Genomic DNA, 288,358 nt, shown 5'->3' with positions numbered 1-288,358 from the left:
ACCTACACAATCTCTGCCGACAAACTGAGCACCACCTGAGCAAGGAGCAGATAAGCAAGTATCTTAGCAGAGACATTTACCCTCGAGACTGTGAGACCGCCCAGGGTTTTCCCCCAAGTCAGCATCCCGACAATGTGGGTGTGAATTTCTGTGCCCGGCTTAGTCAGAAAGAAAAGGGACCTCCTGCAGAAAGGGTAACAGAGGAGCAACCAACTGATTTGAGTCTCCCAAAATCCTCTCCTCACAAACTGCCTCTTTCCTCATCCTCTCGCACTTGCATCCCACATCCCACAATGCAACAGGACATTAAAAACTCTCCTCTCTTTCAAGCAGGCAACAGTCAGAGCTCAAGCATAGATTACCATCCCAGGGCCTGTCGTGTTCCTCCCATGACCGTGTCCTCGTCTAAAAAGGTAAACGAATCTCATTCAAAGGTTCTGGAGAAATCACACAACGGCAGAGGAGAAGAGACCTCGAGCTACAAGATCGATGAGATGGCTCGGCCCATTCTGAGTGCAAAAAGCAGCCCACAGAATATTTGCACAGCACGGCCACTGAAAAGGAGCGTTGAGGATTTGGAGAACGGACCATCGGAGAAGAAGATCCGGGCTGTGACACCCTTGCACTGCTCGACACAAAGAGACGGCCCGGGGAAACCAAGGACGCCGGAAGCTGACAGTGACTCCATGAAGCCAGCAGAACCTGCTCATGCAGTGCACATCAACAGTTACATTTCAGAGGGCCACAAGATCCCCTTGCACTCCCACCTATTCCAAGGGCTGTATCCAGGGACATTTGTATCTCAGGTCCAGGACATGTGTGAGAGCTTGGGCTCCCACGTCACCCCAAGTTACTCCCATCCACTGCAGTACTTGAAGAACCAGGCTGTTCTGTCACCACTCATGCCCCCCTTCGCCATTCATTCCTTAATGATGCAAAGACAGTTCCTGGCCACCAATCCCGCCCACATGTACAGGCACCAAATGGGCACCTCATACGGGGACATTCTGCACCCTGGCCTCTACCCCATGTCGGCCCTTCACCCCCAGCCAGCTTTCAGTCCCCCTCAACTCTCTTCAGTGCACCCCAGCACTAAACTTTCCTAGGTGATGCAATCTTATATTCCCTGGCTGGTGGTGCCCAGCCCATACTTAACTCAGACTTGATGCTCCCCTTAAAATCCCATCAAGCATGGTCACACTATGTATCCAACGAATAGCAGTGTTTTATAAACGCTTTAACACGGGAGCAGTTATTTCTGTTAGTTACCTTCTTGCCACTCAAGTTTATGATTTGCACATTTCTTTGAACAGGGGCCAACTGGGCTAATTGTGACTTGTTCTCACCGCACTGTTTGAAAGTGTCAGTTGTCTTGTTCGAAAACATGTTGCCTTGGCACAGGTGCCCAAGTGGAGATGGGTATGATGTCCACAGAGGCATCCAAAGGAAAGTCGAGTGACAAATCAGTGCAATGCAACAGTGCTATTTCAGTCCAATCTGAGAGCTCTTTTGTCTGAAACACTATCGATACGATAATGCAAGAGCTGCCTGGGTAACTGTTGGACCTTTTCACATTACTCTTGACTGTACGTTTTTTGTTGCTGTTGTTGTTGTTGTTTTTTTTTTTTTAAATGCAACAGTGTGGTAGTTTTATATGTTTATTTTTCAATCCTACAAGGGTTAAGCAATGAGATATCACATTTGATAAAGACGCAAAAAGAGACCAGAGTATTGCAGTTCGGTGTGTTACACGGTTACATGTAAATAAAACTAACTAAGCTTTCCTTGAAGGAATCTTAAATGTCAGTGATACATTGTGAGATAGGCTTCACAAGCTTCTTTGACCACTGTCTGCTGACCTCCCTTTCAGCTCCTCTCATACCCAGCCAAACTCGCTTCTGTTCAACAGAGCAATGTGGAATGTGTTTGTCAAATGTAGGATTGAGGTGCTTGTACATAACCTTCACAGACTGAACGCATTTTGTATCACGTTCACTCACTACTGTAATTTCTGACTGCTCTGAACTGCGGGGCTAAAGACCGATTTCGGGATGGTGAAAGGATAAAATGCAGGACTACTTAAGTGTCAGAAAGTGAGTTTTGTATTTGCTGGTGTACACTTGTGATCGTTTACTCAGAGGACTTTTTATCAGGAGATGCAACTGAAATTTAAAACTGCATTTGGGGAAAACCATTTTACGAGCACTTAGTTAAGCACACACAGGCTTTTCCATCATTTTCTGTTTAAGGATAGTTAACAGTTAAAATCTGTTTTAGTTATTGTTATTGAATTTTAGGTCTGTAAGTGCTGACAGCAGTCAAATTTGCGTCTGTATTAAATGAAGTGTAACACTTGCCAGAAAAGAATTTTAATTAAAATAAGCATGATTTCTTTGCACAAAAGATTTTGGGAAAGTACAGAGACATTTTGAAAAGCAACACAGTACTCCTAGGGGTAATCCATTTTTTTTTTTTTTTTTTTTTTTTTTGATGTATTAGTAGTAGAAACTAAACTTCAAGAAATGTATTTACTCCAACAATGTTTGGAGTAACGCTCAAGGTTGCTATGTAACATTTTGTAATGAGTAATAAACAGTTTTATAACTTAATAGAAGAAAATGGTTCATCCACGTATGTTTTCGCACTATTTGCAAAGATATTGTATATTTTGAACACCAATACTAGCCAACTTAAATGGATAATTCACCCAAAAATGAAAATTCTGTCACCATTTAATCACCATCATACGTTTTTTTTTCTCCTGTTGAACTTAGAAGATATTTTGACAAATGTTTTAATGTTTTTTGTCTTTATAATGTGAGGTCCAGTGTTTTACTGTATGGACAAAACAGTTGCGTAAATGACAGAATTCACCATTTTTGGGTGAACTATCCCTTAAAACTGAAATATGGGAAAGAACATTGTGCACATTCTTCAAAATATATAATTTTGTGTTTCACAGAAGAAAGAAAGTCATAGACGTTATTCACCTTGGGGCTTAAATGATAAAATTTTAATTTTAGAGTCAACTACTCCTTTAAATTAATGCACTAAACCTATTTCTCTGCCCTACTTTCAAACTTTATGCCATAACCATTGGCTAGAACTAAAGAGTAGAGTACTGGATACTACTATGGATTAAACAATGTTTTAGAAAAATATATTTTTGTTATAAACATGTATGCAGATAAAGTTTATATATATATAGAGTGACCATGTATAAATCTCACACTGCCTTGGTACAGTGCTCAAACACACATTGAAAAGGCACTCGGACACATCTGCTCTAGTTTACCCTGTTCATTATAAATGTAATGAGCACTGGGAATTTTGTGGCCCCATAATTAGACTGTTTGTCAAGAGCACTTAAAGTGTCTCTTTCAGTGTAAGATTGTCACAGCCAGCTGCGTGTTGGAGGTTAGAGTTCAAACTTGACTGTTCAGACTTCAAAAATCTGGCCTAAATCTTTTAGCTGCAACAGGAATGCATTTTTGCCTTTATGCTGTAAGGTTAAACACTGGTCCATTTAAAGCCTTAGCCACTGTGTTTTATACCGCATGATATATATATATATAGCATTCTATGATTAAAATAGCAGCAGTGGACCAAATTAGACTCTGTATAGTTAACAACTTTATATTCCATGAGGCTTTTTAATAGATGGCACTATAATAGTTTACTTGTCCCACAGCTGGGCTTTGCTTACAAAAGAGTCAGGATTAAATACCATCAAGTTGACTGTGGCAAAGCAAAAGTTTTTGTACCGCTTAAAACACTTACTAATAAATATTTTTAGGAGAACAAGCTCACCATGAAACAACTGCTCTTCATTAAGATATAAAATACACTCCAAATGTTTTCCAAGTTTTTAATACCTCATCTAGTGGTTGAATTAAATGTATGGTGAGAGAAGCAACAACATAATTACAGACTGCTGTAACTTTGGCTTTGTGGAGTCCAGAAAAACACCATTTTAAATCTAAACTATTACCAGTGAGTACATCTTGCTGGTAACACATAAAGATATTGTTTGATGATGCTGTGGCCAACTTCCATTTGGGAATGTAATTTAGAATTTGGTCTGGGGAGGGGGAGGGGGAGGGGGAGGGGGAGGGGGAGGGGGGGGGGGGGGGGGGGGGTAGGCATATGATTATAAGAACACTGGTCCCGACAACCCCAAACCTCCACATGAGGCAAAGTGCCATTAAGTGTTTCTCAAACTCGCTCAGACACAATCGGCTGTTGACTCAGAAGGAAAGGGCATCTGACGCCATCTCTGTATCCTGCCTTTGAATGTTTCTGTGATTAAAATACACATTTGGTTCAAAAATGTGGAAAGCCTTGGCTGTACCACAAATTGTTTCCACACTGAAACATTTACATTTATACACACGTTCCTATTGAACCACAAATAACTTGATACATTTACTTTTGATTGTCTATTTGTATCCAACCTAAAAATCTGACACTTGTAATTGTAACCAATTACATTGATGTTTCAGTTTATAGTTAGTGTTACAACACATAATTGTCCTTACAATTTACTCCGGACACCTTATGAAATATGCAAATCTATTGAATCTGAAATGCTTCATTAAATCTAATCAGAGTGTGTGTTCATAATCCGAAATATGCTGGTTTCCTGTCCTCCACAAGTGCTGATCCAAGAGGCTTCAGTCTATGCAACTGAAACATTTAAAGTCTACTCCATCAAAACATTAAAACAGAAATAAATCATTAAAAACAAATGTGCACATAAACCTCTGTATACATAAAGTACATGCACATAAAAGACAAATGACTTGTGCATGTTCAGACTCACCAGTAAAAAATGAAAGGCAAGTGCATAGAGTGAATGTGTACAGTAGAATGTCAAATAAGAATCCAATAAACAAAGAATCATCAGTTTGCGGCATATCTTCTGCAGCACCCTGGAGCAACGCTGAGCTTGAGCAGAGCGCCCCCTGCCAGTCAGACAACAACACCGTCACTACAGGCAGAAGGCATACAGTACACACTTGCTACAGTAGCTAAAACTGGGCCATTTTTTACATTGGTTAAACTGAATAACAAATTAAGCACAGTGCGTCTGCTGAATGACATGTGTTGTTAAATTGTTACATTTAAATTCATTTTAATTAAAAATGTTATATATCAGTGGTTTTCAAATGATTTAGCCTAAGAAGCCATCAAGTGGTGAGCCAAATCAGTACTGAAAATTTGTTCATTGTACAAAAGTTGATCCTCTGAAATAAAGGGCATGAGTTAATTTGTCACAATTCACTGTGATTGCAGTGATACAAGACATACATTTGTGCTTTTATTACCAGCCCAATGGGCAATAACTACAGAATGGAGGCAGTTCATTGTTTGCCTGCATGTGCTGTCCTCTCCGGCTGTGCTCTGGTAACCTGCTGGCCTGTGCACTATAGAGCCAACTATTCATTTGTTCTGCCCACTACTTCGCAGTTGTCTTTTTCTAGCCCTGTGAATCATAGATCCATAATATATGGCTTTAAAAGCTTTGTTTAGCTGCATACAACTCATAAGGATGAATGTAGCTTATAAAGTTGGAGATAAGGATAGTTAGGTATACTATATTGACAGATTAATTCATTAGACAGAATTATTGGCTACCCAATATCTAAACTTCTCAAGGCAACCCAGAATAGACTTCTAATGGTGTGTTATTGTGAAATAGTGCAATAATGTGTTTATGGGAAAAAGAACACCATCGGAAGTTTATATCAGGGAAATATAAAAGGGCCTAAAACAGAACCCTGGGTAACCTCATATCGGTGATTGTGGCCTATAGGCAGAAGTTCCTATTATTAACAGACAATGTTCCAGTTTTAAGATTGGGCATAAACATTATCAATGCATTGCTTTATACATTCCAGAAAAATAGCCTGATAAGCATGTAAAATGCAGTCTCTTTGACTTAGCAAAACTACATTGGTACCAATACAATTACACTAATAATATATCACTGTACACTTACGGAGTGGCAAACAGTTATGTTAAATTAAAAAGTAAGAGGGTAAAAACATCTTTATGTTGGGGCTGCTTCTGAAACACCATTTGTTTGGCTTTTAAATAAACTTCTTATGAATCTGTTTGAGTTCTCCAAATATTGACTCAAATCAACCACAGGAAAACCACCAGTCAAAAAGTCGCCAAGGAAAGAATAACCTTTTAGTAAACGCTATATTCCTATAATGGAGGATTGGGGGACAATGTAAAACACAGATTTTGAATTTTACTTTTCTTAATCTTCCTATTTTCATATACTTACTGTGATTTGTTTTGAAATATGAAGAGGCCTATTTGAATACAAACTCATAAAAACATTAATTTCCCACCATCCATGATCTTTTGTTCTTCAAGGGATTATCTTGACAAATTTTATTATAATCTGATTAGATTAGTGGTTCATGATTGCTCTCAATTTCCTTTCATTCTTAAGGACGTGTATTGTTAATGCAACAGTTGTTAATCATCGGCATCATTGATGCTATTGAGCTGAGCGTCAGTCTTAGCAGTGAAAATGTACTAGCCCTCTGGCAAAATCACTAAAATTCATATTTTAAAACACTATTTAGGGGGGGGGGAAAGAGAGAAAGAAGGCAAAATGAAGCTGTGTGTTTCATTTTAACACAGTTTTGAATCTAACCAATGCTGCATGATTGATGCTGGTAAAATATTTATCCCATAAAGAAACAATTCTGCACAGTTGGGCATGGTACTGAGCCAGCGGTTTCAACCTTGGGTCAAAGTCAGAACATTCACTTCTCTGTCCAGCTGCTGAAATATTGCTCTGTTGAAGGATATGTGTAGGATATTTCACTTTATTCTGCTACTTTTTAAAAAGCGTAATCTTTATAAGCCACTGCCCATGCCAGATCTACCAATACACTTCTTTCTTTGACAGAAGACGGCTTTTCACTGTAAAAAAATGATCGTGTTTTTAACGGTAAAAGATGCTACGGTGAAAAACTGTTAATGGGTTAACAAAGTTTCCGTACTGTATACGGTGAATAACTGTGATAGATCTAACCGTACATTTTACAGTAAAATACCGTTAAAAATGTAAAAGTTTTTGTATGTGAAAAAAAACAAATCACTGTATAATTTACAGTGAAAAAAACTTAAATTGACATTCCTACAATTCCCCGCATGACACTTCACATTTGATGTATTGTTTCTTCATAGTTTTTTTTTTTTTGTAATAAGTTATGTACATTAGGGTTTTATGTTACATTTATTTGTTGTTAAATTAATGTTTATTGCATTTTTAAAATTTCATTCGTGTTACCATGATGATGTTTAGTGTTTGTGTGAATGAGACTGTGCAGCTTCTATACATTAGTATTAACTTTATCAGCTTGTGAAAAAGCTGCTTGTTATGAGCTTTAATTCCTCATGTTACTCTAATCACCACTGTGATTGGTGGTTGTCAGTGTATTACAATGGTACAAAACAGATATTAGTACTTCAATATGTCGGCGAATTAACATAATATCAGATACGTTTTGTTTTTTTACTGTAAATTTAAGTTCAGTCTGTAAAACCTAAAATGTTGCTACTGTATTTTTTACAGTAAACTTGTGGCAACCATAGCTGCCGTTTTTTTACCGGAAATTTAATGGAAATTGTTTACATTATAGACTGATTACTCATTTAATTTACGCTACCATTCAAAAGTTTGAGATCAGAAAGGTTTATTGTTTGAAGAAATTAATACTTTTGTTCAGTCAGAACACGTTCAATTGATCAAAAGTGACAGTAAATACATGTTCTTTTGAACTTTCTATTCATCAAAGAATCCAGAAAAAAAACAGTATCACGGTTTCCACAAAAATATTGAAGCGGCACAAATGTTTTCAACATTGATGATGATAAGAAAAGTTTCTTAAGCACCAAATCATCATATTAGAATTAGATTTCTGAAGGATCATGTGACACTGAATACCGGGACTGCTGAAAATCCAGCTTTGCCACCACAGGATTTACTCCTTTTACATTTACCTTACATTTTAAAATATATTAGATTAGAATATACTTATTTTATATTGTAATAATATTTCACATAATTGCTATTTTTAAGCAAATTAATGCAGCCTTGATGAGCCTAAAATCTTACTTTTGAACATTGTGTCAAACATTTTGACTTTCAGTTTAACTATGCAAAATGGACTTTATAGTGGGTAGTAGCTTTGTGCAAGTCCTGAATGTGCAGCAGCCCACAATGGGACATGGACATGGGAGCAGACTGACTACAGAGCTGTTTTTGAATCATTAGGAAAAGAGGACAGAGAGGGAGAGCTGGATTGATGGCTCTGCCTCGGAGGAGGCTCGGGTACAGTGAGGAGTAATTAAACAAGCTTTAGGAGATGCATTTATCAGTCAGCGAGTGTCTTGCCTGCTGATTCAGGATCCTGCGCCAGTCTACCTGATAAGAGAAATGACACCAGGAGCCACGACTTGCTGCCTGAAGGGAAAGAAGATTGATGCATATAAACACAAGATACAGTGAGATTTGTCAGATGAAAGAGTAAACCCATCACCCCCCTCACTCTCTTATTTAAAAAACAACAATGTAATAGAGCCATAATCACATTCTTTAAAATAATGACAAAAAATACAACCTGAAAGGATTTAGACACATTTACACAAAGGTTGTAGCCTGGGAATACCCAGACAACTTCCGGCAAATTTAGATTTGCTCTGAAAGTTAGTCTGGCAAAGAGCTCATTCAAGCCCATTTCCAATCCGTCGAAATCGCGGCACCAATCAGAAACGTTGGGGCGGGCTTTACACGATGACGACAGCGCTGGGATTTTGAAGCAGATTTTGTAGCCTACTTTACAAAGATGGATGCCGCCGTCGAACATCACTCGTTCGAATCAGCTATCGCGTCTGTTTTAAGCGATTTGAACGTTTCCTTTTAGTTAAAACCGAGCAAAGAACAACAATCGGAGATGTTTCTCCGCCGCTCTGCATTCGTCATCTCCTTCATCGCCCTGATGGTTTTAGGTCTATCCGCGACGTCCGTTGGTGACGCCCCTCTGGAAATGATTTGTGACGCTTTGCCAGACCATAACTCAGTTACAACTGAGAATGGTCTGGTTTTAACCAGGCTACAAAGGTTTGGGAAGCTATTTAGAAATTGTAGAAGTAGTAGCTTTGAACAAATTAGTCAAACTTTTCTTTGTACTCTTTTGGAATTAAAATAACAATAATTTTTGTACAGTTCAGAATCCAGAAAATAAAACAGACAACACAGAATAAGTAAACATGAAAAAAAAAGAAAAAAAAAAAATATATATTGTGATTATATATATATATATATATATATATATATATATATATATATATATATATATATATATATATATATATATATAAATCACAATATATAATATATATATATAAATGAAAATGTAAACACTATTTCACTATTATTGTAAAAATAAAATAAAAGTTATATTGTTAACGTTTTATGAATTAAATTCCTTTTTGATAAATAATTTAAAGATAATTCAAATAAAACGAAATTAAAGAAGTTCTGATGAAAAATGTGGGTGAAAATAAGACAGATTTCATAGGGGGCCCTGTCATTCTTTATTTGTGAAGGCGCAGTGCAATGCACAGATCAAAAGACCATTGAGCACTGTCTGACTTCCTCTCCTGACTCTTCCATTGATTTTTAAACAGCGCTGCACTGTCAAAGAGAACAGAAGACATGGACTTTGCTTTTGATCATGATTCCCTTGACATCCATTAACCCTGCATCCTCACATCCTGTCTTTCTCTGTCTTAAATAGCCCCATTATCTCCCACTGTATTTTAAGATGCTGAAAATTATTCTTGATATTGCTACTACATACATAATTATTTTTCTCATGAAGAGCACTACCTAATCATAAGTCTATCAAATAACAAATTTTGGGGTTAGTATATTTAGTCCAGAATATAAGGCAAAGCAATTTTCACAATATTGCAATTTTCACAACCTGCCTTAATCAGGCTTATTTGTAAAGTATTGAATCAAGTACAATGTATTTATAGCGCTTTTCATAATGCACATAATTTTCAAAGCAACTTATTCATTTCAAATAATTATTTATATATTTATTATGCATTATTCACTTGTGTTACCTTAATTAAATCTCAAAATGTCATTATGCACATGAATAATTCATAATTATGACTCCAGCTTTTGATGTTTATGGTTTTCAGAACATTCTAGTTCTGCAGTCTGGTATATATATATATATTTTTTTTTTTTTTCATTAGTTGAAGATATTTTGCCACACATTCGAGTGCATCCCCCAGCAACAAGAGCACAGAAAACACAAAGGCCAAGATTGAACTGCGGTCTTAGACGTATTGAAAACCTGACCATCAGAAAGTACAACATGCTCTGTCCTGTCCTGTGCAGTGGCTGAATCCATTCTGCCATTTAAGCGTACTTTTACACACTGTACCTGACCATGCTCCAACTATAGACTGGTATAAACTGGATTGGTACTGGTGTCCTAACAGGAAAAGTCTATACAAACATGTGAAAATAAATAATAATATTTGTATATATCTTTTTCAAAAAACTTAATATATAATTTCTATAGATATAATCAACAACTTTAAATTAATAGTCTGTTTATTTCATTCGCAATGCTTCATGAGATTGTAGTTCCCTTTCGAGAGGTCTCTCTTATTGCGTAAGGCTAGCTTCCGCTATGGGGAAAACTCCTTTTCTCGAGAATATTGAAGCCAAACTTTTAAAACCCAGTGCAGCTGCACAGCAGACACAGATGAGCGACTAGCGCGGTCATTGGCTGTGCTGCGGCAACTGCACGAACCTACAGTATGGCGAGGCGGCTCAGACACACGAACCAATCAGGTTCGCACCCTGGCGTATCAGAGCCCGCCAGAATGGGCGTGGCTTATATCTTTATAAGCACCCATTTAGCCTAGGAATTCAGATTTTATCTCCTTCAGCGAACTCACCACTTCGCTGATCTCTGGAAGAAGCCTTCTTGCTGCTGTCGAAAAGCCTTAAGCGGAACAAGCCTGAGGACGTCGGCTTTCCTGGTTTTCAACTGGATGCCGCCTTCAGCCCGCTGTTCTGCTGTGCCATCCGGCGCGCTATATCTTTTTAACACTTAGTGTGTTCGTCGTTGCGTCACACCTTCTAAAAGAGCAAATTCCAGGCGTTGTTGCAAATGCCTCGAACTAAATGCACCTCGTGCAGAGGCCGTCTCTTCGACGGAGACCGTCACATCCTCTGCGTTTCCTGTCTGGGCCGCAACCACGTGGAAGCTGCACTCGCTAAGGGCGAAATGGATCTCCCCATCCTGCGGGCTCGACTGGCTGTTTTCACAGATGACGACCCCGCGCTTCCCGCTCTCTCTCTCTCTCTCTCTCTCTCCCTTTGCTTAAGTCGCGATCACAAAGGATGCCAGAGTGGACGGAGACGAGCGAACACACGCCGGCCCAGTCCCCGCGTGCCTCGCTCTCTCCCAGAGAAACTCCCTCGCCAGTCCTGTTCACACAGGCGGACCAGCGCCCCTCTCTGCGAGCGGCAGGTCTCGTCTCTTTTGGAGCATCGGACGAGGAGTGCGAAAAGGATGACAGCCTTTCCATCGCTGCATCCGAATGTGACGAGTGGGCGGGCTCCATTTCTGGCCCCACACCATCAACACAAGTCAGCGGAACGAGGACGAGGATTGATGCAGAGCTTCTCCGCGTGCAAACCAGGGCCGCTGAAGACATCGGGCTCGAGTGGTCTTCGCCCGCGGAGCCCACGCGCATGGTTCCTGCAGGGGTGCCGGCCCCGCCCCCTTCTTCCCAGAAGTGCACGACGAGCTGACAAAGTTGTGGAAAGCGCCACACTCAGCTCGCTTAAAGCCTTCCTTCTCTTCGACGCTCTCTACTGTAGACGGCGCTCTGGAGAAAGGCTATGAGGCGGTTCCTCCCCTCGAGGAAGTGGTGGTCGCACACCTCTGCTCGCCCACCGATACAGGATGGAAGGCCAAAGCGTTGCACCCGTCCAAGCCTTGCCGTGCCACTTCAGCTCTCGCTGGCCGCACATACGCCGCCGCTGGCCAAGCTGATTCGGCGCTTCACACCATGGCTGTCCTCCAGCTCTTTCAAGCCGAACTTCTCCGCTCAATGGACGAGTCTGTTCCTGAACCGGAAGCTTTCAGGGACCTGCGCAGCGCCAAAGACCTGACCCTGCGAGCCACAAAGTCAACAGCCCAGGCGATCGGACGAAGCATGGCGAACTTGACGGTGCTTGAACGGCACCTATGGTTGAACTTGACTGACATGAAGGATGCAGACAGGGCAGCTTTTCTAGACTCCCCTATCTCCACCACTGGTCTGTTCAGCCCAACAGTCAAAGGGTTTGTGGAACGCTACACTGAGGCTCAGAAAGCATCGCAGGTTATGCGTCACTTTCTCCCAAAGCGTTCCAGCTCTGCTTCGAGCCGCCACAAGAAGGCGCCGCCTCCTCAGCAGGAAAAATCAGCAGCTGAAGTCCATCACCGCTCTCGCTCTGCAAAGCGCCAGCAGTTCCCTGAGAGGCGGGGACCCCGACCCAAGATTGTGTTGGACCCCGAGCCTCGTAAGCCTTCCTAGCCTTAGGACGAAAGAGGGAGCGTTTGAGTCCCGCCGAGGCAAGACCAATCTCCAAAAAGCTTCACACACATTTCCCAGTCCCCTCTTTTCAGGCGGCTGGAAATGCCAATGTTGCAGTAAATGGGTCTGTTATAAAACACACACCCGTTTTTACGGCAACACAAATAAAACACGAAAAATCAGTTCTCCAGCTTGGACTACTGCACATGCGTCCTCTCCAGCGCTGGCTAAAACCCTGTGTACCGACTCACGCATGGCAATCTGGCCACTTACAAATCAGAGCGAGCCACGGCTGTATCAGAACCCTGGCTCCCTGGAAAGCAACCCAGTGGTATCAGTCGGGAGTGAGTATGGGTGCGGTTTCAAAGAGAAAAGTGATCTCGACAGACCTTTACAAGGGCAGGCGAGAAGAGGCGCCTACATATAAACTGTCTAGAGATAAGAGCGGTTGTTCTATCACTGAAAGCTTTTCTCCCATATCTAAAGGGCCACCACGTCCTGGTCTGGACGGACAACATGGCAGTGGTGTCCTACATAAATCGCCAGGGCGGTCTCAGGTCAAACAACCTGCATGCCATGGCCAAGAGTCTCATTCTATGGGCTCAGCACAACCTACGCTCGCTGAGGGTGGCGCACGTGCCAGGCATTCTGAACCAGGGTGCGGATATGTTATCCAGAGACAAAGTTCCCCCAGGGGAGTGGTCTCTTCACCCACAGATGGTTCAGCTGATATGGAGCATGTATGGGGCAGAGGTCGACCTCTTCGCCTCAGAAGACAACGCTCGTTGCCGAACATTTTTCACAAAAAGCAGGGACGCGCTAGCCTCCCGCTGTATGCACTCCCTCCCATCACGATGCTACCGCAGGTCATCGAACGGATCAGGGAGAGCAAGTGTGCAGTGCTATTAATAGCCCCTCTCTGGAAGACCCAGTTATGGTTCTCCGAGTTGGCACAGCTGCTGGAAACAGCCCCATGGCCGATACTGCTGAGGAGGGATCTCCTCACGCAGGCGAACAGGAAAATCTGGCATCCCCGTCCCGACTTGCGGGCCCTTCATATATGGCTCCTCAACGGGTACCCGGGTGTCTCCCTGACAGGGCGTTAAAAACCATCACTGAAGCAAGAGTACCTTCGACTAGGCGCCTCTACGCTCAGAAATGGGTGGTGTTCTCTGGCTGGTGAACAGCACTGAGCCTGGACCCCTATTCATGCGACGTATCAAGTGTACTCGCCTTCTTGCAAGAGCTCTTGGACGCGGGTCGCACCCTTGAGTTCGGGCCTAACGACTCGTCCTTAAGCCAAGGCAAGGTTATGTTCCTAAAGTGCTCTCGACTCCGTTCAGAGCACAGGTTATTTCGCTAGAAGCTCTTCCCTCGCCAAAGGACAAGAGAGACGTGAATTTACTCTGTCCTGTCAGGGCTCTCAGAGTTTATCTGGAGCATTCTGCCTCATTCAGACAGTCGGAACAGCTCTTCGTATGCTTTGGCGGCCGCACCAAGGGGCTCACCGTCACAAAGCAGAGATTATCGCGCTGGATAGTGGATGCTATCGCGTTAGCTTATGAGTCTAAGGGCCTTCATTGCCCTTTAAGCGTCAGAGCTCATTCCACAAGAGGTATGGCCTCGTCAAGGGCTTGGTCAAGTGGAATACCTATTGATGATATCTGTGCAGCGGCCGGCTGGGCCTCGCCATCCACATTTATGAGGTTTTATAACCTGGAAGTTCCCGCTTTGCACGTGAGGGTCCTTTCAATATAAAAGTAATAGCACAAACCCCCTAAGCCATAGGGATCGATACATGTCTGGTCCAGGCTGAACTCGAACTACGGTTCTCTCTCTCTATATATATACACACATAAAGGACTTGGCCCTGTTTAGGCCCATTAGTTGGTTCCCTATATAAAGCTCTTCCCTATATGGCTTCTATTAGGATTTATAACTTTACTCTTCTATGGGCCTCAGGCATCTTGCCTTGGGTTATAGTATGGAGCGAAGTTTAAGCACGCACAGTGTTTTGAAGGGGGTTCCCATAGCGTAAGCTAGCCTTACGCAATATGAGAGACCTCTCGAAAGGGAAAGTCTCGGTTACTAACGTAACCTCGGTTCCCTGAGATGAGGGAACGAGTATTGCGTAACCCGCCGTGCTACTGTGCTTCGATCAGGGGATCGCTTCAGTCGATTAAACCTGAATTCCTAGGCTGAATGGGTGCTTATAAAGACATAAGCCACGCCCATTCTGGCGGGCACTGACGCGCTAGGGCGCGAAGCGGCCTGATCGGTTCACGTGTCTGAGCCGCCTCGCCATAAGTTCGTGCAGTTGCCACAGCACAGCCAATGACGTGCTAGTCGCTCATCTGTGTCTGCTGTGCAGCTGCACTGCGTTTTAAAAATTTGGCTTCAATGTTTTCGAGAAAAGGAGTTTTCCCCAAAGCGTAGCCTTACGCAATACTTGTTCCCCCATCCCAGGGAACCGAGGTTACGTTAGTAACCGAGACGTTCTTTCCTTTACTGAAGCCGTTAAGCACACAGTCTTGGACAACCTTTGTCTTTCTGTCCAATTTTCAAATCAGTTTTTGCTTCAAATAAAAGTAATCTTGTGATTCAACTTGTAGCATGGTTGGTTTGGTTTTTGGCTTATAATGCTTTAATGAAGTTTTTTTTAAACCCCAATGGGAAAAATTAATGAACAAAAAATAACAACTTCTGTAACCAACACAGCTGAAATAAACTCACTAATGCTCTCTTTAGACCCTAATGCTGCCTTCACATGATATCGGTATTATCGTAAATAAGAGTTTCCTAGTCGAAAATTGGACATGAACATGAAAGTAAGGCATATATGAATTTAAACGTATAAATAACCTTTGGAAGCATATTGTATTATACACAGCAAAAAAAAAATAGCCTGCATTTGACCAAAATTCCTGTTTATATGATGGTGCATGCCTTGCACACACACCTTTTAGTTGCTGTTAAGAGTGAATGAATAAAAAACAATGTTTTTGTCTTACGGGGAAATGTCTTACAGCGATTACAGGAATGCTGGAGGTGGAGAACAGATAAGGGAACAAGGAGACAGGATCTTGGAGAATTCTTAGAGAGTAAATATCTCAGTTAGTTGAAAGGTAAGTGATTCATAATCCAAGTATTAGACCAGACAATGACTGTGACTGAGGTGTGTGTGCTTAAATACTGATGATGAGCGTGCTGATCAGGTACAGGACAGGTGATGGCTGAGTAAGTGCAGGTGATGAGCAGGAGGAATGCTGGGAATTGTAGTTTTGAGTGATATTGCTGGACTGTGTGTGTGAATGGAGTATGGAGTGCAGGGAAATGCAGACAGGGGAACTGTGACAATATGTTACATACTCTGCAAAAATCTGATGACCAGTAGTGAGGGAAAAGGCTCCTTTTTATGATTTCCATTTATTTATTTATTTAATAACTTTTTGAGTAAATGTGCAAATTCACATTATGTTATGTTATGTTATGTTGTGCAGTCATCATTTTCTTGTATTTGTACAATTATGAGAAGGAGATTTGTTTGCATTATGGTAATGAGTAAATTATACTTAATGATATTTTTCATATCATGCAATAGGAAAGACTGTAACTCAGTGGTTTAATTGTAAATTTTCCCACATGCTATAAATTAAAGTTGTTTTATATCTTATAACTAAACTGTGTACATTAATAAGTAAAACGAGTGCTATTGTTACAACCTTGTTAACAGCCTGTTTAAATGGTAATCTAAAGATCACGTCTGTCATTTAACAGGCATAAAAAACATCCCCCACGTAAAACATTTGTGTGTAAGAACTGAAGTACTCTTCTACTGTTATCTCGGAGGATGTGATCATGGTTAAAATATACATACATATGAAATACATGTATACTGTATATCATTAGGATTCATTTTGAATGGAAGTCAATGGAGAAATATGTTTTAAGGAACAAGATGGTGTAGGGACTTACTGGACAATGCTAATCGAATCATAACCAGTAGTTTAGGACAGGACCTAGGTCTCCATAATGTTTACTCCATAATCATTCAAAAACATTCAGTTGAAAAATCATTCTAGCACTTTCTCATTCTGGCATTCTTTTCATCCAGTTTTAGTGATCTCTACATACACAGGTCATTTATAAAATTATACAGATTGTTTCACACACTTTTAACAAACAAGCTCAAGATAAATAAAGCATAATGATTTGTGTTGTTAAGATCTATATGGGTATGTGTGTTCTGTTCTGAGATGCATCCAGTGATATGGGATAATCATGACAAGTCTTCCTGCCTGCCAAACTGAGAAACAATTTTATTTCAACAGCTAAATCATCGTTGGTGTCTCCTGGAAATCTGTTGTAAATCAAACCTTGAATTAAATTTAATCATTGCAAACATTCACCCCACAGAAAACACACACACACACACACACACACACACACACACACACACACTTACAGGAAATACCAAAGCGTGATAGGTCAGAATGGATGTATACATTGTTTGACTCACACAGTGAAACTCATGATTGACCTTCTCGAATTCATCATAAAAAGCTAAACAAACTCTCGTGACTTATATTGTAAGTGCTTATGTTGTTGTTTCTACTTTAGAATATTTAAATATGGAAAGTGTACGATATTTTGAAGTCAAACCCTCAAAATGTCCTTTGAAATGTTGTTTTTACAGAACATATGCCAATCAAATCTGAGAAAGTTATGTTTCTCTTAAGCCACTATTGCAATATCTGATGATCTGTACAGGAAAAATGTTCTGCCGGTGTAAATTTTTCCATGAGCATAATTCTGCATGCTCACAGAGGGGTAACGTGGGAACACATATGGATCCAATCAGGAGAGAGGTCCCTTGGGGGTCCGCGCATGCCCCGAACCGCTGCAACAAAGGCACTGTCCCACATGTTTGAAATGGGACGTAGGAAATCTGAGACTGTGAAATGTGTAGGAATGGATTATGCTTTTCTCTAGGCATAAATAACGTCACGCCCCACCCTTCTTTGAAATGGAAATATTACCCACAATCCTCAATTGAAGGTTTTCATCATTTGGGTTCAGCCCATTGGAGAGCTGGTTGGGGAGTTGATTATAGTCTGTCCACAGCAATGTCTGGTTAGCTATATTTTTTCAATCCAGCCAAATGCCATTTTTGAATAATGACCATGACAAATACTGTAAAAAAAAAATCACTGAGATTTCTGATAAATAGCCCTGTATCGCATCTATCAAGTTTTCAAGCGGTGTGTTTGTTTTGCACCACTAGGTGGTGTGATTTACCTGTTTAAAACAGCTCCTCTGTTGTGGCTTTCACTCAGTCAACAAACAAGATCTCACATGTTACACAGAAATACACAAGGCAAAATCTCAGAATCTGTTAAATAATAACAGAGTAATTACAGTTATTTTTGTAATTCCCCTCAAGGGTTTGGGATTTGGTGTCTTGGATCTAACATGTGTTTCGGAGAACCGCCTTTGTTCGTTCCTTTGGACTTTGGAAAATGTGAGACAGCCAAAAACCAAACACATTTATTTCTCGTTCTTACTCTACCTTTCATCTGGGCCTCTTTTTTGGCCATAAACCCTGTGTTTTATATTACAAACAGATTACAATATTAAAATGTCATCTTTTTTTAATTTAGTTTTTGAGATTTTTTTTTGGATCATCAAGAAAGACACTTTAGCATACTTTTAAAATGAGTACTTATTATGGAAATAATATACTTTAAAAGAATGTAATGTTTTCGCACACATAATTTCATGTTATTTACAATTGAATGAAAATGTATTCTAGTTTAAATTTATATTAAATGTGATTAGTAGAACTTTAAAGCATTTTTTGACCCTCCTAATGGGGACCTATTAGGCCCCCTTTTTACAAAATGTAAGTCTCAGGTGTCCCCAGAATATGTCTAATTCATGATTACTGAGATGGCACATTCGGACGGGACTAAAATCACTGAGAAGCTCTGGTAATAATTACTTTACCCCATCTCTCCATGTTAAACTAGTCCTGTCCGAATAGGGCTTAAAGGGTTAGTTCACCCCAAAATAAAAATTCTGTCAGTTACTCTCCCTCATGTTGTTCCAACCCCGTAAGACTTTCGTTCATCTTCGGGACACAAATTAAGATATTTGTGATTAAATCTGAGAGCTGGATCACTCCTCCATAGGCTTCTTAAGGGATCGAAACTGGCCGGCCCAAAAGTTATGAAAGACATCGTTAAAATAGTCCAAGTGACTACAGTGGCTCAATCTTAAGTTTATCAAGCGACGAGAATACTTTTTGTGCGCAAAAAAACAAACAAAAATAACGACTTTATTCAACTATTCATTTCCTTCTCTGTGGGCCGTGAGATTTCACGTAGGGTAACAGCGCAGCGCTTCTGTGTTGCACGTCACACGCAGGCTCACTATTGGCCGACGCTGGTCATGTGTGTGTTGCGTGTGACGTACAACCTAGAAGCTTTGCGCAGTTTCACTACGTGAAATCTCAAGCCCCACAGAGAAGGAAATGAATAGTTGAATAAAGTCGTTATTTTTGTTTGTTTTTTGCGCACAAAAAGTATTCTCGTCGCTTGATAAACTTAAGATTGAGCCACTGTAGTCACTCTGACTATTTTAACGATGTCTTTCATAACTTTTGGGCCGGCCAGTTTCGATCCCTTAAGAAGCCTATGGAGGAGTGATCCAGCTCTCAGATTTAATCAAAAATATTTAATTTGTGTTCTGAAGATGAACGAAAGTCTTACGGGGTTGGAACAACATGAGGGTGAGTAATTACTTACAGAATTTTTATTTTGGGGTGAACTAACCCTTTAACATTACAAATTTTACTTTTTAAGTGTACTTAAGAAACAATCATGAAAGGGTACTGTCTTTAAGTACAATTAAGTGACTTTATTTCATTATTATTATATTATCTGCAAGTACAGTGCACTTTCAATACAGCTAAGATTGAGCACTGCTTTTTCACTAGACATTGGATCATGTGGAATTCAAGTTTAATCTCACATACTTTCCTGAAAATGACACGTTTACAATGTATTTCTTGGTTGGTGTAGATGGTGTAGTGTTTCCAGGTGGGCTCAGAATTATGAACAGGCCTGTGTGAAGCACTGGTAGTCAGCGAAAGAACTTAATCACCACATGGTTCTTTTACAAGGCTTCTCAATTCACCACAGAACATGAAGTGCTTTCCCACACTGTACACCACAATGTCAGCTTTTATTGCGCCTCTCTTTGATTGGAGATGAGAAGGACACAGAGTTTTGCAGATGTTAAGGTACATTGCTGTCTGTCCTTACAGGTTGCGTACCTCTCACAAAGGGTCACTCTCAAAGATCCAGATTTCCAAACACTGGCAACAAAAGAGGCCACGACTGTGCCTCAGCAGAGCTGGGGAATAAATAGGGAAGTCTTAACAGAAATGCCCATTGAGTAAGACTGCCTGGAAATGTCACAATGTAATAAGAGTGTTTGTTATTTGTGGTCATTTCATACAGGCTTGGCAACACATCTGAGGGAACCTTGGAAAACATCTAGATCTGAGCTTCTTGCAGTAATGGCCCTCTTCAGTGCAGTGTCTGCCTTTTTATACCCCCAAGTCTCTGTCATTGTTCATTGTTTCCTCAGAAGTTAGTTGTCAGACTGTATGTCTGGCATTTCAAAATGTGCGCTTACTTACATTATTATTCTATGCAAAAGTCTGGAAAAATGCAGCCCAATGCACTGTTGATATGAAGGAACTTTCTGTATTGATTTGTTACAGGTGTTGTACATACACATTGATTGAATTGCATAGTGTTGTGTTTTAGAGTTAATGGAAATCTAGAAACATTTCTGCCAGAAATTAATCCGTTTTCCAATTGATATATATATATTTCTTATAGTGGTATACCTGTTCTTATTTAAAAATACCCTATTCTATGTGGTAAACTGTGGCTTGTGGCCACAATAACACCCTTGCATTTGGGTTTGTGGATGGCGTTGGAACCTTTTTGGATAGCATTTGCCTTGCTTTCTGTGGCTCCTTGTGGAATCGATATAGCCTACTTCCTGTTGAGGATAAATTAACCACTAAGCATAGATAGACCTAAAGCTAAAAGCTGAAGGCAGCTGATTCTTATATGATGGCCGCAGGAGTGTCACTTTGCTCTAACCCTAACCACACAAACAAACAAACAAACAAACATGTCAACTGCACCGGCCGCTGCTGTGCCATTCATTGTAAGCTTTGGGTTTCAAAACTTCAAACAAGACGGCCCAAACAAAAGAAGCGCTCAATCCTAAATATGCGGTATCAGGATAAAAGATTCTGGCTCAACCACATCTAATTTCATCAGGCATCTGAAAACACACCCTGAGGTCAGTAAACATGTTTAGCTCAGCATTGACCATCTACCGTTAGCTTGTTTCTTGCATTTGCTTTACGAGAGGTTAACTCCGACTGTCTTCCTTATGAAATATTAATGAGCGTTTGTTTAATTGCCAAACTTGTGGTGGTCGATTAGCGTAATAATTTACGTGCCGCTGGCTTTCCTTACGTTAATTATTAACGTTGACTGCAAACAGGTTACAGGATTATTGTTGTTTCATTTAGTTGTACGTTACACTGGTTTGAGAGTCTGAGATGTTTTGCTGACTTGCAGTAGTTTATAAGCTATGATTAGTTGCGTAGGCAGTGCACATTAGGCCTACATGGATCTGCAAGTGATGGCGGGGGTGTGGAAATCACGAGCCACACGCGGCTGAGAGATCGCACAAATTTTTTTCACGGAAAAATACAGATATTGACATAAAAGTAGAGCATTCTTGGTGTTTTTGTCATGTTGCAATAGCCTGTTTACACTGATTATATACCAAAATCAAAGCTGATACTTTATGCTAATAGATAAAGGAGTCATAATAACATATTACATGCTTTGAATTACTTATATATAGATATGCAGTGTTCTATGCAGCCTGGATGGGTCGCTGTACGTGATGCAACACTTATTATAACCACAAGAGACTTCAGACTTGACTTGGACTCTAGCTCAAAGACTTGAGACTTGACTTGGACTCTAGCTCAGAGACTTGAGACTTGACTTGGACTCTAGCTCAGAGACTTGAGACTTGACTTGGACTCTAGCTCAAAGACTTGAGACTTGACTTGGACTCTAGCTCAAAGACTTGAGACTTGACTTGGACTCTAGCTCAGAGACTTGAGACTTGACTTGGACTCTAGCTCAGAGACTTGAGACTTGACTTGGACTCTAGCTCAGAGACTTGAGACTTGACTTGGACTCTAGCTCAAAGACTTGAGACTTGACTTGGACTCTAGCTCAGAGACTTGAGACTTGACTTGGACTCTAGCTCAGAGACTTGAGACTTGACTTGGACTCTAGCTCAGAGACTTGAGACTTGACTTGGACTCTAGCTCAAAGACTTGAGACTTGACTTGGACTCTAGCTCAAAGACTTGAGACTTGACTTGGACTCTAGCTCAAAGACTTGAGACTTGACTTGGACTCTAGCTCAGAGACTTGAGACTTGACTTGGACTCTAGCTCAAAGACTTGAGACTTGACTTGGACTCTAGCTCAGAGACTTGAGACTTGACTTGGACTCTAGCTCAGAGACTTGAGACTTGACTTGGACTCTAGCTCAGAGACTTGAGACTTGACCTGGACTCTAGCTCAGAGACTTGAGACTTGACTTGGACTCTAGCTCAGAGACTTGAGACTTGACTTGGACTCTAGCTCAAAGACTTGAGACTTGACTTGGACTCTAGCTCAAAGACTTGAGACTTGACTTGGACTCTAGCTCAGAGACTTAAGACTTGACTTGGACTCTAGCTCAAAGACTTGAGACTTGACTTGGACTCTAGCTCAGAGACTTGAGACTTGACTTGGACTCTAGCTCAAAGACTTGAGACTTGACTTGGACTCTAGCTCAGAGACTTGTGAGCATCTCTGGTAGGCCTACATTTCTGAAATACATAACTTGGATACAGTCACCTGATAACAGAACACTCTAATGTAAAGACATGCATTTTCTGTGAAGCTGCTTTGAAACAATGTATTGTGAAAAGCGCTATAGCCTACAAATAAATGTGAATTGAAAATTGAAGTGAGTTAATACAACAGCTGAGGAGGGATGGCAAATTGGACATCTTTCTCTCTTCTGAACAACATAATCAATCATTCAACATTTTCCCCTCATTTGGAGACATACGGGAATACAAAAAATATGTTTGCTGTCGTGTCCCTTTCACCACTCTTCATTTTACCCAACTATGACGACTTCCGCTTCTGAGAACCCCGGGAATGTGAAAAGGGTTGATCATAGACATTTGAAGTGGATCAGAAAGCAATCACTTAGCAACCACACAGAACACCTTAACCTTCATCACAGCAGCATTACCCACAACATCCTAGCTTCTCGTGGCGGCGACTTTTGCACAGGCAAACCTCTCACTAGGAAAAATGGGGGAAAAAATGATACAGCATTGTAAACAGTATACAGTAATAAAGTCAATATCATCTCTCTGAGTTTCTGACAGCAGGTATGCCTCAGTGCTCAAGGCTATTTGCATCAGTATTTACATAATTTAAATTTGCCTGTGCACCATTCAAATTTATTTTTGTTTTGTATCTATAATTTTTTTTATGCTCAGATGACTAAAGTGTGACATGTGTGCTTTGGTGTACTAACTTATGACTTGAATAATGTGTCATACTGTAAGTTCAAAATGCACTAGTTTCTGTCCTGAGGTCTGATTCCCAGGGAATGCATGAGTCATCAAATGTATACTTTGAATGATAAATGCTTTGCATAAATGCACCCTAGTAAAAAAGAAGTGTACTTAGTTGTATACAATGTGCACTTGTACCTCATATATTAAAATGATATATTTAAAAAATATATAGAATTATTTATTTGATAAAATACAATGTATTAATCAATTAAAAGAAGAGTTCACTTTCATGACTGTTTCTTAACACTTAAATACACTTTAAAAAAGTGTACTTTGTAATAATGTAAAATTAAAAGTTTATCTATAAAGTAATTTAAATCATTATGTTTTAATCATCTTTTGTCGTGCTTTAAAGTACACATATCTTAATGTGTATAGAATACAATACTATAGCACATACAAATAGGCTATTGATTATAATTTTAACTGTATTGTCTTATTTAATATTACATTTAAAAGGCCATTTTATTACACTGAATTGCAACATTCATCATCATAAACATGTAATCATACATATATTTAAATACATGACATACAAGCTTCAATAGAAATGACATTAAAGAAAATTTACCCTAAAAAAAGTTTTTAAAAAAAGTAACCCTAAATGCTTGTTAGTATACATTCAGTACCCTTTCTCCATATTTCAAAGAAAATAGAAGTAATTATGAACTTACATATAAAGATGTACTTACATCCTACTGAAGTGGGTCAAAAATTCTTTTATTCATCATTCTTTTTATTTTAATTGTAAGTATCGTGAAATTTAGAATCTGAAAACAATGCATTGATTTTGCACATAAATATATTCTTTTAAAATATATTTTTCCATGACAGCCACTAGGACCTATCATCAAATTTTGTATGAAAATGTGCCATGAAAATGATTTGTAATAGTTTCCATAGTCTCCAGAAATAGGCTTAACTAAAATAATATTTCTTAATTTATTCTTTTGGCTTCTTGGTGTGAAATATGACTGCATTTAAGAGTCACCCAATGATGTAAGAGACCACATTGTGAATGAGCGTCAAGATCAAATGTGTTCTATAACATGGTGAGCTCAGTGACCACAAACAGACCAAACAAATCAGCTGTGACATCATTTCTGATTCTCAAGAAAAATCCACAGGTAGAGTCTTGCAGCACTTCCCCATAATGCTTTGGGGAAACAATTCATTTCCTCTTGAAATGCTCTTAAATAGCCACTAGGTGTCAGCCCATGGACACAGATTATGTGTGAGCCTCCTCAATATGTCTTGTATGAAGTTGTGCGTCCAAGCACAGTTTCCTGTTGAAAGACCCATTCCGATAATATATTTGGTGTATTTGTCTATAATGAGGCTGAAGCTTATTTAGTCTAATGTAAGGGTAGTTTTCATGCTCACACACTATTTTTGGTCTGAATGATCACTGTTGTGTGGTTCATAATTCACTTGAAAGGTGAAAATGTGCCAAATCTTTCTGTAGTGTAGTGTAGTTTTCTTTCTTTCTTGCTGCTATTTCTATTCATATGCAGACGGTATTAAACGTCATTGTGGAGAACATTTCAGTGGACAAAACTGCACTTTCAAGTGTTAGGCGAGTGTCAACATTGTTTTTGGTTCAAGAAAAAACTGTTAATAAAAGATCATTTTCAGGCATACACTAGCATACAGATGTTAGCATCAAAGCTAATAGACTTGAACTAAACATCACAAAACTCCAATTAGAAAATGGCAAATCAATGTAAAGGTTTAAAATACACTAAGGTCCGGTTTTACAGACAGGGCTTATTAAGCCAAGATCAGATCATAGTTCAATTAGGAAATTTAAGCTTTTATAAACGTGCCTTAGAAAAAAAACATTACTGTACATCTTGAGACAAAACAACGGCACTGACATATTTTAAGATATATCAGTGCAAGTTGCTTTCAGTTAAAACAGCTCAAACATGCATTTTATTCTGGGACTAGGCTTAAGCCTCGTCAGTGAAACCAGGGGTAAGTAACTTAAACTCAATATCTAGCTGATCTTACATTATGAGCTCTTCTTTCATTACAGGCTTAATTCTTTATGTCAAAAGTGAGGTAAGGATTTTCAAACAACACACATGTGTCCTGTCCGTATTGTCTGTCCCTTTTCACCCAGCTAAAATCGTCAAAGGGTGAAGTTGGCAATTGTAATAGCGATCAATAAAGGAAGAGGCAGCAAAATGAATGATTGTCCTGTAAAATCACATTTTACAATGTGTTCTATGTTCTCTCTGTGTTATATGAATGTAATTTGAACAGACTTTTATCCATTGACATTATTATTATTTGTTCTTGTCATGTTACAAATAACCTTTATTTCCCTTCATATCATGTCCATACATGTTATTTAAGCATGAAAGCTGAGACGTCTGTCTGAGTCACATTAAAGTTGGCATGAAATGGAAGTTGGGATAGTCTTTTCTTCACTATTGTGTACCCAAACACACAAATGAACTTGAGGAAATGACTAGCAGTATGGGCAGCATTTTCTCTAGTACATTGGAAACTGTTGAGCCGATCAGATTGAAAAAGGTCAGAGAGAAATGTACTGCACCATGATAAAACAGTATTACTCTCACTATCAAGACAGAAACTCGTAATTTAGAGCACAATTGGAGACAAACTCACTTAGAGGTCTTTAGAATCGCGTGGAAAGATAGAAATTCCTGTTATATAAAGGCTGTACAAGTAAAAATAATCCAAGGTTCTTGTTGAGTACAACACCTGTGAAGAGATGACCCAACTCCTGCGAAGACTACAGATGACCCAACACCTGTGAAGAGATGACCCAACTCCTGCGAAGACTTCAGATGACCCAACACCTGTGAAGAGATGACCCAACTCCTGCGAAGACTTCAAATGACCCAACACCTGTGAAGAGATGACCCAACTCCTGCGAAGACTTCAGATGACCCAACACCTGTGAAGAGATGACCCAACTCCTGCGAAGACTTCAGATGACCCAACACCTGTGAAGAGATGAACCAACTCCTGCGAAGACTTCAGATGACCCAACCCCGTTGAAGAGTTGACCCAACTCCTGCGAAGACTTCTGATCTCTTCACCTGTGAAGAGATGACCCAACTCCTGCGAAGACTTCAAATGACCCAACACCTGTGAAGAGATGACCCAACTCCTGCGAAGACTTCAGATGACCCAACACCTGTGAAGAGATGACCCAACTCCTGCGAAGACTTCAGATGACCCAACCCCGTTGAAGAGATGACCCAACTCCTGCGAAGACTTCAGATGACCCAACACCTGTGAAGAGATGACCCAACTCCTGCGAAGACTTCAGATGACCCAACACCTGTGAAGAGATGACCCAACTCCTGCGAAGACTTCAGATGACCCAACCCCGTTGAAGAGATAAACCAACTCCTGCAAAGACTTCAGATGACCCAACACCTGTGAAGAGATGACCCAACTCCTGCGAAGACTTCAGATGACCCAACACCTGTGAAGAGATGACTCGAAAGGACTCCAACTCCTGCGAAGACTTCAGATGACCCAACACCTGTGAAGAGATGACTCGAAAGGACTCCAACTCCTGCAAGGACTTTAAATGAAGTAAACTCTGAATCAACATGCACCAATGCAAAAATTTCTATATATCCTATATGTTAACAACATAGTGTGACGTATTTCCAAATGAAAAGAAAAATCAAGAAAAAATGGGTAACGCTTCCTTTTACAGTCCTGTTACCCATGTACTTATTATAGTAATTACAATTACTGGGTAATAACAAGGCACTAACCCTGAACCTAAACCTACCCCTAACCCATGTACTTACCTTATATTAGCCAGTACTTTCTAGGTAAGTACACTGTAAGTACACGTAAGTACTGTACTGTAAAAGGAAGCATTACCAAAAAATGTTGATTTAGGCCCAATCACAATTCTATTTTATACCCTTTCGCCTACCCCTACTCCTACCCCTTGAAACAGGTAGGGGTGAAAATATTCCCTTAAGAAATGGGACACCACAACTACAACGTTGCACGTCATCATACGTCCTTGTTAGCTCCTACGTGAAAGGAGATGCGCCGATGTTTATCGCAAACTAGATGCCGTCGTCAGCTGTGGTCATCTTAGTTGCTTGTGTTTCAGCTATTTTTTCAAGTTCTTAAATGGCACAAAAACAACGTATCAAGGTTAATGACTTAAATTTCAGCCTGTTCGTCATACAAGGCTACATTATGACATAAGATTTGAACATTTTGGAGAAAGTGGTGTTATTTCAATTACAGGCATTTCTTAGTACAAACCATATTTATGAAACTTTTCAATCTGGTTTCAGAAAATTACATAGTACTGAATCTGCTCGACTAAAAGTCTCAAATGACTTCCTATTGGCTACTGATGCCGGAAATGCTGTTGCTTTGGTCTTACTAGATCTCAGCTCTGCCTTTGATATGGTAGACCATAATACACTAATCTCTCGTTTATAAAATTGCATTGGCCTCAGAGGTATCACTCTTGAATGGTTCTGGGCCTTCTTAAGCGATCGTAAGATTTCTGTTCGTATTGGACAACACACATCCTCCAATGCTCCTTTGACTTGTGGTGTCCCTCAGGGTTCCATTCTTGCTCCGATTCTATTCATGATATATTTGTTGCCCCTGGGCTCAATCTTTCATAAATATGGGATTTCCATTTATATGCTGATGATGCCCAGTTGTATCTCTCTTTGCAATCTAATGATAAACATGGGAGCTCTGATTGATTGTATTCAGGAACTTAAATTATGGTTAACAAATAATTGCTTGACATTAAATAAAGACAAAACTGAAGTGATTCTGTTTGGGCCTAGTGATGTTTTTAATGCCAGTATTTATGACCTTGGTTATTTAACCCAATGGGTCACCCCGCGTGCAAAAAATGTAGGCTTCCGATTTGATTCTGGTCTTAAGGTTGATAAGCAGATCAATGTGGTAGTTAAGTCGTGTTTTTTCCATCTTCGTCGGCTAGCTAAAGTCAAATCGTTTTTATCTCTAAAAAATTTGGGGAAAGTAATTCATGCATTTTCATTTCCCGCTTAGACTATAGTAATTCGCTCTATTATGGGATTAATCGGTCATCAATGGCAGTGGTTCTCAACTCCAGTCCTCGGGACCCGCTGCTCTGCACATTTTGTATGTCTCTCTTATCTGACACACTCAGTTCAGTTCATAGAGTCTATCCTAACGAGCTGAGGATCTGAATCAGGTGTGTTAAATAAGGGAGCAGTGGGTCCCGAGAACTGGAGTTGAGAACCACTGATCTATGGAGCGATTACAAATGGTCCAAAATGCAGCTCACGTAAGTTTCAGCACATCACTTCTATTTTGACCTCCTTGAAATGGTTGCGGTGAAATTTAGAGTAGAATCCAAAATATTAACCCTGGTTTTTAAATCCTTACATAATCTTGCACCAGTCTATCTTGCTGAGTTGGTGCATTCACACAACTCTTCGCGACGACTCAGGAGTGCGTTTCCCGAAAGCATCGTTATCCACCTATGATCGCAATTTCCATTGAACTCTATTGGTAACGACGGAACTTGCGACCATAGTTGGCTTTGGGAAACGCACCCCTGATCGGGACATTTAGGAATGCTGTCTATCCCTAGGTCCAGATTGAAACACCTTGGTGATCGAGCTTTTTCTAACACTCTGGAACAAGCTCCCTCCAGCCATCCGAACAGCACCATCTCATTTTGTTTTTAAATCTATGCTTAGATCCTATTTTCTTGAACAGATGTTGTTAGTCTAAAATATGTTATGTAGTTGTATTTTATCCCTTTGTAAACTTTTTATGTACAGCACTTTGGTCAACCCATGGTTGTTTTTAAATGTGCTTTATAAATGAAGAAAATAATAATAAGAAGAGGAAACAGAGTATGAATCATATGCACCACTTTTATGTTCTTTTTTGTATTTTTAGTTCTTGACAGACCTATTCCCCATTCACTTTCATTTTAGGGAGGGGAAGTTATTTAAAAAAAACAAAAACAATTAAAAATAATTAATTTAAAAAGTGATGTGCATGGATAATTCATTTATAATAAGTACTGCAATATTACACAAAAAAATTGTTAATTATGAGGTTGAAAGCAATTAAATAAAATAGTAAAAAAGAACTCACACATTATACCAAAAAAAATAAAAAATGTCGTAGGATTTTGTCCTGGTATAAAGTGTGCATGTTCTCTTTTTTCTTTTATTTCTGTAACAAGACCATGGAACATTTCTTATGGGCGTCATTGATGATGCAATTGCTTGACTTGCTTTTTGGAGCATTTGGTTCGAAAATAAATTTCTTACAGGCACTATTAATTCTCTGAATATGGTTCCCCAGCTAATAAAAATATCGTTTTGCTAATGTTCCCATTAAGTTATAAAAACATTATTTCTGAATGTTCTCTGAACATTCAAAACATCCAAAAACGTTTTTCTTAGTTATGTGAATGTTAAAGGAACATTAAATTTGATCCTTTTGCCACCATCATGGAAATGTTACTTTTGAATGTTCTCTGAAAATTTTGAAACAAGCAGTAACATTTAAAAATGTTAGGTGAACATCTAACTAAACGTTTCAGGTAAAAACATTCCATGAACCTTGTTTAAAAATAATGTGCTAACTTTTTGAGAACATAAAGACCAGATAACTAAACAAATGTTTTATTACTGGAAGAATGTTTGTATTAGCTAAAGTTATGAGAGTGTTCCCTGTTAGCTGGGTCTATCAGAGCTTCAAACCAGAATGAAAATTCACAAATATGGTCAGAGAGTTAAATGATATGCGACTTGACATAATAATTCTCTTATATATATATATCCGAAGCACTAATAGTTAACGATTCTCTCATAATATTCTCATGAGCGTGTGAGGTGCATGAAGACCTAACGGTTGCATTTACAAGTATCTTCTGAACTGGCACCATTCTCACATGCGTCAATGCCGTATTTGTAGGGCTTCATGCCAAGTGGACACTCCAACTGTGTCCCTTACTCAGAAGTTTTCGCCAGGACGTGGAGAGAGCCCATCTCATCTCTGAAGAGGACCATGGGTAATTAGCATCAGTGCGGCTAATTGAGGTAAACCAGCACAACAAAAAAAGAAAAGCTAACGTTCGTCATATAAGCTGCTGCAAAAATGTTCCAAGTATTATAATTAGATAATTGGCCTGGCAGTGTTTCCATATCACTGTTTTATTGACACATACTTGATGAGCATGTAAACTAACATCAAATGATACAGTATTATGCAACGCAGCTGAAGAAGCAAAAATCTCCTCTTGTACGCTGCAATGTTTGAACAAACCTCAGTATTTCAGCTTGTGCCACGCAGGGACAGTTAGTCAAAGGTTTGGTTAACTTCTCAACTGTCCTCATATAGGCCAAAATGCTAGAGCTGAATGCAGAAGGAGTTTTGAGTTTTTCTGTGCCCTGTAATCTTAAATATACGGTTACAGCCTTGCAAAGCACAAATAATGTATTGTGTGTGAGGAACTGTATTTTTACTAGTGAACTATTGAACTTGATGAGAATAATATAAACGATGGAATACTGATGAAGACTGTAAACACATCTTCATGTGGTCAAATGATATAGTGAAGTTAATTACCATATGACTAAACCATCAAGGCATAATCTTAAACGTGAAAAATGTCACAGCTACATAAGATTCATTTGAAAATGTGTTACATCCGTTTATTTGCTCTATGTCCAGTTAGAGCAAAGAAACATTTTTTAAAATCGAGGAAATTATTTTTATTTGAAAACATCCACTTTCTGCTTTTCATTTACAGTCTTTCAGCAATGAGAACCAGCTACGTGTCTGCTCTGACTTTGCCTAAACAGTTGTAAATATGTCACTAAGCAAAAACAGACAGATGTTGTGGCTGTTTTACAATAAGCAGCATCCTGTGGAGCTAATATGTGGAGCCTCTTCTAGACAGTATTAATGTACTTAAAGGGATAGTTCACTTTGAAATTAATTTTTGATATGTTTTAGCTTACCTCAAGGGCATCCAAGATGAAGGTGTCTTTGTTTCCGCAGTATTTTCAATTTTGATATTTTTAGGTCAAACCGTTCTTGTCTGTCAGTCATATAATGCAGGTCTATGTTCACCTCCTCAAAGAGCATGCACAGAGAAGTCCAAATTAAACATGATTTAATGACTTGTAAATGTAAGTACACATTGATGGCCTAAGACACGAAACGAGCGGTTTGTGTGAGAAAACGAACAGTATTTATATCGTTTTTACCTTTTGTAAACACAGCCACGTCCAAGTGATCTGAGGGCGCGGGCGCTTCGGTCTGTGCGCTACAAGAGGTAAAAACTATATAAATACTGTTCGTTTTCTCACACAAACCGCTCGTTTCGTGTCTTAGGCCATCAATGTGTTTGGACTTGGACTTCTTGGACTTGGACTAGATTTGGACTTCTCTGTGCATGCTCTTTGAGGTGGTGACCATAGACCTGCATTATATGACTGACAGACAAGAACGGTTTGACCTAAAAATATCAAAATTGAAACTACTGCGGAAACAAAGACACCTACATCTTGGATGCCCTTGAGGTAAGCTAAAACATATCAAAAATTAATTTCAAAGTGAATTATCCCTTTAAACTGTAAACGTTCTAATTCAAGAACCTTTTATGAATTTGGAGTGATACTGCTTGATAAATATTCATATATGGTGCAGCAGGTAATGTAATTTATCCAAAAATGACTTTCTATTTATCCCGGTGTGATTAGCATCTTTGTTTCTGGTTCTCATATATATCTCCACCAAACTGGCAGCTTTTCAAATAAGCACACTGTCATTGTGTAATACACTGTGTGATCTATTGCGTTTGCTTTAATTGAGCAGCAGTTTTCCTGTTTTCCTCTTGCTGATCCACAATAAACAGCCATGTAAACAGACAAGCATAACAGAGGATGGCTCTCAGAACAGGGACTGACACAAAGGCACTGTGCCAGGGTAAATAAATGTCCTGAGATGTGGCGTGCTTTCTGACAGAAAGGTCTAATCTGCCCCTCGCCCTTAGAGACACTGAGTATGCAAGACCCGGCTGATCCTTAGACGTGCACTTTTTTATCAAATGTGTCATGAGTTAGTCGTTTATTAAGGAATAAGTTGATATAGGCTACCTTTTGCAGTTATATGATCTCACAGTGAATGATGTAATGATGTAATGATGTGTATGAGCAAGTATTAGTCATATTACTGAGTGAAGGCATTGAGATTAGTATTCACTATTCAATCTTAAAAGGCATTTGATCAATAGAGTTTACTCTTAAATTTTAATAGGAAACGTAATAGAAAAGTTCATAATGTGCTCATAAAGCTTGTGGTTTTGTGAAGATTGGTTTACCATCATAGGCTCGTTGGAAACACGTGCCTCTACCTACATTTTTGCAAACCTCTGGAAACGAAACTATGCTTCCTTACAATTAAAGGTATAGCGGAGGATCTTTCCGAATTTTAGAGAAGACCCACCCTCTCCATTTTTTTTAAAAATGCACATGCGCAACACTCTATTTGCTCCCGAGAGGGAACGCCTATTAAACTTTTACTAGCAGTGATTTTAAATGGATTTCTCCAAATAGCATGACAAACTTTACCTGTCTAGTAGAATCTTCGCGACTGCGGCATCAGTGGGAAGCCCAACCTGTGCTTTTAGGGCACGCCAGCGTGTGAAATATTCACCCAAAATCACTCTGGTCTTGTTTCTATATTCTGCGGCCTTTCTCTTCTTATCATACACTTGGTATACTTTTTTTCTCTTTCGACCCTCAGCCATTTTCAAAGGAATGGCTAAAACCGTAACTCATCACACATAATACACCTGAAAGTGCGCATGCGCAGAAAGCGAAAACTATAGGGACGAGCACGTACGACGGCCTTACGTAAACATATCACCAGAATGATTGACACTTAGGTGGACCAATAGTATAGGCTACCCACCCGGAAAAAGAAAATCCTCCGCTATACCTTTAAGTAACACTAGTGGCAGTAAAACACCAACACGGTTTATTCCTTTTCACACAAATTGTGATTAGAAGCAGATTGTTGATTAATAAAGACCACTGGACATTTAACTTTGAACATGTTGCAAAACCTGCAAGAAGCAACATACAATTTTGCTGAACTGTTGCTCTTCCAATGAGCCTTGGTTGAATTATTCACTACAGTCTTTTAACACAATCCTCAACAAAAAAGGTCTGTACTAATAGCAAAAGAAAAACAAGTCTGAAGAAGGGGCACACCAAATTTAGTGATTCAGGATTCTCTGCTTTGTTATTTTTATTTCTTATGCATCTGTTGTGATTATTTTATGATTATTTCAATTTCCTTTCTATGTAAAGCACTTTGAATTACCCTTGTGTATGAAATGTGCTATAGGCCTATAAACAAACTTGCCTTGCCTACTTTTGAATGATAAATGGTTTTAATAGTATGTTGATTTTGAGTCTTAAAACAAAACCAGTTAAAAACCATCAGGCCTGCTCGACACATGAAGCACACTTAGTAAGACTCTCTGACACTGTGCTAAGCTAACATGCATATGTTAGTCATAATGTTGAGCATGTAACCACATCACACTGTTGAAGAGTTCTTCACCTCATACTATGTCAATTTCCTTCTATCTTACAGATAAAAAATCTTTTTCAAAAGTTTCATAATGAGCCACCTATGCCATTACGTTCCGTTAGCATTGCAGCTCAATTGTTATGCAAGAGATCTGATGAGATTTCTAAGGCAAATTAGAAAGAACGCCGCCTATGCTTGTCTTCCACAAAACCGATAGTAAAAGCACGGAAGACAAATGATATGTGAATGTCAAAAGAATGTGTTTGAGAAAGAACAAACAGAGAACTCAGTGGAAAGGAATCACCTCAGGGACAGCAGTAGTCAGCCCCGTTTCCTGCAAATACCCAATGGACCAAGATGACATGTCTGGGGTAGTACAACATATTCTCTCACACTGTTGCTTAACACAGCTGTCACGCTAAAGCGTTGGGCATATAGCCTGCACTGAATCTCTGGGTGAATCTCTGTTTACATATTTTCATGACCTTGCATAGGCCAATAAGATCCTTAAAATGCTTCTTTTCTGTTCACACAGAACGCGTTTTTCCATTCCACTCCACTACACGGTTCCATTGTTTTTCAATGTAAACACGCACTAGACGGACATCATTAACCGTTTAATGATGTCCGTTGCAAATAACCATTCCCGGCATTTGCAAACTGATTCCCGAACAAGAAGAGTTTTTGCTAAACATTTTGAATGGAGGTGATGTCGTGGCCCTACTCCCGACAGGTTTTGGGAAAAGTTTAATTTATCAACTATTACCGATCGTCAGCGAGAAACTGGGCAGGCCAAAGGCCAGCAAGGTGATAGTTGTGATTGTGTCCCCCTTGGTTGCACTCATGGAGGATCAGGTTAAGGAGGCAGCAAAACTCGGTCAGCCATGTTCACTCCGGTATTTCGCTCGATGGTTTCGTTTTCGCATCATACATGTGTTTACAGTGGAAGTTCGATGCGGCTGAGCTGGCGAATAACACACGTCATAACCAAACGTTATGTGATTGGCTTACGGGTAACCAATGATTTTATACTTCAGACAAGCACCCCCAACGATAAAGAAAACACTTTTTTTAATTATGCCATTCTAGACTCTGTCTATGAAGCAAAGCGAAGTAGCAGAGTTTGGTATTGCAGGCTAACACAAAACAGCCCTTACACTGCATTGGTTGTGATTGTTAAGTGAAGTATCACTTTAGCTCATTCAAAGTATTACATTTTTCTAAATATTTCCCTATGAACATGACATGAAATGTTATGCTCTAAAGGTTTTAGGTAGAGTTTAAGGGTTTTTTCATGCTGGTAATTCCGCTCTAGTCAAAATAAAACTGATAAAGCAAGTAGTTTATAGGATGCAGTGTAGACTAATGTTGTCAAGCATGTCAATTGCATCCTGTTTGAAAAATGAATTAAGAGTTTTTATTTTCTTGCTTTCGCCACAGGGTAACACAACATTGTGATATAGTATCCCCAATGACAGAGCAAATAGGCTTACAAACGGTCTCAGAAGACTTGAGAAAACAACACTCATTTATCAAACTCCCATTTGGGGGAGGATCAAACCATTTTGTCATGGAAAAAAAAGTCAGTCTGCCTCCACTGGCCTGCGCGCCCACCTCCACACTGAGGTAACTGTGACCTGATGAATGGGCCTACTTTCACTACTGTAGCGGTCTAAGGTGGAATGAACACTCATCTTAGTACAATGACCAAACCCTATCAGAAACACAGAAAGTCACTTTGCCTGAGATGGATGCGACAGTTAGTCTTGCTATACGCTGTTTCCACCTCACTGACTTTGTGCTCAGGCCTGATGAATGTGAAGACAGTTCAAACTTTTTACGGCTATTTACAAGGCATCGAGGGCCCTGTTTACACCTGGATTTAAGACACGTTTTGGTCGATCGGATCACAAGTAGAAGAGGGAGACACATTCCCGTTTACACCTGGTGTTTTAATCCGTCTCTTTTGTCCACTTTCAACCACTTCTGTCCTGATTTCTTTGAGGGGAGGGTCTATGGGTGGGTAAATGTATGCTTTTTTTTCAGATCTTTCTATCTAATGGAGAAAATAAGTTTGTTCAATTTAAATATGAACGTGACCGGAGAAGAAGGAAAAACATATGGCGAACAGAGCTTTCGTTTCTTTTCTTTTACTTTTCCTGTTATTCCAATTCAACTTAAGGTGTGGCCAATTCAATTCAAATTCACATAAATGAACCAGTTTTTGCACAATCCCGTTGTAAAATGACAAAATCGACTTTTTTTAAGCTTTTAAACTTATAAAATATTGAAAGAGTAATAATTTCTAAATGAACAACTGAGCACACAAATGAAGGTGAGGGGATGTTTGTTAAGTCTATGTGAAGAGGAAAAGCAGTAAAATAAGAATCTTTGAATATAACTAAACCAAATTCATGAGTGTTGTCTCCCTTGGTGGAACTAACACCACAGACATAGGCTAAGTAGTTAGCGCCAGTGTTTTTAAGCATAAGCACCAGTAATTAAAATCAAAATTAATCCTTCATTTTACTTAATAATGCATATGAAACAAATTTGTTGTACATAGCAATGAAATATTATTGTCATCGTCATGTTTAGTTTCTCTGTCTTGTTTAGTTTAGGGGCAGTTTACACGACACCATTTTCAACTAAAAGCTGAAACCGTTTTAAACATTGTTCATTTACATGACATTGACGTTTTGGGGGCCTAGTGTTTTTTTTTTTACAAAGTGACCGCCAAATACTGGCCAGGCATGAATAATACATCTATTTTAATCGGTTTTGCAGATCAACAGGCGACAATGTTGTCAAAACGATCCCTTTTCACACAAATCCGCTAAAAAGACTAAAAACACTTTATTATGCTTGCATGGGCAGTAGTTGGCGATGTCACTTTGTAAAGAAAAACTACGCGCCTATAGACTGAACACATAATACCAATGCGCATGACTTCACTGTTTTCACAATTTCTCACTTTTGTACTTTGAAACCGGTTTTCAAATATTTGCGTTTTCAGGCCCCTAAAAAACAGTGTAAATTAAAGGTGCTCTAAGCGATGTCACGCGTTTTTTAGGCCAAAACATTTTTTGTCACATACAGCAAACATCTCCTCACTATCCGCTGGCTGCCTGTCCCCTGAACACACTGTAAAGAAACGCGATCTCTGTAGACAGCCCAGGCTCCACAAACAGCAACAAAAACAAACTTCGGCGACCCGCTCCCCAAAACATAACAAACTGTTCCAGCCAATGACCGACAAGAAGGGTTTGGGGGGTTAGTGTGCGGATGAGGAGGAGGGAGGGTCTAGCTAGCCTCCGTTTTGTTTGACAATAGCTCGAACGTCAACAAGAAGTGACGTCACCCAGGATCGCTTAGAGAACCTTTAACGGCCAAAATGCATAAAACGTTTTCCATTTCTAGTTAAAAAATGGGGAGTATAAACGGCCTCTTAGTCTTAGTCTTAGTTCTAGTCATTAGTTGTCATGGTTTCTAATTAGTTTACACCTGTACCCTGTTTTTATAATCATCATCCTCTCATTAAGCCTTCAGTCTTCCTCAAGTTCATTGTCTTGTGTTAAAGTTACGTCCCTGTGTGTTGTGCTTTCTGGTTCCTGTTCATTAAAATGTGTTATAATCGTTCATTATGCATCACGCATCATCCTTGGATTTCACTATACACGCAACCCCTGACAATTATCCTGACAAGTTGAAGTTTCACCATTATATTTTTTACCTTTCAATGAACCGGTGAAACATCCCCTAGAACAACCTAGCAACTGCTCAGAAAACTATAACAACCACATAGCACATCCCTAGCAACCGTGCTGAACACTCTAGCAATAATGAGTTTCGCACACGCAAGTACCAGAAACCTGAAAAATGTAGTTGAGTTTTATAGTTCCTCTTTGGAGGATAGGGCAAAAGCTTTATCATTCACTTCTCTCACAGGCAAAGAGTACTATATATAATATAAATCTTTTGTTGTTTGATTTCCTTTTTCATCTAGCTCCTCTTCAACTTTCATACAAAAACCCCTTAAATGTTAGGTAAATAAGCAAGTGTACAAAAGGTCAAGATTTGACCTTTCATAGAAAGGAGTTTGGCAGACACGTTTCATATCCTTATTTTGAGGTCTGTGGATTCCCCTAACAGATCTGAGTCTTGTACTGAGATCCGTACCCCGGCGCTAACCTCTAGAGTGCATTAATCTCACTTTCTCTCCATTTGAGTCTTCTGGGGGGAAGAATGTATTTGTTCCACAATTCTATTTTTACAGCTGCTTGTGTGGAGAGCTTCTGCATTGTTAGACATCAAATGAAAGAAGTGAAAACACAGCATAAATAAACGTGGAACAGATACAGTCTGGTGGCTTCACAACCTTAAATTGTCTACCTAATGGACAGAACACATTACTTTAAAAGGGTAGTTCTCTTCTCTCTCAATTCATGTGAGCTGCCCTTTCATACCTCATGACTGAATGTAACTGTTTTGCACACAAAAATCAGAGGCATTTATGTCAATGTTTCAATATTCTGAATATAAATCAACATTTCAGGTCTATTTATCTTTGATTCTTTTAAGAAGCGGCATTATGAGAGGGCCATAAATGCTGTGAGTTTATCTTTCAATAATGATTGGCGGACATTATCCAGAATAGAAGTTCTAGAATTCATTCAAAACCTTCTAGTTATTGTCCAGCTAAAGATGTTTTTTGATTGATTCACTTCCGTTGCAAAGATCGTTAGTTCACGAGTTCACACTTACATCAATTAAACAGAGTAAAGATTATGCGTATTTGGCGTGCTGTCCGGGGGGAGGGCTCCGAGCTCGGAATTTTGCCCGAACCCAGAGTACTCCCCCCGTTGTTGTAAGAGTATTAGGACTATAAGTGAGGAGATGGGGTGGTGGAGGGATGCTGTTAAACTGTCAATGAACGGAGGTAAGTTTGCTGTATATATACACAGCGCTTAACTCGTTGATTAAGCACCACTCGTGTCTAATTAGGTTTGATTATCTGAATGTGCTCCACGTGTGTTTAATTAGGTTTAATTATCTGAACGTGCTCCTCCCGAACTTTGTTAATAAAACATCATTTATTAACTTAGGGGCAGCTTACACGACACTGTTTTACCTGAAAACAAAAAAAAACGTTTAATGTGTTCTGGCCGTTCATTTGCACAGTGTTTTGTGGCTCGAGAACGAAAACTTTGAAATAGGTTCCAAGGTGCAAGTTTTGAAAAAAAATTAATTACAAAATTGACATCGCCAAATTACTTGTCTGGCCTGCATAATACAGAAATTCAAGTCATTTCCGCAGATCCATGCGAACTGGAATCAATATGAATAAGATATATTAGTCAACATATTAGTATAATAATTAAGCATTGTGATTGTGCAATATTGCGAATATGCAGTGATATAGTGTGTTTTATAATGATCATTTTGTAGAGAGATTGACAGATGGATGTTGCATTACAAAGTACTTGCTCAAATGTGCGTATTTCAAACCAGCATGAGGAAACCTGCTTTTGAATTTCAGTCCTGTTCAAATGTAAGTCCTTTAGGTTGGTATATTAATGTGTCTCTTTGTCGAAGGAAGGAAATGATTCATCACTTCAACCTTTTCTTCCTAAGGTATTAGTGCCAGTGCCACTATTATTATTATTAATATTTAGTGTAAACCCTCAGCGGTTTGATTAAAGTCTCGAAGCATGGCCTATTACATTCTCGGCTCCCTGGTAAACATCCATTATTCCTTTCCACACACTCACACACGCTCACACACACTCACGGGATCGACAGCTTTGTCAGAAGGAGGAAGTCAAATCTCACAAGCTGACATGTCACCGTACATCCTCCATTCCATCCCCAGAGTTTTCCAATGCAGGGAAATGCAAGGAATGCCTCTCAATGTCATGGAGGAATCAGCGGCTCTGAGCGGCTGTCACCTCCAGGAGCTCGGGATGGAAGGCCAGTGGCGAGGGCAGCGTGCCCAGCAGACGTGAACCGCCAACTGGATGAGGTACCTCATACGAAGGGCCCGCTTCAATCTTGATCCTCAACAATAACAGGGGGACAGGACAAGGCCATCAGTCTCCATTACGGAGACACTGTTTTCTCTCAAATTACCCTCTCTGTCGTGTTCTCCGCAGCATCTATAGGAGCGGCTGTCTCGTGCATCATTTCGCTCACAAAGCTTGAAAGCCCCCTGGAGGGGAGAGAGAGCTCCTTCCTGCCCCGCTGGCCCCTCCTCGCATGTCCGTCCACCTTGACAGGGACAGTCTCTGCCGACAAGGGGGGAAATTAGCATAGCAATGGAGACCCTCTCAGGGCTGACAGGGGCGGACATAGTAAGTGACTCTGCGGCTGCCCACCCCCCCAGTCTCATTCCTTCCCCAACAGCATCTGAGACCTGCTTAACAAGTCCCGGATGAGAGCGGGACCGCCGTCTCACCTTAAAGACCCACCTATAGCCCTCCTTTCATGCTGACACACACAGAGCAGGTGAATTATCAGATGACTGTTTGGAGACTGCATTTCCAGATGTTTGTCCCTCACGTTTCTTAAAAACAAACACAGACCAGAGCGAATCTGCAGCGTCACTTTGACGTAACTGATGCAGATGGATCAACACGTATCTGAAAACCTCATGGACGTACTCCAGCAGGTGCATGGATTCAGTCTGTTTATATTTTGTCTACCTCAGTCTCAATAGCTCCACTTTTCACTCGCCCACCAAGAACAGCACTTCAGTGCATCTATTAAGGAGATCATTTCATCATAGTCAGATGAATGATCTCTCATGAATAATATACTTGAAATTGCTCAAATTTGAAATTGCTGGTGCTCAAACTGAAAATTTTTTACATAATTACAAATATTCTATACAGAAAATGCAAAAAAACATACATAAAAACAAGTACATATTTGTGAAAAAGTACAGAAAACACACAAAAGTAAATCAACAAACTTACAAAAAGAAAAACCTAACAATCATATATATTCCAAAAGCTTCTTTTTAATGTTATTGAATGAGGTGTCTTATGCTCATTGAGGTCTGTATTTGATTAAACATACAGTAAAAAGAACAAAAAAAACTTTTCTATTTTTATTTTAATACATTGTAAAATGTAATGTATTCCTGTGATGGTACAGATGAATTTTTTAACATCATTACAACAGTATTGTGTGTCACATGATCCTTCATGATTCCAATATGCGGATTGCTCAAGAATAATTTCTTATTATTATCAATGTTGAAAACAGTTGTGCTGCTTAATATTTTATTTTGTGGAAATGTTTTCAGGATTTCAAAAGGACAGCGTTTATTTGAAATGGAAATCTGTTTAGAAATTTGAAATGCCTTTACTTTCACTTTTGATGATGCTTCATTTGCTGAATAAAATATTAATTTCCAGATGGCTCTGCTCACCCCACTTGTGAGGGTGAAATATCTGCTATCAGTCTTTCTATAATCAAACTGTGTACAGGCAACTCTTGCTGTGGTTCTGTATTAACCTCTCGTGTAATGCCCTCTGTGTCTCTTTGAGAAAGACTTGTGTCAGCTCAATGATCCAGCAAGTCTTCTTTCACATCTTGTCTCGCAGAGAGCTCATCAGCCCTCATCCTTTCTACTTCAGATTGCATTGGAGGACTGTTTCAATTCATAGACCAAGCGTGAAAGACAGCGAATGACTTTAGTGATATATAGTGTTACTGGTATTATTAGGACCTGTTGCTCAAAACCCACAGCTTCTGTGAATAGTTTCATTTTAGACAATGACAGAATTGGTTATGGTTGATGTCTGTTTTTCTTCAAGTGTGTATGTGTGTAGAAATGTGTGTGTTTTTTGACAATAAAAGAAACAAGTTTAAGTCTATGCATCAAGAGTAGAATAATCTAATGTTTGGAAGGACCACAGGTCACAAATAGGGCTTTGGAAAAACAAATATCTTCAATTGTTGAGCTTTTTTTAAGCTTGATCGTACTAAAACTGTTTTTCTCATCATCAGTCAATGACCCCTGATCATCAGACAGCAGTGAACACAGTTATTGACCCTTGACATTGGGTGAATTCTTTGCCATTGTGATAAAATAAAATACAAATTGTACATGTGAAGTTTGATACACTCTTAAAAATAAAGGTTCCTTATTCACACTTTGCAGTCACGTGACTACCATGGATACCTGGCGGGCAACAAACGGGTATTTTCAACGTATAGAGTCCTGTAGTTCCAGGTCTTATGGGTCTTTTAGTAGCTATCAAGTCTGTCAGCGAGCTAGCTGCATAACTATGGACTAGGATTAACCCCAAGGTAGCTAAATTGTGTAAAGCAGACAAGGTTTTTTAAGATAATCGAGCAGTAATAATTCCTCCGTAAATAATCTAGCTCTACTGTTGGGTCATCTCTGGTTCTCATTGAAAACCATAAATATCACAAACCTCAAAACACCAACTTTTGTATAGTAAAACTGGCGACGTCCTGGCAAGATCCTTAATTAGTTTACTGGGTTTCGTTGCTGGAGAACGACGTTCTCGCCCGCCAGCCAGTACTTGTGACATCACATGCAAAGTATGAATTGGCATTGATAGAACTTTTACATCCATGGAACCTTTCCATACCACAAAAGGCTCTTCATTGTGGAAAAAGGTTTTTGTAAATGTTCTTCACACTAAGAAAAAAAATGGTTCTTATAAGAACTGTTGGTAACACTTTACTTGAAGGGGTGTACATAAGACTGACATGACACCTTCATAACCATGACATGACACATGTCATGAATATGAAGTAGGGTTTATGCATGTTTATGACAACTGTCATTAAGTGTCTTTCGCTCAATAATGACATTTTGAATGCAAATATGACATTGTTTAAGATGTCTTTGTTATGACACCTTAACATAAACCATAACATCATAACCTGTCAGTGTCTTTGTCATGACAACTTGACATTAAATTAAGTAAAACTGTCATGTGGTTGGTTTTGACATTGGCTGTCATAAGGCCATTATAACTGTGTCATGAATATTTTTCGTGACCTCAACTACAGTGGTACAAATTGAATTTGTCATTAAACAGTTATAATGGCTTCATGACAGCCAATGTCAAAACCAACCACCTGACAGTTTAATGTAATGTTGACCAATAAAGCTAAGTGGTTTCTTAAGTTTGATAATTAATCTGCTAGGTCATGTTTATGACAGGTTGTGTTGTCTTAGTAATGTCAAGTTGTCATGACAAAGACACTGACAGGTTATGATGTATTGGTTTATGTCAAGGTGTCATAACAAAGACATTTCAAACAATGTCATATTTGCATTAAAAATGTCATAACTGAGCGAATGACACTTAATGACAGTTGTCACAAACATGCATAAAACTTCCTTCATATTCATAACATGTGTCATGTCATGATTATGAAGGTGTCATGTTAGTCTTATGCACACCCCTTCAAGTAAAGTGTTACCGAACTGTTCTCTGAAAAGTTATTTGGGAATCCCAAAATGGTTCTTCTATCACTGTGAAAACCTCCTTCTGGAACATTTATTTTTGAAATGATACTAGCATGAAATTGACAAATTTTTTGTCTACTATACCCATTTGCAATACAAATCATTTCAACATGACTATTCCATGTTGCACTGTGCATGCATAAATGCATGTGACACACTGATCTCGTGAATCAGCTGTGTATAGCCGGAATCTTATTTAATAAAGCGATGACGAAGAAAGCTTACGCATGTGCTGCGTGAATGACAGCCCCTCATTCACGGAATACACACATAATCAAAGCAGTGCATTAAAGTGGAGTGATCCTTCTTCACATAAAGAACAACAACATTTTCTTTGCCCTTTGCCTCTTAACCATGCAGATATTTTTCCGAACAGCCAAAACATGAATTTTTATGATCTGAGGGAATAGCTGGCATATCTAAAAACAGTAACTGCTTCAGTTTCCTCAAGAAATCAATGGAGTCTCATTTGTGAAGGCATAAAAGACTCTTCACTGACAAAGGCATGCATGTACCAGCAATCATAACAGAACAGACGGCAGATTGAGCACAACAATGGGGACGTTCACCACAAGATGTCGGAGCAATTAGAAAGTCTTATTGTCCTCTGCTCTGCTCATTCAGGATTCTTGGCTGGAATTACCAGAGATGCATGAACTCCATTCTGTCTGACCTCTATGCAATGTTAGTCATGCACATTTTAAGCATCGGCGAATAATGTTGCCTTTATCTGCCCCGGACTTTAGCCGCTGAGAACGATTGCATCTCGCTTGGAAAAACGTGCTTATTCTGAGCTAACGTACACATACAAGTCGGCTGAATTATGTATAATAGTAAAGGGATTGTAAGAGAATTGTAAGCCTTCTACCATGATATCAGTTTTTCCATACAGAGAAAAATGGACAATTTAAGAGCTAAAATTCATATCTGAAGCCTTTGTTGATGCATTCTTCTTAGAGTGAGATTCAATGTTTCGACCTTTTGACCCAAATCACAAAAGTACAAACCACATAACTAAATATTTATATACTTTACTAATAGTTAACTTTTTATTTATACTGTATACTAAATATTGTAACACTTTACAATAAGGTTCATTAGTTAACATTAGTTAATGTATTAACCAACATGAACTAACAATGAGCAATTCATTTGTGACTGTATTAGTTAATCTTTGTTAACATTAGTTAATAAAAACACAGCTGTTCATTGTTTGTTCATGTTACTACTTCACAGTGCATTGACTAATGTTAACAAATACAACTTTTGATTTTAAAAATGCATTAGTAAATGTTGAAATTAATATTAACTAATATTAATAAATTCTGTAGAAGTTTTGTTCAGTTTTAGTTCATGTTAACTAAGGTAGTTAACAAATGTTAACTTATGAACCTTATTGTAAAGTGTTATTCTAAATGTTTATTTTGTTCAATAAAACAAGTCAGCAGAAACACAAAAATATATATAGCACCACATTAACAAATGTGACAAATATAAGCTCAGATTTCACGAAAGGAATGCGCTTCATAATTCTTCCTGGTTTAAAAGCGAATCATTAAAACTAGGCATATTTTAATAATATTATTGTATTTGATTTGATTATTACAAATATTATGATTTTTTAAAAGAGGTATATAGGACTACATAAGAGCAAAAATAACTTAAAGAGAGGACACTTTCTACTTTGTAACAATGTCAAAATAAACGGTTTACTTTAAAGTACATTTTAAATGATCATGTTATAATAATCTTTTGTCATGCTTTAAAGAAGTACATTTATTTTGATGTCTGGACTAACACACTAAAGAAAATATATTTAATTACAAATATATTCAAATACATGACAGTGCACGTTTCAATACAAATATACAAATAAAGTATATTTTAGTTTATCATAACTGCTTGTTACATTTGGTAATACACTTTACCATATTTCAAAGAAAATGGAAATAATTATGAAGATAGTAAGTCCTGGGTGGGTCCAACAAAACACTCTTAAGTTGAACTAATTGCATTTAACCCTCTAATGTCATTTTTTTTATATACACTCACCGGCCACTTTATTAGGTACCCCATGCTAGTAACGGGTTGGACCCCCTTTTGCCTTCAGAACTGCCTCAATTCTTCGTGGCATAGATTCAACAAGGTGCTGGAAGCATTCCTCAGGGAGTTTGGTCCATATTGACATGATGGCATCACACAGTTGCCGCAGATTTGTCGGCTGCACATCCATGATGCGAATCTCCCGTTCCACCACATCCCAAAGATGCTCTATTGGGTTGAGATCTGGTGACTGTGGAGGCCATTTTAGTACAGTGAACTCATTGTCATGTTCAAGAAACCAATTTGAAATGATTAGAGCTTTGTGACATGGTGGAAGTAGCCATCAGAGGATGGGTACATGGTGGCCATAAAGGGATGGACATGGTCAGAAACAATGCTCAGGTAGGCCGTGGCATTTAAACGATGCCCAATTGGCACTAAGGGGCCTAAAGTGTGCCAGGAAAACATCCCCCACACCATTACACCACCACCACCAGCCTGCACAGTGGTAACAAGGCATGATGGTTCCATGTTCTCATTCTGTTTACGCCAAATTCTGACTCTAACATCTGAATGTCTCAACAGAAATCGAGACTCATCAGACCAGGCAACATTTTTCCAGTCTTCAACTGTTCAATTTTGGTGAGCTCTTGCAAATTGTAGCCTCTTTTTCCTATTTGTAGTGGAGATGAGTGGCACCCGGTGGAGTCTTCTGCTGTTGTAGCCCATCCGCCTCAAGGTTGTGCGTGTTGTGGCTTCACAAATGCTTTGCTGCATACCTCGGTTGTAACGAGTGGTTATTTCAGTCACTGTTGCCCTTCCATCAGCTCGAACCAGTCTGGCCATTCTCCTCTGACCTCTGGCATCAACAAGGCATTTCCGCCCACAGAACTGCCGCTCACTGGATGTTTTTTTCTTTTTCGGACCATTCTCTGTAAACCCTAGAGATGGTTGTGCGTGAAAATCCCAGTAGATTAGCAGTTTCTGAAATACTCAGACCAGCCCTTCTGGCACCAACAATCATGCCACGTTCAAAGTCACTCAAATCAACTTTCTTCCCCATACTGATGCTCGGTTTGAACTGCAGGAGATTGTCTTGACCATGTCTACATGCCTAAATGCACTGAGTTGCCGCCATGTGATTGGCTGCTTAGAAATTAAGTGTTAACGAGCAGTTGGACAGGTGTACCTAATAAAGTGGCCGGTGAGTGTATATATACTTCATCGGAATGGTACGAAACTTGGTAAAAGATTTGGCACTTGCTATGTGCAGACAAAAAAAAAGTCACACTTGTAACTACTCCTCGCGGTCAAAAGTTGGAAATCAATGGGAAACGAATTTCATAGTAGTGGAAACTTTTGGGACTGCGCCCCACCAAATCTTACTGAATGCTCATTTTTTGACATATGAAACTCAAATTTGGAACACGACTTGTTTAGATTTATTTGCTTTGATTTTCTCGCAGTTTTAGAGTAAAACAGAAATATATATGTCTCATATAAAAATTGAAAATAGTATGTTTGTGTATTTTTTATAACAATAAATGTAAAATTCTACAACTTTTTTAAGTTCACTTTTTTTAAAACTTTATTCTCTTCAGCAATAATCTGCAAAGTGTCGTCTTTAAAAAAGCTACCAAACTTAGTATGTGCTACAAAGCATTTAAGATTTATGACTAAGTTGGAGATTTATTTTTCAGCTATATGCTCAAAAAGTGAATAAATGGATTATAACTACTGCATAGGCCTAATATTATCAAACTAAAATATAGTACATTCATTTCATGTCATTTGTGACCACCACGAGAGGAGCACCAGAGGGTTAATATCAATTGAATCTATTTTATTTTAATTATAAATAACATGCAATTGAGTGTCCAAAAACGTTTCAGTGCATTTTCTTTTAAAGTATTTTATTCCTGCAATAAGTACTCTTTTTAAAAGTATGCTGAAGCGTACTTCTTTTTCACAAGAGTGCACCATCCCCTCTTTGCTTTAAAAAAAGACCATGCCTTCAAGACTGTATGAAGGATCTCCCTCGGGTTTACTGATCTCCATATCCTGGCCGCTGAGAGAGGATCTAATTGAATTACCCAAACGGAAGTGGTATTTGGATGCGCTTGCTCTTTGAGTAAATGAGCGGGCCTCATTATTTCTCAAGAGGATGGTCTTTGTGGTGAGCATGCACAAAGGTACATGTCCTGAGGACGCACTTCACTTACTCAGTGCTGCGCTCCATCCATCCACACTTCCGGTCCTCTTGCTATCAACACCAACCTGACAAAACATCATGAATGACCAGCTTCAATTACAAGGTGTAGAGGTTTGAGTTAAACTGTACCCTGAGAATAATAGTCATAGATTATTATATTACCATATTGTATGGTTAGGTGTTGTTGCTTAGTGAGGGGACAGTGATGTTTATAGTTTAATTTGAATTTGTGATCTGATCATGTAAGCTGGATGCATTATGAATTACTGGTGTTACTATCAGTTGCAAACACACATGGTCTCATTGTCTGTGGCGATGCAAATGGAAATTGCATTCCAAAGATTTAGCCTGTACTCTCTGTGCATAATGCAGTGTTGATATAGGCTGCACTTGTGGAAAAGTACACTACTTTTACACTTATATTACAGATATTATATACTTTAACAGAATAAACTTAACTGAATATATTTTCAACACTTAATTAGGCCTACATCTTAAAAGAAATACATCTTATACAATTAAAATAAAATAGTTTATAAAATGCAGTTACATGAACTTACATGAATGTTTTTTGTAGGACTTAAGTAGATCTATGTCATTTCATAATTACTTTGTAGCAGAAATGATACCAAATGTGACTAGCATACGGTAAACTAAAATATACTTTAATGTAATTTCTATTCAAACTTGTGTTGTGTATTTAGATAGGCCTATATTTGTAATTACTAATTTGTCATTTGTAATCGAATGTCACTCAACACATCAAAATAAGTTTACTTTTTTAAGTTCTTTAAACAAAAGATTATTAAAAAATAATGATTTTAAAATGAAACGTTTCATTTGATTCATAAGTGTGGTAAGACTACTAATCTTGAAAGTGTACACTCTTAGCCTACACTTAAGTAACTTTCTTTTTATTTTTTATTTCTTTCTTTATTTTTTAAATATAATTTGAACATTTGAAGAACAATACCAGTGCACATTCAATACAATTAAGCTCACTTATTTTTCACAAAGGTGCTGTGTATGAGATTTAACACTCAATGATGTAAACATTGTTATTTTTTAAACTAGGCCTATTATTTATTTAGTCAACATTTTTTCTTTCTTTTTTCAATTTAAAACATTTAAAGTGTTAGGCGTTCATGTCGTTTTGATAAATAAATATGGCTTGCATATACACTGTTGCGTTTGTTTCACTAGGAATTTACTCCAGAGATCAAGCCTGTGTGGTTAATAAATGACATTGATGATGTTGATAGGGTGGTGATGTGTTGTTGTAGTCCAGGGTGGCTGTGGGGGAAGGGACAGAGTTGAATGGCCCAACGGGCCTCCCCACCCCTCATACTCACAAGAGAGGGTCAACAATGTGGAGGTTGTTGGGTGTTGTAGTTCTATCACTGAGATAAATTGTGCAATTATTAAAACTGACGGCATGTTTACAAAAAAACATATTTACTGCAGTGTCCGATAATATTGACATGGCCTGTCTGAATCGGTCTGCATATTTATCTGCTATTCTAAGGATTTATTTTCAACCCATACGCGCAAAACAACTACAAGTTCCATTATGCTACCCGTGTATTCTGCGCATGCGCAGTAGTTGAGGACGTGTGGATTTAATAGCCATGAATGGGGTGGTGGAGACGAGGGTCTGTGGATTTTATCCAGATGCTAAAATTAATGTTTGTACCTCAATGGAGTTATTTTCATCGTAACTTTTAACACGAATACACTCGACTGCATTAAATGCTTCACGTGAGTCAATCTCGTCCGGCGTAACAGCTCTTTTGTTTTCATCGCGTGGCTCGAAGCAAATCACGGTTTCGATTGTTTTCTATTAAACATGCCGGGGAACAAGTCGGCGCTGATCCAGAAGATAGCGAGCCAGGCTTGTGTGACCTTTGCAAACTCTTCCTCTGCCATTGGGGACAATAACGTGTTTTTAGAGCAGCAGGCAGGGTTGGTTTCCCTGCTCTCCGACATAAGGGCTGCGGATCTGAACATTGCGCCACCGAAGCAAGTCTCCATATCCTCCCCACAGTCCTCAGCAGTCCCTCCAGTCACATACATGCACATCTGTGAGACTGATCTCTTCAGCATGGGAGTGTTTCTGCTGAAGTCTGGGACTTCCATCCCCCTGCATGACCATCCTGGGATGAATGGCATGCTGAAGGTCCTATACGGCAAGGTCAATATAAGGTGTTATGACAAGTTGGATAAAGCTGTGGGTGCTGAGAGTGAAACTGAGAGGCAGTTTGAGCCACCGCCGATGCCTTTCCAGGGGGATGATGTGAGGAGAGCCGTGCTGAGGTCTTCCGGGCAGTTTTCTGAGCAGAGCGGCCCTTGCATCTTGTCCCCTCTCAAAGACAACCTTCATGAGATTGATGCAGTGGATGGACCAGCTGCGTTTCTTGATATATTGGCACCACCTTATGACCCTGATGATGGGAGAGATTGTCACTACTACAAAGTTTTACAAACTGCTGGCAAAAAGTCAGAGCAGAGCGGTGAAGATGAAACTTGGGTTTTAGAGATCCCCCAACCGGATGATTTCTGGTGCGGGGGGGAGCCTTACCCCGGTCCTAAAGTTTCAGTGTAGAGATGAACAGTGGAATGGACCGGTAGCCTCTGCACATGATCCGTCTTCGCTCCAACTCAGATGTGTAAAAATTTAGTATTTTTCTTGGGACTGGAAACACCACTACATGATTTTAAATGCCCAGTCCAAGCCTATGCGCCCCATAGGCTACATCAACTCTTTTGTGGCCTTGCTTGTGAATAATGAATGTATACATTGAAAAGCATTTACTCTTGTATACGTGCACACTATATATCTACATTAAATACTTGTTTAATTTATTTAAGAAGACTGTACACAAACACTAATTATTATGTACTGTTTATATTTTTACTGTTGAAGTACTATTAAAATGATTGTAAATCATTTTCATTTTGGCTTTGTCAGCATTTTGTGTGCATCATGTGCAAGCAAGGTTATTCTACATTATTATTGTTGACTTAATTATTTGTGTATTAATTAAAGTTGCCACTGTTGCACTCATACTTGAAAGTAGTGCTATAAAAAATTGCACTGTTATTGTCCATTTGCATATCTAAGTTTAATTAAACATAATAATTAACTTGACCCTTCATAGCCGTTTTTCCACTGCATACGAAAAACATGAATTAGGTGAAGAGAGGAAAGTGGGAAGCTAAACAATTCTTATCTTCTCATCTTAATGCGTGGACAATTTGCTTTGCTTATAGTTTTGTTATCACTAATGATAACGATTCTGTAAATTTGGAATAGGTTGTGTCGCGTATTTGAGTGAAATCTGTTTTTAAGTCAGACTTTCAGTGTGAATGTTAGCAGACATATTAATGTCTAATGTGGCGTCATGTTTCCCACACATTGTCTGTCACATTAACGTACGAGACAGGCTTGTGTCTCGGGCCTAAAAGTAATCATTTGTTTTCATAATTCTTAAATCATTATGTTAGACATTGTCCTTTCCTGCATCCCTTAAAGGAATAGTTCACTTCAAAATGAAAATTCTGTCATCATTAACTCACCCTCAAGTTGTTTTAAACCAAATGAATTTCTTTCTTCCGCTGAACACAAAAGAAGATATTTTGAAGAATGTCAGTAACAGTTGATGGACCCCATTGACTTCAATAGTATTTTTTTCCTACTATGGAAGTCAATGGGGTCCATCCACTGTCTGGTTACCAACAGTCTTCAAAAAATCTTCTTTTGTGTTCAGCTGAAGAAAGAAATTCATAAGGTTTGAAACAACTTGAGGATGAGTATGACAGATTTTTCATTTTGAAGTGAACTATTCCTTTAAGGGCTTTCTTTTTATTGACCTGGCTCATGTGAACTGAACAGAAAGTAATCAGATGGTCCTTTGTTAAGCTCAGCTTATGTTCAGTGCTGTTTGTTTGTTAAGTGCAGTTGATTAAATCTATATATCAATTACCATATAAAGGAATAGTTCGCCTAAAAATGAAGATTCTGTCATTTACTCACCCTCAAGTTGTTCCAAACCTGTATGAGTTTCTTTCTTCTGTTGAACACAAAACATGATATTTTAAAGAATTGACAGTAGCCTTTGACTTCCATATTATTAAATTGTCCTACTATGGAAGTCAAAGGCTACCATCAACTGTCTGGTTACCGACATTCTTTAAAATATCATGTTTTTGTGTTCAACAGAAGAAAGAAAAGCATTCAGGTTTGGAACAACATGAGGGTGAGTAAATGATGACAGAATTTTCATTTTGAAGTGAACTATCCCTGTTTTTCTAGAATACAACATTAATAAAGTAAAATTTTCAGTGTATCGTTGATGGTTTCAATTATTCACTTATATAAATGCAGTTTAGTTTAATAAGCCTCTCATCCTTTTAGTTAGAACATTGTAAATATTGTAATCATGTAAATATGGGGTTGTCCCAGCCCTAAATGTGGGGGTTGGTACACCTTCAACCACATACAACCACAGAGGTTCATACAGTGGCAACAATTATTTGTCATTTTCAGTGTCGTTTCTCAATTTTCATACCATAGACTCATGAAAAGAGTGGTCATAACATATTGTGTTGTGTCAAATCCATAGATTCATAAATCACAAGTGAGTCATTTTGTCCACCTTAAACATTACCCTGTATTGAAAATTAAGGATTGTAAATATTCACACCCTTTGTGCACTTGTAAACAACACAGTGTGTGTGTGGGTGCTGACCCTTATGGGACCATGAGTCAGAGCTCAATGGTGCCAAAACGGGAATGTCCCTACAAGTCTACTTCACTTTTTCCTTTTACACTACTTTATCTCTAATACAAATCAGACAGTTAAACAAAAGTTCACAATTCAGGTGTTGTTTATTATTTCCATGTTGACAAAGTAGGACATTATTGACCTGCGTTAGTCACTTCATAACAAATACATTTATATCAGTCAGAACAACCACAGAACAAACGTCAAATCGCTATGAGTTCAGCTATATACAATTCTTGTTTAAGCACAATTGCAACACGAAACAGTGTGTACAAAAATATATCTTCAAAAACTTTCATATTAAAGGATAATGTACAATTTAATTCAAGCCTTCTGGTGTATGTACAAGATGAACGGACAAAAGGCACGACAATGGGAGAAAATAGTGATGTTAGACACCTTTTGACACCTCTGAAAGTTTAGTTTAAATTAACTTTTTTCTTTTTTTTTAAATGCAACCTCTCAACTTTCCACTTTTTATCTAAGACACAATTCTCCCACGTGCTATCTAGGTTATTTTATTATTATTAAATTAATTAATTGGCCTAAATATATATTCAAACAAAGTGCGTTTGGTCAGTCAGCATGCGACTGAGGCAAAAGGAAAACGAACATCGCACCACCTTTAAAAGTGCGCACAATAAATGTGTCCATATCGATTTGGCACTTGATTTCACAACATCACTTCACCCAGTTTTAATATATTACGAATGGTGCATTATTATTATATTGCCTACATAGTGTTGGATATTGCACAGTCCAGTTGAAAGTTTACTGGCTTGAAGCGGACGAGCAGATGCCCGTGGCGACGCCGCGCTCTGAGCTGGACACACCAGAGGACGAAGAGGAGGATTTTCTCTCCTTCTGTCGCAGGTGGATTTTGGTGTGTCTCTTTCTCTCGTCGCTCCGCGCGAACTTTCTCCCGCAAAAGTCGCATGCGAACGGTTTCTCTCCGGTGTGCGTGCGGATGTGGGTCGTCAGGTGGTCGCTGCGACTAAAGTTCCTCATGCATATCCGACACTGGAATGGTTTGTGGCCGGTGTGGATGCGGATGTGTCTAGTGAGCTCGTCGGACCGGGAGAAGCGCCTGTCGCAGCCCTCCGCCGGGCAGGGGTAGGGACGCTCGTGCACGGGCGTCTTGCTGGGTCTGTTGGGGTACTTCCTCGGGCGCAGGATGGGCCTGAGGGGCAAATTCTGCGGGCTGTAGGCTGTGGGTAGCCGGGGTCCATCAGATACCGGGCCCGCCAGTGTGAAGTTCCTGATAGTGTTCAGGGGGGTTAAAGGGGGCGGGACTCTGAAAGAGTCCAGCGGGCATGAGAACGGTTTGCGGTCGGGCATCGACTGCATGTCCCTCTGGCACGGGGGTTGGAAAAAGCCGGCGTAGTCCGGGATGATGGGGAACAGCCCGGAGTCTGTGTTTGGCTTTGGGGATGAGTAGGATGGCGGAGGATAGGAGATCGGACAGGTGGAGGTGGAGAGGAATGCGGATGGGTCTTGATACATCTCTCCGCATCCAGAGTAGGGTGGCGGGGGAGAGTATATGTGCTCCATGTCTGCCTGGTTCTGCGCCATGGTGCAGCTGAGAGTGCTGGAGAAGTGGCCGGGGGACACTGAGGAGGCTGGTGACGAGGATGCTGAGGATGGCTGGGTCATGCCCAGGATCCCCGCGCTCACGATGTTTATCACGCCCTCTGGGTTCCAGTTTCCTGGGTACTGGGAGTCTATGGAAAACTTTCCCATGTAGGTGAAAGTTTGGTTGCGAGGGCCAGTTGGTTGCGCGAAGCTGCTGGAATAGGATAAGTCGAGGGAGCGCTTATCCGTGCTCATATCCCCGCTAAGCAAGCCATCTGCAAGAAAATGAACATAAAAGCAAGGTTTAGATACACGTGAAAGAAGGCTGTCTTATGGATCATGCAACCATCAGATGCAAAGCTCGTAGCTTTTACGCACACATCAGTAAAAAGATGCTCACTGTAAAATCATCATTAGGCATAGCATCGTTGTTTGCAATAATTTCTGTCCCCGTTTTCTTTTTTTAACCAGTCAAACATAAGCACATTGTATGTTTCCAGTTGAAGCAAGTTGGATTTCCCATACAAAATAACCACGTTTTCATTCCCACTGAATACCCTATAGATGCGAACGGTATATCAACACACACAGAGAGCACGTGAGGATGGAAGCAGTCGAGATGCGCGCATCATTCTTACCTCCAGAGTGCATCTGCTCGTAATGTCCTCCTAAATCACCGTTTGGAAATATAGTCACAGATGCTGGCAGTGATGTGGCAAGCTCGTCCACTGAGTAGATGCTTTCGGCAAGCGGGTGCACAAAGCCACCCAGAGTTACGGGGGCTTTCTCCAAAGTTTTAGCTGTCATCATGAAGTCCTAAGAAGCACTCGTTCTGATGTTCACAAAGTGTTTTGTGCCTGTGCGAACGCTCGCTCAAAACGTTACATGTGGAAAGCTGTCAGTAAACGGGTTGTTTAGCGTTCACTGTGATGCCATCTGACGGCTCTGTGTTGTTGAATGACAGATCCTTGCGGAGCTTCTAGTGGTAGTATGTATTTATGGTGAGCCTATCAATGTGTCACTACGTCACTGACCATTTAAGGACTGAATGGCAAAAGAAAAGTAGCGCTGCGCGATCTGATTGGTTATAGACTGCGTGACGCGTTGAGGTAATACTTGTCAATGGAGAATCTTCTCTGTACAGCCGCTCATGCATAAAAAGCAATGTGCTCGGAGACAAACAAAAAACAAAGTATATTGCATATTGTTTGAAAATATTTTTAGATAAAAGAAAATAACATAAATAGGCTAAAGGCATACGCTCGCTGAAAGATAACGAATCCTAAGTGGAACAAAAATCTTCCGTTTTGATACAACGCATCATTCTCAATCAGGAATTCCGGTTCATTTTCACACCATAAATGGTTTTATCCGGCAAACAGATACACCCCTTCGTCCATTTATGGAGCATATTCCGGAAATTGAGTATCGGAAACTCGCGAGTGTTGCCGAGCAAAGAGATGCGGCTCAACAAGCGGCAGAAAACCACAATCAAATGAGAGACACAATCACGGAATTTCTACCTTTGCTTCAATGGCACGGTCGGAAAGTGCGCTATTTAAATAGACCCCATGTTTTTGGAAAGAGGGAAACGTTTTTAGTAATGGTGTTCTATAATTAGAGTGCTGGAAAGTAAATTTATTATAATAGTTCAACAAAAGTTGATATATTTTTGTTTTGCTGTCTATACTGCTGGTGTTTGAGCGTTCACGGCGCATTTGATATTAAAAACAGCATAATTATAACCGCATGGGAATTCCTAGCTCAGACCGTTTTGTTCACTGCTTTGTTTTTCCTATCATAGGCTAGACCTAAACATTGAATGTGCCTATACTTCAATTAATCCAACTCTTGCTCCAACACTTAAACGCAAGAAACTAAAACTTTCCAAATGTAAATGCCTGTATACGTAAATAGAAATGCTTTCCGCTGTGAGGTTTAAAGATGCGACCAAATAAAAAAGATGATAGAAGTGAATTCCCCCCGTGGGTTTAGAAACTGCACTTACTAAGACATACGGGGGAGGAGGGAGCTGAGGTCGGAATTTCAGCCAATGATTTTAGGCTACTCTATTACAGAATCAATCCATATTAACATGCACAAAAATTACAGCTAACTTTTTTGAGTGATTTGAGCTTCATGTGGGCCTATGTGTAAATATAGGACTTATGCAGCTACTGGATAGATGATCCGTATTAACAGCCTTTCACCTAAAATTATCTTTAGAATGCTATGACGTATGTGCATCACGTAGATGGCCAAAAATGTCACATAATATTACCTAATTATAACTAATATTATAATTTTTATAAGCTCATATCTGCCCTGAAGAAATCCACATAACACCAAAGCAGAGAAAATTAGCAATCACTCATGACATCTTTCAATGTTCAATAGAAATGTTTGCCGCGCGCGCGCTCAGTGGATTGAAGTCCTCGCGCGGAGTCAGTGTCTGCGTCTCAATTAGCTATCACACATGCCGTGGTTACTCGACTTCTGTCTGAGTTATGACTGTTGGAATGATCGCTCGTGTGTGTATGTGCGTTTTCAGGGCATATGTTCATCTCTGGAAAAACTCTTCCATTGAACTTCCGACATCCCACACAGCATGGAGACGGCCGGGTTGACTGTCTCACGTGTAAACTTTTCAACACCATATAGGTTACTATTTTAATAGGCTTTTTCAACACCATATAGGTTACTATTTTAATAGGCTTTTTCAACACCATATAGGTTACTATTTTAATAGGCTTTTTCAATGCTTATTATCTGAAGCAAACATCATTTCTTCGAGATAAGTGGATAGAAGCAAATGTCAACAAATCCGTTTAAATTTCCTTACACCTTGTAACGTTTTGTGAACATTTAGGCTTAAACCCGAACATGAAAAGCCCGGTGGGATTACAAATGATATAACAATGGAACTGAGCGAGATTTGAAATTTTGAATAGGCCTATAGCCTATGCGTAAATCTACAAGGGTGTTTTTATTTGAGTGTGTGTAAACAGCTAGGCTAGTTAAAACTATATCATAAAGCTGGCTATTAATTTAAAATATTGTTAAATTAATATATAATATATTTTTAGGCTTGTAACTGTAAATATAAATAAACAGTTTATCGCGACTTGCGTGGGTTATGTCATAGCCTATCATATGGACAGGGGGCAGTATATGTCCCTTTACCGCGGACTGACACTTCACTGACAAAAAATAGGCCCTAGCTCTCCTTTTTATACTGTTACTCTGTTAGATGAATAACGGAAGGTGTAGGCTAAATAACCTCATTAGCATAGGTATCTCAAGTATCGTAAAGAACAAAAAATATTATAAAAAATGTTATAACAAAAAATTGAACTAAGCACAATTTCTATTTTTATTGTTTCTGAAGTAGAAAAAAAGATCCAAATCAAATCAGCCTTTACTCTTCACACTTTATATCATATGCTTTACATTTACCATTTTCAGTCATGCTAAAATTGCAGAAGGAATGTTTTTTGTCTTGTTCATCTAATTTCATAATTAAAATTGTATCCAAATATAACATTAAATATAAAATAAATCATATATATCACCTTGACAACCCCATACCCAGATGGCAATCCCAAATATGTCATTCGTTTACCTCCATTTGCAACTTTCACTTTTGTAAAATCAGTGTTGAAATCATTATTATGAGAAATTTTCAAATGCAAACCTGCTAGAATCCTCTAAGAAATGTGTTATTGCTTATTGTCAGAGAGTGTGTTTAATACCAATGACAATTGTAATAATTGCATTTAAAATATAATAAACAGAGGAGTGTTATTTAGGGTCATTTTTGAAGATCAGCTCATTAGCAATTCAGAAATAATTTCAGCATTTTTTTTTGTTGTTTTTTTGTTTTGTTGTTCTTCAAACATGACAGGAGCTTGCAAGGGCGTCTGAATCGTCCCGCACACAGGAAACCTCAGTTCACACCCCCAGATTTGATAGTACAATGAAAATCCCCAAAGCACCCTGTTGTCCATCAATCACGTATATATTTTTAGCGCCACCCTTGCAAGCTCTGGTTATTTTTGAGAAGGTGTTGCTGTCATCATAAGCATAGCTTGAGAACAGTTTGTGATCTCAAAACACCATCGGAGTGTCATAATTACTGAATGAATTAGAAATGGAGCCATCTGTTGCCACTGCATACACTTGTCACTGACTCTATGGTGGAAGGATACTATAACTGAGATGCTATGGTGTATAGAGCTTCAGAAGCCTTTTATAAATGAAAAAATACGCAGAAAAAAATACATAGAAAGCTAAAAGTCTTATTAGGCTAACTTTTTTTTTTATACTGCCCCCACTCTTGTCACATGCCTAAACTGAGCGGACACTTTCAGGGCTGTTAATGGGCTTTGTGGCTAATGATTTAATGAGGGCCCCATGCATCCGTAACCTGTCTGAGGTCCCCTCTAGTCCACACGGTCCGCTCTGAATCTTTTATCGCCGCTGTCGCTCAAGCGGGCAATTAGTAAAGAGGTCGTGTCGTCATAATGACATCTCAGTAGATATTGACTGGAGTGCGTCCCCGCAAATCACCCCAAACGCTCAATAGCGAGGCAGGGCCAGCAACACGCCACAGTTACATTATCACCCGCAGACGTTTAGTGCCGGACAGCTTTGCGTGTTTGTCAGGCGCGCCGGTGCTTTCCTTGCCCCGTGAATAAAGACTACAGCGAGTAATGTGACAGACCGTGGCCAGACTGATTACAGGGACGTGTCAGTCGCTGTTAATGGGGGAAGCCCTTTAAACAATGTCTTGGTTCTGAGCCTGAACATCCATAATGAGGAGGTAATGAACCTGCTCCTGTTTCTGCAGGCTGTATTAATTGCGAAGGGAATCAGCTTCCTTCTTCAAGGCGAGAAGAATTTGCTTTTGAGATCGAGATCTTGTAGATGCATGGATATGCACGTGCATAATGCTTGGCAAATAAATCCACCCCATCAGCAACTGCTATGATATAGACTTCACTGTAACTGTGGCCGCGTGACAGCTCGAGAAAGAAGCCAGGCTCGACACAAAAGCGCTCAAGTCTTCACAGAACAGCGACAATCTTAGCCACTGATTGCCACATCTGAATGCTTCACATTTTCAGGGATTCTTGTGTCCTCCCCCACAAACGAAAGAAGGAAACTTCTTCAGATGCATGTGTCTTTTGTTGTACGCCTACAGATGCAAAAATGTTTGCACACTGTGCAGAAGTGGCCCGCTTTGGCAGAGCGTGCCGGGCCCGCCGAATGCCCATTGGCAGCTGGGATCTGGCTGTCCCTGCTGGGAATGATGGTCTCAATGTAATGGACACCCACACATGGCAGCCACTGAATTCAAGAGCTTTCTTTCTTGCATGTGCTCGGGGTCTCCTGGGGTCAAATGACTCCTGCACATTGAGGAGACATAGATTGACATCCTTCTGCATCAGCCTTTGCATTGTTTGTCATGTTGGTTTCATTGTTCTCTATTACTCATCAAGTTGTCCATGAGATCAGCACACACAACTAAAGGCTTTATGATATAACTGTACTCACTAATTGAGTAAATATGGGTCGTTTATTATACTTTGATAGTATTGCAGTTTACTTTCTAGGCATATTTGAAAACATCTATCTATCTACAGTATCTATACAGTATCTATCTATCTATCTAGAAGGAAAGAAAAAGAAAGAAACGGGAAAACAGGACAATTTACAAATCTGCTCTAGGAAAGGAATGCCTCTCCAAACTGGTCAGGCATATGACAATACACCATAAAGCAAGCTGTCAAGTTACGCCCACAAAATTCAGATGAGGTTTGTCGAAGAGGGGTGAATGGACACAAACCTGCTCTAGAGCCAGCTGAGATCTAAAGACCAGCCGTGGGAGACTCCGCACAACATCAATTGTTCTTTTTACCGAGTAGGAGGCCGTTTTTCTTAGTGAATTTGTGTAGGTGTTACTTTTCTATAGACGCTCACCTTCAAAGGACTTTTCCGTTTGTGCTTTTGGTATTGGCGAGCTCGGTGATTGTTGTAGCTGTTTATTTTGGTAATAATAATCTGTTTGCGTTTCCTATTTATGAAAATATCCTCTAAGTCATACAATTTATTTAAACAAAAATCACAGTATTTTTGATTCTAGCAAAAAAATATTTTACTTAATAATATTTGAAACAATTATTCTAAAAAATTAAATAAAAAAATAAAAATAAAAAAGCTTTTAACATTATTTTCTATCTTGAGTCTAGTAACATGCATTTTATTTTAATTTGACTTTTTTTTTTTGAAGGACAACACACCATTAAGTCAACTCAGATTCACAGAAACGGTCGAGAGCAATAATACCTTTCCGTAAAAAAAAGTTTCGCCCTGGTATTTGATAATATCCCATTATCCACATTATCTAAATGAAGGTCTCTGCTCAGAGACAAGTACTGTACACCCACAGGTTCAACATCATGCAGCATTACAGTGCATTAAAGTGCACACACACATGCTCAAACACATGAAGAAACATTGGTGATGGTGAACGCTATACTCACATTATCAGTGCAGCATGGAGAGTGGCTCTTTGTGACTTCCCATCATATGAGTGGGCTCCTCCAAGAGCTTCACGCGGCTCCAATAGCAACACAGCGCTCCACACACACTCACACACTCCTGGGATAGCTGGTGCTCCTCATGCAAACTGATCTGGTTTCAAACTGATTGCCTATATTCTACCATGTGGCTATATGAGGTGCTGTCTTACTCTCTCGCGCTGGTTTATGGGGGTGTAACAATGTGGAAGAAGGAAACTCAAGACAATGCTTGGACTTCATGTGTATCCTACATCTTTGACATTGAAATTATCATGATAATGTTAAGTCAGAGGTGCAAAAGCTGAAATGCTTTGACGGACAGAGTCGTGGGTTCTGGTGTCATTCAGACATCTTGCTTAGAGGGTGGACAACGCAGTCATGCATGCGACGCACGTGTTCATTAACTGTTCTTATGCAGTGAATCGGATAAGCCACAAAACAATGATTATCTTCCTATTTAATTACAAAGCACATTGGAATTATTAGGTAAAATACTTTTGTTACTCCATCGCGATTTGAACACACCCCTAATGCTAAGTATTAAACTTAGGAACTCGCTGTTTGTAGACCTATTGAAAGAGGGACCAGAGTCATTTTCATGGACCAGAATCTCACGAGAAAACGTAGATATTTTGAAATGAATTTGTAGTCGTATGAAAATGCATTTTTGTATGCTGTAAGCAGATTGAATGGAAACAAACGAGATTGTACAAATTCATATAATTTAAAAAGTAAAATAGTTACAAATTCCCATGTGACTGAGATGGAATTTGACATGAAGTTGGATTCTTTTGACTTGGGCCAGTAAACAACTTTATAGGCTATATAAAAATGTTGCCTTTATGCTGCCATTGTTAACTTGATAAGTGCATTGATAAGTTTGAATAAAAAGAGTTTAAAATTACTAAACTAAAATTAGGCTTGTCTTGTTATACCGCAAGGTAATAAAATGTTGTCTGCGACAGTCTCATACTGACACTGGTTCTGATCCGTTCTCAGAGCACCGTCCTACTGGGGCAGCAGGTCACGTCCCAACACAAGCTTCATTATTTCTAATTACACCCGGTCCATCATTGACTTTTGCCTTCCCTATTAGCAACATCAGCCATTAACACTAATGTTCTGTTTAACACTGAAGATGCAAGACTTTTTTCTGTTCCCTGGGACTGACTGTAGCATAATGGGTGAACACTCGGAGCCTCTTTACTCTTAAATTCATGCATTACAGATATCCATGGCATCCTATTCATTTAGTAAGTTTCTGATAAACCTCACAAGCTTTATGGTGAAAATGACTGTGAATGGCGTGTTTATAGAATGTAAAAAGATTGTAGATATCATCAGGCAAGTTATCAAATTGAGTAAATTATTCTTAGTACTCAAATTGAATTAAATAAACAAGACTAAAATCATGCTCTGTTCTGCTCATTCAAATGAGAACACCACTTTCAATAGCAACACACAGAACACAATGGTGTTTGGCGTCAATGACATCAAGCCTGGCACGACATTTGAACAGAAGAGTATTATCAGTGAATATATATACACTTTATTTTGATGATCCTCTTAACATATTCTTTGACTCTAATTAACGATGAAACTATATGTCAATTAACTCTCAGAGTAGTAGACTGGTATGGCTGGGTTAGTAGAATAAGTTGTATAATAAGTACTTGCAAAGTTAATTATAGTCAGTAGAATGTCTGTTGGTCATAATAAACTGTTAGCAGATATTCATATATAGACATATATTCGTATATAGACAGTCTACTGTATACTTTAATGAATGGTAGTTGACATTTAGATGCAACGTTACTTATAGCCAAGAGAATGTCTAAAGGGGATCATCAAAATAAAGTGTTACCCATCCTGTTCCTCACACAAAACAAATTATAAGAATTGGACAATAGCGCATAAATTCTATGGACTACATCAAAAATACCATCACGGCGCTTTTTTGTCATTTTGAAACTTAACATACATGGTCACTATCAGTGTTGGGGAAAGATACTCTTAAAAATAATGCATTACTCCCTGAAAAAAGTAACTAATTGGTTTTACCTTTTTAAGGAAAGTAATGCTTTGCGTTACTTTTGCGTTACTTTTTCTCACTTGGGCTGGGCTTGTTAGTTTGTTTTTAAAAAGAACAAAAAAATTTTTTTTTTTTTTTTTTGCAAACGTAAAGGCCCTTTTACACCAAAAGTGAAATAAATAATACTCAGGTGGAAGAAAATACAAATTCATGCCTGTACAAAGACATTGGTTAATAATAAAGTGATATTAAATACATGTGTTATTTAACATTTAATTATTGCAGATTTGCGCAATATTCTGAGTTTGCATTTGACTGTTTTCATTCATTTTTATGAATACTGAATCTGTTTTGCGCAAAAGAGATGAGTAAATGCATGCTCACATTTAGTCTAGAACTACACAATAACCATCAGCGCACACACCGCCTCTGCACTTACTCCAGATTTTTCTCAACATGAGGACAGGAGAGCTGTCAGTCAATAAATGGGAAATCATTACGTTGTTTTCCCATTTATTGAGTGTGTCTACGTCGTAATGCATTACTTACTTTAAAAAAGTAATCTGATTTCATAACTCACGCAACTTGTAATGCGTATACCCCCAACACTGGTCACTACTGTCATGGTACTCACCCTTGTTTAAAACCTACTTTTTTCCCCAAGAACCACATCTAAGTGAAGATCCTTCAGAATTTCTCCTGTGGTGTTCCTGGGGAGGGGAAATGGTTTTAAACAAGGGTGAGTACAGTCTTTTCATTTCGTCTTTAAGAACAGGAAACATAATACTTACAAACTGACTATTAGCCATCATAAATAGATTTGGTAACACTTTAATTTAGTGTATTTGCTACACGTTACATGTACTTACTCTGGTAATAACAGTCAATTATGCATAATTACATTCAACTAATCCTAACCTAATAGTAAGTACATGTAGTTCATTAATATTAAATGTATAATTGCACGGTAACTAGGACACCTTGAAATAAAGTGTAACCATATATTCATACAATAAGATGTTTATATATTAAAAAATCTGTTTTTGTATCTTTCTTCTCAGCTAATGCATTGGATTTAAAAAACAACAACAACATTATTAACAACACTGCATACAATATCGTAAAAGCATCGTAACTAAAACAAATCCATGCAATTGAAACTTAAAATGTGAGGCAATACAAAGCTGCACAACATTTTAGGTGTGTGCGGGGAGCAGCGTGAACGTATACAGCACAGAAAATTAAGCAAATGGCATCATTATAAGCGTTCATCTTGGCTTGCGAGGGGTGCGGGAGATGATGGGGTGTCTGTGTCTTCAGCGGTCTCAACAGACAGAGCTGCATGTCAGCCGCTGGTAACAAATGGTTCTGCTAAATCAATCTTTAATTTGATGCCAGCCTTTTGCTAATGGAGAGTCTTGTTAGAGTCTTAGCCTTTTGTCGGCTCAGTCAAAGTTTAGCCATTATGCAGCAGATCCATCATTTCTAGATGTGGTCAGTAATGAATTGTGTGCATCAGCATCATTAGAGGTTTATGAACCAAAAGCTTCCACCTATTAAATGGAGCTATTAAAGACCTTCTTAATGTTCACCCTGTTTAATGGTGAGAAATAGACTAAAGCAGTCATGGGAGGAAAATTAGTTGATTTTGATTCATTAGATGTACACTCATTTATGTGATCCTGAGTGATTGCTTTCTAATATACTGTTTCCCATCAAAACAACAAAAGGACATAATATCTTCATCATGGAAATCATCTTATTTAAGATATGAACTTGTTTGTGAGATTTCACAGGGGTCCAACCGTCTTGCACAAATTCATAATAAAATAATGCTTGCCATTGATCAATCCATACTCTTGAACATAAAAGGCATAATTCATTTGAGTGTGTGTGTGTCTTTTTTGATACATGCATGCTTGTTTTTGTATTGTTTTTCCTTAACCCTAACTCTTACAGAAAATCTAACTCTTACAGAAACTTTTGGCCTTTTTTAGATTTAAATAAAACTTTATTTCGCATTAATCTATTAGCTGTCATTGTGTCCCATTCACAAATGTTCCTTCCTAATAATGTGGAAGGTTGTATACTGGTTACCTAATTGATTTCTATTGTTTATATATTATACAATATTAGTAAGCATCTCTATTTTATTGTTCATACTTAGGTTTATTATAGTATTAAATGTCTAGAGACCAGAATATCTTGTAGATTTTTGACTTGGGCCAGTGAGCAACCACCTAGTAACTTCCAAGGGTTTACTCTGGACACTTTAGCAACTGCTTAGCAACACCCTGGAAACCACTAAGAATATTTTAGCAAATGGCTTCAGTAAATACTGGGAAAGTTGTCAGGCCACCGATGTTGGTGAAAGTTTTGCATGTGCAAGTGGCAGTCACGTTCTCTAAAGAAAATGTAAAAATCAAAAGTTCTTCACCTCCCCTTACAGACACTCTTTGGCATCTTTAGATTTTATATAAGCCATTACTTAGACAGAAGTTGTCAGTGAAAATAGCGATGATGTGCCAATAAAATAGGGTACCTTGTGACTTTCATTATTTTCATTTTAAGATAACACACTATCTCTACACCGAACCCTTGTGAAAGAGAAGTCCAATTTAACACGCATTTTTAAAAAAAGTGCTTGTCACGGAAATAATATTCTTTAAAAGAATATAATTAATTGTGAACTGAATGTAATGTTTTTGGACACTACCAAAATGTATAATAGTTTAAATTGATATTAAAATAATGCTTAAGAGTGCCACTTTAGTAGGACTTAAGAACATCTTTATATGTAATTTCATAATAACTTCTATTGTCTTTGTAATATTTTTAAAGTGTACTGCTGAATGTACCGACAAGCATTTATGGTAAACTAAAATATACTTTAATATCATTTCTACTGATGTAATATTGAACAACACACTACAGTTAAAATTATAATCAAGTACTTTACATTTGCTTCAGTGTGTTAGTCAGCACATCAAAATAAGTGTACTTCTTTAAAGCACAACAAAAGATATGAAACAAATAATGATTTAAAATGGCTTGGTCATTATGGCCTGGTTTCACAGACAGGGCTTAGATTAAGCCAGGATTAAACATTAGTTCAATTAGGACATTCAAGTAGTTTTTATTAACGTGCCTTAGAAAAAACATTACTGGTGAGCATCTTGAGACAAAACAATGGCACTGACATATTTTAGGATATGTCAAAACAGCTCAAACATACATTTTAGTCCAGGGTTAGCTTAAGCCTTGTCTGTGAAACCGGGGGTATACGCTATATAAACATAGTCATGAACTGTACTTTCTTTAAGTGGTCTTTTATTTCATTAATATTATATTACCTGTAAGTACATTCTTTTAAAAAATATACTACTACAAGTGTACATTAATAAAATATATATAATTCACAAGGGAACCCTTACAGGCCCCTCTTGGCTCATTATTTTGTTGCACTACTAATCTATTTTTTCCTTGGTGATTTCAGATTTACTATCACTTACTTTGATATTAACTGTATTAGTTTAGAGCATTTCACACACAGCTCTCTTTTGTTGTCTAATTTGAGTCAGTGTTTGGAATGTTGGAGAACATATGGAATATTTCTGGATTTGGCATGAAACTCGACACCATCTACCTATGAACCAACAGCGTCCCACTGTCCCCATGTGAGTCTCTCTGGGCGCTCTGGGAGTAAGGTAAAGTCAGAGCAGCAGCGCTGTTGTCCAGGGGAGAACGCACAAAGGCCCAGTGGCAGGTCCATTCTCCCCCAAAGCCGATACCACCTGCAGGGGCCGGCCCCTCTCCTGAGCGTCCCAGCACCGCTCTCCAAATGATGATTAATCACGGGGGGCCGAGGGGGGGCTCGGACCCTGACACGGCCATAATGCTGGTCACCAGAGTCTGGATTGGCCAGCGGAGATCAGTGGGTGGATGTCTACGGAAGATGGATGACCTCGGCGAGGGCTCGGACTCCTGTCATTAACAAAAGACAACAAAAAGAAAGGCAGCTCGGTGTGAGGGAGACTCGGTTTGTGTGGGAATAAATGAGAGTTTTGAAATTAGCGAACGTTTAAGACACTCAACTTTCCCAAACGCAAAGTAGCCCGAGCCCTGACACTACATGACAGCCGTGAACTTCTGGAAGTTTGAGATCGTTTGCTCTCATCAGCGGAAAGAAGAGCCGCGGCGAGCCGAGATTTTCTCTGACAGTTACAAATGAAGCCGCGATTCATTATTTTCCAGGGAATTCGGTCTTCTGCAGACGAAGATGGAGATGCAGCCGTGGCGTCACTGCCCATTTGGATGGAGATGAATCAAGGCACTTTAGCCCAGACGCAGCACTGACAATCACATCAGCGAGGCTATCGGACTCCCCTCTACTCCTCGTGGACGGATCCGGTGTGGAGCGGAGCGGGTAATAAAGGCTCCTACTGAAACCCCATTAAGCCCAGTCTCCAAAGACCAGCTCATTAGCATAGCGGAATATTCCCCCCGTTTGTGTAATTCTATAAACTCTTATTGCTTCCACTATCCTATTCTTAAATGACGCTAATAATGTGGAAAGTTTAGCTGTATAAATGATGGTGTTCTCGCGTTTTTGCAGCTTGTGTTCGTTTTAATCCGGGGTCTGGTTACCTCATTCACAATTCCCCTAATGACCCATCTTTGTTAATTAAGCAGACGAGGACGGGGGGAGGAGGGGGAGTAGATGCAGAAAAGACACGTTTCTCCTTTGTTGTCAAATTGACACGAGTGCCTGTTGTCTGTCTGAAATTAAGGACAGATTGTGTCATAACCACGCTATATAGCATCTATTACATACACGTTAAACAGCCCAATATCAACAAATTAATGAACTTTTGACATTTAAATAAAAAAAATTAACATTTATTCATATACGGTGCTGTGAAAAACATAACAAATAAAAAACATGCACCTTAAGAGTCACTTTTATGCATTCATTTACGATTGGTTTGAATATCTTTTTTTTCTTCTAAAAATGTGCAAAAAATAGTCTGCAAACGCTTTATTACAGCATCATATGAGCAGACCAAATTCAAATATTTACCAATAAAAATGAGATTCTTCTGCAAAAATGTGTCTATGCTGCATTTTGGTGCATTGTTTCTTCCTTAAATTAAGCTAACTGCATGATTTGAATTATCTTAGAACTGTACATTTCTCAAATATGGACATTACTTGGACACAGTCACTTCTGAAACAGATTACGGTAACACTTTGTTTTACAGTGTCCTTGTTACATATGTTACGTGTACTTACCATATAATAACAGTAAATTATGCAAAATTACATGCAACCAACCCTCAACCAAATCCTAACCCTATAGTAAGTACATATTACTCAGTACTTAAATATGTAATTATTTAGACATGCATTTTTCTGTAAAGCACTGAAAAAATTAATGTAAATTGAATGGAATTTTCTTTGAAATCTCTGATTTTTGGAGCTGTGATTAAACAAGGTATTTCTTTGGGCATGGGTCAGAATATGTTAACAGGAGACCATGTGAAAACTGAACAGCTTTTGGTGGAACAGATACAGCCATAAGAGGTGCATTTTACACTTAGCATATAGTAGTAGTTATTAACATTAGTGGGAAGAGGGAACAAAAGAGCAAACTGGTTACCTGTAGGCCTGCAGTCCATTTTAGAAACTCAGCATGAGCTCTTCCAGCATAGGATTCCAGTGGGTGTGGATCAAAGATCTGGAAGTAGGAGAAAAATCCAGTCTAAATGCATGTATCATTTTTGTATTCATGTTGTTCTCCTGCATTTATAAAACGGATAGTACTGGTTATGGTCGTGTGGTAACAACTTTAGGTTACACTTTATTTTAAGCTGCATTGTTACAGTGTAATTACACATTTAAGTAATAATAGTTGACTACATGTACTTACCATAAGGTTAGGGTTTGGTTTAGGCTTAATTGCATCTAATTATGCATCATTTATAGTTATTACTACAGTAACTACATCTAACGTGTAACAATGACAAAGTGTTACCCAATTTTATTATGACAATTAGGCGACACAAAAATGAGGGTTCTTTGGTTGATATCATTTCTATCTCATTTCCATTTTCCTTTCCATATGTTTTTCTTGTCACGTGACAACAAAACTTCTCCCTGTTGACTCCATGTTCACCAAATATTAATAATATTTTGTCCCACTTTATATTAGGTGTCTTTAAAAACTATACGCTTACGCAAAAATATTGATATATTGTCAATATGTTGGATCGTAAAACATTTTTGCTGCTATTGAGGTGGGATACGGGTAAGGTTAGGGATGGAATTAGTGGTATGGTCAGGTACGGCTGGGTTAAAGGGTCGTCAACAGTGTAATTACAGTAATTATGTAATTACATAAGCTATTTTGTAATATAATGTAAAAACAGGTGTATACACAATAATTGGATTGTATCAGATCATTTATTTAAACACACTTATAAATATAAAGTTGGTCCTAATATTTAATATTTATATAACATTAATATTTTTGGTTACAGTTTATTTGAAGGTGTCATTGTTACAGTGTAATAATGTGTTTAAGTACTGAGTAATATTAAGTAACTACTATAGAGTTAGGGTAGGATTAGGGTTTGGTTGAGGGTTAGTTGCATGTAATTATGCATTATTTGTTGTAAGTACATGTAAAATATGTAACAAGGACACTGTGAGATAAAGTGTTAACCTATTTTTATTACAATTATACTTTTGTAAATAAATCAATAGTTTATTCCCAAACTGAAAATGTATTCATCATAGAAGAGGTGCATTTGAGTAGTTGCCTGTATGAATTGATTTTTTTAAGCATCACCTCGTTGACCCACGTCGAATGGCAAAGGGTTCCCCAGCGTTTTCATTTGGTAATTTCTTTAGGCGTCAGCAGGACAGTGTATGTTCTTGCACTGTAGATTTTTCCTTTATCACACAACATCCTGGCTCTTCCTGTGACTCCTTCATTTTCTCAGTGCATGAATGTCCCCAATACAGTGAAAGTACAGACAGGGCAATTTTCCCTGACATGCACTGCCATCTTGTTTTGCTCAGCGAGACAAAGAGGGGCCGACTGATTGCTTTGTTTGGCCAGACAAGCCCTTGACAAGCGAGCTCCATATTCAAAGCATCTTCTTCCTGTTCCTCTGCATGGCTCAGGATATAGCGCCACAGCCCTGCTTTAGCCCGTGGGTTAATGTTCAACCAGGTACAGGAACTGACGTTGTGCTTACGTAGTGGAAGTGTGTCCCCCCCTCGCTCAGGATAATCAGTCTCTCCCGACAGCTAGCTCCACTTAGCTTGTTCTCAGCTTGTAACGCGCCATGTCCAATTAGCTCTCGGGGTGCTCCGTCTTCATCCCTAAAGACTGGAGAAAGCAGCGACTGCTCACATCGACCATGATGGAGAAGGCCTTGATTGGACAACAAGATGTCCTGCAGCCACAGTCCAGACTGAGTCAGCTAATCATCAACTTTGTGTCCACCGGTAGAAGTGAAAGTCTGTGGCCTGGACAGGAAGTCTCAAACTGGGCCCTCAGTGCCAGGCCGAGGAGGTGTTGAGAGACGCCGCTATTGTCCCGAACGCCTTGTCGGTGAATTTCTGCTGATGAAGACATTGACTGTGTTACAGCAGGAAATGTAGATGTCGAGCTTTCACTAAAAGGTGCATGAGAGGCCTTCATCTGGTCACACAACAGCACTTTTATTCATACTTGATTTTTATTTTTATTTTGTTTTTGTAACATGTCTTGGAAACTTTTTCAAATGTTTGATGTCTTTTATGTTGGCCTATTCCTTTTATTTCTATTTTATTGTCCCTGACTTTCAATCCTAACATAACACATTATGTCTAAACATCTATATGATAATCTAAACAAAGTATAAACAAACTATGTAATTGTGTGAAAATTAATTTCCAACGTTATCGCCAATTTTGCTGTATTTAGTGACAACAGTGTCAGATAAGATCTTTAGATGAAAACAAAAGAAGAAAAAAACAAGATAAATCACTTTACATTTAAATGGTTTTATTGTGCATCATATTCAATCAAGCTTTCAATTCTGCAAAAAATGTGAAAATATTGTTTAATGGTGTGTAATGTAAATACTGCGTTTTATTTTCATTGTCATGTTTTTTTAGTCACACACTTTTAATCTGCACAAACAAAGTGTAAAATAAACATGAACTTTTTAAATGTTTATTTGCTTGAAAATCATTTGTATGAAATCATTCCCGAGGTGTCATTTCCATCATGAAATCAAAATATTGCTCTTGTAAAAAAAAAATGTTTTATTATTAGTGTACTTGTTTACCAATGAGACAAACGCGTCAGTGAAATGTGTTTGTAAGAAAACAACAAAACAAATTAATCACTTCTTGAATGCTTTATATTGTGCGTCATTTTCAATCAAGATGTAATTTATGCGAAAAATATGAAAATATTATAATTGTGTGTAATATATAGATTTTGTTTTTATTTTATTGTCCCAAACTTTCAATATTAACAAAAGTGTCTGTCTTAAAACTATTATAAATCTGAAATAAACAAACTACTTATATTTATTTGTGGGAAAATGATTTGTGTTAAAGGAATAGTTCACTTCAAAATGAAAATTCAGTCATAATTTACTAACCCTGAAGTTGTTTGCTTCCATAGTATTTTTTTTTTCCTATAATGGAAGTCAATGGGGTCCAACAACTGTTTGGTTACCGACATTCTTCAAAATATCTTCTTTTGTGTTCAGCAGAAGAAAGAAACTCATACAGGTTTGAAAACAGTTGAGGGTGAGTAAATGATGACAGAATTTTCATTTTAAATTAACTATTCCTTTAAGTTTAACACAAATTAGATATGTAATTTCCACTGTGATGACCAATTTCAAGTTAGTATACTTGTTTACCGGTACATAGCGAGGAAACAGTGTCAGTAAAGAGCTTTAGATGAAATAAGAGTTGTGATGTGATGTGAGTTGTGTAAGAAAAACAAAAAGAAAACAAATCACTTTTCAATAGAATGCTTTTTTATTGTGTCTGTGTCATTTTCAATCATCTGTAATTCATACAAAAAGTGTGAAAATATTTTGTGTGAATTTAGGATACAAAAAAGTAGCTGTGTCAGCGTTAGCTTGCATTAGCATTAGCAAGGAGTCGACTATATTATTTTTCTAAGCTTTTTTTTATTTTTTTATAGAGATTAGGAGTTCTAAAAGTCCACAAAACCAAGTGACACCCAAATATTCTCAGGCATGAGCATTTTACTGATGCCCTTCTGGATGAAGTGTCACCTTATATGACTATATTTTGTCAGAAGGCAGTTTCAAAAAACATCGCCCGTTTTCATTTTCATATGAAACTTCCCCACATACATGTTTACACGCCTTTCAGTGTGACTAACAAATGTCAAAGGACAACATTGTGCCTCACATTCTTTCTCTTTTGAATTTTTTTTTTTTTTTTGTCATGAAATATCTTCTAAGGCTCAACAATATCTCTCGATAGCTTATAATAGATGCAATTAAAGGTTCTATTGCTGCGAAACCTTTGTAGTTTGTGTGTATAGCCTTCCGTTTACTCGAAAATATACCCACCCTGAACCAAGCACAATCTCAACCAGCTTATAAAGGTTAGAAAAAAAAACTAGAGAATGAATCTGACATCAGCCGTGTGGAAATCGAATACATTTACCACAGCTGAGCTATTAGAGAGCGAATAGATTAACATTCAAAAGTGATTATTGGATTGAGTCGAAATAGAATTACTGCTTTTGTCAGTATTGCAACATCTATAAAGATGTCAGTGATTTGGAAAGATCATTACAACCTTAAATTGTCTGGCAGGGATATGAGAATAGGCACTGGCTCATATATTACCCACAGTCCTCCTGTGGCGTGATTGAACTGTGCCGGCTTTGCTTGTGAGAAAGCATTAATCCTGCTCTAGACGAGGGTAAATTCTTTACGTTTGCTAAGTGGATGGAAGCATTAAGATCAAGGTCTGTAATGAAAACCGAAGGTGACGTGTGTGAAGAAGCCCAAGACGAAACTCCGGAATTTCACATTTTGCGAAGACACAAGTTGCTTTGTTTAAGATGCGCAATTTGATTTAACCACAGTTATTTTCTTTTTTTGCCTTCGCTGTTTTCGCAATCTTTCTTATCTCCAGTTAAGGTGAACTTCTGCCTAAGAAGAACATGCCAAAAACCTGCGAATTCTCCTTCTCTCAAGAACAACGAGGCAATAAAAGAGGTAATAAAATCAGTAATGCCCTGATGTGGAAACATAGCCTGTAATGATGTTTTTGTCTCTCAATCTTCCGTTTCTCACCAATTAAAACAGTTCAAATGAGCTCACCCAGCTGCATCATATTTCTCCATGCAAATGATGGGAATTTGGTTTGTTCTCCAGTGACAGTAAATCTAATAAATACCACGATTCTCTCTCTTTTCCCCTAAATGATGAAATGCAGGTGCGGAGTAATTGGTGTATTTATCCTTGAGGAAGTGATATGTCTGAAGAGGGAGAGAGACGGTGTGAAGGAAATAAGGAAATAAGGCTGACGAAACCTGGTGATCAAAGACGGCCTGATATGTGAGATGTGTAGATCGACTCGCTGGAAAGAATCCATGTGAAATTTTGGATGTGGTGAAATCTAGTTTGTCTTATTTTGTGAAATAATTGTTGTGCAATCAGCAGATTGGACAGAATAAAGAAAAGTTATCCTTAAAAGCAGTGGTTCTCAGCCAGGGGCCCGGGGCCCACTAGGGGGCCTCAGCAAACTTCCAAGACGACTTAGATGATTTACGCAAATACAAGACAAAACGAGCATTTAAATAAGCTAAAACAACTAAAAATCAAGATGTTTCTTATTTTAATTCAACTCTTACAAAAAATAATAATTATAGAAGAACCAAGATTCTCACTGCCTACAAAAACCTGGATAAGTAGACCTTCCAGACCAGGAAAAGTTGTACAATTTATAACTTGGATTCAAAAAGGATGAGAACCACTATTTTTACTCAGCACTATTTGTCTTAAATGCATAACTATTCTGAAGCTCAAGTACTCTGTTTTTGCCCACATTGTAACAACCATAGGCGGAGTGTGTATAAGGCTTGGCAAGGCGAACCCTGCGTCCAAAATCAAATACTTCCATAGTATGCGAAAAACAGTTCGCCAACAGGGTAGTACGTTCAAATTCATAGGCTGCATCTGATATCGCACAGTAGGCGAAAAACAGTGCGAGACAAATGTACTATGTCCGAATTCACAGTACTCATAATTATAGGCAAAGGCAAAAAGGCAAACGGATGACCTACTTCTTCTTGCGGGATGCTGAAGTGTGTATAAGATGGACACTTTACTATCCCATGAGGCCACGGGAGAGAATTTATGAATGGAAGTGAAGCGACGCAACTGACGCTGGTAGGTCACATGATAATGACAACATGGCAAATGTAATACGTCCGGATTACATTCATACTATATTGAACTTACTTTTTCAGCGTTTTTTCTACTCAAGAGAGTATGCGATTTCAGGCGCAGACAGTATCTGAAAAACAGTAGAGAATACCCGGATGACCTACTACTTCTGGCGGATTCTGAAGGCCACGGGACCGCGAAGTAAGTTTTAAACCAAATGTAGTAACTACTATATAGTATGCAATTTCGGACTCAGTTTTAGCCTTTCCATGGCCATGGACTTGAGAAAAGACTGTGCTTCTGATTTTATAGGGAAGAGTTGCCCATAACTGCTGGTCTAGGATCAGTTTTCTCCAAAAGAATATAGCATATTGGTGAAAGATGATAGAGGTGTTTGCGCATTTGAGCGCATCAAAGGTTTCTATTTACAGTGTGTTTTGCAGCCAATCACAAACATATCAGTTGATTTCTTGAACGCTCACCTTTCTGGGCCTTGAAAGTTGCAATGACGTTGCTGTCTATGGATGGATCAGAAAGCTCTCGGATTTCATAATAATTTATGAAATTCATAATAATATCTTAAAGGCCCACGGAAGTGGCTTGGAAAGCACAGTTTTGTATGATGCGTTGACGTAATTTCTACTGAAACAGGAAGTTAAGGCGGGACATATTGAATGGCTCCTCCCCCTTTTCAAATAGCCAATAGCGTTTAGTTTACCGCACAGATTGCACATCGTACTTGACAGCACCATGGAAGCGAATCCGAGCGCTGATGATACGTTGGATTCAATAGAGGTGTGAATAAATTCTAGCCATTTCATTCTTAACCAACGTACAGTTGGACAACGGAATAAAACTCGAGCGTTTGAGCAACCGGACACACATCTCCAACCCATATAGTTCCGTGACGTGTCAATGGTCGCTTTGGTCAGGTGGTGTTTGTAGCATAGGGGGCGGGACGCTTTAGATTATAGAGAGCATTTGATTGGACAGAAGATGTGATGAGAAGCTGAAGTCTGCGGTGATGTCATAAAAATCTGTGATCCATTTCAGCGGAAGTGAGAGACTGTAAGTTTTGAATGCTTACGTCTCCAAAATTCGAATTTTCTCATTGTTTTGGAACACAGCTTATGAATAACCTTAAGGCAAACATATTCATAGCCTACTAAAAGCTAAAAATCTTAAATATTTATTATCAAATAATTACACTACCATTCAAAAGTGTAGGGTTTAGTAAGATTTCTTTTTTCTTTTTAAATGTAATTCATTCCTGTGATTATTCAGCATCATTACTCCTGTCTTCAGTGTCACATGATCCTTCAGAAATCATCCTGATATGCTGATTTGATGCTCAGGAACATTTCTTATTATTATCAATGTTGAAGATTTTTCTGCTTAATGTTTTTGTGGAAACTGTGATAAAAAAAAATTCAGGATTTTGATGAATAGAAAGTTCAAAAGAACAGCACTTATTTGAAAAGACACATTATAAATGTCTTTACTGTGACTTTTGATTTAATGCATCCTGTAGAGTCCAGATTAAAAGGATTAATTTCTTTTTTTTTTTAATCTTTCTGACCCTAAATTTTTAAATGATAGTGTATGTACACCTTATATGCAAGGACAATACCTGTTTTACAATATTAACAGCACCTAAACCTCAGAGATTTGAACCTAAATTAACCCTATATTACGATCTCACATTGTGCTATACGCATAGCCTTAAACCATGTGGTTAGTTGAGGGGAGATGTTCTGGGACTTTTCTAAGACATCAGACATGCGGGTTTCACATGGTAAATGATAAAATGGGTGGGGGGTAAAAAAGAGCCATAGGGTGCGTCTCAATCAGCTCCCTTCAGTAGCCAGGGCACTAATCAGGGAGTCGGACATCTTTTTTTCAATCGCAAAATCCTTCCAGTGCACTGAAACATATGAATCCCACAATGCACCGTGACAAACAGGGAGCATCAATGCTCACTATGTTCCCTTAACAGACGTTCTGAAGCGGGAAACATAAATAACTCACTACACATGACAAAAACAAGTGAAAGATATGGTTTCACTTCATTTTGATGGTCCCTTTAACACATTCTGTTGACTATAATTAACATTACACCTACATGTCTATCTACTCTCATTAGAGTGTTAGTCGAGTAGAAGACTGGTATAGGGTTAGAAAAAGTTGACATGTAGTTGCAAACAAAGTTAATTAGTCAGTAGAATCTCTGTTGGAGCATCACAATAAAGAGATGATATTAGACCGTCTACTAACACTCTAATCAGAGTTAGTTGACATGTAGTTGCAAAGTTACTTATAGTCAAAATACAAACCCTTATTTAATTATATTTCAGCACAAACATACATCGCTAGACAGGTACTGAACATAATCTCGCTAACATGCATCATTTATTTACGGCTGAAATGTTGCATGTACACTCACCGGCCACTTTATTAGGTACCCCATGCTAGTAACGGGTTGGACCCCATTTTGCCTTCAGAACTGCCTCAATTCTTCGTGGCATAGATTCAACAAGGTGCTGGAAGCATTCCTCAGGGAGTTTGGTCCATATTGACATGATGGCATCACACAGTTGCCGCAGATTTGTCGGCTGCACATCCATGATGCGAATCTCCCGTTCCACCACATCCCAAAGATGCTCTATTGGGTTGAGATCTGGTGACTGTGGAGGCCATTTTAGTACAGTGAACTCATTGTCATGTTCAAGAAACCAATTTGAAATGATTAGAGCTTTGTGACATGGTGGAAGTAGCCATCAGAGGATGGGTACATGGTGGCCATAAAGGGATGGACATGGTCAGAAACAATGCTCAGGTAGGCCGTGGCATTTAAACGATGCCCAATTGGCACTAAGGGGCCTAAAGTGTGCCAGGAAAACATCCCCCACACCATTACACCACGACCACCAGCCTGCACAGTGGTAACAAGGCATGATGGTTCCATGTTCTCATTCTGTTTACGCCAAATTCTGACTCTAACATCTGAATGTCTCAACAGAAATCGAGACTCATCAGACCAGGCAACATTTTTCCAGTCTTCAACTGTTCAATTTTGGTGAGCTCTTGCAAATTGTAGCCTCTTTTTCCTATTTGTAGTGGAGATGAGTGGTACCCGGTGGAGTCTTCTGCTGTTGTAGCCCATCCGCCTCAAGGTTGTGCGTGTTGTGGCTTCACAAATGCTTTGCTGCATACCTCGGTTGTAACGAGTGGTTATTTCAGTCACTGTTGCCCTTCTATCAGCTCGAACCAGTCTGGCCATTCTCCTCTGACCTCTGGCATCAACAAGGCATTTCCGCCCACAGAACTGCCGCTCACTGGATGTTTTTTCTTTTTCGGACCATTCTCTGTAAACCCTAGAGATGGTTGTGCGTGAAAATCCCAGTAGATTAGCAGTTTCTGAAATACTCAGACCAGCCCTTCTGGCACCAACAATCATGCCACGTTCAAAGTCACTCAAATCAACTTTCTTCCCCATACTGATGCTCGGTTTGAACTGCAGGAGATTGTCTTGACCATGTCTACATGCCTAAATGCACTGAGTTGCCGCCATGTGATTGGCTGCTTAGAAATTAAGTGTTAACGAGCAGTTGGACAGGTGTACCTAATAAAGTGGCCGGTGAGTGTATATGTAACAAGCTAATTATTTAGCATAATGTACTTTAAAAAACATTAAAAAAATAATGTCAGAAAGATATCAGTTCTGCTGTTGTTCTCAAATATTAGGAGTGATGTTGTACATAGGGAATATAGGGTCAATGTGTAGTGATCTAGGGTCCTTACCAGTGACCGAATCTGTGTATATGATACTTATTCACAACCTAGGAAGCTAGGGAGCAGATTGAGACGCACCCTTACACTGAAGGAGGACCCTGAGTCAAATCTAGAGACCAGAATATCATAAAGACTTGAGTGTGGGCTCTTTTAAATTTGGACAGTAAATAACCACCTAGCAATGCCCTAGCAACCATCCCGAACACCCTATCCAGCAACTCCCTATCAATCACTTACAGTAGCAATGCCTTAGCAAAACACCCTATAGCATTGTGGCGCCAAGTTAAACACCACCATTCACATTATTATTTTTTTCAGGTTTGATGTCATTTTTGTAGCCTGTCTGATTATGGAAAAAACAAACTGCCTTATTTTCCCTGACAAAGTGCAATGATTTGTTTTGACTCTCACAAGATTACTCAAAGTCTACGCAAGTCAGCGACAGTTAGCATTTCTCAGTAAACTTCTGCGACAAACACACCTCGCTGCTGAGCTTGTTTTTAACCAAAACAACTGATCGGCATTCAATTTAACCGATATTAGCAGCCAGGGACCAGAGTTGACTAATTTACTCCTACTCTGATGTACAAACATTAGCAACTCTTCTCTTTTTTTAGATTGGACCTGGTAATGTCTTCGCCTCCCACTCCTGTACAGCTAAATGAAAGGCTTCTGTGGCTAAATTTCCCCCAAGTTCCTCCCACTCAAGTCTAACATCATTAGATGTACTTTAGGGCAGATATTGTTTCCTATCAATTCTATTCAAACGAAACGCGAGCTCACAAGCATCGTTATGAGGCAGCTAATAAAATCATACAAGGTGTTTATGTATGCAGGATTCTCAGGAAAGGGTAATCGTGCAGCTTATTAAAAGTGAACTTGCCTAGAGCCTTTCTGAGCAGGACCAACACTGTAGCTTCTGTCACCAGCGAATCAGATGACAGTCGCTGAGCAGCCGGGTCAAAGGTCACAGCTTTGCTGGCATGTTGATGGAAATGGAGCGCTAATGCATTTGCAAAGCAAACATGCCAATGAACACAAAATGAAGCTTCTTTTTCTTTTTTTACATTATAGCTATGGGGTGTTTTAAATGTGACATGCTCATATGACCTAAAATGCTGGAATATTGGAAGAACATTGGGATAAAGAAACCATAATTTACCACTTTATTAACAAAATATGAATCACTAACTCGCGTTCACGATGCACCACGGCGCATGCGTGATGTGTTGACGCGAGAGCGGACGTTGTTGCGTGAACGCGCGTTGGAGATTAATATTTTGTTGATAAAGTTTTTGCGAAAACAAACCACTCGCGTCGCTTTATAAAATTGAGTTTTAACCACTGGAGTCACATGGGTTATTTTCCTAGCTTTCTGGGAGTTGAAAGTGTCAGGGACAGAAATATTTCATCAAAAAGATCTTCATTTGTGTTCTGAAGATGAACGAAAGTCTTAGGGGTTTGGAACGACATGACTGTGAGTAATTAATGACAGAATTTTCTTTTTTTGGGTAAACTAACCCTGATTGTATCATGGTTTCCACAAAAATATTAAGCAGTTTTCAACATTGATAACAATAAGAACCATTATTAATAATTAAGCACCAATTAGGCAAGTTTATTTATTATTTATTTATACAATTAGCATAGTAGAATGATTTCTGAAGGATCATGTGAAACTAAACACTGGAGTAATGATGCTGAAATCTCAGCTTTGCATCACAGGAATAAATGACATAATAAATAAAAATATACTAACATAGAATACTGTTATTTTAGATTGTAAGAATAGTTTACTTATTGTTTTTACTGTATTTTTTGATCAAATAAATGCAGCCTTGGTGAGCATAAGAGACTTCTTTCAAAAACGTTAAAAAAAAAATCTAATCTAATAATTCCATTACTGGAATTTCATGAAATTTTGACTGTGTATGTAATTATTTGATGGAGCTGTCTGCAAATGCTCTTCATTATTATTATTTATTATATATAATTCGGTATTAGGTGTTATTACTTAAATATGCATGTCATATGAACTAGTATTAAATAGCTTGAAAATGTTTGTTGCATGTAAACACTGGTTGTAAATAAGAAAAACTAGATTTTGGACAAAAGGTTGTGCAAAACATGTGACCACTATGGTTGTCAGGGCGTTCTGGGTGGTTTCTATGGTGTAGCTAAGGCGGTTACTCTGGTGTTCAGGGTTGTTGCTAGGGTGATGTTTACTGGCCCAAATCAATGATATTTTGTTTTCTAGATATGACTGGTGTCCCTCCTTCAGTAAGTCTATGGGATTTTTTAACAATTTGTTTTAATGTTGCCAGGTTTAAGTTCACTTCAAGTCTGATGACTTAGAAAAGTAAAAGCACAACCTCTTCAACAGTCAGAGGTTGATTCATATCTGCAGCACAGATGTGTGAGATACGTTAAGTTTCAAAGTTTAATAATTAGGGTAAAGGGATCTGAAGGAGCATTAATAATAGTGATACTGGCCTTAACAAACACCAATAATAAATCTCAAGATTTTTGTTCAAACAAAAAACTTGCATCACTTCATAAAATTGAGGTTAAACCACTGGAGTCACATAGATTACTTAAATGGTGTCTTTATTACCTTTCTAGGCCTTGAAAGAAATTTCATCAAAAAGATCTTTATTTGTGTTCCAAAGATGAACGAAAGTCTTAAGGATTTGGAACGACTTGGGCGAGTAATTCACTTTCATTTATCGGTGAACTAACTCTTTAAGGATTCTTTAATGAACAGAAAAATTATTTGAAATAGAAATCTTTTGTAACATTATAAATGTATTTACGGTCACTTTTAAACAACTGAATGCATCCTTGCTGAATAAAAGCATTCATTTACTTTTTTTATTTTACTTATCACAAACTTTGGAATGCTCGTGTTTCATAGACAGACAGTTTCCAGAAAAGTATGAAGAAGCAAAAACTGTTTCTAACATTTATAATATGCTGAAAAACGACAACTATGTTGTGCAGTGCAGCTTTTATTCAGTAATCTATGGCAGAATCAGGAAAATCCCATCAGTTGGGTTCGCTGATGGTCCACTGGCAGACTTCTCAGCAGTGACCGTGGGAGGCCGGCTAGTGTGGGGATTTCCCCTCGCTCTGTCTGTCTGTCTGTCTGTCTGTCTGTCTGTCTGTCTGTCTCTCTGTCTCTCTCTCTCTATATATATATCTGGCCTGCTTCCCCTCATCCTGCTCGCTGTGAGCCACAACAAAGTTTTTCCGCCTGTTATTTCATCTGATTCCGACTGTATTGCTATCACGGGTGTAGAAATGGACACGTTTCTTGAAATTAGGTCAACTGTGTCAGGAAACTGATTTTAGAAACTTGCCTGCCTCTATTATTAGAGACGTTCCACAATGTCTTGAAGTCAAATTGGTAATGTTTATACCACTCAAGGGCCACAACACAAAGGAGGAACATTTAGAGTGATACCTAACTGTAAAATGATGATTATCTTTACTCTTTTAAATTGCAGATAGGAGGAAAAACAACTGAAATTGTTCCAATGTGGACTTGGCTGTATGAATTTATTTCTAAGAATAACCAAGCTTGTATTGACTAAGCATTTGGCTTGTATTGTAAATGTCCACATGATCATAATACTGTTGATGCTACAGTGTGGACAAACACAGTACATGAGCTGCTCTATAAAGCACTGAAGATCCTCAATCCAAGAGTCAAAGCCACGTTTTACTTTACTCTTCCTAATGCTAAGACAAAGCTGAAACGAAACGCATCCATCTATTCAGTCAATCAGATTTATTTTGGATCCTGAGGAAAATTTTCATATTCATATTTCTAATATTTCATTATCACCGCTAGTCAGTAGAGTTATGACTGCAATAATACCAATAGCTCTGTGAATGAATCTTTTTCAAGTGCAATATGAAAAAGCTGTTTATGGAGTCATTAACCTTATAAGTGATATTAAGTACAGGAAGATTTTTCCCTCGACAAAAAGGAAGAACGATAACTTAGACTGACAGACTTTAAATATAATGATATTATTAATTTGCTGGGTTGAGATTTGTGAAAATCACAATTTGTCAGATTTCAGACTCTCAGACCCAGAGGAGAACTAAATGATTCATCTTGGTTGATTATCTCATATTGCCAAATAACTCACAAGTCAGTTCGGTTAGCCAATCAGAGCGGCCGTGTCAAACACTAGATGTTTCCATTGTTTGGATTTCTTCATTTTTTTATGCCCTTGTTTGGAAAGAAATAGCAGTTCTGTGGAAAGAATCCTATATTTCATTTTTTAAAAGTCATTGATGGGGGAGCAGCGTTCAGAACATTGTTAACATTCTTAAACATTGACATTTAAACTAAAATGTGATGATTGAATTATATTGATAAAAAATGATTGCACGTATTTGCTTAAAGGGATAGTTCACCCCAAAATGAAAATTCTGTCATTAATTACTCATCCTCATGTCGTTCCAAACCTGTGAGACTTTCGTTCATCTTCAGAACACAAATGAAGATCTTTTTAAAGAAATTTGAGAGCTTTCTGTCCCTCAACTGACAGCTACGCAACAATTTGACACTTCAAAAAGTTCGTAAAAGGGATCATAAAACGAATCCATCAGAAAAAAGAATGAGGTTTGTTCTTGCGTGTCAAGCAGGTTCGGTTGAGCTTCTGTTCGCTGATCTGTGAATAAAAGCCTAAATTCAATCTGTTCATCATATAAAGCGATCGAGTCTCTTCAGAAAATGTAGACTAAACCGGTTAATTCATATGGATTACTTTTACATTCTCTTTATGAACTTTTTGAAGAGTCAGTTGTGTAGCTGTCAGTTAAAGGTGAACTAGTAACTTTTTTACCTAAACCGAACAGCTTTGGAGTCATTGTAATGTTTATATTACTGATTTCGTGTTGAATGGTGGTCGTCTCGCACCCCCCTGGTGCCTGTGAGCCGCAAAACCACCCTTGCAACTTTGGGCCGGCGGGCCGCCGGCCTCAGTGTTAGGAAGTATCGTGTGATATCAGGTCTCGCGAGGTAACGAATTGCTTTACGGCAAAAAACAGATCTGATAAAATGAGCATCAAACAGAAATAACCCGGCGCCGTATACATGTGGTGTTCGAGGCGCACATACAATACAGACTGCCGACAGTTAAACAGGGCGCGCGCAGCTCTTAAAGGGGCCATACCTTATTTCTACTCGTTACAGCGTCCATCCTACTGAACAGGTACCGGTGTACAGGGGGAGGGGATCCGGTCGTGTGTGCGAGCCATCTCTGCGTGAGTGCTATTCACGACAGTACAAGTACTCCACAGCGACTCTAGGGGTCGCTGTTTGACAAAAACGGAATTCCTACTTAGTGCTGCTTTAAGGGACTGGAAGCTCTCAGATTTCATTAAAAAGATCTTCACTTGTGTTCCCAAGATGAACGAAAGTCTTTGGGGTTTGGAACGACATGAGGACGAGTAAATGGCAGAATTTTCATTTTTCCGTGAACTATCCCTTTAATAAAATACTGTTGTAATGAAAATTTGGGTCCTTAATAGTTGTTTTAAGTTATAAAATCAATTAAACCCTTGGCCTAACTAACAACCACAACATAACACGTAATTTATTCTTTAATAACTGCTGCTCAGTTGTGAGGTCATTCATAACTCTCTGTCTGTCTGTCATCACCCCAGTGACCTCTGACATCATCACCATCACACAGCAGTCACATGTAGTACTATTAAAAAAATATATTAATTGAGACGTCATTAGTTGCTTTTGTCTCTATTTTCGTGACCATAACTAGAATCATGAACAACGAATGTGTGAAAAACATTTCCATGAAACCTAAAATCGGTCTAAATCGAGTGGCGTTTCAACACGTGCTCCTTGTCCGATGTATAACCATTTGAGAACCTTGTGAGAAAGCTGAACACCTGACACCGGTGAGAGCTGTCTACTAGTTTAACATGTGTAAGAATATTTGTCAGGCACATTAGCTCACTGTGGGGTTCCCATTGTGTGTAAGGGGGCTGCCTTCAAAAACCCCCATCACATTCCCTTTCTGTCTTTTAGGGCACTCTGTGTAGGAGGCTATGTGGGATTCCCCATACAAACAGCTCCAAAAAGCACATAGGAACCTTCCTCTGCTCGTCGACAGAAGACCCGGTCTAAGCAGAATCCTTCGTGACGGGACAGAGGACAAAGAGAGCGGCTGAGGACCGCAGTCAGAGAGTGGGCTGATACATTCTGCTCCGGAGTGGCCGGGGGTCTTCTAAAGCTTGGCTGGCTCATCATTACTTTTCAGGCCAGACTTCAGCCAGGTGAAAGAGGTGACGGGCCGTCCTCCTACACGCGGATTCCAGTGGACACTGGGCACGCTCTCTCACAGCTGTCAGCTCTGGTGACATGCTGACAGAAGAAGAGCGACAGGAAGTGCAGGGACTGCCACACACACTGTAAAAAGAGTAATCAGTTGACCACTTAAAAAAACGAGGAAACCTGTTGCCTTCAAATTATGAAGTAAGAAACTTCCTGTGTAGTTGAAAAAGTAAGTCATGTGAACTCCATTACGCATAAGGCAATGGGTTTCCTCACTTTTTTTAAGTGAAGTCAAATGATCACTTTTTACAGTGTAGCGTACTTACTGTACTACAGTATATCGTCTAAAAAAAATTTAAGTAACAGTAGACATTGTTCAATAATAAATGTTCTAAACAGTGTCGTCACACACAAGTTATGATGAGCATCTTGCCAGGAAAGTATTATTTTGTATTTCTTTTAATCCAATTTCACATAAAAATGTCTGAACATTTGGCAGTGATCAGACAATATGTCAAGAAAGGGATGTTTAAAATGCAGCACATAAGTTCAATAGTTCGATTTTTTTAAAGAAGTCTTATATGCTCATCAAGGCTGCGTTTATTTGATCAAAAATACAGTAAAAACAGTCATATTTTGAAATATTATGGTAATACTTTACAATAATGTTCATTAATTGACATAATGAACTGCACTTATACAGCATTTATTAATCTTTGTTAATGTTAATTTCTGTGAACTAACATGAAGAAACAATGAACAGCTGGATTTTTATTAACTAACATTAACAAAGATGAACGAATACAGTAACAAATTGCTCATTGTAGTTCATACATTAACAAATGTTAACTAATTAACCTTATTGTAAAGTGTTATCAACATTATTACTATTTAAGATTTTATGTTTTGAATATAATATATAATACAGCATATAATTATATATCGTTTAATATTGTAATATATTTTAAAATGTAGTTTATTTTTGTGAATTTTCAGCATCATTGCTCCCGCCTTCAGTGTCACAAGGACCTTTCAGAAATCATTCTTCTCAAGAAACATTTCTTATTATTATCAATGTTGAAAACAGTTGTGCTGCTTAATTTTTTTTTTTTAATTTTTTTTTCAGGAGTTGTTGATGAATAGAAAGTTTAAAAGAGCATTTATTTGAAGCATTTTTTTTTGTAAAATTATAACTGTCTTTACTGTTACTGTTTAGAGCAATTAAATGCAGTAATAATTTCCTTTAAAAAAATCTTACTGACCCCAAACCTTTGAACAGTAATATCAGGTTCACACTGTACTTCTCACAGGAAATGGAAAGTCAAGTAAACGCATTGCATTGTGGGAGATGGCACAGTGTTACATATTTTTGAAAAATGCAATAGGTCTGGGCCATTCCACCGAATGGGTGACATTTGCTTGTTGTATTTCTTCAAAATTAAACTTTATTTTTTATCTTTTTCAACATTGAATCTAATACTACACATATTTAACTATTCAAAATGTGTATTGGTCAATCTCAGGCAACTTTATTTACTTTTTTACAAGGTTTAAGCAGAAGATGGGCGCATGTTTTCTCAATCCTGTTACCGAAAACCATGTGCCATTTAAAAAGCAAGTTTAAAAGCATGTCAATTAATTCCTTTGTTTTCCCCACAAGAAAGTGTTTATTTTAAAGAAATTGTTGGTTATTTGTTCCAAAAATGTATATTTGTGACAATAAAATCACTATTAAGGCAAGGTGTATTTTAATAAAAAACACAAAGCCATTTTTTTCATTTTAAAGAAGACCAAAGCCTCAAGTTTATATATTTTTTAAACAATTTAATTGATTAAATAATTGTATAAATGATGGGCCAAACAAAACTGATAAAAACAGTGATTTAATTTAATTTTTTTAGAAAAATGAAAAAAATAGTAACAGGACTGAAAGTAACAGGATTGAGTTTTCAAGCAAAAAGTTATCAAATACATGGCATATGGCCACATAGTACATGCTAATAGCATGAGGACACTGAGCCATTTCTAGTGCCTTTCCAAAAGTTAATATTTTTAAAATAAACAAATAAAATCTAAGAAAAAGTTTAGGTAACAGGACAGTATGTTGAGATTGACCTTCTCAGTCGTAGTTACAATTTCATCACATATACAGAAATTAAAATGAGAAGACTAACTTATGGTCTTCCCATTGCCTTCAGAAGATCCAGATGATGCAACTTACTGTTGAAAATGGTCTTGTGGATTATTCCCAGTTTTTCAGAGGGGGTAATGTGTTAGGGTAACAGGACTGAGTGAAAACCCGGGGACATGACTAAAATGTGTATTTTATCTCAAATATTAGATAAAATGTCTTTTTCTTTTTTCATTTTAAAGCAGATTGGATATAAAGTCACACAACAATAAAAAAAAATTCTGATTTCTGAAGGATTTGAATCATTATATTTCATTGTAAAGTTTAGAGATGGAGAGTGGGGACATGCAGAAAATGCTATTTTTTAGTGTTCTATGTAGTTTTTATCTAAGTTTTTAAATATACATTTTAAATTTGTAGGTAGCTTAATGTGCAGGACATTTTGCTTAATAATAAAATGTATTTTAGAGTTAATTTTCATGCAATTTTATACATATAATGTCCTGGGGACAGAAATGTCACCCTTTCGGTGGAATGGCTCGTCTACACATTCAGAAAAAGTGCATACAGAATAGACATACTATATAGACCTTATCAAAGTCCTTTTAGGCAGTCTCTGACCTTATGCACCAGAGAAACAAGCGCGCCGTCATCTTTAGAACATTGTCTTTGAACTTCCGTTTTTGCAGTCACTCTGTATATTTCTATGGCATCGCTGTCGAGGAGTAGCCTAATTAGCTGGTGAAGTGGATTTACTTATTGTAGAGTTAACGAAAGTTATCACGAGCATTGTAATGTTTATCATAAGCATTGTAAAGCAGATGTCTTAACAAATGTCGACCGGGAATTTTTTTACAAGCCGTTCATTCATATCTATCCAAGATCGCTGTGAAAATACAGACCGGAAGTCAAAAGACAACGAGCGCAGCGCTGAAAAGGGGCGGGGCTACATAAGGTCTATAGTATACTGCAGCACTTATAAGAGTAGAATGGTTGAATGTTTTTCCGAACATAAAAAACGTTGATGCTTCAGAACATCACATAGCTAATATCCAGCTCAGAAGACATTATTCATGCGCTAAATAAAGGATCAGTCACACAAATGTATAGCAGCATGAAACAGGTTCACAATGAAGCCCACACTCCAGCACAGCCGTTGGGATCGCTTTGAAGGAGAAAGCAGGCTAACTCTGCACCTCAGAGGCAGAAACAAAGGAAAGTCTGTTCCACTGGCCTGTCGTATCAACGGCCAGACTTTTTTTCAATGAGTTATGACTCGATTCACATTTGTCCGTTGTCTCGATGGACACCCACAGCGTTCCAGCGACGGCCTTCTGATACAGTACACAAAACACACAGAGAGAGCTGTGCAGTGTCCCTGCTAAATATGGGTTGTTTATACTTATAAGCAACATGACTGAGTTATGAATCACAAATATTGTATTAAAAATATATACAGTATAGTGGCCAAAATTGATGTCCGGAGGGGATATTTGTTTTTAATGACCCTGCAAATCAAATATGAGGAAAATATTTATTTATAAATAAATATAAACGATATTTCATTGGTTCTCTCTTGTTTTTGCATGCATGTTTTCATAATGAATTCGTATGACAGCCTGCCAAAAATTTGGCATGGTTTATTGCGTTATCACAAATAAAATGATTGACCCTAAACACAACATGCTGACAAAATCTTTAACAAATTTTAGATATCATTTGAATAAAGGTTGAAAAGGTCACTTTCCCGATAGGCCGGACATCACTTTTGGCCACTTCGGCAACAAGTTTTCAAAATGAACAAACATTTTCCATGCCAGACCACATGGTCTAAGCTGTGCTATCAGCATTAATCGACTCATTTGTGTCTTTTTTGTATTTCGATTTATTTTATTTTTTTGGAGAACCAGGTGAGACATTGAATTAAATTGAGCTCAATAGTGGTACTAGTGTCTTCAGTAGAGCTGCTTTACAGTTAAAATAGAAGTTGTTTCATATTTTGCAACATTAACTAATATTTTTCTGTTTATCACTGTGAAGCTGCCTTGAAACACTCTGTATTGTATAAAGCGCTCTATAAATAACTGTGACATGACTTGACTAAGCTGATACTTTAATTAAACATAACTACTGTAAGAAGTCTATTAAAGGGATATTTCACCCACAAATGAAACTTCTGCCATCTTTACTCTTTATATTTAGTTGTTCCAAACCTGTATGAATTTCATTCTTCTGCTAAATACAGAAGAGGAACCAAACAGTTGACGCTAGCCATTGACATCCATAGTAGGAATAAAATACCGTCAACTGTTTGGTCTCATGAAAGAGTCCCTTAAGTTCTGAGCAATATATTTGAAAAGAAATGTACCGGTATTGTAATATCATTTGAATGTAAAAACAGTATGAACTCAATCAAACAAATGCAGCAAAGGGCTGATCAAAGGTTGTTATATGAAGTGTGCATTGGCCCTGGTATCTGTGTTTAGGCTGTGATTCACAAGGCGGTATCAGTTCCTGTTCTGCTCTCTATTAGTAGTAATTGAAGAGCATTTGGATAAAGCAAGTGGCACTTGACAACAAAAACAAAGTACTTGAGCTGATGATGTCACTGACCAATAAGTGCACTCTTTGAATGAGCAAAATATGCTGTGCAAGGAATCTCCAACCGCTGGACCGAGAAAACAGAGCATGTGATGCTGCCTGTGTCTTTGATGTACATATATCATATACACTCACCGGCCACTTTATTAGGTACCCCATGCTAGTAACGGGTTGGACCCCCTTTTGCCTTCAGAACTGCCTCAATTCTTCGTGGCATAGATTCAACAAGGTGCTGGAAGCATTCCTCAGGGAGTTTGGTCCATATTGACATGATGGCATCACACAGTTGCTGCAGATTTGTCGGCTGCACATCCATGATGCGAATCTCCCGTTCCACCACATCCCAAAGATGCTCTATTGGGTTGAGATCTGGTGACTGTGGAGGCCATTTTAGTACAGTGAACTCATTGTCATGTTCAAGAAACCAATTTGAAATGATTAGAGCTTTGTGACATGGTGGAAGTAGCCATCAGAGGATGGGTACATGGTGGCCATAAAGGGATGGACATGGTCAGAAACAATGCTCAGGTAGGCCGTGGCATTTAAACGATGCCCAATTGGCACTAAGGGGCCTAAAGTGTGCCAGGAAAACATCCCCCACACCATTACACCACCACCACCAGCCTGCACAGTGGTAACAAGGCATGATGGATCCATGTTCTCATTCTGTTTACGCCAAATTCTGACTCTAACATCTGAATGTCTCAACAGAAATCGAGACTCATCAGACCAGGCAACATTTTTCCAGTCTTCAACTGTTCAATTTTGGTGAGCTCTTGCAAATTGTAGCCTCTTTTTCCTATTTGTAGTGGAGATGAGTGGTACCCGGTGGAGTCTTCTGCTGTTGTAGCCCATCCGCCTCAAGGTTGTGCGTGTTGTGGCTTCACAAATGCTTTGCTGCATACCTCGGTTGTAACGAGTGGTTATTTCAGTCACTGTTGCCCTTCTATCAGCTCGAACCAGTCTGGCCATTCTCCTCTGACCTCTGGCATCAACAAGGCATTTCCGCCCACAGAACTGCCGCTCACTGGATGTTTTTTCTTTTTCGGACCATTCTCTGTAAACCCTAGAGATGGTTGTGCGTGAAAATCCCAGTAGATTAGCAGTTTCTGAAATACTCAGACCAGCCCTTCTGGCACCAACAATCATGCCACGTTCAAAGTCACTCAAATCAACTTTCTTCCCCATACTGATGCTTGGTTTGAACTGCAGGAGATTGTCTTGACCATGTCTACATGCCTAAATGCACTGAGTTGCCGCCATGTGATTGGCTGCTTAGAAATTAAGTGTTAACGAGCAGTTGGACAGGTGTACCTAATAAAGTGGCCGGTGAGTGTAGATTCAGTGCTTCTACATTGTTACATTGGCCAAAGTGTCTGAGTGACACACAACACATATCCAGAGACAACAGACACCTGTCCCTAAGATTACCCATATCCCACCTCAATAGAAGCAAATGTATTTTGCAATACAACATGAACACATTAACTACATTTTACCTAACAATATTTTCCTGTAGTAGTTAAAGACACATAATATAAAGCGGAACCGTATATTGCATTTACATTTACTACATTAATCTGATTATTTAGTGAAAAAAGAAAACATTCAGTGGTGGCCAAAAGTGATGTTCGGCCTAGGAAAACCAACATCTTCGCCATTTATTCAAACGATAACCTATTAAAAACGCGTTAAAGATTTTGTAAGCATATTGCATAGTTGTGTTTGGAGTCAATTCTTTTATTTGTGATAACGCAATGAAAGTGCGGACTAATGTGCGGACATCATTTTTGTCCAGGCTGTCATACAAATAAATTATGAACAAGAAAAAACAAGAGACAATCAATTAAATATGAATAACTGATTATGTTGTATGTATGCGTTTTCCTGTGGGTTTTGTTTTAATATGCTTCTTTCTTTTTTTTTTTTGCATAGTGAAATAAAACCTGTAGCTGTAGTTTGCACTTTATTGCCAAATAATTTTGTCAGAGAAATACATTAAACAAGTTGTGTTTTGTTCTTCCCTCATATTTAAAATATATAAAATATTTTCCTTATATTTTGATGGTTTAATTAAATTTATAGGCCCATTAAAAACAAACATCCCCTCCAGACATCACTTTTGGCCACTACTGTATTTGGATAAATGTAACATACTTTGCTTGCTGTCTATGATGGAGGGCTCGACCTTTGAATAACCCCTGCACTTAGATGAATTACTAATAAAATAGACATAAAGGTGAAGATGGGCTGATGAGGGAAGTAATTAATAATAAATAAATAAATAATTGTGACTGGAGCCATGTAATGTATTGTGCTGCATTATTTACTAAATATACCATTTTATATATTATATATATTTATAGTGAATTTGTATTAGGCCTATATTTTATGTTTATTTATGAATATTTGTTCAATTATATTCATATTTATACCAAAATATTTTTATGTTGCTTTGTTGTTATTTTGTTGATTTAAAGTACCCATCGTGAAGGCTACAAAAATTAGAAAGCAATATTTTGCGTTTCATATATATTTAGGGATTTCAGAGTGCTTGTACAGGTCAAAAAAGAAAACAAAAAAAAAGAAAACAAAAAAAAAAGAAGGGGAAAAAAAACAATTTGTAGGACAGAAGCGTCCTCTAGTGGTGAAATAACATCACAGAACTCCAGAACAGAGTATGAACATCATATAAAGGGACGCGTTTTGAGGCTAAAACATGTCATTTAATATTATTGTGATATTTTCGCTTTTTTAACAGCTTTTCACAATTGCTAAGACGCTAAACTGTACCAAATTCTCCACAGGCCTATATCCATTTGTCGAATAAATCAATCTTTCTGCAAAACCTTATACAAGTTTAGGCAGTTAGACACCATTTGCAAATCTCATGCACACTTTTTGCAAAACTTAAAAAACATTCTTACTCACTTAAACACATTTTGCACTGTGATGCACTTGTGTTGCTAGAAGGTAGGCTACACAACAGCAAAAGTTAAAAGGCTAGTTCAGCATTTAGGCCACTCACCCTCATGTCGTTCCAAACCCGACTATCGTTCATCTTCGGAACACAAATGAAGATCTTTTTAATTAAATCTGACTTTCTGTGCCTCCATTGACAGCTTCACAACTGACACTTTGACGCTTCAAAAAGTAAAGAGATCGTAAAACTAATCGGTTTAGGCCAAATGTTCTGAAGAGACTCGATATCGCTTTACGATGAAAAAAAATTATTTAGACTTTTATTCACATGAACATACAGTTTTCTTTTCGATTTTACAGTTATATTCTACAATATTCAACTATAGCTTCAGTACAGGGCTACAGCACAACCTTACTAAGTTGTGGTTACTATATTTTTTTTTACGTATTTAGTTTGCTGTATAATATAGGCCTACTTTTACTGTAAACTGTAGGCCAAACTCATGCTCTGGATGCTGTGTTCTCCATTTTTTGATGTAGTGTCTAATGAATGCTCTGTATATACCCTGATGTGACCTGAAAGCATTGATTTTGAGAACAGGTGAAATAGGTTTGAGGCGATCGTTTGATTTTGCCTGAAGAGTCGGTGGTTTTGTGAATGTAGTTTGAAGATTTGGTTTTGTGTTAATGTTGTGAGAAAATGGGTAAAGGTTTCTAGAAATGTGTTTTTAGCAATTTTTTGGAAGTAGAAATGACGAAAGGAACAGCGTTCTTCTTCTCACGACACGCAGGTCGTAATGTGACGCGGCGGTGACGTCGCGGAGGGGGAAGTTTTAGTTGTTTTTGCTCGTCTATTGTAGCATTGGACCAGAAACCGGTAAAACCAGAGTCTCTGGTCCCGGTATAATCTCATTAATGTGCCAATGAGTCCCTCGTGTAGTTAAGGCTGTAGTCGATGAAGGAATGGAGGTGCTGGACAGTCCTCTCAATCTCGTAAGTGTTTGTTTACAAGCCACATTAGCATGCTAGCTGCGGTTAGCTTAGCCGCATTTAATCACTGAACAAATTAAAATACAGCTGCGAAGAGGTTTACCTGTCCGGAAACACGTGCAGCCCTTTACTCGGGTTTTTAATTCCGTTAACCGTGATGTGAAGGCTTCGTAAACCGTGTTCAGGTTTTATGCAAGTTAGCCTCTAAGTGTGTGTTTGTTTACTGCTGACAGCTGATCACCTTTAAACAAACAAACACACAAGTAGCCTACTTTATTAACATTTGACTCTAAATGTGTGGTTTATTATTTCCTAGAGTCTTATGACGTTTATGCCAGTACGTTATTGAGATGAAGATCCTGAGATCACTTGTGGAAATGCTTCTATTTTGCTTAAGTTTTTCATTGTAAATTATATTGTCAGCATAACAAAGATAAAAGCAAATCATTGGATCTGTGTGTGTTTTTTTTGTTGTTGACATCTTTCTCCCTCTGCTAGCTATATTGTGATATTTAAATAACTTAATAAATGTAACTTTACAAATATGAAATAAATACAATATACATATATATGATGTAAAAGTCGGTCTAGACATATATTACATGGCTCCAGTGACCATTTTTCCAGCATCCCTCCATCAGCCCCATCTTCACCTTTATTTTATTACTAATTTCGTTGAAGAAGTCCAGGGGGTATGTAGTAGAGGAAGAACCCTCCATCATAGACAGCAAGCCAAGCCTTTGGCATTCTCTCCTTCTGCTTCAATGACATGACCATGGAGAAAACCTGATAATCACAGTCTCCAGCATGATTTTATTACCAGGACTAAGCTTTGTTTTTTGTTGTCCGAACCAAGCAAACCGAACTAGAAGCGTGAACACACCCTAAAGCTACATAAGAAATGTGAGTTCATATTTCATATAGTCCTTGTGTAATGAGGTTGACGATGGAGAGTTTGAGCAAAAGACTAGTTCCCAGTAATTCCTCTGGACTGCTTGGAGAGAACTACAGAAAAATAGAATCAAATCAAAATAAAGCTGGACCTGGAGTGATGGAGGGATGACAGAAGCAGTCACATCAGTTTAGATACCCTTCTCCTGTGATTGAAAGGTTTAGATGAACTTTCATTAGAACTTCATGTAGGTTGAGAGTTTTTCAGGGGAAATCCTCTAGAACAGGGGTGTCCGATCCTGCTGCTGGAGGGAACTGTCCCTGCAAAGTTCAGCTCCAACCCCGATTCAACACCTGAACCAGCTAATCAAGGTCTTACTAGGCACACTAGAAACTTCCACACATGTGTGTTCCAGACAGTGGCCCTCCAGGACCGAGTTTAGAAGCAGGAAATGAGCTGTCATTGATGATCTGTACTGTTAACAAACACATGATGAAATAATGTAATATGTTACATCATCTCTTTCAGGCCCATCAACAGTGCAGGAAAGCAGACCGCTTGGTGGCTGCTGGGAAATTTGAAGATGCCATCTCCTGCCACAGAAAAGCTGCAGGTGGGTTTCTGTTTTAAGTGATTCTCATGGGGACGTCTATAAAAAGACATCTGCGTGGCACCTTAGTGAAACAGTGGTATAATATATATATATATATATATATATATATATATATATATATATATATATATATATATATATATAAAAAGGAAATTAGCAGTAATAAGTCATTTTTTTTACAAGGAATTTAAATGATTGCGTACTATAATAATGGCCTGTTTAAAAAGTTTACATGATTTAGATTTTCTTTTCCTTCTTGACAGCTCCCATTCGCTATAGTGGAGTGGAATATTATTCTTGTAAACAGTTTCCAGCATTTCAGTAATAAAAGTCCCCATATTTGTGATTTATATCCATACTAGTGGTGAAAAAGGATTTTTGGATTGATCCCTTCTTGTAAATGTACAGATGTAAATGCGAACGGTAATTAAAGTACCATACAACCTCGGTGTTTGTCAAAAAGCAGTTAGTCATTTTTCGTGTGGTGGCAGAAAAACACAGACTTTCTGGATTTGGATGGAAATAAAATCCCAGACTAGCCAGGGCTTGACATTAAAAATAATAATTTCAGCAGTGGTGTGTAACGCAGTCACTCCTACTAGCCACTTTGGCGGGTTTCATTATATATATAATACACATTTTTAAATTGTATACTTTTAAAAAGTCACCACATCCAATGCAGTGTTGTGGAAAATATAGAATTTTTGATGCATATCGATACTGAAATATCTGAAATACTTTCAATGCTCATTTTCCACAGAACAGATAGTACACAATACTCATCTCTCCGACAGCGAGTTACACACAAACCGTCTCCCCTCACTCACTCGTTTCATTTGCTCCGGATCAATAGTGTTGTTGTTACAGGGCTTGAATTTAGGTGTGGGATTGTGCATATTTTTACTCATTCAGTGCTAAATTTGTTCTTTTTCGCTTCTTATTGCACCATGTTTCCTTATTTGACAAACAGTCAAATACACACAAAATAATGTCAAAATGCTGGTCTTGGCGAGTATTCACGTAAACAGTCAGTTATGTTTTAAGTGAACGTAACATAAAATTCAGTTGAGAAAGAAAATGAATATGTAAAAGTATAATGGATCTGTGTGTCAGGTCTTAAAGTGACAGCAGCCTAATATACCTGCTGCCAAATGATGAGATAATATTAAAAATATCTATATGGCAGTTTTTCCCCATGGTATCGACGTCAAAATTTGGAAACTTTGGAAAACCACTAGCCACGGAAATGTGACGATACCAGCATTTCCCTCTAGCATTTTGAGCGCTGTTGAACGGATTCTTAAACACCTCTGACTGGCCATTGTGTTGATGCGCTCAACATATATGTCTCTGATTGGCTACAATGATCAACAATGATATCTTTGACGCTCTTCACCAAGCGCTTACGCAGATACACACGTGAGCATTTAAAAGCAGGCGTCTATCAGCGGATCCCTGATACATCCGCTGATAGACAACGCTTTCAAATACTCCCGTTTGTATCTGTGTAAGCGTTCGATGAAGAGCGTCAAAGACAACATGTTTTAGAAGCGTTGATCATTGTAGCCAATCACAGACATATATATGTTGAGCACGTCAACAAAATGGCCAATCAGAGGTGTTTAAGAATCAGCGCTCAAAATGCTAGAGGGAAATGCTGGTATCGTCACATTTTTTTAATTTCATTACTGACTTGGTACCGAAGTCGCTACTTTTGACAACTCTAGTGGCTGGTGAGGAAAAAAGCCAATGTCAAGCCCTGAGACTAGCCCATGTAAATGTTGAAATGACCTTACATCCCCATGAGAAACGATTACCGTCCAAAAAACGAATAGTGCTTCAGAGGTTTGTCTCACAAATGCTTAAATTCTTGTATAATCTGTGACTAGCACTGGGCTCGAAACCAGCCCTGGAAGCGTGTGCTTAAATAACCATGTCATTTCTCCACAGAACTTCTGAAGGAGGCCATGAAGCTCACGGAGTGTGAACAGGTACGCCTAGATGCTCATCATGATTATTATTTTGCTGTGTGGATAGTGGATCAGTTCTTGAGATGTTTTTCCCTCCGCAGGCACGCTTGTCTCTGGAGCTTCAGAGGGACAGTCACATCAAACAGCAGAGACTGATCGAGGAGCGATGGAAGCGAGCTAAGCGAGAGGACAAGCCCAGAACGCTCCAGCATGTCTCCTCCTCAGACCAGACGCCACGCCGTCACCTACAGCCGGGAGGAACGGCCCAACCCTCCGAGCGCGAGTACGACACCTGGCTGTACCTCCTGAAGAACAAAGGCACCGTCCCAGAGCCCTGCACCGGCAGCAAAGCCCAGAAAGACGACAAAACCCGTCTGGAAGAGCAGCAGACCACCATCAATGACCTACGCAAGCTGGTGGACCGCCTGGTGTCTGACAACGAGCGGCTGAAACAGGAGAACGAGCGGATGCGGGCGGAGAACGTGCGGCTGAAGAAGGAACACTACGCTGATGCAGACTTCGTGGAGAAGTCTGAGCTGTGGGTGCTTCCGCAGACGGCCGAGGAGCGCAAGGCCAAGGACATTCCCATCCCACAGCTCCCTCCACTGGAGATGCCCACTCAGGAGATCCCTCTGGAAGACCTGCCCGGGCTGGAGCTTCCTGAGGACATCCAGCAGGAGCTGCAGGAGCTGCTGGACGGAGAGAAGCTGTGAACACTCACGCACCAAAGGGAGACTTCCATCGCCATCGAGTGCCAGAGGAAGCGCATCAGAAAGATCTGAAAAGGCGCTTGGTGGCGTCAGCAGGTTCGGTTCACGACTTTTCTCAGCGGCGCCCGTAGCGATTGGATATATATACGAAGAAAGAAAACAACTCTATTTGAAGTACGTGTGCCTTTTTGAACATTTCTAACGCGTTTTTTTTTTTTTTTTTGTTATGAAGTACAAGTGAAAAGGGACATTGGAGACGAACAGATTCTGTCGGACACTATGCTATCAGACTTTTTATCAGCAAAATCCCACTTGGAATTGAAAACTTTTTCCTACACAGACACTGTGAATTACATCCATAATGTGTGTGTGTGTGTGAGTGCGCGTGTGTGTGTGAGGGTTTCGTGCAGTACCGTTGACGTTGCAGCGACGTTGGTGTTCATGCGGTTTCAGTCGTCTATCAACAGCGCAGATTTAGGGCATAGAGGAAGCCAAGAGGCATCAATGCAATTAGTTCTGCATTCTGTTTCCACACACAGATAACCAGCTTTGCAGCAGCAGCTCTCGTTTCGCCTTATTGCAGAAGTCCCGTAGACTAGAACCAAGCCCAGTCATGATGTCATCTCTGCCGTGGATTATTTCTATAGAAGGGACTTTGGGACTGAACATGTGTGTGAGACTATTGCATTCAGAACTATAAGCAATAATCATGTCATGTGCTTCGTTTGTCATCTCTACTGTTTCCTGCTCAGCTGTGTCATCATTCAGCATAGGAATGGACTTTCACTCTTTGTCCACATCAGGAACTCTGGATGAACTGACGTTGTTATTAGTTCTTTTTGAAGCTTCATTTTGTATTGTACTCATCAATCAAGGATCGTCTGGATCACGATGCTAATATTTTCAGGTTACTGATTGCACAATCATACATTGTCTAACAATAAACCAGGTTCACTCCTCACACTAATCAAAAGCATACCAACATGTGCCAGACGCGCCTGGGAAGAGATGAATTTATGGCTCATATTTGTGTCATGAAGAGGGAACCAAATCCAGATTTTGCTCTTTTTATTATTATTATTATTATTTTAAATTCAATGTTTAATTACTGGTTTACCACAGTAATCAGGGTGCATCAGATTGTTTTGTTATTTTACGATGTAAAAATCAATGAAAATCATACGACGAAAGTGTTTTGATGCATGAATGGCTGTTTTACAGTAGCTGTACGTACATGATTAAGATATTGAAAACAAGAATTGTATGTATAATTCTTTTGTGAGTTTACTTGTTCTGACAAGCATTAAAGATTTTAACAAGTGGAAGCGTTAATCTGAGTTGTTTGTCCACCTGCTAGTTTTGCTGTTATACTCTTATATTTAATACAGTCAAGTAACAAAGGTTCATTAGATGAGCAACATTCAGTGGTACACATTTGAGACTGCACATCTGATGACTTCAGTGTTAATGCACTCATTTCTATGCTGCCTGGCAACCGTACACAGTTGGAGGCTATTGAATTGTATAACTTTAAAATAAATTCTTCATTTTCAATTAATTGTTCAAATATTCCAGGCTGTCTCTCTTAAATATGAGGTGGTCATTTCTAAATTTCGTCCATAGCTCAATAGCGTCCCCTTGTGCCCAATCTGTGAACGACAGCATGTGTTTAAAAGCGGACACAATTTGGCTAGTAGTCAACATTATTTTCCCTCGCTTTTGGAGACATCAGCAATTTATGGAGCAATTTGTTACATTCCGATGAAAGATTATGTGAATCTGAAGAAACAACGTGGGAACAAACTCGTGTAAACTGCGCAGCGAGGCTCATTTTAGATGAAATAAGCTACAGTATGTATGCAGCTGAGTGTATTGCATTGTTTTGTTTTGTTTTCGTTTCTGCTCCGTCAAAAAAAAAAAAAAAAAAAAATTCCAAAAGAACCCAGACAGCAACAGGCGCAGTGAAATTCTATTAAAATTCTATTAACAAAGAGCAAGACAATTAATTGTGTTTTGTACCCTGCTTGTTTGTTTTCTTAATCTGTTTTAACCGTTTGTATCAGTGTTAAACCATATATATGTATACCAGGGGCGGAGTGGGACCAAAAAATCTACCGGGAAATTTCGTAGACCACCGGCCCTCGTCGCCGGCAGGGCCGGATTAAGAGCCCCCTGGGCACAATGTCTTGTAGGTCCCCTCTTAGGCAGGCCAAATGTATATTTTGTCCAGGGACATTTTAATACGGCATTTACAGTTTTACTGATTTAAAAGTAACTTTGTTGTACTATGCTGGAGTAAAGTTCATAAATGGTCGTTCTTTCCCATAGGAATTTTTAAAACTATGTTGGGTGGACCTCTGTGCCTCTAGGGGGGTTCGGGGGCATGCTCCCCCGCAAGAATTTTTTTTACATTTTAAGGTTAAATGCATCAATCTGGTGCTCTTTGAGAGATCAAAATTAAGAGCTTCAACCCATGAACTGCTCGTTGAACAAAGAAAAAGCATTGATTTGTACCAGGACAATAAAGAGGGCATCTTTTTAGTTATGAGAGTCTCAGTCTGCATTACATTATCAATGATGTTTTAGGATGCCAAACAATTATTATTATAATGTAATAATGATTTATATAATTATTCCTATGACGTAAAATCCATTTAGCCTATAAATGTACTATATAAATGAAAATGAATATTTCAAAAGTATATTTTAGCCTACATTACACTATAATATAGGACAATTACAATATTTTTGTCCTAATTTCTTCATTTGCAAGAAATAAACCCTTGAGCTTTTATTTAGGAGAAACCACCAGATAACCATGCTGATCGCGTGAGCAAAGTAATCACGCAGCACAGACAGGATGCCTATTCTTAAAGTCTTGTGCTGTTTTATAAAGACACAAAGCCATATCATGGTTTCAATTTTAGTTCGTTGGCAAAATATAACGCTAGAGACCTTAATGTTAGGTTATACATTTTACATCTTTACATATGTGTTGGGAAAAGGGAGAAGAGAGAGTTCGGCAAAAGGCGGATTCGAACTCGGGTCGAGCGCATCAAAAGCTGCTTTCAAGCACTTCACGCCCAACGACCTACGCCACTATAGCTGTATCGCAACGAGTGTCTTTTTGCTTTAAAGACAGGCACTTAGTGCAAATATACGCTCTGTTATAGAAAATGTTAAAAAAAAATGTTTTCTTCCCCTCGCTTGGGCCCCAAGTGCGCATGGCGAATTTGCAATGAATATATTTTATCAGACCGGCCCTCGCGGCCTCGAAACAATACCGGCCCACCGGGAAAACTCCCGACTCTCCCGATTGCCACTCCGCTACTGATGTATACACACATATACAGTAGTGGCCAAAAGTGACTTCACCCCTTTATTTAAGTATAATTAAAAACTTGTTATTTTTTAATCATATACTTGGAGTCAATTCTTTTATTTGTCATGACGCAATGAAACATGTCAAATAGTGCAGACAATTTTTGGTCAAGCTGTCATACAAAGAAAATATGAATACATGCAAAACAAGAGAGAATCAATACAATTTGTATAACATATGTTGTGGTCAATGTATGCTTTTGTTTTTCTATGCATTTTTTTTCTTTTTTTTTGCAGTGAAATAAAACCTGTAGCTGTATTTTGCCTTTTTTGCCATATACTTTTGTTAGATAAATACCATAACCAAGTTTATTGTTTTGTTCTTCCCTTATATTTTATATATATATTTTCCTCATTTTGATGGATTAATGGAACTTGTAGGGTCATTAAAAACCAACATCCCCTCTGGACATTACTGTCGGACACTACTCCTCTCTCTCTCTCTCTCTGTGTGTGTGTGTGTGTGTGTGTTTCTCTTTCAGCTTGTCAATAAGGCAAAAGGCAGGCATATATTTGATAAATCCATTTTAATGGAAAATGTAAAACCCCTTTGAACTTCAATGTACAAAGCATGTAACACTTGCACTTTAAAATTTGAAATTGAAGCAAGCCATGTTTAAAAAAATACATCAGTGAATGTATATATGTATATATTTACACAGCATAGTACGATTTCCTTTTTCCATCGAACTTCAAAAGTTCACCATAGTAAATCTGAACATAAAAAGGAGAAATGAGAGTTTTCTTAAATAAATTACAACTTTTTTTTTTTTGTAAATGTCTCCATTTTACAGTGAATACTTCTTAATAAAATGCTGAAGTGTTATTTATTAAGTCTTTCTTTACATAATAGAACTTTACAATGTTTACAATTGTTTGGCAGTTCTTTTTCTCAAAAGATATGGCATGAGGACATGATACAGCGGATCTCTCTCACAGTAACTCCAAGTCTCCAAAGTAGTGAGCGGCATCAGAAATCCATTAGCAAACTGTACAGGTCACATTTACATTTGATCGAGAACAGAGCAGAACTCCTGAAAATAAATACGATTCTCCACTGAAACTATACAGTAGGAAAGAACGAAAGGGGAACGAAAGCAAACAGACGAACAAACACTAGTTGTGACAGCGGCGCTGTCGGATTATCTTCAGATGTGTGGCGTGTCAATCACTGTCATCCTGATGGGCTATACTGCTATGGTGTCGGTAACAAATAAATACAGTTTCCTGGTGTGTGTTTTTTCTCTGCTTGGCACTGGAGGTTTGCGGTGTGAGCGTTAGTGTGCATATTTGGGGGAACGTGTCGACGGGTGTCATGAGTTGGTCTCCTCTTCCTCCTCCTCCTCTGCGCAGCAGCTCTTTAATGTCCCCACGGCATTCTTCACGCAGTGGTAAAAGATGTTCTTGACCTGAGAGAAAGGGCAGGCTGTTAGAATGATGCGAAAGACGAGAGCCAAAACTAGAGCTGAGACTGATGAATGCTCATCTGGCCCACTGGGACTCTTATTTTGAAATGCTATTCCTGTTGGGTTTTTTTTGGCCCCTTAAAAACTTTTAAGATATTTGTGGGCTTAAATTTGATCAAAATGAATTTCAACACATTTTTAACACTTTTTAAGGACCCGAGGAACGTTGATATTTGTAACTTTCATGCGCCCTCATGTCGTAAAATGCATCTGAAAATATAAATATTGAGCATATAACAGATTCCAGTAAATGCTGACATGTGATCTGTCCTGTGCGTTTGACCTCTACCTGTAGCTTATCTTCATAGTTGATTTCCTCTTTGGAGGATCTGAGTTCCTGGGTTAAGTGGAACGAATGCACCACATGCTCCGGAGAGACGAAGTCATTGATCACCTGGACACAGCTGTGAAGATTCTGCACCTGTACGGATGAGACACACACACACGTGAGTGTGCACTGATGGGACTACATCATAAAGACGCTGCCGGTACTCTGGAACTTTAGCTAGTACAGAAAGAGGAAGTGTGCTTGTGATTGGTTCATTATACGCTCGCCTTCCCTTAATAACATGCAGTTTGTGTAATTGCAACTAAATGTAAATAATCCTATAAAGCCTAAATTTTGTTGTACACAACCTACTAGCAATCTACAATCAAACCTACATGCCTTCTGTTGTTTGATTGATAGATCATACTTGTTTAGCAAGTCAAAGGCATTTTTATTATAATTCTAAAACGGTCCTTCTTCAGGTAATGTTACACGTGTCTTTTTGCTGTGAAATCTTTACTCATTTTTATCAAGTAAACGTAAGAATAACTTTTATATTGTTCGTAATATTTTAAGATGAGCATATACTGGACTGAAGCAACTTAGGTTTTCTTGATGATCCATACATTATTTTCAGAAAAATCATGTTAAAATATGAGTATCAAATGATATATTAGGCTTTTGAGGTCATTTATTTGTTCATCTCTCAATCATCATTTTATTACATTGCATTAAATGTTTTGCCTCCGCAATAAAAACTACAGGATATTGATCATTAACTAAGCATTTAAATATAATCTTACTAAAGACATATTATTGGGGGATATAGCATGACAACTGATATTTGTATGTATTTTATGTAAGTAGTCTTCTAATCTCGTTGATTTACAGAATCTCATCTTCCTTTTTGGCCATATAAATATCAGCAACTGCATTAAATAGTGTATTTTCCCTGTATGAGCTCCATATTCTCCTACATCATTCTATATGAGCCATAAAAGCCAGATCTATCAAATATGATACTCAACATATATGCACAATTTTGTTATATATATTTTGTCTAAAGGTTCAATAGACTGTTCCATTTAAAGGGGTCATGACATGTTTTTTTGTTTTGTTTTATTATGTTCCCTTATGTGCAATTATAGTATTACTATAGTTTTTTGTACAAAAAAACGTAGTGATTTATGACCTTTTCCCACCCTGTTTCTCCCCCTCTGATTCAAACAGTATGTTTTGGAGGTGTTTCTCCTTTAAGAGTTCAGTGTTAACGCCCATTGTTATGATTGGCTAACGTCAGTGCTGCTTATGCATTAATTATTTAATCATTTTGTATCACATGTAGGCTACACAATGCTCCGCCACGTGAAACTTCCGGTCTTCCGGCTCTCTCTCTCTTTTGTCGTTCTTTCAGTAACATGCGCCCTGTCACACTCATCTACATCGCTCACCGAACAAATAAGGCTTTGGCGGGCTGCATATGCTGCAAATAAACTGCTTTCCCTGACGTCTGGATCGTTCGGCAGCATTCAAACATGTTGTTTGTCCACAGCCAAGAACAGCACATCTGCGTGGCATCGCAGTTATCTTGTAAACAGACCCCTCGCTGCACGTCAACGCATGCGATGATGTCAAATGAGGCATAGTTGTCTTGCGCTGGAGGCGGTCATATGCAAACGACTGGTACGTCACTTCGTACCGTGACGTCACTAAGTTCAAAGGATCTAGAACGAGCTGTATTTAGAGCTTGATTAAATAAATGGTTCGTTTATAATGGGGAGGACGTCTTCTAATGAAACTTGCAGGAGGTTTTAATGGTACAAAGACCTCTTAAAGATCCAAGGCAAAAGATCAAGGCAAATTTGGTTTCTCATGTCATGACCCCTTTAAAAAAAAATAGATAGAATTTCTATGATTTCATATGTCAGGCTTTACAGGAGTAAAGTGAATTAAATTGGCAGAATTTTTTTTATTTTGTTTTAAAGGTTCTCTAAGCGATCCTGGGTGACGTCAATTCTTGTTGAGGTTCGAGCTATTGTCAAACAAAACGGAGGCTAGCTAGACCCTCCCTCCTCCTCATCCGCACACTAACCCCCCAAACCCTTCTTGTCGGTCATTGGCTGGAACAGTTTGTTATGTTTTGGGCAGCGGGTCGCCGAAGTTTGTTTTTGTTGCTGTTTGTGGAGCCTGGGCTGTCTACAGAGATCGCGTTTCTTTACAGTGTGTTCAGGGGACAGGCAGCCAGCGGATAGTGAGGAGATGTTTGCTGTATGTGACAAAAAATGTTTTGGCCTAAAAAACGCGTGACATCGCTTAGAGCACCTTTAAATAATTAAATGACATTCAGACATTAAGTGTGGCTTTGTTGCTTACCATGTCAATCAAGTGTGCTTTTTTGGTCTGAATAATCAATAATACAATATATACTTCAGAATCAAGAACATATGATAATCTGCTCATTGCAGAAGAGGAAGGAGTGCAACGAGACCTGGTGCAGAGCTCCAGCAGGGATCAGGACTGAATCCCCCAGAAACTGCACCACAGTCCAGCCCTGAACGGCGTGTTCATCCAGCAGACGCTGACGCAGCTTACGGCTCAAGTACCAGCCTGGCTCACGGATGGGGTCGTGATCCGCTGGGATCTCCACGCCCTGCTCTTTCGCCACCTGTCACGCACAAACTTTGAGTTAAATCACCAGTACACACACAACATACCTGCAAACAAATTAGATGAATCCTATAAAACTCCCTTGTGCTAGAAGAACGCAAGGTTTTACGAGGACACTCGCTCAGAGAGAGAGAGAGGGAGTGAGCATCGCCTCAGTGATCCACTGTATTATTTTCAAATCAAAATAACCTTGTGCAGGAACTCTTTAATCTTCTCGCCGTCTTTGCTCGTGTAGATGTGCCACAAGGCTCCGGGAGTCTCGCTCGAGTCCTTTAATCTTTTCTTTACGTTGTCATCCAGGTCTTCCTCCTCCAGCCTCTTCAGCACTCCTGTGTGTTTGGCACAAACACATTCATGCGGTTACACAGCAAACACTTCACACAGTCAGCTTCATTTATTATAAAGGCAAGGGAGCGCCTTCCCCCTTGAAGACGGAGCGATGTTTAAAAATTAATGGAGAAGTGTGTGTGTGCGTGTGCGTGTCTGGCTTATATATACACACTCCTCGTGTCTGAGACAGTGGTTTAAAAATAGAACGGCCATCGCAGTAGGAAAGAGAGAAGGGAGAGGAGCAGCTGTTGGCATGAGACACGAAGCCAGGATAGCAAAATTATTTAAAACTTACGACCGGAAAGTAAATGTGTCTTTCAGAAATCACAACCACGATCACACTGATGAACGTCAGTGTGAACTATGCCAGTACAATCATAGAAGAAGTCATTTACACACTGTATCTTTAAGGTACAGTGGCAAAAGCTGACGGCTTTTTTACACAACAGACGATAAGGTCTTGCTGCATCTCTTTGATGAATGCATGTTGTCATGACTTATGAAGACATGTTTGCTTAGGGTCAAAGGTAATCACCTATGGCAGAGGTTCTCAACCAGGGGGTCGTGACCTCAGCAAACATTCAAGGCAACTTAAACGATTTAAGAAAAAACAAGCATTAAAATTGCTAAAAAAAAAATCTTAGGGCGCCATCGGCATTTTTATATTGATCATACATTTTTCTAGTTTTGTCAAGTTTTAAAATATCTTATAAATATAAAATAAAGTACATAATATATAACGAACATGGGCCTTGGAGTCAAAAAGGTTGAGAACCACTGACCTATGGTGCTTCAGATGTAACATCATACCCTGAATAGTTCAAAAAATGGCTTTTAGAGAACTATCTACTGTAGTGGACACCCATCAGATAATTAACTGTAGACGATCAGAGAGAGCGCAGATGATGTCATGTAAAACTACAAATGGTTTTGAGTTGATACCATAGTAATATGGCCCTTTTAATGTGAAACTTCTCCATGTTTTGGATTGAGTTTTTACTGGTTTAATCTGATGAGTGCAGAGAAAAGCTCTTTGCAGTGCTGCTATTGCCATGTACAGGCAGGGAAAACTCATTCCAGATGCATCTCTCACATTTCATTGTTTCCAGGGTGGAAACCATGTTCTGTGTTTTTTTTTTTTCTTTCTCTGAGCTCAGGGGTTTTTGGAACAATTCAGCTCTAGCAGAGGCTTTTCCCCCGCCGTCTTTCTCAAACACGCCTGACCAAGTTAACGGAAAGGCTGTTGACAGTTGTGTGGCGAGCTGGTCTCAGGCTTACCCGTTTTGGAAAGGACACCATTCCCTTTAGCCACTCCAACATACACCAGCACGCTGACGATGTCAGACACCTCCATGTGCAGGCTAGCTGTGCCAAAGTCCTGCTCCTGAGATGCCGCCACACCTGTGACATGGATCATACATCATTCAAATCAGCATGTTATCAAAACAGGCTTCAGTTTTTCATTCCCATTTAAATTAAGCATAATTAGGCAATACAACAAATACTACCATGATATACAATTGCTTCGTAAATAGTACAGCATTTTTGCATTACAGTAACGTCAGATTTTTTTTCATGTCACAATTTAGAGGAAAATATTCTTAATTATCATGAAAACAATCTAAACGGTCCTAAAATAGGCCACATTTTCTTTTTGCAAAAGCTCTTTTTTATTTTCTTTTGGGGTGAAATATGACAGGTTTGATGATATCTTTCCAGTAATTCAATATCATTTTGATGAAATGATTAATTTTTCCACAGTAAAACAATGCAGTAAACATAGCAAGCTACTAATAATCTGCCTGTGAGTATGTGAGAGAGACAGTACCGTAAGCGCAGCAGAGGCGCGGGCCCAGGTCCGGCCGCACAAAGAAGGAGGGCAGATGGGAGGCCAGGTTGAGGTTTCCCTCGGGGTCTGAATACTCAGGCATGGGGAGGTTCTTCATGAGATCATCATACCTACACAATGAGATGACGCACATGCTAAAACAAGACTAAAACAGAGCTATATCCGATCAGAATGTACGAATGAAATGTTTAGTGTCGCTAAACAGCATTCACAACCCTTAAACCAATTTCTAAATGGCTACTTAGCAAATCTACTTCTTGTGTTCCTAAGATCATGAGGTACCTGGAGGGCATCAAAGCCATAAACTCCTCGCCTGAGGGCCAGTCTTTCAGTCGATACACCACGCTTTCTCCATCTTTAGACTTGGGACGCTCTGTAGAAAGAGAGTGATCAGCATTAATAGAAACCGACCGATTAATTAGATAAATGCTTGTTTGTCTACTTCAGGTGGCACTCACTCGTGAGATCTTCAAACCCGTCCCAGAATTCTTTGACTCCTGAGTTGGACATTACTCCATCCTTGCAGTTCAAGAGGTCTCCCTGGTGATCAGCAAACTCTTGGTTGAAGGATTCTGCCTTCCACAAGCTGGCGTTGAGTTTCTTGTGCACCCCAGAGACCAGCACAGGCTGCAAAAACAGCACACAGGAAATAGCCTTTTAATGACAGCTGAGATCACAAACACTACCAAGACTTACTTTTTGAACAGTGGAAACAAAAATGAGGTCTGGTTAAAAAAAGACATTGCAAGATTGATTACTCTAAACTAAAGACTAAAGTTGCTATTTACATTTGTTGAAAAGCCTTAATCTGTGAGTTTATTATAAACTGAGTGCCAAACTAGCGTCTGTGAAATTGCAGAGCTCAATAATAAGGATGGCACACTGGTGTTTCGGGCGAGTCGATGGATCAGTTATTTTCCCTTTTGGGCGAGCTTTGGGTTTCATAAATATGAATTTACATTATAAATATGAATGTACATAGCAGCTTAATTTCAAGCTTTTCATTTTTTTCTCTATTTGCAAATATTATTTTCGTAAAAATATTTTTGTGAAGAAAAAAGTCATATTGGTTCAAATAAAAATTGATCAATAATTTGTGGCAAAGTAAGTAAAAACTGAAACTGCTGCCCTGACTGTGCAAACTGAAAAACAGATCAGCCTAAAAACATCCACATGCAAGGCTATGTACACCCTAAAACACGCGTGCACTACATAGGCAGCTAAATAAACACAGACAAACAATCTCATACGAATCTACAGTAACATAAAACTGACTTTTTTTTCACGTCTTCTCTTATCTTGGATTTTTCCACTGAGATCACTGCTCTTTATTCTAGAACTGCCTTCTCTGGGATGAATATTTGCGATACTGTCTGACTATTACAGAAAATTTCATAATGAAACATCAAAAATGAAACATAATAACAATGTCTACAATTGAAACAGCCTTTGCATTGAGAACCTTAAAATTCTGCCTACATAGGCAGCTTACTAGGTTTTCCAAGAAAGCCTATGTGTTGAGACCAACATTTCATAATGTCAGTTTACTTCCTGCAGAGCTGTAAAGTCATGGTCCACTGAGCAGAAGTCAATAAACGTCATCTTGGAAAAAGAAAGTGCAGCTCAAACCCAGAGGGGCAGAGACAGAGGCTGTGTCCAAAATCGCCCTCTATACCCTTATCTAGGGTACTATACAGCCATTTGAAGTGATGTACAAAACCATAGTGGCCAATATTGAGTGCATTCATTCAATCCTTTAATGCACCTCAATAATGAGTGTACAGCCAATGCACATGTAATGCACACTAATGTCCATGCACTGTAAGTGTTGTGCTAATTTAATTGCTGAATCTCGCCATAAGATGGCATCCACAGCCCTTTTGGTGCAAAAAGTGGAGTAATGGGTATAGGGGCTGATTTCGGGATGCAGCCAGAGACCTCTGTTTGCGTGTGACTAGAGAAAAAGGATTTATGCCTCAAGATTTCAAGTACCTCACACCTCTTCCGTATCCTTCTGTCCATTAGAGAAAAACAGATTTCATTGTCAAGTACCTATATGCACACTTGAAATGTTCTGCATTAGAGCAGCACATGTGAAGAGGCATCTTATAAAAGCATCAAAGCACTTAATGTCTATAATTGCCTTTGTGAAGTAGACACTGAATAAATGGTCTCTAATGTATGGCGCCTTTCTCTCTGGACACACACTGCACATATAATGCAGACTGAAGTAAGACAAAACAGATAACAACTGTCTGCTGAGCTAAAGAGACACTAGCCAGCGATAGCAGAGATTGCGTTAACCAAAATGTTGCATCATTTACCAAATTTTACATAAATAGTGATATTATAATTTTTTCTTATTGTATAATTAATATAATAATAATTATTATTATTTTACCAAACAAAAGCAAAAAGTACTTTCTTTGATTTCAAATGTTAAACCACTGAACTTTTATTTTGGTGAAAATTCGACAGGGAGACCTTAAAAGTTGTCTATAACAGAATTCTCATTACAAATTTTGGAATACGTTTGGCGTGTATTGCGTTTTCAAATTTCAATAACACTGAGAGGTACCAAAACACTACATGAGAATTGGGATTTGTTTGCTTCAAAAGAACCACCGCTCCAGCAGAACAGAACGTAATGTAAGATTCTGTATTTTTGTTTGTTTGTTTCACGGACCTGTCCTTGTCTCCAGCACTCCCTGAAAAGTTTCCAGTTGTTGCTATTGCGGTGGTCTTTGAGCCAGAGCAGCTTGCGTTCGTAGAGCCAGCAGTGAGAGATGTCAGTGTACAGTTTGGGCGTTTCTTCCACTGCTTTCTTTTTCTCTGCTTTGGGCTCCTCCAGAGGCTCGTGCTTCAGGTTCAGCTTGGTGCCACGGCCCGCCGGGATCTTGTTCTCCACCACAGAGGCGATGATGTCATCCAGGATGTTGGGCATGCTGCGACCACTCTTGACAATCTGTGGAAGACAACAAATGAAACTATAAGCTATTTTAGGACAATGACCATTAGTTTTTGTATATTTATATTGTCCACCAGTCAAAAGTATGGAAACGCCAAGTCATTCCTTATTATTACTATTACTAATAATTACTAAAAAGCTCATTTTAATCATAAACCTTTAGATCAAAAGCTTTTTAAAGGTCAAGCATGTGCATACTTTTGATTGGGTGTGTATATGTTGCCATCTCTGTATGCTAATACAGTCTCTCTGTTTGAGTGTGATCAGTAGATGTTGCTTCTCTGACCTGTGAGGCAGTGGAATACACAGGAGCGAATGCGATGCCAGCATCAGTGGAGCCCAGGCGCAGCTTGCCTGCGGTGGTGGTGAGGAGGTCTCGTAGGGTTGATCCCTGCTCCAGGGATGATGCTTTACTGTGCAGAGACTCCAAAGGATCTGACTGATCCTTCTCCTCTTTTATCTTCCCTACAAGTGACTCCTTATTTTCTGCAAGAGAGAAGCACAGGTGTACTACTGTTCAAACCTCAGATTTCAATCTCTTTCACATCACATGAAAGTCAAAAGCAAAAGAAATAGAAAGACTTTTGGTAAAACATTTCACCAAAACATTTCCACAATATTTTGTTAGAAATGATTTAGTGGGACTTTTTATTATGATTTAAAGTTGCAATGAAATGCAAGTAGCGAAACGCAAAACCTTTTGTATTAGATTTATCGCTTCAAATGCCTCAAATCATGTTGCTGGTTGAAAAGGGATATGAGACATATCTAGAGGACAGCAGAGAATATCACAGACTTGAGGGTAGGCTCTTTTTCAAGTACCGAGAAAAATATACTGCTCAAAAAACTAGCAAAGCAAAATATATTAATATATTTTAAGAGCTGACATAAAACGCAAAAAATGTAGACTTATCAAAAAATGTAACTTAAGCACAGCTGCTAAATGAAGAAACTTCTATATGTTGCACTGGGCAACAAACTGAACTGAACGTGTGCCAACGACCACAGGGCTGATGGTCTTTTAAGTGCAGTTCATTTGGAGAGAGCAGCGTGTTCGGCATGTGAGAGCAGCTGAAGAACTGGATAAACATGTGGTTAGGTGAGCTCTTTAGACTGTGGGAGCTCACAACTGAGAAGGCCTGTAACGTACACCACTAAATGTGAGGATTGTGGAATGTTGGCGGTCTGTCAAGCACGCACACGCTTGCAGAGAAAGGAAAAACACGGGGCAGCTGGCAGACCTCCGGCACCTGGCTACCAATAACTTCAATCGTACCTTTTTGTTATTGTAGTTTTATTGTTTTGTACCCACCCTTCTTTTCTTCGCGGGACTTCTGCTCGGCCAGATCGGCCAGGAAGTGCAGAGGCGATTGGGACTCGGGCGGGGTGAACTTGCTGTCGGTGCTGGTGTCGCTGACGGGACTGCTCCCTCCATTGGCCTCCACCTTCAGAGACGAGTTCTGCTGGCCGCCCTCAGGCTTACACAGAGAGATTTTGTTGCTGTGATTGAGCACGTTCTGTAACACCTGTGAAAAGAAAGAGTGTGTCACAGACAGCTCAGCAGTTTGAGGAGAGAGAGGGGAAATATTGTGGACTTTTAGTGGTTGAGAGATGAACCAGGACTGAATTCAACATTCCAGCACAGAACAGAATGTGAAAATCGGTGCGTGATTGAGAGTGTGAGAGTTTGTGTTTACACTGAGAGCACGCACTTTCATGAGGCGTACTCAAGGCTGATGCCCAATTTCATTTCATGTGAATGGAAATGTGGCTGAGAGGGATAGATGTATGGTTTGCTCAATGGGATGTACTGTCTTAAGGCTTTAAATCACATCTGATCGTTTTGTCAAAATGTATGTTTTACTGCCTGAACAATCAACAGTGGAATCTATTGAACAGAATTGAGTTGAGTCACACCAGGTCACTGCTGAAGTAGCAAACATACAGTGTTGTAACATGGTATCCATTACTTTTCTCACGCTTGTCAGGATGAACCTATCATGTGATTACTGGATTTGGCATTTGATTGAATCATTTTACAGAAATTGCTGAGGCAGATTTCCATTTGTATGTCCGATACTATTCCTTGAAATTAACAGATTTAAATTATTATAATAGTGATAGGAGCAATTCATTTGTCAATATTTGGCTCTTTTAAGATTCCACTGCTTTTTATCTTTGTCCAGTAAATTCTAAAATAAAGATATATTTACATGAAATGGAAAATGACAACACTTTATAAGTCTTGTTTTCTGAAAAAAAATTAAGCGTTTAAAATTAAATATCTGCCAATGGTGTTCAAAAACTTATTTTCCCTTTGAATTACCCCATTGGCAGATGTAATTTTGCAAGTAAATGTCTTGATTTATGGCAAGACACCCCAGATGAATAGGATAAAAAATAAATAAAATAATTTAAATAATCATACTTGATTATATATATATATAAAAAAAAATTATATTACAAGTTTTCTGAAATATTATGTTTAAATATCCAAATTACATTAAATAAATAACTAATTTGAATATTTCCAAAAAATAAATCTGGAACACTGGATAAAGCCAGGTTCGAAATTTCAGGTTCAAAGTTTCAATTTGTTGACATATTAGAGTCAAATGTATTCTGGAAGGGATTCTGGATTTCATTTTTTTTTTATCACTCCATACATAATCAGAAAATACTGTCAACAGCCAGAAAACAACAACAAAAAAATCACCATGTTTTTGAAATAAAATGAAATAAAATGTTGTCTAAAATCAGGCAAATGATATATAAACAAACACCTATGTAAAAACCTTTAGAATATAGGTAGGAATAAAACTGTAATGTGTGGTGTATGTAAGTGCTACTGAAGTGGAGATTTCAAGAAAGCAGGAGAAAAAACTAATTTTGAGAAAATGGCCTTTAAAGATAAGTATTGTAATTGAAATCTACAGATACAAATAGATAAAGTACAACAAAATAAACCCTTAAAAGAGTATGTTGGATATTTTCTTTCCATTAGTCTGAAACAACATCTTATGAAAAGCCAAATAACCCAAAATCTCAAAACTGACCAGTGCTATGCCTGTAGCGTCTTACCTTATGAATGTTTAGATATTTGTATTGGAAAACAAGACAAAAATACTAAGTAGGAAAATCTTTTTTGAAGTGTACTGACATCAGATTCTCAACATCCAGTACCACAACCAAACATCCCTCAGAGCTCTGTTTGCATTCGTGTAAAATTACAAAATGGCATCAACCCTGACTATGGTCTGCCCATTGACACACACATACCTGGGAGACGCCATTGGTGCATGGCAGTTTGTTGAAGAGGGTGTTTTGCTTCACAGCACACGAGCAGTGTGATTTAATGCTGTACTTCTCCCTGAGCATGTGCATAGCGTTCACCAAGTCCGTTAGAACTAAAACACAGACAAAACAAAAACAAAGTCAAAGCAGCACACTTTCTCTACTTCCAGCCAAAGGCGTAACTACAAGCAATCTGGGATCCCGCCAGAGTGAAAGCATCTCTTTCCGTACCAGTTCCTGGAATGATCTGTGTTGGCATCAGGTGCTTGTGATCATGAGGCTGTCCCTTGACACACTTCAACCAAGTGTACAGCTCTTTATCTGCGGAATAAGAAAAGGTGGATTACTCACAGAGACTGAGAGCAACAACACGCACAGAGAAGGGCGCTGTCACTGGCCCAATTTCCCGTAGAGGAGCCGTGGTGTTTATGCTTCAAAGTAAATAAGGAGCTCTGAGCCTTTTAGGAAAAGATGCACAGATGTGATTCAGCAGAAATGACACCTCTAGAGCTGGAGGGGGTTTTTTTATGCCCTGCGGCAGAATTCAAGCCTAGAGAAGACAGGAAGATCTGCAGCAAGAATGAGGGACTTAAATGAGGCGAACAAAGATGAGGAAGAGATAGAGGCACATCTCAACCCCCTGAGACAGCCGAGCTAGACAGACCTAGAACAACTGCCACATCGTACAGCACACAAACACACACAAGTGCTGCCATTCAAACCAAAGCGAAAACTACACACCAGCAGTCATAAGTTATACCTTTTATGACATGTCTTTATTAATTGTATTTTACGCTTATTTTATATAAAAAACTGAACACAGTTTTGTCTTTCATCAAATCATTAAAAAAAAACAAGAGAGAGAAAAATTAATAACTGATTATGTTATAGTCAATGTATGCTTTTTCCTGTGAGCTTTTTGTTTTTCATGTATTTTTTTGCATGGTCAAATAAAACCTGTAGCTGTAGTTTGCCTTTTTTACTAAATAATTGTAAATACCATAACCACTTTTAGTGTTTTGTTTTTCCAACACATTTACATTATATATACACTACCGTTCAAAAGTTTGGGGTCGGTACGATTTTAAATACTTTTAAAAGAATTCTCTTCTGCTAACCATGGCTGCGCTTATTGGATTAAATAGAAAAGAACCACCGCTCATCCGTCAAAAATGTCTTGTAGAGAGGTGCTGCTACATTAAATCATCAGGAATTGTAAAAATACAGCAGCCGCACACTCAAAACACTGTGCAAAATCAATTTCAATTGATTTCAATTTTCAGCATCACCAGTGTCAGTGTCTTCAGTGTCAAATGATCCTTCACAAATCAGTATAATATGAGGATTTGATGCTCAAGAAACATTTATTATTATTATCAATGTTGAAACAGTTGTTGGTATGTCAGTTGTACAGTTTTTTTTTTTTTTTTTTTGGATTCTTTGATGAATAGGAAGTTCAAAAGAACAGCATTTGTTTGAAATAGAATCTTTTGTAACATTATAAATGTCTTTACTGTCCTTGATAAATTAAAGTATTGATTTCTTTCCTCCAAAAAATAAAAATCTCACTGACCCCAAACTTTTGAACGGTAGTGTATAAAAAAGCTTTTATATGTTGGGATAATAGCTTCAGATTTAACAACACTCACACAAAAATCTGACAGCTACAGGTCACTACTGTAAAAAAAATTAAAAAATATAGTAAATAAAAATAAATAAAGCAGAAGAATTAACTAGAGACTTTTTTTGCACCAGTATTTTAAATATCTGGGCATTTTTCCAGTCCAGTTAGGGTTTTTGAGCCTACTGCATATCAACAGCAGGAGAGTACAAGCACAGTCAGTGTTCAAAGGTGAATATGAAAATGACGACTGACCTTTGGAGCTCTTTCTCTCCTTGGCTTTGTAACAGTCCAAACACACCACAAATCCACATTTTTGGCAGACCCAGTGAATGTTAAACAATGTGGCTTCACATGCGTCGCAGCTCTCTCTCACTCCGCGCACCGCTCTTTTCCAGGCGATCTTGGCTGCAGAGCAAAGCAAACAGGAGAAGGATGAAACGGACATTCATAGAGCTCACCCACTATTTCTTTTTCCTTTCTCACATTTGACTTAGCCTGCTGTAAATATAAGGGTGTACTGATAACAATGTTTTAGGAGGTCATGTATGTTTTAATACTGTTAAATAAATAGGAAAGGCTCTATTGGGCAGTATATAACGCACCATCTTTCTTTATCCATGTAGTTGCAGTATTCTCAGTTAAAACCAGCTGACAGAATTTGTCTCCAATGTAGCTGAGGATGTATTTAGAGGTCTCCAGGTCCAGGTTGTTTTCTTCATAACCATCAGGAGCCCAGAGACTGAGCGCCTCTTCATCATATTGATCAGGAGAGGAGAAGCCATCAATCCGGATCACTCCGTTCTTACTGTATGAGAGGCTGGAAATGAGGAGGAGAATGTGCAATTAGAGTTTATTTCCTTTCCTAAGAGCAATTCTATAACAACAAACCGTTGACACAAGACACGGTTGAAAAGCACAAGTACTTAATACTAGTGCATTCTGTGAGATGACATTAAACTCGTTTCATAGAACAACCAAGATGAACCTGGCCTATTTTAAATGGAAAGAATAATTAAAGACAACCATCAAGGCGCCTAGCAACGGTAAGTATTTTTATACATGTCAAAAATAGTTAGAATCCATGTCCCACTGAAAACACAGATCTACATTTCCTTTGTGCCCACAGATGGGACTCAATAACTTCTATAAATCTTTTAAACACAATTAATTGTGGGATAGCTACAGTTTAACAAGGTTCAATTCAAATGACTCATGCTCAAGGAAATGCTGTTTGCTTATTGTCAGACAAGTAGAGATTTAATTATTTTAAGACCATGTAATTCACATTTTGCAAAAAGCTATTTCATCATTTCTAAAACAACCATCTTCTGTTTTTCTTGGCATGTTCTCTATTTTGTATTGGCTTTATATTGTCTATTTCTACTGCACTACAGTTTTTGAATATTTGTGCGGCAGCAACACCCCTTCATATTTACTACACTACACAAATTATTAGTATTACCATGTAGCCTGAAGGGTGCACAGCAAATATGGTATGTAGCTCCTCACTTTATACTCACCGACGGAAGTGGTAGAAGCGGCAGAAGACAGGTGAGTGGGCAGACTCTTCCCCTTTCTTGGTGCGGACGGAGCGGCACTCCCTGCACTTCTGTAAGTTGGGTCCGATTTCAGAGCACGAGTCATCCTGCAGGAAGGACTCGCCCGTCTGTTTTAGCTTCTTTACTTTCCTCCAGTCCTTCAGTACTGATCGGGGAATGCCATCTATTTCCACAGATTGCATATCATAGATTACATTACTTTATCCATTAAACAATGTATTGCATACAAATAAAAAAAGCACATTAATTACTCAATAATTAGCGTGGCCGGGATATATCAGTCTATCACTAGGTGGGGAAAGTGAGAGAATTGTGCAGGGTTTGAAGGGGTAATGTTTTAGTTGTAACCACAAGCAAGCATAACTGACATTTGTGACCTGCTGTACCGTTACAGTGACCTACAGCTTTAGAAGCTATGCAGTTACAAAGAGGCTCCATTTTGCTGACAGCAATCATCAGAAAGCGCTAATAAAAACCCAAGTTCTCTTGGAGATGTTTTCCACATAAACGTGAGCATTCTAGGAAAAGCTATTTGCACAGCTGCCATCCAGATGTTCACCAAACACACCTTGCTCTCTTTCTCACACACAGTTAACATGAAACATTCACTACGGCATTCACAATCCATTTTACTTGAGATGGTCCTCACTGCAGAACACGAAATCCAGGGGGAGGATTTCCCACCTTACATATACCTAAACCTACCCATCTCCGCCCCCTGATCCCTAACCCCACCCCTAATCCTACCCATCTCCACCCCTTAGATCTGGATCCAACTCCGCCCCCTGGATCTCGTGTAATGCAATGAGGTGCTACTGTTTTACTTCCATATTGTGGGATATACATGTATATGAGTGGGGAAAAATTCAATAAAACATGATTTTTTTACAGTACAACTAATTTATTACCAGTCAAGTATATTTTCAATGTGCTATAGGCACCTAGTTGACTAAACGCTACTTAAAATGAGTGTTCGTAAGAAGTTTTTTTTTTTACTGGACAGTTTCAGTGACAGGAGAAGAGATAGTCTGATGATTACTGTGTAAAAAAAAATTCCAAACTCAAAGGAACAAGAAGTTTTCATTGTGTGTGAGACCTGATGAATAAAACCAGTACAAACCTTTATTAGTTTGTAATAAATATTTTAATCACTATTGTAATTTTTTCATTGTCAATCATTTTACTGTATGTAATTTACATGTTTATGCCAAAATTCTTAATATTCAAAGTAGTAGCGCTGTCATTCTCCTCTACGCTGTGTGCAGAGCCGGATTAACGCAAAGGCAAACTAGGCACGTGCCTAGGGCCCGACTGGCTGGATGGGGCCCAGACAGAGGGATACATTTTTTTTTTATTTTTTTTTACAAATGTCCTATCTACAATTTATTTCAATATTTATTAATTAACTAAAAATAGTGACGATGTTTATCTTAACCATAGACTGTTACATTACGTCACATTAACGCCAGCCCATCAGGTGCTGCGAAGCAAAAGCCTAAATAGGCACGCAAAGAAGCACAGCTCGTAATGCAGGTGTGTGCGTTGTCGTCATCTATTTTGGAGTGATTGCAATGTATTCTAAATATAAACTTCTACTGTAGATCAGCGTCATTTCTGGAAAAAACATTCACCGCTTTATTACGAGTTTAAAAGAGCGCGAGCGTCATAACGTGCCCAGACGCGACGCTTTGAATTTGCGCGTACAATGAATAACATAGCGTCGGGAGCTGACTAAAAACGCTACAAAAGTAAAAGACAAGACGTTTGAATTCAAAGTTAAAAAGCCAACACACTACAACATTTTTAAATGTTTCAAATAAAGGATCTCGGGTCTATCTTCTAAATTCTGCTGATGATTAGATTATACCATGTCTGACATCAGCCTACTTACGCCAATAATATCAGTTTAGAATTTTTTTTCTAATCAGTAGCGATCGTGTCTTTCTCTTCCACTTCATTTGTGTATAGCATATTTAAGCTAGCAATGCAATGCATAATATCATATTAGGCCTACTTATATTAATAATATGACAATATCTGCATTCTGCAGTCGAATATTTATTAAATGGGAGGGGAAAATCCTGCCCATACCAGCTATGAAAAAAATGATAAAAGCATATATCACTGAAGTGGTATTCTGGAACTGTGAATAAATTGAATAAAACAGCAAAATAACAATAACAATAACATCTTCATTAAACAAAAAAGAGATTACCTTAGATGAAGTTTGATTAATATGTAGCCTACTGGTAAAAAGTCTGGACCAATTACTATTTTTAATGTTTTTGAAAGAAGTTTTTTTATTATGCTCTACAAGCCTGCATTTATTTGATCAAAAATACAAAAAAGAAAAAGAAAAACAGGAATATTCAGCAAGGATGTGTTAAATATATAAAAAGGGATAGTGAAGACTTTTTTAAACAACTTTTTAATAATAATAAATAAAAAAAATCCTGAAAAAAAGTATCACAGGTTACAAAATAAATATTAAGCACCATTTCTAACATTTGATAATAAATCAGAATATTATAACGTTTTCTGAAGGATCACATGACACTAAATTCAGCTTTGCATCACATAAATATATTTTAAAGTAGTAAAATAGGAAAACTGTTATTTTTAATTTTAATAATATTTCACTATTATTTATCTGTATTTTTGATCAAATAAATCCAGGCTTGATTAGCATAAGAGACTTCTTTCAAAAACATTAAAAATATTAATGTGTCCAAACTTATGTACTGTGTAAGTAAAAACATTTAAAATTAAATGTTGTATAAATTAAAAGGTTAGGAATCATATTTGTTTCAAGAGTTTTTTATTGGGGGTGGGGGGCCTCCAACATGAATATTGCCTAGGGCCTCCAAATGTCTAGAACCGGCCCTGGCTGTGTGCGTTACTGTTTAAGATTAATTAAATAATTAACATTTTGAGGTTACTGAGTCTGTTTCTAAACTATAATTATTTGCTATTATTGCTGTGACCTTTATTACATTCATATTAATCAGCATTGAATTGCTATTTACAATTAAATACAAAAAATTGTTACCAAAATGTAATAAAAGCTGGATTGAATTGTCATTTAATCAGCATTGAATTGCTATGTACTATTAACTATCAACTACTAAAAATGATTGCCAAAATTTTATAAAAGCTGCCTTGCCCACAGTACAAAAACAGCTTAAAATATCTAAACAGTTATTTAGGTATTGGTTAAAATAATTTCTAGCCTAGGTAACATTATCCCAAAAAAAGTTGGTTCACTGGTGGAGGAAGTTACTACATTTTAAAGCCTTTATTCTGGGAATAATTTCAATACAAAAACACTTGGAACATGTACTAACATATTCACTTTTATCTAATATCTTTATCTAATATCTAATATTAAATGTGCCATCGAAACTAAAATTTCCATTTGACCCTTGGGAGACCGGGCAAGCTAAATGACTTTGCAGTGTACTAAACACGCATGTTCAAACTGTGATGTGGACTAAGGTGCACTTACTAGTACTGGCCAGCTTGAGTTTGGTTTTTTCCTTGGCACTCCGGAAAATACCATTTGGCTTCACCTCATCCTCCTCCTTTTCATTGTCTCCCTTCCTTTTCTGCAGGTCGTTCTGCTTCTTTTTGTAAGTGGGCTTGGGTTGCCGTTTAGTCCTTTGTTCCAGCTTGCTCTCACTAGAGTCGGAGTCATCACCGCTCTCCGAGCCCGATTCGTAGGAACGCTTGAGGGTACGCCGTGTCTTTCTGTCCTCCTGAGACAGCTTGTCCTCTTGTACTTTGCTGTCCTTGCCTAGATCCACATCACTAGGTGCAGGAGCAATCAGGTTGACGGAGCATGGCTTAATTAGCTCAGATATGGGATTCCCACCTTTTTCAGATTTGTTTGTGTTTTTGTCCTCCTCCGAGTGTCGTGTGAGCCAGGCTTTCTTGAGCTTGTGGTAGTTAGACTGGCACACCTGTGCTGGCTGTCCGTTGGGCAATGGGCTGGCTTTGCTGGGAGGATTGCTGGGCATGGAATTATCCTGGGCAATGGTGGGCGAGTCCTGAGAGGATCTGACACTACTGCTCTCGCTCTCAGAGGCGCTGCTGGAACCACGAGACTGTGCCGCAGCCAGAGCCGCTTTGGCCTTCTTCAGGTGAACATAGTTCTTTGAGTAGGCCTGTGTGGAGCCAGCAGAGCAGGCCTGAGGCAGCGAACTAGGGGAGGTTGTTCTCGAACCTCCCTCCTGTGACTCAACAACAGCGGGAGGGTGGATTTTGGAACCAGTGCTTTCCAGTCTAGAACTACCACTAGTGCCAGAGATGGAGAACGAAAGATCTGCTCCATTGTAGCTCTGCGTGCTAAACGTGCTGCTGGCAGTAGAAATTGCTTCATTAGTCCTAGTGTTGCACACAGAATTGGCCACAACTGCTACTGAGCTGGGAATGACACCTGGTGATGCTCTAATCAGGTTTTTGTTGTACTGATCACTGGGATCCTCCAAATTTGTGTTTGGTAGGATGACTCTCCCAGATTCCCAGCTCTCGGCCACTTTCAGGCAGTCTGACTGAGTGCGGCCAGCAAACAATCTGCCACCAAGTTGCTCTTTGGAGGCAATCTTGGGACCTAGAGAACTGTCATATTTTATGCAAGTAGAAGGGCGGACAATAACAGATGCCATGGCTGCCTGTGGCTTCCCTTGGGTATTCTCTGAATGCCAGGCCACTTTCTCGTGGCTCTTTGCTTCCCCGGTAGTCTGCCAGGATTCGGCCGAGCCCAGCTCGGCTCCGCTTTTTTCGTCCCTGAGCTCTGGGAGCAGGGTGGGTGGTTTCTGCTGTTCTGACACCTTTCCCGCCGAGCTAACAGGCTGGATTGGGGTGAGTGTGGGTGGGGAAAGGCGACCGTAGGGCCCCTCCTTGCGGTCAATCGCTTTCTGGGTGGGTGGGCGAAAGACTGGTGCTCTACGCAAGGCTGGCATGCCCTTGGGCTGACTTGAGGGAGAGATGGCTGGGCTGCAGCGTTCACTGAGTGTCACCACTGAGGTACTGAGTGAGTGTATGGGTGCTTGTTGACTGAGCTGTTCGGTGATCTTGCCCACCAGTCCCTCTCCCTCTGGCTGGTGCTTAATGAGAGGGGGAGGCTTGGACAAAGACTTGGTGTGGCTAGAGTTATACGAGCTCAAAGACAAGGGGCTAGAGGCTGCGGGTGCCTTGTCGAAGTACGGATTGAGATCTTTGGATTGGAAAAGTCGTGGTGGCTCGTTTACAACGCTATTTGACAGCGTGGTGAAGTAGTTGGTTTGCGGGAGGGACTGAGATATAGAGTGTTTGTACTTGTACAGATCAGCCACAGAGTGCTCAACCTCTTTCTCATGGCTTTTGGGCTGGGAGGAAATGCGGGAGTAGGGGTCACGCTCTGTCTCTCCGGCGCGAATCTTGGCTGTGAAGGGGGCCATTTCAATGCTCTCCAGAAGGATGCGGCGGTTCTCTTCTTTATATTTGCTGGTGCGGTCGGGCCCATCCTGAGGCATGCGTGGTGGTAGTTGCTGCTTGCTGTGGGGTGGCTCCATGTAGAGGCGGTGTAGCTCCTTATTGTTAGGTGTCCGGCTGCGGTCCGGCTCTTGCTTAAGGTGGACACTGGACAGGCCACGCAGAGGGTCTCCAAACACATTCTTGTCCTGATCCCTGAAGCAGCCATACAAAAAAAAAATCAACACCGTAAAAAAATAGAATGATAGAAAACAGTTACAAATGTAAAAAAATAAATAATCAGATATACCTGCATATCTGAAAATATCAAACACATTGAATATTTTAATACGTGAGAGATTTGTACAATAGTTATAGTGATGCTGGACTAATATTTATTCTAGGGTAGGTGCTACAGTATGTTCCTTCTCAGATATTAGGTAACCGCACTGGGGTGGTTCAAATGATTACAGACATTCAGCGGGCTATAATAGAATAGTTTAATTATGCGCCCAGTCACTGAATGAGCGTACAGTGCTCCTATCACATGGCATTTGTTCCACCTCTGGTCACAAGGTATTTAACAGCTAGCCGCAGTTCCAGGCACTGCAGGACTCTGGGAATGGATTAACTGTGTGTGTTAATGACAGAAAGAGAGACACAAGTGTATGCGTGCTCACTCTTTGTGGAGTTCTCCGGGGGTTTTGGAGAGTGGCGGGCTGGAGTGTGAGCTGATCTTGATGGGTCTATGAGGCTCTGCACTGGCTGGTCTGCCCGGGACATGGCTCAAAATCCCCATGCTGTCTGCTGAGGTTACAGGGGTGGGCTGGTGCAGCCAGGGGCTGGGAGAGTTCTGCAACACACAAACACACACACACTCAGAAGGTCATAATGCACTCAAGGCAACATACACTTCTCTGACAGAAGTCAGAGCACACAAATTGTGCATAAGAATGACTGTCTCTTATTCTGTGATTTCTCTTACACGTGCTTATAATGAACAATATAAAACAAAGTAATTACAGTTGAGTTACATTATCTTGGAATATTCTGGGTTGAAAGAAATGGAAAAGGTCTATAGGGAAACTATTGTATTATTTTCTGTGGTAAAACACCCTTCATGCCATTAGCTATGTTTCCATCCATAGTTGCTAATTTAACTTATGGGAAAAATGGGAGATAGAGTAGCGTTTCCATCCAGTGAGCTGAAGAGAACAAAATCATCACTTCCTGATAAACAGGTGCTTAATACCAGAAAGATATAAGAAAAATGTAAGTTACTGCAGTAGGAAAAGGCATTGTATATATAATAATTTTCATATATAAAATTACTTGCGCCTCAAGAGCACACAGACGAAACGCAAAAAAACGGATCATATTATCCTATGTACTACGTAGTATTGTAAGACAGTTCTGGGAGGCAATTATACCGAACCACTTTGATGACAGACTTTCCTCAGGCATTTTAGAATGACCAAAACAGCATTTCAAATGCTGTGTAACGAGATCCGTTAGTTTGTCCAGTTATGCCGTCCTGTCGTGGTGTCACATTTTTTGATGCGCATCAATGAATTAATTCGGTAAAAGTGTTTCCATCATAGTTTATGTGCATGTTTTCTTATCGAATAAAAAATTTGATCCGACTCAATTAAGCGCAAAAGTTTTTATGTACATTTTTAGAATTTATGTGCATCTTGGTACTTCCATCCAGCTTTTTATTATGTGATATCCCAAAATGCGCATAAAACTAGGTGGATGGAAACATAGCTATTAAAGCTGTTAATAGAACTAAACTTGTATTTGACCCAGAATGTTCCTTAAAAGTTTAGTTTATTCAAAAAGGAAATTTCTGTCATTAATTACTCACCCTCATGTTGTTCCAAACCTGTAAGACCTCCGTTCATCTTCGGAACACAAATTAAGATATACCCCCCATAGACTGCAACGTAATCACCACTTTCAAGGCCTAGAAAGGTAGTAAAGACATTGTTAAAATAGTCCATGTGACTACAGGTGTTTCACCGAAATTTTATGAAGCGACGATAATACTTTTTGTGCACAAACCCCACCCCAAAATTACGACTTTATTCAACAATTTCTTCTCTTCCCTGTCAGTCTCTGATGCTTTTCACGTTGTAAACACAGCGCGGCACTTCCAGGTTCTACGTCAGAACGGCAGCTCAGTATTGGCCGAATCCTGCGTCAGCACCACATGCATGCGTCGTGGAGCTCACGTGAACGTGACGGGGAAGAGAAGAAATTGTTGAATAAATCTTTTTTTTTTTTGTGTGCACAAAAAGTACTCATCGCTTAATAACATTAAGGTTGAACCACTGTAGTCACACGGACTATTTTAACGATGTCTTCACTACCTTTCTGGGGCTTGAAATTGATTATGATGTTGCTGTCCATATAGGGGGGGGGGGGGGGGGGGTGAACAAAGATGAACAAAGATATTATAGGTTTGGAACGACATGAGGGTGAGCAATTAATGACAGAATTTTCATTTTTGGGTGAACTAACCCTTTAAATTAGTTTTAAGTGAATGGGTATCTCTAATAGCTAGGAAATGTGTCCAGACATGATACAGCACATACAAGCACATGCTCACACACATTAAGCTTAATTGCTTTAGGGTATATTGTTTCAGGCTGAGTTCAAAACAAACAATCCCTGACAGCAACAAGAGAAAGAGAGAGTATATGTCCATCCTCTAAGGGATCTCCTAACCACAACCTCAGTCACACGTTGTGCATTTTAATTCACAATGCACATTGCTGCAATACGGTCTATATGAATTATAATGGCCAGGGCTAGTAAACAGACAGGCACACACACTTACCCTCCGTAGGCTGGAGTCTGAATTGACAGCATTCTCTGGATGTACCCACTTGTACCCAGATTGGTAGGAGTGGGTACCGTTTGGGTACTGCCAGATGATGGGATAGAGGCCAAGCTGGTTATATGAGGCACCTCCATGTGTCTGGGCCAGCAACCCTTGTTGCTGCTGGATGAACTGCTGCTGCTGGTGGGAATGGTGGTGGGCCAAGGCCAGGTGCCCGAGTCCTGTGGAATCCAGCCGGGAATGGCTGCCCAGGAGAGAGGCTGGTGAAATTGTGGGCAGTACGGAGGGCAGCAGGTGTGGGTGGTGCACCGAGTGGCTCATGGAGGAAGAAGGGAGGAGGTGGGACGGGTGGTGTGAGCTGGGTGTGAGACACGTGGTGTGAGAAGAACCATGTAGTGAATGCAGGTGTGGGTGCAGGTACGCCACGTGGTTGCCGTCCGATTCAGGACGCACCAACGCAGGGTCCCTGTACACCGTAAAATGCTCATTTTTGTCGACAACAAGAGGGCTTTTTGTGGATTCGCAGAGTGCCCCGCGGGCTAGCACAGGCTTAAAACTGGAGCGGGGTACATCTGGATCAGGTTTGAGCGCCAAACGGCCTATTGTTGGTAGGTTTTCAGGGTGGCGAGGTTTATGTTTGGACACCTCAGGGGATGTATTTGGTTTGGGCTTGGAGGATTCATGAATGCTGTGAGTTTTTGACTTTATGATGTCAGGTGAAGGATTGCACTTGGGCTTGAGGATGTCAGGGGACGAGTTGGACTTAGGTTTGGGCGATTCAGGAGAAGGACTGAGTTTATGGGTTTTCCTGATGTCCTCGGTTAGCGAGGCATTTTTAATGACCATAGATGTATACTGCTGCTGGAGCTTCCCTCTCTCGCCCAGGGCTGCTGACTCACTCACTGATGTCACCGGCCTTATGACCTCAGAGTGGGCGAATTCAATTTTACTGCCTATGCTGCGAGCGTTCTGCTGCTGCTCGCCTTCCGGCCTCCTGCACTCTGAGTGGGAGGCGTTTAGCACCAAATGTCTTGATTCGGGGTTGTAGGCATCACACTTCTGTGATGCCAACAAGGCCGATACGGCCTCAGAGTTCTCTCTGGAACTGGGCTGCGTGTTTGCATCCTCTGTGATATCAATCACGCACTTGGGCGTGTGCGTCCGAGGTGTCCCTGTGCAGTAATGGTCCTTGGGGAGGGTTTTCACAGTGCTTTTCATCTCGACAATGCAGCTTTGGACCTCTGCCGGTACAGAGGCTTGGTTCTGTGTACAGGAGGCCGGAGGAGGCAGTTGAGATCTCTTTTCTCCAGACCGTTCACTGTCTGCCAGCTGAGTTACCTCCACGGCCACCGGCTTGACGCTTTTATCCTGCATTTCATCCCAGGGAGACAGCCTGTTGATTACACTCAACTCGTCCACGGGCTTGGATCCCTGGGACTTCTCCACCTCCTCAGGAACTTTTGAAGTGCTCTTGCATTTGAGCTCATTCTCTGAACTGTGCTCTGATGAAGAGTCTACGCTCTGCTTGTTAGAGTTCTCAGAGTCGCTGCTCTCAGAGAGGTCAGACGCTTCTGTTTTGAGCCGCTTGAGACTACCCTTCTTGTCTTCTTCATCTGCTTTCCTCCTCTTGTTTGTCTGCTTGCTTTTGTTTTTAGAGGGATCTAAAAAAAAAAAGAGACCCACTCTGTCAGGAAGAACTTTCAACACAAACAAGAACTTTGACACAAAACGTGCCACCAGCAAATAATTAAATGCAAGCTTATGCAAGAGTGCATAAGAAACTCAATCCAATTGATTATTCAAGAATGGATAAGGATGATGTAATTTTGTACTTAGGTTAAAGGCTGATTGAATCTTAAGTGCTGCATTAGAAGTGTGATGTATGGGACTCCGGTAGAATTTATGCACACTTAAAATGTCTATTTCACTGCGGTGGCTGCACTCACCTCATCTCTCACAGATCCAGCACCCTGCCAAACACTGTACTGCAGGAATTATGATGGAAGGATCTAAATGATCTTTTACCAGGTGGGCATCCGGCCAAGAAGCTAACACTGAACCTATCCAGTAGAAGGTTTCGTCAACTTAAATATAAAGCACTAGACCGAGCCAAATATAAAAGGCCTTTGTAAAACATGAAAGCCATAATAGAGGAAAATCCAATCAATCCAGAGATTGATTTTGTTTTAATTCCTCTGAGTGAAGAGCTCCAACTGCTGTTTCGTTTCTCATCAAAATCCAAACAAGACTGAATCAAAGCAATTCAGTCACAGACCTACAGTCCTTTAAGCATAATTTATGAAAAAATTTCACACAAGTAATACAAAAATCCTCCACATTCACCATGTTTAGAGCAAGACATGAAAGACAGGTAGGGGAAGACGCAAGCAACTTTTTTCTTTTTTTTTCTTTCATAATTTACAGACCTATCTGTCACCTTAATGTATAAGAAACACAAGATTGTAGGGGTTGTAACACAAGAAGTGATATTAGCCTACCATTACACTGCAGTAGTGTAATTAGTGTAAGAACAATCAGTGTTTTACCTTTTCCTCCACTGTCCGATTTTTCATCTTTGATCTTCTCTTCATCTGGAACGCTGCTGTCGGAACCTTTCCGACGTGAAGATCGTGGGCCGCGTTGTTGACCTGGTGAGGACTGCTGCTGCTGCTGGTGTTGCTGGGATCCCTGCTGCTGCACATGCTGGGATTGCTGCTGCTGCTGCTGGGCCTGAGAGGCCTGTTTGGGGGTGGAGCCAGAGGAATTCATTACAGGTCTGGGGCTGTTGGCCTGGGCACGTGTGTAATGACCCTGGAAAAACACAAAAAGAGCACAAACAGCAAACAAGGGCATGAGAGGACTTGTAATGGATTTAGGTTATAGAGAATGAGAGAGAATTTTTAAGTAAAAAATCACCAATATCAAAAACATTTCCTTGCCAGCAACGACTGCACTACACACTGTAAAAAATGTGGTCACAGAGCTAGGCTTAAAAGAAGAGTTCCTATGGCTCTTAAAAATGCTTTCCAAACCTATATCTCAAAAAAATATTTACACCCCAAATTTAATCCATGCAAGCACAGCACGTGAAACGGTAATCGGGGTAAGCATTAGCACTTGTAATAAATTAATTAGAAATAATTATAATAGACAGGGATATGCAGGTGGTACAAAAGCAGCTCTAAATCTATGGAGAGAGGGGGGTACGGCCCGGTACCTGAGTGATTCCTGTAGAGCCGCTTGGTCTCCCTCCTGTGGTCTGCTTGCATATCCCCAATTAATGTTTAAAACAGGGAAACAGAGAAGAAAACAAACAAAAACAAAAACAAAACAAAAAAAAACAAGGTGGAACAGAGAAGTCTTGTTAATGATGAAGGGAGCAATGATATGTGTTTTCTACAAGGCTCTAGTTTTCTTAAAAAAAGCACATAGGAACTTTACTTCAAAGCTAGCTACAGACACAACGTCCAGTAAGAAGCACAGACAGACACTGGTACAGACATGCACAAGACAGAAATACAAACTGGCATATATCAGTGAACACAATGTTAATCCAGGAAGGCAGGTGCGCTGATCATCTAGCAACAAAAGCACATATATGCATGGAGATATGTGTGTGCTCTTGTAGGTTACACTCACGTGGGCAGTGTTGCTGTTCTGGCTAGAGCGAGACCTGCGTCGCGACGTGATACCGATGTTTTCTCCTTTCAATAAAGAATGGACCACATCATCCAGAAAGGTCATCTGTACCATGGAAGGGTCAACGTTCTGAGGCTCTAGTACCTGCACACAGAGTCAGAGGAGATAGCAAATGTTTTGTCACAAATGTTTTTTTTTTCAAACAATGAACCATGGAAATGAAAATCATCAATTTTCCATCAATTTTCAGTTTTATTGTAATAATAATAACAAAAAAAAAAGTACATTATCAATAGGAGGGCGTCTCATACCATATTATCTTATTAAGCAAAACATTTTACAGAACTAAAACATTGTATGGTATCAGATATACCTGGTCATTCATGACAACCATAGTGCGACTGAAGAGATCGTGGTGGGTGATGATGCCCGTGAACCACTGGGTGGCTGAGTCCTGTCTGTAAACTCGTACACGGTAGCCATTCAATGAATAGGGACCTGGAGATATCAGGAACCAGAAACACTTTCAAAAACGCACTTTGATTTTTATCAGTACACTAATTTAATAACAGTCCCTTTATTTCAGCGTGGCAATTCTACTCTATAAACAGTGGTTTTATACACATTATCACATAACTGGCTACCATGATTTTTTTAATTGCATTAATTTTCAATTCATTTCAACAGGGCAGGAGTCATCAGACTACTTTCATGGTGCCTTTTTGATATTTTTTGGAGCTCAACCGGCCTTGGTCACTGTCTACTCTTGTACGGAAAAAACAATGTGAGCATTCTGCAAAGCTCTCTTTTTGTTCATTCTGGGTGACCTTTACCTCGGAGATGACACATCAAACCTTGTATCTACAGTATATGCTGTTAGGCGCAGTGGACGCTGGCAGGTGTCCAAACTGACTGGAGCTCATTAGTGCAGGGCAGGTCATTCCCATTAATTACTCCTGAATACACCGCTCATATGCCTTGCTAGAAGAGCTAACCCTTCACTGTCCTTGTGCCTACAACAACCCAAAATGCATCTCCCTGACATCAAGTTTCACATGCACATAAACCATAGGGCCACGTTTGCACAAAACCACAGGCCGTTTATTTTTTTCTTTTTGTGCTCTGTTTCCCCACCAAAACCTTTGGCTCAGAGATGCTTTCCATTCTGCCCTTGTCAACTGCCAAGTTCAACAATTATCACTAATTGTGAGCCTGGAATTTTGTTATGGACTTTGTAAACAAGACCTTCTGCCAAGACCACAACAACACCCTTACTTCTGTAATTCCTACCAAGTGAAAAGGAAGGGACTTTTCTGTTTTGGATCCTGAAGAGTGAGCATTCCGTACCAGAAAAGAGCTACAACTGAAAGTGAGTTGGCAGTCGGTTCAGGAAGAACTACTACTGTGATCAAGCTTACCTTGCATAAAAATTTCCTGAACTTTTTGATCTTTCACCCAGGCTTTCACTTCTTCATGGAGATGTGGATAGTCCCTAAGAACCGGACTTAAACTGTCCAACTCATCCTGCAAAAAAAAAAAAAGGTAAAACATTAGCATATCACTAACAAAACTACAAGGACACAATGCAAAGTCGAAACAGTGCTGGAGTTAATAATGAACCCACTGACCAGTCCCAGCGTTTTCTTTGACCTCTAAATTAAGGGATCAACCACGCAAACAATCAATCAGATTTAATGTGCGCTCACATTTACTGCTGATTGCGAAATCAGCTTGGTTGGAAAGTAAACTCTGTGTAAATGGTGCTTCATGCATCGCTATACGATTGACGATTGAGCTATTTTGCCCAAATGTTGCCAGTGTGACCACACCTTTATGCAGCAACCATGTGCAACAATGTGTGAGAAGTGCGAACAAATCTCTCCTCAGATCAATTTTATAGGTGCGGTTACATTAGTGAAATTGAGTACAAAAACAGGACCAGTGTCCATTGCCAATAGCGTAGAGATCTATGAAGCACTGCTCACACAGAAGTCACTTTATTCAAACCATGCAGCTTTTTGTTGGTCAGCACAGCAAATGTTACCATCTTGAAAAATAGCAAAATCTGCATGGGGAACCTTAACTTCAATCGCATGGATTCCTATTGAAATGACTGGATTTCGCCCATTACATTTCACAGAGCAACAGTAAATGTGACTACACCTTAAATCTGAAATTAATCTTAAGCCTTGTTTACAGTGACAGCCGCCCGTAAGCAAGCTGTATGATTTGAGGTGTCATACATGTCTGTAGCACATACGGTGCAGGGCAAGATACTGTATGTCATGAAATGTAATACATAGGTTTAGTGATTTAAACAAAACCCTAAGCCTTAGTATGAGCAATAGCAATAGGCATTGCAATTACTGCTAACATATTTCCAGTTACAGAGAGATTTGAACGATCTGATGAAGGCCAGTGACCCAGAGAATCTGAAACAAGCACAGGAAAGCTCTCACACCTCAGGCATGGCGACGCTATACATTTCCGCTTTGCAGGAGCCCAGCAGTGAAACAGTGTGTGTGTCATGGGTCTGGCAGGGTGAGAGGGATATCCGCCCTGCACTTCCATTAATTGTTGATGGTGATGAGGAGTGGAGAGAGGGTGGGGGGCGGGGGCTGACAGGAGCTTCAGTTATTTACACAATCACACAGCAGGCCTAGTGAACACATGAACTGAGCCCTGGAAATATCCAATATATAAAATGACTACTGTTTTAATTGGCTAATCTCCATGTACCAGTTATAAGGTTCACACTGACGTTCATCAGGGCGGGTCAATACTGGTAGGTGAAGATACGTAAATATAGGTGGTCAATTGTTAATGTGCTTATTGTTATTATGATTTCATATTCTGGAACATATTGCCGATGTCATTGTGATGTCATGTTGTGATGATGTTTTTTGTTTACTTTTGGCGTGAAATATGCCACCCATGACATGTCTCCTTTAGGTCCTCCACTGTTGCTCATAATAAATGTCAGATCAGATCTGTAATTTAGAAGTGACACCTGCAAAAATGAGGCCATAAAGTAACATGTTTGCACTTAATGAGGATGTGTGTAGATTGGAAACTAAGTGGTGCTGTGGTTTGTCTTAAAAATATCGCATTGCATCACCAGTGTGGCTAAACTGTTGTATCCTCCTTTCCCTAGTGGCAACCATCGCATTACTCATGCACACATACAAAAGCCTTCATTCCAGTTTCTGTTTTAAAGCAAGAGCATTGCAGGGCACATGGTTTATTTATTGGCCTGCAGGTTTCACAGGGCACTTTCTCTCTTGGTGGCATCCAAGAATGGAATCTGTTAGGACAGCCTGGTTTCCACATTGACCTTACACTTAACGACAGAAAGAGGAACATCCAAATGAAACAAATGATATCCCATGTCCAAATGTTTCCAATCAGAGCAATGCACACTAGCAGGAATGAGAAGCAGCTCACAATCAGACGAATGACGAATGTTGTGACTAAGCACAATAAAATTTAAATCACAGAGCGAGACGTGATCTCATTCCTATAGTCTGGTCGAGGACCTTCAGCAAGACTTCAGCTGTAATCTCATCTCCTCTGCACACACACCCCCTTGTGAAGGACGGAGCAGATGCACTTTTCTTTCCATCCCACATCCCCCCCACCCCATTCCGCACCGGGCTGCCATCCATCACTTTAACAGCAATATGTTCCAGGATTTTCCACATGGCGCTGCGGTGGAAGACACTGCGAAACAGGGTGGTGCTCAGCACTGGGGGGAAAAGGAAAGTGCTTCCAGATCCAAACTCTGACCCAGATAAAAACAGCTTCCTTCCCCTCTCTTGCTCTCCGTCCAGCGGCCTGCAGCCTGGGTGTGGGGCTTGCTCTTTATCTCCAGCCCATCTCCATGTTCTCTCCATCCAACAGCTGCTCAGAAGTGTTCCATACTGTTCCCTGGCTCTCCGAAGGACTTACGTTTCAGAAACATCTTGTTTGTATTGTCCATGTGACAGGTTTCATTTATATTTGCTGTTCTCGGCAGGCATAAGCCACTGAAGTGCTCCTGCCAATAAATAAATAACAGTCTTCACTAAGATTTGGTGCCATGCAGACCCGTAAGAATGTGCTATAGGGTGCTGCCCGTAAAATGACACCATGATTCCTAATGAGGTCCAGAATCCCTGTCTGTGCACCATCTGTGTTTGCTGACAAACTGATGCTGATCAGATGAGACTGTGATTTCACATGGACCAGAGACAGAGGTGGTACAAATATAACTATAAAATGTTTCCTCCCATTGTGCAATTACTTCTGACAGCTATATAATCAACGTTAGAACTTCATCTAAAGACTAAAAATCCACACGGCCTGAATGATAACAATCAAGCCTGTGATCATGATGACTGATCTAACATTACTAAACAAAACTAGAACTGTCCATTACGTGAGTGTAACCAATTATAAAATGTAGTAACACTTTATTTTACAGTGTCCTTGTTACATATGTTACATGTACTTAACATAGTAATAACAGTAAATTATGCATAATTACATGCAACTAACCCTCAACCAAATCCTAATCCTACCCTAACTCTATAGTAAGTACATGTAGTTACTTAATATTACTCAGTACTTAGTACACAATTACACTGTAACAATGACACCTTAAAATAAAGTGTAACCTAAAATGTACATTGTGCAGCTTGTTGTTTGCAGTGTAGATGTGGCATTACACCATGTCCTATCCAGGTTTCCAGTGACACATTTGTAAATAGGCCAAACAAACAAACAAAAAAGTCTCATGTTTTTACCTTTTACACTTAGCAGCAGTATAAAGGTGTGGTCACTTCAGCAAAAGTTTTGGTGTGTTGTCAATTGTTACGATGCATGAAGCATAGCCCACAACCTTTCAAACCAAGCAGCTTTCTGTTGGTCAATGAGGCAAATACGCTTGACCAACTTGAACCTGTTGCAAAATCTGCATGGAGAAATCTTTTGCCCTCATTTAAAATTCCCAATCATGTGGATTCCCTATTGAAATGACTGGATTTCACCCCCACGAAGCTTTGCTGAACAACAGTAAATGTGACTCATCTTTTATGCTGTCTTAAACCAGGCACGACAAGCTATATCTTCATGTACATAAGTGTTTATACTAAACAACCATGACAGGCCTTTTTGTGGTGGTTGTTTCTTTCTGCAGTGACATTTTAGATAGTCCCACCCAAAGTTAAATCCTATTGCTCCAAAATTGTGCACCACATAACTGTATAAAGTTATATCAAATATATTTTGTACAATTTGCTTCTGGTAACCCGTTCAGATTTAATTCAATGGCAGATTAACCACAAATAGTTAAACTCTTACATCATCAGAAAAGCAGGTTTAAAATGAAGAGGTATGTGACATTATAAAAAATGGTCTCTAATGTGCCAAATTCAAATCAATATCTAGTCATCGTAGAGGGTGCAGCTCAGGCTGTTACTGTACGTCAGTGAAATTAACAATGTGTTCATTAAGAATGAATGAGGTCCCATTACCATCCCGCTCCACATGACTGAGTGCTCCTATTAGCATTCCTCTGCTTCCTTCAGTTGTCTCTCTCCGTCGCTCTTTTTCCACTGTCTTTGTGCACACAAAGGGCAGACGTGTTCCTGATCTGTCCCTCTCTGAAGAGCATAGCTCCTGCGTAAATGTCGTCCTGTCCTCTGAAGGTTCATGACATGAGCACGTGTCAAGGTGAAACGGGCCAAATTTATGCCCCACGTGTAACAAAAAGGCCTGTTCACAAATGTAGTCTAATAAAACATTGAATCATGCTTGTACATTTGTACAGTTTTGCGCTGCTTCAAATCACAAACGCACTTTAATAGAGCATTTCAGTGCATTTGAGGATGGATTAATGTTTAAAAAGTATGTTTTTCGGATGGGAGACGGGAGAGGAACATGCAGGCGGAGTGTTGCCATGGCAGTGGGCAGCGTGGGGAGCTGACACAATGCTTGCATCAGTCAGAGGTGTAAACAGCGAACCAGCGCACGGAGACAGGATGTTCCTTCCAGTGCTCAACAAATGCTTTTCAGAGGTGACGCATTCAGAGGATGAATCATTGTGCGGAGAGCTGGAATGACATGAAGAAAGATACCATAATAACGCCATTATAGTATTAATGGTGACGTCTTATAACAGAGGCGTAAATTTCAGCTCAATTAACCGCTGCGGCGTTGGGAAACCGCAAAAGCGAGAGCAGAAACCCAGCAGCACGTAAAAGCTTTTGTTGAGGGGCAGACGATGTGTGCGCTCCTGTTGCTATGGCAATACTACATACGTGATGTGTGTGGAAAAAAGCTTGTTGCTGGGGCAATACAAGTGTGTGTGCGCTGTTTGTGTCTTTTATATGGGTTAGTGTCATTTCAAGCGATGTGTTGCCGAGGTAATTTATTTAGCACAGTTACAGTGAGTAATTCTATACGTTGTGGATTAAATCATTCAGGGAGTACTGCAGTCTTGTGTATAAATACGCATGCTGAAACGGTAGTTGTCTGAATGTGTGAAAGTGTGTAAGCGTATGGGGGAGGGTGGCTGAGCCGCCTGTATGGGAGAGTGATATATGTTTCTTCATTAAAAGAGAGTGTTTTGTTGCATGGTATCTATGAATACAATTTCACACAATTGTTATAGCATTATGGGATGGTGGTGTTTGTGCACTGTGACTTATATATGCACGCTTTCATATGTAGGGTGCAAAAACAATCCCACCACTCAACACAGAGGGCGTAACACTAAAGGGTATTCACAGTGACAGCAGTTTGCAGCCATAAAGCGAATAGAAGTCGTTTGTTTTCGATGAGAGTTGGTGATTTGATGTGAAATAAGGAACTGACCATCAAGCATAGAACATAGTCCCAGCAGCAAGTCTTGCAAATCAAAAAAAAAAAAAGACATTTAATGTTTATAGTTTTTAATCCTTGAAACTGTTAGTTTGTGTTAACTTTTTTATTTTTATTTTTAACAACTTCTTTGTGAAAATACTATAATTGTATTACAGAAACAAGACGTTTCTATCTGAAGTATAAATCATTTTATTTTACAGATTTTTTTACCAAGTTCAAAGAATTTTTTCGAATAGGATTTATTTTCAAATCATTTATTTCAGATTATTTGAGTAAATATTATGTAAAATAAATATAAATTACATTTAAAAAATTGTGCACGTGTTATCTTTAAATTATATTGGTCATTGGCCAAGATATCTGCATCAGCCATCAAAAAATCCATATTAGTCAACAACTAAATATTTAAACTTATGTTTTATTATTATTATTATATTTAAAATCAATTTCTGCAGAATTTGCCCCAAAATCAGCCCTGAAAAATGTGGATAAAAGTCTAGAGACGTCATCTAGGCCTTAAAACGGTAGTGCAGACAGTACTGATATGGTTGAATACAGCTACTAGAGACCAACGGCACAGCGACTTTCCGACCTCCAGCGATTTAATGGCTGTCAGTGTGAATGTACCTTAACTGCCATGACAGCAAACAAGAGTGTTTCATTGTTACATTGAGTTCTCAAGTCCTCTATGCGGCCATACTAAGGTCAGAGTTCAAATTCCTCCTCTTCCATCCCACTCAAGGATAAACAAATGCAAATGCATGCCCAAACCCAATCCCCATTCAGTAATGTAGCCCACAGAGAATAATGAGTGTAAGTCACAAGCGTGTAGTCGTCTCTTCCAGTAATGCACACCATAACAGCACTCCTGTTTTCTCTTTCTCTCTCTCGCCGGCTGGCCTCGCACACAGAGCCTCAATTGTTGCAATTATGCCAAACAGATTCCTGGGCTCCAGCCTCTTCTCTATCCATCCCTGGATCAGGCTGCACTGTGGAAAAATAATCCATGAAGGAGAAAAGAGGCCAGGACAGGATGTGAGCAAGGCAGCTCATCACACTCCAGCAAGCAAACAACGCAGTTCCCAAGCACTTCGGAGGTCAGACTTTGAATTTTTAAAAGGAGGCGTTGGTTTTTGATTCCAGAGCAGGATGGTGTGTTGGAATGTGTGAGAGTCTCGTGAGAGTCACAGCAGCAGATCTGGGACTGAGGAATACTCCTTTTTGAGGACATTTCTCAGCTGTAAGAGGAACTGTAGAGAAGAAGAAATGCCTGCTTCCTCCTGACATGCTTGTGGTGTGCAAATTGTTAAATGTGAGAGTGTGCTGTCCGTGACTGTAGCACCATAAGCTCATTTTCACCTGAGAGTGAAACACTCATACTCTGTAGTGAGTTGTCTCATGGTCAAATATTTAAATAAGCTCTGAAGTAGCAACCTAACTAAAACCCCAAAAGTGACTGATACTCAGAGCCGATCCTGACCTCCCTGGGGCCCTAAGCAAAAAAAAGCTAACCTCCTACCTGACCCATGAGCCATGTAAACCATTTGCCATTGCCACACAGTCACACCTGACACCCCAGTGCTCGCACTACAATCCTCCCTCCTTTAACTAGTACTCATGAAAATGTAACTCCTGATATCAGATGTAGACATTGTTACTGGAAAAAGTGCATTATTAATATCAAGAAATCACATTTTAAATAGTACAAATTTGATGATATCAAAAATGCATCCTGTGAATGAATAAAAGCCAAAATGGTTTCCCAATGTCACTGTCTTTTAAATAATAAAAGCAATACTTGATACTTGATGGTTATTATTTACTGAGGGATGTGTATCCATATTGACCAGTATGTCCAGCCAAACAACATTTTAAATCCAATATAGCCTATAAATCAATAGTCAATGTCAATACAGTGCTTTCCATCTTGCTTTATTGCAGAGTTGTAACTAAACTGACTTGGAGACTAGCTAATCATTGTCTTGTTTTAAAAGTATGTGCCACTATAATGAGGAGTGCCATCACGTCCATATTCTTGTAATGGTTCCCACAGATGTTTTGCTGGAAAGTGCGAGTTTCATTTCGTGCACGCGCATATGAACGCATGTTAACGCGCGACGCGGTTATCTTTTCATAGCTGCAGTTTATAAACAAACACCGTTGCCCTTTGTTGTTTATCAAACATAATAAATAGTTGTATTTCACTCTCACTTTTTTTTTTTTTTTTATGCACAAAGTCACAGAACAGCCCTGGAAGTGGCCGGCATTAGCAAGCAAGACACAGAAAGACCAAAAGATGCACTGCCCCAGCTGGGTTAGACAGACTAGAGAGAGATGCACATCGACTTAACTTTACTGTTTTTTGCTGACATCAAACTTGGAGAGGAGAGAACACAAGTCTACCTGATCGCTGTTCCCGCAATTCACTCTTATGGTGTTTTTTTCGTGACCAGAAGGATAGTTCCGCTTAATTTTCTCCTCGATGTTGTAAACTTTGATTGACGCCCTTTGACACGAGGGGGAGGCGGGGCCTTGAGTAATTTGCGGGGCCCTACGCAACTTGCATAGTGTGCGTACAGGGCTGATCGGCTCTGCTGATAACCGACACACCCGTCACTCGGACAGCAACATGCATGTGCCCAACACAAATAGCGCTAGAGAGCAGTGACATTAGAAAATAGCTATAAACCAGTAGCTGACAAAGATTCTCTTTAAACTTTTGCACCACCATGGTAGACGTCAACCCGACCGTAGAGATGACAGTATAACAGCCCTTGTGGGAATGCTGAAAAGTACTTTCTTTTGCATTAAGAATGGATAATAAAACGCCATGACAAATGAAAATCGAGCTTAACGATCTTAAAGGTGAGGTCACATTAGCAATGTAGTTTTGTAGAGATGAATGAAGCACTGCTCACTCAGAAGTCACTTCAAACCAAGCAGCTTTTGGTTGATAAACACGGCAAATTCGGTTGTCCAACCTCAACATGAGTGAAATCTGCGTGGGGGAATTTTTCGCCCTAACGCAAAACTCTAGATTGCACGGATTCCTAATGGAATGGTTGGAATTTGCCTGTGAAATTTCACCGAGCAATGGTAAATGGAATGCACCTTTACATTAGCAATGTCACATAGCTAAAGGCTTAAGGCCTGTTCACACCAAGAACAATAACTATAAAGATGATGGTAACGCTTCCTTTTACAGTACAGTACTTACGTGTACTTACAGTGTACTTACCTAGAAAGTACTGGCTAATATAAGGTAAGTACATTGGTTAGGGGTAGGTTTAGGGGTAGGTTCAGGGTTAGTGCCTAGTTATTACCCAGTAATTATAATTACTATAATAAGTACATAGTAAGTACATGGGTAACAGGACTGTAAAAGGAAGCATTACCAAGATAACTATATTAGGATCCACACCAGCGGACGACATAGTTTATTCTAAACGCGTGCTGCCGTTCTGTCTCTGCCGCTTTAAATGCCCAAGCTCTTTAAAGTGGGATGGATTCGGATTGGCTGTCAATGTTTTTATCTTTCATCAGCTGGAAAAATCATTCTGAAAGTGGTTCCAACAATATTGGGCATCGATATTTTAGTTGTGGTGTGAACTCTGCTATTCTTTTATGTTTACTCAGAAGTTATGTTATAATAAGGCTTCTAACGGGGGAAGCATTATGAATGTTCCTATATTAATATCTTAACGACTATAAAATAGCTTTGAATAATGTATAGTTACCGGCACATGACAAGATTGTCACGCAATCTTGTTGCCTCTTATGTGTACAGATAGTGAGAAGCACGTTCAATGTGGACATGCAAGTGGTTGCCGTGGTAATGAACAATACCTGCTTGTAAAAGCAAATGAAAATGCGGCGACGGTGTCTCAGTCTCCAGGTGTTTAATTTATACTTTTTTATCAAATAACTCCCGACCAATCAGCACTAACAGTAGCTGCTGTTCAGTTTGTATACTGCTGCTCTCCTTCTAATCTCTATAAACCCATTTTAATATATCAGGACTCAATGCTAAGGTTTTTTTCTAATGGTTCAGATTTTTAATTGGCCTGCCAAAATGCATTTTGTTTTTGACACATGTAACCTTGTAAACAGTGCTTAAAGATTACTAGCGCAGCCAGAGGATGATAGAAAAAAAACTAATGCTGTGTTAATTGGGTAAAATATTGCGTAAAACTGAAAAAAATGTATCGCAAAATTGACCAGTTAATTTTGAGAGCCCTAGAAATAATATAATTTGCTGTGATCAACAGTTATTAGACATATGACAAAAAGAGTTGCCTACCACTGCAGTTTGCTTTGGGAAATACTAACTGGAAGCTTGCGTAGTCCTGAGATTTTAGTAAAATCTAGTGGAAAGCAGGCAGTCGGCATGCAGTGAGGTACCTTAAAAGGTAGCATATTTTTTCTGCTTACTAAAACAACCTTTTAATCACAAGCACAGATATGATATCTACAAATGTTGTCAAGTTTTGGAACACAGCTTATATCTTCATATCCCATCATATTATTGATATATTTGCAACATTTACTGTAAACGCATTTATTTTCTTTTTTCTACTTCCTGCAGAGATTAATCCCAAGCATCCCCATAGATTAGTCCAAATCACCTACGGAAATGTGAACACTGAAAGCACACACAGTAAACTACACCACTACAGTAGTCACAAAGGAAGGACCCTTTTCATTATTCCCCTCAAAAATATCACAACAATTTCCCCCACACACAATACGCCTAGGTTTGGGATCAGGGTGATGATATGAGAGCGAAGATAATTTGCTGGCAGATGGCCTTTCATTATCCGTCATGCAGGATGGAGGTGAGCCTGCAACGCTGGGGATAAAACATGTCGTGAATATGAATCCAGCAGTGGAGAGCATCTCCTCCCATCTGTCATGTGTGTTTGTTTTCAGAGCCTCTCTGCCACTGTGTGTTTTATCTAAGCTAGAATAATTAAGCTGTTTATGAGAGTGGCTGAGCACAGAACAATAGAAGAGGCTGTTTGTTGTCCTTATTAGTGCTCTGAGCATGAAGCGCCCATGGAGGCAAACTCATATAGCTGACCAGCTTGTATACACATCCACCCAGCAGCATCCATTAGTGGAAGCTGGAGGGAACGTATTCTGATGGCGGGTGAATACTAGCAAAGGATTTCGAGGAAAACAAGGGAAGGACAAACAACCAGAAGGTAGTTTAACCAAAATAAACCAGAATATTCATCTTGGAAGACAAGATTGATAACCTGACAAGGCTATTGCAGATCCCTACATGGGCAGAGATGTGAGAGGGGTCAGCATTTAGCTCAGTGTAAACACAGACTAAAGTAACATGTAATAGAGAATGCAAAGCAAATTAGACCAACGGTGTATCCGAAATCACATACTGTTTGAGGAGGTACTACATTTGAATATTAACTTACTTTGTGACCGTTTCGGCTACTTTTTTTTTTTATATACTATGTATTCGGACATACTACTCTTTTGGCGTACTGTTTTCAGATGCTATATAGTTGCTAGGGAAGTTTCGGACGCAGCGCAAGAGACTCTCACCTGATAGGGCTGAAAGGCTCCTTCATCCGTCAGGAAGTCCAGGTGTCTGTCAGAGAAGAACTCGATGGCTGTGATGGACCCAAACACTGTCTTCCCAACCAGAGGCTTGAACGTCTGTAATGACAAAAAAACACTCAGGTTAGTTAATGCTCTGGGCTTCAGAAGCTAAACAAAGAAAGAGCGTCATGCTTGACAGCTCAAACAGAACAAAAATAAGTTCCATGCATGCCTTTTCACCTTCAACCAACCTAAACAGTACATAATCACACTCTTTAATCCTGGGTGAATGGTCTTTTATACCCCAAGTTAAACATTTCACATTATTTTGAATGGGGGTCATCAGAACCATGTTTACTCTGGAGTTACTGCTGTGAATTTGCTGGAATGTAAAAGGGAACTGTTTACCAACATGCAACCAATCATACACTAACCTCAGTGCATGCCTCAATAAATATTCACATGGTTTGTAGAGTCAGAGAAACTTTCATGTGCTCTGTTTTAGTTTCAGCATCCGAGGAAACCGCTAAAAATGAGGAACCGTGACAGAAAACACACCTACGGGTTTCTATTTTTTGATTCAAACAATGGTATTACAACATCAAAAGTACAGTGAGTTCTTGAAACTGGAGTACCTAAAATTAATTGCTAACCCAAGTAAAGCATAAACAGTATGATACAATAAAACGAATGATTATAATACCCATTTGTTTTCCTTCTGGCTGTTCTTCCTGCCAATGAACCAAAAAACAAGGTGCTCTTTTTTTAAACCAAATCTTTTTTAAGACCTGCTGCACAAATAAAATGTTAACATTTAACAATAAGGTCCCTTTTGTTAACAGTGATTGCATTAGCTAACATGAACTAACAATGAGCGATATCATTTTTAAAGCTTTTATTAATCTTTGTTCATGTTATTTAGTAAAAATATAATTGTTAATCGTTTCATGTTAGTTTAGTTTAGTGTTACTTCACAGTGCATTAACTAATGTTAAATTCAAACTTTGATTTTAAACATGTATTAGTAAATGTGGAAATTAGCATTGACAAAAATTAATAAATGCAGTAGACGTTAGTTTGTGTTAACTAATGTAGTTAGGTCATTGTAAAGTTTTACCAATAAAATGGTATCCATACCATATCCATAATACCGTATAGAGGGTATGCGCATGACGTCACTGCGGCCGGAGTGAATGCGGTCACGCCCACAAGTGGCAAAAAGACTGAGCGGCAGCATTTGTTTTCAGCGTGAATGCCGTGAAAATCACACAAAACACATCTAAAACGGGAAAGAGCTTTGCGATTGACTGTACAACTAGATTTGACCAGAAATCTGAGGTACTGTATATTTTTACAGACTGCAAAAAGCTACAGAACAGACTATATTCTGCATAATTGGATGTTTTTAAATAAACACTGACAAAAAACTATACAAGTTTTAGGGCTGGACGATATGATGATATACAGTATAACATTAATGTAAGTGATCACTCGGATTTAGACCTATCTATATTGTTTTTATATAAAACGTTTACAGGCAAATTGTCTTCATTTATTTCCCCGGCGTCGAAATCAGGCACATATAAATGTCAGGAAACACGATTCCTGGCTGCATGTCAATATCCATGGATCACTGGATCTTTGATAAGTTGTAAGGAACACTATATCGAGTCCAACTTTTAGTTTAAACTGATAATAGTTTGTTTTACTCGCGTTAACGCAGTTTCCCCTATTAACTCCAGTCACGCAGCAGCTCTTCTGCCACTCAGTCCCGCTGAGGGGGGCGTGTTCCGGCGGGGAAGTGACGTTAATGCATTCCCTCTATGGATACGGAATCCATACCGAACACGGTATCCAAACCTAACAACGCCATACAAACTCAAAATAAATCATGTTTCTCAGATTCTAGCTGGGGCTCACATTCAACTGCAAAACAGGCTAACTGCAAGCTAAAAATACTCATGACTATGTATAGAAATTGGAATATGTACTAAATAATATATCAAAACATACAAATAAGAGGTCAGTCAATATTAGATTTTGCTGATATGATAATAATGTCCAATACTAGTAAAATCTATATTCCGAATGTGTTAAATAGATTTGTTAGTCTTTTCTCACTGGGTGAAAGAAGCCACAAGAGTATCCAGAAAAGATTTGATGCATGATGCAGGACTTTTCATTTTGAACAAGCCCAAACTATGGGACTTTTATTTTGAAATGTATTTGCTTTACTACCAGTAGCTGATCATTCAAAAAGACGAGGGAGATAAAATATGCATTCTTATCTGCAACATATTACAATATAAACACCAATAAGTAAACATTGCCATAATTCATGAACAGTAGATCATTAGCAATCGCTCGGCATGACTTTTGCAGTATTCTTTGGTTGTGAACTGCTCTGAAACCAAGAGCCTGTTTTACTTTAAACGTGTACCACCAGCATTTGATAAATTAAATCATTGTCTTTTGAAATTTAATAATCACATTTGCCTGTATCGCAATTCCTATTTTTCTGGCCCCATATTCAATATCTATTAAAATGATAATAAGACATTTTAAAGACCCACAGAAAAGCTGAATAAAATAATAAAAGGATGCAATACCACTAAAGAAACAGATGCATTTGTGTGAACTAAACTTTGCATGTTTGGGCTCTGAGAGAATGTTCTCACGGCGCAGTAAACATCTGCAGCTTCACCTTAGATCAGAGGTCTTTCCTGAGACTCTAATTGAATGAGAAGGCTAAATTGGCACTAGTATGACTACACAAGAACTGGACAGAGTGGACAGTAATTGGATTCATTACGAGCCCGGCCTCACAGTAGACTGCAGTTGAGCGTGTGTGTGTGTGTGTGAAAATGGCATGCCATCTGGTCGAAGTCTTCATACTACACACAGACATGACAGTCATGAGACTAGCTGCACATGATCAGCATCACAAGCTATTCTTCATGTCTGCTGGGAAGGGAACACTTCTACAACTGTGCTGTGCAACTCTAAACACTAAGTACCAGGAGCTTATGGATTTAGATGTCATTTTAGTTTCTCGTTTACGACATTCCTTCAATTCCTACAAGCATAACTGGAGGTCATTAACAAGTTAAGATTGTATTCATGTAAGAAAGAAAAAAAAGCATTTGTGACATTTACACTGCATTCTCACCAGTTTGTTTCCAGTGTAGCTGCTTTTTTTTATTTTAGAGTTAAAGGAGCCATATTTAAATAAATAATGTAACCCGTGAATAATTTAACAGCTTAAAAAAAACTGCACACACTGCATCTTATACAAGTGTGTGCATGTGATCTTAATCCATGCTGAACTTTTGGCTTCGCAACCGACCATTTCTATTTCTATCAACAGAGGTCAGATAGACATGCCCATGTCTGGCTGCCTCCAAAACAACACAGAGAAGTGAAACTTAACCACACTGACCAACAAGAAGAGTTTTAGACCAGTAAACACTAAGCGTCTCACCACCTATCTCTGTGATCGTGCAGTCTAGCGGAATAATTCTGATCGTTTCAGATTTGAGCTCAGACAGTCAGTATTGGCTTGCATGTCTCTCATTGAACCTGATCCTGCAGCAGCAGCAGGGGAAAGACTAGCTGTAGATTTACACTACCAAAATAAACCTTTCATCAGCCTGGTCAAGTGAACTGCTACTGAATTTGACTTCTATATGGAGAACTGACCTACTATTAAAACCCAACTGAAAGATTTGCTGCACATAGTTAATGGTTAATACTACTTTTAAGGGATCCAAAAATACAACTATAATGGAAAATTGTGCAAGGGATTATATCTTTTAGCTGAAGGATGGCACAATGAATTTGCTCAATAAAATGAAAAATTATTATGCATAAAATATTTTTGCATTGAAGTAGCCATTTTATAAGTAGTCAATGCTAAGGCTGTGTCGATAGTATACCATCACCAACTTATATAATTGTAATTCTTTTTCTTTAACATGTTCGATTTTTGCATCAAAAATCTTGCCCTGTAAATGTGTTCAGGATAGATGTAACACATGTAAACCAATATGCAAATCGGACCGCAAAGTTTAGGGTACGTAAGCAAAATTTTCAGAATGTGAAACTGGATTGGATTCATTCAAATTGAAGAAAATTTGTGCATGCAAAACATACCTAGTCTGTGTTACATTGAGCAGTAGTTGCCAATACCTAGCTTTACTCATAGTTGAGTATCTCAATCTTATTCTGAATTTTATTGACTAGAAACGAAGCGTGAATTTATCAGACTTGTAGTAGAGCTGCACTGCTGTTGTCTACCTCCTCTTCGGCGGATAGGGAGTTGAATCAAGGCTACATGAACACGAGCCGTTTCTAGGACAGATAAATATAGCAACAGCAGATCTACATCTCTTAAAGGAAAACCAGGCTTTGTTGTTCTAATAAAAACACGCAACATAGACATCGGGAAAATGCACACTTGATGCAGCTGCGAGAAGAAATGTAAAAACATCCAACAGTAAGGAAAATACAGAGTCCTCTGAGCAAGTCTGCAGGTGCAGCCTAAGTTTTACTTAATGATTTCTGAAAACAAGTAAAATCTGGACGGCCTCTGGAATCAATCAGTCTATTGCTGAAAGCCAAATGAAACATTCAACATTACCACAACTGCTGCAATTTGCACTTTACAGCCAGAGGATTTCATCAGAAACCAGATATCACCCCTGCGACACCTCCACACACAAACACAGACAAACACAGAAGCACAAAAGCACTTCCATGAGCGATTGCAACTGGGTCACATCTGCCACTTGTCATTAGGGAGTTACCTCTCATCACAATCAAGCTGGCAAACAGACAGCGCAATAATTGCCACGCATCTCCAGAATACAGAATACACCTGAGTGGATCCATGATACACACACACAGCCGCACACATGGAAACACACACAATACATGTCTCCCCTTCCCTCTGCAAGAACAAAAAGAGGCCAATGAAAGGAGGGGCTCTTTCAGAGAAAGCACAGCCTGGCCGTGGCAGACAAAGCATCTCCAAAATACGGTCCTCGTCTGGGCGCTGCGCGGCGGGCCGTAATTCGGCTATGAATATTTGATAAGGCTGAGTGCACAGGAATGTGCATGGAGCAGTGAGGGCGGTTCATGCATAGTGTGCTGGAGGCTGGGACGCTCCAGGACGATCTGATGAAGGTCATGAAGGAACGCCGACTGCGCTTACACATGCACGTGTGGGATCTCACAGAGAAGGAGTCATTAACAGTGACGGACTCTGTCTTCCTCTGAACACATAAATACATCTCTCTGTTGTCTCTTTTTCACTGACGCAAGCCCTCAAATCATGTGCAAATCGCCAAAATGGTGGGCTGCAAATTTCACACAATCTGCAAAAACAGTTGCAGCAGACAGCAGTTACAGTGTAAAAAAGGTTTTTTCTAATCAAGATTATTAGAGTACGTTTTGCAAGGAAATACCATTTCAGTTTTTCTACACCAAAATTTCGAGCTTAATTCAATGTGGTACTTGCCGTTTCTTTGTAATTATTTGTGAAATTCACTAACCATTTTTGAAAGAAAATTGTTTCAAAGTAAATCCTAGATTCATTTTTAGTGTATTCTGCAGACTGCTTAAATCACCACATGCACTTCATGTAATGTTACGACCACAAATAGCACCATGAATGAGTAACAACTGTTACTAATTCAGTTCTCACGTTCTCGTATGTTCAAAATGCACTACAGGTGTACTGTGCAGTAATTTATGTATACAGCCTACTATCTTTAGTGCCTTCTAAAAGTGTCATAGTGGGACGTAGTAAGTATGTTTACTTTACTAAGTGGCATCTTAAGTCATGTCTATTTCGAATTTGTAACTAAAAACAATTTGCATAAAAAAGGATGGTAAAACTTTATTTTAAGGTAACAGTTACACATTACATGTTCTTATAGTATTAACATTAAATTATTTAGGGCTGTCAGTAACTATTTTGGTAAGTAATCTGATTTTTTGTGAACGATAGCCTTTAAAATGACTTAAAATACATATATAATAACAATGAGGCAATAATAATGGGTTCAAATAATGTATCAAAAGCAAGAACCAACATGTACAGGTAGCTCATTATTATTTATGTAATTATAATGTAACAATGAAGTGTAAAAATGAAGTGTAACCAAATGCACTGCCATTTATCAATGTGGTTCTGCACGAACGTGTAATTGTAGCCCACCGTTTTGGCCAAATATCTGACGATCTGCAAAAACAGTTGCAGCAGACAACAGTTATTCCGCAGACTGCTTAAATCACCACACACACACCCTTCACGTAATGTTAAGACCAAAAATGGCATCACGTTCCCAATTTGCATATGAGCAGGCTTGAGCCTGCATGAAATACCTACCATGGCTTGATGGTAACATTTGGGCAACTCAGAGAAATGACATTATGATAGTGGTTTAGAAAAAACAAGCCATTTAGTGAGGTTAGTCAGTCAGTCATGTCCTGAGGTGTCAGTAACCCCTCATCTGCTGAGAAAAGTAGATTGCTCCCATTATCAATGACTAAGCTGCCTACACTGCAGGTGTGCGATGAACACACTGACACTGATCTAGATTTGTTGCATCATATAGCTTGCCGGCAGAGTTTTTGAACTCCAGCAGACGACAGATTTGTTGTGGAGAGAGACGCCATATCCAATGTTCCATAAACACCTGGAGTGTTTGCAGGGGGCTAGTTTCCCCCCAGGATGTCTCAATCACAACTGTTTCTAATTCGGTTCTCATGTCTCTGAGAGACTATGTTCAAAATACACTACAAGTATGCAGCTTACTATGCAGTATCTAATGTATACTGCCTACTTTAAATGTGTCACATGACCTCACTATGTAGCATGTTTATTTTACTAAATACATTCCAAGTGACAATGTATTTAAAGAAACCAATTTTGTGTAAAAATGGACTGTCAACATGACTGTCTGACCAATACTTCAGTCAGTTCTATTCAGTAATTTGCATACCTGTCCAACAAAACAGAAGCAATTATGCAGGATTTTCTCAGTCAAAATACTTGTGTATGCATTTCAATGTTTATGCTTCTTTTTTTCTTTTTTTGTTCTTTGTCTGTCTTTCTGTGGCTGCATCTTTGGCCTTACAGAGACTGATTCCTCCAGTTTCATAAATGTGTTTCACTGTCTAATTTTCACTCAACAACAACACTACGCTACTGGCATATCTACAGAGGCAGCAGCCAATGAGCGTGAGGATTCTCTCGTGAAACTACTGAATGCACTTTAACTCTTTTAATTTAAATAAGAACATTAGTCAAATTAAATTGTGGTTGGTATCCCTTCTGCTTAATTTGTCACACTGGAAATGGAAGGTCCATGCAGCTTTTTACTGCACATTTTGGTATTCCATATGTATTTGTATACTGCTAGTAGTAGTTTAGCAGTATGACATTGCGAAAGCACCCAGAGACAGAGAGCGAGCCGTACTATTCCAAGTAATACTGCAGTACACAAGATTTACAACCTCACCGCAGAACTTCATCCCCTTAAAACAGTGAAATTGAGCAGAAGGTTGGGACACCCGGCCAAGACAGCTCTAACGACCAACTTCAGTTCAATGGTCACTTCCTGCCTAATGTGTTTCTAAGGAGAAGTACAAAGCTGGCAGTATGTGTGTGTTCTGCTCCAGAGAAAGCTGCACATTCCCTCTGACATTTTAAGAAAAGACAGACTCATGAGAAACCACCACACACTGGAGAGAAAAACCCATCCCAACAGAAGGAACGGTACTTTCCCACTTTTGCCTGACAAATCCAACCTCACACTGACACACACACACACACAATAATTGAAACCCAACCAACATTCCCTCATAACATCCAATAATAGCACAAACACACTTTTATCATTTCAACCAATCTGAACGACAGACCTGATCAAAACAAAGAATAGACAGGAATTAAAGAAATAGTTTATTGAAAAAAGAAAACTGTGCCATCATTTACTCACCCTCATATTGTTACAAACCCATATGACTTTTGGTTTGAAAATGACTGTTCTGCAACAAGACTCTCTCATCACTGTTTTCCAAGTCTTCTGAAGCCATTACCTTTATGTAGAAACAGACTGAAATTTAAGTTGTATGTCCCACTTTCATGGTGCACTTTGACCTACTTGTGGACTCCCTCCACTTTCCTTGCATGGAAAAGAGCACTCAGGATATTCCTCAAAACATTTCCTTTTGTGTTCCACAGAAGAAATAAAGTCATACAGGTTTGGAACAAAATGATGTTGAGTAAACAATTGCCATTTTCGTTTTTGGGTGAACTATCCTTCTAAAATGACTGTTCTGGAACAAGACTGTCTCTAGTCCTCTCTCTTTCTCTCTCTTTTTCTCCCTCTCTCTCTCTCTCTCTCTCTCTCTCGGATGCGAGAGCCATAATTAGAAACAGCCGCACTATGCACAGTGGTGCATTGAAGGAGCTGTTTGCTAAATGGGTCATAGTGCAACCCTGCCCTTCCTCCCTCAAACACACACATACATACACCGTTTCAGGCAGTACACTTCTCAGTGGATCAAGCAGATTAAATGCCCCTCCAGACTTTGCCCCAGAGAGAGAGAACAGGAAGATATAATCAGCTTACTTTGCTGGAATGAACGAACAGGCCTGTCAAAACACAAGACACCTCCGCCTGCTATCACCCTAGCTGACACTAGACGACCCCTGTCCAACGACCAGCCAAAAACAGGCACACCATCCATCCCAGTCTTAAATAAGCGGGGGCTTTCCACACAGCTGCAGTTCTATCCGACACCTACGTCTGTCTGGGCCGCTCACGTGTCTTTCGCACTACTGCTTTAATAAGCATACAACCAAGAAAAAAAAACCTGCAACTTTAATTCTCAGTTCTGCTAGTAAACTCTGATCTACTTGGGTCTGTCCTTAATTGATTTTTGTGCACAAGAGAAAAGGCTTGTAGCTTTTGCAAGGCTCCGAAAGGCGCTTGTGCTTTAAACCAGTTAAGTTAGCGCCCTGTAGCTGTAGACACAATAACACAATTGACTGCACACAAGCAGATGGTTGATAAACATCCTGTTAGACGAAGACATGAATGATCCAACACGCCCTAATGTAACCGGCTCAACATGAAACATTTACCTCAATGTCTTCAGGCTATACAGTCTCAAAGTCGTAAAAAGGTTTATCTATGGAAAACAGGAGATTGTTTACCTCTTCGCTGGTCTTGAGGATGAGCCCAAGCCAAAAGTGGAGCCCGGTCAGTGGACATGCACCGCTCAAGTTAAAGGAACTCGAGTGGGACTCAGATTAGTGAGAGAAAAAGAGGAAGAAAAACAAAACAAACAAGCGCAAGTTTCTCTCAAAGGCGTCTCGTGGTCTTTAAAAGAAGAGGCGTGCTTTGAAAAGAGACCTTCCCAGCTCAGACGCTAACCACATGTCAGACATTTTATGTGGCTGACAGGAAACACAGAATGAGAGAAAAGCCTCCGCTGCCGCAGAGCTCAAAGAAACAGGGCGAGGAGGACTAAAAAGTGAAACGGACCGTTCGTTCGCTCACACGCTCCCTCGTCTGCTCGTCTCTCTGTATCTGAGCGTCAGACTGTTAGTGAGTCTGTCGTCAGCGGTGCCAGAGAACAAGTCCGATCCGTTCAGTGAGCGATGTTTCTCGGCCTGCCTGAGTCTGGAACTGGGTCAGGCAGCCTGCTTCCTCCAGAGCCCGGTTACACAAGCGGTTAACACACACAAACACTGCAGCGATCAGGAAGCTCTTGAGAGCCACGTACTGAAAGAACAAGCACGCACAGGCTGCTATTGTATTTTCCCCCTCGTCATGGATTTTTGGTTTGCTGTTGCGCAGACGAGTTTTTCAGTGGCTGTTTGTGTGGTGAGAAAATCAGTGTGGCACTGTAGAGAGTGAAATGAAAGAATCTGAGAGAGAGTGAGAGAGAGAGGAACAGAGAGGGTGGGGGTGGCATGGAGGCGAGTGTAAACCATGAAAAGGGCGTTGCTATGTACAATGTAACTAATCTGTCTGCCATCACAGGTGGCAGAGCCGCCCCACAGAATGACTCACCCCGATGAGCAGGCCACTATACGAGCACACAAACACACACACTAAGAATTAAAGGGATAGTTCACCCAAAAATGAAAATCCTGTCATGTCGTTCCAAACCGTATGACTTTCTGTGCAACACAGAAGTAGATGTGAATGTGATCAGATGCTCTTTAGCTGCAGAAATGACAATACAAACCCTGAAAGAAGCTCATATTACCCATGAGCGATATTTCAAATCTTCTGAAGTCACCCGGTACTGTAGTTTCATGTGAGTAATGCAACAACCCATAGAATCACTGACATCAAACCTTGCACAAAGCACCTTAACATACCATAAGCCAACCACAGAGGAACACAAGCAACCACCACAACCGCAACGTTCTTGTTTACTTTTTTTTTAGTCTTTGTATTGAATGTTAAATTCAATGTTGTTAAGTTAAAGGAGAACTCCGGCGCAAAATGAACCTTTGGTCTAATTACACATTGTTACCTAGTCAACCGTTATCTGAGATTTGTTTTCATGATTATCGAATGTAAATAGTTTTATCTCTAAAAACAGTTTAGCCTATAAAGCTAGTATAACGGTAGTATATTGGGCATAGATCAATGACAAATAAAAATCGCTTGTTAATACCACTAACAAGGCTGAAAATAGACCCACACTAACACGGTAGCATAATGAGGGTCCCTACCTTCAAACCGAAGCATTGAGAACTTTGTAAGTGTACAGACAGTTTAATAAGAAGATATTTTAAACATACAGTCAACTTCGTGTATACAGGCAGAAGCCATCTTTGAAATACAGCCTTTACCAGTTGATCTACGAACGCCGATCCAAGTGCGCTGGTGAGAATGATAAGGTGAGCGCGAACAGCAGGCTTGGATCGGCGTTCGTAGATCGACTGGTAAAGGCTGTATTTCAAAGATGGCTTCTGCCTGTATACACGAAGTTGACTGTATGTTTAAAATATCTTCTTATTAAACTGTCTGGACACTGACAAAGTTCTCAATGCTTCGGTTTGAAGGTAGCATTTTGCATTTTGTAGTTTGTGTTATTTTTTGCATGTTGATTCAGAATGTTTGGATTATTAATAAAGCCTGTTTTGTTTTTGACTACAGAAAATTAAGTATACCTGGGTCTTTAAGTTTCAGCCTGGTCCTCCTCACGCAAAAATATAGTGTGACAGTTACCAGTTAGAGTATATTACTGTTAACTGTTATACAGACAGTTATAGTACAGAGTTTCGAGTGAGAAAAAGACTGATTTCATTATTTGCTGCAAATCTTGCCATCATATGTAAGTTGACCTTGTGTATATTTAAACATGACAACCAATGAAATTTGCTATAACTATCATCTCTTGCACAATGTATCTTTGTATATTTGAATACACATGAACGTAAGTGAGATTCAATAGGTTTCAACCTTTTCTTCACACAAATTCAGACTTGAAATATGGCACACAACTCACATGGGCTACTGCTATATTAGCATATTACAGTTTGTTTTTATTATACAATATTTGATGTATGATTTTTCACTTTTATTCATAGTGACCAAAATATAAAGGGGACAAAAAACACACACAAAAAAAACATTGCATATCAAATGGACTGCTTGATGTCTCAACACACAATTTTAATGACAATTTGGGAGCTATCTTTAATGTGATCTGTCATCAGCCAGGACATTCAGCATAGCTTCTCTTTTTGTGTTCCACAAAAAGTCATAGCGGTGACAAGAGGGTAGGCACATAAATGAGTTGTGAACTATTCCTTTAAAGAGCTCATAAAGCTTTAGTAAGCAAGGCCATGGACACGCTTCCTCCTCGTGGGTCCAGGCGACTTTCTCAGCAGCTCGGTATTCAAACGGCCATGCTGGGCTGAAATACAAGCCCGCTGAAACCCATTAGTCACCGGACGCACTTTCAGAGAGGACACAATAATACACATAAATTAAAATGAAGGGACAGGCATTTGGCTCGCAGGTAGGATGTCCTTGGCTCAGACGTGGTGTGTAATACAGTATAGGATTAAAGGGAAGTGTGTGTGCCCACTAGAGCGCATGAGTGAGGGTGGGTTTCCTTACACTCCAGTGGCTGTGCCCACCTCAAGGGCAGGACACCATGTTCAGTCTCCTGAATCGAGGACAGGAACTGTGAGAAAATAACAGCTCTGTTTGTCCTACAGATACAGGCACAATGATAGTGCTTAAGACCCAAATAATGAAGACATGAGCTTTTAAAGACAACAATGTCCATTTTTTTGGAGACAAAATGGATCCTTTTTTCTCTTTTAATAAATGTATCTTATTTTGCACAATTCATCAGTGCACATTATTCTAAAGTAAATAAAGTCATTAACTTTATTTACCATTAAAACAACCTTTCAGCTGATAAACCAGGGCTTTTTAGCCCCAACAATCTCAATAATCTCAAGTCCAATTGCTTAGAAAGGTATCAGCAGTAAACAAAACCACACAAATAAAATACTTCATAACTTTGAATACTTCAATACTTAGCACCACCAACAATTTCAGACATCTACTATTCACCAGTAGATCATTCAGAATTGCAATTAAAAGGATAGTTTAAAATGAAAAATGTATGTTACTCCAAACTTGTATGACGTTCTTACCTCTGTGGAAAATATATTTTGAAGAATGGTGGTAACCAAACAGTTTTGATGAACACTAACTTCCATTTGTATGGGGAAAAAATACATTTTTAAAATATCTTTATCATCAAAATATCTATTCTTTTGTGTTCCACAGACAAAAGAAAGTCAAACAGGTTTGTAATGACATCAGAGTGAGGAAATTATGACAATTATGACAATTTAAGTCATTATAAATGGCTTTATAAGAGGCACAAGCACAGACATGTGAATAAGGCACACACATCAGGAATGAAGAGCCAGGGAAGATAACAGCATGACATTTGAAGCCGCTCGTGTTGAAAAGCAGGAAGTGGCAGGAAATGAGTATGGGTGCGTGAGTGTTCCCTCTCTCTCAGACAGCATGATAAAAGCCTGCTGAAGTCCAGAGCGTATATGCCGCAGTGTGTTCTTGGCACCCGAGCTGTCATGCTCAAAAGACCCAAAGCGCTCCACCATGATCAAAGAACATTTTCACGTGCAGAAACCCAATCCCACGTCTCGCGCTCATTCCGTCTCTCTGTACACTGCCAGCGCGCAGTCAAACACAGCACCGCTTTAAAAAATTACAGACATGCTGCTGTGATTTCCACAAGTCTTTTATTAGTAAATGCATTACATTCTCTCAGACTGCTAGTTCTTACCAAGAATGTGTGGATTTTTTTTTTCTGTGTTGATATTGGAAATCTGTGTAATTCATTGGATTAAGGGTGACCATACATCCTCTTTTTCATCATCGTCTGGCCGGGATTTCTAAATAGCCTCAAATGTATGGGTTTTGGATTTGTGTTCGTATTGACGTGCTCTCTTCAGTCCTCATTCATTCTATGTACGTGTAATCGCATGGCTTTGACCGTTCTCTGTAGATCCTGCCTTCACAATTATCTTATGTACAATGTCTGTATGCTACTGGTGAAACTTTGTAATCATTACCTTCAACAAACCAGATTCTCAACACACACATGCATGCATATTAACAGATTACAACATTCACACTGGGACCCATTCACTGAAACGCCTCGCTCACACAGTATGTGTAAAACCGGCATTTTAAAATGTAAAATAATGGAAGAATTACACAAGAATTCCCGGTCAGGATCACGTTAGCCAAAGGAATAAGCCCTTAGCTAAATTAACTACATTAAATACTTTATAATAAGACTAGGGGCCCTATTTTAACGATCTGACGCTGTTGCTATTTTACCGGCGGGATAAATGACTCTTGCGCCCGACGCAAGTTTAAAAGGGGTTGGTCTGAAATAGCTTCATTATTTATAGGTGTGGTTTGGGCGTAACGTGAAATAAACCAATCAAAGCGTCATCCAACATACCCTTTAAGAGCAGGTGCGCATGTTGCATGGCGGATTGTTATTATTATGGCGGATTTACCAGGCGCGCGCCAGGAGCGGTTCACAGCCGAGGAGAGCAACGTTCTCGTCAGGGCAGTGAAAGACAGAGAAGTGACGTTGTATGGGAGTTTTTTTTTTTTTTTTTGGTTCTTGACGGACAAACTAATTTGTCAGATCTCCTTTTATACATACGTGTCTTGCCACTATTGGGCAAACAGGTCTGATCCGTCATTACTACAATTAGCCTGAAAAATTTGGGTAAATGTGTACGCTAGATTTAGGCCTACATTTTTTTTACATCTTCATGGACACCACAATGATTTTCCTCATGTGTTAATATTTTTCCTTGTTATAATGTATGATTTGCAAAAATAAAAACTGCTGCATCAGTGTTGATGAGAGAATCAAAGTGTATGCGCGTTGTGCACCCGCTTCATTATGGCCAAGCATGCGTGCTTATAATAGCATTATGAACAACGCGCAACGCGCCACTGACTTTAGACTAGGTTTTTTCTGGTCAGTGGCGGAATTGTTTTCTGGAACTGCAAAATAGCACTAGGGAATGTTTGCGCCGAAACACGCCTGCTTTTTGCGCTGACCCGCCCAGGGAGCACAAGTTCATTTCCTAGTTTACCGACGTGCGTCTGTGGAGGGAAAAGCCCGCTTTGCGCGGGTGCAAAATAGGAATGATACATGCGTCAGTGTACAAAGTCATTTGCGTTGGGTGAAAGATAGGGCCCAAAGTGTCAGTCAATCACATGCTTGATTGCTCTGTTCCCCAGTGCTGCATGGGCTAAATAGCAACAACATGCACAACATGTACACACACATGCATTCCCGTTCAAAAGTTTGGTGTCAGTAAGAATAAAAAATATATATAATAATAATAATAATAATATTTTATTCAGCAAGGATGCATTGAAATTGATCAAAAGTGACAGTACATACTTTTTATACTGTTACAAAAATGTTTATTTCAAATAAATGGTTTTAAATAAATTATTTTAAACTTTCTATTCATCAAGCAGCAGAACTTTCAACAGTGATAAAAATAAGAATTGTTTCTTGTGCACCAGCATATTAAAATGATTTTTGAAGAATCATGTGATACTGAAGTGAACTGGAATAATGGCGGCTGAAATACATTTTAAAATATACTTATTTCTTATTAATACTTATTTTAAGTCACATTTTAAGTCATAATATTTGACTTAAAATATACTTATTTCTTATTAATACTTATTTTAAGTCACATTTTAAGTCATAATATTTTACAATATAACTGTTTTACTGAATAAATGCAGACTTATTTCAAAAACATAAAAAAAAAAATTACTGACCCCAAACTTTTAAACACACAAACAAGAATTGCAGAGAGAACAAAAAAACATCAGGTAGGCTTTATGGGTTGATGATAATTTTTCCCTATTTTCTCTAATGCAAAATGGAAGCTCTAGACACTGTGACATTTCATTTAATGGAGCGTTCCTCTTCTGTTCTGCCTGTTTTGCATAATAACTTTAACCATTCAAATTGCTCCGCTCCGATAGGGTCAGGTAGCAGCCCGGCAGCTGTGATCGCATTCATGCAATTAACGTTCCACCAAATGATCCGGCATAAACCTCAGCAAACGCTGCCTTATCTCCTGCTTTAAGGTCAAGAAGATGAAATGCGGTGCCAATTACGTATGTGTCAGCCCAGAAAAGCACTGTGCACCAAGATGGAAGAACTGCACCTGTGAAGATTTTAATCAGCAAGCTCGTATGATTCCTGATCAATAAGAGAGTGTTATCTTCAGCGCAGTGAGAGCAGCTTGTGTGGATCGGGTTTGGAGATGGACGGGTGAATGCTCTAAGAATATCCCTTTTAGTGCAGGGACTCCAAGCCTGTTGATATGTCTGCCAGCTGCCCAAGAGACAGCGTGGCAAACCTGTATACAGATGTCCTGACATAAGCATCGGCAGCATTTCATAGGCTGAAGTGTTGAGTGATAATGAGCTTCACTCTCTTGATTTCTCTTAACATACTGTTTTATGGAAGGGCCACTCTCTTCGCTACATTTTGATTGGATTTTGGTGGACTAGCACAAACAAATGCACAACACCATCAGATAAGGATGCTGGGACAACTGACAGACACCTCAAGCGCTGGAAGGACAGGACTTCTCATTGGTCCACAGGCAGTTTTCTGTCCTGCAGCCATCTTGAGACTAATCCCTAAAGTTTAAGCCATAAAAAAGCCATAAAAATTCCTTAGGACCCTTTGGATGCAAGAACAGTGGCTGAAAATGGCCAGCCATTTGATCCATCCAAATCCATTCATAACCATGTTTGAAAACCTTAACTACAATACATCCATTTCATACTTATTCAGAGAAATAAGTTCCCTCAATGACAGCTATTTGTAGCTGTTTGTTTGGACTCTATCACATTGAACACTGCCAAAGGTATTCTGGTGGTGTTTTGGAAAGTGAGAAATGCACTGGTAAAACCTTAAAGACACTGTAAAAACTTCTAACTGTGAACAAAATAAATAGTCTGATACAAAAATGATCAGGAATATTATTCAGCAATAATATTGGGATGCTCCGATCGGTCGGAGCATCCCTATTGATTACTCTCGTATATCTTTTTGTTAATAAGATGTATTATGTTACACTTGTGTCTTCCTTGTGCTGATAATACAGAAGAGGCTCTACAAGTTAACTGTATCTCACAAATCCTTCAGATTAATCAGATGACAAACTACCTCCAATTTACATACTTTTATCTATTCAACATACATCTTTGATTGTTATTTTACTGCTAAAACGAAATTCCTTAGCTGGTGCCCCGGGGAAAAGGGGGTAAGAGTTCTGACACATTCAAACTCGCCTTTGAATAACCAAAACTCATAATATTAATTTAGTGCCACCTGTGAAACTCCATAACAGGTGCCTCCTGTGAGAGAAAGTAAAAAATCAAACACAGTATTGATTTAACGTCTCTGCTCCTTATTTTTAGAAATTCAGATTTCAGAAAATATGGTAGTATAAATATAATCTACAACAGCAGTGGTTTCTTTAGTGGTTTATATGTTTATTATTATTAATATCTCAAGCTCTTGTTCTGGTAATAAAGTTGGCCATAGGTCATGCTCAGAGTTTGAATCCCCAGGAATCCCCTATCAGTGATCTCCCATAATACCACAGACTCCATCTGCCACTGCCTATGATTAACACGGCAGATATTATGAGAATGTCAGGCTGCTTGCACAAACAGGAACATTAGCTGTGTTTACATGGACCCTAATAATCTGTTTGTGATCAGACTAGTAGCACAGTCGGAATAAAAAAAGTTATAAGTAACCACATCAATCGGAATGAATTGGCCAAATCCGATTGAAATTTCAGTTGGATTGTAAGGGGTGGTTTAAATATTTTCTATTTCTATGTATGCACTTGATCAGATTGAAAACTGAAACTGGACATTTCTGTGCATGTGCAATGACAAAGAAATTGCATAATGACGTATGATGCACGGAATGAGCTGTTGTTGTTGTAGAATATAGTGTAATAAAATTGTGTCATTCCAAAATTATATTTTCTCTCAGTCTCAAGCAGCTTGTGAGTCGCAAGTACCAAAATGAGTGCCTTACTGCGCTTAAACGCCCAAATATACACACAATTATGTCAAAATGTCCATCTTGGCGAGTATTCAGTTAAACACAGTTAGTTTTGGAACCTAATTAGCTGAGAAAGATAACGCAAGTTGTGTAATACTATATTGGATCCGTGCATAAACTCTTAAAGTGACAGCAGTCTAATATTCCTGCTGCTGTCTGTCATGTCTGCTCTTGAGTGAATAACTTTTGTAACTAATTGTAATCATTAATCTGTATTTAATTTTTTACAATGAAGACTATCCAGTGATATTTCTGTAGCATTTCTTACCTGAATATAGTGTATACCCACCTGAAAAACAGTGTTTATTTCATATCTCTCCTTATTTTTATTGCATTTATGTGTTGTTGTTTGAAATTAGTTTATTGTTCTTATTCTTTTTACTTGAAATGAAATCAAATTCAGCATTGAAGAAAAGTAGATTTTTGTTTGTATATGCTGTCAATTATAGTTCTTTGAAAGAACATTGTAATCTGCAAAAAATTGGTATTGGCAGGTCACACAGTTACCAAAAAAAAAAAGCGGAAATCAGAATCGGTCAAGAAAATTGCAGGTTTTTTTTAAGAAAATAGAGTTGCATCTCTACCTTTATCCTTTAACCCACCCTTAAACCTTCCTACACCACCAAACCTGTCCTAACCTCACCTCAATAGCAGCACAACTGTTTTGCAACATGATACATCGTACCAAACGAAACCTTTTTTTTTTTCTCTCGATGTGAGTAGTAGTTAAAGAGACCTAATATAAAGTACACAGCTCGACATTAAGCATTGTCATGTGCGTGTCCTTTGGACAAGTAAATTATCATCGATCAGCTGTGTTATATCAGCTTTTACATACATACATCTGCATATATTTACCCCAGTGCGTTATTTTCCTTCATAAAGGCCTTATTTTAACCTTATTAAATGTATGCAATATCTTAAAGCTATTGATTGTACTTACTTTGCTTTTTTCAAGTATAAAGCATACATGCAGACGGTCTGCCTGACTTCATTTTGAGTACAAAAAAGAGAGACCTGATCTGTGAGTGGTAGCGGTGGAAGCTTTGGTTGGTTTGTGAGATTCATCTGACATTTATCTGATTGTCAATAGGCCTTTGTTTTCCTCCTCTCGCTTTCTCGCTCTCTCATCACCAGCACTGCAAATCAACACAAATCACACAAACGTCACCACAGGCAAATGACCATGTCAATGCTATGAAGACCACACATATCCACACCAGAGACATGAAAAAACTGCATCACTGTGTATCACCTTTGTCTATGAAACATTACAACCCAAATATGCTGATTTACAAATCAACCAATAATCCTAAGTCTTCAAGAACATAATATTATAGCATAATATTTGTCAATGTCAATATATCAGTGTTTCTTGTGTTTTGAATGTAATAAATGTAATGTAATGTAATGACATGAAATGAAATGCCTGGGTTTTGTAATATTATTATACAACAATAAATCGACGGCATGTCTTTCGATAGTTAACCAAGTTGCTCAGCAAGTAGTTCACTTGAAAGACATGGACAAACTATATTTCAGGCCTGTTCTAATGACACACAAGCAAATCTATTTCTCTTTGTTGATTGTGATAATGTCAGTATACTATCAAATAATCCACTTGTAGCCAAAAGAATCCAAATATAAACAAAAGCATGGTCTATTAAACACATAACATGACTTACGCCCGTTTCACACATACTCCGTTTGCAGTGCGTATGCGGTGCGCATTATTTTCCGTACCCATGTTAACATGTTAACAGGTTAGAGCTTTCACACTGCACGCGGATGCAGTCCGTCGATCCGTTCCAGTTGCGGTGCGTATACAGCAGTGCAGAGATCGTTTCCGCACCGAGTCTATTTTTGCTGTACTGCAAACGCTGAATTAAAGTGACAGCGCACGGTTCGCGGTCAAAATGAACACAGATTGACCTGAAAATGTAGTAATTTCACAATAAATGCATTTAATTCAATAAAATGTAGTAGTCTCACGATAAATGTATTTAATTAAATACTATTTTTTTCACAGTCATCTTTTACTTTAAGACCGGGGTTAAGCAAGGAAAACTACAATTTACCTCAACAAGCGCATAATAATGAACGACACTCGTCTCATTCGTGGAGGTGGAAAAACAAGTTCTTTGTGACATGCAAGATTTATTGTATTAAAATTTAAAAAGAAAAGGCATTAGAGTCGGCTGTTTTTGTCAATTTTAAAATGTTTGCGATTTTAATATAAGTACTTGGTTAAATATTTTACCACTTACTTGAGCAACTATAGAGAAGTAATGCATGGAATTATAGGCCTACGTTGATTAAATTGTGTTTAAACGTGCATACGTCCATTCAAGTTTGTATATGTGTACAAAGAGAATTGCAATGCTGACAAAACTTTTTTTTTAATAAAAGTTGCTGCATAACTTCTGGATTTGAAATAAAAATAGTGAGTAGGCCTATGTGTTTGTGGTACAGCCGCGGATCAGTTACGCACTGCAAACGCAGCATATGTGAAAGCACTATAGCGCGTGCTGCTCCTGTACCGCATACGCACCGCAACACGCACCGCACACGGAGTATGTGTGAAACGGGCGTTAGGAGGCACTGAGAACATATTCACGTGCATAGCATAATTGGCATAGCAGTGAATTCAGCAGTAGTTTTTTCAGTCTTTTTAAGGAGCTTGTCAACGGTGAGGCAGGCAGTCACTGAATACACAGTAGAGACACATAAAATCCCTCTCATATGGTTGCTGAGAAGATATAGGCACAAATAACAGCCAATGAGCCATCTCAGTCTGTCACTGTGCACTGCTTCTAAAATAAGGCACAAAGACACTATTTACACTCTCACTGCTGCTGTGACACTCCATTGACTTATTACACAATTCACACGCTCCACATCTGTTGAATGGCCTTAGAGATGTACTCCTCATTAAAAAGTTTTACACAAAGAAATGCCACTGTTGGAAAAATGTGTTTAAAATGATGTTCACTTTCAAACACCAGACATTTCAGTGGTTTTATTTGATATGGAGAATATCAAATGAAATCACCTTTGTATATACAGGCAACACTTATTTTAATGTTTTTGCCTTTATGGTTAATTTCTCTCCTGAAATTCTTAAAGGGGAAGTACCATGGAAAATAGGACTGCTCTTGTTGAAATAAAAACCTGATTGTATAGGTAACCAAATGTTTTGGTTACGAACATTCTTTAAAATATCTAAAATATCAGGAGCTTAGTTTTTCATTGAACTGTTCCTTTAAACCTCTTTGTTAGTGTCCATAAATGTTTGTTTTTTTTGGGGGGGAGGGGGCCTGGGGAGTGTGTACACAGAGCAGTCTAAAATCACTGACCAAAACGCTGACATTTAATTAGCGCTTCCCCAATGACACGTTTTAACTGTGTCAGTGTCTATTTTGTGCACACAACATGGATAAGCTTCAGCAGGTAAACATGTCAGCAGTGTAGATGACCAAACCATGAGTGCTAATAAGACCAACCATGAGACCAAACATTATGCTAGATATGCATGTTTGGCTTAAATATCAAGAGGCTTTAATTTACTTTGACTGGTTTACCGCCTAAGGACGCAACACCCTGAATAATATTGTTAATTTAGCTAAATTTGAGGGTTTTTTTCACTTTTCAGTTAAATGAAAACTTCAATTTTTTAGTTTCAGTATTTCGAACAAAAAAATTAATTTCGGTGCATCGGATGCAACAGGATTTTCATTTTAGGGTGAACTATCCAGTTAAGGTAAAATATGTTTTTCATGTTATTGTTGGCAATTTTATGTCAACTGATGCATAGAACAATGTCCTTGCCCTTCTGTTTCATCACAACTTTAAGAAAAGCCCATATCAGTCAAACACTTGTCTTAAAGTTACACTATCAGAAAAATAAAACCGTTTTCAGGAATTACAAAGTGTTACAAAAAGTGTAGAATATACCCCCATAACACATACATTAAAGGAGCTGGATGATAGAGCAGAGTATTCACAGAACAACTCTCTAAAGGTAGCAGCAGCTCAGAGGAAGACAGAGACAAAGGGACAACTGTCTGTCAACAGGCCCACTTGTTGCTCTCAGGGATTGGACAGATAAAAGGGAGATTGTGGTCGCCTTGACTCATGATATCAATTTGTGTGTGTTCTTTCAAGCTGTGCTTGTAAAAATAGCGGCGCCTTTGTGAGAGCCAGTGAAGCATTATGGATGACTCTAATGTGAACCGGGCTGTCCGGAACTTCTAGGATTTGAACCGAGATATAAAAGTAGTAAACTAAACATTCTGTGAGTCACCCATCTCTACTTCCGCACTTGTGTTTGTGGTGATTTTTAAATTCACTTCACCTCCTCCGCTGCGTTTAGCATTTAATTCTATGTAAAGTAAGATTTGTAAAGAAAAACTGGTATAAAGGTTTAAATCCATAAAACACTGCTCAGATCTTCTACAGTGTGAATGTCTTGGGTGGAGAGCTTGATCTCCTGAGAGCCTCCGGCTACGGACAATCTCTCCACAAACTATGATGGATAATTATATCATCAACTATTGTCAAAGAGCCCTTGAGGACTGCCTACGAAATACTCAAACAATTAACGGCTCATTTTATCGATAGCCGGATTTTTAAAGCAATTAAGCTTAGAAAATTCCTTTGTGAATTAATCAAAATCCCACTCGTAACACTGAATTTGAGGGAGGAGAGGTATTCCGGCACCAGAGAGAGAGAGAAAGTGAGCTGTGGCTTTAAAATCAAAGCCAGCTGGAATATGCAAATGACAGTTTTATGATCAGTAATGCTGTGGTGCTGATAGGGTTTCGCTGAGTGTACAATCACAGTCGAGCAAACTTCCTGAGGGAACGCTGTCCTCACCACCAAACAATGGACAGTTTTTCTCGTTATTACATGAATATTTCAAAAAGCCCATTTCTATGCTTGGCAAGCTGCAACCTTTTTGACTCATTCTGACACTATATGGAGAGTATACCGCACTTCAAGTCATCTATACCACAAACTAGTATGAAACAAGCATCATAGATTATATAAAAAGCATTCTGGGTTTGTTACAGTCTGGTTGAGGAAGACAACTCTAGACTAGTCTCTCAACTAGTGACGTGCCGTATTTCGTGTAACTCTGGAGTTCATGGTCCAACCACAATCCACTTAATGACTGTATGATACATATGTCATAAAACTGGACAGCATTTCTTCTTTGGGAAAGCTCTAATATGGTGCATGGAAACAAAATTGTGTTTACAGGGTATTCTGACTGTCTATTGTGCTTTATTGTGAGTTAATCCACATTAATTACTTTTAGATGGTGCTTTTTGAACAATGTGGACCAGAATTTATGTTGTTAGTCAGACGTATGGCTATAGGGGACTAACTCTGGACTTGTGAATAATGGAGTCTTACAGGAACGACAGAAGCCAGGCCATGCATTCAGTTCTTTCACAATCCTGTTTTTCTCCCATTGGCTGAGGAAAAGGCTGGTTCTGCACTGCTCTCTCTCTCTCTCTCTCTCTCTCTCTCTCTCTCTCTCTCTCTCTCTCTCTCTCTCTCTCTCTCTCTCTCTCTCTCTCTCTCTCTCTCTCTCTCATGCTGCGGTCGCTGTCAAACCCATCATCCTCAACCTCCTCCCGCCGAAAATGAGGTCACACGGAAAAAACGAAAAGTAAAGCTATAAATAATACACAGCTACCGCAGTGAGTGCATTCTGGAGAACAAGATATTTTCAGGGCACCATCTCTGCACAAAAATAAAATTCTTTAGGCAGATGAAAACATCTGTTTTGTTTTCCCAAAGCACTTCAGATTTTCTGTGCATCTGTTGTTGCATAAGACAACCGAATCTAAAGCTTTAGAGAAGATATTTAGGTATATATTTGTAGAACCAAATCAAAGATGAAATCAAAATTTACCTTCTTTAGGTTCTTAATACTCATTCCAGGTCGTATCATGCCGAATTCATCATTGCAGAGTAAAAATATCTTTTGCTTTGATGAATAACCTTTCATCAAAACTTGCTCCACCTCTAAAACAACCTTTCCAATGACTTCACCTAGCTATTAAGACATTTGTTTCCACAAACCTGATTTCAGGTCTGACTCAATTCTGGCATGGAATGGGTACTTTCACAATTCAATCAATATCTGATGTATAACGTTAAGTTTTTTTTTCTTTGAACATCCTGTTTCGTTGAAAAATGATTCACATTACAGAAATGGGTTGTGAATGCAGTTTCATATTGAACTGCATCACTGCAAAGGAAATACACTTGAACAAGGTCTATAAAAATGCTTAAGAACAAATAAAACAAGTCCTGAAACAGAACATTCAACGAAAAATTTATGGCAGGACTTGATTTTATCCATCGGGGATTAACTGAATGGCAAAACTGAGATTTCCAAACCAGAATGGAGCCAGACCTGAACGTGAGTTTACTAAAACAAATGCCTAAATAGCTAGTTGGTAACATTACCCAGTAGCTAGGAGACGGCAGAGGATAAAGAAAGACTTTCAGAGGTAAATAAATTGATGATAAAGACAAACATTTTTGTATTAGGAATAACATGAAGTGATGAATTGTACACAATAGGACCAGGAACGTGTAATAAGAGCATATGTTGACTTTAAATAATGTTTTAACAAAACCAGAAAAGAAAATACTTTATTCCACACATTAAAACCAAAATAAGACAGAAGATAATCACAAGCCATTATTTTCTACAGAAATAAGCCCTTTAATTTGAAAGTCTTATTGATTTCAGCTTGTGTTTCCACTCTCTCTCTCTCTTTCAAAGCAGCTCAACTCTAACATGAAAGGCTCAGAATGAGGACAGAACAGCCTGCCAAATAACATTTTTCTGAAGCTGGAGGCATGCGGCCAAAAAGAAATCTGTAAAGAAAGAGGAAGGGCAAGCGTGCATTACATTTATTATAAGACGGGCACTCTGCTCGCTGCTCTCTCTCCCTCTGAACAGTATTAATTTATGTCTTTAGAATGGAGACGCAGTGGTTTGGGTGCACTGCAGTCTGATCAGATGAACAGGGAGGAGGGCAGTGGTGGGGTGGCCTTGACCTTCATCGGGTCAGTCCGTCTATAGATGTAGCAGATTCAGCGTGTATGATGTAATATCTGGCAGAGAGACAAAATAAACCACCCCTAACCCAGAAAGAAGTGTTGTTTACAGGCTAGCATGCAGCTGCAGCGCTCACTGGTTGAGCTGTGTTTACATTACCTTAGCTTTATTCACATCTCAGTTAATCTATGCCACGAGCAAAAGCAAGCCTTTAAAGTCAACATGAATTCAAAATTGACCCCATTTACTTTCTTAATGAATGTTGCTGATCTTATTGAGTAGTTTCCAAAGAAAAAAAAATGATTTGTATGCATAATCTTTCATCAAAATGTAGCCTAATGACTTTCTCCATCACCTCTGAAACAACTTTCTTTTCTGATGGCATCACTTAGGCCACATATGCTATTAGATTCTTTGTTGAGTAAATACAGTCCTACACTGTAAAAATGCTTCAGTAAAAACCAGTAAATTGGTTAACAATAGGTTTCCTTACTATATGGTGAAAATTTCTGTTAGATTTACAGTTTTTGGAAGTGAAAAAGAAGTCATTGTATAATTTACAGTGAAAAAAACCTTAATTGACATTCAATAAAGTCCTTGCGTGACACTTAACAGTTGATGTATTTTCATTGAAATAACTATATTTCTTCTTTGTTAAATTAATGTTTCTTGCATTACTTTAGTGTCATCTGTTAATGAAATACGTTTTTGTTACTGTAAATTTAGTTTTGTTTTACAGTGTAAACTACATTTTTTTGGTCTTGAATATCCAGATTCACACAAAAATGTTCATATTACAGAAATAAAACTGGTTGAAGATGTATTTCCTGATAACCAGAGCATGTTACTCTGGCTCTCTTGACTCACCTTGTTGCAAAGAGCACCAATCCTGCTGTATCCTGACTCATAAATGCACCAGATTCACACCAGCGATTCTCTTATTTCCTGAACTCAGCGTGATGGTACAGCACAGTGCTAGTTTGTTCTGATTGCATTTGCAGGAGAAATCTGTAACTCCGAAGTCACCTGTGCCATCTAATCACCAGACATGTGTCTGGACGGCAAAGTCCCACTTCATTAGATGAAAGAACAAGGAAGTTGTGATGTAATATCACTGGTTACATCACTGGCTTCCACTTGCATAATAGGGTGCCGCAACAGGGCAGAGTGGCCTTGATCTAATGCAGACCTAAACACCTGCGTACCACTGAACTTAAGAACATGCTTGTTACCTGACCGCCTGCCTGTGTAGAAATAGCACAGCCGCCGTACTTAGAACACTGCAACCTCAGCTCATAAGCTTCTAATCTGCTATTCTTTATCGTAAACATGAAAACAAAAGAAATGACTCAAAGAGTTACAACTCCACTACGCCTAACTAAAGCACTTATGCATTAAGAAATAATTCAACTATAAATGACATTTCTGTCATTATTTACTCGCCTGCATGTAGTTCTTTCTTCTGGAGCACATAGGTTTCTGCAATTACATATTGTTATTTATGTTTTGTACATTTGTATTGTCACTAGTAATGACTTTGTTTATATTACCTCGCTAGGGACTATGGATATAAATTAGTTGCAATTTTGCAAATTAGTTGTAAATTTTGCAAATTAGTTGCTAAATTAATTGTAAATTATGTTGCTATAATCTGAAATGTTTACATTTTGTATTTTATACTAATGCTCATTACTGTGCATTGGTTTGTTTATTAAATAAACCAAAAATAAATTAAATGAGAAATTTAGCAGATTATTCATGCTGCTCTTTTCCATTCGATGAAAATTAAGTCCATGGGCTGCCACGCTCCAAAAATCACCATAAAAGTACTGTAAATCATGCCAAACATTAGCGGTTGTCATGTCTCGTAAGTGACTGGGGTGCACCACATTTAAATATGTGCATATTCTAATTGCATTCATGATATTTCTGAGCTATTATTTTTTTTACTTTTTCATTTTGGTCATAACACACCATAGTATGACTTGAACATAGGCCATATGGACTACTTTATGATGCATGTATTAGAGATGCGCGGTTGGCGGTTATAGCCGCGGACTCCGCGGATAAACCGCGGATCGGGCGGATGACGTGACGAAAAAAAATATTTTAATTAAATTCGGGCGGGTGGCGGGCGGTTTCTAGTCTCGCGGCTGTCATCAGCAGCGCCTTGTATCAGCGGATGGCGGGCGGGTGCGGTTTTGAAAATTGGTCAAAAACGTTGGTGCGGATGGACGGCGGACGGATGATGAGTTATGTGATGCGGTTGCGGATGAAATAATAACCCATCCGCGCATCTCTAGCATGTATCATCATTTTTGAAGATTGACAGTACTTGGTCACCATTCATTTGTATCGAGAAAAAAAAAGAAACCTAAAAAAGTCAGTCGGCAACCACATTAGGGCGCGTAAATGATGACAGAATTATAATTTTTGTGTAAACTATCCCTTCAGACAGTTGCGTAGGCCACGTGAGGAGGCGCATACAAGCGTTTCAGGGTCGCAGCAGTGTGATGCGGCCCGTTTCTGAGCAGGTGTGTGAGCGTATTTGTTTCCCTGGCGTGTCTGTTACCGGCTACGTCTTTCACGGATAATAACTCTTCCCGTTTCTCTCCATGCCGAGAGCATGTTGCACAGATTTGAAGCGTGTGACATTAATAAGAAAGTCTCTTTTTCATAAAAGGACTCCAGCAGAGATGAGCTTGTGGGGCTTAGCAGAGGCGTGTGTACGGCACATGTGCACGAGAGACAGAATAACCAGCAAGGACAGGCAGAGAACGGTAGCGCCCTGCTATGTATGTCTATCAGTCAGTGACCTTCTATGGGGCAGGTGTGTGTGTGTGTGTGTGTGTGTTAATAGTCTGAAGTCTTTAACACACTCAGTCAAATGCTCAGGAGTCATAAGCTGCATATCTGCTGCATCTGTGTGTAATACTGATAATGTGATCTATTAACTGTGCGGTTCATTTTCACAAGCTGTGTTTCTGGCAGCATTACACTGTGTCCTAATCAGGCGCAACGTGATAAGATTTCAGCAACAAGCAATTTGTCTGTTTACACTGAACATAAAAATACTGTGTGATGAGACACAATCAATCAAAAGCCACAGCCAATCAGAAATGTTTTCTCTGATTGCTTCTCCTGTCTGCGTCATTTATGTTCTTCTCCTGTGGAATTTGAGGGATTTGTCATGTAATATACAATAGGCCTAATGTCTATATTTAATAATTAACATACATGAGAAGTGGTACTTCAAATTTCATTGTATGTTCGACTACATGACATGATGTACCTGAATCCAAGCAAATGACAAAATGTGGTGTCGCATGGAAAAGTTGACTTGTATAATGTTGTGCCAGACATTTTTGATTTCCCACACATTTATGTTTCATGGAGCTGTGTTTATGGAGACCTGAACAGAAAGTGTTCTTCTGCACAGTTTGTGGACGTACTCAACTTTGCTATTCCTGTTCTGGAAGTCAGTCTGAGCTACACACTGCTGTCAGCAGAGAGGTAGAGGAATGAGAAAGCAAAAGAAGAGAAAAGAGCTCTGCTGCACAGCCTATAGTGCACTGTCCACCACCACACGGCAGACAGAGAAAGAGAAAAGATGGATGAGCTTGTTTAGTCTCAACAGTTGCACTGGCCCAAGAACGACCCTGCCAGACATATAAAACATTGTTAATGAATTAATTTTTTTTAAACTTTCATTGCAATGTACAAGACTATTCAATATAGTGCAATTCTACAAATGCACAACATCTCTGAGCATTACACATTGACAAAAGGATGAACAGACCTCCTGTCCTTGTCTACACATCTATAATCTGTCTAGACTGTCTCCCAGTTTGTTTACTGTTGTATATTGTTTAATATTGCATCTTGTACTGTATAGTGAGCAATAATGCTTTACTGTATATTGTTTTGTCTTACACATACTGTAGTATTGTTTATCCAATGTTAAAATGCATTATAATATTTTTGGATTCCTTGTTACATCTGAAATTGTTTGTTTGTCATGTGTTTTAATGCATTATACTTTGTAAAGATGTAACATAAGTATTATAATGTATTATAACTGTGGTTACAATTATTCATTAAACCATACAATGCATTACAAGGCATAATTAATGCATTAAAAATACTTTTATAATGCATTATATATAATAGCTTTAGGTAAAGTGTTAGCAATATCTTTCATCCTTCTGCCAGAATTTTGTATACAGGACATAATAACTTGCGTGTAATAAATATTTCTGTTTTCAAATATATTGAGAGGTTGTGTTTTGTTATTTGTACAGCCTGCCTATGTATCTATGAATACATTCAACGCTAATAAGACAGTCAAATTCATGAAAAGAGTGCAAAGACAATGAAGCCTACTTTTTGAAGAGGCCTGTCTAGGACTATAAGTGGTACAAAAGTTCAGCCCTTCATGTCCTGTGGACCTTACGTAAATACTACTATCTATGACCTTTACACTGCTCATTCCCACACAACACATTTCTGTCAATCACGCTAAAGCACTATATTGCGTTACCCTGTAGGTCTCAGTAGACCCTTTGAACATACAGGAACACAATGGCAACACGTCCCTTGTGCAGCGCTAAACTGCTACTTGTGCATGCATTTGGTGAAGTCATGCTTAAAACACAGCATCTGCACTTATCAGAGTGAACACTCTCGCTGGCCTCACCCTCTCACTCAACCTCCAACACATCAGAGGTGAAGTGGACCTCGTTTTTAGCCACAAACCTACAGTTGAAGCAGCTGTATGCAGTATTTCCCATGTGTTAAGGTACATTCTTGCGCTCCATCTGAATTGTGTTAATTCTTGGTGTATGTACACATGCTTTAGATGGACATCTTTGGCCGTTGCATCACCATCAGCATCGCACCGCATCAACGTATTGGTTTTTTGAAAGTGAAGCGTGTGATTCCTGCAGCTAAAGCGTCACCAGCAAGAAATGAAAAAAGAATAAATAAATAAATAAATCACCCAGTTTGAAAAACCCTCCTATCTGCCATTGGTATGAAAAAATACAGCCCCATGCCAAATTCTTGTCATACGATGTTTTGGATGTTACACTTGGGGAAGTCAAGTAACAAATTGTTTCTGTGCAAAATATGCATATGCATATGTGGCATATGTGGCCTAAACTAACTCATAGATGACTCTAATTAATTAACTAATAGGGGTGTAACAATATATCATGTCACAATATATCGCAGTACAAAAATGCAAAAGAATCGTGTTTAGTGACAATGTGTATTGTATATAGTTCACCCAAAATGAAAATTACTGTGAGAAAAAAAAAGAAGAGTTTCAGTGTGAGTACTACATTAAACTACTATATATAATGTTGAAGAGAGTGTATAATATTGCAATGGGGGAAATTTGTGGGTCCTGATAATGCCAAATGTCTTATGTTACCAGTAAAAAGTGTCCTATATTATTTTAAATATATCTAGTCAGTGACAGAGTACAAGCATATTTGTCTACAATAATTCTGTATTTTCAGCTTCAGCTTCAGAATCACGAATACTTTTATTTTGGTGTCACTATTGTCCTGTGCATTGGGTTATCAGCACCAAGTTTAACATTTTAATCAACATTATATTTTTTGTTAACCTTTTACCATATGTCTTGGAGTATCGAAATAATATCATAACGTGAGTTCAGTATTGTGATATATATTGAATCGTGGAATGAGGGTCTCTTTACATCCCTATAAACTAATTGAAAATAAATAACAAATTATATATATATCATCACCATGCTCTTTATATAAAATTGGATATAGTACGTCCAATACATAAGATATATATACATTGGATATAAAATTGGATATATAGTATGTCGTCCAAAATATTTATCCACATATATAGGCCTACAGTATATTCACAAATATATACTCACATTTCGCCGATATATACTATAGAGCAAATCTATTGGATTGTTTATATCATTGCAAAATATAAACCATATTATCACTCAGCTCTAATCTGTTAAATGTGACAATAAGGCATGAAGACATTAAGAAATTACAAACATTAACATCATGATTTTCTGTAAAGCTGCTTATAAACAATGTGTATTGTGAAACCCGTTATATAAATAGCTTTAACATTTTGAACTATAGTTGTCTATCCATTTTAAGAATGAAAAGTGGATAGAAAAACTATTTTTTAACAACCATTTCACCTGTAAAACTGTGTATCAAAAAATAGCTTTTAAAAACACTTCTTTTGATCCCTACATCCTGTTCATTCTATCATGCTCCATCAAGCTAGAACGCAAGATCATGTCCTGTGTGAACATTCCCATACACTACCGCTTGAAAAACTGTTTCTCTGAGGCTTCAAGCAAGCCGGGATTGTGTAAACGGAAGTCTCTCTCTATAAATAAACCCTAATGGGGGAAGATGTATTAGAGACCACCACAAAACTGCACTCCCACTGTGAAGATGCAGGCCTGACCCCACGTACTGAATCCTCTCATTAATATCCTTCCTGCAGTCACACACTAAGAGCAGGTCTGATAAAAAGATGAGAGTGCTGTTATGCAACGTGCCCTCAGAATGACACATTATACGAGACATATGCAGACACATGAGAGCTGAGGCAACACACAGGTAAGCCACAGAGCTCTCAGTTCCTGCCACTGCCACACAGCTGCTGCCGATGCGGGGCTGAAGACGACACAAAGAGAGAAACAGTAGTATTATGACAGGAAGCAGCCCCTGGGGCGACAGACGGGGGGGTTTTTGTCTCAGTGAAGGGTCACTGTATAGATCTCAACAATAACGTTTTTTTTCTGCTGGCCCAGACAGGCTTAAAACACACTTTTACTGGAAAACAAAGGCAACAAAACAGACCAAAATGTTTAAGTTACACTAACGTTACAAAGTTTAGGGTCAGTGAGATTTTTTTTTCTTTTTGAGATAAATTAATACTTTTATTCAACAAGGATGTATTAAATTGATCAAAAGTGACATTAATTACATTTATAATGTTACAAAAGTTTTCAAATAAAGGCTGTTCTTTTGAACTATTCATATTCATTTGAACTTCTATTCATCCAAAAAAAAATTATCACAGTCTCCAAAACAGTATTAGGCAGCACAAAAATTACATTTATAAATGTATACATTTATATTCATATAGAAAACATTTTAAATTGTAATGTTATTATTTTTTCATTGATTTCATACAGCACCAGAATATGGTTGTAAGTCATGTTTAGACTAATAAATAGTTATGTTCATACATAGCTTAAGATTAAAAAAGGCTAAATCTAACTAAATCCAAAGTAAGCTTTCAGTTTTAGTTTTAAGGCGCTTTATTGGCATGAAAAATATTTGTAAATTTGTATTGCCAAAGCATTTGAAGAGATTGCCGCGTGCAGTTAAAAACGCAAAAAAGAAAATGTAAACAATGTCACTATCTGAAATTTTAGATAGTCACTGAATTTATATGTACTGTATGGACCTGCATCAGTCAACAACTAGCCACATTACTGACACACATATGACGTGTAAACATGATAACACTGCATACTATTATTACAACCGTGTGATGAAAAGGAATAAAAGGGAGGATGGCAAACATGTCCCTTTGTTTTACAGTACATAGGTTTACAGCTGCCTTTACCCATGAATCTATAGTTCTGTGGGCTGAGGAGCTGACTGAGAAACCCAAATCACAAGTGAGCACCGACACAAATCAAAGCCAAATGTGCAGAGGGGGGTTTTGGTGAAGTCATGTCCCACACCCACCCATCAGCCGGGCTTCATTACTCACAGAGACAGTCCTTTCAGTGCAGGCAGGAGAGAGCCGCCCCAGGCGATCCCTGTACACACTGCTGTCTATGATTGCTGCCATTAAGCAGCCAGCTGTGCTGCTGGCAGTGAAAGATCATCTGTGTATTCCTCCGTCTCAATGTACCATGAGTATGTACCTCTTCTCGCCCACTGTCTCTGCACAAAACACATGCATGACACTTCGCCCTCTGTGCTGCCAACATACAACCTGACAGGGCTGGCAAACTCAGTGTCCCGAAGGCGTCATAAGACACAGACAGACATACGATGCTAGAGCAGGGGAGAGAGGGAGAGAGGGAGAGATAGAGAGATGGGGGGGGGGGGGGGAGAGAGAGAGAGAGAGAGAGAGAGAGAGAGAGAGAGAGAGAGAGAGAGAGAGAGAGAGAGAGAGAGAGAGAGAGAGAGAGAGAGAGAGAGAGAGAGAGAGAGAGAGAGAGAGAGAGAGAGAGAGAGAGAGAGAGAGATAGGGGGAGAGAGGGAGAGAGAGAGAGAGAGAGATTATTGTTATAGCCAGTCAGAAAGAGACCAGAAGCAAAGGTCACAAGCAGTGGTGCATCTTCCACCAGCAAAACTACATAAACACAGACGAAAACTAGAGGAACAGTAAAGCAGTGTTTCCCCACAGGATGGTTCTGAGGGTCAACAATAATAATAATAATAATTTTGTATTATTAAATACTTATTATTATCATCATCTCTAAGACAGAAAGTGCACTGTAAAATAATTAATATTTCATAATAAATTAATGAATTATAAGTACATGAATTACTATATTTTGGTCCTTTAAGTTTCTATTATAAAAAGTTTACAAATGCATCTTGTTACAAAACACCCAAATGCAGAGATGTAGTTTGCTGATTAGATATTCACAGACACTATACTTAATTAAATCGCAGCCTTTACATTTTGATAAGTGCACTAAGCAATATTGCGATTTCGAATTTTAGTTTGATGGTGCAAGCTATGGTGCAACATATAATGTTAATGAATTGTACAATAATAATATTAATTGTACAATAATTGTACAATAATAAAAAATTATAATAATAATTTAAATTATTTTTAATAATAAAAAAATTGGTCACATGGCAATTCTCGATTAATGCGGTTCTTTTAAAGAATCCGAAATTTTCGCACGTTAAAAAACAAATACGACCTCACCTTTTGTCAATCACATTCACACACTGTCTCCGAAACTTTCGTCAAAAATTCGGATCGTATTCTGCATTTTTCACATCCGTAGCTAGCCTTTTGAGAGGTGTTTTGATTTCAGAGCCACCGAATGATGAATACGAAAAAACACATACGAAAATTTCTGACTCAGTGTGCAAGGACCTTAAGAGAGAGCACATGGTGTGTGTTATCTGGGTGTTTGATCTGTTGCTGTGCCACATGACCAAACCTAAACCAATCACTGTGTTATCAGCTCAACAGCTGTTCGGCAAGATCCCCATCACAAAATGACTAAAAATAACTACATGTGTGTTAAACAACACCCATTTCACTGTCTAAGCTGCCAAACCTTTGCGCTTTAATCAGCATTTACAGTTAATATTAACGGGAGAACTTGTATTACTGGGCTTGATTGTTTAACAGCAAAAAACAAAGGGAAAAAAGGGTTTTCATTTTGCTTCTGCAGCATAAGGCCTCAAACACACACTTTTCACATCATAATGATGAAGCCAAAACATTGAAGCCAAACCGTTTATTAAAGTCACTCATGTGGGCTGATGAAAATAATGGGTTTGAAGATTTTAATCCATAGCATTGTTCCTTCTGCGGAAGGATTTCATCCCTTGAAAGCAAAATGAAGACAGAAAGCTTTCACTAAACAAGACAGCGGGGCAGGGGTCTGTGCGTTTATCAGCAGTAAAGATCGCCCTTATTAAGGATACAGGTCAAGCAGGGCTAAACACAATTAAGCCATCAGAGAGTTAGCTACATCAGCATGAATGCGTAAAATACAGCACTTGACAAAGAAGGTTTACAGGATGTCGTAAATGCATAACGGCCTTGCGGAGTTTGTGCAGGAAGAGCGCTGTTTGTAGAACACAATCCAATCTGAACGAACAAGTACAGTCATCACTGATAATCAGACAGGAGGAGTGAGAGTTGCGAACAAGCCGCACCACATCTGTCGCAGAATGAACTTACGGTATCTCAAACAGACAACTGCCAGGCACACACATATAAAGGGAGCACTAAGCATTTACAATAAAGAAAAAGGTTTGCTCATCAAGGCTGCATTTATTTGATCAAAGAATACAGCAAAAATAGTAATATTAAGAGAATTATTGCAATTTAAAATAACTGTTTTTAATTTTAATATAATTTATTTGTGTGGCAGCAAAGCGGAATTTTCAGCACCATTGCTCCAGTCTTCAGTGTCACGTGATCCTTCAGAAATCATTCTAATATGCTGATTTGCTGCTCAAGAAACATTACATTTCTTATTATTTCTTACTGAACTACTGAAAGAGTTGTTACCTGTATCAGAAGAGCCTCTTCGTAATATTATTAACTCGTCTCTGTCTCTAGGTCATGTCCCAAGACTGTTCAAGCTGGCAGTTATTAAGCCTCTCGTTAAAAAAACAGATCTAACAAGATCTAAATGAATTAGCAAATTACAGACCTATTTCAAATCTGCCATTTATGTGTAAAATACTAGAAAAAGTTGTGTCCGCTCAATTGTGCTTACTTGCAAGAAAATTACATCTATTAAAAATTTCAGTCCGGTTTCAGGCCCCATCATAGCACAGAAACTGCGGTCATTAAAATTACAAATGACTTACTTCTAGCTTCTGACCAAGGCTGTGTATCAATACTAGTTTTATTTTATCTTAATTCTGCGTTCGACACGATATTAACATACTCTTAGATTGACTACAAAATTACACTGGTATTCAGGGACAGGCATTAAGCTGGTTTGGATCATATCTGTGCCTATCAGACCGTTACCATTTTGTCTATTTAAACAGGAAAAAAATCTAAAGATAACGTCAGTAAATTATGGAGTGCCACAAGGATCTGTGTTAGGCCCTCTTGGTAATATTATAAGAAAACATGGAATTAGTTTCCACTGTTATGATACTCAGTTATATATTTCATCACAATCAGATGAAATCTCTAAATTATCCAAGTTGACATAGTGTGTTAAAGATATAAAATTTTGGATGACCTGCAATTTTGTTCTATTAAATTCAGATAAGATTACTTATTGGACCAGAAACCTGTAAACAGAATCTCTTAGAATACAATTTTCATTTAAAAGAAGGATGTACTGTTACTTCATCCTCTACAGTTAAAGATCTGGGTTAGACAGCAACTTCATAAAAATCATACTTCATATGTTACAAAAACAACCTCAGAAACATTGCTAAGCTTCGGAACGTGATATCTGTTTCTGATGCAGAAAAAAAACTTAAATTAATACATTGTTTAAATTAAAATAAATAAATGCGCAATTTGTATATGTACATTTCTGAAATACATAACTTGGACAGGACACAGTGATCAACACCTGATAACAGATAACTCTAAATTGTAATGTAGACACGTGCATTTTCTGTAAAGCTGCTTTATTGTGCATACATTATATACATTATTGTGAAAAGCGCAATACAAATAAATGTGAATTAAATTGAATATTATTATCAATGTTGAAAAGAGCTGTGATGCTTAATATTTGAAATAGATATTTTTTTATAACAGTGTAAAAGTCTTTACTGTAACTTTTGCTCAATGCAAAAAATTTATTTTTGGAACACAATTATTAAAATAATTTTGTAATTGAGAAATATCATATATCACATTTAAACATTGTCATGGTAACAACTAGTCAGAGATGACACAATAGAAATGCTCGGTTAGTTATTGAGACTGAAATGACTGAAAGTAATGACTTGTGGTTCAGACAGTGAGTCAAATGTTAATTCAGTAACCACTCTTAGACTGACTCAAAACAATAATTCATCATGAGTTTGAGTTTTTGCTGACTCATTTAAAAGAACCACAAACCATTCACAAATGGGACTACACTGGTCACACTGCATGTTTGGGAATGACTATGTAATCAATGCAAAGACGTGCAGGAAACACTGAAGAAACCAGCTCGAGTCACATTCAGACAAAAAATCCAGTGTGCTAATCTAAACACAGGAGAAATCAGCTAGCTTGTGCTGGGCCACATATCAACAGAACTACAGAGACAGGATAAAATGTGCTGCAAAAACAGAGAGAGAGAGAGAGAGAGAGAGAGAGGGAGAGAGGCAGTGCTGAGTAAGGAGATCTGGTGGCAGTAAACTCTCCTCCAATGGCAGCCATAAATAATGGAGCCGTGAAGGAAATTGTGTGTGAGCGAGGGACACAGGAAACTTGAAAGAGGGAAAGACGATGGAAAAATAACAGCTTTCAAAGAAGACCAGAGAACAACACAAGTCTTGTTGGTAAATTGCTGTTTGGTCAGGCGTTGAGTAAAGTAATTAGGTTAAGTTGTTTGACAACTGTACAAACCAATCATAATTCAGATAAGTGTTAAGTATAAAGAACAGGAAGAATCGATGAAAAATGTGTCCCAGTTTTAAAAAGCAACACAAAAAGCATGGACATTGCTAATTCACAATGATAGAGAATGTTTTCTCTGAACATCAAGCGTTATCAACAGTCTATTGACTACATCAAATATTTCTCCAGTTAAATAACTCAGAAAACAAAGGTAGGTTCACAAATTTCGACTAACCCATCCAAAACCAACAAACAGTTATGCTCGTGGAATGGATGCTGATTTGTAAATATATTGTTGTTCCAGTCATGCTAAAGTACACAATATGGTAAGAGCTATGACCTAGTTTACCTACTGTGTACACAACCGCGTCTTTAGTGTCACACAATCCTTTAGAAATCATTCTAAAATGCTGAGTTGGTGCTCAATTATTATCAATTATTATTGGTGCTCAATTATAGATAATCGTTCTTATTTTTATCATTGTTGAAAATTGGGATTTTCTTAGGATTCTTTGCTGAACAGAAAGTTAAAAAAAACAGCATTTATTGGAAATGGAAATTTTGATTTAATGTACAATTAAATTAAAAGTGTATTGTGGTTTTCATGTTTCTTGAGCACCAAATCAGCACATTAGAATGATTTCTGAAGGATCATGTGACACTGAAGACTGGCGTAATGATGCTGAAAATTCTGCTTTAAATCACAGGAATAAATTCAGCAGCAGTCAGGTGGTACAGGTCAGAGCTCTGTAAGTTGTTTATGTTTATTATTATTATTATAATGTTATGTGCTTTGAGACATGAGGTAATTTAACACAGTCTCTCACCTCATGCTGCTTTGCAGACTCTGCTGTGTGCGTTCATGTGTTTTGGATAGGGATGGGTATCGTTTAAATTGTATCGATACCGATACTGCTTATCGATACCGGTACTTATCGATACTGTTACCAATACTACTCTCTATAGTTTGGTGCAAAATGACATGACGTGAAAAGATGCTGAAAATTTCAAGTAATTTTACTACTGCAGTTTACAAATGCCTCTAAGCAAACAGAAAAAGGCGCATAACAAAGCACATTTTTAAAATAAAAAGGCCCTTCAGAGAGAGAGAGAGAGAGAGAGAGAGAGAGAGAGAGAGAGAGATTTTCTCAGCATACCACAGCTAGGGTTGGGTATCATTTGAATTTTAACGATTTCGATTCTGCTTCTCGATTCCGATTCTTATCGATTCCTAATTTTGATTCCAATAAGTTAAAAGGAAAAAAGCCTTAGTTATCATTCACATTTATTTTAAGTCTTATTGCAAAACATTTCATTGTAGCTGAATACTTCCACAAGGAACTTCTGCCTATGTTTTAAAAATACCATAGCAAAAACAACTACCCTAATTAATGTAAATTTCAAGCATTATTAAAGACAAGTAAAACACAAGTAAAATTAGGAATCGCAACAAATAAATACAACTGAACAAAAGATATGATTGAAATAAACAGTGTTTTAAGATGTTAAGGTATTCAGGTTTAGAAACTGTAATCAAATGTAAAATAACACTGAACTTTATAAATAAATTATACATTACAAATATAGTTACAAAAGTTACTCAGTCAAAAACAAGTGAATTTTCAAGTGTTATTATAGAGACGGCAGCAGGAATATTAGTGCTGTCACTTTAACTGTGCGTTCACACCAGACGCGAATAGCGCGTCAAATTCGCATCTACCGCGTCTAGTTTGACGATTGACCACTTTGTGTTAATTCGCGTGTCAATGGCGAAATTGACGCGCGTAAAAAGAAAAGTTTTAAGCGAAATTTACGCGCGTCAGAGGCGAAATCCGGAGGCGAAAGTTTCGAAACCCGTTGGCGGCCATCTTTTTAGATGTTTATCGAGCATTAGCATTAGCATTATTCGAGAGAGTCACCGCTCGTATATGATCTGGAGAGCAGAAACAGCTGCGTAGGGTACATCGCCGCTGTACTCGGGTCCACCAGACCCTCCGGAGGGTTTCAGGAGTTTCACAATTTGCTCCAGGAGCTAGGTTTGGTGGACCTAACGGTGAGGACGCTGACGAGGACAGCGTAGGCCGTATAAGGCCTCGTCCTCGAGTGGTCTATGTGAAAGATTTGCTTTGCACACCAAGCATTTTTGTCATATTACAAAATAATTTATTGAGGCCAAACATAAAATAACATTATAAACTGTCACTTCACCACGTGACAGCAGCAAGCAGGCTCCTGATTGGTTAACGCGGCGCGAATTGACGCAGAAGTTCAGATTTTTCAACTCGGGCGGCAGACGCGAATTCGCGTCAAACGCGAGAATGCACAAAAAGCACTACATAAAACATTCGCGCGTAACGCACTTAACGCGCCAGACGCTCAATTCGCGCGAACTTGACGCACGAATGAGGCGTATTCGCGTCTACCGCGCCGCGCTCTACGCCTCATTCGCGCCGCAGGAATTTTTTCGCGCGTAACACGTCTTTGCATTGACTTAAAGGGATACTCCACTTTTTTTGGAAATAGGCTCATTTTACAACTCCCCCAGAGTTAAACTGTTGAGTTTTACCGTTTTTGAATCCATTCAGCCGATCTCCGGTTCTGGCGGTACCACTTTTAGCATAGCTTAGCATACATCATTGGAGTGGACAAGACCATTAGCATTTCTAAAACAAAAATGACCAAAGAGTTTCGATATTTTCCCTATTTAAAACACAACGGAACTATTTTCAGGCGCTGCGTCATATCATTACACCTGCTGCACTCATGGTACAGCAGTGAAGTTTCTTGATTATTACGCAGGAATGAGAGTATAGTTCCTAGCCATATCAGCCTAGAAAATCGCAACTTTACATTTTCCGTCGGTCTTAGTGCACGATATAACTACAGAAGAGTCAAGTTTTAAATAGGAAAAATATCGAAACTCTTTGGTCATTTTTTTTTGAGAAATGCTAATGGTCTTGTCCACTTCAGTGATGTATGCTAAGCTATGCTAAAAGTGGTACCGCCAGAACCGGAGATCGGCTGAATGGATTCAAAAACGGTAAAACTCAACAGTTTAACTCTGGGGGAGTTGTAAAATGAGCCTATTTCCAAAAAAAGTGGAGTATCCCTTTAACATTGAAATCACTCGCGCCTGACGCGCTATTCGCGTCCGGTGTGAACGCACCATAAGAGCTGCACGGATCTGCACTGTTACAACCGTGCAGCACAGAAAACAGCGCACAAGTCGTCTTGTGCTAAATGGTTTAAAATCACATTAAAATCACTTTTTCTGTGAGCACGCTTTGGATGGGTTTGCAGCACAGAAAACAGTGAGCGAGTCGTCTCGCGCTTGAATGGCTTAAAGTCAAACAAAAAAAAGCACAAAGATATCGATAATAGGGATCGAAATTTTTATTTTTAACATGTATGCGCATGGATATCACACGTACGTCGATCAAACGTCGGCCATGTGATGACAATAATCAGGGATGGAAAATGACAAGTTTCTAATTCGCTACTAACAGAAGTATACAGAGATAAAACAACACAAGTATCGATAACAGTATCGTTCGTCCTGAAGCTTATCGGTAGTCCGGTATTGACCCAATTACGTACCGGTCCAAAAAAATACCGGTTCTCGGTACCCATCCCTAGTTTTGGAGGAGGCGTAGCTTTGGAGAGCACTCTGAAGGGAGGGTGGGATCTCTTGAGGAACTTTGTATTTCTAGCTGCTCCGAAATAGCCTACCGTACCTTTAACTTCAGATTAAATATTCACCTCACTTATTTGAAGCAGAATTCATTTAAACAATGGCAGGAAGTGAACAGCATGAGGTTAAAACACAAAAGAAAAAATTACAGTAGCGTAAACTTAATGAATATGAAACATTTCCTGGCTGAAAACTTACGGAGTGCTCACGAGTTCTTGATGAGGGTGAGTGCACTATGACACATAATGGGTCGTCGGCCTGAGCATGTGTGGGCGCTATGACTACCGTCCCGTGTGCCGTACTAAGATTTCTCTTTGAAATCTTTTATCGTGTGCTCATGGCCCAGATGGCGCTGTGCTGCTGCTAACGTTACGTAATCAAAACAGCGTGAGCTGTGAAACATTTACAATCTCTTGCTCGCTGCCTTTCTGTCTCTTTTAAAGGACGTCAAACCCTCTGTTATTTTCCATCTTTTCAGCAGGCCTTCTAAACAAATAATGATCTTATTGTCAGACATGAGCCATTGATCTGAGAGTCATCCAAACCCCAAATCATTCCAGCAACATAAAGGATCCCGTCATATTGCCTCCGCAGAGCTATTGTTCCGACTTGAAATACTCCACAGCTGCGGCTCAACGCACAGCACATCTCCGGATCAAAGATCTTGGGAGGAATGACTCACCAGAGCTGGCCACTGGATCTGCTTGGCTTTTGTTCCCTGCAGCTGGGCACCCTCCTTCCTTTTGGCCCAAACCAGCTGATGTTCCAGCAGAAAGATCTGGAAGTCTTCGTACACCTTGACCCACTCACGCTTCTCCCACTCAAGGTCGTCAAACTCCACGTACACCTGCGGAAAGAGCAAGAAGAGGGGTCAAAGCTTGGTCATATTAGCACTCTGAGCCCTCGGCCTGGACGGCCCACATTAGCATCATGCTAGAGAAGTTCTCCTGTTGTATAATGTATAAAAGCATATGCACAAGTGGTGTGGAAAGACATTTTTTGAGTTGATATGGAATTTTTAAGGACTTTCACAGGATTCGCATCAAAGTTACCCATTGCATTGAACCTTAATGAGTAAAGCGCCAGGTCAAACTTTGTTGTAATTATATCATGTTGTAATTGCCATACAATTTCAACTTTGATGTTGTTTGCCACTGACATATTAAAGCACAAAAATTCAAAGACATTATCTTTGACACTCTATCTTCTATATACGTATGCAACTTTGCTTCTAAGAAAAAATAAACAACCCCAGTGAGCGCATTTAGATTATATTTTCCCTTCAAGGCTGAGTTTTTGTCAGGACTTCACTGGAACAGAGCATGAAATCTACATCCACACAGGGTACAGAATAAAATGAATAAAGAATAAAGGGCAGGGCCTGAATTTCGTTTAAAAATGGGGGGGAAATCCCCCCTTAGATGATTCTCATGGGGGGGGATTGTTTTTGTTTGAGGGGGAGAAAGGGAATTTTTTCCAAACAAAATTATTACATTTATCTTGCCTAAATGTTTGCGCTCATTGCATTTTTACAATTTGGTAGGCCTAATATTGTTGTTAAGAATTTACACATTACAAGGAAGCTTGATTTAAATTGTTTAATTAAATTGAAAAAAGTAGCACAAATAAATACAATAGAATAAAGATACAAATAAAGAGAAAAGTTTTTGAATATAGGTCTAACACTAGTATTCATATAGCCTACAGAAACTGAATAAAGTAATCAAATGGAAAATAACACTGGGTAGTATTTTATTCCTGAATAAATTAAATACATAGGCTATTTATACTGATTCCTTTAACTTAAAGCTATCTTTTGTTGTTTTGACAACAAAATTAATGACAGACACATATGGCTGCTGTCACTTTAAGAGCTAGGGCACGGATCCTGTGTTCATTATACTGGCATGCGTTTTATGCTTAGGCTATTAAAGACAAAACCGACTATGTTTAGAGTATACTCACGAAGACCGAAATTGACCGAAATTTTGCGTGTTAAAGTAATATAATCCGCGAAAAATAACTTTTGTTACTGGCCAGCTGTTCTTGAGGTGGATTTTCTATGAATGTGCGCATAGAAAAATCATCTCAGAGAGCGTGTGAGCACTGATTAGTTTAAAATCGCTTGAATGTTTAAACTGGTAAGACTTAAAAAGACGTGCAAATGGTAAACTTCAGTCACGATGCACTGCTGGCCCGATTGTGCAAGTGAATATTCCGTCATGTCCCGACTCCTAAACGCGAGTGTGTATTATCGCCGCAGCGCTTGATGCTTGCCTTGCACAACACATTTTGAGAGAAGAGATAGAAGACGCACGGCACCGCTGAACACTCACGCTGTTTGTGAAATTGCGTCTGGCAGATAGTTGTTAAAAGAATAATTTGATTTTATAATCGGTGTGGATTACGATTGCGGGAATTTCCCGCATTATAAATGGGAGACCTGCGGGAATGATTAGAATTATGCGCAATACCCGCAATCCCGCGCCGAAATTCGAGCCATGATAAAGGGTAACACTTTATTTTACAGTGTCCTTGTTACATATGTTACATGTACACTGTAAAAAGTGCTACACCCACAAAGTAGGTTTTATATATTTTAAATATTTGTAATCTAGTTTATTTTATTGGTTTTATACAAAAAGAGTATCAAAATACTTCCTCTTTACTTAAAATATATCAGTTTTTATATAACAATATATTTTAAATAAAACCCATGCAATTTATTTGGGTAGTTATTTGTATGTGGTTGTTGTGTACAATAAATGTTATAAAAGTGAGTTGACAATGCACAATTTATTTGAGCAGCTGTCGATGTGACAGGTGTGTTCATCAAACGTAAATATTTTAAATTTTATAAGTTGGCATTATCCCTTTTTCACTGGCGGGGACTCCAGACAGATGCAATATCTTCCTCGGCACTTCAACTGTTTGGTCGCTGCAGCGGATCTGAATTTCAGGGTCTGATTAACACGGTAAGTTGAGCAAATTTAGCCGAATGACTGGTGATGTAAACTAAAGTCACAAAATCGCTTACTCCACTAGGGAGCTGAGGTTAGGTTTGCAAATTGTATAGCTAGCTATCCTGCACACATGGTAAGCTAAGATGGCTGCACAGTGGTCGATCGGCAGACAACAGCAGTGTTTAAAAACACATACAAGTTACGTATGTAATAATTAGTTGCACAAATGCCCTCAGTTATATTTTTAGATTGCACAGATTAAATTTCGGGATCATATGCGATCGAAACGGTCGCAATTTCGAGCCTTCAGGCAATAGTTGTGCGGGCAAATAAGGGAAAGTAAGATGTGGTGTTTTATGGACAACACTTTGTTTTGTGTGTTCTGTGTCTTTGACAGAACTCAGAGATTATGTTATTATACTTTTGCATTACTAAAGCAGATGCACAGATTAGACTGTATGTATGTTTAGTAGTCTGTCTGATTTTAGAGATTTGATCCACGATATTTTAATGCTGCATTGTCAATTAATGACAGATTTTTGGTCTAGATTTTTATACTATTTCTAACCTATTACTTAAAGAAGTTACATTTACAACTGATTTTTTTTAACCTTATTTCTAACATCTAACATTTTCCTGGTCTTTAGATACCCAAGCACTTTTGTTACCTGGGGTCTTCGAGCTTCACATCCAGGTAAGACAAACTTCAGAATAGATTCAATTACAATTTGATCAGATTATACGTGTTCTGTAAGTCCAATAGACGTTCAGGGAATCTCCATACAAGGTTAAAAACTAGTTCAGATGTGGACATATTTTATGTAATTTAATGTCTAATTTAGACAATTTAAACTTTTTCTGGACCAAACACTTTCAGGATGCATTAAATTAAAACTCATGTTTATTTCAACGTAATTTCTAATTGCAAAGCAACTCTCAGACAGTGTGTGTTTGTCCAAAAATCATGAAATCATTACTGTCTACTTAGGGCAGGCAGCTTAAGGTCCCTGGTTCGAATCTGATTTCTCTCATGATCCAAATATGTATAAATGACAGATGCTAAACTGTCTAAAGGTGTCAGTGCGTGTTTGTCCAAAAATCATGAAAAGAAACTTCACTGTCTGTGAATTGCTTTGCAATTACACATGAAAATTACATTGAAATAAATGTGAGTTTTAATTTAATATATCCTGAGAGTGTTTATTTGGTCTAAAATAAGTATAAATTGTCCAAATGAGACCTTAAATGATGTTGAAAATTGTCCACATTGTCCACATCTGAACTAGTTTTCAACCTTGAATGGAGCTTCCGTGAACGTTCATTACAGAACACCTCAAAAAAAGTCGTAAAAACGTTCATTCTGGCTCCTCAGTGGACGTCTTTTCAATGTACGTCTTTGTGACAAAGACGTTGAAAAGATGTCTTTTGGACATAATTTTGCTTAGTGGGTTTATTAATATTGTGATGATATGGGGTGATTCCATTTGCTCTGGAAAGATATTTAAACTCTGTAGCTTAATTAACAGTAATGTGATGACCAATCAGGTACAGGCAAGGACAATTGCATTTGTTTTATTGTAATGCATCCTTTGAACCAGAAAAATACAACACTCATGCTAGAGTAGATCATGATATTTTAGTACCCACAATCTATGGCATTGTCATGGTAGACTTCACTCTGGTCACATGTTCTAGTCACAGTATCCATCTTGTATCCACCACCTTTAGCAACAAAAGTACAATTTGGACTTTGTGTCTTATCTCTTCTACCTGTCTGCTAATATTCATCTCATTTCCTATTTGTCTGACCAAACTCTTGTTTCTTTTTTGTCTCCACCAATAGAGTCGGGCTGAAAAAGAGGTGCACGCTGAGCTTGGCAGTTGCCCACTGAAAATTTACATGTTTCATCACCCCGAAACGATTGGGATTATCATATAAGGACAGCCCGTGGTCGGAGGTGTGCCAAACCTGTTGAAAGCATGCTGCCTCCTGTTTGAACTTACCTATGCTCTCGACCTCATGTCTCCCTCAAAACTGGTGTATACTTGATATATATCAGAGGCTTTTTGTAGGATTGGACCCTGTGCGTCCTAAACCATCATCATGTAATTTTTGACATTGCAGTTCCAGTGTGATACAATGTGATGTTATGGCTCACATTTACCTTGATCCAAACATTTCAGATTGGGCAGTTTGGATATTTCACTGTACTGTTCAGAACAGGTTGAAAATACACTTCTACAGTGTTTGTTTTATATTAGAGTGTACATGTGCGGCCACATTTATTTGCTGTTTTGTAGTCACTGTTAAAAGTGACACTGGTTGACATTGAATAAATTATATATTGTCTTCAATCTATCTTCTCATCTTTTTCTTCTTCAATTGAATTTGTAATTGTTATTGACAATTAAAAAAATATATATTAAAATGTTTATTCACATATGATTAAGTAAATTTTACTAAGAAAATAAAGTTCATAAAACCTAATTAAAATGAGTACAGGTTACTTGTAGCAACCCATAAATAAGTTACCTGTACCAAGAAAAGTAGGTTTATCCAACTGAGTAATACTAGTACTATTAGTTAACTCAACTTGATTTTGTTGCGTTTCTATAAAGTAATGTTAAAGTGTTCAATATACTTAAAAAAGGCTGCAAGTTGAATCAACATAAAACATCCAATGCAGCCACTTGCCTCACTTTTTATAAGTTAGATCTAGGTATTACTTTTTACAGTGTACTTACCATAGTAATAACAGTAAATTATGCATAATTACATGCAACTAACCCTCAACCAAACCCTAATCCTACCCTAACCCTATAGTAAGTACATGTTGTTAATTAATATGAATCAGTACTTAAATATACTGTAACATACTGTAACAATGACACCTTCAAATAAAGTGTAACCAAATAAAGTTAAAACTGATTCATTACAAAAACAAGGACAGGCTAAATGAGAAAAAAAACTATAATTGCATTCCCGCAAACTATGATTTCCATTTCATTTTATAATACAAGAAAATGGATGGACACACAAGCAGCTTATGATATGATTTTTTTTTTGCATCTCAGAGCAGCTCAGTTCACAGTAAATGCAGCAAACTCCATCTCTGTATGAGGTGCGAGTTTAACATGCATTTGGGAATGCAATGAACACGGGCTAGGTTTAGTTTACACTTTACAAAAGTTTACAAAGTTACAGCACTTTACTAGTATCCTGCCAAAATAAAAGCTCAAGAATTTGAAATGTTACAAGCTTCCGGATTTGAAAAAGTAAACCCTAGTGAAAAATAAATATACTAAAACGTTTTTGAAATACATTTATTTTATTCTAAGTATAATACAAATACATTTACATATTTATGTACTTAATATAAATACCCTGAAATTGTACTTTTAGTATACTAATTGGTATACTTAAAGTCTGCTAAATTAGAACAACTAATTTTGTACTTGATGCACTTTAGTTATCCGGAAATATAGTGCTGAGATCCAACTAAAGATATACTTAAGTATATTTGTTTGTGCTAAAGTGGAACTATTGCAAGTATACTTTAGGTACACTTTAAATATCTTGCATTTAAAGACTGATATTATACAGTGATCATACTATCCTCCTTACTAATAGTGATCATAAAACAAATTTAGGCTTAATATTAAGAAATCTGCATTTTGCAATAAAGTACTCCAAATAAAGTTTAATTATATTTATAATATTTATATCAGTAAGTCTCAAGCAATATGTCTGTAAATATGTTAATGGATTTGTAGTAGGCTATACTTAGTATGAAATAAATGTATTTTAAATACATTTTGGTATAGTTTTTTTGCACTAGGGAAGAATTAAGTGTTTGTTAAAAGTGAAGAATTTAAGACAAATGTTAGTATTGTAACTTGCAGTGTAAAATAAAATTAATTTAATAATTTTATTTTAAATTCAAATTCAAGTTTACAACAGGAATATATTTACTTGCATGTCATGTGATCATTAACCGACATCAGAGTACCTTGAACAAACAAATGTGTAGTTCAATTGTTGAAATGTTAACTTAGGCCCCATCCACACTTCTGCGTTTTAGTTTAGAAACGGAGAATTAAAACGAATACGATCTCCATCCACACCAGCGTTTTAGCTGCGTATTAGAATTGATATCCGTCCACATTAAAACAACTGAAAACGCGGATCACGTGACCATTCACCTACACTGGGCATGGGCGTGCCGGTGTAAACAGGAAACAGATGGACTATTCCTCAGATTTGACGAAGAAGAAAGTAGCTAAGTTACCTCTGCAAAGAGCGACGCTCCATGTACAGTACGTTCGATACCGCCACTGCACACGGGAATTGTCACAGATCGCTCAAATAATAGCTTGTCTCCAGCGCATGTACGCAGTTATAGCATTAAAAAAAGGCAGATTTTACTTTCACAACAGCTGTTAGCAAAGACATCAAAGTCAGAAACGCTTGCCATGACTGATGACACCCAACCAGAGAGCCGAGCGTGAGCCTCCGCGTCATCATTTCTAAAGTCCTCCGTTTTGACCCGTCTTCACTAAAACGCCCTCCGGAGATTCAAAAGGCAAAACGGGGTCGGCAGCGTTTCTAAACTTCTCCGTTTTAGGTCTTCGTTTTTGCCGTTTTAGTCTGGATGGGAGGTGCAAATGTAGCAAAAGGTCTCCGTTTCTAATCTAAAACGTAGTAGTGTGGATGGGGCCTTAAAATGTAAGGGGGTACTTCAAGTAAATATTTTCCATATAAGGGGTTCAGCTGACAAAAAGCTTTTGGGAACCCCTCTCACAGCGTTTTAACATGAGCATCTGATAAACAACAACTTACTGTAACAGAAAAAAGTTCAGTGCAATTTCACAGCCATAATAGCTCATGGTCTTAAATGACCTCATTTGGGTTTGATTTTATGGACAGACGTGGTCACTGCAGTGCAGACCCACTGAATGCCTGCCTTCCTCACAGTCATGGTGCTAAAACTCTGTCCTGCTGCGGTGCTTAGCTGTGAAACAACCCACAGCCATGTGATTCAAAGCGGAGCTGGTGTGCAGGATGTTTGTGTGTTTGTGACAAGAGGCAAGAGGGAGAACATGTGTTTGAGCTGCTGGATGTTTTCAACATATGCAGCATGTCGTAAAGACAGCATGTTTCTGGCCTGTCAAAGTCTCCTCTTTCACCGCGTGTGTGCGTAAGGCGGGCGTAGCGTGATAGGCTGGAGAACTGGTTTCCAAAAAATAAGCCGCACTAAAGGTTTGGCACTATTTTTGAGCCTGTTTTCCAACTGGAAAAACTGTTCCTCCACTGGACAAAGTCCATCTGTTGACTAATACGATCCTGCGCACAACACTTTTTTAAAGTGCGTACAGAAAGCACCCAGCTAATGATTTGAAATGCACAGATCTAGTGCTGAGAGCTGTGGGAATCATCAGCGCGAGTGAGTCAGCCAAGAGCACATTGCACAACCCCAGTGCTGAGCAACGTGCAGTAACAGGAGCGGGTTTCATCATGCGGATTCATACCAGAAATGATTCACTGACTGCCTGTTGTGGTTCTCTCACCATGACTGGGGTTATGAGGCTCTAATGAGTGTTTGGAGGGGAACGAGTGAAGAACAGACCTGTCAGGGCAGATTTCACATCTGGACCCCCCTGTTATGTACAGGCTAAGCTGAAGAAAAAGGCCAATTTTAAAGCATCACTTGAAGCAACAACCTATCCCATTTCTCCTATCAACAAAAATCTCACAGTGGTGTTTTTATAGGGATGTTGTCCCAACAGTAACCCAGTGTCAAATTAATGAAAGACAATAAAACAATTGAATACCAAAACAAAGTGAATGGAGCTTGCCTGTATCCAAAAGTAGCATTTTAGCTAGTGTTTTGTTAGTCCTTAGACCATTTCTTAAGGCCCTTTTCACACCAAGCATAATAACTATTATCATCCACACTAATGGTTATTATAAGCACGCATGGCGGTTTTGTCGTCTGCCGCTTTACATGCTCGAGCTCTTTAAAGTAATGTGGATTCTGATTGGCTGTCCATGTTTTTATCAGCTGGAAAAAAAAAAATCTTTCTGAAAGTTGATACCAATGGTATTGGAATGTCTGTGCCGTTATCATTATAGTTGTGTTGTGGATTCCCTAATGGAATCATTTTCATAGAATGATTATTAAAACTTTATAGGTTATAATTATCACCCTTGGTGCGAATGGCCCCAAGTCCTTCGATTTAATCTATGGGATCTTTCATCGTTTACAATCATAATCGTTTGTCTCCTAGTATAATCATTTGAAATCGAATAGCACACCTCTCCTCAACAAGCCACATGATTTCAGCTATTATTTAAAGTTTATTTACTAATAGCTGTATACTATTCTAAATAAATTAAAAATAAACAACTAAAGACCAAAAAGGGAATTAAGGCATCACAACATTATGATGTAGCCTACAGTTTGAAAAGCTGAAAATAATTACGCTTAGATGTGTGATTAAAATATATATTTTTAATTATTTGAATGGTAGAAAACAACAAAAGTCATGTCAAAATGTACAAATTAAAAACAAAAACATACAAAATTATCCTTTCAACTTATTAAAGTCCATTGTCTTACTATGCATAATTCATCAACCATGTCATTTTAAAGAAAACTGTGTTCTCTCCACCTCCAAAATGACTAATATGAACATCTGAACATGCACAAAAAGGGTAAGTAGTTCGCTTACTACATTTTGAGACACTGCTGTGTGTGTGTGTGTGTGTGTGTGTGTGTGTGTGTGTGTGTGTGTGTGTGTGTGTGTGTGTGTGTGTGTGTGTGTGTGTGTGTGTGTGTGTGTGTGTGTGTGTGTGTGTGTATGCAAAGTCCAGCCCTGATTCCTGTAATGACACATGTGACCGACTTCTGTTCTCTCCCCTCCCCCCGTCCTGCTGACCCCTCCCTCCCATAATCCCCTTCACTGCAGGGATCATGGAGGACGGCTTTCCTCATTCGCCCTCTCTCTGTCTCAGAATGAAACATTAACTTCATATTGTGTTTCTGCTGAACCCACCCTCTCAGTTGAGTCTCTGCTGCTGGCAAGATGAAAAATTCACTCTCATTAAAAATTGACATGGGGCAGAGGGCCAGAATGAGTATGTGTGTGTGTAGGGCACAGTTACTTCTTATGCTGGTTATTCAGGCAGCGACCTGTAAAGCCTGAGGTTCTGGTATTAGTGAGAGGCTCCATACACCGCTGCCACAAATAGTACCCTATAATTAGGCTTGCAAAATTAATCAAAATAAAACCAAAATCGTTATATGGCTTAGTGCAAATATCAAATTGCAAAGGCTGCGATTTAATTAAATAAAACTACACTTTGCATGTTTCAGAGTGTTTATTTACACGCGAGCAGCTCATGATCCGGTGTTTTCAGTGTTTAAGAGCAGCTCTGTTTGCAGTAAATGCTTTTCAACATAAAATCATTGCATGTGCTCTGAGTTTGGGTCACTTTAACATGCATTTAGGAATGTAACATGCGCCAAATATCTTCCAATTCTTGTAATGAGAAGCTATTATAAACCAGCTGTTGTCAACAAAAGAGAAGCTTTCTATGCAATTTTCCAACAAAATTAAAACTTTATGGTTTAATGTTTAAAAATAAAGAAATGAAATCAGCCATAAATGTCACTATAATTTCACTGTTCAACTGTAAAACAAAATTGTTATTTTATTTTTCTTAAATACTCAATTTTTGCCAAAATAAGCGATGCAGCAGGATGATTGGAAGAATCAGGTTGTAAACAAGCAGAGGGAGTACGGGAAGGCTGCTGGACAGGAGTACAGTAAACAGACAGATGGTCCAGTTCTGCTCCTTCAGCAGGGTGGAAGAAGCCTCACCCAACAGACACGGAGCTGCTCAGATTGATTACCAACCTGAATGGAGAGGAAGCCCTCGAGCACACGATTAAAAAACAAATCAAACCTTCCTGCATGCAAGTCTAGACTACTACTTCAAACCTCATCGTGTGATGCTAATATTTTAAGTGTATGTGTCTGTTAGTAGCAGAAAGTGGATCAGGGCAGGTCATTATGTCCCGTCTCCATAAGTTCCTGTCAAACACGCCAGATCTCCATCTCTTTCAGTAGTAATGTGTGCACTGATGCCAAAATAAACAAACATTTCACACTATTTCACTCATTTCAACAGAGAAACTAGAATTTCTAGTCTTAAGTGTTTTCATCTAAAACTGCCTTTATCTCCATCTAGACATCTGGCCTACAGACCTCTATCAATCATCAACTTTAACAAACCAATTAAATGTAGAACTGTAATAAATGGACACAAAACATGGACTCTATGGCTAAAATCGAGGTACATGATCCATAGTTCAATCAAAAATGAAAATTGTGTCATTATTCACTCAAATCATTCCAAACCCTCCTTTCTTCAAACAAACAAACAAACAAGATTATTTGTCTTTCTTTACATTGCAAGTGAATGAGGTATGCAGTCAAGCTCCAAAAAATACTATACAAAGCATGATAAAAAGTACTTGAGTACATACTCACTCTCAATATTCCAAGTCTCCTGAAGCTATACATTTAATTTGTCAAGTTGTATTTCGCTAATAATCTGTATTGTACTTCTCAAATACTCGAAATTAAATGCCAGGTTTGATCCATGACCCCAAACACATCATTAATGAGATTCTCAATCTGGGGGGGTTATGATTCTCAATCTGGTCAGGGTCACTATATTTTTCATTGTATGGAAAAGCACAGCATGGACATTCTTCTGAGGAAAATAAAAAGATAATGTGCAGAAAATAGTATAGATGATCACAAGTAACTATTTATTTTTAATTTCAATTCCAAGAAGTGAACATTTTTAGGTAGAGAAACACATTTCACCATCTCTGTGATGCAACAAATCCTGCAAGAAGCCAGAGCTTTTTTTACATTCTGCCCCATCTGTTTAACTACAGATGAAAAGGGGCAATGCTAAAGCTGAAAGCACAAGGATAACTGCAGTGAAACCAGGATCAGATTTGACCTCGGAGAAGGTTTACCCAGCTTACTGATCTCTGCTAAACTAATGATTTGCTATTTACATGAGAAGTGTGAGAAACACAATATAGGTCAAAACACACGACAGCAAACTAAAGCAATACACTAATTAAAATACTTAAGCACATTCTATGAAAGCAGGATGGGTTAACCCAAGATAACAAGCAGAACAAAAGCAGGAAGAGTCTGGAAACGCTGAACACAGATGACACCTCCCCATCTCGTATCCAGATGGAGGAAGCCAACACACGTGCCTCTGCCGTGACCCACAGAACCAAACTGAGGTCAGGCTCCAATGTTTAATCTGATTATGGATCCAGTGCCAGCTACACAGCTGAGCAGAGATAACGGAGGGTTAACTCAGTATGCACAACTCACAGACAACACAGGCAGAGCAAGACCAGAGAGAGAGAGAAGGAATGTTTTTAATGGGAACAGTTAGAGGGTCAGCTCTGGTCTGCTTGACCATGCATAAGAGATGAGGCTTGTACAGACTCCAAAATCATGAAGGCAGCAGGTTATATAACTGCATTCAGTCAGATGCTCGGGGAGATGAGAGCTGCCTGCCTGGTTGTTGAACCCTACACAACTAGATTAAGGTCTAGAAAAGCAGTTAGGCTGCATGGGCCAGGCACACCCAGGATTTGACCGGTTTATGTAAGGCAATGGAAATGCCCGAAAATGGAAAATGGCTGCAAAATTCCTTGTTGCTAAACAGTTCTGGAATCTGGCCACTGGAGTCATTGAGCATGTTGTGCAGGGCAAGTAAACCCTTGGTGAATAAATTCACTGTATTTGTTGAATGAATTCCTGTATTTTCCGACTGTATACTCAAAAATAAAGTAAAACACCGGTAAATGAAATGAACCATTTATAGACACTATAAACATGTATTTTAGTTCCCATCACGCCACAACAATTCATATAAAATACAGAAACTAACAAACATAAATTATAGTGGCATTGATTATTTAAAGTCCCCCTGTGGTGAAAATCAAGCTTTTAATGTTGTTTTATGTCTATGTGGTGTTTTTAATATGCTGTCCTAACAACACGCGACGCGACGCGCGATAAAAGGTATCTTTTCCATGTTAATCAGAGTTTTTGTCCTAACCAGACGCGACGGCGACACGAAGTTTCTAATTTAGAAACGGTTCCTATTTCTGCGACGTCGCGGCTGACAGATCCGCCCACACAGAGATCTCATTGGATGGAAGGAATATTTAAGGATAATGGATAATTTACCTCAGATTTTTGAAAGCATATAATATAGCGTTCAAACTGAATTTTATGCAAACATACAACTGTACTTCATAACAAAATTAGTCAATGAGTATATTTTGTTAATGTTTTTGATTGACGTGTGGCGTCTCACAGTCGCGTCGCGTCTAGTGTGGACAGACACACTTGCTGTCGCTGGAATTTTATCGCGTCGCGTGTAGTTAGGACACGGTGCAAGTCAGCAGCATTGCTGAGTAGTTTCTCTTTAAAACTGCAGTGAACCAAAGACAGTCTCAAAAACGCATTTTGAAATCGCTGGTGTTTCTGACATCACAAACTACCTTGTAACCAATCACGTCAACGTGTGATCATCAACGAGTGGATCTCTGAGCTGTTGTGAGTGAGTGGAGGCAGGGCTAATTTGCATATTCATAGAACCACATATACTAAATGAAGCAAGGGTGTAGAGTTACATTTAAGCTATTTTAAGGAAAAAAGGTTTAAATATGTAATTTTGGTGATCAAAGATGAGTTTTAATGGATAAAATGATTGACTACAGGGGGACTTTAAAACAACATTTATATTAATTGCATTATATAGGCTGCTTTGGAAAATAAATTGCAGCACATTTCGGAATGGGGATGTTAAAAAAAACTGGACTTTTATTCTGGAAAATACTATGATGATTTAGGAGTAGGAACAGATCAGTTCTAGTTGTCTGGCAACTAACTAGTCATTTACTGTATAGTGTTTAGTTCAGTTAGTGAGATTTTAGTGGCAGTGCTTAAAAGGGAATTGAAAGACACAATATCTTGGAGAGGGGTGTAACATAACAGTTACTGCCATTCAAAATAATCAGAGCTATAGCATCAGAAACAATGCTGATGTGTGAAAAAAAAGATCTCATTATTATGTATAATCCATAGGTCTCTATAGTGTGTATATATGTAACGAAAGGTTATAGATACTTAAGCAATGTGATGAACATCTGCCAGTCCTCGTGTTTCAAACATTCAGTGCCATTAATAGTTATAACATCTGTTTTCCTCGGCCAATGTGGACAGAACTCTGACAGAATTATTCAGTACATGTATCAGAGCCACTTGAAACTCTGCTGTTGTCATGACGATCAGTGCACGTCTTCTGTCTGCAGAACACGAGAATCAACAAACAGCTTTAAGCATGTGATTCACTGTTCACCATGATTAAAACTCTGTATAAAATCAATGGAAAGACTCCAAAGGCACACGACATGCCTCACAAACAAATAGCAGGTATAGGTTTAGGAGAGATATTAGGCGATATTATCGAAAACTAGCTAGATACAATAAATGTGAATGGGTAATAAAAATGTTTTCCCTCACAATTTGTATAATACAATTAATATTCGATTACAGTTCTTTCGTCTGAAATCTGAAATGACTTCATTTCACATGGGTAACGCTTCCTTTTACAGTCCTGTTACCCATGTACTTACTATGTAACTTATTATAGTAATTATAATTACTGGGTCATAACTAGGTACTAACCCTGAACCTACCCCTAACCCATGTACTTACCTTATATTAGCCAGTACTTTCTAGGTAAGTACACTGTAAGTACACGTAAGTACAGAATTAATCCGAAAAGTACCTTTTCGAAACCACTGTCCATTCTGTCTTCCTCAAATGGAAATATCACAGAAACAGAATCAGAACTAGAGTCATTAAAATCCTTGAATCTGCAGATTTTTTTTAATCAAACGCAAGAAGTTATGTCATTTTGTTTAAAACCTGCACAAAAAAAAATCAACACCATATGTCCATACTAACAAACCCACACAATCTTAATATAAATAATGTGTCTCAGGTTCTTTTACTTAATTAAACAGGCTGGGGCTTGCATTCAACAGCAAAACTGGGTAACTGCCAGATTAAAATACTTAAGACATGTTTTATTCAATATACATAGGTATTTGAAACTGGTTTGTGTACTAATATATCAATATATATTATAGGGTATATTCACACTATCAGTCCAAATCCGATTATTTGTGTATCCGATTGGAATCTGATCTAATATGATTGGCTGTCCACATTGTGTATCGCCAATATTCAGATCCGATGTGTGTCCGCGCCATTCTTTAGTTTTCCGGAATATCTGCATTGGTTTCTATAGCAATGATGTTGCGTTAGTAGGTATACACAAAAAACAACAACAACAACTGCAACATGACAATGTGTATCCGCCGTGCTGGACTACTGCGTCTTCTGAGGCAGCGGCAGAACCGGAGGCTGGTGTGTGCGGCTTTATTCCATGCTGTCGTCTCGTCGGTTTCAAAACATGTCTCCGTTATATTGTCATTTTCTGCTCGTCCGGCACTTTGCAACAACACAACCTTGTTTCTGCAGCGACTTTCAGCATGTCTCCTATAACGTCTGAGGTTTACATTTTACGTGGCGGGAGAAAGTGACATCTGATCAGAGCAGTCAGACTGAAACAGATTTTCAGAATCACATTTCATGTGATTTTTTGCCGTCACAATTGCTGTATTGAATCGGATTTCAATCGTATATGCACAAAAATCGGATTTGGACTGACAGTGTGAACATTGCCTTGGAGGTCAATGATTGATATAGGATTTTTGATTTTGTGATACTATAATAATGTATAAATAAAGATAATAAACAACAGACTTTTTGTGCCGATACTAGTAACTATATACTGAATGTGTTACATTAAGCTGTTAGTCTTTTCTTCCTGTGACGGGGCAGACCAGAGAAAAGCCACAAGACTTTACCTTTAATTAAATGCCAGATACTGTTTATTAACAAACTAAACCAACCAATTATACAGTGTTACATTAACACTTACTGTTCGACTAATCGTTCTTATTGTGGAGCAGTTTGGGAATAATGAATAGATTAATAAAATTCACTACCGCTTAATACCAGCCTAGAGGAGAAGTCATTGTCCTGGTTTGAAGAATGAAGTGGACATGCTGAAGCACACACATGGATCTCTAAGGCGATTGCTTGCAGGGATACAAAATACACACAACAAATGTGCAGACATTACGAAATGTAAGAGCTGGTTGCTATGCAACTAACAGCACATAGACCAGAACGCTCCGTCTTTATCTTTCTCTCCATTCTGGATTTCTTTCAAAAGGACAATGTCCGCTCTCAATGAACGCCTGGGGAACGTGGCGAGCTGCTGGACTCGCTGTGGGTCAGTGAATTTACTGGACTCATCAGAGAGCAGAGCGTACCGGGTGCATCATAAAAGAACTGAACTGAAATGACCCCCTCCAACAGCCACGACTGTCACTGATTCACCTTGTGCCAGAGAATCAACCCATCACATGCTCAAACACATTTAAACGGATAGCGCAGCCAAAAATGACAAATGTTTTTCATTTATTCACCATCGTGTGGAACACTTACAAGGAGAACTGAAGCCAAATGTTAATGCTGCTCTTTTTGCACAAAAAATCCTTTGTCTGCTGCAGCTTTCATATCTGATTTGTTCTTATGCTCATACTGGGCACACGGTGAAACACACAAGAACATCAATCCTGGAGCAACAGATTAAATGACACATCAACTTAAAATTGAGGCATCTGTTAATAATTAGATCGTCATTCGTGTGGAGGATGATTTTGGCCGAATAACTTAGTCTGTTTCAGTCTAATTTTAAGTTAAACACTAATCAAGATGAATAATTTTACATACAGAAGCAGAAACAGCCTATTTAATTGTAACAGTCAGAGGATGAAAACGGTACAAGAAACCTTGAGAAACATTATAAATAGATTTCAGGAGAGAACATTAAAGGGATTGTTCACCCAAAAATGAAAATTCTGTCATCATTTACTCATCCTCATGTTGTTCCAACTCATAAGACTTTTAGGCTTTGAATCACATAAAAAGACTGATCAATCCACATACTGTTTATACAGCTTATTAAATATGGTAAACTGAAGCTCAATGTTCAATTCATATGGATTTGTTTTACAATGTATTTATTAATTTTGTACCGAAGTTTGGTGTAATGGACTTTCAATGAAGGGACAGAAATCTCAGATTTCATTCAAAAATATCTTCATTTCTTTTTCAAGGATGAACAAAAGTCTTATAGATTGAGACAAATATAAGGATGAGTAACTCGTTACAGAATTTTCCTTTGAATTATTCCTCTAAGGGCATCGAGTAATTCTAACGGCATTAAAAGTACACTATTTTTATTACCCAATTGGGGAAAATTAAATTACTTCACATAAAGAATCACCTGTGCTTTTATAATTAAGATAAATGTAAGTCAATGTGTAGATTACATAAGCATACGCACCGAAGAACAAAGAAAATGTGAAAAAAACAAGCTCATAACAAGCCCAGTGACATTTCCGAGAGCTCACAGAAAGAACACTTTCATCAATAAATGACTTCTAAAAGCACGTCTGCACATCCTCCCCGCCGCTTCAGACAGTCGAGTGATTATCATTCACCGCGCCGTGTTAGTGTGTACGCCGCTGGAAAATCTGCCCCTCACTAACAGCAGCAGGACTTTCCTGACTGGCTGGGCCCAGACCGCTGCAGTCCAATCACTGCGGGCCCAGACGCTGAACGTTAACCTCGCACAACCACAAATCTGCCTTTCAAATCACTGGAGCAGAGAGAAAGTGCACAGGAGAGAGAAGGATTTAGTGATATATATTTTTTTCTTTTCATCAGATTAATGCGGAGGAAAGCTTCTTTTGCGGCACTGGGCGCAGAAACACCGGCGGCTCTCGGCTTGTAGACGGCATCCTCACGGTGAAACGAGAACGATACGAAGCAACGGAGATGATGAAATGAGATGTTAATGTCAGTCAAACTATAGCCTGTGGGGACCATCCCTCCAGTGTTGATCCTTTTAAACATAAAAGAGACAAAAATAACAGTGTACACGGTGAGCAAACCTGCATTGCTGCAGATATCACAGTGTCCTCATTTCCCCTGCCTGTCATGGGCCGTCACATCTTCTCTACATCTGTCACTTTCGTGAACACACACACACACGCTTTAATGGGCCAGACAGAACCCTGTGTTCCCCAGAGCCTTGGGGAAAGAGAAAGGACAGTATCTTGTTTACGCTGCCGTTTCATCATACGGCATCAGTTATCTAGCCTCGAGGCTCAATGCTATTGAACAGCTTTAGATATTATGACAGGACAGCATTTGTCGAGAAGACTATAGCTGTGTTTACATTGCAAGGCTTAAAGCACAGATCTGATCTTTTGACCATATCCGATTTTGTGTCACAGATCTGATATCGGTGATCCGCAGCACATTTGATCCTTGGGTTTTGATTGTCTCTGCTATTTAATTGATTAAATTATTTAAATAATTCACGTCAAGTGGTTCTTTGACTATCCATTGTTAGATCGTTATATGTAGAAGTCATAAGTGAAAAAGTACATTTTGAGTGTGATTACCTGCCTCTCTACACAAAAGTGAAGCTGTGAGTAAAATGACTTTTAAAAAAACAGTGATGTTACCACCTCCTTAATGAGAAATGTGTTTTATTTATAAGATTCAAGTTTCCTTCAAGTGTGAGTTTGTGCGAGTGCGTACAGGCTTGCAACATTAAGAAAAGTTATCTTTGTGGGCAATTGTGTCATCCATGTTTAGACATTGATCAGATGTATTGTATCTGATTTGAAACCACATTTGGAAGAACGGATGCAAGAAATTATCTAATCTCAAGCAGATTTTTGTGTTTACATACACGTTTGCAACAATATCCAATCAGTGTCAGCGTTATTTTTATTATTGTCAGTGTAAACAGCCTGTATTGAGGTCTTGTGTCAGTCTACAATGTAGACCCTATGAAATCAAAATTAGATGTTTATTCCACATCATTATCTATAACCTCCGCTATCTATAAACTAGTATCCTTAAAATTAGGCTTTATGCAGATTAAAAATGAACAGTCCTTCTCTGTCGAGTCTTCAATATAGACTAAAAACATTGATGACTCGTCTGGCACTCAGTGACTCACACAAATTTGTCCCTCCCTCTAATACCACCAACCACTGATGATTAGCAATAAGCACATTTGTATTAGCTTTTTATTTCTTTTTTTTTTTAGCAATAAGAAATACATCAACACAGGGCAGAGAACTGCACTTGCCAAACCTTGTCATAGGGTCTTAAGCATCACTAATTGCCACATCTACATAACTGATACCAGACTGCATTTGACAAAAAGACATTTACTGTATCGTTCAATAATCATGGACAGCGAAATGGACATGACCATGTGTTAGCATCTGAGCTAACAAAAGAAAGCATACAGAAAACTGCCTGTTGTGCAAGACTGCTAACCACATGAGAGACTTTTTTAAGAGTAACAGATTTTTCTGGTTTCATTTTTGGGTTTTTCCTAAACTAAAACAGCTCAAGATGTAAACAAGACGTGCATACATAATTTCACCATATTTATTCACATCTGGCATATTAGCATGTAAACCAGGAACCGAACGTTTTACGAGCTGCATGCTCTATTCAGATTCCACGATGAAACCACATCACACAAATCTCTTCAGCTGTAAGATTTTATCTAACAAACCTCAACTCACTGTACTTCCTGTCTACAAACCCGCTGACAAAGAGACAGCGCAACAAAAATAACAACAAACACAGCTATATGTGGAGAGAGCATTAAGAAAACCGCGCTCTGCCGTGACCCGAGGCAACATCTGCAGCGAAAGCACGCTCTGTACTTTCTCCAGATTAAAACAATGCCTTTGTTTACCACCTTTACGCTAAAGCCCCGCCTCACAAATGCTTTCTTCCTCCCACATGACAACAGAGATCGGTCAACACTGCGGTGCTGCTGAGCTCAGCTGCAGACCAGGCCTGGCGGGGCAGACACGGTCAACTGACAGAAGAAGAAATAGACCCTCTCTAACACAAACGATGGCAGTTTCATCATGGCGGTGTGATGAAATATGTCAAAGCGATAAGCTCCGTTTTGTGCCGAGAACCACTTGAACAGAGATCAAATGACATCACACAGATGATTAGAGATATCAGTGTTCCATAATCAAAACATTTCAGATTTGCATCCCACAAAGCAAGGCAGCAAAAGAATAGTGTTGGAAGTTTTAAGTAAGCCTGGATGTAATAAAAAAAAATAATAAAAAAAATAAGATGCAATTCAGAAGACCAATTGCAATTCACTGTGCAAATAGCACTGTGAGGTCATCGCTTTCATTTGTTTTTAAAATTCTTAAGAATACATTTTTTAATTTGCAAAAAATAATTATAGTTAAAACACCAAACACTGAATGCACAGTGTTCAAAGTCTCAATGTAATGGAAGTAGCAACAGATCTTTTCTTCCATATTGTGACGTACATCCGAGTGAAACGGATAGTCAGAAAATAAAAAAAACTACTCGTGTGATATTGCTCATACATACATAAATGAACAAAGAACTCCATGTCCATATGCCACTTTAATACAGAATAAAGCATCTCAGGCCACCCATGTAAAGCACATTATTATTGAATAACAAGTCATCAAAATGATCTTTCATCTGATGGACTGCGGCCATGTTACAAAAACAAACACCACACGAAACAGCCGAGGACATTGTCCCACGTCACCCGAAACAACATGTCTCGCTGTAGACAAACACTGACCAGAGAAACAAGGAGCGTTCCAAAGTAAACAAACAAAAGTAGGTCAAGTCTATTGGGCTTATCTATCAGCCATAGAGCTCAGAGTTCCTGCGGCACAGCAAACACAGCCGTCATGAGACACATCCTCACGGTCTTACTGATACTACAGAGATAATGCTGCACTTACATAAGAGGAGAGCCTCTCACACTCTCACTGGAGCACGTGCTTTGACATCAGCTGAGATTAACGGCACCTTGAGCAGAAAGACAGGCCGAGACGAGGAACAAAAGGCCATTGAAGACACAGACACACGCTCATCTTCTCTTTGTCTTTGTAAGCACTCTTTAAGTCTTTCCTCAGTGAAAATCAAGATGTGGCAAGGCACACAGATGGAAGAAAGTATAAGAGAGGGAACACGTACATTTCAAAGCAGAAAATGTGAATGGTTCTGGCAAAAGTCAATACCACAATGTGTGGGTTTTGTAAGTGGTTGCCAGAGCACTTCTATGCAGTCGCTATAGGGTGCAGAGGCTGGTTGTTGGTTTCTTAGCCAAGAGCTCAGCCCCGTTTTATCGTCTGCAAAGCATGTAATTGCAAATTCGATTACTTAGAAAAGTAACAACACATCTCTGACCAACAAGTGTTCGTGTAGTTCGCTGAACCTCAGTATAAACATTAGTATCAGCAATTCTGGACTTCAACACTAAATAATAAAACAGACACTGAAACCCAAAACAGTTTCAATTGTTTAATAATTCCCTGTGAAGAACTACACCACCCGTAATCCTGTAGAGAGATTCACCAATCAGAGAAGTCACTGTTACCATGGAAACAAAAACAGCTCAGCAGATGGACATTGCCAATCACGTTTAGAGTGTTAATACTCAATATATTGACAAATTTAAACAAAAGTAGGGCTGAGTGGTATGACAATATATAATGTGGTGATGATAAAAGTGTCTATCGATAGAGATTGTGTTGACCCAGTTTGTTTGCTGGTTTTCATGGCTGTAATACGCTGTGTTTTCGCTGTAATACGCTGACTTCCGGTGGCGCTGCACGGCTGCGACCCGGGCTCTGGCTACATGTGTCTATGTTTTAATGTTTTGTTTGATTGCTTTCTTTTATCTATTTTAGTTATTTATTATCTTATCAGTTAGAGCGCGCTAACGACTTACTCAATGGCAACAATCGCACACATTCTAGTCTGGATATTTATTACGTGGGAGCTCTTATCACTATGGCTTTTAACAACCACTATGTGTGGAGAGACTCGAACTCTTATATCATATACAAGAGAAGCTCTGTTTTTGCTCTCACCTCGATTAGTGGATTTAAATACGTTGGTGGACATACCGGAGGAGCTGAAACGGAATCCAGATCAACGCTGGTGATCTCGCAAAAGGGGCAGACGAGGTGGAGTTTTACAGCGTCTTAGACGGAGGTCAAACAGGCCGCCTCTCCCTTCCATTATTCTCGGGAATGTACGATCACTCAGAACCAAGATGGAGGAACTCCGTATCAACGCCAGATCGTGCTTCGAATACCGGGACTCAAGTGTAATGGCGTTCACAGAAACTTGGCTTCATAAGGACATCCCCAGCTCGCTTGTGGAGATTGAAGGCTTCTCTTTAATTCGAGCGGATAGAGGGGAGTCCTCGGGAAAAGTCAGAGGTGGAGGAGTTTGTGTGTACGTGAGTAATGAATGGTGCACACAATATACTGTGAAGGAAACCGGCTGCACTACTGACGCCGAATACCTCTGTCTCAGTCTAAGACCTTTTTATCTCCCGAGGGAATTTGGCAATGTAATACTGTGTGTAGTGTATATTCCTCCTAGTGGTAACGCATCCAGAGCTGCCTCAAGTATATCTGACTGTATTCAAAAACAGCTACAGCGAACTCCTGGAGCTCCAGTCGTTGTCTTGGGCGATTTTAATCATTGCAAACTTGAGCCATATCTACCAGGATTTTTCCAATATGTTAAATCTGCGACCAGGAAGAATAATGTTCTGGATAAATGTTATGGCAACATCAAGGATGCCTATAAGGCAAAAACTAAACCTCCTTTATCCACGTCTGACCACAACATAGTTCATTTAATACCGACATATAGAACTGTTTTAAAAAGAAACAAACCTTTGGTCAAGACAGTAACTATGTGGGATGAAGGAGATGTAGAGACACTAAAAGGGTGTTTTTTAAGTACGGACTGGTCAGTATTTCATGATATCGATTTGAATACAGCTACTGAGACGACTACGGACTATATTCGCTTCTGTGTGGATACAATAATCCCAAAAAAGGAGATAATGGTGTTTCCTAATAATAAGCCTCACATAACTAAAGAAGTGAAAGCTTGTATCAATAGGAAAAAAGCAGCTTTTCGGAATAAGGACCGGATGGAGATAAAAGTCGTCCAAAAGGAACTGAATAAATTATTATGGGAAGCTAGGAAGCGTAAAAAGGACTACATTGAACAAAACTTCTCATCTATGAACAATAAAAAACTGTGGAACTCACTAAGAACTATTTCGAACATGGATTCCAAAAAACAACGTTTCATTACTACTGATGATTTTAAGAAAGCAAATGAGTTGAATTAGTTTTTTGCAAGGTTTGATAATAATGATCCTGTTAAGGAATGTGAAGAGTTTTTGCTAAATGTTGATTGTGCAATGGGTTTAAGAATAATTGTGGATCCTCAAGAAGTTACTGCTCTGTTTCGTAAAACTTGCACTAAGAAATCAACTGGGCCAGACGGTATCTCAGCTTATCTCTTGCGGGAATGTGCAGAAGAACTAACCCCAGCTTGGTGTCCAATTTTCCAGCAAACGCTAGACAATCATACGGTTCCGTCGTTATGGAAAAAGACTATCATTACACCAGTTCCTAAAAAAACAGGTGCTGTTGATAATAATGATTTTAGACCAATTGCTATAACTTCTGTAATTATGAAATGTTTGGAGAAGTTTGTGATATCAAAACTGAGATGTAGTGTAAATTCATTATTAGATCCATTTCAATTTGCCTATACAGTGGGAAGAGGGACTATCGATGCTGTTAATACTATCACTCATTTGACTCTTCAACATCTAGAAACCTCCAATGCCTATGCACGATTGCTCTTTGTAGATTTTAGCTCTGCTTTTAATACGCTTCAGCCGCAGTTACTTCTGAGTAAGCTTGGAAAGAGTGATGTTAACCCTTTTATTATTAAGTGGCTCTTCTCTTTCTTAACCAAACGTACTCAAATTGTAAAAGTAAATAATACACTCTCTGATCTCATACCTATTAGTATTGGTGCGCCTCAAGGTTGCGTATGTTCTCCTTTTCTGTTTACTTTATATACAAATGACTGTCTTAGTATAAATAAGAATAATTATATAATCAAATATTCTGATGACACAGTAATATTGAGTCTTTTGGCGAAAGATCATGATATATCAGTGTATCAGTCTGAAATTGAGAATTTTGTGCGGTGGTGTAATGTAAATCATCTCATCATAAATGCATCAAAAACTAAAGAAATTATAATAGATCCAAAAAAACTAGGTGATTACAGCCCAGTCATCATCTATGATAATATTATTGAGCAGGTGGATACCTATAAGTATCTAGGTGTGGTTATTGATTGTTCATTTACTTGGAAAGCCCACATTGATTACATTGCCTCAAAATTCCAACAACGCTTGTATTTTTTAAGAAAACTTCGGCTGTTTGGTGTAAATCAGAGAATTATGCAATTATTTTATTATGCCGTTTTAGGTAGCCTTTTAAATTATGGCATGCAAACTTGGTATGGCAATCTTTCGGTTCAATTAAAATCACAGCTTGCACGTCTTGTGAGAATTGCAATGAAAGTTATGGGTATAAGAGAGTACTCATCACTACAATCAATTTATGAATCGTTGGTTTTAAAGAATGCACAGACAATAGTAGGTGATACCAGCCATGTTTTATTTCCAATGTATGAGTTGCTGCCATCAGGGAGACGGTATAGAGTCCCATTGTGTAAGAGTAACCGTTATAAAAAATCCTTTATTCCTCTATCAATTAATATGTTAAATAGTAAGATGTAGTAATGTAGGTCTATAGTTTGTGTGTGTATTTGTTGTATGTATGTTATGTATTAATGCAGCCTTGAGTCCAAGACAAATTTCCTGGAAAAGGACAATAAAGTATACAAACAAACAAACAAATACGCTGTGTTTTCCGCCAACTGGCAACCTGGGGTGTCGAAATACTGGATAAATTGGCAACATGTGGTATCGCGCACACCAAAACAAAAACACACATTCCGACACGGAAAACACATTTCAAAGTAAAATAACTGGCTGTTGTGTTGTTTTCAGAGAAACGAGTATGTGAACTTAGCATGTTTCCTAAATTTCTGCAAACACATTATGGTATTTTATGCTTTAGTACAGTGAAAAAATTACATACAGTGCCTTTAAAGTTATTGACACGTAAAGAAAATAAAAGTGAGAAAATAAAGTGTGGGACACACTTGATGTTAACAAAAACATATTAAGCACAATAAGCTTCAAAAAAGAACTCAATACAGGGCTCGAATTTCGGCGCGGGATTGCGGGTATTGGGCATAATTCTAATCATTCCCGCAGGTCTCCCATTTATAATGCGGGAAATTCCCGCACTCGTAATCCACACAGATAATAAAATCAAATCATTCTTTTAACAACTATCTTCCAGACGCAATTTCACAAACAGCGTGAGTGTTCAGCGGTGCCGCGTCTTCTATCTCTTTTCTCATAATGTGTTGTGCAAGGCAGGCATCAAGCGCTGCGGCGATAATACACACTCGCGTTTAGGAGTCGGGACCATAGACTGTAAGGTCGGGACATGACGGAATATTCACTTGCACAATCGGGCCAGCAGTGCATCGTGACTGAAGTCTTTTTAAGTCTTACCGGTTTAAACATTCAAGCGATTTTAAACTAATCAGTGCTCGCGCGCTCTCTGAGAGATTATTTTCTATGCGCACATTCATAGAACATCCGCCTCAAAAACAGCTGGCCAGTAACTATTTTTCGCGGATTATATTGCTTTAACACGCAAAATTGTCAATTTCGGTCTTTGTGAGTAGGCTATATAGTCGGTTTTGTCTTTAATAGGCCTAAGCATAAAACGCATGCCAGTATAATGAACACAGGATCCGTGCACTAGCTCTTAAAGTGACGGCATATGTGTCTTTCATTAATTTTGTTGTCAAAACAACAAAAGATAGCTTTAAGTTAAAGGAATCAGGATTAATAGCATATGTATTTAATTTATTCAGGACTAAAATACTACCCAGTGTTATTTTCCATTTGATTACTTTATTCAGTTTCTGTATATGAATACTAATGTTAGACCTATTCAAAAACGTTTCTCTTTAATTGTCTTTATTTGTATCTTTATTCTATTGTATTTATTTGTGCTACTTTTTTCAATTTAATTAAACCATTTAAATCAAGCTTCCTTGTGATGTGTAAATTCTTAACAACAATATTACCCCATTGTAAAAATGCAATGAGCGCAAACATTTAGGCAAGATAAATGTAATAATTTTGTTTGGAAAAAATTCCCTTTCTCCCCCTCAAACAAAAAAAATCCCCCCCATGAGAATCATCTAAGGGGGGACTTTTTCCTGTTTATGGCTTTAAATCAACTGCTTATTGATTCTATACTGAGAAAATAAACGGGGAAAAGACTACCAGAACCAAGGCCACTAAAACAAGTGGGTGTTCCCTGTTGTGCTAGCTATGGCCCCAGGTGTGAGAGCTCAGACTGAACTGGCTCAGCTTCCTGCATGTCCTTTCCTAAGGATAAACGCCAGGGAACACGATTAAATGGATATGAACAGAAAAAGAATAAGACCAACAGAGAGAACTAGGGGAGGGGGAGTATTTGTGAGTCTTGGAAACTGTGTGGAAACTTGGAATGTGTGTATGTGTGTGTGTGTGTGTGTGTGTGTGTGTGTGTGTGTGTGTGTGTGTGTGTGTGTGTGTGTGTGTGTGTGTGTGTGTGTGTGTGTGTGTGTGTGTGTGTGTGTGTGTGTGTGTGTGTGTGTGTGTGTGTGTGTGTGTGTGTGTGTGAGAGAACTAATGCAACTCACATGAGCACGCGTGAGAGAAAGCAGCGCTCATGTGCTAGGCTGCAGCTAAAGGAAGGGGATTTCCACAGGCCCCTAATAAAGCCATCAATCCCTGTCTCCCTCTGATGACCTCAGCACTGATTAACCCCTACACACCTCCGTACGCGTATTTCTGCAGGCCATTTATGTGTTCCTCACACGAATAATAGGTGAGATGCTCACGGCACAGCCCTCCTCGCCAAATTTAATCTGATTTACTCGAGCTGACTGAGCTGCGAAACAGAATCTCCATCACACCAGACACCATTAAGTTTCTTTTATCATTAAATAAAAAAAACACAAAGAGAGAGAAGCAATCGGCAAACCATCCAAAATCAGCACAAAGCTTTAGTAAGCTCTTTTGTGCCTGCCCACTTTTTCAGTTCCGAAAATATTTTTCCCATTCAATTTCCCATAGGGATTTTATAAATATCTTCATTACAGAGTTATAAGCCATGAACCAAGCCAACCAACCACAAAGTGAATCACAACATTACAAATGTTGATTTGAAGCAAAAAAGTATTTGAAAATCAGATCAAAGACAAAAGGTACAAGAACGTGTGCTTAACGACTTTAATGAGGGAAAGAACTACAATCCTATGAAGCACTGCGGATGACGAAATATGCACATAAAGCATTCAAATATTTAAAGACTCCCTGTGGTGAAAATCAAGTTTGTATTGTTGTTTATATGTCTATGTGCTGTTTTTAATATGCTTTAAGACAAACCATGTGCAAATTCATAAGTTAACACCATTGCTGAGTATTTTCTCCTTAAAACTGCAGTCTCAAAAAACGTGGTTTGAAATAGCCAGTTTCTTACATCACAAACTACCCTGTAACCAATCAAAGCAACGTGCAGGCGGGCTTTAGCATATCATTACAATGTCGTTAAGCAAGGGAGTCTCAAGAGAAGCCAGGATATCCTGGTATATTTTTATGTTGATATGAAAAATCTTTTAGCAATATAGCGGGTGAATTATGTATATGATGTATATTACGATGTTATGGTGTCTTTCTCCACTGACGTTCTATGATGTTTAAAGCGTTTTTCAAAGATACTGATTTTTAGAAGGTAGACTGAGATGGCGAATGGGGACATGAAATGTGTAAAATTAAAAAACATATAACTAGCTGTTTGATAACAGTTAAGCAAAAGGCTAATCATATTTTAGAGATGCACCGATTACAATTTTCTAGGCCGATCCCGATTTCCGATTTTCCTTGAGTTTGACCTGCCGATACCGATTTTAGCCGATTCCGATTTCATTTTTTCAAACCACTTTACAGCACACACAAATATTTATTTTCTATCTTCTCTTTAATAGAACATTTTGCATAGAACATTTTTTTGAACAGATAATCGCTATAAAATAGAACTATATAAATGACTCCTGGTGTGGGAAATTCACACACATCTAAAGTGCAGTGTTATGGAACCATTTCCTTTTCACATCCAATATCCAACTAAAAAAATTTGATATATATAGATATAAGTTTTATTTGCCATTTTATTTGATATATTTAGCAAACTAAACTTCTGTATGAAAACCGGTAATGGCAATAAAATAATATATAAATATAGCCTTGCAGTATAAAGATATTTCTCTCTCTCTCACACACACACACACACACAGGCCTATTGCAATCATGCACATTAATGGCAAGTTAAATTTTCTCAAACAGTTCTTCTCTCATCTGACACATGTCCAGCCAGGCTAAAAAGGACAAGTGGAGCATGTGCAGGGAAACGATTGGGAAATAATAAAAACAAGTTTAAATGGGTACATTTTCTATAAATATTTTTGAGTCTTCATTTTCTTTTCTGACATAGCCTAGCCTACTTCAGTTCTTGTTAAAACACACCAGTCATGCAAATTCTGTGCATTTTGGGCACTTTGTGGATGAAATCATATTAATTTTGTCCATCAAAAGTGTGCTTTCACTTAAATTGAGCGCAGCTAAAATAGACTCGGCGCCGAAACCCGCGCTTCACTGTTGCTCACGCGACGCTCCTGCTCGACGCTCACGCGCGGCTCCGGCTCCCGGTGTGAATGCACTCGTTGATTAACAAGCACGCCGAACAAAAAAAACAAAAAAAACGCGCTGCTCCCGCTTGCGGTGTGAAACGGCCGTAATTCACGAGGTTTACTACATGTGCGCGTTCCGTGTGCACGTGTGATGCTGATGTTGCGCGATGTTAATCATGCGGTGCCAGAGTGCATTTGACCGGCATAAAATCGGATTATGTCAGACTGACCGGCCCGTCGCGGATCATGGCCGATCACGTGAGAATCAGCCGATTCCGGTTACCGGCCGATCAATCGGTGCATCTCTATCATATTTATTAACGTTATGTGTCCAACGTTGTAAAGAGTGATACCATTGTGCAGCGTTTACTACAGTAAATTGAGTAAAGTAGATCTCTGAGCTTGTGCGAGTGAAGAGGCGGGGCTAATTTGCATATTCACAGATCCGCGTATACTAACTGAATCAAGGGTGTAGATATGACCTTTATGATATGAAAGGAGTCATAAAAATGCCATTTTTGTACAAGCTAATATGATTCTTTAGGGTCTAAATTAAAAGTTTGTAATATACTTTAATTAAAAATTCTTATTAGTATTGTAAGAAAACACTTATTTTACCTGGTCAAAAACAGCTCTGTTTTCAGCACGCCGTTTCAGTGCATATGCCTTTAAATGATAATGAGCTTTGCTCACCCCGCCTCTCTGTTCTGTGCCACTGTTTGTAACTCAATAACACAATAACCATAATGCGTTGTTCAGTATAAACGTGGGATTATGAATTATATTGAGAACGTCATACATAGAAAACATGCCGTAATGTACCCTAAGTGTAAACCTTAGACGCATTCATTGTGAAGCGTGCAGCTAGTGATTTGCAAAGATTAATATATTAATATAAAGTTTAATAAAACGTTACACTCACTTCAGTTCTTCTGGAGATTGAGCAGGAACATCAATAGCTGGTACCGATACTTTTTTCATGAGCAGCTTCTTAGCAAATCCAGCTTTATACCTCCTCGTTTATAAAGCAGTCTGGTCTGTGAAATGATTCGCGCAAATATGAAAGCATTGACGTTGCTCGTGGGGAATATTCCCTTCGAAAACAAACTCAGCCACTGCGTCTTCAGCGGTTCGGATTTAGGAACATTAAAATGACTGTGTTCGTTATTACACCCAAGAACAGAACACCACAATCGCTTAGACGCCATTCTGCTCATAGACAGTGCTCCAGCATATCAACAATGACCGCGCCGGTCCGCGCAGACTATGATTGACAGCTCCTCATGAGCGAGGGCGGGTCTGTGTTGAAACGCTCCTGTCAATCAACAATCGTGGGAGGGGCTTCCGACCGTGTGACGTCACACGATCGAACGGCTTGATTTGAGGCAGGGGAAAACATATAAGGAGATTAAAACAAAACCACTGGATGGATTTTTATCATTATATGATGGTTGTGTACAGGCACTGCCAACACACATTTCAGTACAATCAACTTGTAAAAGTGCATGTACCATTATATGACCCCTTTAAGCTATTTTGAAACAAAACTTTCTATTTCTGTGAAAAAAAAAAACTTTAAATATGTCACTTTGGTGATTATTGAAAATGATTGACTAGAGGGACTTAACTGATTAAAAAAAGTGTAGGGGAACTGGCCCAATCATTTGCAGTGCTTCATGGGAGCGATATGCTTGTTGCAATTCTCTGATTGGTTTAGGTTTCTCTGGAGAATCATGGGCAATGCAGTTTTTTCACCAGGAATTCCACTGTTAAACATGATTTTAAAAAAATAAGTTAAAAATGCAGGCTGATGGTTTCAACAAAAGCATATACCATTAATTAACAACCTTGTAGCTCACAGTAAGTCTGGCTTTAATGGTTTATAAGTTTTGGTTCAAATTTAATACCCCTAGTCTATACAGTGTGTGGGAGCCACGTTCAATAATTACTTTCAATAGTAATTGAATAGTTCAATAATAATTAATTTGTGTGTGTGTGTGTGTGTGTGTGTGTGTGTGTGTGTGTGTGTGTGTGTGTGTGTGTGTGTGTGTGTGTGTGTGTGTGTGTGTGTGTGTGTGTGTGTGTGTGTGTGTGTGTGTGTGTGTGTGTGTGTGTGTGTGTGTGGTCAGAGAAGAGCGAGTGACAGGGAAGGGCACCTGCATACACACACACAGAGGTCTGTTTGTATTGAGCTCCGACCGCCCGCTCAGCAGCGATATTAAAAACAATGGCGACAATCTGTGGTTGAAAGCATGCATGTGTGTTAGCGTGCGTGTGTGTGTGTTTGTTTACATCAGGGAGGTCCACTGCTGCAGCAAATCAGAAAAACAGTCTGCTTCCATTACAGCAGGCCTGACAGCCAATTTGACACTAAAACCAGATTAAAGTGGCCCATCATAATATTGAGAACATATCAAAAGGGCTTTGACACACATCTCACATTACGACCTCTAATTGCCCATATCATTCTGCAAGATGCTGGAAGACTATGATATCAGAATGTGTCAAATGGACAGCCACATTAAAACATGCCCCCACACCAATAGGATCGAGAAATATTGACACTAAAAGCACTAAACAGAAGCATAAGCAGGCTGTCAACATGAACAGCTCCTTTACAGTCTTCACATAAATCAGATATTACAACAAATTATGCAAGCAGGCTATGTTTGTCTGATGAGGGAAAAGACAAGCTTCATAAATTTGACATTCAGAAAATATGCTAACAGACTGGTCCAAAATCTCATAATCTATCATAGAGCACATCCAAAATTTCAGGACTGAGTTTGAAGGAATGAATCCTGTTTTTATGGAATAATGGAGTCAACTCTCCCACTACCCTGATTTTTTGATGGTTGTCATGGCAATATCGATAGCACCATCTTGGCATCTCATTACTGTAAACAAGAAACATGGATGAATGGCAATAGTTAAAGGATTAGTTCACTTTAAAAAAAACTTTTGCTGATAATTTACTCACCCCCATGTCATCCAAGATGTCCATGTCTTTCTTTCTTCAGTCGAAAAGAAATTAAGGTTTTTGATGAAAACATTCCAGGATTTTTCTCCATATAATGCACTTTGCTGGGCACCAAACGGTTCAAGGCGAGCATTTGAGCTTATAAAACTAAAACTTTGTTATTTCTTTTTTAAATGAGCGATCGTTTCGCTTGATAAGACCCTTATTCATCGTCTGGAATCGTTTAAAGCCCTTTGAACAGTTTGCAGTTTGCACTGAAACTGTCTTTTGGACCTTGAACCGTTTGGTGCCCAGCAAAGTGCATTATATGGAGAAAAATCCTGGAATGTTTTCATCAAAAACCTTAATTTCTTTTCGACTGAAGAAAGAAAGATATGGACATCTTGGATGACATGGGGGTGAGTAAATTATCAGCAAAAGTTTTTTTAAAAGTGAACTAATTCTTTAAACCCGTTAGTTAGGTGGTTGCTATTTTAGACCAAACTAACTTTAGCAAGCTGAGAGGAGTTACAGCATGGCTGTATTGATATTCATTATTATACATTCATATTAAAGAATTTTAGAAAAAGATGAAGTTTGCGTTTTGTTGTGTTGAGTTCATCATGACACACATTAATTCAAAAATACATTGAAAGTATTGTGCAAAAAATGACTTGAATGCACATTTTCTAGGATGAACACACCATAAGCCAAATTGTTATTAAGTGATAAAGCATAAAATAGAGTGAAAATCCTCTTTAGACAGTGTCTAGGCCAAAAAGATTTGACAAAATAATCAAATATTTGATATTCTGTCAGGGAAAGGAAACATTTTAGGTGCTTTCACGCCAGCTCCGACGTGAACTACCAGACCACCGTAACAACATGCGGAAACACGCATTATAGTGGTTTCAGCACTAAAATGTAGTTAAGTTATCTCTTAGCTAATATTTTTGCTTAATAATTCTTATTTTTGACTATTGGTAAATGTCTATATATTATAACATGATGTAAATAAGAGATTTACAAGAATAAAATAAATTAAGGCAACATTCTATATAATGTATTAACCAATAATTATTATCATAACTCATTTAAACGGTTTAATTATTTTCATATAGTTTAACAAAACATTTAAATAGTTCAGTATTTGATATGGTTGGTACTAAAAACGTGACATTTTACTTATATTGGTACCAACTGCTGAAATTTAGATAACCTGACAACACTAGTCTTAATGATCTAAGAAAAATGGGGGAAAAAACTAAAAACATACAATACAGTTTATTGTCGCTAGCACAACTTTGAATAATTATCTAATCTCCTGCTAACTAACTTTACGTTTATTAATAAGGCATTGGCATAGTAACTGTTACTCATTGGTTTTGCCTATTATACAGATTAGAGGTGTAATGATATATTGTTATATTAAGATATCACAATATAACAATGCAACGATATGTATCGTTGATGTAAACCATGTTTAACTGCAGTGTGTATGTGTCCATACAGTGTCAATCATTCGCCAATATAATGAGGATCTCCACAGGACGAACAGGAGGGACTTGTCTTTAAGACAATTCGTTAAAAAGTCAGATTTACTGTTTTCGGACTACTATTGCAAGCTACATGTGGAAATTAATGAGCAAAATTTAATAGGGTTTGTTAGAGCCGATGGAGTCACTGTGTGAATCAGAGGGAGAGCAAGAAAGAAAAAGACTGAAGAATTTCTGCCGAATCCAATTAAATACTTTTTGCTGCACCTCTGGAACCGTGTCATTCCCAAAAGGCACTACTCCTCTCGCCTGGCAATGAGACACACCAATTAACTCTGTCTCTCTCTCACACACACACACACATCTGTGTTCTCAACGTGACTGCAGCTGCTAGTACCATTAAAGCCAAATAAGAGAGCAAGACCACACCGCTTTGCCTTTGGTCCCAACACAGCCATCATTTAACAAACAATTAATACAACTAATGACACCAGCTTCCCTTTGAGCGCTGGCGAAGGTCATTCAATCATGAATGCAGTCTGAAAGGTGATCGCTTCCTAGCATGTTGAGCAGGTTAGTATGTTGTGTGCATGGCAACTAGACTGGGACGAGGGTTTCTGATGTGTACATGTGGTGCATACAAATGACAAGCACGTCATACCACAGGAGATAAGGAGCGGTTTCGTGGTCAGTGGGAAACAGCTTGTCGTCGTTCTCGATTATTAGCAGAATACAGACAAAATGTTATCATGCAACTACGATCCAGAAGAACAGATCAACAGAATCGTGAAATAAACGTATAAGAATGCGGTTGTTTCTGGCATTGCTGGCTGCAGTGCAAACCCATTGTGTCTGAGTCGTTCCTGCTTGGCAGTGGTTGTCGTTGGGCAGGTCGCTATGCTGTACACCGACGCTGCATATAAAGCCACTGGGCTTTAAAACACAGGTCTTATTACGCTAATAATGACACCACATCCTCCACGAAACTGATCCATGCGTTTCTACACACACTGCTCTCCAATATCAGCCATTAACAAGCAACTGCGGATAAACAACACGGCTAACTTTGAGAGTTAAGAGTTAGAAGAATGCAAGATTGGACATTAATATTACCATCTCCTTGCAATGAATTACAGTATTCCATTAGAATTTGGATAAAAATATCAGCTAAATTAATAAAATGTAGATTTAGGTACAATTCTATCATTTCAGGGTAATATGCTGCCTGTAGAGTTAAAATTTAAATTCTGTCATAATTTATTAATTCATGTTGTTCCAGACTTTCTTCAGCACATAAAACATAAGCCTCGTTTCCACCACAGGAACTTTCCCCAGAGACTAGGGACTTTGGGGTGGTACTCTGTGTTTCGACCGAAGTTCTGGGTAAGAATGCCCCCCATCAGAAAGTTCTGCTCGCGGGGTAGTACTTTTTCGAAGTTCAGGAACTTTTGGGGGTGGGACGTGGGCGCTGAACATGCTGACTGGTTGGATTCATGCAGCATTTTATTTCAACCACCATTTTTAAAAGTCTGTTGCGGTGCGTGCAGTAAGAGTTGTTTGCTATTTGAATCAACAATTGATTTAAAAATATACGACCGATGGACCGACGACGAGGTTCAGGTTGTATTAATCTTATATGCAGAGGACGAAATCCAGCGGGAACTTGAAAAGTGCAGTCCTACGTCACCGGACTAATTTGCCTAACCCTCACGGTACATTAGACTGCGATGGAAACGCAGACAGCAACAGGTCTGTGGGGGGGGGGGGGGGGGGGGACAAATATTGGAGCGGCTAGCCTATATTTGAAAGAATGTTTCAACTGATTTTAACAATCTAAAGCCATGTTCACACCGGGACGAATTTCGCGCGCGATATTCGCCGACGTTTAACGCCTCGTGACTAAACAAAGGGCGCCAATGTGAGTGTGCACACCGACGCGAAAAACGCCACGCGTAAAAGTGTCATTTTTTTTAAAAACGCCTCGGTTTCGTTTTTTTTAGTTTGACGCGCCGCGTCAAAAACTATCCGACCAATGAGATTGCCGCTTTTGCTCACGTGTCTGGAGCTTCTGAAGTTACAGTAAAACACAACTTGGGGGCGCTCAAACACAAAACGGTCTTGCCAAGCACACATACGTAACGGCGAAGAAGATATACGCCAAGTAGCGTCTACACAGCCGGGAAGAAATAAGACGAGGAAGATGCGAGGCAAGATGAATGTAGAGCCGCTGGTCTCGTTGGTGTCGGAACATAAAGAACTATATGACAAACACGACAGCGACTACATCTAAATCTTAATAAAAGAGAATGTTATGGAGTGGTATTGCAGAGCAAATGGGCGCCATCTAATGTCAGGGAATGAATTTGCATGTCCACTCGGCTCATCGTCAGCGAAAATCGCTTGGGTGTGAACACAAAAAACGCGTTGAAAAACGCTGGCGAATAACGCGCGCCGATATTCGTCCCGGTGTGTACGAGCCTTAAAGCCCGGGACACACCAAGCCGACAATCGGCTGCGGGCAACGTCGGGCCATTTTTGAGTGTCAGCCGACTTAGTTTTTTCGATGTGTTCCGCACCGTTGGCTCTAGCCGGACGCCGTCTGTTTGTTTTTTGGTCGATTCACAGTACTCTGATTGGCTGTTCAGCTCAGTGAATGAGTCAGAGCACGATAATAATAGCAAGCAGCGAGCAAAGAAGTCAAAACTGTAGATAGAAGGCTGTTTTTTACGTCATCTTACCTGAGTGTTCCTGGGCGAATATTTTAATATTAACAGAAGCGGAGTGGAATAAAAAGTGATCAGTAGGATTGGTATTCAAAACGGTAAGCACGCACTGCTTTGTTTACGGTTTGTGTATCTGCAGCCTGCAGATACACAAGAAAAAGATCCCTTTATGAATGATGAATATAGATGAATATATCTGAGAGAGTTGTGTCATTTACACGCAGGCGTAGAACATGCATGCTAGTTGACAGTCGGCTGTAGTTCTCTCTGTGTGTTCATGAGCAGCTTTTTTTGCCCCGACGCAGGCAATGCGAGGCAACAACACATTCAACTTTCATCACTAGTTCTTTGGCGTCGGTTTGGTGTCTGTACCCGAAGTCAGTAAAACAGCATTGGAAACCTTTGACATTTATTTCTAAATAAAATAAAACTTTTTTCTTTTTCTTTTTTAAATAAACACCGACGCCAAAATATCATCCTTTGTATTCCACAGAAGAAAGAAATCCATTCAGGTTTAAAGACAGCTTGTAGGGTATAAAAGAAGTATAAAAGAAAAAAGTTTGTCTGACCAGTAGTCAATTTTCTGCAATTTGTAGTTGATGCATTAAGCCGACTGCACACTTACTTTACACTGCATAAGAGAATGTTTCAACTCTACTGATGAAGTGGGGGGAAACTGCAAGGGTTTGCGAAAGTAACCCTTCGTCATTCAACCAAAAGTTGAGAAATTGTCAACTTTTAATTAGGGCTGCAACTAACGACTATTTTAATAGTCGACTAGTCACCGACTATTGAAACGATTAGTCGACTAATCGAATAATTATAAAAATCTTCTAAAATTTAGCATGAGATTGCTTTAATTCTGTGGAAAATGATAGCCTAGTAAACACAAGAAAGAAGGGGGTCCTTCAATGAAAAATGCATATTTTATTGAACTTTGCTGCTGATAGGCCGATTCATACTAAAAGTAAATAAAAATGCCCTGTCTAAAACCAATTAGGCACAGTGCTCGGTCAGTATAGACATAAATACATAAATAAAGAAACTCTATCATTTTTATAAAGGACAGGCACATTTGTTTTATAAGAAAAAATAAATTAAAATCAAGTAAACATTTTCTTCCTGTAAACCAGGGGCAGGCACATTAGCAGCAATAAAACAGTAATTTAACATACTTTTGTCAGGCACAGTCGGGCATAACGTAAAATCCTTTTTTTTTTTTTTTTTTTTTATAACCGAAAATACGCTTATAAAATGTACAATGTACATCCAAAACAAAACGTATTGGCTTCCATGTTATTTAAATCTTACCGAGGCGAGTCAAACTCCGTTTCATTCAACTGTCCGACGTGCTTTCTCTTTAAATGTTCGTGCATCACCGAGGTGCTGCCGTGATACACAAGGACTGCTTTGCAAACCATGCAGGCCTGCATGCAGGTAATCTTTTTATTCGCCGTATCCAGGCTAAAATGCTCCCAAACTTTAGATGTTTTGGTACGCGCAGCTGCTGCGTTGGACGGACGCCGCCATTTCTGTATGTTATCGCTCAGCAGAGAAGTTAATGCGCATGTGCGACTCTCAGCAGAGATTGTAACGTTAATGAAGAGAGATGCCTCGGTCGGAAAAAACATGTCAGGCGACAACTTCGACAATGAAATTCATTGTCGACTCTTTCTATTATCGATTTTTGTCGACAACGTCGACGAATCGTTGCAGCCCTACTTTTAATGCATTTGTGCTCTATTTAAATCCAACACCTTTAAATCCCGATCTTGCTATCCATTAATCATCAGTGTCTTCAGAAATCATTACTGTGAAAGGCTAGATTCATAGTGTCACAGGTGAACGAAGACAAAAACACTCCAGTGAATTTCGACCATGATGGAGAGAAGCAGAAATGCTAAAGATATCTCAAAGCATTTCATTAATATAATCCATTCGATCCGATTTAGCATATGTCTACAGTAGCAGAAGAGTCAGAAGGCCATGTCTGAGAAATTAGAGATACATCTGTAAAGACACAGTCTTGTAATGAGAGTTGCAGCACACTATTTATCCTGATAATAAAAATCAATGAGAAGACGGTACTCAGAAGAAGGATTGTCTTACACCGTTCAACCCAGCCTCCTGGCACTTCACTGCTGGAGAGGTCTTAAATCGGAGCGCATAATGCCACAAAAGAGCACCATGACAAAGCCGCCCGAGTGTTTGAGAAACAATATCCTCCTTGAAGGTAAGTGAAGGCACAATTTAAATAGGCACATGGAAGTTTAAATGAAGAGCGCAATCAGGAAGTCTGAATCACGTTTGAGATATTCAAAGACAGAGGTCATCATAAAGCAAAGTGATTGTGCCAAAAACAAAACAAAAATAAATTGGAAAAAAATGAAAACGGAACTCTGGTAATCTTTCTTCCACCATCTTCACATTGGATTAAGAAAAGGGGTGTTAAAAGCATTTCTGAATGACATGTCTGGCACAGAGTCTGAAGAAATGCTTTGTGACAGCTTCAAGAAGCATCCATTTAGCATCAAGGTCAGACGTGTCAGCCCATCTCAGAAAACTCTGAGAGAGAGAGAAACACAGCCATGAGTTGCTGCTGTTAGAGCTGGTAAACCCCTGGGGAAGATCTACACACACAAAAAACTTGGATTCTGTAGCTTTGATGCTCAAACTAGAGTGTGAAAGGAGCGTCTGTTATTATAAAATCTCCCTGATTCCCTTGATTCCGCTGATGTAAGCCTTGATTCATTACAGTTCTGTAAGTCTGTTTTTCATGCGAGTCTTGCATAATCTAATGTAGAAACCAAACACGCACAGCGAATATCCGGGATCCATTGTGAATAATAAACAAAAATATCACCCCCATAGCTTCAGAAATGCAGCAGACATTGCCCAAAAACACTCCCCAGGAATGGATAGTTAATATATAGTTTAAGTTGAATTGGTCTGATTCTTACTGAAGCAGCAACACAAACAATTTAAACCAAAAAGAAGATTTGGTAGGGTCTGGTGCTAACTTGAGATCTCTAAAAATGATTAATGTTTTTTCTTGGTATCTCTGTTCATGTGTTTTTGTATTCACAGCCATTGCCTTGCCCCACTGATGGTCATAAATGTGGTGGATGAGCTGAAAGGTCACGTGACTGAATCAGATTAATATAGTACACATTTTTGTCACTAGAAGTACATGTGGAAAACAAATGAGGAATATTTCACACATTAAGCCACCAGTATGAACAACAAAACCCTTTTATGATTTACATGACAGGTGCAAAGACTGACTCATCTCATTGGCTATATGATACTGTCAGTGACACAATGACCAGTAGAAATAAGCAAGAAAAACCATCAGTTAATCAATTCTATTATCATAGGGGCTTAAATGATGTATAATAGCATAAAAAAAGATTACAAAACAAAGTTTCATTGCCAGGAATATTTATATCCGTAAATTCTTAATGTACCAACAACAACAAAATAAAAAGTAAAAGTAAATTCTGGAGCCTGTCAGCAGAGCACGTCATTTGTTTGAATATTGCATTATTTACACATCATCTGTCAACAAAACAAAACAGCTCAAAAAGGGTGCCATTTATTGGTTTGATATGCGTTTTATTCCAATGAACAAAGTGCTCTAAAAATAGCCGCCTGTATATCCAGATGAGATGCTGCTGGAATCTAGGGCACTCTCAACATAACATGGGAAAATACTTTCCTCCTTCACCAGGATGCTTTTGTTTTGGTTTGGCCACAAGACAAAAAGCATATTCTTATTGTAAAACTGACTCTTCAAAACAACAGGTTGTGCACTGCATGTAATGCATAGTCTACTTCCTCTGGATCAAAGGGAGTGAGTTAGATAGTGCTCCTTCCACAGGAAGGTGGTGATTATTCTGACCAGCTGATAAGAGCCAAATGTAAACTAACTGGCCACACAAGCTCATCTCATTACAGTACATGCCTTCACAAGGCAACAGTTTTCCAACAGTGCTAGGGAAAATCTCAAAAGTATTCTCTAATCTGTTGTTCATTTAAGGCCCGTGATAATTTGAGATCTTCACAAACAAAGGTAAATATCTAAAAGTAATAAAATAAGTTCAATATGACATTTCTTAGTTTCTAACTTTTTTCTCACATATTGTTTCTTTGTCCAAAACTATGAAGTCAGTTTTGGTATAAAAGCATGTGTATTATGGATAAGAATGCAACAAACAAATAATTCACTGGAATCCAGTCAAGCAAGCTTGAGCATGGCATGGCAGCACTCATCAGCTGTACTCGATTACGCTATTCATGGGCCTTCCCCATACAACAATTTAGACAGCTCTTCAGGAATAACTTGTTAGAGGCAAACTGAAAACCTGTTTCCTACCAGGTGTGGACAAAATTCATAAATTACGAAGTGGCTTCCTTTCAATGAATGAGTTGGAATATGAATTGGAATGACAGAAAGAGAAATTTTCTACATTTCAAAAGATATTCAACAATCACACAGAGAAACTTTATTTCAGAGTTTTTATTTTGAATTGGTTTGATTTAATATAGCGTCATACAGTCTATAAAATAGGTGATTTATTTTTAAATACAGTATGTATAATACATTTCATTACATTTAATAAAATAGTTATACCATAGCGAAAAACACTTATTTGTTCGGATTATTATAACAAAATATTCTACAGGTTAAATCATATAGTGTTTCTGGAAATAGCCAGTGTATTGTGTCTATAAATAGTAAAACTACACCTACAGCAGTAACTTTAATTGCATCATGTTTACCAGTACATCAATTTAAATTCAGGAACTGAAGGCATTCTCAAATCAGTTAGCAATTTTTTTTTTTTTTTTTTTTTTTTTTTTTTTTTACAGCAACACAGTACAGTGGATCTCAGCTCATGTTGAGTCTGACATTACAGAAAATAATGATTTGGTGTTCAATAAGTGAGTCAGCTGCTATTCTTCAGTAATCACTCTGACTGATTCAGACCGATAATTTGTACATTTGATTCAGACTTGTTTGAGAATAGTTTTGAATGATTCATTAAAAACATCTAATTACTAAAAGCAACTGATTAAAGAATCAGACATGTATAGTGTCTATCTAAAGTATATTTGTTGTTGCACGCAACCAGAAAAGACAATTAAAAAGAGAGTTAAGTTATTTGTGTTCACACTTGTAGTTCGGTTCACTTGGTTCGTTTGGTCCAGACCCCCCCCCAAAAAAAAAACATTTATGTAGTCCTGGTCCAATTAGCGCTCAGATTGGCATTTTTATCACCGAACCTAAAGGCAAAGGGATACGTTCACAACCTGATTGGTCGGCTTTTATGTATTGCCTATTTTGAGACGGAACTTGCCGAACATCCAAAACAATGCTGGGGTAAATGCGCTTGTTGTGTGTGCAAAGTTTTTATACTCAAGTAGCACTAAAAAAGCGTATTTTTCAGGCTAGACGAGTATTCCGCCATATTGCGCTTTGCAGTTTCTCTTATTCATAAGTAATAGGATTGCACAGTCTTTGTATATCTATTGTCTTTGGTAGCGTAGCGGTCAGTCTTTCTGTATCACCACATACAATTTAGACTACAAGACCAAAACTCAATTGCTGTAAAGCTGTAGATCTGGCAACAGGGCAGCATCGCTGGTGAATAATAGAGTAAGACACACAACAGAATGTTAGGTTGTTGACATACAGAAATATCTCAGCCGTCGGTTGACTGGAAGGACCTAGAGAGAGAGAGAGAGTATTTACTAAGAGGAAATGACTGTTATCTAGGCGAGACTTGTGTGATCACCATTATTTTCTAATCACCATTGAGAAGCGCAGCACCAGGACACACACCCCATGAAGCAGTCTGTTTACCTTCACTGAGCTAAACCGCTATACCACATCAAAGCTGCAACCCACTGGATTCAGAATTAGGATTTAAAGTTTAAACATCTCCATTTTATGAAATGCTCCCATAAACTAAAGGCATGAAAGCAGTCAAATGACTGAAAATGAAATATAAGATGATGTTTAGAGCCTCAAAAGAGGGGAAAGGTCTATCTAAACTGACTTTCCTTCATATTGAAACATGTATATGGCATATGACATTCAAGGCATGTTTCCATATTCCTATTTCCATTGGTGTCCATTTTTTCACATGCTCTTGAGTCTTTAATTTATAACACTTTGTGGTTACTGACGATTTATGGCTGTACTAGGCAGGATATTAATCACGGTTTTGGCCACTGGGGAAGTGGCGATCATTTAAGTCAGCTCAAGCGAAACTGCAATCACCTTTCCCTAATAACCTTGACCCCTAGCGCACACACACATGTAGGTGTTTTTACGACAGGTCCACTACCTCATATGAAGACATCTTTTCTGCACAGCCCTGAGCAAGTTCAACCTGTCCAGTCATGTGTGTGTGCAATGGAATGGTCGTGGATGAGGTGCCTCTGACTCTCTGGACAACAATTCTCAAACATCAACCCCTGAAAGTCTTACAGCGTGCTATGCTCAAGAGAAAAAAAAATACAGTCATCTTCCACTTTGACCTTTTTGAGCCAAAATACATTTATGCATTTGGTAGATGTTTATCCAAAGTGACTTACAATGCATTTTAGGTATATCATTTTTATGAGTTCATTTTTATCATGCATTTCCTGGGATTCAAACCTATGACCTTGGTATTGCTAGTGCCATGTTCTACTATTTGAGCTAAAGGAAAATAACATTGTAAAAAAAAAAAAGTTATGATTTTCCACATGGTGCATGAACAAAGAGGGCCTCTGTTTCTCATTACACATGTGCTCGCTGAAGGAGCATATTAGGTTAGTGTTTTTTAAGCGCCCGGCACATTTTTCAGGCGCCTTCCAATGTTTGGCTTTCAAACCGGGGCTGAAGAAAGATGATCCCCTGACAGCACTGCTTTATTATGGAACAGGCTGGTACAAGTGGAGGGAGTGGCCGACCTGTTTTCCCGCACCCAGCCCCCTGGCTACCACACTGCTGTCTCACCATGCCTGTACACACACACACGAAAGCAGCACCTCATTGAAGAAGAAATAAAGTGTGCTGTCTTCCAGCAACTGCCCTAAACTCCACCTCCTCCCCCTCTTCCTAGCCTGGGAAAACAGTTTCCTGTGTTATGGCTGTGAAACCCAAACTTGAAAAACTTTGCCTTGAGTCAAGCACAACCAGTTTCCTGGGTTGCCATACAGGTCGTGTTAATTACACTGAATGCCAAGAGCTCAAGTCTCCACATGGAGACGACGGGTGTAGAGTTGCTATAACACATGAGAGGAGGCGTTAACCGAGAGCCAAGATTCAGCAGTTCAAACAAGAGCACAAAAAGACAGAAACATAAAAGCAGTGTGAACAAACGGCCTTGTGCTTTTAAAGTTTAGAGTTGTTCGTTGCATGTGATGTTAGAAAGCAGTCAAGGGTACTGATCAGGCCCAGTGGTTTTTTTCTCTCTGGATGAAGGCATTCATAAATAATGAACAGTGCACTGGCTCCAAGGTTCATCTCATTATTCCAAATGGCTTTATGTTCATCCTCCACCTCATCAGGCTGTATTGAAAGACGACGGCCCCCACGCAGACTGTGAATGACGGCTGACATCACTCTTGTTACCCAGCAGCACCCATTAGCATCACATTACACGAGGCCCAGCACAAGACACTGCAGTGTAAGAACAGACCTTGATGAGCCTGTAGGACAAATATGTGTGTGGTGGTATGCAATGCCAATATATCTACTACCAAAAGTTTGGGGGTGATAAAATTAAATGCTTTTGACAGAAGTCAGTTATGTTCACCAAGGCTACATTTATTTGATCAAAATTAAAATAAACACAGTACTATTGTAAAATATTATTACAATTTCAAATATCTATTTTCTATTTAATATATTTTAAAATGTCATCTATTCCTGAATTTTCAGCAGCCATTATTCCAATCTTCACTCTCACATTATCCTTCAGAAATCATTATAATATGCCGATTTGTTGCTCGAGAAAATAGTTCTTATTATTTTCAATGTCAAAAATAGTAGTGCTGCTGAATAATATTTCTTTGGGAAAAAAGATTTCAGGGTTCTTTGATAGATAAAAAGTAGGGCTGAAATGATTAGTCAACATTGATCTCATGCGCACGTCACTTGCACTTACGGTCTTGTGGAATTACAATGGCCACCGCGTGCGCATGTCCTATTTGTCATTTTAGGTTTCAGAAGTCGCCCGCAAGCGCCCCCTTTGCGGTCTATATGCACCCTTGATGCTCTTTTGCCAAGCCTGCACTGAAGCAAGCGCCGCTGTAGACTTCTACTCAACAGTCAAAGCAGCATTACGTCATGAAAGTGTGAACTCAGAGGAAGAACGTGAGGTTTTAGGGTTCCATTTGTGTCAGGGCCCTATTGTTAGGGCCTGCAATAATGCGGTTTGACCAGTTGGGCACTGTAGCTAACAACTGTAATGCAGCCCTCCCGGAGGCAATCCAACAGAAGAAGACATGGAGCTTCAGAGTGCAAACGAAGGTAAACCAGTAGAATGTGGGACAGTTTAACATAACTACAAACAAAAACAATTCTGTAATATGCAATACATGCAAGACGGAACTCATTTCATGGAAGCACAACATACATGTTGGAACAATAAAGAGAAAACATAGCGGCATGAGAGGAGAAGGAAACGGTGAGAGGTAAGTGTGGAGCTAGCTAGTGTTAAATCTTTTTATTAGTGTATGCAACAACAAAAAAAGTTAAAACCAAAACATATTACAGTAAAGTGATAGTTTGGTTTGCATAGATTAAAGCTTGATCTCGCTCAGCACTGTTTTTGATTATCATAGATTATCTAGTAATTGATTGTTGATTAATATTTTAGCCGTCTATGTGTCCTGGAGTAAATGCTTCTTTGTTTTTCTGTTTCAGTTTCAGTTTTAAGTAAAGCAGTTAGCCTATTGATGACTTCTGAGGACAGAAAACCTGAATGAGATTGGTCTATTCAGTTGGCTCAAAGTAATTAAAAAGAAATTTTCAAAAGCTGGAGATATTTCCTTGTTTTATTTATTAGGTGTAACTCAATATTTTAACTAATTGCAAAAGCTGAATATTCGATCAAAGCCTACTGATTATTAATCTGTGAAATAATCAATGATTACTCAATTAATTGTTCCAATAATTGTTAGATTAATCATTTATCAAAATAATAGTTTGTTGCACCCCTAATGGAAAGTTCAAATGAACAGCATTTATTTGTAATAAAACTTTTGTAACATTATAAATGTTTGATCAATTGAATGCATCCTTGCTGAATACTTTATGTAGTATTCTAGTATTTGTAAAAAAAAAGATTACTGACCCCAAACTTTTGAATGGTATATGATTAACGTAAGTATTGTTGTATTATCTTACACAATATCTACTAGGCCTATACAATTTACAAAATTGGCTACCTAAACTAAAACTACACTAAAAAAAGCAAAGTGGACATGGTCAAATACAGGCCAAAATCTCAGTCTATCACTAATCCATTTGCATCACTTGAATAAAACATGCTCAACTCACTGTCATCTGCATTGGTGCATGCATACAATGACAAAAGAGAGCGTACATTTCATTTTGCATTACAAACTAGCTCCTGTTGTACAAGATGATTTTTCCAAAAGGCAGGGAAAAACATCCCCGCTCCAATCGCCATCCCTCCCGCAAGGCTTTTGTAATTTGTAGGTTAGGTCTGCAGCTAGCATGCCAACTCCAGCGTAGTATTGACTGATCATCACGCACTGCCCCTGTGAGCAACCAAACAAAGCAGCCAGACTAATGATGTTGATTTATTCACATAAGCCTTTACTCACAGCAGATAAATATAATAGCAAGAGAGCTGCTTGTATGGGTGGAACAGATGATCGAGATGTGTTTTGATTACACAAGACTATCAATACAGCAAGCCATTTGCATCAAAGAAAGGCATAAAGAGTTTATTAAATCACTCTCAGGCATTACAAAAGATTCTAATTAGTGGTCGACTGATATGGGGTTTTCAGTGGCCGGTGCAGATACTGAGATAGAGATCAAGGTGGATAATTATAAAATGGCTGGTATAAATTATTAAATGAGATGAATTCAAAATAACATTTATTTTACACAATATATTTTTCTCAGAAAGATTTTAAAACAGAAGATTTTCTGAAAAGTTCACAGAAAATCCATTAACAAGGCTGGTATAGATTTTGGCCCCGTTATCAAAATAGCCCATTTCTAAATGTTGCTCTGGTATTTAGACGGGATATATTTATATAATTTTCTCTTCCAATTCTTTGCCTTTACATATTTATTCAATTACATTTTTAACCTTCAAAATATTGGAGCATATTTTTTCTTTTTCTTTTACTGAACAGAATGTAAGTTGTAGGTCAAACAAAAGAGGGGTTTTTGCAGAGATACCATAGAAGAACAATTTTGGTTTCCCCAAAGAACAGGTTTTAAAAGAACCAGGGCTCAATGCTAAGGATTTTTTCTACAGGTCCAGTTATAAAGTTCAAACATTATTGAAGACAAGTGAGTCTTCAGTAATACAATAAGAACAAACTAATTACAAGCAACAGCTCAAATAAATACAACAGATCAAATTAAATAAACAGTGCTTTAAGTTTTTCAGGTAAATCTAACAGTATTATTCAGGTACAAAAATGTAAAAAATCAAATGTAAAATAGCACTGCATAGTCTTCCCTGAATAAAATAGATGAAAGCCTTAAAGCTGCAAAAGTTGTTCAGGCAAGATCAGTGAGTGATTTTCTATTCGTCTTTTGTTGTTTGATTAACATTAATGACACAGACAGCAGCAGGTTTATAAGACTGCTGTCATATCAAAACCGAATGCAACTTTTGTGATGACGCAGCACTGGCCCGATAGGGTAAGTAACAATCAACTGTCCTGAGCGTCTTTCACACTGCAGTCCTTATTATCGAGCCCTGAAGAACCATTTTTTCCTAGTGTAAAAAACATTTTAATAATCTAAAGAACATTCTTTCACTACAAAAACAAACACTATACAGCCCTTTTGTGCAATGGAAAGGTTCTATGGATGTTAAAGCTTCTTCATGGAACCATAGACGCCCATAAATAACTTTATTATATTTAAGAGTGTATCGTACTGTTAAAAGCTTATTCAGAGGTTCCTTCCAGAGGTTTCCAAATCCTCACTGGTGCTTTCAGTTATTGCACAACTTTAGTCAACCGATTGAGAAAAACAAATATGAAATAAATACTCTCTGCAGAGCTTCAATGGGTCTGAGGTTTGAAATGATAAAACAGCACCAGCATTCTCTCTCTCTCTCTCTCTCCTCTGCTCTGTTTGAACATCTGCTGATAAAATTGAGTGTGCCACCTATAAAAGATGGGGACGAGCGAGCAGAAGGAGAGATGTTTGCCTAAATACAAGGTCATAAAACGGCACCCATACTACATCTGTCAGAACGCAGAGCACAGGACCAGATGTTTCCATTGCAAGCGCAGTTTAATTTTGGCACGGGCAGCGGGATTAGTTCATCCATCTATAGCTCCGACTTATAGGCTGTGATCAATAATTCAGAGAGCCCATGAGAGACCAGGCTGTATTATAGCACTGCTGATATGAGCTGAATGCAACTGTAGAGGCCTGGCGATTCACAAGAGGTGACGTGAGAACAATGATAATGTGGACTCAAAAGCTCGGAAGTAGATATGGAGTAGTTGCGAGCTTTTGAAATACGGTGGTCTGAGTTATTGAAGACGGAAATGAGAACAAGGGGGTGAGATGGAGTCCGAGTGAGATCACGGGCTTCCCACTTGAGGAACAACACAGCAGTGGGTCTGTTTCAGATTACCTGATTAGCTGGACGTTTCAAGAACTCCATTGATGTATGCCGGTGTATGGCTGGATTATAGAGGGGGGGAAAACATCTGCTTTATGGTTAATCTTGGGATAAGGTTCCCTTCTCCCTTCTATAGCTAGGTCAATTGCATGGAAAACCCTGAACAAACATTAGCATTCTGTGGGAAAATTTACAGGCGCCGTGGACAATCTTGACAGGCATTTTGTATGCCATTTTACAATTCTAAAAAATTTCTTATGAAAATGAATACATCCATAATCATAATGTGCCTCTTGCCAGAAACATACCGGTAGTCAAACTAACTTAAATCTAACTGCATATAAGCTAGTTTCTCTAAACAGATGCATTAAATGACCACCGTCCTACTAATGTCTGTTTGTTTATCCTGTGGAATATTGTTGTAAAATCTAAAGAATTATTTATATCATTTATAACAGCAGCAGGATACTATAAACTTTATATGAACATCACTATCATAAAATACTTGTTTGATTACCTTCTCTTATTATTTTGGATTTGTTGGACACAAGAAAATTTGTATTCTCAAAAACATTTTAAGAATGTTCTTAATATCTTTTTTTATAATATTCTAAAGTCAAAATCTAAGAAGAACTTGAATTCCTGCAAAAAAAATTCCTGTTTTCCTTCAGAATTTTCTCATAACATTCTCAAAAACTTCTAAGAATTTTGAAGACTCAAAACAGTATAACTAATATTATAGAACCCACAGTTTTGACTAAATTCTGACTAGACAAACCAATGGTACAGCTGAGAAATAGCCAATATACATATCACATGACCACACATATATGTATTAATAGAACAGGGACTATATTCTGTATGTATGTTACTCGTCCTGCTCTATATTTTCACATTACTCCATGTTTTTATGTATAAATAATGCAAAGAAGAGCCCTGCCTAATTATAGCAGTGAAAATATACCTATACCATAGCATAAACAGAACAGCAAAACCTTTAGGCTAACAGAATTTAAGCATTGCATGGTATACAGTATACTGTCGTACTGTCTAGCTCCTCTAATTCCCAATGTTTTGACATGTAAGATCTTGGAATGTCTTTTGGGAATGCTATCAGCTGTGGCCAGTCTCTTGTAAGCAGTAGACGTCGAGTCCTTATTCGACACCAGGGAAAGCAGGTCAGCTGCATTCCTTCATAATTGGGTATTCAAACAGTTATCTAACCACACAACTAGAAGTTATGAATGAACACATGCAAGCACACCAAGAAACAAAGAGTGACCTAAAACATGCTTGTTAATATATTGAGCTATTCTGTCCTGCTTTGGTACAACAATGATATTGCAGTGATCAGTGGTGTCATTCTGTCAAAAAAAAAGAGAGAGGATGATGGAAGGGGGAAAAAAGTAACGGAATGAAACAGCCATCTGTCACAGCACCAGCATTGAGCTAAGCATTAGTACCACATGTGCTCTTCTGCATAACACACCACTGCCTTCTTTTTCCTCACGACATGCCAGGCGGAAAAACAGACAACAAAACAAAAAATGTCTGTGAATTAGCACATGCTGCCTCAGTAGCTTCCTGGTGTGTTTTCAGGACAGGGAAATGTCACTGCAAAAATCCCTTTTGAACATGCTGGAGCTCTGTACGTCTGCTCACAAGAGACCCAATAACAAAAACTCCAAACAATTATTCAAGAAAAGTTTGATATTGTTCATTTTACTGGAGAATGCTTTCATATATAGTACAGAAAACAAAAAAGCTCAAAATTCAAATCTCAAATGAAAAAAAACTGATTGAGATAGAAAGACAGACATATTAAAGGTTCTCTAAGCGATCCTGGGTGACGTCACTTCTTGTTGACGTTCGAACTATTGTCAAACAAAACGGAGGCTAGCTAGACCCTCCCTCCTCCTCATCCGCACACTAACCCCCCAAACCACACCCCCAAACCCTTCTTGTCGGTCATTGGCTGGAACAGTTTGTTATGTTTTGGGGAGCGGGTCGCTGCAGTTTGTTTTTGGTGCTGTTTGTGAAGCATGGGCTGTCTACAGAGATCGCGTTTCTTTACAGTGTGTTCAGGGGACAGGCAGCCAGCGGATAGTGAGGAGATGTTTGCTGTGGTTGATGTGACAAAAAATGTTTTGGCCTAAAAAACACATGACATCGCTTAGAGCACCTTTAAGAAGATAAAGACAGACAGACAGACTCTATGCTTCCTAAATGCTTCCTTTACAATCAACAAGGTGTAGACTAAATGAGAGTAAATTATAGATTTCTTCTCCAGTGAAAACAGTTTTTATTGATTATAACTGGCGTTTGTGAGTGCAGAACTCACACATGAACTGTGTTCATGCTGAACCACAGAGCTTTGCATTTTTTTGTCAAATCTATTAATCGTCATTATGCATATGTTTGTGCACTTCTCACAGCTCATTGTGTTTGTTGATGACGGGACATTGGGTGACCTTTATCTGGGTCCGTGGAGGGGGGGGGAGAGGTCTAAAACAGGGCTCAGGTTCAACATAGTCTTAATGTCTTTCAGCTGTGTGCAGAAATGTGAATTCCTGCAGCTATCACATAAATCTAGACAAACTCAACCCAGTTCACAAGCTCTTTAGTTCTTTTCATTTCTCTGACTTTTTCCTGCCATAGGGTGCCGAGCTTCTGCTATGTTCTTGTGGTTACCATAGAAAACAGGATGTGATAAGGAAAAGATCTGCTGGATGGACAGTTGTAATATTTTCTCAAAATTACAAGCAGTGAAACTTTATGACACATGCATGTGCTCGTTGAGCAGGTCGGGTGAACCCTGAAACAGGAAACATGATTACTAGGGCATAGGGGTGTAACGGTACACAAAAATCACGGTTCAGTACGTACCTCGGTTTTAAAGTCACAGTTCGTTACGTTTTCGATACAGCAAAAAGAAAGAAATGCCAGAGAAATATTTTTAAAAAATATTTTTAAATAACTCAGTTTTCCTACATCTTGAAACTTTCAGGTTTATAAATGGGGGTCATCTTTGAAGGATGAACAAATAATGTTTTGGTCATCACATTAAAAATAACATTTAAATATATATTTATTTATATATTATTTGAGTTTTGAAGAGCTGGAAAAAGATGTGTGAAGTACTTGAAAGCAGTTCACTATTCCAGCCAAACTGGTTACAGTTAGTGTTAGCCTACTATATTAAATCCATGGTGAATGTTGCTGGTCTGTGGACGTAAAGTATTACTAGTTCATTCACGGCACAATGTTTCTCCTGGTGTCCACGTCAGCGCTGTTTGATCTAATAGAGATCTACGGTTAATAACGGTGAAATGTAAATGCTTCTCACTAGATCTCGCAGTGCTGTATTACTTCAGTGGCGAATTAAAATGTTTTCTTTACTGGATCTCTCAGCGCTGTGTAGTAACAGTGTCGCTTGATCGAGATCGGCTCGCGCTGCACAGATGCTGCTGGTCAAACGATCCGTGAAGCACAATATAATGATTAGCGCAGTTTCATTACGCTTTCATTACGCTTGCCATTTGATGTTGTGCAACGTTGTGGTGGTCGCGCCAGCGCGAATTTGGCCGGCAAGAAAAATGGTCCAAGGAATCGTTCGGTTTGTATGCGTACCGAACCGGAAGCCTCGAACCGAAACGGTTCAATACGAATACATGTACCGTTACACCCCTAGGCAACATGTGCACACACACACACACACACACCCCAACAAACTATTTTAGTTCATTTCAGGGCTGGGGCTTGAAATCATGGGGGGAAAAAAACCTTTCCATTTTTCACAATCATTACTGGCATTATCTGTGTTTCCTGTCGAGAGGCCACTATATTTCTCAACAAGCAACTCACATTCTGAGGGGCCGACTGCGTAAATCAAGCTAAATGAATTTCAGCTGTTGAACCAAAGAGCTGCAGACTCTAGTGCATGTTAGATGCCTGTTTTTGCTAATCAGCAAAATGGACACTTATAATCGGATTGACGGCTCGATCGGACTAAAAAACCTTCATGTAAACACCTTAATCGATCCGATTGAGCTCGATCCAAATGAAATTTCGATCCGATTGAAAGGGGTGGTTTATCCCCTTTTGTAATCCGATCGAGAGAACATGTAAACACTTGATCCGATTGAAGACCGAAATTGAAAGGACTGCGCATGTGCAATGACGTTAAATAAACGTAATGACGTATGACGCGCGGAACGAGCTGTTTTTCCTGTTGAATAAAATGTCATATTAATAAGTTTCCCGTCATTCTAAAATTCTCATTTTACTCGCGCGTCTGTGAAGTAGGACAACGTCCCACCAGTCCTTGTTTTTAATTCTCATCCACAGACGCGGTTTGGGCCGCGGGGAGGGGCATTTTTACAGATCAGTTCGTGATCAGCACGGCAAAGCGGTTAATATGCTCTAAATTATGACCAATTAATATTACGTCTGCTGTTTAAAACAAAAAGAACCAAATAAAGAACCAATAGAGGAGAATATTTATGCGCGTACAGCGGGAAACTCTGTATATTCGTGCAGTGTGAGCATGTCAAAAAATCAGATCCGATTTGAAACTTGTGACATATAAACGCGCACATCAACCCGATTACTTTATTTATCATTTATGTAAACACCTTGTTCGAATTCATCAAACGTATTGATTTCATTCCGATTGTGTCCATGTAAACGTAGCTAGTGTCCCTCCAGTTCTTGTTTCAGATTATCATCCACGGTTCTGGACGCGGGATTTACTGCGTGATAAATATAAGCAGCAAGGCACAACGGTTCATGCTCATCGTCTCCAAATCATGACCAGAGATAAATATTAATAAATATTAAGTCTGCTGTTCAAAACAAATAAAGAACCAATAGAGGAGAATAGTTATGCACGAACAGCGGCATATTCGTGCAGTGTGCGCATGTCAAAAAATCAATTCCGATTTAAATCTTGTGACATATAAACGCGCACATCAACTCGATTACTTTATTTATCGTTCATGTAAACACCATGTTCGGATTCATCAATCAGATTGACCTTATTCCGATTGAACCAAAAGGTGTCCATGTAAACGTACCTACTGTGAATGATAAGAAGTGCATTATGCATACGCTTCCCGAATAGAGCAATATGTGATGTCTGGACACACACAGACCATACGTTTGGCCTTTTTTTGGGGGGGGCTGGGCATTGACACAAATTTCACGATTCTATCCGATTTTGATTCGATTTCAATTTGATTCATATCAATTACTTACCTATCAGGTACAGTACATGGCAAACTACCTCAAGGAAAGAAAAAAATCTCTCAACTTATCCTATATGCAATACAGGGAACCCCAGAAAACATGACAGATTTATTCAAACAAACGGACAAAATACTGTCTTTCAACATACCTTCTGATGTTCATTCATATTTATTTTGTGATCAGTTCACGTGCGCTCCGTGCTGCTGCTTCGCGTGAACTGAGGAGCTACAGCGATCTGTCACACCACATTAAATAGCACCAAATGATATTTACTGTTCGAATTTCATAATAGAATTGACAGAATTTGAAACCTGAGACTGTTTCATATCAGAAGTAACCAAGCTTATTGCAATTTAATGAATGGGAGGCACGCTACAAAGTGCCTCCCTAAAACTAAAACTAAAACTAGCATCAACTAAAAACAACATAGACTGAAAGATCGATTCTTCAAAATGAGAATCGATTTTTAACCCAGCCCTGTTACAAATTTAGTCCAAATATGAATAAGATGTATAATAATAATAATAATAATTGGATTTTGTAATGCTCCTTTAAGAAGTTAAAATGTTCTATTCACTGTCTGGACTAATTAAAACAATGGCAAAGCGTCAAAATAACATGCGGTGTAGAGTTCACAGCACGCTTAAGGTAAAATGATTATGCTGGCCAGTTTGTTCCTGTTTGCTTAACTATGTTTATCATCTGTAGTCTACCGCTGGGCAAAAGGATGCAGACAATATCCCAAGATAAACACCATAACAGCAGAATGCAAACTACTGAAAACAGCAAAAATGCAAAGTCATGAAAATAGCCTGTGACCTCATGCAGGACAGCATTTGAATTTTTAATTGAAAACACTCACCAAAAGCTGTGTCAATTGCTTGCAGACATGTTACTCAATAAACAGGCAAACACCAGCCAAGCAATTTCAAAATGTTGAAGATGATGTATACATCCTGATTCCAAGAGTAGAAACACAGTGGGGTATTTCAGCCTCCTAATTGAAGGCAGACGTCTGGCCACAGGATTCCCGCCAAATTGCAGCAAAGGCAAACAACTGCACCACGGAATGGAAACTTCATTTCCACTCTTTCCTCTTGGCCTCTCTGTCTCTTGCTCTCTCTCTCTTTAATAAACAAAAGCTACTCTAATCATATAACTAAATTCCTGCATTTGATCAGGGCCCATTTTGTTATACTGCAACATGATTGCTGTACTGGCTTGTCGTGTTACATTTACACACCTGTAATTACAGTGGCTTTGGCTGCTTGGAGATAAAGAGTCAGTAACAATGACTATCAGTGAAGAATGTTTGAGTCCAGTCCAAAACAGTCCTTAACATCTGAAGTTAATATAACCTATTACGAGCATCGCATTTCACGTTTGACATGTTGAAGCGTTTGCATCTTACTGTTACTTGAGCAGTTGAATCTTGCACAGATACAATATAAGGATAAAAATAAGGGTAAATATAAGGAGTCTAAGTGGCAGTAGTCCAGACTCTGTCTGGTATTAAGATGCCTTCTGCCGCTGCATTTATTTCAGGCCTGGTCTGATTCTCACAGATGGGATTTTCCAGCAAAGCACTGCAAGTGAGTTCAGCCCAAGAAACTTGCATTCCATTATCACATTTCATGTGGACACGGCCAAAACCGCAAGTGAACATTCATGCATTTCGCCAGCATGTCAGGAACGGTCTCTGACTTTCCATTGTGTTTAGAGATTAAAAATATGTATGGCCAGACTTTTGACTATTGGCATAATGGCATTATGTCTAGTCCAAGTCCAAATCACAAACACGCTTAAGGTATGGCCAAATTAAAGAGAATCGCCTTCAAACCAATCAGTTTTCTGTTGGTCAATGTGGCGAATTTGCGTGACCAACTTGAACAAGTGAAACCTGCATGGGGAACCTTTTCGCTCAATCAGGAAAATCCAGATTGTGCAGATTCCAATTTAAATGACCGAGAATCGCTTGCAGAATTTCACCAAACAAGTGTAATTGTGACTTTCCCTTTAGGCATGAACAGATCATCTGATTGACATGTAAAGCAAAGTGTTTACAATGTCATTTATGGGTGGCAGTGGCTCAGTGGTTCATGTAGGTTGTCTACAAACCGGAAGGTTGGTGGTTCAATCCCCGGTTCCACCTGACCAAGTGTCGAGGTGTCCATGAGCAAGACACCAAATCCCGGCTGGATGGCGCCTTGTATGGCTGACACCGCCGTCGGTGTATGAATGAGTGTATGAATGGGTGAATGTGAGGCAAACTGTAAAGCGCTTTGGTGGCCATTGTGAAAGCGCTATATAAATGCAGTCCATTTACCATTTACCATTTAGTGTCAGGCAGCTCTGAGAAATTTCATAGGATAATAAATCTTTGAAATTATTCAGAATATTGTGCAAACATATCCACAAATGGTTGTAAAGAAAGCACTGGAAATCAGAATAGACACTACTGTTTGTGGATATCTAGTTTACCTTCTTCTCAAAGCATAGGCCTATTTCAAAGATTTGAAGCCACAAACCCTACAAATGTTTTCAAATCCAGTGTTTAGTTCCTCCTCAGAAGCTATTAAATACAATATTGTGTCCCGGCTGACTGATAAAAACCCATTTACCACGACTCCCAGAAGCTGCATGGCAGTCAAGCAATCTGATAGGAGCCTGTGATTTTCACACACGCTTTCCAGTTTTGTGCACACATGCATCAGACAGTCAGAGAACCAACTGTGGGGATGACGTCTGAGCCTGAGACTAGTATATTAAAGTTAGGGACAGTGACTGTGGTAGAGTTCAGCTCAGGATAAGTCTGCAGGCACCAGCGTTCACATAATCTTATCTAACATAGCAGCATTAAACCGTATTTAAAAAGATCATTGCTGGGTTAAATGGCACAGAACTGCGTTAAACACGCAAAATGAGACTCTAGCAGCGCAAGATTACAAACCACTGGTGATTACAAACCACGGCCACATCTAAAGGAAGGACTTTAAATGCAAGAAGCAAAAAAGAGGTGAGAAAAAAAAGTGCTATATATGCATTCAAGAAAAACAAAAGCCATAGATGAAGACCCCTGAGGTCCAGGAGCGCCAAAAAAAGAGGTGGGAAGAGTGTGGGTGGATCGAGGGCCTCCTGGGATGCCTGAGCTACAGCCGGAGCAAGACTGCCGAGACCTCCTGGCTATCTGTGTGAACTCAGGGATGTCTCCCCATTGCAGCCTTAAATTAGTGTCCCACGCATCTACAGGAAACATTCCCCCACAGGAGGGGGAAACACATTATTTACCATGCTTCCTTTATATACAGCAAAATATATGAGTCTGTGACGGCAGTGAAGAGAATAAAAATAACGCTGACTGCTACACTACGAGCTGAGAACAGTCTCCTGCCATTTTCTCAAGGATGCGAGCACTTAACGAAAGCACGGGACTCTGTGCTGTCTGCGTTTCAGCACAAGGCCGCAGCACAACGGGTCTTTTCAGCGTGTCGCCCACGCTCAGATGAAACCGCACTCTGACATACTCGGAGCAGGCCCCCAGTTTCAGGCCCCCAGGGGAGAGGCGCGAAGAGGACTGGGTACTGCAAAAGCAAACAAAGTTCCAGATGAGGCACTCAGGCAGGATGTCAGCTTGGGTCTAAAGAAATTCCATCCAGTTGCTACAAGCAAAATAATTTACAACTGTTCCCAAAAACAATGCAGCAAAGACCAAAAAATTGGTTGTGTATTACTTCAGAAACACAAAGTGTCATATAAAGGTGCAGTCAGTAGTTTTTTTAGCTTGCAATCTTTTTTTCTTATACTTTAAATCACCACAATAGTATCTACACACTGCCATCTATTGACATGGATCAGCATGATCGCTTCTGGGTTTTTAAGTAGATTACACAGACATTAGTGGGCTTTAGAGAGCAGTCTATATAGAAATTAATTCCCTTACCTGTTCAAACCAAAGAAGCAGCAACTTGGGCATCACTACTAGGATTTTCTCTGTCATCAAATCCTTCCACCTAGTGTACGCCGCAACAATATTTATGCTTGTTTTTTGTCGTTGTCTTTCTGGCTTCAGACCTTTTCTGCTCATTTGGCCGCACAGTCATCATCTCATGTGAGTGTACACCACTCTTCCCAAAAACATTTAACATGAGATGTATTTCTTAAAGTGTAAAACTTTACATTGATACCAAACTACTGAATGCACCTGTAAAGTTAACCATTATTTAATTTAAAATATTACATTTATCAACAAGGCTACATAATCTAATTCTTGAGGGCTTTTCTGGTGGAGATCCATCCGAATCCATGAGGATTTTTAAGATTTGAGTTAAGCACAGCAGACATGTTACATGCTTTTCTTGCAGTGAAATCCTTGGGATAGTATGTAACAGGAGTCATTTTTTTATTATTTCTTCACTATTATCACTATATTCTTCACTATAATTAACATAATAAAACACAGCACCCCCCTCCCCCTCGTTTGACTACAACTTAGTTCATTTGTAGCAGAAAATAAAAAGTGTTGCCTTGAGGTTTAAAACAATAGCAGCAGCATATATCAGTCATTTACTTGTCTCGGGTAAGTGAATCTATTATGCATTGGAGAGACACAATTCATCACCTGTGTAGGACTAGAGACCAGGGCTCCAGACTAACTTTTTTCACCTCCGTCCTGAAACCTTCCTGATAAACAATTTGAACCGTCCTAAAGTGAATGTCAACCGTCCCAAAATGAAAATATTGTTTCTGTACTTTATTAATATCACCTATGGTTGTTAGTTGTTAGTCACATAAAAACACCATTAAAGTGTTTATGATATATATTATATTTAGTTAGCTCCATTCAAAGTAGTTATCTGTAAATAGGTAAAAAATGCAGAACAAATCTTTTTTTTTTTTTTTACATGGTTGGATTAAACAACAAATACATACTGGTGACTACTTCTCAAAGTGGTAATGTGTCATAGCTGATCATCTGGAAATGTGTTATTAAGAGAAAGGGCTTTAAAAAAAAAAGTGTAATATGACTTCTCTAGAACACAGAATTTGGGGAAAAATCTGTGTCTCCGTCTCAATCTTTGTACTGACTGAGGTCTTTGTGCCGGAGAAAACATTAACCTTTTAATATGAATGATTTTAAAGTTTGAACATGCAATACAGATGCAGATTTAACTACTGTGACTTAAAAAATATCTTAATTTAATAAAACCACTTTTCCTAGAATAGAACAGTCTTCTTTCCAATTAATGATATATGCATTCTTTTTAACTTGCATACATCATTCTTTATTTTTTCAAGCAGCAGACATATTTATTTGTATGAATTACATATAATGAATCCTTATTAAAGCTATTAACGAGCAGTGAATGCTTTTCTCTTTTTCTTTTGTTGCTTGATCAATATTAAGGACACAGACCGCATTAGGTTTATTGCCCACTGTCACTTTAAGACATCGGATCATGTCCAATGACATGCTGCTGATCCAAATCCACTGATGCACATCCGATACACTCTCAACTGTTTAAGACATAACCGACATAGTTTAAGTTAATACTCTCCAAAACGGACATTTAGACATAATGTTGTGTGTTTTTTGTCCATTCAGACACGAAAGAGAGCTCAATTCAGTCCTCGCGCGCTGTGTCTGTGGCTGGACGCTTCGGTCGCGTGTGCGCGCACAGAAAACCGCACCGAATAGAGCTTTTTTTTGCGTCGTCACTCTTATTCAGATGTGCGCTCATGTACGCTCTACTCATTCTCCCAGACGTTTACATTTTTTAACGTTTTATGAGACATGCAGTGCATGCCAACTCGTGTGCCGCTGGGTAGATCAGCACGTTACAGTACAAATGTGCGCATCTACCACAAACGCAGGACATCTCTGACTGGATCTTTTCATAAATCGTCACTATCTAACATTTTTGTCTATTTTTTATTCATTGAATATCCGTTGTTTAACCAGCGCAACATATTTGCGATGTCATTAAGCCATTTGATAGATGTACCGCGGAACAAGTCTCCGGGTGAGTAGCCGGCCAGTAACTAACGTTATAGTAACAGCATGAGAAGACGCGCTCCGTTGTAGTCAGCGCTTGGTCGGTTAATTTTGGCATTTGGCATAAGTAAGTTAGCCTAATAGGCTAGTAATAAATGAACACACATACAAAAATGTTTTTCGTCCTGTAGGCGTCCTGGAAAATATTTCTGTTCGTCCTAAACACATTTTCTATCGTCCCCAGGACGATAGGACGCCGTTAGTCTCGAGCCCTGCTAGAGACCTACAATGACAATGAATTGCATAACAACTGACTATCAAAGAGTAATGCTTCTTCTTTAGTACATAACTTGCCTGAGGGATTTTGTTTTGTCTAATATTTAGGAGCACAAATCCCACTCTCAGATGTTTTGTTTCTTAAGAGGTCTATTTTTCTCTCTAAACGTTCCCATTTTCCAGTTCTTCAAAGTCTGTAGCAGCAGACAAACTCACAATAGAGCACAGCACAAAGCATGTCTTATTACCCATGGAACAATGGGGCCCATTTTTCATACCATATTTTCACAGCATTCCTTTCTTTTCCTTCATGCCTGACATGGAGTGCCCTACTGCCAACAACCACCTGCAGGAAAGAAAATTCCAGCAGTGGGTATGCGAACGCATCCAGACTGTTTTCCTGCATGCACACACATGCTCATGTACACGCACCTGATGCAGACACGCGCACACACACACACACACAAAGGCTCGGTGCTTTCCTGTGGTTCTGCAGCGAACTGGGATGAAGCGAGCTTGAGAAAAACAGAATGCACACTGTTCATTCCTAAATCCCTCTACAAGGCAGCCGTGTCTGCTCCCATCCCATTAAGCCGGCCTTTAGGGAACTGCGCTCACATCAAATTCACAACATCCTGCACACTGACTCTGCTCACGCTGCCAGACTTTCAAATGGCATGTCATAAGCAAGTCTGTTTGATTATCTGCTTTCCTCTGCAAACAAGATCCGCACGGAGAATGAAAATGAATTTTGGGTCATGAAACAGAGATGCGAGGAGCTGAGAAAGATGGCAAATCCTTATCTCTGCGGTCTCTGCTTTGTGCCGTTATGTGGAAGCTCATCCATGACATGCGCAGAGAAAATCCAAGAGAAAACAGACTAATCCGCAGATATGACTCATTCGGTGCGAGTAGCGAATCCATAATCCAGATGGTGATATTTCTGTGGCACATAATTTTATGTAATCTGCCACGCAAATGACAAACGATCAGACTTGAAGACTCCAGATTAATCTGCGGTCATGGGACGGGTTCACGGTACCCCTGAAACGTGTGAAATTTGCCACCGTGGTGAAACACTAGCACAGGCTGCTAAAGCGACACAGCAAACGTCAGCACCCATTTAGCATGAGCTGGGAATGTAATAGGAAATCCACATGTGAATTTCCTCAGTGTTATTTCCCCTTTGATGAAGCATTAATTTGTCCTAATTAGATTTAACACTAAGTTATTGTGTTGTAAGCATCTTTGCCCAGTGGAAGTGGTCCTCGTGCTAGGCTTAAGGGGCCAAACGCTTTGTGTATTTGAAAAGCTTCCTTTAATCACACTGTAGCATATCACCAGATTTAACCCAATTATTACAGCTAATTTTCACCCTCAAGATGGTTTTAATTGCTAATCACAAATAAAAGGGGCCATTAGCATGTTGAGATGGTGGAAAGGAAACAAAGCAATTAATTATCTGGATGTGTTCAACTTTTTGCACCATAGCAACCTAGGTACATTTACTTTCTTCTACTAAGCATGTGTTGAGCCTCCTGCCACTCAACAGTAAGAATTCCATCGCTATATTATACTATTTTTTTATTATTTAAAACCGTAAACATTATTCCACAACAGACCTTAATCACAGAAGCACCAATAAAGTGTAAATAAAGTTCAAAAAGAGATTTTAAAAAACAAGGCTGTATCTGGTTTAGGTGTTACAGTGGAAGGTCAAGTCGAGAACACTGCATTGTGGGATATAGTATTGCGTGCAGTTTACTCAGCCTGTCATATGGGTGTAGGGCTGCACGATTAATCAACATAAAGCCAACATTGCGATATGGTAATGCAATGATCAAATTCCATTTTTTTTTTTTTTTTACCTAAAATGTATATGCTACAATGCAAACCATTCCGATCAGGCATCATGTAAATCAAACATAGGATTTGTCTGAGAACATCAGGGCTGTATTCAGGTCATCAGCCATGTTCATTACAGATCACCACCTCTGAACCCTGTGATGACTGAATGACTTCCTCATTTGAATACGTCAATGGTTGAATTTATTGTATCTTGTCAGAGATAAGCACCCATTGGTCAACATAACAAGGAGAAAGCTGTCTAGTGTGGGGATCACGCTGAGTCCTGGCAAGACCTCAAACATCTGCTAAAGGTCAGGTTTCCACTGTATGGAACCAATCAATGAAGCCCATAGAGCTTCCAAACAAAGAATAGTGTTTCACACTAGAGAAGGAACCTTGCCCTTCATTTAAAGGACACTGATTTTATGCTCTCAGCAATCCCCTTAAGGCAAGACAACCCACAATCTATTGGACAACCAACAAAAAGACATGTGTGAAACTTGACTGAACTTATATTTGTCGTAAGTGGAGCTTAAGTTGGCTGTGCCTAATCATTCTCACTACATCACGTCTAATGCTTCTTCTGAAAACTGACAATGACCTTTTGTTTTTTGATCATATAGCCTAAAGCAAGTAAAAAAAGTGAGGAAAAGTGATCATTCAAATGTAAAACTGTTCTTTGATGAAGCATCTGAACAATTATTGAATTATGCAATATTTCAACTATTAGCCTAAGCATTTCCCTGTAGGGTGTGGGCAGTATGACCACAACCTCATTTCACGTTTGAGTAACCTAATTTTATATTACTTCTATGCTATATATAACAACTTCTTTTCACACAAATAAATGGTTTTATATTTTAATAACCATGTGGTAATGCCTATTTTAGAGATTTTTTAATGAATTTTCTGGATCTAGAAAATAAAAATTATACGAATAAAAATGTCTCTTTCTATTTGGAACTTGATAAATTAATGCAAAAGATATTAATCATAAGAATTGAATGAGTCTGGCATCAGTGCATGAACAGCTTCGCAATATGTACCACAGCTGCTACAACTAAATCAACTAATATTATAAAATGGACAATCCTGAATCTCAATTCTGATTGGATGGGCCACATCTGTAGTCTCTGACCCCGTTTCCACCTGGCATTATCATTTGTTTTTTTGTAATCGGATCACAAGTCGTTACACACCTGAGGACTGCACATTAAATAAATTAGGCATTCATATGCAAGATACGTCATTGCTTGAATGCCATAAACAACTAAAACCCCTTAATGACTGCATCCTCTACCAGCTGATTCATTTCTATTGCTGCACAATATACACTGTCATAACCTAGCCATAGTTCATTGTGGGACATTCAGCCACTACAAAGAACAATACTAGACTCGACAATTGTAAAAATTGGCACATGTTTGCATCAAAGGTTTCTCGAGAGCAGCAGACACAGTTCCACCACATGATGAATAGACCAGATTTCAGCATTGTTTCTGGACGATCCTTTGCTCGCAGTAATTGCACTCAAATTTCCCTGGAGATTTTCACTAAATCTAAAGTGCAGCAGCCACATGCCATGCCTTACATGCCAAAGGTATGTGTAGATCTGTGTGTGTGTGTGTGTGTGTGTGTGTGTGTACATCTCAAAGGCTGTCGCGGCTCCAGGCGTGTACACACCTCCCACTGGGCCTCTGTTTAAAGGTGTGTCATGCTCCACAATGCCGCCTCCAGCTTGTGGGTGTTGCTTTTTAGCCCCAGGCAAAACAAAACTCAATAAATGTGGGCTCTCAGCAATCTCCTTCAGATCCTGCCAAGCTGTCATGACATTGAGACAAATCGAGGGAAAACAACCACTTAGACTCAGATGTATATAGACTGGGTTTAGACACAGAGTATGTGCTCACAAAGGTCTGAGCAAAGACTCTTTCATTTACACTTTATTTTAAGGTCTCCTTGCTACGGTGTAATTATACATACTAGGTAATATTAAATAAATACATGTTCTTACTATAGGGTTAGGATTAGGGTTTGATTTAGGGTTAGTTGCATATAATTATGCATAATTTACAGTTATTACTACATGTAACAGCCATCAAGGACACAGTAAATTAAGTGTTACCACTCTTTCTACTACATCAAGCAGCATTACAACACTTTACCTGTCTTCTGCTTTCCCGTGTCCAAGCAACACTTCCACATGCATTATTGGGCAATGACATGTGAGACTACTCAAAGAGGGAAGTTGAGATATTGCTCTCTAATATTGCAATCCGGAAGTGGGAAAGTATTTCTCAAAGAAAATCACTCATGCCAAAATCATCCATGCCACAACCGCATTACCTTTATGAGCCAACAAGAGTTTACTTGTTCGAAGCTAATTTAATTAAGAGCACATTCCAGCAGGCTCGTCAAGTAGCATAACTGCCACCTCAGATGGAAGTGCTAAAAAAAGCCAAGCCCTTAGAGTAACAGTCCATTTATTTGATTTGTGAAAGTATGCGCTGAAACCGAATATACAATACAGTCTAAAAGGCAGACATCTGGTTTCGCTTAAGAGCGCATTCAACAAAAGCAGAGAAGGATCAGCACAAGGAGATAGGGCTGGAAGCCTGCGTTGGCTCAGTGCTCCATTCCCGCCTACAGAAAGCCTTGTTTGTGTTTCATTGCTGACCGTTTGCTGTCTTAGCTCGAGCTAAAAAGACTCTACCATCACAGAAACCCACACTAACACTTCCAGTGCATCCGAAATTGCAGGAAGTCCCACATAAATTGAGCAAGAGAAATAAATTTCCCTGCTTTCTAATGTGAGTGTGATTCAGAAATAGAGGAATCGGCTCTGTGTGTGTTACTGCTGAGCATAACAGGATATATGACACTATTTACTCATTGCATCACCCCAGAGCTATTCAGACCTCCATGTGTCCGTACGCACAGAGAGAGGTCAGCCAATGCAGCTCCAATAAATGTACTAACATTCTTTATTCTTTGACTGTACAGATATCCTAATGATTTCACCTGTGTACATTTAGCACAATTAAATGCTTAAATATGCATAATTGCACTAAACCGTTCTGTAGTGCAGCCATTTCACAACAAGACATAGGCGCTGTTCCAAAACCTAGTGAGTTGCCTTGCTGTGTGCTTCCTATGGGTAGCATCCTAACTGAAGTGGAACTGCATAAGTAGGAGTGTGCGATATGGATCGTCTACAAAGAAAGAAACTTCATTCTTAATGTTTTTCTTAACCGAGACTTATTTCAAAAGCCATGCGTGAAAGCTGTTGACTCTTCTGTCAGCAGACTGATCTCATGAACTGGCGTATGTATGACACGCCAATTCGTATTTCCATTTTTGGCGTGCTATCAACACGCATAATCGCTTTTTAGCGTGTTTATCAACGCCGTTGACTTAACGTTACATTACTGGATAAATATATGACCTACCCCAACCCCGTCCCTAAACCTACCCGTCACTGGGGTTAATACCATTTATGAGTCTTCCCCTACCATCCTAGGAAAAAAAATATCGCTCCCCAGATGTAGATCTACATTTTGCTTCGTTTCGCTCGGACATTTAACGGCGTGTAGGCATACATACACGCGGAATCACTCGGACATTTAACGGCGTAGACATACACGCATAAGATGACGGTTCATTTCGGCGTGGACATACACGCGGATAGCTCAAAATGCGTATAGATAATACGCCACTTGACTTGAAAGTGGCGTGTATGTTTACGTAAAGTCATGATGCCATGTTGCTGTCAGACGCAGTTTAAGTAAAGAGAGCCTGAGAAAAACGTGTTGTCCTGATTCAGTATCTGTGGTCCGAAGAGATGTTGTCAGGCTATATGTCAGTGTCAGTGTCATTATGTTACCTTTGTCACGTTACGAAAGAAAAAGTCTTTCAAGAAACGCACTCTACTGTCCTGTCAGACTTTATACTGTGCTTGTAGCGTTGCACAATTGGTTGCGTCTTCAATTGCATGCTCAAGTGCGGAGGCATGTAGTCGCAGTGTATATCACTTCACTATATATAAACAACAAAAGAAAAGTACCAATAACTTACGTTACTGGTAGTTTGCATGCTAGCTGAAAAGGATTTGCAAGCAGGTATGATGTTCATTCTATTCATCAGGAGCAATTTACATTTGTTTCATTAACAGTTCATGTTAGTATTGTATATTTAGCATGGTAACTGTTGTTTCTGTAACCCCAAAATACCATTATACCAAGTTGAGTTAGGTTGGTGGCTCAACCTAATGAAATGTGTCTGTTTCTGGATTTGAGAGTTAAGCGCAAACCTGCACGGTGATTCACACCGCTGGGCTGTTGTTGCTATGGGATACAGTCCGATCACTGGACTGAGACATCACTACAAGTAAAAAAAAAACAATTGCAGGATTGAATTGTCTGAAGTGACATATTTCATGATCTAGTAAGTCTAATTGGGATGTCTAATTGAACACAGTAAATAATACTACGGCAGATATACAAAAAAAAAAAAAAAATCAACTACATAGTGCATAATATTGCTACAACAATGAGTAAACATTATCATGTAATTGTTCTTGTAACAGAGGAGCTCAGTGACATTTGAATGAAGAGTAGTTTTTTCCAGAGAGGAAACTGGCTGGTACAGGACAGGGGTCAGTCCAGGTTAAACAGGAAAAATTCCAGGAAAAGCATGTGTCACTTTCAGTGGGCTAACAGCAGTGTGGCATTATTTGATCTTTATTAGAGAACTTACAGAAAAAAAAAAAGTAAAAGGTTTCGTCAGTGGAAAGATGTGAAAATGTGAAGGTTTAAACATTTAAACCCATAAGTTGAAATGACAAATACACCAAAGTAGTGATTAAACAGCACATTTCACCAATACAGCTGCATGTTTGTTTGGGAATACATTGGGTGCGATCACAAAAGCACGTGTTATATAGTATGCATCAGTGATGGAGTACTCGAGTCCTGGACTCGGACTCGAGTCCGACTCGAGTCCTTATTCTCTGGACTCGAGTCCGACTCGAGACTCCATTCTCTGGACTCGTGACTCGACTTGGACTTGCGGACTGATGACTATACTTGGACTCGGACTCGAGAATATATAAAATCGGACTTGAGCATTCATCAAATGAATGACGTTGTTTCTGACTAAATAGGTTATAAAAATTTGATATACAATGTTACACTTTTCCTGTTTCGGGGTCCAAGACCGGCTGTAATCTATTTTTTTTCTCACAGACACTGCTACCGCTCGGCGCTCGCTCTCCTTGCTTGACAACACACTCACTGACGTCACTCACTTTACGCTGCATTCTCGTGAAAGAGATAACGTAACACTCATTTAACACTAGATAAGTTCCTCTACATCTAATCAGCGATTTCGATTTTGGCACGCTTTGCAGCAGCTGAGCTGAACACTAAGTAGCGAACGTACAGTGACGTGACATAACTGATTTTTAACTGTGCTTTCGTGCTATGGCTGGCGCTGAGCCAAAGTCGGACGCGCTCATCCCGCTTATCATACAATAACACAATTATGTTTATTTTAGCTAACAAACTAGACAGCGACCTTGACTATGTCACACATCGCAACCGCACTCTTTTCCTGTGGAGTTACAACTGCTTATAGCACTGCATTTTCTGTTTTTTGCCGCAGTTACATATATATAGTTTGCTTTTCAAAATTTCAAAATTGTTTTTCTTTTACCATATTTGTCAAGAAGAATGCATTTCTCCTCCTCTGTCCAGTTAGGCTTTCTTTTTTGTTTTCTTTATCCATTCCAGTTGACTGTAAGTAAGTAAGTAAGTTTATTACTTACCATTTTTGGACTGATCATCCAAAAATGTATTTAAACAATTAAACAAATATAATCGTGCCACAGCTACAATGATTTGAACTAAGGTCAAAGGCAATTCTAGTGATATCATACACATTTCTAGCTGCAAGAAAGAGTGCCTGAAAAATGTTGCTTGATTTGGCTTAAGTGTATATAATTTCGACTCGGACACGGGACTCGAGACTCGACTCGGACTTGAACTCCGGTAATGGTGACTCGACTTGGACTCGACTCGGACTCTTCTTTGGTGACTCGGACTTGGACTCGGACTCGAACACTGGGACTCGAGACTCGACTCGGACTCGACAGTTGGTGACTCGACTACAACACTGGTATGCATACTGTGCATATTCTGCTAATTATGCACTGAAGAAGTGAGCTGGTTCACAAATATATAGTATACAACCAGAGGGCAATTCACAGAATACCATATCCCACAATGCAAACTTGGCCTTCTAATGCCAAATGAAGCATTTCATCTGTGAGATTTAATCTACATTATGATTATTAGATTGGGATGACAAAAGCTATAAAGCTTAGACTAAAGGTGAAATGTGTCATTTCTAAAGCAGTAGCATCACTACACTAGGGCCCTATAGATTCCATTTCATTCGTATGGATTCTTTTCCCCCCTATTTTTATGACTAGATTCCACGATTCCATCTGTGTTTTCAACATCGTGGAAATTATAGGGCCCTACCAAACATAACTGCAAAAAAAAAAAAAAATCCTTTTCAAGCAGGTTTCTTGAATACGAACAAACAGTATGCTAGGATTCTATTTAGATATTTATTTAGTCACGGACTGTCTACAAGGTTTAGTCTTTAACACATTCAATTGAAGGTTTTTGCATTTCATGAGAAGACATACAAGGAATGTACAGGAGAGAGAGGGCCAATCTAACTCAATAATAAAGTACAAAAGTTCAATGTTTTTCCACCTCATTGCATTCACTTGTGCGGCGTCCTTCAACACTCCTGGCAAACTACTGTCGCAATCCGTCCCCGAAAGGGAACACGCTAGAATGCTCTGCATTCAGGTTAACGCTCCCGGCCACCTTTAATGTTTAAACTCGAGGCCTGTCAGCCATAAACCTCTCTCGTCGATAAGTGTTATATCTCTCATTCTAAACCACTATTTTACAACCGCGAAAGATTACAAGAGGGGTTTCTTTATATTATGTAAGCCTAATCCACCGACAATTAAGATAGGAAATTGTGTCATTGCCCGGCCTCAGACAGAACTCTTGTCATTCCCAAAGTAAAGGTGCACAAAGGAAGAGTGCTCAGTAAATCTTTTTAGAGAAGATATGGAAACGGAGGCTCACTGTCAAAGGAAAACAGTGCAGGGTTATAGTGTCAGTCAGACTGAACAAAGAGCAATTTCTCTGTAGGTTAACTCTGGTTCAGGGGAACGGCTGAACATAGCGGCCTTTATGCTGTGCTGCAGTGGGGGAGGGCGGTGAACGACCCCCGGTCTCATGTTACGAGCTGTTTTCTTAAGCCACAAATCACATGGCCACTTCCAGCTCTTTACAGCCAGTTGTTGTCAATGTGATTGAGGGCTGTAAATGAAAGCTGCATTGATATTCTTAGCAATCAGAGACTTTTCCATCATCATCCCAGACATCTTTGTAAATAACAGTGGTGCAATGTCACGGGGAAAAAGCTGAAGAAATTTCACAACAAAATAAAACGTGGTTTTGGGCCATTTTACTGTGTGCTAAATGGGCCATTTTACTGTGTAAATAATATACTGCATTACATGGTTGTACAAAGTCTGCTATTTCATGGAAACGCTTATGTAAATAGACTAGATCATGTAAATAGTTTTAAGATTTTCTACAATATTCTACATCAGACTTGGACTATAAATTAAACAATAAAAACAACGTGTTGGCTTTTACAGTCATTTTTCTAATTTTAGTGTAGCCTAATTTATGGAGTTTTGTTGGTTTTGTGGCAAGTTTCCATGTTACCATATTCTATTTTCATTTCTCGCAACACAAATGCCCCACCAGACTACAAGCTTAATTATTACTTTTCCAAAAAAAAAAAGAGGCAAACAGACAAAAGCATTTACAGCTTGAACTTTCAGCTGCAGGGCATCAGCTATTGAGTGTGGAAAGTTCTGTGCTGATTAGCAGCAGTACAGTTGGTGACCTCAGGACACAGCCCTGAAAACAAACGGCTAGCGTACTGTACACACTTACTCTATACACACACAATGACAGGAGCCGCTCCATTCATCTCCACCACATGAGAGCAGTCTAACTGATCAAAGACCAAGCAGGATTTTGCTTCAACTGGATAAGGAATCAGTGTAACGGCCTACATTCGAAATAAACAGTGCCTGTCAAAAGTTTGAAAACATTATAATTTTGTTATGTTTTTGAAAAAAGTATCATATGCTAATCAAGGTTGCAAGAATTCAGTAAAAACAGCAGTGTTGTAAATTATTGCTTCAATTTAAAATAATTGTTTTCCATTTTAACAAATTTGAAAATTGCATTTATTCCTGTGAGGGCAAAGCTAAACTCCAGCCGTGTCACATGATCCTTCAGAAATAATTCTAATATGCTGATTTGCTGCTCAAGAAACATTTATTGTTATTATCATTATTATTATTAACCATGTTGAAAACAGCTTTTGTTCCTTAACATTTTTGTGGAAACAATCAATACTTTTATTCATCAAGGATGCATTAAATTGATCAAAAGTGACAGTGAAGACATTTATAATGTTACAAAAGATTTCAATTTAATAAATGCTTTAATCCATTTAATAAATGCAAATAAATGCTGTTCACCGAACTTTCTATTGATAAAACAATCCTGAAAAAGTATCACCATTTACATTTTAAATTACATTACATTAATTACATTAATAATTATTTATATTTGATGCTCATGTAATCACAATATTTGACATTGCTTATTTTATTAAACTGTCAATAGGGTTGTTTAAATAGAGGGGCACATAATAAGCTAGCTGTACTTGTAAAGATAAAAACAGGAATAATCAGTTTAAAAATAGCTTCAAAACAGCTAATCAAATTAAATTAAATCAAAAATGCAAATTTTAGAATTAAGGGTAGAGGACATATAATCACGTCAACCGCGTTGTTGTTTTAAAACATTTTAAGGTGGGTAGACTTATGTTATTACATTTTACCACTGACAAAATAATAACTCTAAATTATCTAGCTATAAACAACGGAGGGTCAAGGAAATTATGAAACTATATTCATCATGAATGAATGAAAACATGGCAGAATTGTTTTATGACCCTGGCCATTTACACAGATCTGTTACATTTGGTCCAACTGTTTGCAAAATGTCCTATCATGTTTACAACAAGCTTGACAAAGGAAAAATACTATAAGGATTTTAGAAATTTCAATGAGAAATCCTGGTGCAAAACACTAAAGCTAAAGAAGACCCTTCATTAAAAATCTCGTTAATTGTATAGGCTACAAAAAAAAAATCATTCGGATTTCAAAAGGTGTAAAAGTCACAAGCTGACAACTAATTTTACAATCCACCACCGATGACTGAGATCCAAATATAGCTCTACTACACGACTCCATTGCCTGACTGACTTCCAAGCCTGTTTCCAAAAGCTAGAATATTCTGACGTTTAACAGCCTGTTCAAAAATGCCATGTTCTCTCTAAGATCTCCCGCTCCTAATAAGTAATTTCCGCAGAATGTTAGCCATTGTCTTACCGTGAGTTCGGGATTGTCGTGGTCTCGGTGAGTGACGGCTCGGATGACTCCGGTTCGCCATGACCAGCGAGCGATGTGCGCGGGCTCCAGCGGCTCCTCTCCGCTCACGCACAGGAACCGCTTCCCGACCACCATGGCGAAAACCCTCGAAAACTTCAACACTCGCACCCTACCGACCGCACATTTACACCGTTAAACTGCGTTCTGAACAAAAAGAAAGAAATAACCGTGATTTGTTTCGCCTTTTGCGTGTCAACCGCAACCCGGGGGATTTAAATTTCTCTCAGCCTCCACCCGCGAATGGTCGCTCTCGCGCTCCGTGAAACTGAACAGAGGACCGTATCACTGCGAACGTAAAACTGGTATCCCTCCGCCTGAACAACTCACGAGTCCATGTAAAACCGCAACGGGGAGATTTCTACGTCCGCCAGACAGATTCATTCACAATGGGAGACTAGCTGCTTTTCTACTATACTCCAGTGTGCTGAAAATAGTGCTTAGTTGTTGTTGTTGTTGTTTTTGTTATCCGCAGGAACGAATAACATAAAAACAAACAATAAAAAATAATCAATCAATAAATTCAATATTATAGAACTAATTGACCAAATGACATAACAGTTTTTCTCAATCGCTTTGGCTCAATTCTCAAATTAGACTTTTTTTCTCAAAACAATGTTCAGATCTCTGAACATATCAGATTTTAATTTCTTATTAATTTAAGCAAATTGCATTAGTTGTGAGACATGTGTGCAAAAGAGTAAGTCTACAATTGTCTACAATGTGGCTTGTTGATCAAACTGATTTGATTCTCAGTTAAACTGTCAAACTCTTCACAACTTCTAAACACTCTTTCATCGTGTGAGCCATCAAATGCAAAATAATCCATTCAGTGATCAAAACCTGTCAGACATGATATATTCCATCAATATTTATAACATGGAATGATTGTAATGTTGTAATCTAAATTGACAAATGGCCTGCCGTTGTAATGAAACAGGAATCACAATCTTATCAATAAACAATCAAGTTTGGAAACCAAATAGGAACATTGAGAAAGAACATAAATCAAAAATATTATTAAAAATATGGTTGATATAATATAATTCTATACAGATATGATTTGGATATTAATAATTCTATGGAAATACACAGCATATGTTAATTTTCATTCTGTCATACAACCATACATGGTTCACACTTCACACTTTTGCCAGTTTATAGTTGACCTGTGGGCTGTTCGTAGATGAACACAAGAGGAGTGCTGATAGAGGGAAGCATATCCACGGGACACAATCAGTCTGTGTCACCTTTAGGTCAGAACAGAAGATGGAGACAGATATCTCATGGCTGGTAGAATCACAAATCATAGAGTGGGGCTGAGATGGCTGTTGGTCCTGCAGACACTCTGCTGAAAGGAGGACGGCTAATCTCTGTCTGACTTTAAAGTTTAATGAAAGAGGGCACACTTACAATTAGAAGCTTCTTAAAAATCAATGATAGAAAGCAGCAGTGGAGAGAAGAATACAAGAAAAATCACACAATAGTAATACATTTTTCATGTTTCTTCACACGCAGTATGTAACACATAATTACAAGATGTACTGTACTGTAATTGCATGGTTTAATTTATTGTATAACAAGGCTCCACTTTAATATAGACCCATTATTATGTCAACATTAAACATATTACAGATGAAAGAAAGGATAGGCTTGAAAGAAATAATTACCTTCCGCTAAGAGTAAAAAGTGTTATTACTGTAAAGTACGCCAATGTGTGCTTACACAAAAAGAATATTAGATGCGTAACACCTCAGATGTTTAAGCTATGAAGTTGCAAGACGTAGAATGTCTCTCTTCTTAGGATAGGAACAATAAGATTACCAAGAGAGACCACAATTCACAGATGTCATCTGTTGGTGGATGTGTGTATGCCTGATGTATATCAATCAGTTAGAAAGCATCACCACCATTCTTCCTTTCATGGAGAGATTGCTATTATGTATTCGCAAGACATATAACGATAGATATATAATGCAACGTGTATTACAGTAATCAATATGAAAGAGGAAAATATAAAAGATGAAAATTACAGCTTCTACTTGTGATTCAGGAACTATTTGCACAAAATGCATACATTTAATCTATATTATAGCTTTTAAATGTGTAAACGTTTTTTTGTTTACACATTTAGCAGCTTATATTTAACATTGATTCTTGTTCAAAAGATATAACATTGATTCTTGTTCAAATAGCAGGTCTAGGGTTCAAATCTGTCACTTTTAACTCTGATCCCCTTTTAAGAATTAGCCTAAACTCAAATTAAAATCATAATGGTGATATTCAGGATTCAGTTTTTATGAAAGCCTATTATGTACAACAGTAGATAGATAGATAGATAGATAGATAGATAGATAGATAGATAGATAGATAGATAGATAGATAGATAGATAGATAGATAGATAGATAGATAGATAGATAGATAGATAGATAGATAGATAGATAGATAGATAGATAGATAGATAGATAGATAGATAGATAGATTTGTTTTGTTGAACAAACAAAAAAGCAACAATATGTAGGCTAATTGCTGTGACAAGTCCCATTTCGTTTAGCACAGTAGATATAGCAAGGTGTTTTTTTAATATAGAAAGAATAGAAATATAATAGAAAGTGTTACTATTAATGACAACATTCCCCCAATCTGTGTTTGCATTAGAACACCAACAAGATCAAAGAGTTTTTATTTTCAACGCTTTTATATTTGATTGGTCTGTACCTCCTCCCGGTGTCTATAAACGAATCAGCATCGAATGCGTTGAGAGTTTGTTGTTTGCGCTTTCGAAACGACGTCACTTAACAAACATTTTAACTAGCCAACCCATGCCCGAGTTTCATGTAAACAAGTCATATTAGCCAATCAGGTAACAGGAAGATCTAGCCCTTAAATCAAATTATTTCTGACGTCAACGTGAAAGCGCACCTTTAACAGAAACGGCATCGGTGTTGGTCGAGAGCATGAAGATGGGCACAACAAGAGTGTCATTAGTTTAACAAATTTTGACTTCATAGTTAGTTTTATACGAGATGTTTGTGCGTAATACTCAGTAATGAACGAGCGGAGGCTCTCAGGAGACCGTTAATGTTTGTCTTCGTTTGAAGTTGTTAGTTACACTGAAGTTGAAGTAAGGTTAGCCTAGCTAGCATCTCTCCCTGCTCGGCTCCATCCTGAGGAAAATATGGTGTCCTGGATCATATCAAGATCTGTCGTGTGAGTTTAATCCTCCTTTTTTCCATACAAGTAGTTTATTTTTTATAGCTCGGGTGTTTAATTAGCTCTTCATTTTACTGGTTAGCCTAGCATCCATAATAGCACACACATTGAAGATTGTAAAAGTAGATTTATCTTCTTCTCGAACGTATATTTGCTCTGCTTGTTAAATTTATTCGTTTTACGTTTTTTAAACCTGACCTTTGGGAATGATCCATGTTATTTGGAAGGAAAAGAACCTGCAGCAGCAAGCCAGTGTTTGTATGCTATAAATATGTAGTTTGCCATCACGACTGGACCGTTGTATAAGAGGTTATTGTGTCAGTAGTGAAATTACTCCTATAGCAATGGACGTGTCCATGAATGTTTTTGTGTTGACGCCTATTACAAAAATTCTTGCTGGGACTTTTGGGTTAAGGTGGAGCTGTCATAAACGTCTGACTCACCTCTCTGAACATTTTCTCTCCCTTATGTTAACTTATGGTTGATGTCATTCGACAGGCCTGAACACGTATATAGAAAGAAAGTGATTTTACATTCCGGTCAGGGAATCAAAATTAGGATTGTATGTCTGCTTAACCAATTTTCGTTTTCAACATTAGATGTCACATAATTTAAACTACAGATTTACAGTTTTCTAAATAAATCCGTTCTTTGATATGCCTTTCACTATATGACATTAAATTGTTTTGTCCATAATGGAAAACAACAGCATTTGTTAGGTAACATGTTTATGTAATCTTTGCATAATTATAGCTTTTTACATCAGTTAATAATTGTGTAATGTATAGCATTTTAAACAGATAAGACATACACTAAAACAAAATACAATATATTTGCACCCATTTAGATTAAACTTTGTGTAGCTATAGTCATCATTCATTCTTATTGGTCCAGTTTCACAGACACGACTTAGATTAAGCCAGGATTAGGAGTCGGACTTAGTTAAAATAGGACATTTAAGTAGCTTTTTTAAATGTGCCTTGGGAAAAAAAACATTACTGATGTACATCTAAAGACAAAACAATTTATTTAAGACATGGCAGTGCAAGTTGCTTTCAGTTAAAACAAACATGCGTTTTTGTCTGGGACTAGGGTTAAGCCATGTCTGTGAAACTGGGTAATCAATTATAAAACAATAACTATTAGGGATAAAATATTCATATTTAGTTTATTGTTGTAATATGTTTTTTTATATGAATTATTGTGTCGGAAGCTGACACCAAACAATTAATAGTTACATTAATTAATAATAAACAATCAGTGTAAAGCGCTTATTGAATACTCAAACATAAAAAATAATCAGTATTGTTCTTTAAAAATATCAGTCGATCTCTACATCAAAAAGAGCACATTTGCCTTTAGGGTTGGAAAGATTTGAATGATTGATGTGTCTGTCCTTGTATGGTAGCTCATTTGCAAACAGCAGAAATAGGATCATTTTGGTTTATTTTGTGGGCAAGACACATTTTGCAACGTGGTCCCCTTATAGCGTCCAAGAGTCATTAGCAAGCATTTAGGAGGAGATGTAGTCAGTCACAGAAACCAGCAAGTACCAATTACAGTCCACCTTGCTAGTTTAAGGTTATAATTCTGCGGTTAAGATTTTACAGCATATAATACGATGTAGAAGTTCAAATATAGGACGATAACTATAAGCTCTTGGCAAGATGATGAGAAATCAAGATCACATTGTCTGTTTGAAATGATGCCGTGGGCTTTTGTGCTGCGTAGACACTTTAATGGCTGTGTTGTGCTTTCCTGCTTTGCCTTTTTTTTTTTTTTTTTTTTTTTTTTTTAAAGCAGTATGTATGTACACTATGTTCTCTTACACACCCAAAACTCTCACTGGTTTTTAAAATGCAGTAAGCATTGATATTAGCAGGTCAATTCTAACGTTGAGGGGAAAATGTAGAAATGTCTGAAACAGGTTTTTCCTCATTTTCTTTGGTCAGGATCACTGGTGTTTATGCATCAACTTTAGACCTGTTTTTCTGATTCCTATATTTAGTTTCAGTGGCTTTTTTTTTTTTTTTAGGTTCTACTTAATTTTTTTATTACAAGTGATTTTTAGGGATGCATCAATCATGATTTTTCATGACCGATTCTGATTGCCGTTTTTATAAAGGCAAATTGGCCGATTCTGATACATGTTGCTGATTTGTTTGTTTTTTGCTTTATATCAGGCAAACTGGCCTTAAACAAAAAGATATATGAAATTAATGCTACATAAGACAACTGCACAAAACAAAAACAGCAGACGGACGGAATGGTTCTTTTGGTACCGCTGCACTTAAAAACACTACTTTATTATTCGGAGGAGGTAAGAGGAAAAGAAAATGCCATCAAAACTTTTCTGAAGAAAGTCACTTCCCTTCAGAGATGCATATAAACCCCCACTCCCAATTCAATATTTATATTTTTCTTCCTATATTTCGAGCATCGCGAACAGTGAGCTTGATGTGCCTGGTACAGTATTTGCTCTGCTGGCGCATGTGTTCTCTTTGCATCCTTCTTCAGGGTGTCCTGTCTGTGGCCTGTGTTAACGTTGTGTTTACAGGCTTCGAAATATTTCACACAAATGACATTTTAGGTAATGATTGTATCATTGTAATGCAGTTTGTGTGCAAGTCCGGAACAGAGATCGACTAAAAAAAAAAACCCAGCCCGTTCTGATGATGGCGGTTGACCGATGCATCTCTAGGGATTTTACCAAGATTATAAAGGCTCCAATCACGATTTTTGGGGCCGATCACTGAAAGCAGTATCGTCCGATACCGATCACGATCACCTAAATAAATAATAATACATGATAAATAGAAGGCTTCAAATAGACCCACATGGGTTATTTAGCTATTCTTAACAACAACGTATGTTAAGTATTAAACAGTATCTCTCTTTATCGAGCACGTCCTGCAGTTTAGCAAGAGTAGGCTGTATTTTATGACAATAACTGGTTTTGCTGATTTGTTTGGACATTAAGTTTGGGCTTTTAGGGAGAAACCATTGCAGTATGTAAGGTGTGGAGGCTACATCTTTTGGATTTTTTTTTCTATGCATTGGAATATTAACCAGTTCAAAATCAAATGCCTAAAGGTGATGATACACAGGGCAACTTTTTGAGCAATGTTGCTTGGCAATCTTGCCGAGCGATTGTTGCTTGGGCACTTTCCCATTGAAAATGGCCAATACATTTCTATCTGGATAATTTAGATCAGTCGTGGGCCCTGTGTCTCATCTGGTTGCCCGTTGGCGGCAACATTGCCCAGCAACATTGCCCAAAAAGTTGCCCTGTGTATCATCACCTTAATGGCTATGCACCTTGTCTGACTTTTTTAGGCAACATTCATTTAGTCCCAAGAGCTGTACCATATGTGCTTTAGAAGACTCTCAGCATCTGGCTCAAAGTAATTCAAATCAGCAGCATCATCAGAGTGAGCATTGCCTTGCTGTTTCTTAGCAGGAAACTCAAAGTTGACCTAAACCTGAGTGTCAAGGCCCATCTGAAGATTTTATTTTTTCAGCTGCACACCCTGTGAACGATACCCTGCTTCACGAAAATACTTTCAAGACCACTCAGTGCAGGTCCTGTTTCCTCCAGGGGCCCACTGGAGGAAAACCAACTCCTTGTTGTGGAAACAATGAAAGACTGATGTGCAGCACATTTATTTGTGTTTCATAGGGGCCGTGGAAGTTTTTTTGTGGGAGGAGTGGCCAGAGGCAGACCGTGAGGAGAATCAAAGCCTTCCAACAAAGTGATTGCTAAACCTACAAGTTTTATGGCTTTATTGCACACTCTTAGGGCTGGGCGGTCTGACAGTATATACCCTGCAACGATATAAACCTCCTAACCGGTAGAGTGAGATGTGTCCCAAACGAGTTAAGAAGGGGTAGAACCTGTTATTAAGGGGTGTTTGTTAGGCACAACACAAAGCAGAGTTTAGTTTAAGGTTGCCAAGCGCATTTATAATGAATTAACTTTATATGCAGTGGCAGGTGTGGGTATCAGCTATTTAACAGCTTTCGTATTTTTACAATATCACTGTTAATGTTTGGAGTCTTTTTAATTTTTTAACTCAAGTGTTACATAATGTGAGACACACTCATGTGCTATTAGTCTTATCATGTGGCTTGCAACCTGGATTCAAGTAAATGTTAAAAATAATCAAATGAGTGGCCTTTTATAAAGAATTTAAGTATTAATTGTTCAAAATTGTGCATTGTTTATAGCCTGGGTTTCCCCATGCTGCCTTTGCGCAGCACGATTTTATTCACGCTGTTAGGCAGTCTGGATACCATGGACCAGATTTTCGTCTCAGCGAGGGGACCAATCACAGAACGGGGAGGGAGCAGGAAGACGATGACGACGTCTATGCGACACACCTAAGCAGTTTGTTTATACCTATGGATCAAACATGGCAGCTAGACGCGAAGTTACCTTTCGATGCAGCCTTAGATGCGATACGCCATCGTGTACACAAAATCTCTGACCCATCGTCTTCTTCCTCGTCTAATTTCTGTCGCTCTACATACGTCATCTGGTATAATTGAAACGACTGGCTATGAGCTACGTACAGGCTCATTTGATAGACATTCGTAGCACCCAATAAACGGCTCTGGGCATTCGTAAACCACGCCTCAAATACGAGAAAATGAACATGTGGTTCCAACTTCCCAGACCACGTCTCAATCTCAATGAGACGTGGTCTGAAGTTAGCCAGGCTACATTGTTTATATAATACATGAAATATGTCTGACAAAACAGTAGTTTTCCATACTGGTAAAGAGAGAGGATGGCCTTTTTTCATCCTGCATATTTAATTATTTATAGCGTCAGACATGTTTCTATAGTCTTTTCTAAACATATATATATATTTGGGATTCCATGACAAATGAGTCAGCAGTAACTTGCATGACTGATATCTAAAAATTTGCAGAGCTGTTGGTTTGTTGATAACACCAAACTACATGTTTTTCTTGGTTGAGAGAGTAATAGTAACAGTAGACTATTTTATCCAGTTAAAGGACAGTTAATTTAAATTTATTAAACCATAAATGTAAAGTATATTAATAACTCTTCAGAAGTTTCTGTCTTTGTTTACGCGGCTGTCTAACTATGTCCTAAATTGTGTTATTACAATTTTGGAATTTTTTGTGTGTGAAAACAATTTCACTAGTTTTAGTTTTGTTTGTAATAGTTAGTTATTTATATAAGTATATTATTTATTTTATTCTTAAAGAAATTACTACTTTTGTTTTTATTTTATTTTTCAGTAATTCTTTCATTAGTTTCATCCCACATAACTTGCACTGCAAGTTGTTCCATCTGCCTGTGAAGGCGTGCAAACATTTCATCAACAAATGCTACAAGCAGACAGTACTCTGTAAAACAGCAGCTAGTTGCCAGAAGTTTACAGTAAAAATACGGTAGCAACTAGGGTTAAGGGTTGACTACCAGTACCACTCGGTACTAAAAAAGAAAAGTTAAAGGTACAAGCATTTCTGTTTGTTTGCATGTTTGTTTGAGCGCTCTCTGAGTGTTAAAGGTTTCTATTTACAGCGTGTTTTTACAAGTGTTGAACATGGTAGCCAATCACAATCATATCTGTTGAGTGCGTGAACGCAATGGCATATCAGAGGTGCTAGTTAGTAAGTTAGTCTGAATCCGCTTAACACCACTGAAACCGTATGAGGTTTTATAATTGGTCGACAATTGTAAACACGATGTAAATAAGAGATTTATTGTACAATTAAAACTTCTTTTTTTATTGGGAGTTTCTGCGAGAGTGCAGAATTCAGTGAGCTTGTGCTTTAGAGATTATGTTGCCATGTAGACTCCCAAAGTTTCTGGAATGACAAACGTATTTAAATGCGTGTTTATGATTGACAGTGATAACCAACAGACAAGACAACATTTTTTTTAAAGTTTTTAAGTCAACAGTTTTTGCTGTGGTGCAGAAATTGGTACTGAGGAGGACTGCAAAGTTGTACTACTGACGAGTGACTACTAAAAGTTTGGTACCGTGGCGTTACTAACTTTATAGCAACATTCTAAGTTTTGCAAATTTAAATAAAAAATTAAAGAAAACATATTTCATTAACTCAAATTTGCTTTTCATTTATTTCTGATTGGCTGTGATTGTGACGTCATACAGCCTTTTGTTTTTCAGTGTAGATTAGAAAGACAAATGACTTTTTGCTGGAAACGTTCCGCTTGTTTAGAAGATAGAACCCTCTGTCTGTTTATTTGAGTTTGGTTCCTGGTCCACAGACTAGAACTGAATTGTGGGAAAACCCTGTTATCCATTGTCTACAGTCAGTCTAGCCTACTGCAGCTCCCTGTAAATTGCTGAGCAACGCTGTAGGTGAATTTCCTCATTTGGCGCTGATTAAAACAATCGTCCAATGAAAGAAAAATACTAGTTATTAGGCACACAGAGCAACATGAATGCGAGTAACAGATCTGTAAATTACAGAGCTCAGGGAGAGTGGAGGGGGGAAGGGTTGAGAGATGTGTGGAGCCGACCACCATTGTTACAGCCTGGTGCCTCTGCTGTTTCTATGGCAACAGGAAAATAAACTGCTGCCAAGGTGGATCCTTGGATGAGGACCATGCAACAGGGAGAACTGTGTGAACGTGTGCTGTGCTCATCCACGGCACAGTGTTATAATTCTTGCGTATTAAAATGCTCACAAGCCCCCTTGGGTGTTTGCTAAGACAAACAACACTATTATTTGTCTTACTTGGGATTAGTAATCTGAACAAACCCCTAATGCTAAATAATACACCTAAAGATTATTTTGATAATAGATTAATCTGTGGATTATTTCTGTGATTAGTTGGATTGAAATAATTTTGACAGGGCAAGCTGCATTAAACTATGCTTTTGTTTAACTTGTGCACTGTTCGAATTCTGTGTACACCCTTTATGGAGCGGTTCAAATTGACCCTAATTGGATTCAATACAATTCCTCAAAAATCACACTATGAAAAACAACAAAGATTTAGATACAAACTGTAAACTTTTAATATCAACATTTGTCAAACATTACAAAAACATTATATCTGAAAATATGATTCATAAAAATGTTTTTAAACCAATTTTTGACAAAATTGGAAAATAAACAGTATACTGACTTTTTTTGCATATACATTTATTTTTATTTATTTTTTATGCTTTGAACATTGTAACTGAACAATACAATTTTGCTGTATAATGAAAAATTTTAATTTTCCTAAGTTAACTTTCCCTAGTTTCCTAAGACCTAGTTCCCTAATTTCATTATTCACTCACAGGGAAGTGAGAAACCAAACATAACAAAAACATACAACAAATAAATGTTTTTTATTAATTTTTTGGCTCTGTGAATTTGCCTTTGAAAATCCTTCATAAAAGTTTTGGTTAAAAGCTAGGTATTTTAGATATCTTGAATATTGAAATGAGAGCTTATTTTACTATCTGTGTCTGACAAAGATTTTCATCTGTAATTTGCAAATAATTCTAAACACTGTGATTTTAGCTTTTTCAAGTGTGTTTGGTTAGGGTTAGATCACTTTTAGATACACTTGCACGTTAGAACTGGAGTTGAAGTGCCCTGACATACAGAAAATAAATGTTTTTATTTTGTGTCTGTACAGTTGCTTTTGAATGGCTGCCTATGAGGGTCAAATTGACCCGCGAACATCACGAACGTAATAGTAATTTTGTTTGTATATGTCAAAACACATCAGCATGTTGAAACTTTGCATGCCTGTTCATCATGATAAATGAGAAAAAGTCACAAAATATCAAGAAAAAAAAACAAAGGTTAACCAGTATTTCCAACAACTAGAAAATCGAAACGGGTCAAATTGACCCGCAACATAACACAAGGGTTAAAGCACTTAATATGACACGTTCTCATGTTTAGGACGGGTTCAGAATCATCTCACTCTGCGTTCTCTGTTTTCCAGATGTGTTTTGTACATAGAAATGTGTTTTTCACTTCTATCAAGTGACACGACTGGCAGATGTTTTCCTTGCATAGACGAGATTAATTGATAATCTGATTGGTTGTCGATTAGTTATTGCAGCCCTATATTAAACCCATAGACTTCAAGTGAAAGAGTCATGTCTAGAGACGTGAGCCACATGGTGTGACCACCCAGAACACCCTAGCACCGTGATACTGAAATCAATGCATGTGCAAGAACCACTACAGAAAATGTACAATTATTTTCATTGTGTTATGTTTTCTAATCATGCTGTTTATTGACGTTCACTATATAAATAAATTACAGATATGTTACTGTCACTATAGTCAAGTTTTCAGGCTGATATTGGAGTGGCCAGAATTTCTGGGTCAACACATTGTCTATAATTGGCAGCGAAAACAGCAGAAGCTGTCCCCAAATTTAGATGCACTGCTGAGTCAAGAAGCCTGTCTGTCTGCAAAGACAGTACTCCTAAATCAGTGGGAATGCTTCAACCCGAGTTCAGCAAAAAGCTACTTTGAAGGACTCTTTTAGCCCTTGGGGAAATGCCATTTTTCAAGGCACAGCTTTGGTATGAAAGTGAAACACTGGTTTCAGAGAGCAGCATTATCATCTGGGAAACATCAAGGCTGATTCCTGCCTGTGAAACCTCGGAAAAGTCTGCGTGGCATGTCAAAATGAATGCTAGTAGCAGCTTTCCTCTGTTAGCACATGGAATTTGGGCCACAGGCACTTTAGGGCCAGAAATCAGCTCCGGATCTGTGTGTCTCCCTGTTTTTGCATTGTTTATCCCCCTGAACTTATTTGTGGGGGTTCAGACGAGAAAGGGATTTGTTTTGTGTTTGGCACCTCTGAACGTGCACTAATTGCTCTGTGACAATGGGAGTCTTGCACAAGCAGGAGGTTAGTATGTGTTCTTCCGCAAGATCCCAAACAAATTTAGCCGAGCGGAACATAATAAATGGGGCTCGTGTGAGAGTGACAGGCCGCAGATGAAGGGCTGGCACTGGGCCCATCTGCCGGTTTAGCTTGTCTCAGGTCAGTCGCTCATAGGATGAAATGGAATATCTTAGTGATTCACTGAAATGAACATATCAGTGTGACGTCTTTTCCATCTCCAACCCAAATTTACATTAAATCCAATTAAATTGGATAATTTCTCAGTTAAATTATTGGTCACAGTTTCTGTATACAGAACTATAAGTTTATATCTGGACTACACTACTGCCTGGTTTCACAGACTTAAGCCTAAACCTAAGTCAGCTTAAGCCTAGTCCCAGACTAAAATGCATGTTTGAGCTGTTTTAACATCTCTTAAAATATTTCAGTGGCTTTGTTTTGTCTCAAGAGTCAAGATGCTCACCAGTAATGTTTTTTTTTTCTAAGGCAGGTTTATAAAAGCTACTTAAATGTCCTAATTTAACTAAGGCCTAATCCTGGCTTAATCTAAGCCCTGTCTCTGAAACCAGGCCTGCTTGACTTTTAAAATCTGAACAGATTTTATAACAGTAGGTATCGTAAACTTGACAACTTTTATAATGGTTAAAGAGGAAAAACTGGGCATGATATAGCTAATAAATTACTGGGGATCTCACACTGAGGCCAAGTTTACACCTGGTATTAAGATGCGTTGTGGTCGATCAGATCATAAGTGAACTACGCTAAATACAGTTGTAAACGGGATCTAAAACGTTTTGAGCTTCTCTATCGCGGTTAAGCTCACGTGAAGTGGCTGTGCATGTATTTTTAAGCGTTGACTGAGACTCGCGTCATGAAGCCGCTGCTCATAGAACACTTGAGAAGTGAACTGAGTGCTTTTTGCTGCCTAATGGGCTTGAACGGTTAAATATACACACCTATGTGTCAAAGTGACCATGTATTTGCAAGTAAACAGTCATGTCTTAAGTGAACGTTAACATTTGAGAGAGAAAACACACAATGGTATAATGGATTTGTGCAGTCGGTCTTAAATTGACAGCATCCAAATGTACCTGCTGTCTTTATTAAAGGGGACATATCATGAAAATCTGCCTTTTCCGTGTTTAAGTGCTATATTTGGGTCCCCTGTTCATCTACCAACCATAAAAACGTCAAGTGACAATCCAGAACTTTGTTTTGGGAAGCCTTTCTCTGCAAGCATGTCTAAAATTAAGCTGATCTGATTTCGCTCCCCTTCTAACGTAGGAATGGGATATTATTAGGGGTGTAACGGTACATGTGTTCGTATTGAACCGTTTCGGTACGAGGCTTCAGGTTCGATACGCATACAAACTGAACGATTCCTTGGACCATTTTTCCTGCCGACAAAATCCGCGACAGCGCGGCCACCACAACGTTGCGCAACATTAAATGGCAAACGTAATGAAAGCGGAAGGAAACTGCGCTACTCATTATATTGTGCTTCACGGACCGTTTATCAGTTCGGACCAGCAACATCTGTGCAGCGCGAGCCGATCTTGATCAAGCGACACTGTTACTACTTACTACACAGCGCTAAGAGATCCAGTGAAGAAAACATTTGAATTCGCCACTGAAGTAATAACATCGCTGCGAGATCTAGTGAGAAGCATTCACATTTCTCCATTATTAACCGTAGATCTCTATCATCAGATCAAACAGCGCTGACGTGGAAACCAGGAGAAACATTGTGCCGTGAATGATCTAGTTATAGGCTTTAAGTCAACAGATCAGCAACATTCACCATAGATTTAATATAGTAACACTAACTGTAACCATGGAAGTTTGGCTGGAATAGTGAAATGCTTTCAAGTACTTCCCATCTTTTTCCAGCACTTCAAAACTCAAATATTATCTAAATATTATATATATAAATATAGGGCTATATTTAAATGTTATTTTTAATGTGATGACCAAAACATTATTTGTTCATCCTTCAAAGATTACCCCCATTAATAAACCTGAAAGTTTCAAGATGTAGGAAAACTCAAACTTATTTTAAAATATTTTTTCTTTTAATAAATAGGACATTTCTCTGGCATTTCTTTCTTTTTGCTGTATCGAAATTCGAAAATGTACCGAACCGTGACAACACTGTATCGTATCGAACCGAACCATGAATTTTGTGAACCGTTACACCCCTAGATATTATTATAATATTACCGCCCCTTAAACTGCACGTTTCCACCCACGGCGCCGCCATTTGGTTTACAACAGTGTAACCAGTTCTAACGCAATGGCAAAAGTTGGAGCAAAGTTGCAAACTGTTCTATTGTTGCTGCACAGACGAGCACAGAACACTATTTGACAAAAAAAAAAAGTCACAGCTGTCTTATAAAGACCTCAGGGAACTGTCAACTTGTGTAAAAGTTAAAAATGACAGTACATGAAAGTCGATGAGATTAATCAATATAATTCCACAACAACTACATTAATGTATCCACTACCCACTAACCATTCAGAAACGTCCAGGTGCGTCTAAAAGTTACAACCTCTTCCTGAGTCTCTCTGTAAGGCTGCACTCTGACTCCGCTTCAGGGTATTTCTGAGATTTGACTGAAATTCGCATGTGTTATTGACAGTATCCGAAGCTCGTGTAAAGGATCGGCGGGGAGCAGCAGCTCATTTGCATTTAAAGGGACATACAAAAACGGCGCGATTTTGGTCACACCCAAAAAGGGGCAACTTTGACAAGCTATAATAAATGATCTGGGGGATATTTTGATCTGAAATTTCACAGGCACATTCTGGGGACACCATAGATTTATAATACATCTTGTGAAAAGGGGCATAATGTGTCCCCTTTAATGCTAATCAAAAAACAAAAAGAGAGAAAAAATCTCTCACTGCTCTTGACAGAATCACTTTTGTAACTTTAATAAGAATAAATGTATATTTAATTTACTCATTAAAGACACTGCATTGTTTTTTTATACATTTGATTACTAGTTTATAAATGTAGAATTTCTAGTTCTTTAAGTTTTTCAGGTAGGTCTATTTCATTTGTCTTTGTTCTATTGTAGTTTGTTTTCTTTTCTCTTTCTTTATCACCGTTGACTTGTCTGCAGTAAGCTTGAGATTTTTTTTAGAGCTAGTATTAGTTTTTTTAATAATATTGAAAATTGTGATAAGAATTATGAAATTTCAATCAGATTTTGATATCGTAAAAACCTTATTTAAAGCAAAAATAACTATATCGTGATATATATTGTTATCGTGAAATAAATTTATACAAGATTTTGGTCATATCGCCCACCCCTAGATGGAATCAAAAGAAATATCAGAGTCTGTGCCGTCATACACTACACGATTTTCTGTGAAATCCGTCAACTCCTCAAACTCTAGACTGGCTCTGACTTACGGCAACTAGCACCAGTAAATCGAAGCAAAAGTCTGTGCAAAACTCAAGGATGACTTCTAGTAGAAGAATTGTGCTTAATGAATTTTTGCAAAAGATGAAAATTTCATCTTTTTCATCAACAGATGAATTTTTGTCATTAATATGATGTAGTAATTGTTGACATTTTCAACCAAAAAGAGCTAGTACTATATTTTTTTTGTGCCATTCAAAACACACACAGCCTTTGCTCTCTATGGACGGCAGTTTACATGGATTTAATCTCTCTTGGGACATGTTTTAAATTAGGTGTCTCCTGCATTTTTGTCCCCTCTTTTGCCCTTATTCTTTTCTTTTGGAAAAGAAAGAAAAGGAAATCATTGTTTACCCTGTAAACAATCAGACCGAGGAAGTGAGTGGCTTTTAATAGAGCTATACATAGAGACAGGATTTATCCGAACCCATTAGTCCTGCTTTTGAAGAATATCTGGAGTGTTACAGTTGTTTTCCTTTATTTATTTTACCCTCTGTTTCTTTACACAGGCTGGTTTTTGGAAACCTGTACCCAGCGTACTATTCCTACAAAGCAGTGAAAACCAAAAATGTCAAAGAATACGTAAGTATAAACACATTGTACATTCATGTAGCCTTCATTTCTTGTTTTCTTTTTGTTTTTTGATTTAGCAGGCATTTGAGTTTTCAAACCAGTTTGGTTTGCTTACTACAAATTAATTCCTCTCTGAAATAACCTGAGGTTAAGTGACCTGCTCAAGAGCTCAGTGATGATGAACTTTTGTGTTACTAGTCCAGATCTTTAACTACAAAGCCATTCCACACCTTTAAATGGGACATGAAAAGAGAAGCGCTTTATTGTTTCTGTGCATGATCAAGCATGTTGGGAGGGAGAGTGTGTTGGCTTGTATGTCCGGATCATATGACACGTTCTCTCTGCGCTCACTTCTTGAAGGACCCGCCCTGTGAGAGCTCGTCCTACATCCTCAGGATAGAGATCAATGCGATGAAATGCTAATTCAGGTCTGGCCAGAATCCGTGCCATTTGTAGTCATCAATAGCTCTAAGCAACATTGTGTTGAACCTGCAAACCAGGATATAATTAAGAAAAACGTTGAATGTGGTGTTGCCCCATTGAGGAAAAACTGTCATGATCTTCCGTTAGTGTGCCCTTTGTTCTTGTGAAATGATTAAAGGAATGGTTCACTCAAATCAAATTGTGTATTTTTAAGTTTATTTACTCACCTTCCATGGTGAATAAAGATTTTTTTTAAATGTTCTCCTTTTGTGTTTCATGGTTTGAAGCGACATAAGAGTGACTAAATGTACAGAAGTTTTATTTTTTGATGAACTATCCCTTTAAACATTTATTTTTCTTTGCTCTTATACATTTGTCTACTTCAGATGGCTAATTTTAGCTTTCCTTAGTGGTTGTAATGTACTGGTAGTATTTCAGTACTCTAGGAACCTTAGAGCCTGTTTGTATCGGTGCTGCATTGAGTTATTTCAGCTGTGAAAAGCATTCTGCTCCTCACTTGTATAAGCTACGCCAATGCTACCTCTGCTGAACAGGACTGTTTTATGTCATTCATCTCAATATTTCAGAAAGTCCAAAAGTTTCAGAAAATATGCCAGGAACCTTTATGGAGTTGCCAAACCAGGTCTCACTCTCCTGTATTATTTTCCATCTTCTCCTGTTTATTTGCAGAATGCACACTTCATTAAAACCAAATCCCAGTTGAAACAGTTAAAAGAAAATTAAAAACTTTTCTTGTTTTAATAAATCTTAGCATAAACTGTAACAGCTTGCAGCCAACAATGGTGTATCAAGTCATGGGTATCAACAATAATGATTTTCTGAACATTAACATTTCCTTAGAAAATGGTTCCTAATGAAAGGGTTCATTTGGTGGAAACCAACCAAATTCTATGCAAAACAATTCAGATTTGTATTCACTCTGTCAAGACACTGGGAACAGAGCGAGGATATCCTGGGAAAGTGTGCTTAAAGGAATGTTATATGTTCAATGCAGATTAAGCCTTTTCGACAGGCATGTTGAGCACACTGTAAAAAACAAAACAAATCAGAATTTTTTGTTAAAAATGATTGTTATGCTTTACCATACAAAATACGGTAGCAGTTTAAAAATGGCATATTAACATTATCAGTTAATCAAATATACAAAGTAGTAAAATCCATTTTATACTGTTATAATATTCTGAAACCCACCATAAAAACATAGGTGGTAGAGAAAGCTACATAATGAATAAAAGTTCATCACAAGTATAGCTTTTGACTTAAATACAGTGTAAAAGAATGACACTTAAATAATGTAATAAACGTATAACAACATAAGATGTAACAAACTGACACAAGACAAACTAAGAAGAAACTTGTATTTAATTCATTTAATTATTTAAGTGAAAAACCATAAAAATGGGAACGGTCACACTGTAAATAATAAGATTCTATTCTTTTCTCTTCCAAAAACAGTACTTTACTGTTACAATTATGACCTTTTTTTTTACTGTGTAGCACAGAATATCATGTTGATGCATATATTTTTATATATAAAAAAATCTAAAATAGTGGTTACAGTAACAACTACAGTAGAAGTAAACCATGCCATTGTTCTGGAGCATTTCAAAGCAGAAATGTGGAGCTTGAATGTTTGTTAAATATCAATAAACGATTCTGTCAAACTTGTCGCATGTTACTGTACTTGTACTAATATTTAATATATACTAGCCTGAATCACTCTTAAGCCAGCCATTAGGCCAACCTTACTGTCAAGCTCATAATATATTTGATCTGGAGATTGATGCATTACACAGTATAAGGACACGTTTATGTAAACAGCAGTAGCAGTATCACTCAACTCAGGAGAAGGGACACCAGCAGCCCAAGATCACGGATGTTTATATGCTTTGCTAGAATGTTTAATGTTCTTGAATGTTCGAATGGAAAGTCAATTTCGGTAAACTTAGACTTTTAATAGCAAACCCTTGGAAAAAAGAAGAAAGCTCAATCGACCACAAAAGCAGCTTTTTTGAAAACATGTCATAACCGTTGCTGCGTTTGCCTTTAAGTGCAGATGGGTTTTAGAGAAACCTCTTTCAAATCATTTTCAAAATAGAACTGGACAAATGATGCTTTGTGCTGCAGGCCTTTTTATAGGACCGGCCGACTGGAGTCGCTGGTTTATGTTGGACTTAAAATAAAGTTTAAAGGCAGCTTGACAAAGCCTGTGTTTACTAGCATAGACTAGATGCCCTTAGAAACCACACTGCGGTTTTTCTACTCGGAGCAAATCTGTACAATGCCTACAACTCCTGTTTGTTAGATAAACAGAGTGGGTCAGCTCATATGTCTAACTGCTCAGTTTAAATGTTTGAACAAAGAAACTCCATGGTGCACACGCGGAGCAGGAAAGGAATACGTCCATTCACAATCAGGACTCTTCAAAGGCTTTTATTTCCATTGGAAATCGAGTCTACACAACTCCTTATCCACACGCAGTGCTGAACGGGAAAGGCATGCTTGTCTTGGGCGCCGGCCCATTCTTGAATCGCCTTTTACCCAGTTTAATAGCGAGATGTAAGCAGAATTTCAACAGCTTCTATCTCGTATACTTCTCTAATTGAAGACAGGTAATTGCAGACTTGTAATAAATAGGATTGTCTGGAGGATTATGGGAGGAACGCTTCTAGATCTGATTAGATTTCATGTATCGATGCGGTCAGCAACCAAAGCGCTCCGGCTACTACAAAAGATCACTGCTGGTGGATTTCGATTGACAGTTTGTCACGGAGCGGCAGCTTTCCAGCGGCTGATGCAACGCATTGATCTCTCTCAGACCGCTGAAGGTTCATTGGGAGGACACCAATTAAATCTGACGCCTCCTGTCAGGCTGGTAATGCTGCCTCTGCATGGATTCATTTGACTTTGTTCAGTGAGGCTGAAAATATCACCTAATACCTTCGAGAGCTGCAGCTCAAGGCTGGGGATCACATGACTGTCTGCACGGGCGTTTGAAATTGAAATGCTAAGAAGCTGGCTGAAAGCGCGCTGTGGTTGAGAGCAGAGCAGAGGAGAGGTAGAGCATACCAAACAGGTCTTGCTGCAGAGAGACACGCACAGAGAGCTGGGATGGAAATTAATGTCACGGCTATAATGATTTTTTGTTACACTCGACTGTTTCCGTCTCCTCCTAGGAAAAGAGGCGCGCATGGATTTGTGTTAGCAAGCCACTCTGTGTGGAAAGATTAGGCATTCACGCTATTGAATAGAATTAAAAATGCATGAATATTTTTTTTATATATATTATTTTTTTCTTTAGCATTGTATCAGGTGTTTTATGTTTGGGTGACTGTGATACATCTTGGCATTAGGTGATCAATGCTGTATTAAGAGTAGTCTTGCGTAGCCAGACCTTCAGACTGACAGCAGAAGGTCTGGACACCATAGCAGCTTTCATTGGCCAAGGACCGCCCAGAGGCCATCTGATTGACATGTAAAGCAACCAATCACAGTTTGTTTTGTTCTACGTCATGTTTAGGGGCGTGAAAATGTAACATCGATATCTCTACAATAACAGACTGGTGTGCAAAACTCTTGGATGTATTTAAGAGCCGCAATTTTTACACCTACTTCAGGTACTTTTGAAAATCCAGCGTTTAGTTGATCGTGATACGCGCTCATTGTCAAAGTTGTAAACACAACGGCATTCTTCCGTGAGGGGGTTTGGGGTCACGGCATCTTTGTTTTCAGGCGGATCGTTAAAGAACGCGACACACACGTCTCTCCGACATACTCTAAAATTCAACCAATCAAATGACAACATGAAGTGTTTTCAGTTAAGTGTGGCATATGCATCAGACATTCAGCCAGCGGTCCGTGGGCGTGACGTCTGAGGCTAAGACTACATTAAGAGTAGCAGTTATTGCAATTTGGGATTCAATATATATATATAGCATGTTGTTGTTTTTTTCCCTAAACATTAGATCATCAGTCCATCATGGAGTGCAAACAGTGCCTGCCCACTTTCTTAGCGACCTTGATTCCAGAAGTATCTTCCCATAGGAATTTTAAAGTCTCAATTAAAAGTTTTATAGCCATGAACTAAACCAGCCATATACAAAGTGAATCATTACAACATATGATTTGAAGCAAAAACTTATTTGAAAATTGGTGTTGATGGTAAACTGTATGACCATTTGTCATATACAGTAATTTTTCAGCATAGCAATGTTAGTTTCATGTCTCTCATAGTCAGTGGGATAATGTACAGTCAGGGCCACTATCGTCAAATACGATTGACAATTAGCATACAGTTTGGATTGGCGGTATGGTTCGGTTCGGAGCGAGAACTCGTAAATTTTTTATTGATTACTGGTATAGGTCACATTTTTTATATCTGTGCACTTAACATAAACTGTGTAAATTTAACATCTATTGTTTTTGTTTGTTTGCTGTTTTGTTCCTTTTTCAGGTGCGATGGATGATGTACTGGATTGTCTTTGCCTTGTTTACAGTAGTGGAGACCATCTCAGATCTAACCATATCCTGGTGAGTTCACCTCACACATCACCTGATTACAAGTGATTCATGTCAGGCTAAAGAAGCAAGCCGTTTCATTTAAGATCTTGTTTTTGTTTCCCTAGACCAAGGAATGCAGGGAAGCAATCAGGGTTTAATGAAACGAAGTTGATGTTTTAATTTAGAGTAGCACAAATTAATTTGTTGGAATACAGCTTTAATGAGTGTAATTATGTCAGCGATTAATCTGATGTAACGGGGGTCCTTGTATCTCTCTTTCTCTCCTCTGATCTAAAGGTTTCCCCTATATTACGAGATCAAGGTTGCGTTTGTGATCTGGCTTCTGTCTCCCTACACGAGAGGAGCTAGTGTCATCTACAGAAAAGCCCTCCATCCTCTGCTTTCCTCCAAAGAAAGGGTGAATCTCCTCTTCACATTTATCTACCTCTTAAAACATTGGGTTTGCAGAGCACTTATATTGTGTTAGTATTCACCATACTGCAAAATGAAAGGTGAATTTGGTCGTTATTTTCCCCTGTTGTTCTGCAACCTTATAAGATCAGACCACCAGTGGTCTAGTGCTGCTTTTCATTTCCAGTACTGTATTATTATATTATTGCTATATTATATTTGATACTGTGCTGCCTGAGGACCAGAAAGGGCTCAATATTGTCCTAATGTTCTTGAAGGAAATTGACGACTACTTAATCCAGGCAAAAGAGCGAAGCTACGAGACCATGGTGAACTTCGGCAAGCAGGGACTGAGCATTGCTGCAACTGCTGCTGTGTCTGCCGCTGTCAAGGCAAGTGTGTGTGTGTGTTTTGAAGGTAGACAAACAGAATGAGAGAGAGCTGTTTTGAACCCTGTGTATAAGTCAAAATGAAATGAAAATGGACCCTATTTACTTTATATTAATGCACTTTCATGATTTTCTGAAAGATTCATCACTGCAAGTTATTCTAAAGAAAACAATATTTATCTTTGTAATCTTTCATCTTTATGTAATAACTCGCTTTTCCTCTAAAATAATGTTAACCAATAGCCAAATAGCTATATATGCATTATTTAACAGACTGCTGTAGGTGATGCAGCCTTTATTGGTAATAATAATAATAATATCTTGCTAATAGGTAACACAGTAAGTTACTCTTTTATATATTCTGTTTCACTCATAAATAAACTACCATTTAAAAGGCGGTCAGGGGGTTATTTAGTTTGGGGTTTGCAAGATTTTAAATAAAGTAAAAGTATACGTTTATTTAGCAAGGACATTAAATCTTTAAAGACTGTTCTAATGTTGCAAAACATTTCTATTAAAATAAATGCTGTTCTTTAGTTTTAAACGGTCTATTCCTCAAAAGTATCCTGGAAATATCCCCCAAATATAAAGCAGCACAAAACAGTTGTCAACATTGATATGAAGAAATGTTTCTTGATAACCAAATCTGCATATCAAAATAATTTCTGAAGGATGAAGACTAATTTAGAGAGTAATGGCTGCTGAAAATTCAACCAATTCCTGCCATCACAGGAATACGTTACATTTTAAAATATATTTAACTAGAAAACATTTATTTTAAATTGTAGTAATATCTCTTTCTCTCTCTCTCTCTCTCTCTCTCTCTCTCTCTCTCTCTCTCTCTCTCTCTCTCTCTCTCTCTCTCTCTCTCTCTCTCTCTCTCTCTCTCTCTCTCTCTCTCTCCCTCTCTCTCTCTCTCTCTCTCTCTCTCTCTCTCTCTCTCTCTCTCTCTCTCTCTCTCTCTCTCTCTCTCTCTCTCTCTCTCTCTCTCTCTCTATATATATATATATATATATATATATATATATATATAATTATTATTATTTTTTATTATTATTATTTTTTACATCAGGTACTTTATTCAAAAAAAATCTTCCTTACCCCAAACCTTTGAATGGCAGTGTACATCACATTATGAAAGTAAAAGTGTTGCAAATTATGTTTCTTATTGACCTTAAACTCTTTCCCTTTTCCTAATGTAGCAAAGAGCACAAGTGCGCTGGCACAAATCTGCAATACCAGCAATAAATGACACGCTAATGACTTTCATTTGCAAGCAAAGGTCACTGTTCTTTTGTGAAACCAACCCAAGGCCATTAGTATTCGTAAAGGAAATCATGCTGATATACTAATCAGAAGCAGATCACAGGGCTGCTCAACAATGCTCCAATTTTCATTTGGCCACTGTCCTGCCCAGACTCTCTGAAAGGATGCCGTTATTGAAAGACATCTCTAAAGTTGAGCCAATAAGCTTGTAAAAGGCTTATGTCAATCTCTATTTTTGAAAGCTACCATATTTTCCCCATCTTATCTCCTTCTCCTTCCTTTTACCCTCTTTCTGGCATGTTCATTCTGGTTTATTTGTGAAATCTCTTTGGTGATGATCTTTTTCTTGTTACTGACATATACTGCCCTATAGGAATACTGCAGCCCTGCTCTCTCCAGTGCAGGTAATTCCATAGTGTCTACAGCATGTTGTTAATATAATTTTAACAACTTTTAGTTCATTGTTTCCTTTTTCCATTTTTTTAAAAAATGTCTGACTCAAACATGGTGTTAAGTACTGCTTGTATTATCTGGTATTATCAGTTTAAAAGATTTGTGTTATGAGGCCTAAAATTTTCCTAGCCAAAGTGTATTTTTTATTTTTTATAAATCTATCTTCAATTAAGCTCTCTTCCAAAACCAAGAACACTGCATATGACAGTTATTTTTCATAAAATTCTAAATCCAACGGCCAACTGGTTTGTTGGTGTCTGTCTGTGCTGTCTGAATTGGCCAATAGAATGCACACTGTGATGAAAAAAAAATTAATGAAATGAAACTGACATGTTAATGGGTCCATTCACACAAAGCATTTTTGTGTTTAAAACGCAGGGCAATGAGGTGAAAACAAATGCACGGTCTAGAGATGCGTTTTTAAACATTTTAACTTCATTTTAACTTAATTTAACATTTTTAGAACTCTGTGTCATGCACAAGATGTGTGTGCGCAACGCTGAAACGTCCTTCTAGCGCGATTACACTGAAAAACAATGTAAAATTAGCCCAGTGGAATAAAAAAACTGCATTCTGTGTGAACCGGCCCTAATTCATTGTTTAATTAATAAATTCGCTGCTGACATGCTAATGCCAACCCCGTTGAAATAAACCGAATCATGTGAGGAGCGCTATTTGTTCCAGAGGTTCATTTGACACCGGAGCAGGTCACTAGGTAACAGGTCACTTGGAACAGAGCCCAAATCTTTTTAACATTCATCCATACATGCATGTCGTGATGATCTCATCATGTAAGCCCATGCAGTCTTGTTACGCTCTGTCAAAGCTGTTCTGTGTGTTGTCAGCGCTGACATGTTTATCATAACTGGGGGTTGTTTTGTCTTTACAGGGTCAAGGTGCCATCACAGAGAAGCTCAGGAGCCTCAGCATGCACGACCTTACCCAGATCCCTCACGACGACGGGTATTCATCCTACGGCTCCAACCCTGCCAGAAGAGCCAACATGGACCAACCCGACGGAGCTGGTATATCTTACCTCAGATTAATTATTAACACGCCATCCTTTGTTTCCTTTCGCACTGCTGTTTCTCTGCTGCGTCCACAACAGAAGGCAGATGCCTTGCTTTGCCTGTTCAGTCACAAACTGAGTATTTTTATGAAGCTACTACGTTTCAAACGAGCTTCCAATGCATTACAACGTCATGTCTAATGATGTCGAACAAATTCAAGTGAGCTTTAGAGGTGATCGCACAACAATGCTCACCATCAATAAGATTTAAACAATAGACTGTTATGCAATAACTGCTCCATCAGACAACATGTTTATTCTGAGTGTGCTTTGTTGTCACCTGGAGCTGGGAAAGCGTCTGTTGTGCAAGTAAATCCATAGCGCTTTCATAATGATATCTCAACCAAATCTCACACGCTTTTGGAAATCACTGCAATGTTAACTGGTTTTCGAGCAAATGGAATGGATTCGGTGTTTGTCTCAAGCAACGGAGGGTTATAAGTAATAAAGGCACATTCCTAGCATGAAAGGTATAGTCTAGTGCCGCTTTGTGAGAAGATGAAGAAGAGGAAAAAACAGCTCAGGGAGCCTCTGAGCAGAATACATAATGTGCTTCTATCTCAGTATGCTAATGTGCCCGCCGCGTTTGAAATTCCACTGGCATCCAGGTCATTTTCATCTCGTCTGCAATGAAGCCATCAGAAAGCCAGCTCCTCTAAAATGGCATTCCCTTTCAGAGGCTCAAAGCCAAGGTGAAAGATCCCGACTGATCAAACGAGCTGCTAATTGCAGTTTGAATTTAAAAACAGGGGGTAGCCTATGAAGAGAGAGGCTCAAGTGTGTTATCTATTCGCCCACCTTTTAATATTGGGTTTTGCTTTTTCTAAAGATGCAGAAGTCCGCTATGAATGACAGGCATGACATAAAAGATGCCTGTATATATTGGTATGCTCTCCTATAAGTACAGGGGTCTGATATTAGAGTGGTTTCGCTAGCAATATAAATGTAAGCATTGTGAATATTGCAATGATTTTAATGTGCTTATTATTTGCCCAGTAAGTTTCCTAGAGTGTGACAATTGTGTCAGTTTTTTAAATAATTTTCCATTATCCTAAACTCCAAGAATTAAACGGAAACCATTATCAGTATATATATGTATATATATTATACACATTAATAAGCTGTATCGCCTACAAAATATTACGACTGTTATTCAGATGCTCAATAAAATTCATGCCAAGGTTGAGAGAAGTTGTATCTCTCCTGGTTATAAGGCAGACTGGCCTTCAGAGCTGCCATCAGTCTAAATAACAAAGACATGCCAGCTGTGTCTTTATATTTGTCTTCTTTCAAATCTCTTTCTGCTTAGTTTGCACAGGGCCTTAAAAGAATAGTTCTGGAAAATGAATTGCATAGTTTTCCAAATCCCACGGAAGTTGTTATATTTCATTTATTGAAAACAGCGGTGGGTGTGTGGAAACAAACAAAGGAAGGCTTTTCAGAACCATTGGTTTCTGTATTTATTCTGCCCCCTGATGGTGGAAAGGAGAACTGCACACACAATACTAAATTAAGCCTACAGTTCTGTGCAGTGCTGTATGGTCTTGTTTATAGCCTGTCTTTTGGTGGTATCATTCTGGTGATGGAGTGTGCGGTGAATCTGCTCCGGCTGGATTGCCTTTAGACGTCCTGGCACAGGCTGGCTCTGCCTAGCTCCCAGCGCCACCCGGGGAGCCCAGAGGTGATGGTGCCAGGAGCGGCCTGAACCCGGCAGCTGCTCTCTCGCTTTCTCTCTCCCCCCGCTTGTCCTTTCTCCGCGGCTGAAATCACATTCCCAACCTTCACAATAAACTAGATCAGTGGTTCTCAACCGGTCAGTCGTGACCCGAAAATAGATCTGTTCTAATAGGGTCATGGACAAGGAAAAGCAATACTAAATGCAAAATAATAAACAAATAATCATGCACAGTTGGATAAATAAATAGGCTTATCAACTTCTTAAAATGAGGAGAAAACACTTCCCATACCTTGTTGACGTCCAATCAAATTCTGCTGTATTTTGGAACAAAATTATCTGTCACAAGTTCATCTGTTTGTGTACTTACACAGGCTTCCTATCCAGCATATTGTTGTTCCTATGCTGTATTAATGTATTTTAGCCTTCCTGTAGTTTAAACATTAGAGCCTGGCGCTAGCAACGGTGAGGTCATGGGTTCGATTACCAGGGAAAGCAAGAACTGATAAAAATGTATACCTTGAATGCAATGTAGAGATGCACGATATATCAGCCACTATATCGGTATCGGCCAATGTATATATTATTCATTTTGAATGTTATCGTTATCGGCTCGATAATAAAATGTGTCCGATTTATTGAAGCCGATAAATAGTAGATCATTTCCTTCATCTGAGACACTTAAGATGCGCACTGTTTGCCATGATGCTTTTGAATTGCTTGAAATATGATTGGAATTACTTTGGATCACTTTGGGAAATACAGTTAAGTGCAGCATGTGCAGCGCAAGTCCGTCATATAGGCTACATACATTTATAATGAGAACATTATAATTGTGTGCTTGAGACAGGAATTTTAATGTTGGGACTTTTGTTTTTGTAATTAGGCTCTCAAAAATTCTAAAAAAAAATGGATTTCGATTTATCGAAATATATATATTTACCATTATATCGTTTATCGGCTTTCAAATATTATCGGTTTATAAAGAATTATCGCAAAATGCTCGGTCTTCAATGTAGAACATATTTGTGTTGTAGATAGCTTTAGTTCTTTGTTACCTGGTCTCCACTTGATGTTGGTGTAAATTCTGTCTTGAAGGATAAGCTTTTAAGTAGCACTGATCTCGATCATACCTGCTCTTCTGTCTGCTGTTATGTATGATCATACTCTGATCTATATGTTCATCTTGTTTTCTTTTGTAGAGTATTATCATAGCGATGACAATGACAGAAGTGATGACGAGGGGAAGGCTGTGTTCTCTGAAGATGAAGCCGTGTCTCATCATGGGCTCAGACGATCTCAGAGCGTCAAAATAACCCGCTCAAAAGTGCGCAGAGATGTAAGTCCATCTAAACCCGATAGCACATCTCCATTTTGTTCTTCCAAGACTCAATAACTAAATAAACATTACATAAAGGGTGGGTTGCTCCAACAAGGATTAAATTAAGCACAGTTTACAGCTAATCTAGGATTTGTTGATCTGGGCTTTATTTTAAATCGAGTTGTGTTGCACCACTGAATTTTAAACGCAGATTAACAAATCGGGGATTAGAATTCTAACCTGTGATTAAAAACGGATGGATGGATTCGCCATTGTAATTAAACAGCAACAATGTTAGTATTCCATTTCCTTTTTTTTTGACCACCAGAAACTCTCTCTCTGACAGTAGCTCTTGCCGATAAAAGATATAAACTTGTAAAAAGTCAGCTGTCTTTAAACTGCTACGTAGAGGACCGTTATCAAGCAGACAATGAAAACATTGACGTGATTTTCACTGAAAGAGGAAGCTGAGGCGGGGCATATTGAATGGCTCCTCCCGCTTTTCAAATAGCCAATAGCGTTTAGTTTACCACACAGATTGCAAGTCGTACTTGACAGCACCATGGAAGCGAATTCGAGCGCTGATGATACGTTGGATTCAATAGAGGTGTGAATAAATTCTCTTAACCAACGTACAGTTGGACAACGGAATAAAACTCGAGCGTTTGAGCAACCGGACACACATCTCCAACCCATATAGTTCCGTGACGTGTCAATGGTCGCTTTGGTCAGGTGGTGTTTGTAGCATAGGGGGCGGGACGCTTTAGATTATAGAGAGCATTTGATTGGACAGAAGATGTGATGAGAAGCTGAAGTCTGCGGTGATGTCATAAAAATCTGTGATCCATTTCAGCGGAAGTGAGAGACTGTAAGTTTTGAATGCTTACGTCTCCAAAATGCGAATTTTGTCATTGTTTTGGAACACACCAGCTTATTAATAACCTTAAGACAAACATATTCATACTAAAAGCTAAACTTAAATTTAGATTTCAGGGGGCCTTTAAATCCAGGATTAAAATGATGGTTTAAATGTAAACCTGCTTATTTTTTTAATTTAGTGCAACTGAATTATAAGATAAACCTTGATTTAATCTAGATTTAAGATTAATCCTTATTGGTGCAATCCACCCTAAAAGACTTCTATTTGCATTTTTCAAAAGCAACATATTATTTTCTATATTTTATTTAAAAAATAAAAATAAAGTTTTTTGTTTGTCCACAGTTTGAAAGCAGCAGGTCAAAAAGACATTTCCTCGTCTGAACATAGCAACACATTACTGTAATTTTTTTGTAAATATAAAGGACAATAATTATATCATCATCATGATCATAATTATATTACAGTAACTGTTGTACCAAAAACATTATTGCGTTTAATGTAAATTTCAGTTAATGTAAAACCTACATTTCCCATACAACAATCAATATTTGGTCAAAAGCAATATATATATATATTTTTTTAATCAATTATGCCCTTTTTCCTCTGTTGCATTGCGTTTTGATGACACGCGTTTGTTGCACGCTGTAAGAAGTCGCAACTCACACAGGCTGATTTGCGAAATTGAAATATTCACATGAATTTGATTTGGTTACATTTACAGGTAAGAATAGTATAGTAAAATGTATATTATGCATGGTGAGATCACCCAATATTCAAATGCATTGTTTTACTACTGTAAAGTGACATCACTGGTGGAAGTTCGCTGTGCCATTTTTATCATTTAGTTATTACAGCTCTTCATCAGATCATATTCTCTTGAGATTATAATTGTTTATAGCTTGCCTCTTCATTTGTGGAATGTGTGATTTTAATTCTGCTAACAAATGCTTGTCATTCATTGGTCGCAGGCACGTTATGGATCTCTAAAGATCAAAGGGAGGAAAAGACCAGGGATCAATGCCTTGACTTACACCAGCATGGAGAACTGAGCTGACTACTGATGCGTGGGAAGATGTGTCCACTTTATCAGACAACCAGTGTGTTCATATTCTTCTCTTTTCATAAGGGCTGTGGACTGTTTTTTAACTTTTTCATGGATATACCAACAGATCTATTTATTACTTCTACCAGCAAATGTGTACATACAGTGAGCTGTACAGTGAGTATTATGAGCTTGAAGTGTATGGGGTTTGACTGATGGCTTTATTTGTAATGCATGGCTTTATTGGTCTGAATTTGACATTCAGATGTCTTTCGCTTCAGTATTTGCATTTAGAAATGTTCTTTTTGGATGTGGGTTTTTATATTTCTGTTTTCGTTTATCTTTTGCTGCCTTTTAGATGTGTTTTAAGTCGTTTTTACAATTGTAGTTTAGGTAATAATTCTGATTCTTCAAAACTTGACAGTGATTTGTCAGCATCAGACCAAAATTGTCTCTAATCAGTTATAGAGAAAATACCAAAGAGAACAAAAGGCAGTGTTGCGTTCTTGTTAACTTTTTAGATGTTTTAATAAAATTTTCAAATGTGTAAAAAAAAAAAAAAAGAGAAATAAAAAGACTGTTTTCTTTATTATTGATGGTATGTGGGTTTAAAGGAAACCCCTTTTGCACATTCTTTAAATCGTTGATTGAAATCCTTCATTACTGGTCTCCATGCAGAACGCTCTTTATCTGGGAGAAAGACCACACTTTATTGCATCTCTGTGGGTGTGCAGGTGACTGCTGTCGTGTGGATCGATGTGTCATTCAGAATGAATACAAAGTATGAATAAAGCTGGAATATTGTAATGCAAATATTGTTATTTCTTTGCTACACATTGTTTTACACATTAATATATAACCAAATTATATCTATTCTGCTGCTGATGGATTAATGGATGAATACATATTAATGAATATGTGCACTTTTTAAGAGCAAGATAGATAGATATCGATAGATCGATTGGTCTCATAACATCGGGAATACATGCATACATTTGTTAATCTTTAAAAAGGTTCATACATGAAAATTTCAAATAGTACCCAGCATACATGTAAACTCTTGAAGATGGTTTTGATTATGCTGGTTGATGACTTATTTTTTAAAGTCATTAGTAATAATGAATGGCTAGGGGTGTACAAATATTTGACTAGTATATCATCAAGCACCACTGCCATTAGTTTAGGACAGTGCTGTTCTTGTGGAAAGAAAACGTCAAGATTTCTAGACGTTTATGAATCGTGTGGAGATCCAGGACAGAACCTGAGCTTTGAGCTTCACTCAATGGGAGACAGGAGAGGAGAGAAGATGTCTGAAACTCTTATCATCAAGTATAATGGGACAGCTTCTAACATTTCTTTCATACTGTAACTCTCATTTACTTAATGTTCCGAAATTTCCTGACTGATTTGGTCAAATAAAATGCATAATACAATAACCGGATTTCAAAGGGTAAACGGAAGTTTGAGCTTGCTTGCATGCATTATAGATTGTTGATCTACGATGTAGATTGTTATTACGCGCATCGTCCATTAGATGGCAGACTTTGTTAAGGTACGTTTACAACTTCCACGAATAGTTTCGAAAATTTCCAGACTGAGGAAGTGACTTGACATCATTTGGACTTTTAATAATCCCATTTTATTATTTGACTACATTTTACTAGTTATTTACTAGTTATTGTAAGTAAAATCAAACAAAAATAAAAAAATCTGTAATTTATAGTAAATTAATTTATCAGTAACTACCAAGTTTGATTGAATTTTGATATTTAAATTGATAATTCATTAGTGAATGTTGAGGCAGCAGTGAGGGTTGGCTGCTAGTGCAGCTTTCAAATCAAACTGACAGAAATCATTATGGCTACCTACAATTAAGTTAAGAGCAGTCAAGAGCTCCGGGATCAAATTTACTACTCATTTGGCACATTTTGACCTTTTTGGCTCACTTTTTAAGTGTTTTTCACCAGTTAACAGCAGCTCTAGTCTAGAGATGTCAAATGTTGTCCATTTTACTACACTGCTAGAACTGTCATAAACCTGCATCTGCACTATATTAGATGTCCATTAGAGGGCGCTATAACAGTATTTAATGTGCTTGCCTCAGTGTGACCAGTGTGACTCAAGACCAAAAATGTCAGTTTTGTCATCAATTACGCACACTCATGTCGTTCTAAAGTAAATAATATGGCTGTCTTTCTCCAGTGGAACACAAAAGGTGAGTTTTTGAAGATTTCACTGCTTTTCAAATATTATTATGATTTTGAATAGATATGCCGCGTGAAGACGCTTTTTGATGTCTATAACTAATAGGCCTAACGTTAATTGGTTCTCTCATGTGTTGCAGTCACAACGTGGTAATTCTGAATATGTACAAGTGCATTTGAGATTTTAGAAGCACGAGGGATTTTCACTAAACAACAGCTTTAATTTCAATCACAAAACCCATCAATTGATTCCCGAAGTCACATGAACCACTTTTGTGGTACTTTTTGAGCTGGATAGCCGCTGAATGAATTCTTATGAATTTGGAAGGACATTGTGATGATCTAATAGTTTTTCTATAAAAAGTCTTAACATAAGTATTAAATATCCATGCAGGGTCAACAGACTCAGAGTGATGCGGTGATGATGTATTTTTGTAGGCCATCCTATAAATCAGCATCACCCTAGTTGCATTGACAAAAACTCAAAAGGATTTTCCATTGGCTTTTGGATTATTGCAGAAAATAAGCTCTGGGGGCTTGCATTTTGTTCATTATGATAATGAACGGAAAAATGAACAGTTTTTATGAGTTTTGAAGCCTAAATGCAATCACCAGAAGCAAAAAGCTAAATGTAAGCTGCAAGACTTGAACGTGAGCTTCTGAAAACTTTTTCATTCTATATTTAAAAACATTTTCCCTGCAAATTTGAGTTAGAATGGTCTGCAAGAGAGTGATTATAAACACAACGAGGCTGTGAAAGCAGACTAGTGAGTAGATGAATTAACCTGCATGCCGCGATGATGTTTAATATCGCCAACAAACTGTAGTCCCATTTAGTTACTTGTTAGCAACCACCTTTTTCAAGACAAGTAAAAGCTTAAAAAAACACAAGGGGGTATTTGGTATATTTCTTTTATAAAAACATGAAAACATCTTGTGCTTGTGTTAACCACAGACCATATTTCAGCTATTTAACTTAAAACTCATTCAAAAAGGCCAATGACCTCAGGATGATGGAGCTGGAAGTGCTAAAATGCTAACTGTGTTTTTGCCTACAAAAATGTGTCCTCTATATGAAGAACGGCTCTTATTCAAGCCGCCTTGACAGCAAACACCATTAAAGACACATGAATGTTTTCCATGTGACTGAACGTCCTGGTCAGATTACATGAATAATCTTTTGTTTGTTTGTTTGTTTGTTTTCAATCAAAGCTGCTTATTTTCATACCACATTCCTGGAATGCTTAATCACGGCTCCAAACACATGTATGGAGTCAGGACGGCCTCCTCCGTCACGGCTGTCCCTCAGGGTTTGACCAGGATTTGACTTCACGATTAGAGAGAGGTCAGGCAGCCCCTGCTGGCTCTTCATGTTCTGCTATGGAATCATACAGTGCTGCTCTATAGAGATAACAGGCAGCTTGGGTAATTTCTCCGTCATCTGAGGAATCGCGTGTGCCGGTTTAGTCATAATGGCAACCTTATCGTGCCCAGCAAGAGATCTGCATGGGAATGACCAGTTGCACGGCAATATCTCACAAGCACTTGTGTGGAGAGACATTAGTGATTGCTGGCGGCGTGCAAACTTTGCTGGCATATCAGCGTTCAGCAAACTGACAGCAGTTTAGTTTACCTCCCATCAGCGGTTATCTGAAGACGTATGCCACTCGGTTACACAAGACAAACAATATTTGGCTAAAGTTTACGCTCTCTGCGGGGAAATGGAGTTTGGACATGCAGAGATCCGTGCGACGCTCATGCACACACACCAAAACAGAAGTTCATAAATGGGTTCAGGAAAAGGTCAGTCGCACACTTAACACACACTGCACCATTAACTAAATGTTTCCTTAATTGTTTGAATTATATGGTAGTTGTATCCCGTTTTCCCCTGCCCCCGCCCCGTCGCTAATCCTCATGACCCCTCAAAGGCCGCTCAGGTGGATGTGTGTGTGTGTGTGTGTGTGTGGTGGAGGGAGGGCAGAGGGGAGGAGCGATGTCTACACTGACCCATGGCTGAACTTTGCAGAGATTTCCTGTTGCTGCTGTAGACAGTGTGTTGTGCCGTGGAGAGGTGCAGATGGCACGATCTATCCTCCTATTCCCTCGCTTTGAAACTCCATTAGTTGGCTCCGTATGATCAGATTTGCTGTTATTATCACCCCCTGGTTTTGCACTTATTTGTTTGGGGTGAATATGTCAGTGCTACAAACAGTCAGGATGTGTTGTTTTTCCTAAAAACCTATTATTGTGGCGATATTAGTGTAAATGGATTAGTGCAAGATGAGGCTTTAAGGGGTGAATTTCATTAGATGATGTCCAGGTCATATATGAAATTAAATTTTGCAGAAAGAAATAAACCATGTTTTCATATAGGTTAAAAAAAATTAACCACATTAACCTCATTACCACAATGCATCTGGGCATTTTACTTTTACATTTGCTTGTAATTCTCAGTATTGTTAATGGTTATGCTGTAATGATTTTTTATTCAAATCAAAATAAAATGAAATGAAAGGCAATTTAACAAATAAATATGATGTATAAATACTTTACAATTTAAATAATATTTTTATATTTGGTAACACAAATATTTTTTAACACATTACAGTAATGTGAATTAGAGGAATGTGAATGTGCTTGATTGAAATGAAAATAATGCCAAATAATAAAAAAAAGGATCATCAATAAAATAAAATAAATTGCATTGTGACAATTTTGGCCTAGATTACTATGTGTTTGGATGTTTCACTTTTTTTTTTTGCATTCTCAATGGTGAGTCTCATTCTTATTACTTTAAAGTAATAAAAAAAATATTTAAAAACAATTTTATTAGACAACAAATTTGAAAAGTAACAAATTTTATCTTGATGTATAACATTTTTATTTTATATCATTATGTATTTTTCTTCATTTGACATTAGTGTGATAAAAATGTTTCCACATTTCATTAGTGATCATTTGTGGGAGTAAATGTGCTTAATTGTGAAAAATAATAATCAAATAAAAGGATAAATAGGTGTAATTTTCCTTTATGCAAAATATAATTTCATATTTTTTTATTTTGTTTTTGGTGTGAAATATGACCTGGACATATTCCTGACAAGCCTTTGCCTTGAGGGTTTGCCTTAAAAGCATTAGAAATGATAAAGGAGAAAAACAAAAGACCTATGTTGCTTTTTTTTTTTCAAGCACGTCAGCCTATTCCTGGGGGTTGGCGGCACTGGAGCGTTATTGTGAATGAACATGCACTGGGGAAGGCCATGCAAAGTAGTTAGCGGGGACTAAGCAAACAGAGCTGCCCTTCAAAGTGAGAGGAAGCATCATAAATCCAGCCTGGCGACAGGAGACGGTGTTCCTCCTCAGCTCCTGCAAACCTCTGCTCCGCCTCACCCATTCTCCACACAAGCAGCCCAGCAGCAGCCTAACTAATATCTCAGCAGGACTGAGCACAGGTGAAAGAACCAAGTGCACCCTTCCTGATTTTTGTGCTTGTCCATTTTCTCTGGGGTTCATTCCATCCATCCAAAGCCGGCTTTTACGATGCCGATAAGGATGCTGTGGTGGCAAATTGTTGGATGCTTCACATCCCACAGCAAGCGTGAAATCTGGACTGGTTTTGTTGCTTAATAGGAGCAATCCACGACCAGCCAAATGGAGGCATTTTGCACACTTCCCCTTCTCATTGCCTCTCTCTAACACACATGCACACACACACACAGCTGTTCTTGGCCTGATGGCCACCAATAAACAAGAAAAGTTCACATTCCCAAAGGCGGCGGGGTCAGGACCTCAAAATAAAACGGACAAATCTGATTGTGAA

General features: G+C 38.7%; 6 protein-coding genes across 10 annotated transcripts in view; 4 read left to right on the top strand and 2 right to left on the bottom strand.

Annotated features, from left to right (window-relative positions):
• arid5b (AT-rich interaction domain 5B) overlaps positions 1 to 2,619 on the top strand; it is a 119,704-nt gene extending 117,085 nt beyond the window's left edge. The window contains exon 10 of the mRNA XM_056245875.1: positions 1 to 2,619. This exon is cut by the window's left edge and continues 964 nt beyond it. Coding sequence (XP_056101850.1) covers positions 1 to 1,106 — 1,106 coding nt within the window. The 3' untranslated portion in view covers positions 1,107 to 2,619.
• A 46,744-nt stretch (positions 2,620 to 49,363) lies between these two features.
• adoa (2-aminoethanethiol (cysteamine) dioxygenase a) lies at positions 49,364 to 50,720 on the top strand. The gene has a single exon (XM_056245874.1). It carries the CDS (start codon positions 49,614 to 49,616, stop codon positions 50,367 to 50,369), a length of 756 nt encoding a protein of 251 aa, XP_056101849.1. The 5' UTR covers positions 49,364 to 49,613; the 3' UTR covers positions 50,370 to 50,720.
• A 2,549-nt stretch (positions 50,721 to 53,269) lies between these two features.
• egr2b (early growth response 2b) lies at positions 53,270 to 60,807 on the bottom strand. Of its 2 annotated transcripts, none has more exons than XM_056245873.1 (2): positions 60,669 to 60,807; positions 53,270 to 54,398 (listed from the first exon to the last, which is right to left on the bottom strand). In XM_056245873.1, exon 2 carries the CDS (start codon positions 54,376 to 54,378, stop codon positions 53,323 to 53,325), a length of 1,056 nt encoding a protein of 351 aa, XP_056101848.1. In that variant the 5' UTR covers positions 54,379 to 54,398; positions 60,669 to 60,807; the 3' UTR covers positions 53,270 to 53,322. The 2 variants fall into 2 exon arrangements, with proteins under 2 accessions (XP_056101848.1, XP_056101847.1); XM_056245872.1 differs by lacking the exon at positions 60,669 to 60,807 and adding an exon at positions 54,762 to 55,169.
• A 31,939-nt stretch (positions 60,808 to 92,746) lies between these two features.
• On the top strand, positions 92,747 to 97,206 carry nrbf2b (nuclear receptor binding factor 2b). The gene is made up of 4 exons (XM_056245871.1): positions 92,747 to 92,935; positions 94,353 to 94,437; positions 96,388 to 96,428; positions 96,509 to 97,206. Exons 1-4 carry the CDS (start codon positions 92,906 to 92,908, stop codon positions 97,118 to 97,120), a joined length of 768 nt encoding a protein of 255 aa, XP_056101846.1. The 5' UTR covers positions 92,747 to 92,905; the 3' UTR covers positions 97,121 to 97,206.
• A 3,804-nt stretch (positions 97,207 to 101,010) lies between these two features.
• jmjd1cb (jumonji domain containing 1Cb) lies at positions 101,011 to 253,064 on the bottom strand. 4 transcript variants are annotated; one of them, XM_056245865.1, is made up of 27 exons: positions 252,738 to 253,064; positions 182,408 to 182,572; positions 140,888 to 141,001; positions 129,877 to 129,982; positions 128,832 to 128,956; positions 128,459 to 128,602; positions 128,037 to 128,081; positions 127,366 to 127,630; positions 124,817 to 126,480; positions 122,655 to 122,827; positions 120,029 to 122,190; positions 116,485 to 116,686; positions 115,567 to 115,781; positions 115,217 to 115,369; positions 113,572 to 113,661; positions 113,326 to 113,453; positions 111,359 to 111,572; positions 110,333 to 110,532; positions 109,765 to 110,043; positions 107,537 to 107,705; positions 107,361 to 107,451; positions 107,058 to 107,188; positions 106,508 to 106,630; positions 105,089 to 105,228; positions 104,721 to 104,897; positions 102,254 to 102,385; positions 101,011 to 101,907 (listed from the first exon to the last, which is right to left on the bottom strand). In XM_056245865.1, the coding sequence occupies exons 1-27, from the start codon at positions 252,870 to 252,872 to the stop codon at positions 101,812 to 101,814; spliced, it is 7,638 nt and encodes a 2,545-aa protein (XP_056101840.1). In that variant the 5' UTR covers positions 252,873 to 253,064; the 3' UTR covers positions 101,011 to 101,811. The 4 variants fall into 4 exon arrangements, with proteins under 4 accessions (XP_056101840.1, XP_056101841.1, XP_056101842.1 ...); XM_056245866.1 differs by having other exon boundaries at positions 128,037 to 128,078; XM_056245867.1 differs by lacking the exon at positions 128,037 to 128,081.
• A 2,658-nt stretch (positions 253,065 to 255,722) lies between these two features.
• On the top strand, positions 255,723 to 283,144 carry reep3b (receptor accessory protein 3b). The gene is made up of 8 exons (XM_056245870.1): positions 255,723 to 256,005; positions 268,818 to 268,890; positions 273,779 to 273,855; positions 274,123 to 274,243; positions 274,515 to 274,628; positions 277,234 to 277,369; positions 280,291 to 280,427; positions 282,258 to 283,144. The coding sequence occupies exons 1-8, from the start codon at positions 255,974 to 255,976 to the stop codon at positions 282,336 to 282,338; spliced, it is 771 nt and encodes a 256-aa protein (XP_056101845.1). The 5' UTR covers positions 255,723 to 255,973; the 3' UTR covers positions 282,339 to 283,144.
• Positions 283,145 to 288,358: the final 5,214 nt, after the last annotated feature.

The sequence above is a fragment of the Rhinichthys klamathensis genome, unplaced genomic scaffold (genome assembly GCF_029890125.1).
Source record: "Rhinichthys klamathensis goyatoka isolate OS25496 unplaced genomic scaffold, OSU_Roscu_1.1 h1tg000035l_1, whole genome shotgun sequence".
In the NCBI taxonomy this organism is placed as follows: domain Eukaryota; kingdom Metazoa; phylum Chordata; class Actinopteri; order Cypriniformes; family Leuciscidae; genus Rhinichthys; species Rhinichthys klamathensis.
Note: the sequence above shows the minus strand (reverse complement) of the source record. Positions and strands in the feature narration are given on the sequence as shown.

Coding starts and splice junctions, on each gene's coding strand:
- jmjd1cb (XM_056245865.1), bottom strand. CDS start 252,872: ATGGTGGTCGGGAAGCGGTTCCTGTGCGTGAGCGGAGAGGAGCCGCTG. Junction 128,082..128,458: donor AGAACAGCAACACTGCCCAC/GTGAGTGTAACC, acceptor GGGATATGCAAG/CAGACCACAGGAGGGAGACC. Junction 107,706..109,764: donor AGTGCTGGAGACAAGGACAG/GTCCGTGAAACA, acceptor CTGTTTTTGCAG/CCTGTGCTGGTCTCTGGGGT.
- egr2b (XM_056245872.1), bottom strand. CDS start 54,933: ATGATGACAGCTAAAACTTTGGAGAAAGCCCCCGTAACTCTGGGTGGC. Junction 54,399..54,761: donor CGAGCAGATGCACTCTGGAG/GTAAGAATGATG, acceptor ATTTTCTTGCAG/ATGGCTTGCTTAGCGGGGAT.
- reep3b (XM_056245870.1), top strand. CDS start 255,974: ATGGTGTCCTGGATCATATCAAGATCTGTCGT. Junction 274,244..274,514: donor TGCTTTCCTCCAAAGAAAGG/GTGAATCTCCTC, acceptor ATGTTCTTGAAG/GAAATTGACGACTACTTAAT. Junction 280,428..282,257: donor GCTCAAAAGTGCGCAGAGAT/GTAAGTCCATCT, acceptor CATTGGTCGCAG/GCACGTTATGGATCTCTAAA.
- nrbf2b (XM_056245871.1), top strand. CDS start 92,906: ATGGAGGTGCTGGACAGTCCTCTCAATCTC. Junction 92,936..94,352: donor TGGACAGTCCTCTCAATCTC/GTAAGTGTTTGT, acceptor CATCTCTTTCAG/GCCCATCAACAGTGCAGGAA. Junction 96,429..96,508: donor AGCTCACGGAGTGTGAACAG/GTACGCCTAGAT, acceptor TTCCCTCCGCAG/GCACGCTTGTCTCTGGAGCT.
- adoa (XM_056245874.1), top strand. CDS start 49,614: ATGCCGGGGAACAAGTCGGCGCTGATCCAGAAGATAGCGAGCCAGGCT.